General features: G+C 36.7%; 2 protein-coding genes and 1 pseudogene across 4 annotated transcripts; 2 read left to right on the forward strand and 1 right to left on the reverse strand.

Moving 5' to 3' along the window:
• Positions 1-42,073: 42,073 nt before the first annotated feature.
• Positions 42,074-77,510, forward strand: COL3A1 (collagen type III alpha 1 chain). The gene is made up of 51 exons (XM_040971838.1): positions 42,074-42,285; positions 50,538-50,734; positions 50,966-51,016; positions 51,450-51,563; positions 52,748-52,825; positions 54,470-54,523; positions 55,223-55,276; positions 56,743-56,796; positions 57,393-57,446; positions 57,598-57,651; positions 58,291-58,344; positions 58,753-58,797; positions 58,928-58,981; positions 59,581-59,625; positions 60,119-60,172; positions 60,556-60,654; positions 61,202-61,246; positions 61,388-61,486; positions 61,669-61,722; positions 61,846-61,953; positions 62,154-62,207; positions 62,382-62,480; positions 62,797-62,850; positions 62,979-63,077; positions 63,337-63,390; positions 63,500-63,553; positions 63,868-63,921; positions 64,624-64,677; positions 65,005-65,049; positions 65,201-65,299; positions 65,389-65,496; positions 65,739-65,792; positions 66,657-66,710; positions 66,870-66,923; positions 67,628-67,681; positions 69,361-69,468; positions 69,732-69,785; positions 70,048-70,101; positions 70,287-70,448; positions 70,543-70,650; positions 71,157-71,264; positions 71,902-71,955; positions 72,039-72,146; positions 72,560-72,613; positions 72,980-73,087; positions 73,362-73,415; positions 73,508-73,615; positions 74,405-74,696; positions 75,687-75,874; positions 76,143-76,385; positions 77,088-77,510. The coding sequence occupies exons 1-51, from the start codon at positions 42,210-42,212 to the stop codon at positions 77,232-77,234; spliced, it is 4,383 nt and encodes a 1,460-aa protein (XP_040827772.1). The 5' UTR covers positions 42,074-42,209; the 3' UTR covers positions 77,235-77,510.
• A 13,307-nt stretch (positions 77,511-90,817) lies between these two features.
• LOC121150938 lies at positions 90,818-91,411 on the forward strand (annotated as a pseudogene).
• Positions 91,412-97,364: 5,953 nt separating this feature from the next.
• COL5A2 (collagen type V alpha 2 chain) lies at positions 97,365-238,367 on the reverse strand. Of its 3 annotated transcripts, XM_040971842.1 has the most exons (55): positions 237,899-238,367; positions 174,199-174,204; positions 172,118-172,342; positions 167,611-167,624; positions 165,292-165,324; positions 164,224-164,256; positions 162,828-162,881; positions 157,694-157,804; positions 156,442-156,519; positions 152,430-152,474; positions 151,516-151,569; positions 151,095-151,148; positions 150,080-150,133; positions 146,882-146,935; positions 145,610-145,663; positions 145,079-145,123; positions 144,571-144,624; positions 139,485-139,529; positions 134,881-134,934; positions 131,234-131,332; positions 130,800-130,844; positions 130,622-130,720; positions 129,411-129,464; positions 129,077-129,184; positions 127,986-128,039; positions 127,370-127,468; positions 126,900-126,953; positions 125,640-125,738; positions 125,479-125,532; positions 125,331-125,384; positions 124,333-124,386; positions 122,819-122,872; positions 121,120-121,164; positions 120,730-120,828; positions 119,314-119,421; positions 118,983-119,036; positions 116,902-116,955; positions 116,622-116,675; positions 116,173-116,226; positions 115,680-115,787; positions 115,513-115,566; positions 115,024-115,077; positions 114,253-114,414; positions 113,235-113,342; positions 112,167-112,274; positions 111,110-111,163; positions 108,878-108,985; positions 108,323-108,376; positions 105,463-105,570; positions 105,026-105,079; positions 103,431-103,538; positions 101,940-102,231; positions 101,203-101,390; positions 99,590-99,829; positions 97,365-99,039 (listed from the first exon to the last, which is right to left on the reverse strand). In XM_040971842.1, the coding sequence occupies exons 1-55, from the start codon at positions 237,984-237,986 to the stop codon at positions 98,893-98,895; spliced, it is 4,497 nt and encodes a 1,498-aa protein (XP_040827776.1). In that variant the 5' UTR covers positions 237,987-238,367; the 3' UTR covers positions 97,365-98,892. The 3 variants fall into 3 exon arrangements, with proteins under 3 accessions (XP_040827776.1, XP_040827775.1, XP_040827774.1); XM_040971841.1 differs by lacking the exon at positions 174,199-174,204 and having other exon boundaries at positions 237,890-238,225; XM_040971840.1 differs by lacking the exon at positions 174,199-174,204 and having other exon boundaries at positions 237,878-238,225.
• Positions 238,368-288,358: the final 49,991 nt, after the last annotated feature.

Genomic DNA, 288,358 nt, shown 5'->3' on the forward strand with positions numbered 1-288,358 from the left:
TGGAATCACATATTTCTAACACAATGAAAGGAATAGTATAGCTAGTCTTCATCCATGTTATTTTCATAAATGTGTAAAGCCAGCTGTCCTAAGAACTTTTTCTAATCTATTCATCACAAATCTTCATTTTGTATCCAGATTAACCACACCTGAATGTAGCTAGGAACACTTCCCATGCCACTACCAAAATTAATGATTTGTAGCATTGGGCAAAGTCAACTATGCATTGTCCTTTTGTCTTACTGCATGCCTCTTAAATGGAGCCTAATATGAATGGCCTTAATGATGTGGAATGCACACTACTTGTATTGATAGTATGAATGCTCAGAAACATTAGGACTCTTAGTAAATATTTTTTAAAATGTAATAGTAGAAAAATGTGCTAACTTTTTATTCATTAAACTGCCATATTAATAAAGGAAGCCATGATGTAGGTAATGCAGACAGAAGTTTATTACTGATAGGTTCAAATTCAGCATATTTTCTTTTTATCTTGTAGTCATTTTTATAATGTGTATAATATTTATATAATTTATATAAGTAAGGAATTTTAATGACCCTCCCCCCAGCTCACAGCTCAGATAAAATAAATCAAGGCATAGTAAGTGAAGTGAAAGCATCCATTTTCAATGGCTTCTCTATTGATTTCAGTGTCCCACTAAGAATAAGAAAAATTCATTTGGAGAAATATTAAGGGTGAAATTATTTCTCTGATATTTCTTAAAATAAAAAATCAAATCAACTTCCAAAAGTGACATTAATGAAGATAATTAATTTTCAGTGAGAGCAGTGATTAAAATTATAGTTCTTGAGTGCCAAGCTGAAGATGTTTTCAGAGCAAACAATGAAATTCTTTGCGCTTGAAGTTTTATGATGTGAAAGATAGTGTCTTAAACTCAGTGGAAGTTTCTTGGATCTTAGAAAGCCTCATCTGTCAATAAAAGTATGCAACTCAGTTTTCTTAACTACAAAATAAGCAGGTTGGCATACTCTGCCAGATCTCTGCAGCCCCACAATTTCTTGTAGCAACTGGTTTAAAAAATACTATGAATAATTATGTTCAACGCCTTCTAAAATGCATGACTTTTATGTGAAGTATTATCCTTTATAATTATGATCAAATAGGCCTTTGCTGACCATGACAACTCTTTGTTTCATGCTTAAATATGCTATTGAATGAGAAAAATAAATCCAAAATCCTTTGGATTTTGTGTAGAAATTTTCTTGGCTCACATTGTTCGATGTGCAGTGCCCCCTAAACCAAGATCGCCACCCATAACCAATTGGAAAGACCCCAGCTAGTGTGAGTAGCCATCCTCTGTAAATCAAAATTAACTGCACAGCATTTATTGTGACTCACAGGATTTTTTACAACTAATTAGAATTCCAAGAATTAACTCCAGTGCCACTGATCTATGAATAAATGGAATGGAGCAGAGTTAGTGTAATAGGCATAAAAGGAAGTCTATCATAGGGGAAAAATTCTTAACACCAACACTAAATTTATTCATCTACATTTCCCTGGCTCTTTGATAATTACTCATAGGAATAATTACCTAGTATCAATGTTAATATCAATCTGGTATTATGCATTGTTTCCCAGTATCATCAAATATCTCAAAACCTTCTGTGAGGCAGAGAATATCAAATTTTGACAATAAAACTAATGTAATAAGAAATTCAACAATTTGCCCAGGCAATGTATATATTATATCTTACTAACTCCAAGTCCAGTAGATTGCATGCACCTGTCACTCTCATGACCATGGATTTGTGTATTTTTGTGTTATTTATTTGAAATTGACTTCTTAATTTTTGTTTGGTTTATATTGATTGCCTATTGATCTCTTCTCAAGAGATAGGAAGAGACAGGTAGAGAGAGGAAGTACTAATGCTGGGAACCAATTGTGATTATAGTACAAGGAACAATGATAGACGTAAATGATGTTAAGGGATACTAATAGAAACACTTCTTAAAATTCTTCCACAGTAAAGAAAAGTTAAAAGAATTTGCCTCTTTCAAACCTGCCCTACAAATGATACTTCAAGATGTTCTCTTGAAAGAGAAGAGGAATAGCACCTACCAAAACCATAGGCAAATGGGAAGAACACCCCAGTAAAATGACAACGGAAGACTAAACCAATGAACAACCCATTCCTAAAAGGACAGGACCGAAGTACCACCCATGTATACTTAACTCTGAATGTAAATGGCTTAAGCCCAATCAAACATCATAGATTAGTAGACTGGATTAAAAACAAAACCCATCTATTTATCATCTGTAGGAGACACACTTCAACAAAGATCAGCAGAAACTATATCACATGGGTTTTGTTGTTTTCTGTTGGTTTCATCTCTTCAAAACGCTTTCTTCTGATTAAATCATTCAGTGACTCATAGATCATGCAGTGGCATCATTTTCTTCAAGAAGGTTCTTTATTTTCATTTCTCCAGCTACACATTAGTCATTTAATGGCATGCTGTTTAACTTCTTGGTGTTGTTAATTTCTTTTTTCTCCAGGATGTTGAGTTTGTTTTGTGGCTTTTCATTTAAGGGAAGGTGTAGTAGCTGTGTACTGGAGACTGTCGTATCTAGTAACATGTCATTTAACTTCATGGCATTGTAAATTTCTATTTTTCTTTCTATTGTTGATTTTGTATCATGTCTTTTCATTTGAGGAGATGTACAATAGAGATGGCGAATAACATCCAGATGTGAGAATGCAATGTGGTATACGTTTCTGTTTCCAGACAAAGATGGACTTACAATGAAACTGTTTACTATATCTTGACAATAGGATTCTGGACTCTCTGCCATTGTCCATGCCTGCAATGACGGACATATGACTGTGTATGAAGAACTATATGTTAGTAATGATATAAAGGAACTAGGTGGAGGGGGAGGGAATTGGGGAGGGGATAAGGGAATATGGAACTGTATCATGAAATGATAGCAATAATAATAAAATGTAAAAAAATAAAAAATAAACAAAACACTTCTGGATTAAAGATCACAGCCCTGTTCTTTCAATATCATATTAAAGTAGAAGCATTTTTTTGTGATTTCTTATATTACCAGAAATAAATACCAAATATACTTAGTTTTTCTCTTGACACATAAATTTATTTCTGTTCATATAATCTCATTGTGCCCATATAAAATGTCGGCTGAATTATATTTCATTTTCCTTTATTGAGAAATACCAAACATTGCACAAGTTCATTATTCTATAGATATCAGGTTTTTTATGATCAATTCGTTAAAAAAAAAAAAAAGTGGAGTTACAGAAAAGGAGTGAGAGAGAAAAACCTTCCATCTGCTGATTCACTGCCCAGACAACTATATGGCAAAGTCTGGGCCAGATTGAAGCCAGGACAGCTCTTATCTCGTATTTTTTCTTTCTTTCTTTCTTTCTTTCTTTCTTTCTTTCTTTCTTTCTTTCTTTCTTTCTTTCTTTCTTTCTTTCTTTCTTTCTTTCTTTCTTTTCTTTTTTTCGCCTTCCCAGGAACATTAAAATCAGGCTCTAGTTTTGAAGCAGTGAAGCCAAATTTTGAACAGGTACTTCACAGTAATGTCTTAACCCACTATTCCCAGAAATCACCTTCTAATATTCCAATCACGTATGTGATTTACAGACATGAAATACATATAAAATATAAAGAAATTCATTCTTGCAGAATTTGAGACGAGCCACAAAATTTTCTAATCCACTTGTTGATCTAGTGAATAAAATAGCCATTATACCCACTATTACATTATACAATATGATGTAATCGACTTTGGAAAAAATGATTTTTCAAGTGAACTTAACTTGCTAGCAATCCTTTAAAAATTAAGGTTTGCTATGGCTTCTTATAGAAAATAATGTCAGAAGCTAGAATTTCAGGAAAGATGTGAATTATGGCTAGTTTAAAGGTGGCAGAGTTTACTGAAGATTATTTGGGTGACCTCTAAGAAGTTGAGCTGACTGCTTGGAACCGAGGAGCTCAGTTCTTAGCACTGCGGTAACAAGAATGAGCTGAGCTGAGCTGAGTCTTGTTTGTTTCCTGATTAGGGGTCTTCAGACTCCAGGTGGCCTTGAATGTGTAAACTTGTTTGACAACCAGATCACCTTCTGCCATGGCAACTTGGATGACCTGGACCATCTCTCTGGTTCCCACACCTCCAGGGGCCCCTTACCCAATTTCAGCAGGAAGTAGCCAGAAGACATCGTCGCCGCTTACCCCTACAGAAGTAGGATGTGGGATTTCAAGAGGGGGGTCTGAGACCATCCAGGCCTGCTGAGGTCTTGGCCACACCCTCAGGTGGGCGGCACCAGCATTGCCCACCCATTTCCTAACTAATTTAGAGATCACCAACATCTTACCTGTAGGTTCTCTGCCCAACAAGGAGGGGTCAGGGAATGCTTAAAATCCCAAGACCCTTTCTGGAACCTTTGGTGTCTCTCTCTCCCTCCTCTTTCGAGAGGCACCCCACCTCCCGGCTTTCTCTCCAGAGGTGCTTCCCCTTCCCTCTCCCTTTTCTGCTCACATGGTCCCTTAGCAAATGAACTTTTCTGTCTGGAAAAAAAAAAAAAAAAAGAATGAGCTGAGAGGGAAGGTTTGTTCCAAGCTTCCAGATGGAAACCTAACCAGCCAGCATCTTGGTTTCATGTTAGTGATATCATGGGAAGAAAATGTGTGTCTGATTTGTGTAAAAGATATGTATCTAATGAAAACTGTGTGTTCAGATGTGGATATTGTTTTAAGCCTTAAAGTTTTTGATAATTCATTACATAGATTTCAGAACAAGTGTTAATTTGCTTTGTTTTCATTTTCATTACTTAAAATAAATTGTTGTAGTAGTGAATCCTAGAGAAATAGCAACCAGAAAACATCGTTCTGTGTGGGAGCTTCGGTATGGCATTTATTCAAATTTTCATTGGACAAAGAGAAATCTATCTTGTCTCTGCAAAAAGATAAACTATTCTATTTCTATGTCATTCCATAAGGGCCAGCCATTCACAGTGCATTTATTGCATTAGTAAGACAAGTTTAATGCTAAGAAATTTCTTTTTCATCTTCTTTTCCTTCAGTTAGTGGTAAATAATATATTCATATAACAATCAGCAATTTCTACCTAAGATTTATCCCATCATATTAAATCTATAGATATTATAGTGAAAATTAAAAAGCATAAATAAACCTCTTGAAGCTGTTAAGAGTTGAAAGAGGGAGGATTACAAAGGGAGCCAAAATGGCCAGAATGACCCAAAGGAATCTTGTCTGCAAAATTCTTCTCTTAACGCATTTCTAAACAATCTCCTTTCGCCTTCATAATTTCAGCTGCAGCTTGTCATAATATGACTCATCTGTACCACTTTTTTAAGTACTGTCCTTTCCCTTAATTAACAAGTCATTTCCAATCTTCTGTTTCCAGAGTGGTAAAACAACCTGATTGGCTCACTCTATTTTAGCAGGCCACATTTAAGGTCATTGGGAAGTGGCAGGGCTGTCACCAGACCCTGAGGCAGGCAAAGGGTGGAGACACAAGCCCTAAAATGCAGGAGGCCTGTGTAACTGGGGCACTAAAGAACAAACTTCATTTGATGATCATCTTTTCCAATGAAAATATCAGTCATCATTTTCTTCTCTCTGACTTAGAAACCAAGAGTTGCCTTTTTTCCTCTTACCGTGACAAAAGGAAACTACTCTTATCTAACAGGTTGGAGGCACAGAAACAGAAAAACAGACTTTGCAGTTAATTGTTAAAATCTAACTGATTTTCTCAAAGAACATTTCATGCAATTAAAAAGCTTTCCAGAATGCTACTGTAATGTGAGAAAGGGAAAGGAATCCAGCTTGAACTTCGAAACTACCAAATAATCAGATTTGGTTCTGATTTAATCTGATCTAAGGTATTTCTGGTCCTAATGAGCCTTCAGAGATAAATGTTTTAATCAGACAGTTCTATATTTCAAGAATATAAATGCTCAAAAGACAGCCCTCCTTTTTACAGAGTAACTACACATTTGAACATGCCATTTGATAATGTATCAATCTTAAATAGATTCAGAAAACATGACTGGAGGGAACAGTCATATGAATGGGAGGATGGACCCAGTGAGGATGAACCATGTCAAGCGAGATAAGATGAACACATTGATCAAGACATTGATTTCAAAAGAAGAAGTAATAAGCAAGTCTGCAGAGAAAATGTAAAAGAAACTACTCATATGGCTTAATGAATATGAGACAATGTATTTTAAAAACGCTTCACACTTGCCCAGTCTTTGATTTACTTTTAATAGAAGCTATTGTTCATGTGTAGGGATGCATGCAGTTCTCACACTACATTTTTTCACTTTATAATAAAAAAAATCTGAGTCAAAATTGGTTAATTGATGAACCTGATCCCTAACTAAAAAAATTTCAAATAAATCTTTTGTGTCCTGACATCCACTTTTATTTATAATTTACCCTACTTTTTCTAGCCTGTATGTGCTTTTGTTTTAGTGTATTTTAATAAAAATTGACTGCAGTGTGCAAAGAAATCGGTAACGTACATAAAAGGCATGAAGTTGTTAATGAATATGTTTCTGTGCTGTGACTTTAGCAGAAAATAAGAGAAGAAATGACACAATGTTAACCACATTTGGAGAGGATTGTAGCAGGTTTAAACTGGTACAGTATTCATTTTAAACTTCATTTTCCAATCCAACAAGCAATAACTCTGAGCAAAATTGTCTTGACCATTGTTTTAAGCCTTGAAATGTTTCTAGCATCCATAGCAAATGTAATTCAAAGAGAATGCTGGTTAAAACACGGAGTTAGTCATTATCGTAAGTTCCCATAAGTGTATCACTTGGATAACACAAAGTTGAGTTCTTCTTTCAGACTTTAGCTGTGTATTCTTTCTTTTCTTTTTAAGATATGAAATCTATGGAAGTTTCTTATAGTTGGCTTATTGCAGGATAACAATTTGTGGTAGGCTTAACCATAAAACTATTATAAGAAACAGTAGTAACATTTGATATGTTGCTTGCTCATGATTCTTGAATAAACTGACACAGAAAATAAAACACCAAATTGACTTGCAATTAACGGTATTTTTTCCTCCAAATTTACACTTATTTACTAATATTGTTTGAACCTGCCACTCTATGATTAGTCAAGTCCACAAAAGCAAACTGGTAAAGCATGTTTTCCAGCAGCTTTGATGACCCCACCAGGCACTAAACTTGCATGTATTATTCATTTCTGTCATTTGGATCATAGTTACAGTTTGCTACATAAAAACTAATTATGAATCAACGAATTATGTAGTAAATTATTCTGAGAGCTGGAGGATTGTAGATACCAAAGAAATAAGACAAACATAAAGTTGCACAGAACTGTAGAGGTTCCAACTTATTTAAATGCCAATGGTTTATGATGATAAATCAATTTATAATTTTTAAAATGTGTAAATGAATAGCATTTCAGTAAACTGTTGGCATGTTCCAAAGGCAAGTGACATGAACCTCCATACTTTAACAATTTGGCAAAATGCAGTGGTTTTCTTTTGAATCACGAAGTTTTTCATGTGGTCCTAAGTTTTCATTATAACTGAATTCACTGTAGAGTTCTAATTAAACTACAGAACTCAGCAACTTTACAAGAAACCATTGAGGTTTGCTTAGCTTAGTCTTATTGCATAATTACCCTGAAATTATTTTGTTTTAAACCATTTTAACTTTACCCTGTCACTCTCAACAGACATATTTCTCAATCTTCTCAAAGGTCTCTATGTTTTCTAAGAAGGTTATATAGCAATTAAGAAAAATACAACATTTAAAATGAAGGTTAAAACTTCAAATAATTTAATCTCCTACAGAGATGTAAAGTAGTCAGATTCCTTGCCTTAAATATTAAGTTATATTGTATGTATAGTGCTTAAATATAAAACCTAAATAACTTCTCATGAATTTGCATGTGCAATTTTTGCAGTGTGGCATATTTACTGCTATTCAATAAACTTCCCAGTTTTATTTTGCAGATTCCCTCATACGGCTTTGCATTTTACATTTATATCTATGATACATTTTGAATTAATGTTGTGCAAAATGTGAGATCTGGACCTACTATCAAAATATATAATTATTTCAGGGTCATTTGTTGAAGAATACTGAATTAGCTTCACATCTTTGTCATTTACTATGTGTGAGTTTCCTTTTGGGCTTTCTATTCTGAAATAAATCACTATGCCAGTTATTTTGCTAGTACCACACTGTTTTGTTTATGATAGCTTTACAGTAAGTCTTGAAATCTGTGAAGTAGAAGGTCACAACTGTACTCCTATTTTTTATCAGAATTGTCTTTGCTATTCTAAGTTCTAGTCTCTCTATATAGGTTTTGGAATAATTTTATATACTCAAAATATGTTTTGGTATTTTTTAGGATTGCTTTTAGTTTGCAAATGAGGTCAGGAAGAACTGATAATTAATACTGTTGAGTAACATAATCCATGGACATGGAAATTTCTCTTCATTTATTTAGATAGCAATTTATTGTTTAATTGGTAACTTTTAGTACTCCTCATGAATATTTTATACATATTTTGTGATATTTATAACAAATGTTTAAGTTTTTCTTTTATGGTGATGTTATGAGACAATGTGTGTGTGTGTGTTCAAATTCAGATTGCTCATTGCTTATCAGATAAGATCAACTGACTTGTGTCTGTTAGCTAACCATTGGCATTTTGAGTGTCAGTAACAGGTGATCACCTTAATGAATGGCAAATTTAAGCTGAAGTAGCCTGATTGTCTTTGAAAAACTTAAAATATGGTTTGCAGTCATACGGACCTCATAGCTAATTGTACAAAAAAACTGATACTGGACATTAAAATGATGAAAAATGCCTGCTCTATGACAGCATAATGATGAGTCATTTGCTAAAGTCCATAATGACATGGAATATAGTTCACATCCCTATTGCTCTTGTAGCTCTAGGGGAATACATCGGAAAGCAAAGTGCTGGTTGTGTGTATTCATTGTCACCGGATAGTTTTGCAAAAAAATTCTCAGAAAGAATTGATCATCTAAAGAAAAAATTAGCCAGTTTCCAAAATAGAGGAGAACAACAAAAGATAAAGATGGAGAAATATTTTATATCCCCAAATCTGCTAAAACTTCCCACTGATTAAATAACCTCAGACACAGAGCAGATTAGAGGTATAAACTTGGTAGGTCTGATCAGTTTTTTTTAAGACATTATGGGAGAGTAGAACCTCAAAGTTCTGCTTAAAGTGAAACAAAATGAGGAAAAAGTAGAGAGAGAGTTAGGGAAATAAGAAAAGACATGTGAAAAAGAAAGCAAGTAAATGTACAATCTGGAGATTATCTCAAAATAAATTATGTTAACCTGATTACTGGCCCAAGGAGCTGCTTAAAGTAAGAGAGATCATAACCTCACTAGGTTTCCAGAGTGGTACTTCCTAAATAACCAGGAGACTTAAGTGATCTTTGGACACTCAACCATAAACAGGCAGGAAATGAACTAAGAATATAGCACTGAAAAATCCCCAATGACCACTTAAGATGTGGTCAAGAAATATATTCATAGAGGATTACTCTCCCAGCTGGTGTAGCTAGTGGGTTGAAAAACAATGAACAAAACAAGTTCATCCCAAGAAGAAACAGAATCAGACCAAAACCAAGGAACATTCCACACCTCCAAGATAGAGGACCTTGTAATTTTTTCTCAGCAGAATTTTAGAACTGCTGTGAATCAAGGACTATAGAAAGTTCCTCATTATTCCTTTCTCTGAAAGGGATTATTCATTGTCTCCCTTTCTCATCACTTCATATTTAGATACTCATCTGGTTGAGGAAGTGGTGAATTTTAGCCTTGTTTAGCATGCTATTTTGCAGACCAAAGCGAGTTACCTAGAATTTGAAGAGGAATCCACCGCACATCACCCAGAAATTTCTAGATGATCAGTAAGGTTCATGGATATCTTTTGTGAAGTACTGTTGAGTATATGTGCTGCCTCTGAGATACAGACTGATTGGAGTAGCTGGTAATCAAAAGAATAAACCATGATGATGGGCCTGGCATGGTAGCCCAGCGTCTAAAATCCTTGCCTTGAATGTGCCAGGATCCCATATGGGTGCCGGTTCTAATCCCGGCAGCCCCACTTCCCATCCAGCCCCCTGCTTTTGCATTGGGAAAGCAGTCGAGGATGGCCCAAAGTCTTAGGACCCTATACAATCATGGGAAACCTGGAAGAGGTTCCGGGCTCTAGCTCAGGCACTTGCTGCCGCTTGGGAAGTGAATCAGAAGATGGAAGGTCTTCATCTCTGTCTCTCCTCTTCTTTTTATATCTTACTTTGCAATAAAAATAAATAAGTCTTAAAAAAAAGAATAAACCATGATGAATAATGTGTTTCCTGACATTTCTAGTGGTTTGACACCCTGACATCATGCTCTTCCAGAGATGTTCACTTTGTGCACAAGCATAGTCATGGAACTTGCTGTGGCCCGTGAAATGGGAGTAAAGGTGAAGTATCATCCTGAAAACAAGGACTTAAGAAATAAAAGCCCCCAGGTTCTTTTACTGCTTTATGAGATGAACTCTCCCATCCAGATGATCACAGCTAGAGCTGGTCTCCTGAGAAAACCCAGTGTACAGAACCCTCAGTCTTCATGATCCTTCATGAAGGAAAGATATCCGTGCTATTTTACACTACTGAAGTACAGGAGCCTTTGTTTTATAGCATGTATAAATAAATTCCTGCTATCATATGACTGCAACAGGCAAATGACATACCCTTATTTCACATTAAACCCCAAAACTTGGTATAAAAATAAAAACGACCACATTAAGCATAAAATAAATCAAGTTTGTATGCTCTTCCAAAGTGCTATAGTCATAAAAAGTATAAAGAACCATGGAAATGGATCTGGATCTAAATAACCTTAGGAAGCTTACGCTTTAAAATTTTCTACTTGCCCTTCTGTGGATATCTCATCTCTAAGAGTACTGGTGTCTGCCCACCAACTCTAATTTATAAATAGATAATCAGATATAACTTGAAACATGATAGTTTTGAAAAATATGTAAAAGTGATGATGCCATTTTCAGTTATCAAAAATGATCAGTATTATTTGAAGTGCTGGAGAAAAAATCCTCCGTGATGCCAAGTAACAAACAAGGTTGTGCCTTTGTACCCCCAGCAGTATCTTTAGTTTTCCTCTTTTTGTTTTATCCCCTCTCCATTTTCTCTTTTCCCTATTCCACTGCATTTTGAAAATTGTTAAGATATATGCACTATCATACAGTATCTGCAAAATGCATATAACAGGATTTGTTTTATGTCTTCCTCACATATCTGTATTGTAGTCTACATGTTACATAAGATTCAGAATAAATTCTGTTTTAAAACTTGAAGAAAAATGAAACAGGGTATTTCACTAATCTTGATTCTCATTTTAGCAGAGATAATCTGGTCTTTTTGCTGATAGAAATGACTTCGCAGTAGTGTAGAATTTCAGACTTCACATGGGTGAATAGTAGCTCTTACCAAATGTTAAGGTAAATGTCAACATTTTGATATAAAATGAAAGTTGATGCTTAATGGAATATAATCTGTCCCAGCAGGATGTATTATTATGATAGCCAGTATACCATTTTCTTTGGATTTCTTAACACTAGATATGACATAAAGTCCCCACACGTTCTTCAGCTATGAAGAATTCAAAGAGTAACAGAGTTTTAGGGAAATGGAACTCACAAATATTTATTTCTGAAGTCTTTAAAATATTATTTGAATATTAATGGAGTATATACTAAATTTGATAAACTAGGATTTTTAAAGTATGACTCTGTAAGACTACATAAAGTGTCAACACAGAATATACACACACAAAAAATAAATCTGTTAATGTAGAAGGCATTTTGATTCTCCAAGGAGCATGTTCCCAGGATCAGGCCACTTTCTGAGTGCTTTTTTCCATGACTGTGATGAGACTCATCTGGGCTGCTAAACAGCCTCCTCTGGGGAGCTGGCAAGCCAAAGGGGGCCGACTGTAATTGGCCTCCCTACTCCCCACACCCGCCCCCCTCCGCTGCCCTCAGTCAAACTGTCTGGGGAGACACAAGTTTTCAGACTGAGAATTCAACAGCAAGTTGAAAGCAGTGCCAAATCCCACTTTACTTAATGTAGACCGTGAGTTTCCACCCACGGCTTCCATCTCCTGTAAATGTTCCAGTCCTGGTGGTTCATGAACAATCTTTTCCCGTGGACAACTGCCAGTTACTTGATTATTATATTTTCCTTTTTAACTTTGAACTTGAATTATCTTTCACTGGCTGAAACTTTTAGAAAAATTCTCCCCCAAAACTTAACTCTTTCCTTTACTCATTCTCTTTGTGGAAAACTAACAATACAGGCTGAAACAGCACTAAACTGAACTGACAATAACAAAACTCAGTCTTACACACTTTACTGCCACAAGAGAGAGAAATATCTGATTAAGCCATGTTGGTTAATCTTTGCTATGAATGCTGTTTTATTCAGCACACACCTTAACCACTGTTAACTTCTTAGAAATTTACATTTAAATTGTCCCTGTATTCATTAGTCCTATACAGGCTGGTTTCCTCCAATTTAACATCTTTTCTCATTATTCATTATAGTTCTTCTACTTAAGTAGAAATTTCTGTATGTGACTTAATGTATCATTGAACATGGCTTTCTTAGGCAAATAGAATGAGAAAGGTTCATCCAAACTAATCAAATTTTATTACACTGACATTTAAATCAATGAAAATGATAATAAAAGGCGTAGGAATGGTTTAAAAGAAGTTAAAATAATGGACATAGCTATCAAATCAAGAGGTAGCCCACGAATGCTCTTGAATCTTAACTCGATGAAAGTTTCACTAAATTAAATTTCAGACCAAAGTGAATTCCAGTTAATTGAAGGGGCCCAAGGAGTTAAGCCATCCTCCATTGCATTCCAAAGCCATAAATAGGGAGCTAAATCAGGAAGTGCAGCAGCCACAACTGGAACTGGTGCCCATATGTGAGATCAGCACTACAGGCTGAGGAACAGGGTATCACACCACTCACTGGTCCCTCTCACATACTCTTGACCAATGTTAGCAGTTACATAATTTCAGGAAACCTGTATTTCCATGTATTTGTTCACACAATATAAAGTTTAAGATGTTAATGTCACTTGGCTTATAAACTTCTGTCAAGCAAAGACATAATTCTTTATGCTGATCGAAAGCAAGGTACTTGTATTCACCATTTGTCACAATCATATTGATTGTGCAAAGTATTTGTAATATTTTACAATTTTGTCTAATATCCTAAAATATGCTAAATATTACATTCCATACATTTACAAATATAAATTTGTTATATTTCATAATGTGTAATACAGTTTTATTGTTGGTTATTCAGTAAACTTCCAAATATTAGAATCCATGTTCACAATCACATCTATGAATGTGAAGTAGAATATGCATATAGATAAAGTTGATAGTTTTAGCACAATCAGATCAGTATTTGATATTTTTCTACAATCTAATAAATAAGTAATTTGAAAGAACCCATCCCCAGTTGTCCAGATGGGTGACATGAACCAATTACTTGAACCATCATTGCTGCCTTCCAAAGTCTCGATGGGCAGGAAGCTAGACCCAGGAGAGAGCCGGGGCATGGTATCTAACTGAGGTACTCCAGTGTGGAAAATAGGAATCTTAATTGCCAGGCAATGTGCCACACATACACATGCACACAAAGATAGATAGATAGATAGATAGATAGATAGATAGATAGATAGATAGATAGATAGATAGATAGATAAGGCTTGTTTATATGTTTATAATTTTTATTTTAATTTCATTATATCATTGTTAAGAACAAGACTTTGTGTTTTTTTATAATTCTGATTGGTATGGGCTTGAGGAAGAACTCAGTCAACATTACACTGATTTAAAACTTAATTATTAAGAGCACAAAAATTCCTGAACTCAAAAATAGAGAACTTTCACCTGTTTGCACTTAATTTGTTGAAATTAACTTTTAAAATACAGTCAATGATTTACAAGGTGATAGATAAAATTTTTCGCCACATGCTAAGTGAATATATTTATTTTGCATAATAAATTTTTCCTGAGAATGAAACTTTGTTACATTGTATTTTATAATTGACTTTTTCATCAATACTTGCAGTAATTTTCCATTATAAGTCAGAGAAAAACATTCCTAGCAAAGTATTTTATGATATACAATGTTCATGTCTAGAAAAGACATCTTTTAAAATACAATTTCTAGAGGATAATAGAAATCATAGGGCCCGGCACGATAGTGTAGCGGTTAAGGTCCTCGCCTTGAACGCACCCGGAATCCCATATGGACCCAACTTCCCATCCAGCTCCCTGTTTGTGGCCTGGGAAAGCAGTCGAGGAAGCCCAAAGCCTTGGGACCCTGCACCCATGTGGGAGACCCGGAGGAGGCTCCTGGATTCAGATTGGCTCAGTTCCAGCCATTGCGGCTGGTTGGGGAGTGAGCCATCTGATGGAAGATCTTCTTATCTGTCTCTCCTCTCTGCATGTCTGCCTTTCCAATAAAAAATAAATAAATCTTTTAATATATATATAATATAAAAAGAAAAGAAATTATAATGACCTTTTTTTCTGTTTTTGGAGTATTTTCTCCTGTTTATATTCTGTTTTCTCATGGAAAGATTTTCCTTTTCTATTAATAGTGCTTTTATAGCCATATATATATGCATTGCATGTCATTTTTGTCTTTTAAGGTAGCTTTGGTTTCATGGATATGTTATTTCTTCTTAAGTCTCTTTGAAGGTACTTGTGTTCCATGACACCTATCTCATTAGCATGGGTGATAACAGGAGGATGTAAGGATTAAGCTAGCAAAAGACGAAAAGGAAGAAATAAGCAGATTATCCAGCAATTTGTAAGAAATTGTGACTTTTGTCTTCGGATATTTTACTTGTATGTTGCCAATATAAATTCACTTTTTCATTCATCATCTCCCTAAAGGTGCTAAGTATATCATAGAAATGAATCTTTACAACTATTACAGGCACACAGTTACTTTAATTCAAGTTATTTCTAGGAAATTGGCAAATTCAAAATCAGAACATAGACTACTAAGTGGAGGCAAAAAAGAAAGTAGGATGTGGTTCTAAGGACTTGTTTGCCAAGATGTGGCAAATTCACTGTGAATCACTCTTTTACACCCAGGGAAGCATAAAAAAAGCCTTTCACTTAATCTTTGTGTGCCTCAATTTCCTCATTTATGCAATGAAAAAAAGCACGTAAATTCACAAAATAGAAATTGTGTATTATTAAAATCAATAGTGAATAATCCTGAGTATGTATAATAACATTACAGCTATTGCTCCAATGCAAGTATACTTTAACACATGTTATACAGTTATTGAGATCAAAAATGAAAAATGACCAATATGAGATTTTAATTTTCATTATTCTTCATTATTGTTTTTCACTAGATGTATTATATTTGACTTAATTCAATTTCCTTTGCTAGACACAAATTGTCAGTTTATATTGGGTCTTTTCCTTTTAAAAAACTTAATACGAAAATAATAGATTTCATGTATCTCATAGGTACAATTCTAAGAAGATAACCAATTTCCATTTCTGCCCCTTACCCTTAATCCTCTTTATTTCTTAATTTAGTTTATTTAATTTTTGTAAAAACATCATTTCAATGAACTCTGCAATCACAGGTTTAATGCAACAACAAGGCATTTTGTTCAACAAATAAAAAGCAAAGATTATAGTGCTAAAAAATCAAAGATGTCCATTTCATTCCTATACATTTTTTTATTCCGCAATAACCACTACATATCAGGAGACATGTTTACCTTTTTGAGACTAGCTTGTTTTACTAAGCAGAATGGCTGCAAGTTGCATCCATTCAGTTGCAAATCCAGGTTTACATTCATCTTATGGCTTAATATAGACTATGGAATATTGTATATACAGCACATTTTCTTTAGCTACTTACCAGTTTGGGGTCATTTGGGATGGTTATATATCATAGCTGTCTTGAAAAATGATGCAACAAACATGGAAATTCAAGTCACTCTTTCAGAAGCTGATTTCTTTTTGTTTGGGTACATTACCAGGAGTGGGATGAAGGGGTCATATGGTAGATCTATACCTTTGTACTTGTTGGCATTCCTACCAACACATGCTCAACAGCATTTACTATTTTTGAATTGGGGGTGATAGCCATTCTATTTGGGTAAGATGAAAGCTTAAGGTGACATTCACTTACTCTTTTTGTTTCAAAATTTTATTTATTTTTATTGCAAAGTCAGATATACAAAGAGGAGGAGCAAGAGGAAGATCCTCCCTCAGATAATTCACTCCCCGAAATGACCACAACAGTCAGAGCTGAGCCAATCCGAAACCAGGAGCCTGGAGCTACTTCCAGGTCTCCTAAGCGGGTGCAGGATCCCAAGGCACAGAGCCATCCTTGACTGCCATCCTATGCCACAAGCAGGAAGCTGGATGGGAAGCAAAGCCACTGGGATTAGAACCAGTGACCATATGGGATCCTAGTGCATTCAAGGTCAGGAATTTAGCCGCCAGACCACCGTGCCAGGTCCTGTACACTTTTTCCAACAAAAATTTCTTTCACTAATCTTTTACAATTAATTGGATTTCACTGTTGCTTATTTCTTCTCAAATCATATTTATTTCTACTATCGTTATGTTGGGATAGTTCTTGTTGTTCTAGGTTTGAGATGAATTATTAGATCACTTATTTGTGGCCATTCTGATTTCTTGATGTAGACATTAATTTATGTAAACATTCCTTTTAATACTGCTTTGCTATTTTCCTTTTAATACTGTTTTGATAAGTTGTATTATCATCATCATCCATTTATATGAATATTTTTATTTCCTTTTTGATATTTTCAATGACCCAATACTTTATGAAGCTTTATTTATTTATTTGAAAGGTATAGTTACAGAGAAAGGGTGAGAGACTGATAGGGATCTTCAATCTGTGAGTTTACTCCCCCACTGGTCATCACAGCTGGAGCCAGGTCCACTAAAAACAGGAGCCGGAGCTTCCTTCAGTTCTAGACGAACACAAGTGCTTAGTTGGACATCTTTCACTGCCTTCCCAAGCACATTCACAGGGAGGTGGATTGGAAGAACATTTAGAACTTGAACTGGTGCTAACAGCCAGCAGCTCAGGCTTGGTTTATCCAGTGTCAACAGTGCTAGGCCTGATCTGTTTGTTCATGAGTGTGTATTCTGTCTCCATGTATTTGCATATTTTCTAGATTTTCTTATGTTGTTAATTTCCAGCTTCAATCCATTGTGGTCAGGAAAGACACATGATATGATTTCAATTGTTTTAATTTGCTTTATGACATGGCATATGGTCTACCATAGAGAAAAGTTGCATGCACTAATGAAAATAGTTTGCAGCTGCATGATGAATATTCTGTGGAAATCAATTGGATCTATATGGTCCATTGTGCAGGTTAGGTTGCTGAATTTTTGTCTAATTGTTCTGTCTCTTGATGAAAGTGGGGTGTTGAGGTCATTGATTATTATTGTATAGAGTCTATATCTTCCATTAAATCTATGAATAATTGTTTTTTTAAAAGCTATGCATTCTAGCATTGGTTGTATGTATTTACAACAGTCGCTTCTTCCCATTTAGTTGCTCCCTTAATCATTACATAGTGATTTTTTTGTTTCTTCTGACAGATATCTGTCCTAAAATCAATTTTGTCACCTATTTTTTAAATTTTCATTTACGTGGAATATATATATATATATATTCCACATCCTTCCACCTTTCAGCCCATTTGTATCTTTTTGGTGTGGGTGTTTATTGTAGGCATGGATAAGTTTTTCTTTTCAATTCATTCAGTCAATCTGTACCTTTTAATTACAGTTTAGTCCATGTACATTTAAATTACTGGTATGATGAGTTCATCTTGCTATTTTCCCTTAAAAACTCCTATTGTTTATTGTGCATCTCTTTTGGACTATAAATAGAGGATTTGTGCCCTAAAATTTTTCCTTGATGCTGGTTATCTTTCTCAGTTTTTGTGTGTAGTACATCTTTCCACATATTTTGTAAGGCTTGCTGAGTGATGACAAGTTTGTTCAATTTCTATTTGGAAGATTTTTACTTTACCTTCATTTATAAATGAGAAATTTGCTGACAGTATTCTGGGATGGCAATTTTTACTTCGCTGTATCCCCATCTGCAGGGTTTCTGAGGAGACATCTACTGTCAGTCTGATTGGAGATCTTTTAAAAGTTATCTGGAGTGTCTTCTGTGCACATTTTGGGGCCTTTTTGTTTTACCTTTCAAAGTTTGAGCTATAATGCAGCTCGGTAAGCATCTTGTCTTATTGTGTCTATTTGAAGTTCTACATGCTTCCTCTACATGGGAGTTCATGTCATTGTCCAAAATTCAGAAAATTTCTGCTAGATTTCACTGAATAAGTTTTCAAAGTCATTCTGCTTTTCCACATTTCTAGGCATGCCTAACACACTTACATTTTGTTGTTTAATGATAGCCCATAGATGCTGTACACTGTTTTCATTTCATTAAGCTTTCTGCTCTTTTTATCACTGTTATCATTTTTATCATTTTTATTTCAAAAACATTGTACTACAGCTCAGATTTTTTTTAAATTTTGGCATATCAAGTCAGCTGTTCAGATTTTCCACTGAATTTTTATTTGACATATTCAATTCTTTATTTCCAAAATTTCAATATGATTATTTGTTAATATTTTCATCTCCCAGACACATTTTCATCCATTTCATTCATTGGTTTATTTAGCTCATTTTTCTGTTATTGTCTATGATTTTGTAATCAATCTTCTGGATTCCTTCTCAGACATTTTGTTAAAGTATCTTCATCTTCATAGTCTAATGTTGCTATATTACTGTGCTTGTTGCAGGGAGTCATATTGTCTTCCTTATTCACATTTCTATGATTTCTACACAGCTGGAGAAATACCTATTGATACCTCTTCTGAAATCTTAGTTCCTGCAAATGTGCCCCGATTTGTAGAACGCCTGCACTATCATGGAGTCTCCAGAGGCTGTGGTGAGTGGAGCTAGGGGATTCTGGTCAGTGCTTCTGTGTGGGTCAACAATGCAGCATCTCTGTAGTCACTTAACAATGTTAAATTCGTAGTTAAGCTTTTGAGGTTAATTGCTGTTTTAACACTCAATGTGTATCAAACTGCCAATTTGAAGAATCATAAGGCATATCAAGTATGTTTTATCTAGTCTCCAAAATGGACAGAGTTAAAAATAATATGAATTATTTGAATTTGCAAAATAGTGTTCGGTTGTAATGTAAAAATTCTAATGGTAAAAATGGCAATTTCTGAGTATCTTAAAAATCACAGATTTGAACATAAATAGAAGTTAGACAAATTTAATCTTAGCGCTGCTAAGAAAATGCCCTATATTGTGCAGGAGTCTCAATCGTGTTATTTTATTATTCATATTTATTCTATAATCTAAGCACTTTTGCCCTTCAGATTGTCCTGGGATTATTCCTAAGCACTATACATCTCCATCTGAGGCATTCATTGCACAAATCCAAATTTTCAGGAGGTTTAAACCCGGTTACTTTTGCTTCCAGGACGTGGAAAGGAAAGAACATAGAAGCGTTTCTCTGGGGTCTGAATTGTTCAGCTACAGATCATGGATGCTTCATTGCTTAGTGTTGGATACTGAGTGACAGATGCTCATCTGTCCTTCATTTACAGTGAAGAATTAACTTTGTTCATGGAAAGGGCTACTTCCTGTTTTCAAATTCAGGGTTGATGCTGGCCCCTAGATTGTGACATTGGCTGTCAGATAAAAATTTTAGGACAGAGACTTTGGAACACATCACTTTCATTCTAACTTTGAGAGAAGCTAAGAATAAATCTCTTCGCTGAACCTCTGGTTCCTGCAGATGGAAAGTTATCCATGTAGGCTGTGTATGGTCAAATCACAAATACCCTGAAAATAGCTGTGCACACTAAACACCAACTAGGTTGAGCTTCTGGTTGGCAACACTCTTTGAGTGTTGTCACAATTCAATGACAGATTAGTAACATGTGCCTTTTCACAATGTAAGCTTCATGTTCAGTTTTCTCCCAGATATACTCTCTAATTTCTCTGTCCTCATTGTAATAAAACTGTCATAGTAAGCATAGTGCTTTTCAGATGAACAATTCTAACAAATTACTGAATCCAAGGAACGCCCAACTTTTAGCCAGTTTGCTTCAGGTGAGAATGGTCAAGGGAATTCCTAAAGTCCTAAACTCAGCCACAAGTTTAGACAGCCTGCAAGTCGCTGTTCCCTCAAACAATGCAATTCTCCTGCATTTAACAAACGTTTTATTATGTGTCCAACATATGTGAATCCTCTAAAGCAGAGAGTCCATAATGAGATCCCACTGTTTCACCAAAGCGTGGTCACAGCTCTCAAGAGCACCTCTGTATTTTGATTAATCTTCACGTAATATTTTTTCCCTATCCCTCTCAGAATAAGTCTCTCATCTATTCATCACCGGCTGCATTTTCATCACTGATGTGCCAATCCTGACAGTTGTAAGCCCCTGGGGAGTGAATGGCTATGTGGAGAGAAGATTCCCTCTTTTTCTCAGCCACAACTCTAAGCATTTGAAAGAAAATATAGAGGGTAAATGCTTGTATCCTGCAGCAGAGTGCTTAAGTTCAAGGCCAGACTTGAGCTTTTCACTCCAGTTTTACTTCCAGTTAATGCAGACCATGGAAGGCAAAGGTTGTTGTCCAAGTAACTGAGTGTGTGCCACCCATACCATACATGAATTCATGCTCTTCTTTCTCACCAACCCCCACCTCATAACCCTGCTGCTCAATAAAAACAAATCTACAAAAATAGAAAGAAAATGCATAAAGAAGGACTAATATGCTCCATTTTTAGTTTTTTAACCTGAAAAAGTACATCATCATATCTTTGTATTAGCAATATATGAGTTTCAGTTGTTACACATTCCTGCTAATATCTTAATTTTACTTTTTAAACATTGAGATTTAATTATGGCTAATTAAATTTTGTATTTTTCACTTGATATACTACCTAATAATATACCTGATTTTTATTGAATCATTTGTTTTCACAACTGATTTTTAAATGTGTATAAATGTGTATAAGTATTTGTATACATATATACACACATATAATGAATGTTTTGCATTAAATATGCAGTTTACAAGTATTTACTCTCTTATTTTAAAAAATAGATCAAAGAATCAAAAAAAATTTTTGCTTTGGTGAACTTTCAGTTATCAATTATTTCTTTGCCATATTATTATCTTGATTATGCCTAATAAAACTTTTGCCTAACACCAGCCAAAAAGCATGTCCTCCTATCATTTCCTCTAGTGGTGGTTTAGTTTGCTTTTAGCTCTATCACCCATTTAGAATTATTTTACTTCTATAGAGAATGCATTTCTCAAGGTTCTTTTTGAAAATGGATAATCATTGAAAAATAAGAATTTCTTCTCTCCACAACAATGGCTTTTGCCATCTCTAATATTAGCTGACTATATTATGTTTCATTAGCCTATCAGTTTATTTTTCAACCATTATCACACTCTATTGACTGCAGTAATTTTTCAAATTTTTTGTGCAATTATCAACTAAAATGCATGAGTTACCATGTTACCATGTGATATATTAATACAATGTATATGTTACGTAATGTTCAAATCTGGATACCATATATCTTCTCAAACACTTAGCATTTAAAATCCTTTCTTATGCATTTTAAATATGCATTACCAATTCCTATAGTCACACTATTGAGCAACAGAGTACCAAACATATTTTTCTTCTCTTACTGTAAGCACCTTACCCCCAATATCCATATCCTTTAATAATCTGTGTACACTCATTTTTTATGAGATCAGCATTTTTAGACTCCACTTGAATGAAATCGTGCTATTTTTGTCTTTTATTGCCTGGCTTCTTTCATCTAATGTAATAACCTTTATTCTTAAATTTAATGCAAGTCATTAGACAGTCTCAATATTTCAACTTTAATCTTCCTGTCAACTTGTTTAGTCTACCCTAGCTGCTCTGTATCTCTTTTTAAACTGTAGAATGAGCTCCCCAATTAAAAAAGAACCTGCTATTATTTTAAGTCCATTAAATCTGTATCTCAATTTCAGTAGAACAGAAATTTTAATATAATTGTGTTTTCTGATTCATAAAAAGTTATAACAATTTATCTTTAATACAGCTTTATAATTTTCTCTGTATGTATAGGTGTTACATGCAGTTTTTCAAATTTTTACTTTCATTATTTGCTTTTAAAATTATGTTTGAGGTAACACACTTTTATTACAGTGTAAACAAAGTTTCAAAGATTTTACTCAATAGAGTTCCAGCAAATAAATATTTTAAAGAGCATAACAATAAGAAATAGACCTGTTCAGCTTTACTCATGTAAATTTTAAAATTGCTGCATAATCATTAAAACTTATTAATCTGGTTAATACAATCAAAACATAGAATTTCATATTTTAATGCTTTATCAGTGGTGTTTACCTTTGTATTAGATTTCAGTTTTATGTTCATACCATATAAATGAACTAGATTTTAAGCTAGAGGAATCACAATTCCAGATCCCAAGACATACTACATGGCAGTAGTAATCAAAGAGCTCTTGTGCAAGTACAAAAATAAAGAAGATATATGGTATGGAACAGAAACCCCAGAAAGAACCCACACAAAGCCAGCTCATGTTGGATAAGAGAACTGAAAATAACCCCGAGAGAAAGGCGGGTCTCATCAACAAATGCTGTGGGGATAGATACATACTTGCAGAAGTATGAAACAAGACTCAACCTTTCACCTTATACAACACTCAGCTCTAAATGGATCAAGGATCTAAATCTACACCCAAAACTATCAAACTACCAGATGAAAACGTAGGAAACACCCTAACACTACACAATATAGGCATAGGTGAAGACTTATTAGAAAAGTCACCAAAAAGCACAGGCAGTTAGAGCCAAAAAACAAATAAATAAACAAAAAGTGGGACTAATCAAACTAAGAAGCTTCTTTCAGATGTAATACAACTTCATGCAAAATACAAAATAGATACATATTTAATCAAGTATATACATATAACCCCATATATGAACTATATGATAGAAACAAACATACAAAGAAGTGAAAACACATTTCAGTACGTGTCTGTACTCTGAAATAAAAAGAGGACTCTCAATGAAACAGTAAAATACACCTTGGCAGTATGATACTAGATGTTTTAACTTTGCCTATACCTATTATATCACAAAACACTTAAGTATCAGAAAGTTAAACTTGTAATTGTTATTAAAAGATTATACCACTGTAATTATATGGGAGAAAATAATGGGAGAGGAAAACAAAAAGGGAGAAATGGGAGGTTGAGGGAAGAATCCTTGTAAATATAAAATTATATCTATCCCTCGCTCTATAACTCGGCTTTAAATTAAAAGGTCTCTTAAAAAAAGTCCTTTGTAAGATGTATAGCTTGCAAATATTTTTTTCCCATTTGTAGATTGTCTCTTAAATCTGTTACTTCTTTTACTATTAGAAACTTTCCATTTTTGCTTGTATTTATTGTTATTTTAGAATCTTGTCCCAATAATGTGTGTTCCAATTCCCTACACTCCTCCTGTGCTTTCTTCAGTAGTTTCATAGTCTCTCTTTTTCTTTGCAATTGGTTTCTTAGTCCAGCTTCTGACTGGGGAGGGTCTACTTTCATTCCTCTCCTTGTGGATATCTATTGCTCCCTGAACAATATCCTGACCTGTGGTTAGCACAGGCTTCACCATGGATGGTCCAGAACTGAGCTTTATGACGCAAGGACCAAGTCTATGCTCTTAACCAATGATGCAACACACTGTTTCTCTTGCTCCTCCAAAAAACGACCTTTGCCACAAGGTACTGCCTGAGAGTGAGGGAAGGATAAGGTGAACAGTCAGTGGCCACCAACACTGGAATGTTCATTTTTACCCAGAGCACAAAAGCTGCCAAATTAATGCACCAAAATTAGGATGCGGGCCCATGCTGTCATGGCCTGCATGCCATTGTACTGCAATCATGATCTGACACCACTGCAATCAGCTGCAGTTGATGCTGAGTAGAATACAAATGTGTCTAACTTAGCCATACATCACTGCCTTACTTGGCCCCAGGATGGGTCCAGAGCCTCCATCCAAAGGCACCAGCCTTGGGATATTGGCCATTTGGATAGTCCGCTATTTGTCTTTCCTCATTTCAGTAGTTTTCAGGTTCCCAACTTGTTTTCAGTGACAATGTTCTGCACATTCCTCCGGGCCACACCTCCCTGTGACTAGAACATTTCTTCGTGCTATGTTGTCTACAATTGAGGAAGGGATGATGGGGGCAGTCTCTTGGCCATCAGGCTAATGCAAGCTCAGAAGCTTGGTACAAGGATGATGCTTCAGGAATGGAGGATGTGGTACTGTGCTCAGTACTGGGCTTTCCTGTAGAAGATTGAAACTCCACAGTCAGAGTTAGTTTCTTCCCCCTCTTTCAGGTCAGATGCATCTCTCCATGTTGCATTTCTTGGACTGGGATAAGGTTAATGTCAGCAATTCTTTCCTTCCTAAAGATTTCAATGCAACGTTTTGATTGGTATCCCCAAACCAAATGCTGTAATCTCCCACGTGGTTTGCTTAACAATTGTGAAGGTAGTTTCACACATGAAATCTGTCCAAATAGATATTTTTGAGAGCATATCATTGCTAGAGAGTGTTATTTCACCAATGGCTGCCTTAACTCCTTGTTCAACATTTTCATTGTGTCAATAACAACAAAAAATCAGAATCCAATTCTTCTTTCAATTTATATCATGTTAATTTCAATTTTTTTAGATGTATCCTATGTCATGTATGAAGAATTCCCAATCATGTCATAATTCTGGAAATCGTGTTTCTAAAAACTGATAATTTTGTAATGAATATCCAACTTACTATCAAATAATTTTAGTAATTCCAGATGTATTAGAAATATACTAAGTTTCTCAGATATTATGTCATCATTCAGTTAGAAAATGGTTGCCACTGTAATACATACCTTAGGAAAGCAGCGTTAGAACAAATGCATTACATTAAAACATGATTGAGATTATTTCTCCTTTAACAAATAAAAGCACAATAAAGCAAGTTGAGGAAAATGTCCCTTTGCTAAATTCTCCTGTGCTTAAAAGAGTTTATTTCTGTTTTGCTTTTGCTTTGTTTTTTGAGTGTGTCTCTAATTTTTCCAATGAGCAATGAAAGGGAAAGTTCTACTTAATAACGTATGGGAACACCCCTCGGCACATTTGTCTCTAGCTTGAAAATCAAACTCCTTTCTCTAATAATACCAGATGTTTTACTATGCGCCTCCATTAGTTTCTTGTCTGAGAAGAATTGTAACACGTGGCAAACACAGCAAAGAGATGGATTCCAAATTCTCTGCAGAGTTCTAAAAACTGGCAATAATATTTTGACAAGGAAAAAAATACACATGATCTTGGCAGCATTTTCTCAGCCTCATGTTGGTCCCACCCTTTGTCTTCATCCACACTTCCAACATCCTTTCAAAACTATGCTGCAGTTTTGAGAAGCATAGACAAACAAAAGCTTCTTTCTGAACTACAAATCGACTTATTGAAGCACCACTTCTAGGTCCAGACAAACTGACAAATGCAAATATGTGCTCTAAAACCTTGAGAAGCATGGTAGCAAGGGCAGATAAGTCATTTTATCAAAGTGAGGGTAAACAACAGAGGAGGGGGAGAGGATACTTTGGAATTGTCGAGGAAATTTGGAAATATTGAAAGTAAAAATATTGGCTGTGTCAGGGAAATGTTGTGGCACACTGGGTTAAGCAGCTGCATGCAATGCCAAATTCAAATATCAGAGTGCAAGTTTGAGTCCCAGAAGCTGTAGTTCTAATCCAATTCACTGCTAACCAATCTTGGAAGGCAGGTAAAATGGTCAAAGCATTGTGGCCTTGTAGCCATGATAGAAAACCAGGATGGGATTCTTGGTTCCTAGCTTCTGCCTAGCCCATCTCACTCTCGCTCGCTCTCTCTCTCTCTCTCTCTCTCTCTCTCTCACACACACACCCACACACACACACGATATCAATCTCCCTTTCTCTTTAACAACTGTCAATCTAACTTAAATTAATTGCACTTTTTTCCCAAAAAGACATTAAACAAAATCCAGCAAAGAGATAGACTATGCTAGGGATTATGTCCTGATAGGTAAGAGTCTGGAGCAGTTGAATAGAGGCAGGTTTATCTTGAGGCACTGCAGGGTAGGTTCCCATTATTCTGAGGTGTTTGGTACTAATAGGTATTGTCATAGAGTTGTAAACAGCAGAATCACTACCCACTTCTCAAGGGTGCTTGCCAGATATGCTGTAGATTATGAAATGGCAGTCATCAGTCTGAAGCAAAGGAATGTAGGGTGGGAAATCCAGATTCCACAGCTGAGCGTGAATTACTGTGAACTACTTCAAGTGGAAATAGAGTGATATGTATATCATATAAACACGTATGATATATATTCATATATTATCTGATATGTATTCATATATATTTATGTGATACATATTTATCATTCCAGACGTTTGTAAATGTAGAAAAGAAAATGGAAGTTGAAAAGCAAAGAGAAAAAAACGAACAAGAATATGCCATTATAAGTGGAATAGTCAAGTTAGTGTTCACCAATCAATGACCTGAGAAATGAACAAGAGAAGCATGCATCTATTGGGTAGGAGTGATCCAGATGTGGGGAACAGCAGGTGCAAAAACCCAGAGAAAGGAAGTGTTGTGAATGCATCCATTTATTTCGTTATTTGAAACTGAGGGACGATAAAAAGAGGAAAAGGATTAGGATGAGGAAGAGAAAGAGAAAGAAAATGGGAAGAATTAAAAGGGAAAGAAAACGAGTGCACGGGAGGGAAATGAAAGAGAAAGGGAGAGAAGGGAAGAGAAAAAGGAAAATTATCCTCTATCTTAGGATGAAGGAGATACACACGAAACTTGCTCCTTACCTGCAGTTTTCCTTTCTGTGATTGCAGTTACCTGTGGCAAATGATAATCCAAAAATATTAATTGGAAAGTTCAAGAAATAATTCATCAATTTTAAATTGTATGCCACTGTGAACCATGAAAATAATTTTTTCTTAATTTTCATTTTGAATTTCATAAGCTGATATTTCCCTCCACTATTTTCCCCTATATTATCACAACAGTGTAGCCCATTAGCAACAGTCATAAGTCCATTATTCTGCTATTTCAGTGTATCATGACATAGATATAGACCATGGTAGAAAGCCCAGCATCTTATTGTCAAGATATGTTTAGCAATTAAAATTTTTCACTTTCCTTTCACTGCTCAGGTCACAAATCATCTCTTTGTCCAGCATACCCACACTGTACATACCATCACTTAATATCTGCCTTGGTTACTGAATCCTCTGTCACATTATCACAGTGTTTATGTTAGGGTCACCTTTTTACTAATACATCCAAAGCTCAAGAGTAGTAATAATGACAAGATATCGTGTGGGGATTTCCCACCAGTGGGACTGAGAGCACCAAGGGGTGAGGCAACAAAGTTATACAGTGGCAAGAACCACGGGGGACAGTCTGCTGGAATTCGTCCGTTTATTGTAAAGCAAGCACAACTTATATAGAGTAGAAAAGGGGAAAGCAGAAGGGCAGACCTGGCAGTGCTCCCACCCAAGAGCGACATTACAACTGCCTCTAGAGGAACGTTCCGACCAAGTTACAGATCATGTTGCTCACATACAGCTGTGCCTCAGGTTGCAGGTGCACAGTGAATCAGTGAGCACATAAACTGGAGGCTGTACCTTGGATTGTATCCACCACATGTGGCTGGCAAATGGGATGTGGGTCAAATCTGACTTCTTAGAGTTGCTTATCAAAGTGCCAGCACAGCTCATCTAAGGACAGAGAAGAGAACTGGGGTGCAGCCCACCCAGTGAACAGGTCAGATTAAATTCTCAGTTAGCTGAGACTTCCTGTCAGGGAGTTCCCCCAAGGACTTGATGTGCCTGTGCCTAAGACCTCCCACATAGGCTAAGCAGGCAGAGATCCAGGGGAGATCTCCCACAAAGATTTAAAGTGCTTCATCTAATGTAAAGCTTAAAATTCTTCAATTAATAAAGTAAGAAAAGAAAATCCCATGCTGGGGCTACTAATCTACAATAAGAAATTTTATGTTTATGAAAGTGTGAAGGAAAAAATTCATACTAATTCTACTGTTGGATCTCAAAATGCAAGTTACACCCAGAATTCACGATAAATAGTTGATGGAAAAGGTAGGGGCTGATGCATTGGCTCAACTGATTAATCCTCTACTTCCAAGTGTTGGCATGCCAATATGAGCACCAATTTGTGTCGTAGCTGCTCCTCTTCCTATCCATCTCCCTGCTTGTGGCCTGGGAAATCAGTAGAGGATGGCCCAAGGGTTCGGGACCCTGCACCTGCATGAGAGACTTGGAACAAGCCCCTGGGTCCTGGCTTCAGAGAGGCTCAGCTCTGGCCTCTGTGGCTATATGAGGAGCAAACCAGTGGGTGGAAAATCTCCTTCTCTCTATCCTCTTTGTAAATCTGCCTTTCCAATAAAAATAAACAAATCTTTCTTTTAGAAGATAGAAATGGCATTAAATTTGTGGATGAAAAACATGAGCAGAAAACTTATTGTATTGTTTTTAAAAGTACAAAACCTATGTGGAGAATACAACAAAATGAATTGAGTGAAACCAAATAAAATAAAATATAAGACAACATATTTTACTAGTAAAAGCCAATAGGGCTATGATAAAACTCAGGCAAATTGTTTTGTAGATATTTCCACTCCTATTTTGAATGGTTTAAGGATATTGAGATTATGATCAGAACATTAAAAAAGTCTATCATCTAGGGCATTTTTATCCATCTTCATACCTGCTTTATTTCATTAAAAAATTGTTGGATGTTTAGCTGAATGCAACTCATTATTTCTTGCAAGGAAAGAGAGGAGAAATCAAGAAAGGTCTCTGGTTCTGAAAACCTCGTTGACCAATATAGCATACATATGATTGTTATGAGTGATATAGAAAGCTAGACATGGGAACGTGTTCATTTTTTTCCAAGTAGGAATCAGAACAAAGAAAGGTAGCAAGATTGTCACACCTTATGCCAGGGTTTAGATCTAAGTGTAATTTGCTAATTGGTGGAAAATATCAGTGATCAACTTAGACATCTTTTCCTCTGAAAAAATACATCATAATCCCATAGATTGGATCACTTGCCCTCTAGGTACAGCTATACTGCTTTTATCACAGTGTTCACTTTTTCTCTTAAGAAAATTTCTTTGTCAACCTGTGGATTAGGCTGTAGAGTTGTCAAGGATATGAATCAGATGAATGCCTGTTCTTAACCAAGATGTGCTAAGCCTGATGCTTCAGAAACACTCAGTATATGTATGTCTAACATACAGGTCACAGCATAAGCCAGTTAAACAGCTCGACTTCTCTGTTGCAGTTCCTTAAATCTACCCACGTTTTTTGCCTTTTGACTAGTACTGTGCTGCCTTATTTCACTTAACTTTAGTCTATCACATTTTGTTTTTTTACAAATGCTTTTACACTTGACTCTTAGACAATTTTATTATGTTGATATTGGTCCAGTATCACAGTGTCCTTAAGATTTTTCTTTTAATCCTAATGCTGTGTACATCATGTAGTTTTGGATTGCCAGAAGTTTGGCAAAAAAACTCTGCCGTAACTGTTAGTCATTTTCCTAGAGGAATTTCAGTACAATTGGTTTTACATAACCATTTCCATATGGTCCCATCAAGAGATTATCATTTATCTAGCAATAGATAGTAGGGGAGATTTTGTTGGTTTATCTAACACAACATTTGTAATATGATAAAGTTGAGAATCTCAGTTTAATGTCAAACATGAACAACTAACGTAAGGTATACCAAAGTAAATAAACAAATATCAGGTAGTATTTTGGAGTTTATGTCCTTCTTTTTTAAGGGCATTGGCTGGCTCTTCTGTACATAAAGAGAGGTTACATTGTTGGCACTAGTTTTCTTTGCAAGAGTGAACCAGTTCCTGCAAAGTACCAGATGCATATAAGAAAGCCTGAGCCTTTACTGTGCTTTGAATGGAATCTGTCTCCACCCAAACTCATGCTGCTAACGAGGCAATGCCAAGTGCTGATGGGACCTCTAAGATATATTTGAGATTATGAAAAAAAATGTCCTGATTTGTATTTCTCTAATGAGACTATATCAGCTATAATGGTTGTTGAGCCCTTTCCCTCTCTTCCCCAGGAGCCCACTTGCTCTGCCACTGTTCTGCAATGTATGGAAAAACACACCGACCCCTCTGTAAAATGGAAGAAGATAGAGAGCCACAAGTTGAATGGAAGCCTCATTCCTTTATAAATTACCCAGCTATAGGTATTCTATTAGAGTAAAAGGAAAGGGCTCAAAAATTCTATAAAGGAGCACCCCCCCTCCAATTAAGGAGATAAGACCCTAAGTGTATCGAAAAATTATTTTAAAAGCCAGAGGGAGATTCTGTTCTTCAAAACTACACAAGCCGGGCCCAGTGGTGTGGCCTAGCAGCTAAAGTCCTCGCCTTGAACGCGCCGGGATCCCATATGGGCTCCGGTTCTAATCCCGGGAGCTCTACTTCCCATCCAGCTCCCTGCTTGTGGCCTGGGAACACAGTCTAGGACGGCCCACAGCCTTGGGACCCTGCACCTGTGTGGGATACCCAGAAGAGGTTCCTGGATCCTGGCTTTGGATCGGCATAGCATCGGCCATTGCACTCACTTGGGGAGTGAATCATTGGATGGAAGATCTTCCTCTCTGTCTCTCCTCCTCTCTATATATCTGACTTTCCAATAAATAAATAAATCTTTAAAAAAAAAAAAAACTACACAAGCCAATTAAGAGGATACCGGCCATCTGGTCTCTTAATTCTAACAGTCTAAATAGTCATTGAAGAATCAATATGATATCTATTTTTTAAACACCAGTTGATCTATTTATTTGAAAGTTGGAGTTACAGAGTGAGAGAAAAGAGAGAGCGAGAGATCTCATCATTGTTTACAACAAGGGCTGCACCAAGCTGAAGCCAGGAGCCAGAAACATCATTTGTAGTTTCCACATGAGTGACACACCCAAACACTTGGGTCATCTTCCAAAGCTTTTCCAAGACCATTAACAGGGAGTTGGATCAGAAGTGGAGTAGCTGGGAGACAAAAAATGTGCCCATATCAAATGCTGGCATCACAGGCCACAGCTTTATCTACTATGCCATGTTGTTAGTCACTAAGATTTTTTTATATCACTTGCATATTTTGACAAAAGTTTTGTGATTACTCTATGTAACTGGAAAGAAAAAATAAGCTGCTTCCTTTTTTCACTAATAATACCAACCAGGAAAAAAAGGGTGCCATCTAGTATTAGTAAAGTTCTCGAAGACGATTACCTCATTCTGAATCATATCATTTAAAGTGAAAGCCTCACAACTAATCAGGCTATGGCAACAGAAAGAGGGAGAAAAGTTCACCTGCAGCAAAACAATTATGAAGAATTAAGCCAAGTCTCTTTATTTTTAATTTTTTTAGTGTGAGAAAAAATGCACACACACAATAATGTGAGTTATAATCTAAACAAACTTACAAATATGATAGTATTGTTAACTATAAATCCAGCATTGTACAAAAGATTATTACAATTTTGCCCCGTATTTCATTCTAAATTATGTAAAATTCTAGTATGATCTTTATATGACCTCTCAGGTCTAGATAACCAAAAGAAAGCAGCCTAGATGCTTCCTCATTTAAATAGCTGCACAGCTTAGAAAAAGGTTCAGGAACATTTTTAAAAACCCTATTTGGATTTTATTGCCTATGTTTTACAATAGTGTGCTCTAAGAAAAAGGAGAAGACTATTAAAACCAAAGAAAAATTGTTCATTACCACGAGTGCTACTTTAAAAACAGAAATTTGTTGAGCCCGGCACGATAGTGTAGTGGCTAAATCCTCACCTTGAACACACCCAGGATTCCATATGGGCGCTGGTTCTAATCCCGGAGGCCCCACTTCCCATCCAGCTCCCTGACTGTGGCCTGGGAAAGCAGTTGAGGATGGCTCAAGACTTTGGGAACCCTGCACCCGTGTGGGAGACCTGGAAGAAGCTCCTGGCTCCTGGCTTCAGATTGGCTCAGCTCCAGTCGTTATGGTGCTTGGGGAGTGAACCACCAGATGGAGTATCTTCTTCCCTGTCTCTCCTCTCTGTACATTGGCCTTTCCAATAAAAAATAAATATATCTTAAAAAAAGAACATAAATTTGTCTGTAGATGTGAGACCTATTAGTACAGGTATAAGAATGTTTGAATAAACAGTTAAAATATTTTAGTGGGGAACAAACACAAAAAATGTTCACTGTGTGGATTTTTAGTAACTTCTTAAATATTTAAAGTATAGTAAACCACAATAAAATTATTTTACCCTTATTACTTTATACAGAGTGTTCAAATAGCTTGTTTGTATTAAGTACATCATAATATCTTTAAAGCAAGAGGTTCTGCGTTGTTTTTCTTTAAGACAGAGTGCAGTGCTTTGCACACGGTGCATGTTTGAACGAACTGCATAGGAACTTTTCAAGATGTGTGCTTGAAGGCATTACATGAATTGTCAAAATGAAACTGGCACACAATGTAAGGAAATCAATAATGATATTGAAAAGCCAAAAGTGAGAACAAATGACATACTTTTCAAATGATGAATATTAAAAAAAAATCAACAAAATCGAAATCTGGTTAGGGTCCTGATTTAATCAATTGTTGATCGGTATTGTTCTCAAGTGCAACTGTTCGTCTCTTTGATTGCTGTGGACTCAGGAAAAACATTCACACCAAATTAAAACGTTCATTGAAACAGAACTTTTTCTTTGAAGAAAACGGAAAGCAATTAAGTTGACTTTTGAAACAGTGATAAAGAGAGAAGGGGAAGAAGACAAGGCCAAGCTTGAGAAATGTGGGCAAGTCCAGGGAATTGTGTTATAAAGCAAAACCTCTGATCCTCTTGGAAATATTTGCCTAAGTATGTCATTTCAGGACAGCTCCCTGCCACATATGTCAGCCGTTCTGGAAGCTGTGTTCATTTCTGCACTGTCAGGATGGGATCATTTTGTAGAGTTTACAACGTGGACAAGCCCTGAGGGGGCAGGGCAGAACCCAACTTGACACTTTCTACTTTTATTTGTCTAATTCAGACTCAGTGCTGAGTACAATGAAACTTGGATCCTCCTAAATCATTTCTGAGACAGAGGTAGTAGTAAGAAGTGCAAATGAGGAGAAAGTTACGTTCTATTCATGCAGATGTCTGCACCACATTGGATTTGCTACACCATTTTGATAATGAAGTAGATTTCAAGGACATTTCTGTCTGCCTTATGTGCTTAGGAGTATTGAGGTTCTCACCTCTGTAGCATTTGTCTTAACTTTTGAAACACAACAAAAACTCACATCATTTTTTCATTCACATTGTTAGGTCTTTTGTATGGAATTTCTTTAAATAAGTCCATGAGTTGTGCTAAAAAAATCAGGATATCTTATCATCAGCCGATCTGCTAATGGATCCACAAAACAGAAACACTCAAATAATGCTTCCAACACATATGTTGTAAAAGAAAAAGCGATCCATGAATGAACAAAACGGTCATTGCAATATACATAATTTCCACAATATGTCAAAGTATTTAGGGATACTAAAATTAGCAAAATGAATGGGGTTGGAAGCAGTATATTACACTGTTAACTTGTGCAGGATGACTTTTTGAAGGCTCCATGTGCATGAGATCATGTGATGCTTGTCTTTCTCACTTTGGCTTTTATTGAGCTAAAAGATTTCTGACTCCATCATGTTAATGCATTTTTATGGTAGAACCTGATTAATAAACAGAAACGAGAAGCATTGAGTTTATGTTGCACAGCACAATAGTTGTAGAAAACACTCATACACTGCATATTTATTTATAAAACAAGATAAAATTGAGGATATTTTCACCATTAAATATATTTTTTAATTTGTTTATTTAATAAATTTAAGAATTAAATTTATTCGTTCATTTTTAATAAAATATTTAATAATTAAATTTAATTAAGTTAAATTATTTAATAATTTATTTACTGAATATATATATTTATTAAAAGGCTTGGGGCATGGTGCCGTGGCCTAGCAGCTGAAGTCCTCACCTTGAAAGTGCTGGGATCCCATATGGATGCCGGTTCTAATCCTTGCAGCTCTACTTCCCATCCAGCTCCCTGCCTGTGGCCTGGGAACACAGTCGAGAATGGCCCACAGCCTTGGGACCCTACACCCACGTGTGGGAGACCCAGAAGTGGTTCCTGGTTCCCGGCTTCAGATTGGTGCAGTACCGGCCATTGTGCTCACTTGGGGAGTGAATCATCAAATGGAAGATCTTCCTCTCTCTCTCCTCATCTCTGTATATCTGACTTTGCAATAAAAATAAATCTTTAAATCTTTAAAAGATTTAAATCTTTTAAAAAAATCTTTAAAAAAAAATTTACTGAGTGTCTTCCATGCTGGGAATGGGATAGGCATCAGAAATGTAATGTTTCTTAGAATGCATTGTGAAATGATTGAAACTCTCTAAATTACAGGTTTTGAGTCTTTGGGGCTAATTACTTAAATTGTACAGTCACAAACACATTTTTAGTTGTGAAGCAATTTTATCTGCTGCCTTACTCTGGCTCATCCCATGCCTTTATCTATGCAAACAAACCATTTACAAGCCAAGCTTTCTCATACTTATGTAGAAAAAATTATCTCTTGGTGAGTGACCCAAAATAAACAATTCAAATAAGATATGCTTTGGGAAAATGTTAATAAACTGGCCTCTGGCAAATTATTTGACTTTCCTTGTATTTCTTTCACTTGGCCTGGATTTTATTTGGGGATTTAAAAAAGTAATGAATAAAAATGTCTTAACAGTTTTACAGATAGATTCTTTGGTTTTAAATTGACAATATTCTGGTGAAACCACCACCAGTCAAGGTTGAGAAATAAGAGGTGCTTGGTTTATAATTAAGTTGTTCAAATTATATTAAAATTTCCAGAAATCTCTGAATCATTGATACAAAGATTTAGAGGAACCTCATTGTCTCCTCAATTAACAGGTTCTTACAGAGTACTTGCTCTTCAAGTCTGTGTTTGAGAAACCAGAGGGACAATGACCACCAAACTGACACAAGCATTCTCCCACAGAGTTTATAGTATTGTGGGAACTGTAAACTAACAATTATGAGTAATCAAATAATCATCACACGTAAGTAGCTACCAGAAAATAAATGGAGATTTGGGGGGTGGCCATTCAACTTGATCTACATCCTGGAGTTTTCTTCAATATTTTGAGGTCCTGTCTTGAGACTGCTGCATCTCAAACTCTGGATGCCCATTTCTTCTAAGTTCTAAATCGTTGAATATGAAGGAAATATGAAGAGAATATGAAGGAAAGCTAACTACACGAAAGTAACTCCGCTAACAAGAAAGGAAGCTAACACCTTCTGAGTGTACGTTGACATCCTATGCATTGATTGGCTGTCACTGTCGCTATTATGTGCTCTGGCTCAGGGCTCACCCATTTTTTTCAATAACATCTAGGGAGAATTTTGCTAAGCTATGTGACTGCAATCATTAACGATTTGGTAAAATTCCAAAATCCACAACCCCTAGGAATTTTCCTGGATCTTCTATTTGGAGAAACATTGCAAGCAACTTACAGCACACTAAATCAGAAAGGTTGGCGTGGAAAACCATTTATGTAATTCCTCTGCTTTTGTTTTAGGGACTCATCCAACAGAAGTGTCTAGAGAATCAGACATAATTTGAGCAGGCTATGCTAACGTGGCTTCAACAATGATTTTACTTTTCTTGTAATTTTGTACTCAACATTCATATTTTCCAGTGGTGTGTCATGCTGTCCTAACTGACTGAACATATTTTGCTCCAGAATTTGCTATAGCCAAAAAAATGCAGATATAAAATTGCATTCAACTCAAGGTTTATTTCATTGACATTTCCAAAAGCGTATTTTATAATTCCCCCTCTCCCATTTAGATATGGTTTCAAAGGATCAAGTTTTGATCAAAATTTGCATGAAAATTAGTAACCCTTTGATAATTTTAAACATATCAAAATCTTTTAGCTGCTAATTTCCTCTTGTTTAGCCATCATTACAAATAAGTAGCAAATGTATTTCTTCTTTTTCCTTTCTCCTCCCTACCATAAAAAATGTGTTGGTTGTAGCACTTCAAGTGGGGAAATGAGGCAGATCAGGGAATTCTTACACAATCCACGGTTTGATCACCTGTAGCCTCCATTTGCTGGCCTCCAACTGTTGACCTTCCTATCACAGCCAGCCACATTACAAATGAAATTTTAGGAGTGATCATTTAACTTGGACAGCAGGCAATGATCAGGGAGACAAAACGCTGCCACTTTGCAACTAGTCTTCCCCTGATAACTCAATAATGGATTCTAATCCCAACACAGAGAATGCTATTACCTTGTGTGCACAATGGTACATTCAGTGGCACAGGTTGAAATTCCATATTCCCTAAGGATATTTAAACCAACAAACCAAGCAATTACAAAACACAGTTTAAAATTGTGTCTTTTACTATATGTGGAATATGTATATTCATGAAAGAATATAGGATTTCTACATTTTAGGTGATAATAAGTATGTTTTGTTTTAAAATTTCAAAGACTAAAGAAATTGAGTCAGGTAAGTTATAGACAACTTTAACAAAAAATAGTTTTCTTTTTAGTGTGTGATATGCCTTTATGTATAGTTTTGAAAGTTTACTCCTAAAATCAAAGCTATTGTAATTTTGATGCATTTTAGCACAATTATGTCAATTTAGTTTAAATTAGCTTTAAACTTTTTGTCATTGTTTCTTAACTTCAACAAAGTACCTCTATTTCCTTACACGTCCTAAGTGTTTCTTTTTCAATGGCTTATTTTTTGTGATTCTTATGGTGAGCAGAGCGTTTCAATGTTTTCAATTTGTTTGCTCTCAAGTTCTATTGTTTATTTTTTTCTACTTTAGAAACCAACTCATAACATCTGGAAGTTTTTAAAATTGTAAGACTTCCTATGCTGGAAGTTACCTTCTTTGTTCAGAATTAAGCAAAGACCTACAATAATTGGCCCATTGAAAATTATAATAATTTTAAAGGATAAGAAGCAAATATGTTACTTCAGATGTGTTTTTCTGGGCTTGTGTGTTTTATATTTTAAATCATGTTATATTTTGTATTTTTGAATTCCCTACCATAGACAAGACACATAATAGCTACTTGAGGCACAAAATGAAGAATGAACTGCAACCTTGCCTTAGAGCAGCTGTGAGTCTAATGGGGAGCACAAAGAGTAACAAGTTAAATGAAACCAAGAGTAATGGGGAAAGCACAGGGAATCAGAGGAAAGGAGATTTATTTTAGTATTATGCTTAGAGAGTTTTAGCATATTAGTTGATCTTCGTTCTGAGTCTTGAGGAAAGAACACAGAAAGAGAGCATAATCGCAAAGCTTGAAAAATAAAACAGACTAGATATTGGGAAAGGGGAAGGTTCAGTTTTTCAAGATAATGCTTGGGTCCAACTGAGTTACATGTCAAGAATAATCCCAAAGAGCAGTTAGCCTCTTTTAGGTGGGAGTTACCAAATGGGGATGTGGCTGGATATGAAAGAATAGAAATAAAAAGCAAAGTTAATCGATTCAGTGTAAATATCCAAAAAATTTGCACTTGGAAACATAAAGATGGCATACATTTTACATGGAAACTATCTACTTGGTTTGATTCATTTTATTAAGTCAGATGTTTTAACTGCTTTATAAAATATTCAATGCTGTCTGATAACTTTTAAAATAAAAGCTCTATTATTAAAAACAGATAATTTAAGTATTGTTATTCCAATGCAGTCTTGTCTTTTATATTTATTAGCATCTACTGTGTACAAGGAACTGTACCTACCACTGAGCATGGTGGCAAAGGAGGGTAGGAGTGGTAACTAACAGAGGCCTACCTCAAGGACATACCTCAAGGACATACAAGCTATGAGGCAAAACTATTAACTGGGCATTCCCCTGTGACACCAAGACTCCAAGGGATAACCTGCGGTTCAAAGGAACCCATTGGCCTGAGCCTAACCTCCTCCAAGAACCTGATGCTGCAATTCTCCCTTTAACTAATAACACACCTCAACACAGAGCTCCTGTAAATATGATTTCATAAATGGACACAAATGAGAGCTTTAAATAATTAGGCAGAATATTTTTTACAGGTTCAAAATTTTAACTTGATCAGGGGCTGGTTGTGTCATGCAATAATTACGATAGTTCAAATACAAAAAGGCTACATGCACTTCCATTTGTTTTGGAAGAAGGAAGCTGAAGAAGATTTTATATTCTGTTTTCAAGAATGATTTTTAACTACAAGACCCTACGTCTGGGTTCCTATCATTTACCTGAATGGAGAAACTATTGATAGAAATTAATATCAGTTTCCATTAGAAACATGCAAACTCAATGAACCTGGCTTTGGCCTAGCTCATGCTCCTTCAAAAGATCATGATTAGGGCCTTCTTTTCATGTTGAGACAGAACTGGCTATGTTTGAAGAACTGTTGCAGCTGTGTTGGATATGGCTGAAAATTCCTAAGTATGACTCAGATGACAAATTACATTTGATAGGGAGTCTAGCGGGATTTGCAGACTGGAGCTTCAATCCTGAGGATTATGAAGGTATCTGAAGACCCAACAGGGAACTAACTCCTGAACTCCTACAAGATGTTGCATTCCAGTCTCTGTGTTGTTCTTGCAGAAAAGTTTATAAAACAATAACACTGTTCAGGAATGAGTCATCATGCTGGGTGCACAGCTGAATTCTGATTTTCTAAGAATGTAACTACAATATCGGTGATAAAGCAAAATAAAACTCATTTAACCCTAAGTAAGGAAATTTCATTCAGGAAAACATGATTATTATGACTGACAAAGTTTCACAACTCAAACAGGCACGGGCCAGTGGTTTCCCTTTTAATGATCAATAGTCTGTTGAGTAAATAGAATTTAAGTGACAGATTTGTATCAAAGAGGAAATTCTTAGGTGTTTATCCATTTATACGAAGGAAACTTGATACAACAAACTATCTCACAAGTACATCGAGGAAGTTTCCAGGAATTTTCATTGCTCACATTAATGTAAATTTTTAAAAATAAATGTGCACATATTTACTTCTTCATATAAGGATAGAAATAACATATAAACAGGCACAAACACATTTTTAAAAGAAATGAGGAGCAATTGATTTTTCCATGTGTTTTCCTGACGCAGGTCATTGATTTCCTTATTGCTCTGGTGCAGAGCACTGCTGACATTCACTGGCTCCCTGAATTCATCACAGCTGGGCTTATGGATCTCTTCCCATGCTCTGCTATTGAATGACTACACTGGAAAAGATTTGAAATTTTGGTTGATAATCTGCCACACCCTACTTTGCCTCATCTTTCCAGGCACTCTTGTGTTAAAAAAAGAGCCAAATTAGTCAGTGCTTCAATTGGTGTAAGTATTTAGTCAAAACTTTTGATGTCAACCAGAAAGCAAAATGACAAGTTTGCACATCCTGGTTCATATCAGTGACATCTGGGAGGTATGGAAACAAATGTGTGTCTCAATCAGCATTAGGATCTCAGACTCTGGATGTATAAAGAGGATTTACCGCTGCCTATTTGTCTCCTTTGTGACACCAGCTCAGATCCATAATCAGATAGACATAGTGTTAGGAAACACTTTGACATGAGGAGGGAGAATACGACCTGCAGCACCAAATGCCAAGGATCCTGCTGCAGGACCCCAAATATGTTAAAGCAGAAGGATGACATCCCAGAAATCCTAGAAAACAGTTCTTCAGTTGTCTGCTGAAGGCTTTAAAACACAACAATGTATCCATATGCAAAGTATCAACTACGTTCTTAAATGAGTGCATCAATCATGAATTTTTCTTATTATACGAGGCATTCATTTGAATGACCAAATAAATCAGGATGCATAGGACTACAGTAAAAACACAATGCAAGTTGTATGTGCAATGTCCAAACCAAAATGTTAAAAATATTTTTTTAATTGAAGTTTTGAAATTTTTCAAACTAGGAAATAACTCTCCTGCAAAAGTTAAATAAATTTCAACTTCTACCAACCATCTAAAATAAGAGAAACCCATTTACTATAGATACATGTATCTTGAAGTAAGTTCCTAAGACTCTATGACAAAGTTCAGTCATGTTTCTGAATTTGTCTGAACACACCAGAATGTTGTCAAGGAGAGAACGAAAATGATTGGAAGTCAGAGAATTACGTATGTCTGCCTCCTCCCAACAGTTCCATGACGCTCCAGTAGACAAGCTCTATTCGTGACTATTCTCAACAGTTACTTTTTGCCCCACAAGCAGTAGCTCTCCAAAATAAAGTCAGAATTTGCACAAGAAATTGATCTTGTTCTAGTCATCTTTCACCACCATCAGACAATTTCATCTACTCTGGAACATCTTGGTTATCCTCCCTTTCAATGAGATATAAGGAGGCAAGTGTCCCACCATCCTTGCTCACAAAATTTATGTATTCCTAGAATTGAGTAAAAGCAGAGTAAAATGAATTTAACTTTCAAAGGGATGATTTCGTTAAGTAGGAAAGTTTTCACTTAGGGCATTATGGGGCTTTCCATAAGCTGGTGTGAAGTTTTGAGAATTTTATGTTCACAAGAGTGCAGAGAAAAATGATCAAGTTAACAGGAAAATCAAATAGATGTGACCTAGATTAGAATTTGCATGTACACAGGTACTGATGATTATGATGTAAAGAAATATCTCGATTACTAGAAACATCTTGATTCTGTGAATTATTTTCTCTGAAAAGAATTATCAAAGATTTGGAAATGTTTTTACTCCCTTATCAAATGTCATCCAGAAATTACTTCTCAGATTCAGAAATACATTGGACAGCTATGCTGGGGAGGATTTGGAAAGTATATTTAAGAAGGTCTAAATTTAGAAATATTTATGCTAACCTTTATACCCATGTATAGGCAACAAAAGTTTCTTCCGGTATTTTTCTGTTCCAGGTGATAAACTTTTTCTCTTCCAGCTTCTTACAAAGGCATATAAGTTCTGGGTTTTCCCTGTAGACAAAAAAAATCTTGTCTAGTTTTCCCAAGCAGCATAAAAGTTGGAAGTCTCTCAAGGAAATACTCTGGCTTGTTAAAGAAATTTTTCAGAAGTGGAAAGTGCTATAGAGAAGTATCAAAGTTTTAGGACTTCATTCAGACAGAATTTACTTAGCCTTTAACATTTGCCTGAAAATTAACTTCCAGGACTCAGGGTGGGCAAATAAGGGTCAGGGGGTTTTCTTTTCTCTAATCTCTTACGGTTTTATATTTAAATTAAGTTAGGGTAACTTCTGGAAAATTTAGTATAAAAATATTCTAGGAACATAAAGTTTGCAAAAATTAATCCTATTAAAGAATGGATCAAATGATTTCTCTAAATTGTGAAGTTCTCCGGATGATGCAGGCAGAAAAATATGCATACATTTAGTTCTTATACAGTAAAACCCTGGCAGAATATTTTTATATGTGTTCTGAATTTATGCAAACATGTATGTAAGACTAAAAGTAAATAACAAACTCACACACAGCACATGCACACAAGCTCCAGATGTGCTGGTTTTCTTACTCTGTGGTTTGTGTCTTCTATAAGGGAAAAGAAATATTAATCATTTCTTTTACTGCTAAGGGGATGGGTGCTGCTCTCATATTTCAGAAAGGGGCTGGAAAGTGAGGGAAGCCAAACTTTTTCCTATTTAAGGCCAAAGCAAAGGAATCTCAGTGGCTGGGTTTTATGACAGGCCCGGTGCTGAAGGGCAGGGAACAACTGATGGTGCTACTCTAAACTGCTTTTCTTTTCTCCTTTTTGCACAAAGAGTCTCATGTCTGATATTTAGACATGATGAGCTTTGTGCAAAAGGTGCCTTGGTTCCTTCTTGCTCTGCTTCATCCTACTGCTATTTTGGCACAACAAGGTAAGTAGGGACTGATTTCAGAAAATGTTATGTGGGTTTTTGTCTTTACTTCTTACAGAGATAAAAAGAGGGGGTGGGAATCAGCGTCTGAAAAGATAGATTTCTCTAAAGCCCCCGCTTGTGAAATGTTCAACTGACAACTGTAATTGTGCTTTTTACGTGTGTTTGAAAAGAATAATGTGTTTTTAAAAGTTCTCTGGTTGTTTCAGAAAAAAAAAAAAGATCTTCTTGTACTAACTTATTTTCATGTTCAAGGCACTGGAAACTTTTTTAAAAGGCTTTCTAAGTCTCCCCTCCTGGACCGTTAACATCTTGGAATGCTTTCCCTGGCTGTCTGGAAATTATTGGTCTCTTGTAATAATTTTATGTTCTCCTTTGTATGTTGCAGACTTTGAAAGGATAACATATTAGGCTTTGTTTTCCCAAAAAGATACGTATTTTTAAATAGTATGCATGAAGAACAGCATAACATAAGATTCTTTGCACTAGTCAAATCTTTTTGCCTTTTATGTGAGAGAGAAATAAAACAGTATCTACTAACTTCCTTTTAATGAGTTCGACCTGCTAAAAATGTTCCAGTCGCCCCTGCTTTCCTGTTCTGAGCACTCACATAGTTGATTAACCCAGATTTTCCTAACAGTTTGAGTCTGATGTTTTCTACATGTTCCACATTTCAACTATATTTGAATTACTAAACAGGCTGTTATTAAACTGGCATGTTTTTACTTTTCTGTAAACATGGTAAAGATGTGAGTATTGTTTGACTTAAAGAAAAAAAATTTATTTTCTGATAAGTATGTGGAAGGGGTTTCATTGCTTAATTACCCAAAAACTATTGGTGTCTTTGTTGAGATGAGATATTTTTAAATCCATGTGTTTTTCAAAGCTCTAAACACCAGACAAACTGAAGTATAAATTTTGATAGAAATAATTAAGTGGTGAATGTGAAACTAGCCAAAAGTCATTAGGTAATGAATTTCTGTACTTTTGCAAATATGTTGTATTATGAGAATGAGACTTATTGCTTTTGTTGGTTTTAATAATAATATTTACTATCACTGGTGTCTGCAATGGTCATCTGTGACAGTGGGGTTGGGAGAGTTGAATGCCCAGTGACTTTTTAAAAATTTATGCTTAATCCTTGATCACACAAGAAGAGAAACAGCCATAGTCCTTGTCCCCTAGCTTCCTCTCCCCCTGATACCTCCCTTCTCTTCCCTCACCCTCCTGTTCTAGCCACCCTTGCTGAGTCCTTTCACTCTCCTCCCTTCTCTCCCTCCCCCCACCCCAGGCAATTCCATCTCTCTTGACTCCTCCTCTGCCACCCCTCCCTCTCTCACATGTTATTCTTAGCTTCCATGCTTTTTTTCTCACCCTTGCTTCCTCACGCTTTCTCTCCTTTGAACCCACAATCCTCCTTACTTTCTTATCCCTCTCCCCTTGCCTTTCTTACTCTGCTCAGCTCAATTCTGAGATGAGCCAAATAATACCCATGTTCCACCACCACAAATAAAAAACTTCTTTTAAGCTCTCAAATTCTGTTTTCCTAGGTGTGTGTGTGGCGGGGGGATGGAGAGGATTTATTGTCTAGGTTAAAATTTATTGAATAGGTTAAAAGCTATTGGCTTTTAGATCCCAAGGTTGGCAAGACATTTATGATTGTCTGGTGGTGATGAACATAATGAGATATAAGTACTATGGATATAAGTACTATGGATAATTCTTATTTTAACTTTAATGAGAAAAGAGTGTCTGATAGCATTATCTTGCCATCACATATTTTCATGTTCCTTTTAATTACAAAAATAATAAGTAACTACAAAATTTTACTGATCCATTTGTTTGGTAAAAGGCTCTGAAACAGATAAAAGGAATTTTGTTTGGCTATTATTTAATTTGTGATTTTTTTTAAAAAAGAATCAGTGTTTACATGTATTATGTTTCCTATAGGTTCTGGAAGAAAATTCTTTTGATTAGCTTTGGGGAAATTATAGGAGGTGGCTGATACATGACACACCCAAAACAGTCATTCCCCTGGGTGGGGATAACTGGTAACCCTGTATGTCCTAATAAACCCAGAAACAGCAAAAGCGCAGCAGAAGCTAGCTTGTGGTCATCTAACAGGAGTTTTCTGAAGCATAAAACATGTATTCTCAAAGCATGTTGGTCCCTTTACAAATTCATGAAAGTTTTATTTAATTCCCCTGTGCGATTCCAGAAATGGAGAAACCTGGTCTGTTTTACATTTCCTGTAAAACATGCCAGATAGCAAGCTAAAAAATGCACCACCTAGTGGCTGAGTTGTGTGCAAAACCAGCAGCAACAGAATGTTACACAAATTCAGTGTGCTATAAGGTGATTTCAAAATCTTTGTGAAATTTAAATGTCAACCATTAGTTTCCTAAGGAAATCAATGTACAACATGTTGCAAAATGTAGCATTCATTACAATATTGAGCTTCTGAACTTTTGCTATACAGATACTTGCACTAAAGCAAACTGTGAGCCTTGTATTGCTTTAAAACTTCAAATTGCGATGAACACAGAGAATCAGTTGTTACACGCTATGTGTGTCTGTTTTCCAATATTCAAATACTCAGCTTTGAGCCACCCCTGAAATTAAGCACATTTGAACTAATGAAAATCTGTGTCATAAAGGCAGGAGAGGTGACGGTCATCTAACACGTTTGATTTAGGATTATAAACTAGGAAGGAGCAATGTTAATACTAGAACCAAAATTCTGTTAAGTTCTAGAAAACTAAAAATCACAAAATATACAGTAAATTCTTAATTTTATTACTGTTTTAATCATTTCTCATCAAAACGAGAGGGCAAAAATTGCATTTTATCCGAGACAATACTCACAGGTGAACTGATGCATCTCTCTAGGTGAAAAAGCATAACCAGCTTTCTGCCTGTTACTGGCTTGGAATCCATAGACCTATTCCTTAAACAAGAAGCTCAAAAGTTTGTACTTTAGCCAGACATTATTAGCAGTATGGCAACAGTACCCTTCAAGTAAATAAAGAACTTCTGATACATTTTTGTGTTCTCTCTTCCTGATGCCTTGAATGTGTGTGTGTGTGTGTGTGTGTCTGTGTGTTACCATCTACAGAGTATTCAACATCAGATAATCCAAAGGCCTTAGTAAATATTCTAATTAAATTCTGCCATTGAAACAGCAGCAGTATTAGGAAATAACACCACTTCAACATTCCTAGAGAGAAGGAAAGAATGACATAAAATGCTTTCTAATTCAGAGTCCTGAGTTGTTGTTGTCCTATGAGTTTCACGTGGATTGCAGTTGAAACTTAAGGGGAATCCTCAGGGAAGCCCCTGGTGTGAGGCTGACTGCCAGACCATGAACTGTCACTCAGAGAGCCATCTACCCAAACTGGTGCCCCCTGAGGATGACGAGGCTTTGGTGCAGACACTACAGCTCAATCCTGTATTTTGTAATGTCAAGTGAAATCACCACCTTGAAATGATTAGAGTGAATTGCCTAAGAGGTAGGTAAAGCTTGAAAAACTAAAGATGTTATTGCTTTTGCTGGACATGAGGAACATTTGTCAAGTTTCCGGGTCTGCAATAACTTTTTGGAAGTGTCTTAGTGAACTGTTTCTTGTAAAGCAGCTTTCCCTGGAAAAGGGGCTCTGTTCCATCATCTTCCACACTCAAAAGAAAAAGAAGAGGTCATACTGCATTTAAAAAAAAATCCAGACTTTTCCAAGAGGAAACTTTCCCTGTTTCATGTCCAGATGACAATGGAAAAAGTGAGATAGCTTTTCTTACACAAATCATTTGTCAGCTACAGTTTGGAGAGTTACATTAACCACTAGAATTTCTGTCTGTGCCTAATGAAAACACAGCACAAGTGCATTCCTTTCAGATGAACAAATAAAAGCTCTGTTTTTTCCATGACTGGGGTCAAGCACTGCAATTTAAAAAGTAACCTCCATGAACAAATGAAAGTCTAAAGAAGGCACAAACCAAAATGTCAAGAAGCTATGAGAATCAAAAAACAAAAGCTCCATATTTAACTAAAAGTAATGCCTTGAAAACTGGCACTGAGAAATCTGACTTCCATGAAGTTACACTTCTTTGAAGCTTTTCTATAGTATTTGGAGAGAAGGGTGACAGCGACTGCATTTCTCAAGTGAGCAGGCCTTAAACAAACACACGTTGAAATTACACAGCATGTGCAGTATGTTCAAACTGCAGTCAAGGAAAGCTTGTAATGAAGCTGGAAGTGCATGGAGAACCCATATTTTCTGAAAATTAGAGTCCTTCTGAGCTATCTTAACCACATGTTTCCACTGGATACAGAAGCCTTATCTGTTTGTTACCGTTGTTGCTGGAATCCTTCTTATCTGTGTATGGCAAAATGTATGTTGGGCTGCTAAATCACCCATTGATCCTGCTGGTGGTCTGGATGTCATCAGGATGGCCTTGAACATACAACTCTAGTCCATAAAGTCAAGAAAAAATAAACAGCACAAGTCAACTCCAGATGGTATCTTCCTGATCTAAGACCAGATAGAAAGGATATTTTGTGTAGAATTCTGATCCCTTTTTAGGCTCTGGTTTGAACTTTACAATGTTACACACCAGATGGGAGTGAACTTTGAAGTTGGCCTCTTTAATCTGACCTAGTCCTGGAAACAGCAGAAAATAATACAACAGCTAGATTTGGCATGTCAAAATTCAAGAAAGCATTTCAAGTTTCAAATCTTAGCTCTAACTCTGAACATGTAACCTTGGGAAAAGCATTTGGTATTTAGTTCAGATTCCTCATATGTAAAATGAAGAGTGTGTGTGTGTGTGTGTGTGTGTAAGATTAATTTATTTTAATTAGCAAGGCAGATTTACAGAGAGAAGGAGAGACAAAGACAAATATCTGTCCATTGGTTCACTCCCCAAGTGGCTGCAAAGGCCAGAGCTGAGCTGATCCGAAGCCAGGAGCTTCCTCAGGAACTACCACGTGGGTGCAGGGTTCCAAGGGTTTGTACTGTTCTTGACTGCTTTCTGAGGCCACAAGCAGGAAGCGGGAAAGAAAATGGAGCAGCCAGGACATGAACGGATGCCCATATGGAATCCTGATGGATGCAAGGCGAGGACTTTAGCCACTAGGCTACTGCACCAGCCCTGTAAAATGATTTTTACAACAATCATCTGATAGGACCTTTGGAAGCATTAAGTACAAATTAGAAATCATTCATAACATTATCTTATGTTAATAAGATTTATATATATTATGAACTCTACCTAGCCCTAGCTTAACATGGGTAAATAAAATTATTCTAAGGAATAAATCCAAGGTTTTAATGACAATGGAGGTAAGATGTAGAATTTCTGTAGTCAAGATATATAATTTTATGTTATCTGTATTAGAATATATTTCTCTTCAGTGTTCTTACAATGAATTATATTATTGATGTAATTGCTAGTTGTTAAGTACAAAAAAGGTGACTGTCCCAATTATTCTTTTAAATTTTAACTAAATAAAATGTTAATCAGTCCCAAGGAAATTTCTATTTAGAGATGTAAAAGCATACATTAATAAACAAGAAAAATATCCAGGAATAATGATTCTTACAAGTTTCATTTTTTTTTCTGTCTTCCGGTAGAGACAGAATAGACAGAATCTACTTTGTCCATGTAAAACAACATTTTAAAAATGAAATTACCCATATATAATGTCTACAACATATTTCCTTTGGAATCCTTTTTATCAACTTATAAAACATTTGTTAAGAAAAATTCTAATGAATACCTAAGCAGCAGAAACATATTCAATAAAAAGGCATGTCTTTAAAAAGAGCCAAACCAAAAATATTTTAGTTGGAATCTATAGTAATTCCAAATACACCCACTTATAAAATATTCAGCTTACTAAAGTAATGGAAAGTGATGTCATAATAATTTGCATGACACACCTGTGATTTTAGATTTCCAAATGAAAAACACCTTTGCCTCCCTCAGGATTCTGTAAGCAAGGAAAAAATAAAAGCTGCTTGTCACTCAAACTGACTTAACAATTCCGTTAAATGCTTTAGGCAATATATTTTTACATCAAAAATGGCATTAAAGCTAATTTTCAATGTATCTTAGTCATAGCAGTAAGAGTCACAGATAGCTAACCAAAACTCTTGATTTCTCCTGAAAGCAAAATATGTTCTGTTCAGCATTGGCGTGGTTTTCTTGTCTACAATTCATCACTCCAATGCAGAGATCTGTGAAACAGCCTTGTGAGACATTTCACCCTCTGCCCGTATTTGGTCATGGAATGATAATACCTAAGAGGAAGCAGGGAAATTCCTTGCCTTGGCAAAGGTGACTGAGGAGCCAGCTCCAAGCACAGCCTGAACTTCAGTCACCAATTTTTACAGCAAGGGACTTAACGGGAGTGCCCAGGTCTTTCAAGTGAACGTGAAACATAACACCTTCAAAGAAAATTGCACTGACTCTTGTTTTGTTAAGCATTCAATCTTCACTTATTTTACTTGGAACAACTCTCTAATGTAAACTAAAGCATGTCTATATTATGTTAATGATCACATGCAGATCATAGAGAAAAACACTCCACAAATCTTTATTTTGAAGCTTCTACATTTTAACAAGAACACTATACAAGGCTTCTAGTATAATTTGCGCACAGAAAGATAGATAGCAATATCCATTACTAGAACATTGGATTTTGCCCAATTCCAACAAAATGATTTACAATTTTAGGTGCTTGACAATCTGCTCATTTAATAGCTTTCAGAGTAAATGAAAAATACATTAATTTTAGTAGTACGAGACTTCATCAATAAAACATAAACACAAAAGTTTGATACATAGTAGGGAAAAATTTCATGTTCATTTCAAAGCATCTTACACAGATAGTGAAGGATATTTTAAATGTGAGAGACATAAATGAACTTTGAGTTATCCTCATTTGTATTGTTTTGTCATTTACATTCAGAAGCTACTCTTTGTAACTCATGTAACATATTAAATATGCAAAGATATCGCACAGAGAGAGACACAGAGCTGGAAGAACAATTACTACAATCACACTTTCTGTGAATTTTTAAAATACCATTAAAATTGTGATTTATTTACAAACTGGCAAACTATCACAGTAATTCTCAAGAAATAATGTTGTAGTAAACCACAATACACACTTACTATTTAAAAACTAAAATCAAGTTTTATGTTGGCAACCCATTAGCTGAATCATTGCTAATAGGCACTGAAATTTCAGTACCTTGACCATAATAGAAATCAAACCCAAAATTTTGGTTGAGGCATTTTTAATCACTTTAACAACAAATACACTGTCATTATTCATATATTTCCTATGAGTTTGACTTATACATTTCCAGTGCTTGTTTTAAACAATCTCCCTCCCTCTCCCCCGCCCTCCACTTCCTCTTCTCACCCGTCTCTCTCTCTCTCATGCTATGGTAGCATTCTTAATGTGAAATAATCTTTGTTAAAGTTTTTCCAGGAAAATCTGGAAAAGTTTAATGCTATAGTATGAGCTGAGTTTTTCAATACGGTTGAGAAAATAGAGAAAATATTCAGTTACTGACAAAATCAGCTTTTCAATTTAATGCTCCTATTAAGTCTTAAAAGAAAGTCTAGGAACTAAATAGTAAGTCTTACTCCCAATTACATAGTTAATCAACAAGTGCGTCAATGTTTTATGATATCAATTTTTGCTAAAATGTTCATATAAATGCAATTAAAATATCTGTTAATCTTAAGAACAATAACAATGCTTTGCCATTTTGCCCAAATACACAGACTTTGTAATTAATTTATTTTATTGTTTGAGAAGCTGAGATGAGGGAGAGAATCAAACCAATGGACAGGCGAGTCTCACATCTGCTGATTTACTTCTCAAATATTTGCAACAACTATGGCTGGACCAGGCCTATGCCAGGAAGCAAGAACTTAATCTAGATTTTATATGTCAGGTATCTAATTGCTTAACCCATTGTCTGTACCACCTAAAGTACACATTAGCAGAAAGCTGGAGTTGGGAGAGGAGCTAGGACACAAACCACAACATCATGTTTCTGTATCTACTTGTCTTAATACTTGGTAATTTTGTAGGAGAAATGTGATTTTCTAATTTAATATAGAGATCATCTGTTCCAAACACTCTCTGCTTTGGCTATTGTAAATTGTCATGTTTGCATAGATAAATTCACACTTTATTAAGGATAAAGTGTCACCACTCTGTTAACCTTACTTTCCAGCACCCACTGGAGGATGCACACACCTTGGTCAGTCCTATGCAGATAGAGATGTCTGGAAGCCTGAACCATGCCAAATTTGCATCTGTGATGGAGGATTTGTTCTTTGTGATGATGTAATATGTGATGAAGAAAATCTAGACTGCCCCAACCCAGAAATACCATTTGGAGAATGCTGTGCAGTTTGCCCGGCGCCTGAAGCAACTGTGAGTTTAAAGAAAATCTGTACATCCTCTAACTTCATATTTAAGCACATAAATAGCTTCTTTTTGAAAGTTGCATCTACCTGTTAGTATGTTGAAAAAATGAGCAAAAGATTAGGATTATAGCTTTGAGGTTGTATATAATCTGGGTTAAGAAGCAACTATGTAAATTGGGGGATTCTATATTTTTTCTAAAGTTATTCTTTCTCTCACTTTTTCATCCATTAGACCCCTCGTCCTGTTGATGGCCAAGGACCTCAAGGTCCCAAGGGAGACCCAGTAAGTAAACATTCTTCAGTGAATTCCAGTTAATGCTAATGTCCATTCCAGGAATATTTTGCTTCACTTTTACTGTTCACACCCTTCCTAGATCTTAACTCTCACCATCTATATTTTTTCTTTAGCAACCCACCATTGAATAATGAACCCAAATGACTACGTTAACAATTGTAGAAGTAAAGATACAGGCTTCCCAAAATTCATTTCGTATCTTATTCTCCGTAAACAGTTGAAAAATAAAATATAAGCCAATACATAAAGGAATATATCACACGTAAATTGCTCACATTGTTTGGAAAAGAATTTGTTTCCAAGAGAATGTATCACTTCTATTGTTTCTTAACACTATATAACAGAGCAGCAATAACGTGATGATTATTGAGACAATAGGATTTTTCACTGTTTCACTCACTTTTATTTTGGATTTTCTTAGGGTCCTCCTGGTATTCCAGGGAGAAATGGTGACCCTGGTATTCCAGGACAACCAGGCTCCCCTGGCGCTCCTGGCCCACCTGGAATCTGTGAATCTTGTCCTACTGGTTCTCAGGTAATAAATCACAGTACAACGAACCTTCATTCTGTGATTTCACATAGTTGATAAATCCTTGCCTAAGTCAAGTGTGTGTAGACATTGTTCTAAACACTTCATAAGTATTCATGTTTCCTCTTAATGCTAACACTGTATCTTAAAGCTAATATAGCCATGCAAAATTTCTTAACTTCTCAGCTAGTATATAATATGCAAGAAGGAGTTCCAATAGACCATGGAAAGTGAATCTAAATACAAATTATTTATGAAAACTATTTTAATTGCATCAGCAGGACTTCATTTCCCTTCAAACTCAAGCTTTGCAAGGTTCACACTAAAGCAGTTAATTAACCATAAACATGCTTTGTTGAATTTGTATCAACAGAAATATCTGTGACTATGTAATTGTGCTTAAGCCTGAGAAGCACCTATTGCTGCTCCTGAGCACAGCAATACACTAACTCTTCATATGAAACAAATGAACAAATAAATAAAGGAGACAAAAATTCTGCTAATTACAACAGGCAAATTTGCAAAGCATATACACAGATCTGCGTTAGGTTTAAAAGGTGATTTTTCAGAAGATATTTCAACAATAAGAGAAAGATATAACTTAAATTTACCCCGATAATTAAACAGGACACATTTCTATACCTAGATGTAAATATTAAGTAAATTCCAAAGAAACTCAATAAGTATACATACCTTAGTTTGTTTTATTTGGTGATGCATATTTTCTAAGTACATCTACTAGACAGATTAAGCACAACCCAGAGGGTATGAATTTCTTCCGACATCACTAACTGTTGGAAAAATCATTTAAATTTTCAATTTTTCTGCTCAAAAAGAGAAAGTTAAATTTTATAATCTCAATGTTCCTTCAGCTTTAAATGGTCTATTTTCATATCTTTGTTATGACACAGATACTGCTTAGACAAAACAGAGTAACAGCATGTGATCGAACTATTTCTGATATTCACTAGCATTTCTATAAAATGTTTAGTATCAAAGCCATCTGAAAAATATCTAATCACAAAGCTATATAGAAACACAGGTTATGCAAGAAAATTAGCATAGCATAATCTCTGGCAAGCAGAAACTTATTGCCAGTGAACTGTGTGTTGCATACATATCAAAATAATCTTGAAAACAACTGTGTTTTTTAATTTAAAATGATCGTATCTTTCTGATCTTTGCTACAGAACTTTTCTCCCCAGTATGACTCTTACGATGTCAAGTCTGGTATAGGAGGCGTGAGTGGTGGTTTCCCTGGACCAGCTGTACGTACAAATGTCTTGAGTGTTTTTTAACATAATCCGTGCTTCTCATTTGTTAGGTTTTTAATAGCTTTTCTTCTAACAACACAAAATTTGTATGGAATTGTACAAAACAGCTTATTCTACATTGATGTTGAAAAAGAAAATGGTGGCATTTTCATTCTTATCCTGTCCTAATGGAGTTTTTACTCATCATCAGTGTCTGTCCTGCCTCCCCTCACATGGCCATCTGTATCAAAGCCCACCTGTGTTCTGTTTAGGTCACACTCATTTAATTGCTAATTTTAATGCGGTTTGTTTCTTTTCATTTTCACTTTTCATAGTTCTTATCCAAGTTATTCAGAATTATCTTTTACTGTCATTTCATTCATTATATTCCACCTTGCAGTGGACAGTTTAAGTAACAAATGTCCACTATCACAACTCATCCTTGCCTCAAGTTTTCAATTCCCACATAAAAATTTCCAGAACTCTACAATTCTATTGCATTTTGTAGGCTGTGATTCTTTTTTTTTTAAATCTTTCAATGCCACAGGAAATTATATTAACTAATGTAACCAACAGCTGATATCCTATTTTTAACCAAATATACAGATTTTACTTTGAAACAACTAAAAAGTTAGCATTTATTGATGTTTCAAAACAGCATTTACAAGAGAAAATTTAATTATCAACTGCTGTTTCAGAATTTTTATCACTACTTAGAAATAGTTTGCTACAATATTGAAGATTTTCTACCTTAATTTATATCTCTGAATAATGACAAATCAGTTTGATATTGTTAAAATTGTTCTATGTGGAATAATTCCCTTGTGTGCATTTAAATCTCCATGGCAATGCAACTCTGTGACATCTTTGTTGGTAAAGGTATGAGGCTTAGAGTTGATTTTCATCATTATTTTAGAGATTTGGAGCATAAGAACATGAGTACACCGATCAATATTTTTCCACATTAAATGTGACTGTCAGACAAGGAATTATTCTTCTATATGGCAGTATTATCCACAGGTTGCAAAGCTAGAATAAATAAAACAGCATGAGGCTGGAATAAAAACTGACATATTGATCAGTGGAAAATACTGGAGAACTCAGATGTTAATGCACACATACAGCATTTAGATGTCTTACAGAGATGCTAATAAAAGCCATTGCTGAAAGGAAAGTCTTTTCAATAGATGATGCTGGTTACACATAAGCAAAAGCATGATGGAGTCCTACTCATCACCATACACAAAAATCAGTTTAAGATGGAAGGACAACACAAATATTAGATCTGTAACTATGAAATTGGTAGAAAAAAGGACAGGAGAAACACTGCAAAGCATTGGTACAAAAATTTTCATATCATTTAATGCTGAATATTTACAGCTTTTTTATTTCTTTTTTAGGAATTTAAGTAAACACCTTATAACTTGCATCAGCAATTTTTATTGGTTTACGATAATTTCATTGATGGTGATATTTATCTTATAGAGTGTCATCGTAGAACATATAAAACTAAACAAACCCATATAATAGTTAACAAATGAGACACTTTTTCATATTTCTAAAGACATCAGATTATATCTAAACAGAATTATCACTTTGCTATATGATATATATTTTCAGTAGTTTATTTTGTATTTATCATTGACATTTGCCTTCCAGGGTCCTCCAGGCCCTCCCGGTCCTCCTGGTTCTGTTGGTCATCCTGGCTCCCCTGTGAGTATAGCCATCAATGCCTTCTACTTTACCATATCAAAATCAAGTAAATGTAGACCTTGCTGAAATTTCAACATCCAAGTATGGATAGCTTCAGTTAAATGATTGGGCCATAACTGAGAAGCTTAATTTTTCCAAAGATATTGGAATTCCATATTTGATTCTTTTCTACCAACAGCTATTTGCTGTTAAAGGCCCTTTAAGCTTCCAGTCCAGCTCCCAGCTACTGAGGTCACCCATGTGAGAGACCAGGATGAACTCCTGCCTCTTAACCTTGGCCTGACCTTGCCCTATCTGTTGTGGGCCAGACAGAAGTTGAAATGTGATGGAAGATTTCTCTCTCTCTCTCTCCCTCTCTCTTCTTCTTCTTCTCTCTCTCTGTCTCCCCTATGCAAACACACACATGTGTTGTCATTCTGCCTTTTTTTAAAAAGTCCTAACATTAAATACCACATTTAATTTGTGTGGAATATGTATTTGCATTTAAATGAATTCAGCTTCAATAGAATGCAGTGAATGGGATGCAACATATTAAATTCATTCTGAACTGAAAAAAAAAAAACTGTGTTTTCAATCTTTATAAACAGCAATCAAATTTACTGAATCCATTCACAAATCTTGATTTTTTTCTTGAGATTTAAGTAAATCACATGAAGATTATGATACTTTAATAAAATTTACTTTTATTGTACTATCTAGGGTTCTCCTGGATACCAAGGCCCTCCTGGTGAACCTGGACAAGCTGGTCCTGCAGTAAGTAACAATTAAATATATTCATAGTAAATTGGCAATTCTGTATAAAAACTGTTTATTTTATTAAAACAATAGGTCCCAACAAAATGTACATGAAATGTACCCTTAAAATTTGAATAACAAGTAGAATTTCTGTGATTTTTAAACTAGCTTCAAAGATCTTGTAAATTCTTTCTTTGAGATGACATATGTTTAATTTACTTTATAGTCAAAGGCTTAATAGCCCTCTTAAATAAAAATTCAACACATAAAAAGTAGAAAGATTATAGAAATAATATAGACAAAGGCATTGCAGTAGTCAAGTGAAAAGAGATTCAGTGGAACATAATAGAGAAAAAATCCACCCACATTCAACCCACTGATACTTTGACAAATTTCTAAGAATACACATTCACAATAGTCTCTTTGATAAATAGCACACACATGCACGCGCGCGCACACACACACACACCCCAATACAGTTAGATCCCTGCCTCTAACCTTGTACAAAATTCAAGTCAATACGAATCAAAGACATATTTAAGATCTATTAAAATACTAGAAGACAATGTAGAGGAATCACTTCAGGACATTTGAATGTTGACTGGCTGAATAAGAATCCCAAGGCACAGAAGGAAAGCTAAGCAATTGGGGCTATTTCAAACAAACAGGAGTGTATGACTCTTAGAAGCTTCTGCACAGCAAAGGAAATAATCAGTAGAATGGAGAGACATCTGATAGGAAGTAAAAAAATATTTACAAAACACTTATCCCACAATTGATTATTATCTAAATTAATATCTTTCAAGCTCTTTCAATGATTTACATATCTTCAAAGCAGAATCAATAGGTTTCCTGACTAGTTAGTCAACACAGCAGTCTGTTTCCTAGAGGTTACACAATTCTTCTATCAAATACACATTGCATTTGCTTAAAGTCACTTATTAAACTTTATATCTGCTCTCTTTTTCTATGCGTATGTACATCAAAGACATATAAAAACATAGAGTAGATACAAAAGCTAATAATAAGTCTATGTATATGCAGACAGAGTAAATATAAAGGTTAGTAATAGTACATATATATATATACACACACACACACATACATACATAGAGTGGTCACACAGTCATAATGTAAATACAATGGAAAAAAGAATATTCTTCATTTAGGGTTAGGCTTAGGGTTAGTGCTAACAGAATCTTCTAGAAGATTATGCTGTATAAACAGTGAATAAGATGGAGTTATTTTAGTAAAATATTTACAAATATCTATATTTTGGTAACACATTCAATATCTCAAAAATGTAAAATGGTGCTTTCATTCTTATTAAAATAGACTAATGAATAGTAAAAATGGATATAATAGATACACATTGAAGGCATTTTCCAAAAGAAGGCTCCTTCCTGAAATATACATAGTACACAATAATGAATTGTAGCAGAATAAATTTACAAATATGCTTGCTTTTATGTTCTTCTTTCCAGGGTCCTCCAGGACCTCCTGGTGCTATAGGCCCTTCTGGCCCTGCTGGAAAAGATGTAAGTTTTCAAGGACTGAATGATGATAAAGCAAAATTTAAATATTCCAAACAGAAAATTATCTATGATACAATATTAGAGGGGAGATTATATTCATAAAATTCATAACTTTTAACATTTTAGCCCAAATAGTCGGTAAGTAGACATTTAGGTATACAGTTTGCTGGACTGAATTTCGTAGTACCCTAAATGCTCTTCTACACTGTCAGGATGACGCACCCAGGGAATACACATAATTGTCTTCTGTCTCCAGTAATAAAGAAATTGATATCAGTACTTTATAAACTTGAGAATCTGTAAAGCATTTTTAGTGCCATGCTGTTTCTCCTTTTTCAATTAATTTCCAACGTTAAGCCCTTCTTACTAAAGTCGAGGAAGGGCCTTAATTCAGCAATGAGAGATATCTGTGTTTTCCTTTTGTAAGTTTGTATGGAGGGGAGAGAAGCCTTTCTCATTCCTTTTACTGTGAAAATTGATCTTATTCAGCAATTTCAGTGTGTGTAATGTAAAAAAGATGTAAAGTGCACAATTTTCTCACTGGAATAGCATGTTTTTTCTCCTACCTGAGCACGTGTGTTTTCCTTATCTCTACCTAGGGAGAATCAGGGAGACCTGGAAGACCTGGGGAGAGAGGATTGCCCGGACCTCCAGTAAGTACAGCTAATAAACTACTTGGAATAATCAAGATTGTCTTATATTATTGTAACATTAAGTTGAAGTAAGCTTAAAAATTGAAGGTGATTTATTGGTTGATTATATTTTTTGAAGGTTCATTGACATCTATTCCGTTTGTTATTTTAGGGTATCAAAGGTCCCGCTGGCATGCCTGGCTTCCCTGGTATGAAAGGGCACAGAGTAAGTGCAGTTTCCAAATTGTGTATCAGTCCTTCCCTTTTACCTATGCTTACTTCTTTCGCCAATTTTATTGGAAAGTTGAGTGCATGATAAGTATGGTTTATTCTCACAGTTGTATTTCATTTATTTTAAAATGCTTGCCAACTTTATTTGTTGAGTTAATTCATTACTTTGTGGGAAATAAGTGAGCCAATTTGAAGAGTATAGGAAAACTCCTTAAAGCATAATTTAATTTTCTGACATCACTATCAGAAGAAAAAGGAAACTATTAACTATACATTATTAATTGCCTTAATCATCTTATCTGTAGACTGAATCTAGCAACTCTGCTTTGGGGAAAAACATTAAGTAGACTGAAGCAACCTGATTCCAAAACTTACCAGCTTAATTGATACAATATATAGGAAACAATTGTTTGCTCTGCCACAGTATGGCCACTTCTAATCCAACTCAATTGCCCCTCTAAATTAGCTCAGTATGTTTTATTATAACAGTCAATATTAAATAGCCCATTTAAAACAATTGTATATACTCTCCACTATTATTATAAATATATGCGTTGAATGCTACAAAGATTCAAAGACTATGCTAGATCATTAACACAATTTAATGGTTTGACAACTTTTATGCATTTCCTAGGGCTTCGATGGGCGAAATGGTGAAAAGGGTGAAACGGGTGCCCCTGGATTAAAGGTGAGTCACACAAAGCCATGTTTTCATAAATGTTTAACGCTATGGTTCAGTTTTATAACATAGAGCTTATTTTTTTTTCCTGAAATTTACCTGACTGTTGGTGTTAATTTACATGTGATTGTTAATTGAGACGGTCAAGTGCAGATTATAATAAGCCTGCATGAAAATTCGCACCTTGTAGAGGTTCAAATACAAATTGTTGATCATCTTAGTAAACCTTGTGGATTACTTCTGTTTAATCTTCAAATTTTTTGGATTTCTGGTAAATGCAATCAAATACAGAAATTTGATATTCTTACATTAGATCTCATTTTCTTAGTCCCATCGTATTTTCCCTAGCACAGTTTTTAAAATGTATGAAATTTGTTTTGCCATCATATGAGATACTAATATTTTTGTGTGATTTAGGGTGAAAACGGTCTTCCTGGTGAAAATGGAGCTCCTGGACCCATGGTAATTATGTTGCTTATCATGTAATGTTTTGCTATTGATTTACACCAAAATTGAAACTTACCCTTTTTCCTCTACACCTGTGCATATATGTCAATTTTAAAATAAAATCATATTAAATGTTCATTTTTAGGGCCCAAGAGGAGCTCCTGGTGAGAGAGGACGGCCAGGACTTCCTGGAGCTGCTGTGAGTACCATCCCTACCTGGCACAGCTGTGGCGCAGAGAGACGGACAAGTGTCCAGGCAGTGTTTCAGGCTGGCAGAATAAATATTCTTCCTGGAGAATTAGACACAGATTTACCTCATTAAATAATTTATTATGATGAGAGGGCAACAAATAAAACTCTTACGATTATTATATTTGCATTATTCTTTGGGATTTGTTTATTTTAAAACTCAGAAAGGAGAGAGAAGGATAGCAAGATATATCTACTAGTTCATTCTTCCAAACATGTGCAAGAACCATTGTTGCACCAAGCTGCAAACAAGAATCCAGAGCTTCCTCCAGGTCTCCCAAGAAGGCAGGAACCCAAATACCCATCACCCCCGGCTTTCTTGGGTCGTTGGCAGGGATCTGGGTCAGAAGTGGATAGCTGGGACTTGAACCAGTCGCAATACGGGATACTAGCGTAACAGGTGGCAGATCCATATCAGAACTTTAACTGACTCAGAAATGTATACTAGTACTAAGAATAGTTTAAGAAAATCTCAACTGCTTCAGAATTTTGATCAAAATGTTTGTCAACCAGATTGGGAATATTTGTGAGACATGGTTCTCTTTCTAGGGGGCTCGTGGTAATGATGGTGCTCGTGGTAGTGATGGTCAACCGGTGAGTAAATCTGTATCTAAAGTGACATTAATTTGCTTCTGGAGTAATGAAAGATTATTGACTGTACTTGTTTTATACTACATATTACAAAACTAATACCTCATTATTTTTATTATTTTACTTTCAGTTTAGTTTTGTTGTAGGCCGATGTTTACCTTTACTCAAACTAACACTTGACCAGTGATTCTGGATTCTGACACTGTGTTATTTGAGCAATTGCTAATGTATGTATGGTGCTTACAATGTTAGTTAGCATATCATATTACCTATAAGATCTAGGGAAAAAACATACACACTAAACTCTGTTACTACCATTGTATAAATTAGAGTGCAAAATTTAGGGATAAGTTCAACATAGCCTCAGAATATTTAGAATAGTATTTTATACACATAGTGTCCTGTGTATTTTATCAGTGTTTGTGTGTTATTTACTAGCAATTATCGCTTTCAATTATTTGAGTATGAGACCTTGAAATGCCATTTAATTTTTCAGGGCCCACCTGGTCCCCCTGGAACAGCAGGATTCCCTGGTTCCCCTGGTGCTAAGGTAAGCATCCTAAAGACATCAAGAAAGTGTTACTTCGTGTTTCATAAGTGATTTTTTTTTTATCAGCCAAATAGGCACTTTTGAAATCTATACAGATCTTTAAAGCCTTATTCTGAATTCTAGAATTTCTTTCATTCCTGGCATTCTGTCGTCCAGATATCTCTTCTGATGCCCTCTGTCTCTTCTTCCTGGGAAGCAGAGATAGCAGCCATGTTCATACCTGTTGTTTTTTTCTAGCTTTGAACTCACTGGCTTCTATCCAAAGGGCAGGGGGAAGGAGGGTAATTTCAGAGAGCCAGTGGGGGATAAGTATAAACATGGTGAACTGGCTTACTGGTTATAAGTTGCAATGCAAATTGATTACTTTGGCTTTTATATTTTAGGGTGAAGTTGGACCTGCAGGGTCCCCTGGTTCGAGTGGTTCCCCTGGACAAAGGGGTGAGCCTGGACCTCAGGGACATGCTGGTGCTCAAGGTCCTCCTGTAAGTAATCAAGCAGGAATTGAGCAACAGAGCTGCTCTGCATATCCCAGGAAAATATGTGGTTCAGTGTTGAAATCAGTTAAAATGGATTCTAGATAGGAATGTGCCTTAATACTCTACAACCATTCTACTGTGAGAAATACTGATTTAATCCCTAGAGTAAACTATTAGTTTTGAGAATTGCTGAATTCTAAAATCCATGATTGTTATGTTTCTATCTAGAGAATAAAGTAGGGGGTGGAGAGAAGAGTTGTATAATACCTTAAGCAATGTGTACCAAACTACTCGTTGATCATGGAAGTTCAGAGGAAAAAAACAAATCAAATATTTTTTACTGTTTATTCATTATTTAATATTTTGCATATGGCATTATTTGAATAACGGTAATTTTGCCTGCATTTTGTATGTTGTGTTATATTTGGACAAATCCCTTTATCTCTACAATAGAGGATGCCCAAGAAATTTATTTTAGAAAGAAATAAATAACCCCAAATGTACAAACATTCCTTGCATTATTACTAAGATGCTCCCTTCTTTGGTGTTCTAGGGCCCTCCTGGGAACAACGGTAGTCCTGGTGGCAAAGGTGAAATGGTAAGCTGGCCCCTACCTCACCCTCATCTCATACATTGGTTTGCACTCTACTGTGGATGAGAATATATTTGCAATGTAAAGTGAGATACTCACAAAATAAAATTCAGGTTTCGCTCATATCAGTGTCCTGATGGCTTTTAGGGTCCTGCTGGCATTCCTGGAGCTCCTGGACTGATGGGACCCCGTGGTCCTCCTGGCCCACCTGGTACAAATGGTGCTCCTGGACAGCGAGGAAGTGCAGTAAGTTGCCTTTTTCTTTGTTCTTTCTAATAGGAAAACATTGGCTTTGAATCGACAGCAAAAATATTTTTTACTTCCATTCAGTTAAATTTATATCGACTGATTCTGTTTTGGGGAGTTGAATTTTTGTTAGTTGAATCCTTCCTGTTTTAAAAAATACATATGATTTTGTTTCACTTTAGGGTGAACCTGGTAAGAACGGTGCCAAAGGAGAGCCGGGGCCACGCGGCGAACGTGTAAGTGTTAACACAACAAATACGGTTACTTCTTAAGAAAATGAAAAATAAAAAGGAAGTAAATAGCAACTTTTGCAACTTAAGTCCAGTCGTAAGTCCATTATTTTGCCATTCACTTTTTAGGGTGAAGCTGGTTCTCCCGGAATACCAGGAGCTAAGGGAGAAGACGGCAAAGATGGCTCACCTGGAGAACCTGGTGCCAATGGACTTCCAGGAGCTGCAGGGGAAAGAGTATGTTTCCTTTGTGGGACATAAAAGAAAAGTCCTATGGCAGGCATTCTCACGATACTTCACACCCAGAGTGAAGCGTTGTGTATAATTCCAAATTTACAACATTGTGGAATTTTGTAGCATGAGAACCTCTCCATTGCCACTCAACAAGTCTAATCATCACTCCTTTGGATTGAAGTATTGGCTCTCTTTAATTCCAGGGTGCCCAAGGATTCCGAGGACCTGCTGGACCAAGTGGCACCCCGGGTGAAAAGGTAAATGTCTCATTTTTCTATTTTCTAGAGGTAACAATACTACAAATAATTACTGCTTTTTAGACAGATTCACTGGACAGAGGTCCAACAAAGTTGTCTTTGTGTAGCCTAAATGTTCTTGATGTCTAAGTCAATAAAGGCTTTTTAAATACTTGTTGTTATGTCAATTCTTAGGGTCCTGCTGGAGAACGTGGTGGTCCAGGCCCCGCTGGGCCTAGAGGAGTGGCTGGAGAACCTGGCCGAGATGGCGCCCCTGGAAGTCCAGGAATTAGGGTAAAGAGACACATATGTTTGCTTTATTTTGGTAAGGAGTAAGGGAAGGTAAATGAAGACAAATCAAAGACAATTTAAATCGACCAACACCTTTCGTAAGACTCAAAACAAAACAAGATACATTTAAGAAAATTTAATAAGAGTTGAAGGGAAAAACAGAAAATAGATTACTTGACTAAAATGTTTGACAGGAAAAAAGCATGAAAATATAAGACTATGCATGTAAGTGGCAATTTTTAAATTGTACAAGTAGCATAGATTGTAGTTTTGAATATTTTTATTTTGAGTCACCTGACTACTAACTTCTTTAATTCAGGGTATACCCGGAAGCCCAGGTGGACCAGGCAACGATGGAAAACCAGGTCCCCCCGTATGTATCTTCCAAATATCCCAAAAGCTGAGTGAAATCAAATAGCATGTGGATACATATTTAGCTACAGAAAACAATTGTTCATATCTGTATCAAATCTTTTTAATATAATTCTTCTTTTTCATTAGGGAAGTCAAGGAGAAAGTGGTCGTCCAGGTCCCCCTGGCCCTTCTGGTCCCCGAGGCCAGCCTGGTGTCATGGGCTTCCCTGGTCCTAAAGGAAATGATGTGAGTGCCTCCGTTCATTTCTCCAATAAATATTTAACGGAATACCTCTCAGTTCCTATTTGACAATGCAGATAGACAGAACTCGGTTCTTTTAGTCAAAGTGCAAAACAAAAAATGTGAGAATCAAATAACATATAGGGAATAATGGATTATGATTTTGTGTGTGTGCAGGAGGGAGATACAAATTAAAGCAGGAGCACACTGTATGATTAGTGATTTCCTTTTGAGAATTACTAAACACTATCCTTTTCTTCTTTAGGGTGCTCCTGGCAAGAATGGAGAACGCGGCGGTCCTGGAGGCCCTGGGCTCCCGGTATGTATCCTCCATCAGTTATTTGTTGCCTTCCCCTGGTGCCTGCACATCCAGCTCTAGGACTTTGTTGTTTTTCATACTCCATTTTTCTCTCATTTTTGTTTTTCAGGGCCCTCCTGGGAAGAACGGTGAAACTGGACCCCAAGGCCCCCCAGGACCCACTGTAAGTTCACTCCTATGAAAGGAAGATGGAAGCAGCTAGAGGGGGCATGGGCAGGCTTTGGAAATTACATACCCTGTGTCTATGTCATTACAGTTCACCAAAAGCAATTAGAAAGCATGCTTGTTTGGTTAACTAGCTAAATGGTAACAATAATTACACGTTGTTCAAGTCTCTTTTGTGTCTCCTGCCTTGCCAGGCCCTCCCCTGTCTTCACATCACTACTTTAAAAATTAAGCAATGGACTGAATTAAAAGAGAGAGAGAGAAGGAGAGAGCATTTTGTAATGAAGTGTACCATTATTTTTTGCTACCTAGGGGCCATCTGGTGACAAAGGAGATGCAGGTCTCCCTGGTCCACAAGGATTACAAGTAAGAATTTGTATTTAAAATATGTTTGAAAACTTATTTTTAACAGACAATTCTATTCTTTCTCTTCATCACTGTATTTATAGTATCTGGTGGGTGAGGTGGGGATCCTATTAATTATGACTCAACTGGAGCTGAATTTGTAGTTCTATCCTCCAACTTTTGAAATAAAATGTCAAGAAATGGTAATGTAGGCATAGCGCCCATATCTGTTCTAGAATAAACATGTTGTTCTTTTTCAACTTTTATTTTTACTTCTTAAAAATTTGTATAGAGTGAACAAATTTCATATATTTATATATGCGGTTCTAACAACATAACATACTCCCTACACTACCCTTCTTCCTCCCTTCACTCCCACCAGATGCAAGCATGCTGTTCTTAAAAGAGTCAATTTAACTCAAGTAGTTCGGTTATGGTTCCACTCAATTTGGTGTGAAATGTACAACTATAATGTCGCTAAATCCATTCCATCATGCCCATCCATAGAACTTAATAAAGAAAAGGAAATAATAGACCATTGAATCTGGGTTTCTAAGGCCTGATTATTCTTTGCTGTCACTAGATTTTAAGTGGCCCAGGTTTTCTGCTTTGGGAAACCACTCAGTTGATTCTTTTACTACGTTGCAGACACGTTTCCATGTGAGAAGCTTTCCTGTAAGTAGCTTTGAAATGAGTACATTATGCAAATATTGTTCTTTCTAGGGCCTGCCTGGTCCCAGTGGTCCTCCAGGAGAAAATGGAAAACCTGGTGAAGCAGTAAGTTGTGTTTCACTTCTGAGATCTCAGGGAAAAAAAAAAAGAAAGAATAGCATTATTTCAAAATTATTAGCAATTTTGCTTTTGCATAGCATGATATCTCTGCTAACATTTTGTTTTGAAATACTCATTATAAAAGACAGTATTGATTTTTCAAAAACTGTTCAATAAGCTTGAATTTTGTCATAAGATCTTAAAAACTTTAGAAAAAGATACCTAGCTTCAGGATTTGAAAACCTGATAAATAAATGAGTCCAACGGATATATTTTGCTTTTATTTCTATAATTTGATTTTATATTGACCTAACTCTAATTCCTATCTCATAGGGTCCAAAGGGTGATGTAGGCGCACCTGGAACCCCAGGTGGCAAGGTAACATTTAAATTCATTCCTTGCTTTCTTCAAGATTTTCTAAGGCAATGGTTAATCACACATTTACTTCATACTCTTTCAAAATATTTTATCAGAACAAAAAGCTTGAAGTTCTGCCTTTGTCAATATAATAATGATTTTCCTATGACAGGGTGATGCTGGAGCCCCTGGTGAACGTGGACCTGCTGGACTGGCAGGTACTCCAGGTCTTCGAGGACCTGCTGGTCCCCCAGGTCCTGAAGGAGGAAAGGTAACCACAGAGAATCTAATTCCCCTAGATTTTACAAAGTATGCTTCACTTCTATCTTGTCATTCACTATTTCCCCCCAATATTCTTAGGGCCCTGCTGGTCCCCCCGGCCCCCCTGGTTCTGCTGGTACTCCTGGTCTGCAAGGGATGCCTGGAGAAAGAGGAGGCCCTGGAAGTCCTGGACCAAAGGGTGAAAAGGTGCCAATCTGCTTTCTATTGGTTTTGATGTAAAACAGACATGCGTGGGCTATGGGAAAGTAATATATTTTCAAAATTAATATCATCCTTTTATAGAAAGTGAAATTTGAGATAGATTCCCAAGTCAATTGTTGTTCAAAATTCTTACTATATTGCTCCAGAAAAGCCCAAGCTTGCCCCTTTTCTTGGCAGATTTTCACTGGGGATGCTTTCATTGGATGACCTTGACTTTTGTTTGACAGGGTGAACCAGGCGGTCCAGGTGCTGACGGAGTCCCAGGAAAAGATGGTCCAAGAGTGAGTACTCATGTTTGGGAAAAATGGATCTTACTCACAGCTGATGCAAAAACAGTCTCTTGTCATCTTTTGTTTTTTTTTCCAAAAACTACATATTGTAAATTGGGTCCCACTTTACCATCTTGTGAACACTAGAGAGATAGAAACGCTTTGAAGGTTTAAATTCCAAATTTGTATCTTCTACTGTCTGAAAAAATGCTAAAAAAATATTTTTTAAAACTCACTCTATAGTCATAACAAGTCACTAAAGTTCAAAATAATCAAAACTTATAAGAAACTTTATTTTTTTAACTGCAATCTTATGATATTATTCATAAACTGGATGCTATCTGACAACAAATAGAACTAGATGGTTGATACACACACAACTTATGAATGTCTCAAAGGCATCAAGTTGAGTGAAGAAAAGTCAGTCTCAAAAGATACACCTCGCTTAATTCCATTGCAATAGCATTCGTAAATATTATAATCATGACAATTTATAGAAATTCAGTGTACAATAGTATTTCAGGGGATTAACTAAAAATTCTGAATTATCAGAAGTTGAATAAAGAAGCATGCTTTAATTGTCAGGGATCATTACTATGAGATATTATAAAACATGTTATTTATCTTCTGTAATAAAATGTAAAAACCATGAATCAGTAAGCTGCTAAATTATACTTATATGATACTCTCCTAGAAATTTGTATTTAATAAATTCTTCACTATTTACCTACTGAGTAGAGCAGATGTCATTCCAACAATGAAGAACATAGTATTTCTAGTTTATGAGATGAATGATATATCTGCATTGTCTTTGGTTAATATAAATAGTAACTAATTCTTTTTCAAAACCTAAAAGTATATTTCTATTTTCTTTAGGGTCCTGCTGGTCCCATTGGTCCCCCTGGCCCAGCAGGCCAGCCTGGAGATAAGGTAACATTTACCACTTAACTTGATCATACATCCAAATATATGTATTTGTCCAAACATATATATCTATCTGTATCTATATCTATAATGTATAGATATATACTTGGCTTGGATGCAGAGCAGCAGCAGTATTGCTTGTTCATTCACTTTCTCTTTTCTCAGGGTGAAGGTGGCGCTCCTGGACTTCCAGGCATTGCTGGACCTCGTGGTGGCCCTGTAAGTATTAAAGACATTTTCAGAGTTTTTGTCACTACCCAGGCAAAAGTTTCTTGTGTTAGTCTTAGCAACCAGACCCCAGGTATCCTGATTGCCACTTTTAGTGTTCTGTCACTCAGAAGGAATGAAATCCAAGAGGATGTAAAATTTGCTGAATCTGAAATTTACGAGATGATTTTTAAAGTATGACCTTTTGTTTAAAAAAAAGTGAAAAAATAAAGGTTGTACAAATCGCATATGATAAAACAACAAAAATCTTCATGCATATTTAATGAAAGTATAAGCTTGCATCAGTGTGACATTTTTGATATCTGTGCCTCTTAAACTTATGAGATCTTTGCATAAGACTCCTTATAAATCCAAAATTCTCTACCTTCATGCTTTAAGATCACAGATACATCATAAATTATTTTTAAAACATCGATTCATGTTTTTATTTAAATTCTGCAATATTTTAAATTCTATTTTCTGAAATTATTTAATGAACTGTGTTAAATATTTCAAAATGTTTCCCTGTAATACAACAATTGGTAGTGCAGGTGTTATTCATTACTTTTTCTGCGAAATAGAATATTTTTCAAAATTAAAATGTTAATTACCTGTGCACATTTAATTTTAAAAGAAAAATGAGAATGTGGGGGAAGGATGTGTTGCCTGTGGGAAGGTGTCGCCATTGTGTCTGATAAGTGTATTTTTCTCTTCAGGGAGAGAGAGGTGAACATGGACCTCCAGGACCTGCTGGTTTCCCTGGTGCCCCTGTAAGTGTATATTTAAACACACTTGTCATACCATCCAGAATCAACGCCTTATTAAAAAAAAAAAAGAAGGAAAGAACAGAAGCACAGTTTGGGTTCTAAGTCAGTTCAAGTTGTCGATTCCCCGTTGGGTTGCATACTTATTTTCGTTTTAATTATACTCTTACTCCTACTTCTTAACAAAGTGAAATAAAAATAACTATTCCATCTTTATCCCTGTGTAGGGAGACTGAAGCATACTGTAGATTTAAAAGTACCTAGTTTCTTATCCTATAAAATGATACTAATTAAATTTTTGCACATTTATTCTTTTTATTTCTCTTTACTTCTTATCATTATTTTGTGATACAATTCCATAGGCTTTGATATTTCCCTTACCCTTTCCCAAAGTTCCCTCCATCCCTCCAATGATTTATCCTATATTATTACAATAGTATAATCCTTCATAAGCAGCTATAAATTCATCATTCTCCTATTTAATTGTATCCTGACATTGTAGATATATGTACAATGGCAGACAGTCCAAAATTTTATTGTTAAGATATATTTCACGTTTTTTATTGGGAGTCCCTCTTTGATTTGAAAGTAGAGAAGCACGCTACATTGTATTTTCATTTCTGGATATGATAGTCTCTATTGCACAGTTTACTATACATCCTCTTAAATGAAAAGCCATAAAACAAAATCAACAACAAGAAGAAAAATTAAAAATGTGCAATAAGAAGTTAAATAACATGCTACTGAATGACTAATGTGTTGCTAAAGAAATGAAAAAGAAAACCAAGACCTTCTTGAAGGAAATGATGCTACTGTGTGACCATTGAGTAAACGATGAATTAAATAAGAGAGAAAAAGCTTTTCGGAAGAAATAAAAATTAAACAAAAATATCAAAACCCATGAGTTGTAGCCAAAACAGTATTGAAAGGGCATTGATCTTGTATTTTGCAAGGAAGTTGCCTTGTATCAGAGAGAACAAATGATATTTGTCCTTTTGGGATTGACATTTTTCACTGGGTATGGCCTGTAGTTGGGACCATTTGATTGCATATGGTAGAATTTCATTCTTTTTAATGGCTGAGTAGTATCCCATGGAGTGGATATTCCACTGTTTCTTTTGATGAGCACAGGGCTATTTCTATGTCTGGTATTGTAGATCATGCTGCTGTAAATATAGTAGGAGTACAGACCCATTCTCATATGCAGATTTCAGTTCCTTTGTATATACTCCTACAAGTGGTATAGCTGGATCATACAGCAAATAAATCTTCAGTTCTCTTACCACTCTCCATACTGACTTCTATAATGGTTATACTATTCTACACTTACGCCAACAATAAAGGAGGGTACTTTTCTTCCCACATCCATGTCAGCAGGTGTTGTTAGTAGAGTTCTGAATGTAGACCAATCTCACTAACGTTATGTGAGACCTCAAGGCTATTTTTTGGTACTCATTTCCAGATGCACATCCCTGAAGAGTTCTTCTCCCTAGTGGCAAACTAGACATACTTCAGTTTTTTTTCTTAATTATCTTCCCTTGTGGAAATGCCTTTACTAGTTTTACTTTGTCATGTTTTATGGCTCTCCTTTTCCATATGAAGGATAATATGTTTGAAAGGAGATGATGATAAGCTAAGCACATTATGAGAACTGTCAGATGACAAACTGCCATTTCTCTATATAGGGCCAAAATGGCGAGCCTGGTGGTAAGGGAGAAAGAGGCGCTCCGGGAGAGAAAGGTGAAAGCGGTCCTCCTGGAGCTGCAGGACCACCTGGAGGTTCTGGACCTGCTGTAAGTCTGTCTGTCTGTCTGTCTATCTGTCTCTCTCTCTCTTTCTCTCTCTCTCCCTCTCAATCCTAAATAGGCATTTTATTAATTTGATATTTCACAAGCTGGTTCTTTTTAATCTTCTACCATTTTAAGTTTAAAAATTTCAATCTTTGCTCCAACAGTCCTGATATGACCTGATTCAAGTTCCTTTGACCTTGACATAATTACTTCTCATGATGCAAGCTTTCTGTTCTTATAGACACTTCCCTCTTTGTGTCACACAGGGTCCTCCTGGTCCTCCAGGTGTCAAAGGCGAACGTGGCAGCCCTGGCGGTCCTGTAAGTACTGATGCTCTATGTACATGTCTCTGAACTAGAATTAAAAAACATTTCTTCTTGACAAGCTGTGAGAAACCTATCTTAAGCAATCTATACTAAAGCACAGATTAGAAAAGTTATGGTCAGTCACTCCTGTGAATTCTATGCAAATTCCAAAGAGAAATAGCAAACCACATATGCTATGACAGTTCTTACACTTTGTGTGTATAGCATAAATATTTGTTCTGCTATTAAAAAATGAAAATACATGATCATTCCATAGGGTGCTGCTGGCTTCCCTGGTGCACGTGGTCTTCCTGGTCCTCCTGGCAATAATGTAAGTACTTTTAAAAGTTTTTTCTGTTTCATTTTGTGTTTCAGAAGCAGCATGCAAATATGTACAAAAACTTACATTTCTTACCTCCCTATGATATCCCATGTAAAATTATTAAAAGTAGATAAAAGAAAGGAAAGGGATTGAGTTTCCATTGTGTATACTTAACTGTAAATGATTCTTTGCAGGGTAACCCAGGACCTCCAGGTGTCAGTGGTTCTCCCGGCAAAGATGGACCTCCAGGTCCTCCTGGAAACAGTGGTGCTCCTGGCAGCCCTGGAGTAGCTGGACCAAAAGGTGACGCTGGCCAGCCAGGAGAGAAGGGACCACCTGGCTCACAGGGACCTCCAGTGAGTGGCTTCACTGCTCCACTGATTGACAGGATTAATAAATGGCAGCGTGATCATGTAGGGTGAACTGTGCCTTCCTCTTCTATCATGATAGGGAGCTCCGGGCCCACTTGGACTCGCAGGAATTGCAGGAGCACGTGGTCTTGCAGGACCTCCAGGCATGCCAGGTCCCAGGGGAAGCCCTGGCCCACAGGGTATCAAGGTGAGTAGCCATCTTTAGCTGAACTTGGATGTCTTGGGTCTTAATCATCTAACTATATCAAAAATAAAAATTTCAGCAAAATCTCAGGTGAAATGAGCATAAAATCAAAATTCAACATTGAAGGTATTCAATTTGTATGTCAAACCTAGTGAGTGCTTTTCAGTTATAAGGAAATATTTCTGAAACCTAATTCTAATGGCCACCATAAACCTGCAATTTCCTGAAGATTAGTCATTACTAATTTCTTACACACCCAGGTCTCTTTTACTAAAATATATTCCAAGTGTGATAATCAACATACTTGCACGGCTCTGTGGCATTGGAGCAAGTTATAAAATGCAAGGAACCTGCTCCCTTTTACCATTTTCCCAATGGATGGCACAGTTTTAAAAAGAGGGAAAAAATCAATAAAAGTTGAGTAAAGCAAGCTTTTCTTTGGGAAGTAGGAATAGCAGCATTTTGATTGACTTCACAAGTTTCAACATCTCTCATTGCTTTGTTCACAGGGTGAAAGTGGGAAACCAGGAGCTAATGGGCAGAATGGAGAACGTGGCCCTGCTGGACCCCAAGGTCTCCCTGGGCTGGCTGGTACTGCTGGTGAACCTGGAAGAGACGTGAGTAACAATTCTTAGGAAATTTGCAATGAGTCAGGTAAAATTGGATCATTTATTGAAAGTCGGATTGAGAATTATGTTTAAAAGCATAAGTGAGATAATGAAACAAAGTTATATTTCCTTCTGTATCAACACTTTCCTCATTACAATTTAGAACACCTTGAAAGGCCAAGTTTTACTAATATTTACCCAATAAATAATCATCAATGAAGAAAATTGATCAACTGCTAAATTAGGGAAACAATTGATAGGGAGAGCCAGAGTTCATAATTTTTTTCTGCGTGAAATTGTTCTTCAACTCTCATTTTGTTTATTTGTTTGTTTTGTTTTGTTTTTTCAGTTTTCAGACAGGCTCTTTTTAAAAATGGAAACATTTTCACCTAAATTCTTTTCCTGCTTCAATCTCATGAAATGTTAGTGCCTTAGATATGTTGCATGCATGTTTAGGTACCATGCCTTTGAAGGACTACAATATAGTCAAATAGCTGAGATTTCTCCTCTTCAAAACCAATTTTTAACCCCTTGGGAGCTGTGATGTCCCTTAGAAAAAACAGGACTTAAGAAGTGTGACTTAAACTGTATTAGGAATACTCAAAAAAACATGATTTTTTTTTTCTTTCTCCCTTTTTAAAATCAGGGAAACCCTGGATCAGATGGTCTGCCAGGCCGAGATGGAGCTCCTGGTGGCAAGGTATATCAACCCCCATGTGACAGTTCACTGTCTTTAGAACCAGTAATTATGGTTTTGATGTTGGATTGTGAATTTGTTTACAGGGCGATCGTGGTGAAAATGGCTCCCCTGGGCCCCCTGGTGCTCCTGGACATCCAGGCCCCCCTGGTCCTGTGGGTCCATCTGGAAAGAGTGGTGATCGGGGAGAAACGGTGAGTTCTAACAAGTACACTGCCTTCTTTCATATTGCCCTCAATAAAGGGATTGGCGGTAGAAGACAGAGTGTCCGATCTGCCAATCAAAATATCTGTTACCGTTTGTCTTACAGTTTTTGTCTCAGTCGTTCCTTAGGCAATTGTGGTAATAAAGCTACACTGGAAGTTTCTGGCAAAACCCATGATTAATTAACTAGTAAAACACAAATTAATACTAATCAGAACAACAAGCCATTTTCTGGATGAATGCAAGACTGAGGCAACAGAGCTTTGCATAGGTTCCTGTTTAGTCCACCAGTAAAGATAAAGATAAAGAATAGACTTGGAAGAGGATAATATTACTTCCCATAACAATATACAGGTGAAAAAATTTTCATAACTGCTTGCTCATTTGCATATTTTCATTTTAGGGCCCTGCTGGTCCTGCTGGGGCTCCTGGTCCCGCTGGTGCCCGAGGTGCTCCTGTAAGTTTTGTTTTGTTTGTTTTTCTACCTCCTTCTAGAAACATAGGAACTATGCTATTTTAGGGCATGTTTGAGAAGCTGGTGTGTAAAAATATAGCCATGCAATAAATGTTAGCTATCCTTTTATAACACAGAAAGTGATTCATGTTCTAAGAGTTCTTTGGAGCCAGGGATGTAAGTATTAATTATTGGAGCCCCAAGCATTCGTCAGGTCAAAATGAAAATAACCACCAAAAAAAAAAAATTAGTATTGTTCCTTGAAGTATTCATTTATTGGAAGATCAGAAAAAAAATAGATTTGTTCTAAATTTGATTTCTCCAATATGTATTTGTTGTGTGACCTTACCCCTAAATGTATTTCTAAAGGGTCCTGCTGGCCCTCGTGGTGACAAAGGTGAAACAGGTGAACGTGGTTCCAATGGCATCAAAGGACATCGAGGATTCCCTGGCAACCCAGGCCCCCCAGGCTCTCCAGTAAGTGCATGCATTCTGTTAGAAGATCTGCCTCATTGCATTTTAACTAAAGTGCCAGGTAAATCTGAAAGACCTAAAAGGAAATGTTCCCATCTCTAAGAGCATGAATTCAAGGGCTTATTTCAGTGGGCACTTGGGAGACATAATAGGAGGATTAAGGAAAGAGAAAATGATGTTTGAACATGATTCCCATGATTCTTGGTCTGATCCTAAGTGTGTAATTTCTAAACCTTTGAGTGGTTTTCTCTCACACTCATCTTTCCTTTTATTTCAGGGTCCTGCTGGCCATCAGGGTGCCGTTGGTAGTCCAGGACCTGCTGGCCCCAGAGTAAGGAACACAGATGTGAACTGAAAGATCCATACTTTAACATTTGTGTGCAGCAGATAGGTGTTCTAACATTATATCACAATACTTTTTAGGGACCTGTTGGACCCAGTGGCCCTCCTGGGAAAGATGGAACAAGTGGACACCCAGGTCCCATTGGACCACCAGGACCTCGAGGCAACAGAGGTGAAAGAGGTTCTGAGGTAAGACCTCGCTTACACACATGGATTGAATGTGCAGTTATCTTTAAGTAGTCAGAAACATTGTGTAGTATTTTATACTGTTAGAGTCACTTAAACACATGCAGTCATCTCATTTAGAAGTTGGACAATGATTTTTAAGTGTTCACCACGTTAATAGTTTTTCCATTATGACAGAGGTTACAGTGTGGCAACTGTGAAGCCAGAATAACCACAACTGGCCAGTTTGCCAAATGAGCATTGAAGTGTTGAGTTTACTCTAGAGATATCACAATTAGACTAATCATGATGATTTACATTAGTGCTCTGACCATCATTCCTAATATTTTCCTCATCCATACTCTGAGAATAAATGGAATAAAAACTACTGTCTCCTCAATTTATACATATGGCAATTGAAACATAAATGAGTGATGAACCAACAGACACCCATTTGGTAGTAAATTTGGGCTCAGGATCTAGGTTCCTCATTTTATTCCTGTCATCTAAGTATGAAACCTGAGCTCTGTGGGCTAGTTGTATGTATCAGTTATACAGAGGAAAAAATTATATAGTAAAATCTGTACTCTAAAACAACTGATTCTTACATAAAGGAAATTTATGTAAATTTCTTGGCCATTAAGTGCAGCTATTATAATTTGGCTGTCAGAGTATAAATGCGTGTTTATGAAAGTAGTCATAGTGGCATGATGTATGCACCATTTGTAATGTATTTTCTTGGCCTGAAAGTATATATTTTCCATAGCAACCAAATGCATTCACTTCAGCACTACTTGTCTTTCTTCATCCTAGGGCTCTCCAGGCCACCCAGGACAACCAGGTCCTCCTGGACCCCCTGGTGCGCCAGGTCCTTGCTGTGGTGGTGGTGCTGCTTTCCAAGCACCTAGTGGTGAAAAGGCTGGTGGTTTTGCCCCATATTATGGAGATGAACCAATGGATTTGAAAATCAACACCGAAGAAATTATGTCTTCACTCAAATCTGTTAATGGACAAATTGAAAGCATCATTAGTCCTGATGGTTCCCGTAAAAACCCTGCTCGCAACTGCAGAGACCTAAAATTCTGCCATCCTGAACTCAAGAGTGGTATGTGGGGGATCTTTCACACACACAGAAAAGTATTACAGAGACTAGCTGCTTCCACTAGAACTAGAGGAAGAGGAAATTTTACTGTGAATGGAAAATATTTTGTAGGCTAGATAGCACTTAAGGGATGTTAGTTAAATTGAAAATGATTCATACTGTAAGAAAGATATTTAGTGTAATGTAAGTAACTCCCAAGTAAGCCAAATATATGAACATTCAAGCACAAATTATAGAAATTTTAATATAAATGCAATTTGGTATATTCTGAATATAATCAGTTATTTAACACATAAAGTGACATGCATTGCGGTGCTCACACAATTAAACACACCTAATTTAGTGCAGGCTTACATAATTGTCACATTGACTTATTTCAAATTGATTTACTGTGGTAAATGGAATCATTGGTTTGTAAAAAAGCAATGATTAAAAAAGACACAAATGAAGATTTGCAGACTGCTCTATAGAACTGAATATCGTGATAGTCTAAGATTTTGCACATATAGAATTAATTATTTCTGAGAAGTAATGTTACTTCAATCATTCTGATATCTGTTGTTTCTAATAAGAGTAATTTTTCAACATTTCTTAAAACAGAAGACAACCATTTGGCACGAGGCTTTAATCTTAGATCTATTGACACGAATTTGAACTAGTCAACAAGCTTACATTATTAAGCAAAATAACATTAGTCGCCTTCTTAAAATAGAAAGATTTCAACAAATGCTCTATTTCAGTAAAAATTATAGGCATAGTACATAATCATTGTTCAAAATAAAGATGTTGTATTTCATCTTAGGGCTCCCTATAAATGTTCCTAATATTTTAATCCACACACTTCAATATAAAAATTTCTCTGGCATGCTCTATGTAAAATACAATTGCATGAACAGTCAACAGCATGAAAACCTCACTAGATAAACACTCTTTTTCACATTTCACTACTGGATTTTATAACTAATCCCTATTGTCTTTCTTGTGACTTTTCAGGAGAATATTGGGTTGATCCTAATCAAGGCTGCAAGATGGATGCTATCAAAGTATTCTGTAACATGGAAACTGGGGAAACATGCATCAATGCCAGCCCTATGAGTGTTCCACGTAAGAAGTGGTGGACAGATTCCAGTGCTGACAAGAAACACGTTTGGTTTGGAGAGTCCATGGAGGGCGGTTTTCAGGTGAGAAAGGCAATTTTGTTCCACCTATTTCATCACAAACCTAAATTCATTAACAAAGAGCTTGAGTGATTTTAAACCCTGAAGGAGGTCAAGTGAGTTTTCTTTTATAATTTTTATAAGAGCTAAATTAGATTGAATCGCATTGTTTGCAAACACCTTTTTACTTCTGAAGATTGTTATGAAATACATTCATATGTAAAATATTCATGACATCTACATGTTGCTTTAACTATGAAGTTTGAGCAGTGTTATGTGTTCCTTATTACAGTTCAGTTACGGCAATTCTGAACTTCCTGAAGATGTCCTCGATGTGCAGCTGGCATTCCTCCGTCTGCTGTCCAGCCGGGCCTCCCAGAACATCACATATTACTGCAAGAACAGCATTGCATACATGGATCAGGCCACTGGGAATGTGAAGAAAGCCTTGAAGCTGATGGGATCGAATGAAGGAGAATTCAAGGCAGAAGGAAACAGCAAATTCACATACACAGTTCTGGAGGATGGCTGCTCTGTAAGTAATGATTTTTTAAGCATAGGAAATAATGCTCTGAGCACTTCCCTATTGGTTTACTTTTCAAAAAGAAATGGATTAAACTTTAACATTAAAAATGGAATTTAGATCGGATTTCATCAACTGATTGATTGCAGGGACTGCCAAATATCTCCAAAAAAGCTAATAGGTCTTTTTACCTCCAAATAAAGAACATGATATCAATTTTTAAAACATAACAAATTTATTAGTTACTATAAGCAGATGGTCGCTATAGATCCTGTGTTATAGGAACTCTATCCAAAACTCTCTGCTTTTAATGTTTTGAATATGGACTCCAGAGCTATCCTTTATTAATTTCAATGGTGAAAAATGTTGAATTCACTTCTAATGTTAGAAAATTCCATTATGAGTGACTTGTCCCCTTTTCAAGAAACGAGCTGTATGTCTGGGGTCAACGAACAGGAACATGTCCTCTAAGAACGGGTGAACCTGTGTTGAGCTCCCTACTGGGTGTGTCATGCAACTTTGCACAGTTTTTGCTTAAGACTATGATTTATCAGCTAAGAGGATGACAGCTTTGAAACAAACCCATTATGTGTGCAAGTTAACATGGTCCTCTGGGAAACTCCCACAGAAAGCCATTTTCAATTTGATGAATTGAAAGAATCGCATAATTGTAACTATAACCATGGACTCACTTTATTTATTGCTCTTTTTCAGAAACATACTGGAGAATGGAGCAAAGCAGTCTTTGAATACAGAACACGCAAGGCCATGAGATTACCCATTATAGATATTGCTCCCTATGATATTGGTGGTCCTGATCAAGAATTTGGTGTGGACGTTGGCCCCGTTTGCTTTTTATAAACCAACCTCTATCTGAAGCCCCAGCAGAAAATACCACACTTCACATGTGTTCCTTTTGTTCTAATCTTGCCAATCAGTACAAGTGACCAACTAAATTCCAGTTATTTATTTCCAAGATTTTGGAAAAAGTGTAATTAGACAAAAAAGAAAAAGGATACATTTTTTGTTATTCCATGAAATACATTTCAAATGTGTTTTTTGTTCTATTTTTTTACCAATTCCAATTTCAAAATGTCTCAATGGTGCTATAATAAATAAACTTCAACACTCTTACAATAACACTGTGTTACATTGTTTGAATTCTAGTCCATGTCCAGTGCAATGGTTATGTTCACCAGTGGAAGAGAATCTTTCTTTCTGAAACAGTCAAATATAAAATTAGGAATGACCTCCCTATTCCAACTACCTCAGCTGGTCAGAAACAAGTAAATTCTATGAGTTCCAGATGAAAAAAAAATATGTGTATATATATATAAGATGACAAAATAATAATTTCATATATTAATTTCTTAAAATTATTATTAAAAAGAACGTAGTACAATTTTAAAAGTTTTAAAACCAAATTTACATTGATTTGGGGTATCAACTGCTTTTAACGGTGCTTCTCTTTTTTCTTATCATTACTGGTGAAGATTAATAATTTGGAAGGCTTCAAGGACACGTGTTATGGTGCTAATGTACTTTCACTTTCAAAACCAAACCAGAATTGTTGGCTTTCATTCAATACATACATGGACAATATCTTTAGCTGCTTCCTGTCAGACCAATTAATCAACATACCACAGGGAAATCTTTCCCTTCATCTTGTAAAAGTCAACAACTAAAAGCAAAGTGTGGGGCTACCCTTGTCACGATAACACAGAGAATGTCTTGAGATCTAATTGTGTAAGCTTGTATATGGTTGTTCTTTTTTTTTTTTCCTTTGGACACCCATAATAAAATATCATGATGAAAGATCGCTGTTTTTCGTCACTTTTCATACATTTAATAAACAAGTATACATGCACTCAGGAACTCTAGTGATTGTCATGGAAAACTACATTGAATTCTAGCTCCCCACAATGCAGTGATGTGTAGATAGGTTACAATGGATCTCCATAATAGAAGTCATACTCAGTAAGGGAATCATTCAGAGTTTCAGTGTCATATAACTGAGGGAAACTTTGAAGCATATTTAAAACTAATTTTGCTCTATTTGAAACAGTTTATCCCTACAAAGCAAAGTACCAATCTGAGCTGTCTCCAAAGTGGGACTAGTCGAAAAGGCAGATGCTGGTATGAGGAAGTAAGATGACACTCCTGAGCCACCTCATATGAACATTGAATTTGGTTATGATCTCATATTGAATGATCTCAATCATATGGGAATTCAAGAAGTTGAACTCAGAGTGAAGAGCAGAATGGTGATTTCCAGGGTCTGAAATGATGATGTTGGTGAGATGTTAGGCAAAAAAAAAAAAAAAAAAATCAAATTTTATAGGAAGAATACGTACAAGAAATGTATTAAACAATCCTGACTATAATTAATAATAATTCAATAAATTACTTGAAATGGTTAATAACAGATATTTAGTGCTTTTAACACACAGTAAGTATGTGATCTGATGCATATGCTAATTAGTTCACTACAGATAGCCCACAATATACACCTTTCCCAAAACATGATATTATATATGGTAAATATGCACAATTTTTGTTACAAAATAATCATTATTCCTAAACTTAAAACTAAGCTCAGTGATTGGTTGAGGCGCCAATGTCTCATGTCAAAGTCCCTAGGTTCTATATCTGGTGCCTGCGATTGTTTAAGTCCTGAGTCCCTGTCAACTACAAAGGAGGCTGGGGGCAGCATCCCCAGCTCTGGACTTTGACTCAAGCCATTCTCAGCCACTGTAGGAAATCAGGAGTTAGGACTGAATCAGTGGGGAGAATCAATCTCTCTCTCTCTCTCTCTCTCTTTCTCTCTCACTCGTCCTTACCTAGCTCTTCCTATTCCTCTGTTTCTCAGACAACATTTTACCACCATAGTTTTCATTAATTGTAAACTAAAGTCCAGAGTGGAGACAAGTACAAACTTAGGAATTCTGATATGACACACATGCTTCTGCTAGGCCACACACTTTAATCTGCAATTTTGTAGCTCTCTCTAATCTCTCCTGACCTTCAAATGAAACCCTGAATGTCATGTTGCTACTTAAAGACAGAATTAATTTAGGTTCTGACTAGGGGCAGGGATTGGTAATGAGGGGATGGTTGGCAGAACCAGTGCATAACACCTTTGAACTGAAGGTTGTGCTAGGTAGGAATGAAAGTGGGAAAGTGCAGTCTGCACACCACAGTGAGCATTTGGAAGTGATCTATGATTAAACACTTTGCACTCTCAAGTCAACATTTGTTTTTTTCTGATCTCAAACCTCTGTAAGATGAATTTGTCATCCTTTCAGAATGAGACTTGAGATAACACAGTCATAGGGAGGGTATAGATTTTCTCCTTTGCTTTGAGTCAAGTAGTTATGGGTTTGATCATAAATCACTGATAAAAGCGGTGATATCCATCTGCAGTCTTGTACTTTTTCATGAAATGGCAACATATTATTTAAGAGAAGTCTCATTTCCTCTATTTGTTTGTTTGTTTGTTTGTTTTTCAAAGCCCAGAGCAAGGAGCTATGGCAAGTGTCACTGATTCTGTGCCCTCCCCCGCCCCCTGCCCCAAAAGATTAGGAAGCAGATTCTTATGAATTCAAGTTGGGGCATGATCAGCTCATGTCCAAGCTCCTGGTTGGTCAGTTACGCTAGTGGTCTGCGTTTGATTGCTCGTGACTACTCTGTTCTTCACAGAATTATCATTTGCCCAGGTAGGTTTCAGTTGTTTTGGGGTTACGTGTACGTGATAGTTAAAGCGCATTCCAGACCTGGAATTCCCCTAACCAAAACACCTCCAGACAGTCCCGGCCACCAAGATTTTGTCTAAGAGAAAAGTAAATGGCAATCTATGATTGTAAGAGCTCTAGGAATGTTATCTTTATTAACAAGGTGGTTTGGCAGTACCTAGGCCTCAGAAGTAGCCCAAAGTAAATGAATTTGATACATCACAAACTGCAGCTGGTGAAAAACATAATCAAAAAATTAAAATGACAGAAATCTTGGAATGACTTTATTCTACGAGTATGTGTCACAGCTACTCATTTTCCAAGTGGTTTGTCAAGGTAGGCTATTAAAGGTTCAAAAACTGACAGGGTGGAAAAAAAAATGATCTTGGGTAGCAGTTCCTAGGTGACAATGCATCTACTTATCCTTATCCTATAGGCCCTAGTTTATGGCTTGTTTGGGAGTCTCACTTTTTTTAATTAATTAATTTATTTATTTATTTAGTAAACAGCAATGAGGTATTATCTCACTACATTTATAATGGCTATTATCAAAAGATTTAAAATGATGAGGAAATGGGAAAAAAAAAAGAATCCTTATGTATTATTGGTGGGAATTCAAATTAATACTGCTTTTAGAAGGACAACAGCTAGCCTCCTCTTGGAGTATCTAACTTTAGGAGATGAAACGGCATTTCAAAAAGAGATATTCATCCCTGTGCTTGTTACATTACTATTCATAATAAACAATGCATGGAATCAACATAGGTGTTCTTCAGTGGGTAAATGAACCAAAAATCATATAATACATTAATCATGTATTATTCAGGCATAAATTAAGATAAAATCCTGAAAGTTACAGTAATTAAAAAAAAAAACAGGGTTCTGTGGGTCACTGCAAAAAGCAACACAGAAAAATCAAATACTGGGGTCCTGCATGATGGCTCAGTGGCAAGATCTTCACCTTATAATTGCTGAGATCCCATTTGGGTGTCTTTTCATGTCTCAATTGCTTCCACTTCCCATCCAGTTCCCTGCTTGTGGCCTGAGAAAGCAGTACATGATGACCCAAATCCTTGGGATCCTAAGCCCCCTTGGAGGACCCAGAGGAGGCTCCCGGCTTCAGATCGTCTCATCTTCAGCGATTGTGAATAACCCAAGGATGCAAGAGATTTCTGTCTTTTTCTCTTTGTAAATTTGATCTGGCTTTTCAATAGATAAAAAAATAAATCCATCTTAAATCAAATACTTTATGTTCTTTGTTATATCTGGAAGTTTTTTTAAAAGTCAATCTTTTTCTTATATCTAATTCAAATACCATAATTCATGTCAGCAAGCAGATTTTTAATGAGTCTTGGAAATGTAAATGTTTATTGAGCAAGTAATATGTCTAATGTACTCTTATAATCACTTACTCTAAAATAATAATTTCCTTTCATCATAAAACAGCCCCTTCTTTGTCTCCATCATGTTCCTCTAGCCACTCACTTGATTGCCATTTGTCACTCTAAAACTGTTCCTTGAAATCTTCATTGTGCCACAATTCCAGTCATCAATGCAACTGAAGTTAGAACCCATTTGCATCTGGTTTCTTATATTCTATGGCCTAGCTGGGGATCCCATCAAAGTTTTCAAATATATTTTATGAAGTAAGCAGCATGGAACTCTTAAAGAAGATCATTCCTGAAGGATGGAACAACAGCTGCTTAAGAAAAGGAATGATTTTGGGTGCTCAAGGAAAAATTCCAACTCATATAGGAAAGAGGCTGATAGGTACAGGTTGATCTTGGAAAATCAGACTATGCTGTGTTCCTAATGTGCCATAAGATTTTAACATGTTCAAGCCATCATACACATGGCTTTGGTGATGTTATACAATCACTCTGCTTTCATCTGGCCAATGTGAGCATTTCTCTTGGCGTGAGACTCCACTGTGATTACAAATGACATGATCTGGCTAATAGTTTCAGAATATTACTGTGGCTGTGCTTTTCACATGTCAGTGTGTAGACACTGAATTCATGAAAGCAGTTTAGGTTCCATTGTTGAGGATAATGGTAGCCTTTATCACAGTAGTGATAATAGGAGGTCAATGAAAAGTAGCTATGATGTGGATATATTCTGAATCTAGAACCAACTAGAATTGCTAATAAACTACGTGTGCTGTAAAAGAAAGATTGTTGTAAAGCACAAATCCATGCTTCTGGCCTGGGTAATTAGAAGAATAGTTTTCAGGGATTCCCAAGGAGAAATATCAGAGAAACCCAACATTTCTGGTTGATATGCTACACTGTGGATTCCTGTCAGTCACTTAAGTAAATGTGTTGGAAGTTAGATGAGAAATCCAGTCTAAAAAATAAAATAAGAAATTTCAGCATTTGTATGATTTTCATACCCACTTAAATAGATGAGGAAAACAGACAATTGTTTGTACAAAGGAAAAAATTCAGTACCGAACTGAGGGGGGTTGCCTCAATGTTCAAGAAGCTAAGTAAATGATTAGAAAGCAGCAAAGAAGAGAGAAGAATAAAAAGGAAACAGGAATTGTAACCTTGTTGCCAAGTGAAAAGTTGATATTTTAGAAATATGATGTACTTTGCCCATGTATAATTAAGCCAATGCTGAGTAAGCTTATTCCAGGGCCATTAATTAATTGATGTTTAAAAGAGAGGTCAAGAACCAGCATGGCAGTGTAGCAAGCTAATGTTCCTCCTATGGCACTGGCATTCCATGTGGATGCAGGTTTGAGTCCTGACTACTACACTTACAATCCTGCTCCCTATCACAGCTTAGGAAAGCAGCAGAGGATGGTTAAGGCCTTAGGCCCCTGCACCCATGTGGAAGACCTGGAAAAAACTCTCACCTCCCAGCTTTGGACTCTCAACTCTGGTCATAGCATCCATTTGAGGAGTGAGCCAGTTGATGGAAGATCTCTCTCTCTAATTCTTTCATGGATATATAATATATATTATATATATTATTATATATTATATATTATATATTATCTTATATATTATATATCCAAAGTAAAAAAATATATATATATATTTTTAAGAGTGATGTCAATGAACAAGGAAGAAGGAAGATCTTTCTCTCTGCATCACCTTCTCTCTGCATATCTGCCTTTCCAATAAAAATATATCAATATTTTTTTAAATGTGAGGTCAAATGGTGTTATATCAGTTTACTTACTTCCTATTGTGATGTGAAGCAATCCTTTAATTTACAGTCCATGATACTTTTTGAATATCTATTTCATGATGGGGGACTGAATACAACCCTCTATCTTAAACTGACATCTTAACATATTATTTAATTTTTTTATTGGAAATAAAATAATTTATAAGGTGTGAGGAAAGAAAAATTTATCCAGTCATTATAAAATATTCACAAAATGCAAAATAGAAGAAAACTTGATCATCTGAATCCTACATTAGTAATATTTCCATAAAATCATTTCTGTATATTATAGCATAATTGTGACAATGATATAATTGTGTCTGTGATTTGTATGCTGGTTATATAATTTAACATGACACATTTCATCTATAAAAAAGAATTTTTAAATTTTGAATAGTAATTAAAATATAAAGCAAACTGCTTTAAAACATTGTAACTCTGTAAGGCAGACATTTGGTGAAATAGTTAACTCATTGTTTTGAATGCCTGCATTCCCTATTGCAGACTGTATTCTTAGGATCCTGGCCAGTTTGTTAATGTACACTCTAGGAGGCAACAGGTGACGGCTCAGATGCTTGGCTGCTTGCTATGGGAGACCTGGATTAAGCATGACCCTTTGCAACTGCTGTGGACAGTTGAGGACAGAGGATGCAAGATGCCTCTACCTTTCAGGTAAAACAAAAATAAATATGTAAATAAAATTTAAATGTAATAGCTTTGAAGTTAGAAATCAGAAAATGACCTTATCTTTATCTAGTTTGTATTAAAATCATATTTGTTTGTCTCTATCCTTAGAGAAATGTTCCCAGTTTTTAAAAAACATGGAAAACTATTTTCCTTTCACACAACTCTCCATTAGCTCATAACACATCCTGATAGCAGGATACAATATTGCTAAAAAATATTCTACATAGCACAGCATACATGTAAGCTTTCCCCCAAGTTTCCATTTTCTTTTGTCAATCACAATAATGGTTCTCGTAAGTCTTAGGAAGAACCACTTGTTATGTGTCTGTCATTAAAAAGAAAGTTTATCAACCATGGCCAGGATTTCTAAATAAATTATTATCTGATGTTATTTTACTTTTTCTTCTAAACTATAGAAATTGCCTTGAAAAACATGTTTCTACTTAAAGCTTCTAAGTACTTTCACTAAAAAGCATTGAATTATTTGGTATCTTCTGGTTGCAGCTAATATGATGCTTATTACCAGAAGCGAGGCTACCCTATCATGCCTATAAAATTTAGAAATAAAAATTACAATATTCCACCACAGTTTAGCAATGAGATTACAGCAACAACATTCTTGTTGAAATATTAAAAACAAGATGCCCTATCATGAAGCAGAGATGAGAAAAAAAAGATTTAAGTGCTGCCTTAGATTTATTTTCCTGGAAACAAAACACTGAAATGTCAAGTGCAGCAGATGTACGGAGGAGTCATTTGGGGAGACATAGCTGAAGGGAAATGAGAAAGACTGATTTGGACAGAACAAAGTGTTGACTCACACACAACTCTCACTGAGGTTTCAGGCGACACAACTAGAAGCCCAGAAGCTGGAGAGGTGCTTTGTAAAGTCACAGCGTTAGGGATGCATCCTTGTGTTCCTGAATCAGTCGGTGATGGTGAGCCGCTGCCTGGAAGAGTAGAGGTTTCCTTCAGTAAGGCAGTTTTGGTGACTGAGGGTAATTTTCAGTGAGGGGGACAGCTATGAACATTCTGCAACGAATATCCCCAGTAGCTGATGAATCAAAGGGAGAATGCTGTCTTTAAAGGGAGAATGTTGATAGAGCACCATGTTTTCCACTATAGGCTCTTGCCACATACTCAATGCTCTGTTAATCACAATGGGAAATATAATATGTAATTGCTTCTCTTTAGGAGAATTTGATCAGGATACGTAAGTTGCACTTACATGAAATGGCACAAAACCATCAAAGATGAACAATCATGGAAAACTATAGGAAATGATAGATCAGAGATACAGGTACTAGAAAATCACAGGAAGGTAAAAAAAAAAAATGAACCTGTTTGGAGGTCTTCAAGAATAGGGAGGTAGCATATGAATCACAACTAAATAGCAGGAGGTTTGTAATTAGATTAATGAGGCGGCAGTGCAGTGAGAAGAGAACTGCAGATCTGTGTGGCACATTTGACAATGTAAATCAGCCCAGCTAGAGATCGAGTCCCTGTTCCACACTGATGGTGTTGTGAGAGATCAGGCTGGATGGGTAATCTGAATCTGAGATCTTAGAATAACAAGGTGATGAGTTTTTATTGTATCTGCTTTGAGTGTAAAGCCATATATAAGTTTTGAACTTTGAAATGTTGTTGCTTGAGGAGAACACAAAATCAAAGGAAAAGGAGACCCAGGGCAAGATTTACAGGCAATAAAGAAATAATTTTCCTCATCTGTCTTCTAAAGCTAATAACATAATAACAACACAATGGATTTGCAATTTTAAAAAGGGATGTCTTATGCTTTATTATTCAAGGTCAAAGGCACATATCTGGTAATGACCATCTTGGTGGTAGAGTTCCAAAGTGGCGTAGGACATCATATCACAAGACCGGGAATACTCAAAACCTAACCAAGTTGATTTTTAAAGAAGACCAGCAGTTGAGAGAGGCTACCCATCCATTAATTCATTAATCACACAAATAGGTGAAACCAATCAAGAAAACACAGCCATCATCTCCTCAACATTCTCAACTGATTCCTGCCTTAACGATTTCCGTGAGTTGTCAAACATGAACTTCAGAGAAGACAAACCTTATGCAAACCACGGCTGCCAACTGTGTAAGAAGGAAGGAAAAACCCACACTTTAGAGAAATTGTCAGAAAGCAGGTAGAGGACAATATCTTTAAGGTCCAGACTAAAGGAAGATTAACAGACTGGAGAAACACTTGGCAGGAAAATTAAACTAAGGAGGGAAAATGTAGACAGCTGAAGAACTTCAAAAACCATGAAGAAGATGTTTCCACTGAATAACAAACTGGAAAATTTCACAACCCCGGTCGTTCTCACAGCTTTCTACGTGGCAGTTCAACATGACAGTGATTCATTGGAAAGGATGGCTGAACATGATAAAATGTGTGACTGATTGAGGAATACTAGGTCAGGGGCGGCTAAGCAGATTTGGAAATTATCCTGATACAGATGGCCGATGAAGTCATCTGGCTCCAAAATGAAATCATTAGGGAGCAATATTTCCAAAAGAAAGGGGAAAAGGACAACGTGGTGTGTATATGGTGGGAATTGGGATGTGGGAGAATCATCACCACATGGAGATTCTGTAGCGTTTAGAGGTTTAAGAAAATGGAATTGAATTTTCTTTCAGTGCCAAGGTTCTGATTAATTCCAGGCCTACCTGGACAAAGAGGAAATAAACAGAAGAAGGGTATCATTAACGCTATTGATAAAATGGAGCCTGATCTTCAAGTCTTGTCTCAAATTGAAACCACCTGGAAGCTGTCCTCAGTCGAGCCAGCACTGGCCCAGCTTTGAAAGCGTGAAAACAACCGCTGCCTGTGAGAAGTCACAAAGCCCAGCATTGTGGTAGGAGTCATGTCAGAAACCTCAGGGAGGAGCTTGGACTTCAGTTCCTCTTTGAATCCTGGGGGCTCAAATTTTAACTACAGATGTCTTCAATTTATATGACTCATTTTTCTTGTTGGAGCAACCAACAATTCTGAAGGTTTTGTATGCCCAGCTGCCTCTCATTATACGATCTACCTCACAATAGTTTCAACTGCTGGGAAAATTGTTCCCATTTCCATTGCAATTCTACTTTCCCCTATTTATTACCATTTGATTCTAATTTTTTTTCACATAAGTATAGAGCAAATTTTTGCAGTACTAAAGGAATTTAACTATAACTGTTTATATGCATGTGTTTGATATGTACTCTATAAAATGTGAGGTGTCATAATCTAATTCAACATAAATGCAGTCTTCAAGCTTGTTTCGCTTGTAAGATAATCACATGTTAAGGCATTAATGTGAATTAAATGTCATCTGAGGTTTGGCAGTAGCATCAAACTACAATTCGGTAAAGAGTTATAAGCATAAATTATCATAGATTTTGTTAAATGAGTACCGTTTTCTCTCCAGAGCTATTTTTTTTTTACAACAATCTCATATTTTCATTCCTATTCAATTTTCTTAAGAACAATTTATGGGAAAATTTATTTATTTATTTTAACAAGAGTTAGAGAGCAAGACCGAGCAAACTTCCACTACTGAATCACTCCCCAAATGGCCACAATGGGTAGTGATGAATCATGCCACATCTGTGATCCTGGAACTCTGTCTTGCCCTCCCTCACGAGTGGCAAGAAGCAATGCACTTGGGCCATCTTCTGATATCTTCCCAGGCCTGTGAGTAGGAAGCAACTTGAATTGGTGCTCATATGGAATGCTAGAATTACAGTTGGTAGTGTAAAAAGTTGCACCACAATGCCAATTCTGATCCAATTTAATAGTCCACCAGAATTCTCAGCTTGTTCTTACATGTTTCTTTTGATAGCTTTTTCTTGGGTTTAGACATGAAAGTATAAAATTAAAATAATAAAGGCCAGTGTACTGCTATACCAGGCTAATTCTCTACCTCCCACCCAAGCATCCCAAATGGATATTGATTCATATCCTAGATGATTTACTTCTGATTCAGCTCCTTGGTTATGGTCTGGGAAAGCAGCAGAGGAGGATGGCTGAAATCCATGGGCCCCTGCACACACATGGAAGAGCCAAAAGAAACTCCGAGGTCCTGGCTTCAGCTCTGCAGGCCGTTGAGGACATGTGGGGAGTGAACCAGGAGATGGGAGATCCTTCTCTGTGTGTCCTTCTCTCTGTTAATCTGCCTTTCAAATATATATGTGTAAATAGAGAGAAAGAAACAGAGAGACAGAGAGAGAGATGCACTATAACTTCATACTTGGCTTTATGCTCTCTTTTCCAGTGTTCACCCCCGCCTTTCACGACACAATCCCAAGACTCCATAACTAAAAGATGATGTTCTGTGTGTGTGTGTCTGTCTGTCTGTATGTGTGTGTATATTTATATAACATATTAAGCATGTATATAGTAGCATATACATACATATAAAATATGTGTAAAGCTTTCTCCTATCTCTCTTCCCTTTACACATTAGTCCCCAAAAGAGTCTCATCTTGACTACTGTTTACTTCCTTTGTAAATAATGCTGCCCATACCCAAAGCTCCAACAATGGCTCCATGGGATATCTCACTTGTCTTCAAGTATAATGTTGGCCTGTCTCCAGGTATACGCTATAGACCAAAAACACACAATATCACTCCCCACTTTTCCTCTTTAACTTTTCACTCAGTGCGTTACCTTTCTCCCAGCTACCCACGCTTATAATTTTTAAGGCCTCAATTCCTCACCCTCTCACTCTAACCATATTTTACTTCTGTGTCTTAAATATCTGAAAAACTCAACTCTCTTTCTGCACAGGATCGCAAACACCATTCCTACTTGTGCTCCTCAACTATCATCATAAATATTCTGTTTTCAATCTCCTTCACAATAAAAATTCTTACTGAGTTTCATCCAAGTTGATCTTCCTAACGCAAAAATGACATGTGTCTTTTTTGCTTACAACATTTCAGAATTTGACAGTAAAAGTTATAATGATATTTTAGGTGGTTCAGATTCTGTACAAATAAATTGGCCCACTTATAATATCTTCAGATCCTTCAACCACCCACAAAGTTCCTGAAATATTCACCAGCTTTTATGACAATCAAAATTTTTCTTTTCATCCATTCCTAGAGATCCTCTAAATGATATAACTGCACTTGTAGCTAAGAATCACAAGATGGGCCTTGCGTGATAGCCTAGCGGCTGAAGTCCTCTCCTTGAATGTGCCAAAATTCTACATGGATGCAGGTTCTAATCCCAGCGGCCCTGCTTCCCATCCAGCTCCCTGCTTGTGGCCTGCGCAAGCGGTTAAGGATGACCCAAAGCCTTGGGACCCTGCACCTGCATGGGAGACCCTGAAGAGGCTCTTGGCTCCTGGCTTCAGATTGGCGCAGCACCGGCCATTGTGGCTACCTGGGGAGCGAATCAGTGGACAGAAGATCTTCCTTTCTGACTCTCCTTCTCTCTGTATATCTGACTTTCCAATAAAAATAAATAAATCTTAAATAAATATAATGAAATTTTAAAAAAAAAAGAATCACAGAAGATGCTTCCTAAACACCTTCAAAATATTATCCTCCTCATTAGCTTTGAACTCAAGTCCCTATATGACATTCAAGTTACTTCTCTAACTGTATCACCCACCAACATCTTAAAGCCAGTCTCCACCTTGCCAGCCTATGAGGGAGTTGTGCAAGGAAGTCATGAGCTCTTAAATGATGTATATTGATCTATACTTCTCTGCAGGTTAGGCATGTCTTGATTGTTCAAAATACTAGTCATACCTCAAGATTCTTCTTCTTCTTTTTTTTTTTTTTGCTTTTTTAAAGTGTTTTAAATGACCTTCCTTGCTTCTTCAGCTCCTTAAATGTCATCCTATTCCTAAAATTTTATTTATTTATTTATTTATTACTTTTTTAATGATTTATTTTTATTTGTATTGGAAAGTCAGATTTGCAGAGTGAAGGAGAGATAGAGAGAAAAATCTTCCATCTGCTAGTTCACTACCCAAGTGGCTGCAATGGCAGGAGCTGAGCTGATCCGAAGCCAGGAGCTCTTTCCAGGTCTCCCATGTAGGTGCAAGATCCCAAGGCCTTGGGCTATCCTTGACTGCTCTCCCAGGCCACAGGCAGGGAGCTGGATGGGACTTGGAGTAGCCTGGATTAAAACTGAGCCCTTATGGGATCCCAGCACATGCAAGGTGAGAACTTTAGCCATTAGGCTACTATGCCAGGCCCACCAATTTTTATTCATTTACTTTCTGTATTTATTTGAAATACAGAAAGAAAAAGAAATGCAGTGGAAGAGAGAGAAGGTTAGGAAGAGAAGGAAAGGTAGAGTTCGCTATCTGAGTTGCACCCAACATATCTGCTGCAAGAATGCCTGTGCTGAAATCAGGAACCCAATCTTTGTCTCCAGCATAATGCCAGAGATCCAAGTACTTGAGCCATCACCTGGTGCCTCCCAGTGTGAGCAGGAAGCTAGAAATAGAAGTGATACTCCTTTGAACCCAGGTACTTTGATGTAAGGTATAGTCATCCTGGACAGCATACTACTTGCTCCAATAAATTGCAATACCAGCTCTACACCAGCCTAGTATAGATGGCCAGGTCCACTGCTTCCCTTTTATGTGGCCCTTTAATATCAGTTCTCTTCATATGTGTATTCAATTTAGTTGGTTAGTTTTATCCACTAAATGGTAAAAGCAATACAGGAAGTACATAGTGACTTCCTGTGATATTGACTGGGTAGTCATTTTGTATTTTATACAAAAAGATGTGAAATAGTTATAGAAAGCATATGCCTTCATCTTCCTGGTTCATGTCCATGTCTCCGTCTCTTAGACTTCTGCATGGGAACTACTGATAGCAAAATGTCTTCAGGAAATGCCAAGACTAGGTTCCCAGCCCCCAACTGCAAAGCCACAATTGTTAATGCCAGATGGTGAGTTTAGAGACATCAGCCTATGTGACTACAAAGGAAAGCATATTGTGTTCTTTTTCTACCCTTGGATTTCACCTTCATATGCCCCATGCAGATCATTGCTTTTAGCAACAGGCAGAAGAATTTAAGAAACTCAACTGGGTGATTGGTGCTTCTGTGGATTTCCACTTCTGTCACCTGGCATTGATCAACATGCACAAAAAACCTGGACTGGAACCCATGAATTTTCCCATGGTGTCAGACCCCAAGCACACCATTGCTCAGGATTATGGGCCCTTAAAGGCTGATGAAGGCATCTCATTCAGAGGCCTCGTCATCATTGCTGATAAGGGCACCCTTTGCCAGGTCACCATGAATGACCTTCCTGTGGGCCGCTCTGTGGATGAGACCCTGAGAGGAGCGCAGGTCTTCCAGTTCATTGACAAGCACTGAGAAATGTACCAAGCTGTCTGGGAAAACTGGCAGTGACACCATCAAGCCTGATGTCCAGAAAAGCCAAAAATATTTCTCCAGGCAGAAGTGAGCACTGGGCTGCTTAATGTTCACTGCACACTAATGACAGCTGCAGTGTGCAACCATGAATGCAAAATCTCTTCTGTACATCATTTTTCATGCTTAAAATACAAGACTTTAGATTCAGCCAAGATGTGTGCTATACAGGAAAGGCCTTTCCTACAGGAATGGGGAGTCCTGCCTCTTCTTGGAAAAGGCCTGAGAAGTGTGGGGCATGCTGTCTGACCTGCATGTTGTACCTGTAGTGGCATCATTCTTTGACCTTCTATCATTTCTATTAAACTTGAATTGAAAAAAAAAAAAAGAAAGAAAAAAGAAAGTGTGTGCCTATAACAGCTTCTTAAGCTATTATCTAAATCAATCTGGTGTCATTGCAAAATCATTTTATGTCTTGCAGGCAGATTTTAAATTCCATTCTGTTTTATAACTGCAAATATTTTTCTCAAAAATGCTTTTTTCCATACAGTGAACAGCATATCTTTATAGTAAATTTTTATAAAAAACACATTTTGAAATATTTTTAGTTAACGACAGTGTTTAGCTTTTAAACAGATCAATTCAATTGTTGTTATGTAATAAGAATATGATCATTTTAATGGCAAAAATCTTGTATTGTGTAATACTGCATTCTATACTGAGATGAATGGGAGCAAAGCCAAACTCTTTCAAAACTCTATTCAAAGAATCAGGAAAACTTTTCTTCTTACAAAGTTATATAAAAGCAATAGGAGCCATCAGATACTGAATTATGAAGACTCTATAACCAAAGTTCAAAACAGATTTTAAAGGATTTTGTGAACATGGAAAAATTTGCATTTAACATGCTATAGAATTTCACAGTAAAGCTGCAATAAAAACTAATGACCTAACAGGAGTATTGCCAACAAGGCCTTTCCTTCCTCAAAATCATCTCCTAACATTCATATAGCACTGAGAAGTGGTCAACAGTGGACTTAGACATTACTTTGTAAACTCCCTGATGCTTAAGGAGGCCATCCTAGTGTTTATTGCTCTTTCCTTCACTCCTTTCACTTCTGGAACCACTGTCTCCTCATTTCAAAAACGTTCTGAATATAATAATTAGAGAACAAAGTTTAACTATTCTTTCCTCAACCTAGTGAAAAGAAGAAAGACAAAAGTATAAATGAGTGTTTGTTTTCACATCTTCTTTGCAACTAACACTACCAGGAATTTAAATCTTTTCCATTTTAGATTTTAATCATTTTAACAGTCACTTTTGTGTTGTTATTATATACATAACATATATGTACACTATTTTCCTGAAAATAGAGAAATTCATAACACAACATGTAGGATCCATGACAATGACCACGATGTACAGAAACAAGGGTATATTGTCATATATAACATAGTTTAGTAAGGCAAGATTTATAACTAATTTTTTAATATTTGGCAAAAATTGATGTAAGTTAATTCATACTATTTCTGTTGCATTTTTACATGTAGTAATATTCAATATCTTTCACATGTTCATGATGTTTATATTGTGATTTTGGGATACTATCATTTTAGAATTTCTCATATTTTGCTTATTTTCTAGTTTCCATGCAAGTAATATGAAATAAATATTTCCTCCTATTTATTGTAGAAATGCTACCAGTTTTAACATGCTTTCAAGCATATCTATTGAGTTTTGAAGAATATGTATCTTAGAATTCTTTAGTTATCTATGTGTTTAATTCCCATTCCAAGATCACTAAGATAGCCAGTCATTTTATACTAATATATTCAGTTTTTTTTTATTGAAATGGTTTTGATGAGAGAACTGATAGAAAAAATACTTCCAAATGATGTCTATCAAGTCACTATAACAGAATTTACTGAACAAATGAGAACTAATCATGCATATTCAATTCTAATACAGATATATTAATTTCCAAATATCATTCTTTATTTGTAACTACCATTTTTAAATATGATATGTGGTCAATGTCTCAACTTTAATCACCATTTCTGCTTGGGGGTATCCCTTACAATTTTCTTGCTGATGTTTTTAATCCAGACAGCTCTAAGCCAATTTTTGTTTTCATTTAAGTATCAATAGGGGGTGCAGCACAAGAGCTCACTGGCTAAATCTTCACCTTGCAAGCACTAGGTACCCATATGGGTGCCAGTTCTTGTCTTGGCTGCTCCATTTTGCATCCAGCTCGCTTCTAGTGGTTTAGGAAAGCATCAGAAAGTGTCCCAAAGCCTTGGGACCCTGCACCCACGTGGGAAACCCAGAGGGAGATCCTGGCTTCGAGCTTCGGTCAGTTCATCTCCAGCCATTGCAGTCATATGGAAAGTGAACCAGCGGATAGAGGATCTGTCTCTCCTTCTCTTCATAAATCTGATCTGCCTTTTGAATAAAAAACAAATAAATCTTTAAAAAAGAGTCAACCGGAATTTTGGGTGAAACTATTATTGTGTAATTATTAACTTTTGAGAAAGAATTACATTTTTAAATATTGTGCTTCATTATATGAGAAAGGAGGCTTACTCCTAATTTACTTTACATGTCTCAATCAAGTGTCACATTTTTTTACTCAGTAAATTTCTAAAAATTTATTTTAATGGCTGATTGGATGTTTTTATTGGTACTAGATAAAATACATTTCTTCTGTTGTGTTATCTATCTTGTATTACTATCAGAAATTGTAAAAACAATATAATAAGGACAACATATATTTCACACAAGTGCAAAATTAAATGTGGGTGCTTTGTGAATGTCTTCTCCAGCTATAGAGCACATAATTTCTCATTATGCATTTAATAAAAGTGTGTTGAACATGAATAAATTTTAAGGTTTTTGGTTCCTGTAAAACAATTACTACATATTTAACAAATAGAAGTAACAGAGATACTATCACTAACCAAATAATTGCCCAGCTACATATAAAACATTGCAAACTGCTCTGTAAAGAAAAAGTATAGGGTGACAATGAAGTTTAGAGAAGGATCCTATATAGAGTCTGGATTGTAGAAAGAGCTAAGGAAACTAGAGAGGATTTTGCGCAGATATGTTATGTACCAGAGCTCAGAAAGCTGAGTACAAGTAAAGTGAGATAGGGAACACATATACAAATGATTTTTCCCAGGGATAAGTTTGAGTAGCGTTAGGAAAGGCTGAGGAGTCTGGCTGGCTGGCGCAGTGCAGAGTAAGGCATACTGTGCTTTCATGACATCTGAGAAGCAGGGAGAAGTTAGTTCACACCAGAACCTCATAGTATGAGAATTTTTTGTCTTTATTCCAGATGCATTTCTGAAGCTTTTAAGTGTTTGTGTGTGTGTGTGTGTGTGTGTGTGTGTGTGCATGCATATATATACAATGTGATGGCTGGGTGAGGGGGAAGTGATAAATGATGAGTGACATTTATATATTCAGATTTGTGTTTCAAAGGGATCCTTCTGGCTCCTGTGGGAAGCATAGTAGAATACAAAGCTACATGATGCTGACACGTTAGAAAACTTTTGGAAAAGCCCATGTGAGAAATGATTGTGAGGACTGGGCAGCGGAGATGGAAGGAGAGGCACGGCCCTAATGAATATTTAGAAGAAAAGCCTGAAAGCGTGTGTCAATGGCAGGACTCTTGTAGAGTGAGAGTGAGAGAGCATGCGAGAAAGAAAGAGGGGTAACAAGAATGAGCCTCAGCTATTCAGCCTGCCTACAGGGATGGCAAGGCTGTGGACTGAACGTAGCTCAGTTTTGAGACAGAAACACTGTGAGCTTTGTTTTGAACGTAACACCTCAAGATTCTCCTGAAATTCAAATGAAGATGGTGAGTTAATTTATATATGCATTTTTCATTCTCCAAGAGGAGATTTGTGCAGAATGTATGCATGTGGCACTATGAGGCTGCTGAGTTAAGTGTGGGTAGTTGAAGCCACGAGTGCAGAGCTGAGCGAGTGATGAAATTATACTGGCCCGAAGAGAAAGAGAATACGACTAATTCCTAAGAAATGCCAACATTTACGTAATTGAAAAATGAGGTATTGACAAGGAAGGGTTACAGAAAAGGTTGCTGCTATTCATTGAGTTACTCATGTTGATGAAACAATAATCGATTTACTGGCTTGCTGATTGCTCTATAGGATTTTATCTCGCTGCCACATGGTTATTTGGTTTGTCACTATGGGACTTCAGCCTCCACATTTACTTTCATGAGATTATTTTCTGTCTTGAAAACAATCATGTTTTAAATAAAAATAAAGTTATTTTATATTGCTCTTATGCATAGTGAATTAGAGATTCTGTGATAGTTACAAATAATTTGTTCAGAGTTTTGTGCACTTGCTTTGCAACACAAAATGCTGTTTGCTTAAGGATGGCTACTTTGTATAATGTCCTTGAAATTATTTTCAATTTGGGACAATTACATTGAACTTGGCCAGAATTTAAAAATTTTATTGTATGAGTGTAGATTTTTTCCATTAATGTTATGATTTCATTTTGTTTTGTTAATTTTGATCATTTCTATTTACACTTTAAAATAAATTTTTTATAAAACAATATCACCATTCTCCTCTTTTGCAGATTATTTAACTTCTGAGTATGCAGAATTTGAGGTGCCTGTACAACATGAATGTAAAGAAGCCCACCAGCCTACAGAGACATAAAGATCTAGGTTGTAAACAAAAAAATTCAAGGGCTTTGGAATACTCTTGGAAGTCTTTTATTTGTAGAATCCCTGATCTCCAAATAAAAACCACCATTTCTGTAGCTAGAATCCATCAGTGTTACTGAAGTCACAGAATCACATATATTTCTGGCTCGTCTACCTGAACAGTAGCATCTGTTGAATTTGAAGGGAGTCCAGCAGAAATTCACAAGTGCCTATAAGCATGTAGACATCCAAGCTCAAGATACAGAGCTGAAATAATAATTTGAGGGAAAAAGTGATGATTTGAAATAAATATCAAAATTAAAACTCCGGGTGCTCAGCACAGTAGCTTAGTGGCTAAAGTCTTTGCCTTTCATGTGCCAGGATCCCATATGGGTGCTGGTTTGTACCCCAGCTGCTCCACTTCCCTTTCAGCTCCTTGCTTGTGGCCTGGGAAAGCAGTCAAGGACAGCTGAAGGTCTTGGGACCCTGCACCCGCGTGGGAGACTTGGTCGAAGCTCTTGGCTTCAGATCAGCTCAGCTCCACCCCTTGCAGCCACTTGAGAAGTGAATCAGCGAATGGAAGATCATTCCCTCTGTAAATCTCACTATCCAATAAAAATAAATAAATCTTTAAAAAATAAAATTAAAAACTCTGTAAACATCTACGATGAACACATGTGATCATTTTAAGATATGTTTTATATCATGGCTTATGAAATAAACCATGAGATAGTTGTTGATTTCCCTTTGGGTCAATTTTAAAAGGCATAAAGAGGGGCAGATGCCGTGGCACAGTGGGTTCAGTCATTGCCTGCAAAAGGCATAGAGATATGTTGCAGTATGTGTCTCTACTCCCAAATAAAATTTGGACTCCCAATGAAACATTTAAACATATCTTTACAGTAAGTTACTTGATTTTGTATCTTTGCCTATATCCTCCATGCCATGATATATTTAAATAACAGAAAGCTAAACTTGTAACTGGTACTGAGGGACTCTACTGCTGTGATCATTGGCGGGGGGCGGGGATGGCAGGAGAGGAGAACAGAACAAGAGGAAAGGAAGGGAAGGGAGGAACTCTTATCTTTACAAAATTGTATCATGGAAAATAATCATTTAAAAAACCTGCAAAAGTAGAAAGGCAGGGGCAGTGGTAGTGTCATGTGACCTTGGTAATCAATGTTGAGACAGATTTTTAAGTCAGTATATGCAGGTTGTAAGAAATTTGTTTTATCTTCTTAACAACTAATAAAGTATACCACAACACCTTACCTTTCACCATGAAAAATGAAAAGAATCTAATGCTTTCGAAGGAATTTCATTTAAAAAAAAAAGAAAAGAAAAAGAAAACCACTGACATGAAAAAAGCGTGCATTTAATTGGATGCTTTACAGAAATACATGACCAAAGTTGTGTGCATGGCTTGTCTTTTGGGATGGCCCCAGCTGCTAGGGAAGAAATAAAAATGGAGCCGACAAACGCAATTTAGAAAAAAATAATCTCTGAGGCACAAGGGAACCTCCACGTTCTACTCTAGGAAGCATGCAAGTATTACAGAGCACTCCAGAAACAACGTGACGGAGGAGCAGGGAGAGGCACTGCAACAACGCTTTCTCTACCAGAACTAGAAGTCTAGCAATTGCAGTTTTACAAATGGTGTTGATGAAACAATCTTTATTTTTAACGACTTTAATAGAAATAATTTTAGCACCATCATTAAAGAGAAAATAGCAATAATATTTTTCAGCCCTGCCAATCTCCATTCTTGGAATAATAACAGAAGCATAGCACCTTTTAGTATCTAAAATATAAACAAGAATAGTTAAATCCATCCCAGCTTCTAGAGATGAGGTAGCTCATGCTAAGAAATGTTGGGTCATTTTTTTTCCTATGAAAGTTCAAAGGCCAAATGGTCTAATTATCACATTTGAATGAGTTAGCTCTGCACCTATGTGTTTCTGGATGTTATTCTTCATTATAAGTTTCAGGATGATGAGACTGTATATGTGGAAGAATTTCAACTTTGAGTCTTAGATGCATGTATATAAAGTGGTATGTGTAAATCGTTTTGTATTAAACGCCATCTTAAAAGTGTGTTAAATGTTTACTCTTGTAATTTCTATCTGTATCAACAGATTACATCAAAAGGGAAAATGTACTCTTATATTTAATCAAGGATGGAGTTTATATGTATTACTCTTCGTGAAATTTAAGAAGATAAAAGTAACTTATTGGTTTTCCTGAAATTCTGTTGAATATACATTATTTTAAAATTTTCATTTAACAGTGAGAAACTGGTACTTTTGAATACTCTCCGTAAAGATTCTGTAAAATGGTTTTACAATATCAAGACATACATGTGGTTTCAATCACAAGATTAAACAATTTGATTTTGCTTTTCATTATAATTAGGGGGTGATACAAAGGAGGGTGATACAACTTTCTAATTTTAAAATTGCAGCCAAGCAAACTAAACATGTGTTATAGTTTTATATACCCCACTCTTTAAGCTACCTGCCAGGAAGAAGAATTTCCTCATAAACTCTGAATAACCTTTTCATTACACTGAAATAAATTGAAGAAAAAGGAGATTTCTTTATTTAATCAGTTTACTTCTTTTTAAAGGTGGTCACTTTCATTGGTCATCTTAAACCTAAATTGCTGTATTGGGAAATATTTTAGATCAATTAAAACTTGAGAATTGTAAGTAAAATAAATATTCTGTAGGATAAGAAGGCCAGGCACTTCAGACCATATGTACAGTGCTGCTGCAGGATCAGCCACAACTTCAAGAGTCTCAGGATCAACTTCAAACAGTCAGAGTTCTTATCAATGATGGTGGTCGTCATGGATGGTGGTGGTCGCTGTTGGTGTATCTTGGCTTACTTTACATAAAACAAACTGGCCCAATTTCAACGCCAAATTCCTGGTCGGTGCTGCCAACATCCACAGGGGCAATATCTATGATGGGCAAGCGTGCCACGTTCTGTGTTCTGTATTCAAAGACAGTCTTGCCCATATTTCCATTTCGTTTCTAGAATTAAATGGTACAATAGTTAATAGTATCTACATGCATGGTATGCGTTTGTTTCATGGTTTGAGTACATTTCCTTTGTTCTTTGGCAAGTACCCAAATGATACCTAGTAACATAAATTACGGAAGATTTCTTCTTCACAAATGAAATGATCATTCATAATATTATCTCTTTATTCTACATCTAGATATGCTAATGAGATGTACAAATTAGGAAAAATAGCACATATCACAGATTGACCATAGATTTTAAAATTTAGAATTAATGAATTTTAAGTCTGAATTGTAATCCACTACGTTGATAATAGATTGAAGGAGAGCTTGCAAAACAGCTGGTATCCAGCCATTTTCTTTTTTGTGTGGAAAAACACTATCATGCTTTGTGTGCCAGAACTCACTCAAGCTCATCCTGAAGAACAATTAGCAATAAATCGCGTATGTGCCTACATACAGGGTAAATCTGCCTCCACTCATAGAGCTCTGACATCTTTCTTACAAAAAATAATGTGTTTCCTCATCTAGGAAGCAATGCACGTTAAGAATTACTTACAGAGCAAGTATCATGCAGAACCGTGTATCTGAATCTAGCATTTCCTTCTGCTTTGATTTCTAGGTCATTTGCCCCTTTGAGAATCACAGCTTTCTTCAAACTCTTGGTCTGATCATCCATGTACCCGACACTGTTTTTGCAGATGTAAGTAATGTTCTGGGAGGCTTCTTTTGACAAAAGGCGCAGGAAGGTCATTTGAGTAATTGCTGTATTAGGTGATTGGTGGTCTCCATAAGTAAACTGGAAAAACAAAGAGTCATAGATATGGTATTGAATATTTTGATAGTGCCTTTCAGAGATGGCAAGTAGGCAGACAGATTTCAAACAAGTCAGCTTGGAAGAGTGTTACCTTAATTCGTGTTAGAGGACAAGCTATTCTACCCACGCATATGCAAGTAGCCTAAAAGTTCTATGAATATTCATAAGAACCTTTGTTCTTATCAGTCCTAACCAAGAAGTGATGAAGTCAGTAATAAAAGTATAAATATTTTTAAAATATGCTTCAGTCACATATCAAAACTAACTCACCATTCTATTGATAACTATAATTAAATTTTGGAATTAACTACTGCCATGAAATCTTTTTTAAACTAACTTATACCTAAAGCAACTATGACTTTGGGGCCAGTGTTGAGTTGAAACAGGCTGAGGCATGCCTGTAATGCCAGCACCCCATAAAAGCTCCTCTTTCAATTCAGCCCCCTGCCAATATATCCAGGAAGGAAGCACAAGTTGGCTCGCTCTCTCTCCTTTCTCTTCTTGCAATTCAGCCTTCAAACGAAGAAATAAGTCTTTTTCAAAAGAAATAAAAATTCAGTTTCCATAAACAGAAGTAAATAATCAAAAATAATCTCCAAAGCGCTTTTTTTGTAGCACCGTTTTCAGACTTATTTTCAGTGATTTGATATTCTTACACAATAGTAAATAAATTATATTTCAATCACTTATACTTAAGTTTTAAAATTTCCTGCTCACTCAATGATGGTAAAGTCTAACACAGTTGAATAAACTCATGTTGTTCTTATTCATGTTGATTCTGAATATGAATTCTGGGAAAATGTTGAGAGAGCTGAGGTGAGAAGAAGATCTCAGGTTTAAGCTGCCAGAAAGAAGTAGACATATTATAACAGGATGTAGCAAGCCCAGGTAATAGGTTAGTCAGTGAACTATAGTAAAAGCATAGGATAAGTTGTGAGTTGGAAAAATGTTCATAGAATTCCTGTCATTACGAATCATGCCTTAAGTTTAAGTAAGACTATAATTTACAGTGATGGCCTCACTTTATCCACCTACTGTGTACTAGACAGTTCACTGAGCACTTCAAAATTCACACAAAGCCTTGGAATAATGTGCTTTGAATTGACAAAGTTGAAGGTTTTATGACTTTATAATTCTTCAATGAGAAAGTTACAATTCAAAATTCATGCTAATTTAATTCATAGTGAAACATTCCCTGTGTAATCATCATTGTAATTATATTTAAGGAGAATAGATAACTGGAAGATAACATGAGAATGGAAAACTGCTCAAAGAATAATAGCATAGTCCTCAATAAAGTAAAATAAAATAATGGAAAGATGAGAGCACAATTTTAAATAAACATATTCAGTTACCTGAGATCCTCTATTCATATCAAGACCATACCAAACAGGCTTATGGTCAGGCGATTTGCTGGCCCACCAGGTTTTACGAGGTATACTGGATGGAATTGCTGAAATACAAGTTTCTCCTGTTTCCATGTTGCAGTAAACTTTGATTGCATCTTCCACAGATCCCTGGTTAGGATCAATCCAATATTCTCCTATTTTCCAAAATAGAAATATTTGTTAAATAAAGTCTCAAAAAGATTATATATCTCCACAAGAATTAACAGTGAGTGGGTTTAAGGATATAAATTCTGATTAAGTACCCTATGGAAAAAGAATAGTCCTTAAGGGAAAATCAACTGTGAGTACATTTTGGATATTTCTAAAGGTTAATAGCTGTTTCAAGGCATTTTCCCAAATTACATGATTAAGGCTCAAAATATTCACATGAAGAAAGTATCATCACAATTTCTAATTTATATCATCACAAATCATTTTTCTTCTTAAAATCATCAATATTTTAACACTCTTGAATGGAAGTGTAACTGCCACCATGAAATAAAATTACTAAATAGAATATATCTATTTATCATCTTGCCCTCTAATTTTTTATATAATTGTTTCCAACCATCAGCTTGGTGACATGTCTGTAATACTATCTTTTTTCTTTCACTAAACAGAAAGCCAACAATGTCTTTTGGGAATGATTTAGAACATACAATCAGAAACACTAGGTCTTACTCAGCCAGCCAACATTTACTCACCACTTCGCTTTGCGGAATGGCAAAGCCTTAAGTCATCACAAGTACGGGCTGGGTGCTTTTTAGAACCATCAGGGCTGCGCATGGTTTCAATCTGACTACTGAGTGATTTCAACGTGGCATGGACCCCGGGGTCAGTTATGTTTTTGTCATCGGGAGCCGCCTGATCTTCAGTAAATTCTGGAAGAGGATCTGGCATGCTTTCATCATAGTGCCCCATGATATCTCCAAGTGCAGCTGTCAGGTGGCCAGGGGGACCTGGAGGGCCAGGTGGTCCAGGCTCACCAGGAGGACCCTGGTTAGAGAGAAATTATAAAGATATTAACACGTTGATTTTTTTCTTCCTAAATTTGTGACTTTGTGCACAGAGAGTACAGTGCTGGGGTATCTGTGACTTGTGGTTTATTTAATAACTAAAGGGCTGGCCTGACAAGCTGTAGCATTCCAAGGATGAGCAATGATGCTGTCCTTCCAGGCAACATATCTGCAGGCAGCATACGTAGGCATCAAAGCAGAAAACGTCCGCTCTGTTGTTCACTTGGCGGACAGAACATCCTTTATGTGAAGAACATGCAGATGTGCTCATTCATTGCCAAACTCTTGGGGGCCAAGGTGCTACTCCAAAATAAGTATTTTGAAGTATTTATGGACAGAAAAAGAAGGAATGCAGGGCAGTTGTGGATGGTTCTATAAGAGTACGTGTCAATAGCAAGGAAATATCCACATGAAACGCCAGCAAGAATGTCCTCCTACTCTGGGTTTTGGGAAAGGGAAGGACAAGAGAAGCATTTTCCCACACATTAAAGACTGTGTATATCAAAATTCAATGTACTAACCAAAACATGGACAAAGTCCTCTTCAGACTTTCAATCAAAATAAAGAATGCTACTATTTTATTTGGCTAAGACCTAGTGGAACGAGAGGGCAGACAGAGGCCAGGAAGTTGGTCCACTTCATGAATTATCTTCTACATTTCCCAGGGGAAAAACTTGACAATAGGAATGACTCAGCTGATAAACTGCAGATATACACAGTCCCATGTTGACAGGAAAGACCCGGGAGTCAGATGGCTGGAGTTCTGGGGTGACCATTTGGCCTCATAGTTAACACCAGTTGGATGCTCACAAACTCATTCATTATGCAACATTTTTATGAATATTAATATACATATCTCACAGACACTTAGATATTGACATTTAAAGTATAGCAATGTTTAAATAACTTAAATTATAAATACACTTCTAATTTGCTGTTTGTTGTCATAGCTTTAGCATTAAGTTGACTCCTGGGGAGCTTGGACCCTGATTTTATATACAGTAAATAGCCAGTGTTAAAATATTTTAAATAGACACTATGTGTCTAAACTCTTGTGTGATTTCTAGGATCAGTTTTCAGGGTTAAGTCTCTTCTCACGAAGCAGCAAAGATATTACTGGATAGAATCCAAACTATTAAATTCAAAGGCATTTCCAGAGTGCAAACCCTGATGATTTACCTCGGGCCCTGCTTCTCCTACACTGCCCCGCACACCAGGAGGTCCAATCGGTCCAAGTGGTCCAGGGTTTCCTTCTTTCCCAGAAGGACCGACTGGGCCTGGAGGACCCTGTAAGAAACCAATACTGCATTTTAGTTTCTAGGAAGAAAAATGTTACCGCATCTTTCCCTAACCAAAGAATAAGTTTACACTCGGAATAACTGCAATGAAGTTGAGATTCATTGTCTTCATGATTTCTGGTACTTTATTAGTATTCATAATTCAATCACTTGAGAATTCTCCATCATCCTTGTATGTAAAAAGATCAGCTGAAGCTAAAATTTAATAGGTTTGTCAGCCACTTTCTTTTTGGGGGGGTTGTTTACAATAAGATTTTATTATCTGCATATATGTACAGGATTCATAGTGATAACCTGATTTTCCTTTTTCAAATTTTATTTACTTATATAAAGTGAAAAAAATTCACACACAGTGCAATACAGATTTAGGAGCTTATTGATATTTTCTAGTCTATACCTACTTCTGCCCACATTCCTCACCCACTCACCTCCATCCCTCTGTTTTCTTGGTCTACATTTTACAATCACAAGTTTAACATTTCATTAGGTAAAGATATTAATACCAAGCAAGTAGAAAATTATAATAATAAAGAAAAAGATCACAAAACAAAAACAAAACAAAACTGAATGAAACAAAGACCTACTATTGCTTGGGAGTATATACAAGACAATACACAACCACCAAATTCCAGAATGTTACCCTTATACCTGTAGATTATATTTTTGTACTCTGTGTTTTAGTATCACAGATTAGGGAAAACCTATGACTGTTTCATCATATCTCAAATACTGCAAACTTAGTTAAAAATCCAATCAGCTTAGAATAAAAAATGACAGCTGGGGGCATTTACTGTAAGTTTTACTTATATGCATACATTTTAAAATCTCATCACATTATAATAAATCTTGTACTATCATTTTTTATTTCATGTGTAATTTCTTTAGAATCTAGATATAGGAGAGATTTTTTTAATAAATATTCCCAATTTTTGTCAACATTTTTCAATTTTCATGAATAATTATGCATGCCCATTGTCTTATGCACTAATGGCTTATTATAGGCAGCACAAAGACAAAGGTAAAGTTTATCAAAGCTTCAGGCATTGATTTTGTTTTACAATTTGCTTCAAAATAAGCCTTATGCATACTACTTGTGAGAAACTATCACAATGAAGTATGAAAGACAAGTTAGATCCAACTTCAAAATCCAACTCCTTCATTGGTAGTCATATAATTTCAGCTCAAAAAGCATAAGTTTAATGGAATTTTAAATAAATGCAGAGAAAATTAACAGAAAGCATGCTGAAATCCTAGCTAAGAGCTTTTAATATTATACCATAAAGTAACATGTCACATTTCATATCTCTGCTTAAAACTAATTGCTTAATGGATCATCTCATATATTTGCAATTAATTTGAAAGAACAAAATTGAACTCTAACTTCAGTATTAGTAAGGAGCAGGTTAACAAAGGTGCTAGTCACATCTGCAATTTAATTTTTCTTTATTTCTTTCTTTTTTTTTTTTTTTTACTTACTCTTGGTCCAAATGGTCCAGGAATTCCAGCACTACCTTGTTCACCATTTGGACCCTAAGTAGGAATAAAAGTAAAATTTCGTCAATATATACATATAGTACCTATGTTGCAACATTCTCATATTTAAATGCACTAGATTGGCATTAGAAGCAAAAACTACTTTATACATGTATCAGTCCAATTGTCTACACGAGTTGACCAATAACAGAACAAAGGTGATTTCAGAAGTAAACATACATATAGCTTTTTGTTGTATTTCTTCCTTTATGTGCAAATATGGGCAACTACATCAGGTTATTCATTAAGACACATTTTAAAATACAAATCAGATTTCAAAAGTCCATCTGTCTTACAGACAGAACAATGTCCAGTGTTCATGTCAAGATATCTGTGTGTTTTTACAAGGTGGCAGGGAAACACTTAAAGGAACAGCTTACCGGAGGGCCTGGAAGTCCCTGGAGACCGGTGAAGCCCCTGTGGCCTTTCTGCCCTCGGTCACCTCTGTCCCCATGATCACCTTTGTCTCCACGTGGCCCCTGGGGTCCCTAGAAACAGTCAAGGCATGGACATTACTAGTTGTGACTACAATTCACCGTAATTTCATATTTCAAAATCCACAATTATATTTAGTGCAAATTTTAAATAGTCTAGTTCATATGAGTTAACATATTGACATATCTGAATATTATTAGACCTAGGAATTTTGTCTCTTTTTCCCAAGGAACAGCAGATGACCATTTGAGACACAAATATAATCATTCCTTCCTAAAGATTTGCTTTTCAAATGTTAACCCTGCATTTATACCAAAAAGAGGTATTTTTAAGTTCTATATTGTCTGGAATGTTTTTTAAATATTTGTGACAGTTTTTTAAATATTTGTGAAAATATTGCCAGCATATGCAGATTATTTTAAATTTTAGTGGAAGTACTTTTGCAAATTACCATATTTTATAAGAATTAGATATATACTAAACTTACACATACCAACAAATTAATTGGATATGAATGTTGAGACTCTATTAAACCATTTCAAAATATTTGAGAAAAAAGCAGAAATGTCATTGAGCTTCTTTCCTCTGAGGAAAACAAAGATTGCTTCATGCAAAATACAAGATAAACAGATTTGTAGGTAACCATGTATACATGCATATTCATCTAGAGGAACTATATAAGGCAGACTATCATACTGAGAAGGAAGATACAGTGCAGTATGCATCTCTCCTGAATAGAAGATGGACTCCCAATGAAACTGTTAAATATATCCTGACAATAAGATGCTGGACTCTCTACTATCATCTATACCTACAATGTCACTTAAAGAGAAGAATGATGGACTTATGACTGTTACTGAAGGGTTATACTGTTGCTTATAATATAAGGGAAGACAGTGTGGTGGGGAGGATATTTGGGGAGGGTGGAAGGGGAAAACCTGGATCCTATGAAAATGTATCATGAAAAATAAAAATAAATACTAAAAGAAAAACCCTCCTGGAATCCAGTCCTTTGTAGTAATCTTACAAGTGACCCACAGCGTGGGATCAGACCAGGTACAGGGACACTTCCTCTGCCTCTATTGTTTGCCAGAAACGAACTGAGCCCTTTACCTCTAACCTAGGGCCGCTGGCAGAATCACCAAACTCACATGGCTCTGAGGTGAATTTTTCTCTGATTTTCTTTGCCTTTTTTTCATTTGATCCTTCTTCAAAAAAAATCTATTTCCTAATTGTCATAGAAGACATCATAGAAGCTTTTTCATTATACAAACAAGTTCAGTAGCTCTTACATATTTTACATAGCAAGCTAAATTATCAAAACCAATCGTAATGCTTTCATAATGTTATGAAGGCTCCTTAATTTTGGGGATATCCCAAAGTTCTATAGCCAAAACTAATGTATATTGGGAAGTAGCTATTTATTTATATTAGTTATAATTAGCTCGATTATGAAAAACTAAAACACTATTTTTGTGACTACTTAGAAATCCATTCACTCTGTTGATGTACTATGAAATGATGGTAACTTTGCTAATTCATCTTGAATCTAACCCAAGAATTGTATCATTTAATAATAGGCCACAATTCTAAGCATATAATTTTTATTCATGATTACAGGCCTTATATAATATGCAGCACAAATAATGACCTATTATTTCTGCTCATAAGAGGTTATTCATTCATGGGCTGGGTTGGTGGTTTAGTATGTTAATCCTCAGTCTGCAATGCACGGACTCCATATGGACACCAGTTTGAGGCCTAGCTGCTCCTCTTCGCATCCAGCTCCCTGCTTATGGCCTGGGAAAGTAGCAGAGGATGGAGCATGCCCTTGGGCTCCTTCACATGGGAAACCCAAAAGAAGCTCCTGGCTCCGGATCAGCTCAGCTCTGACCATTGTTGCCATTTGGGGAGTGAACTAGTACATGAAAGATCTCTCGTTATAGATGATAGATGATAGATAGATACACAGATAGATACATAGATAGATAGATAGATAGATAGATAGAAATATATAAACCTTCCTCTCAAATAAAAATAAGCAAATCTTAAAAAATAAGAGGTGATTCATTCACAAACACCTCTAATAATAATTAGCCTGAAAGTGACTGTAAATAGCAAAACCATCAACCATCAGGACACAGTAAAGTTTAGTTAAAAAAAATAAAATAAAACATGGAATTTGAATGACACTTTTTCAGAGTTTTAAAATCCACTTGTCCCTGTACTTTTTAGAATATTTTATTATTTTGGGAGAAAACTGTGACTTGATTATCTTCACGAGGGTCTGTTGTGATGTGCACCACACACTGGAGTGCCCTAAGTCCTGGCCACTGCATGGCCACTGCATGCTTCTGATAAAGCACCCATCGCCCTCTATTTTGCCTTGGGGGAGACCAATGACATACTTTCTAGTGTCTTCATAGTCACAGGTTTAACCTGCCACTGAACACAAAATTCAACAAGCAGTAAATAAATTAAAAAAAAAAAACAAAACAAAACAGCTGTTCTTCAAGAGTATAGACAAGGGCTAAAAGCAATAATCAAATTTAAGAATATTAATTTTGATCATATGTATTACTTAAATAATTTTTTAAAGTCTTCATTGGCCATTGAAGGGATTCAAACTAAAATTCAGAGCATCTGTGTTAAAATTACAAAAGCCAATACATGTGCTTATGTTATTTCAAAATACCCTAGAGAAATTAGTATTTTTCAGTTATGTATCTTAAATTTTTATTTCTTCTTTGGCAATACACTGTTCACAAGGAAACATACATTTCTTAAGAAAACTAGAAAACTTACAGGTAAGCCACGTTTTCCAGCCCGGCCAGGTGGTCCTACAGGGCCCCGAGAACCCTAGAAGAAATAGTCACAATTGGCATGCAAAGAAGATCTGCTGATATCATATTGATACATCATATCCAATTCTATGTGTTTATAATGTGCATGTATTATTCATAAGTGTATCTATGTGTCTGTTCTTATGGCTGATTGACACAGGAGGAAGGCCAATATATGCAAAAGAATCTGCTTGCTCTAACTGTAATGACACTTTTATGTCAGTTTTATTCATGGGCTTCAGGAAATCATGTTACCTTGGTGTTACTGCAGCATATTATTCGCTTTCACTTTACAAAACAGACACATCAATCAAAGTATTTTTAGACGATGGAAGCCAAAGGATCAGGATTGCCTAATTCCTACTAGAGATTATCTCCCTGAAGACTAGAAGAAAATACGAACCCATAAGCTGCTATTTATCATTCTCTGGAGTCTTAACTCAGAGCACGTGCATGACTGCATACAAGCTATTTGTAGCTTATAATACACAGCGGCCAGGGGACTGCCCCTACTCACCGGGTCACCTCTTTGTCCTGCATCTCCGGGGGCACCAACAGGGCCAGGAGTTCCAGGGGCACCCTGAGAACCTGGCAGTCCTGCAGGCCCAGGGTCCCCACGATCACCCTGATAAAAAGAACAAATTTACTCCTTTAACATTTAGCCTCTATAGTCATAGTATTCACAATAGAACCATGACCTTTCAACCCTATGATTACTTATTTTTTTTTTTGCTAAGATGCTTTACTTACATTTAACAATAAATAAAACAAAATTGAAACAAATAAAATTGCTCTTTGCCAATTTTAAATCTCATTTCACCCCTTGTCTCCACCTGCTTACTCCCATTATCATGGACTGCTAGATTATAGAAGTGGTCAACTCTAGAATTCAACATGCTTTCTAGACCAGAAGTCTCCATATTGGAGTGCTGGTACACTTGCATACACAAACAGGTTCCAAAGTGTAAAAATAAGGAAAAGCTTAAGGCATACACTTTCATCTTTCAATCTCTCATTTATCCTTTCATTAACCACCCTTTGTCACTCCCTTTGTTATTCATGCTTCTCCAATTTCATGAAAGAAAAGTAGACATCAGTCATACTATCTGTGTGGTTATTATGGTGCAATGTCCCGAAGAGAATGACCTCTAGGCTGAAAACTCGGAATTTTTTCTGGAAGCACTGTTCACTTTTGAATAAAACTAGAGGAGACATTATGAAAGGCTGCTCCTTGTCTTAACCAGATGACCCAACTATACCAAATATCACTTGTCTTTTTAAATCAGAGATGGGATAATTGTCGCTAGACTGATTTAGCAATAAGCACATAATAAATTAGGGAGGTTAAATTGGCAACTCCCAGGTTTTAAAAATATATTTAAAGCACAGTGTTCATTTAGAATTTAAACGGAATGAGACCTATTTCAACTATTTAATCCTGTAATTTCAAAAAAGTAATAACTAAAAATGGGCATACTGTTGTTAGATTTCAAAATATTTCAGTGGGTACATCAACAAAATTGTTGAGAACTACTGCCTTAAGTAGTACAGACCAACAAAAGAAAAGCCAAGATGCCAACACAATTTAAGGAACCTGAGACTGCAGTACACAGTGAGAACATTCTCTAAGAGATCTTCAAAACCCTTTCTCCACCCTTGGCTCCTTCTTCCATCAGAGTGCTCCTCAGTGCTTATCCTGGGATCAGTTCCTTGGGCTTGCTACACGTTACAAAAGAGATCAATCACATTTTAAGCACATCAAAAAATGAGATCCAGGGCCTGGCGCAATAGCATAATGGTTAATGTCCTCGCCTTGTGCGCACTGGGATCCCATATGGGTGCCGGTTCTAATCCTGGCTACCCCGCTTCCCATCCAGCTCCCTGCCTGTGGCCTGGAAAACACTCGAGGATGGCCCAAAGAGCTGCACCCAGAAGAGCTCCTGGCTCCTGGATTCAGACTGGCTCAACTCCAGCCATTATGGCCGCTTGGGGAGTGAACCATCTTACAGAAGATCTTCCATTCTGTCTCTCTTCTTCTCTATACATCTGACTTTCCAATAAAAATAAATAAATCTTTCTTTAAAAAAATGAGGTCCAGAAACTTTGCTCAAGCAAAGTTACATTAGTAGCCCATTAGCAAACCAAGATTGAAGATCAGGTATACCTGCCTCTAAAGTCTATTCTATTTTATCATGAGCCTGAGAGCAGAAAAGCAATGACATCATGACAGTCTTTAAAGTAACAATGACAGCTAGTGTGGGACAACTGCGTAATGGCCCAAAGAGCAAGGAAACTCAGACCAAGTTGCTGATGTGTTCAGTTCAACACATATCTAATTTAAAGGCACAACATGGAAATGCAAAATAAAATATTTATGAAACCATATGGTTTCAGTTTCTATGTGGCATTCCTTTTAGGTGATGAAGAGAATTCAGATGTCATACAGCCTATTGCATCTATAACATTTTTGCTAATGAATTTGGAGTTAGGAACACTCCTTTATATGAAGTCTTTATGTTGCACTGAAGATCAAAGTATTTTGCCTTCTTGCCTTACTTATCATCCTTGTTGAACATTCAAATGCTATTCAGACTTTTGAAAATTATGATCTTACACAAGGGATTGTCACCATTAGGACAATCAGCTTTATTGGAGCTAAAAAACGATGAGTTAATTTTAATATTATCTGAAATTAAAACTGTTTCAGGTTTCCGTGACTAGATTTTACATTCAGTGGAATTGTTCTTACACGTTCTCCAACAGCACCATCCCTTCCTGGAGTACCATCATTTCCCGCCGGACCCTGTAATGCGGAATGTTGGAAAACACATTAGCAGAGTGACAAAAAGGAATGCCCTGATTGTCAAATCCTGACAACATATCTTGCACCTCTTTTCTTTAAATATTAAAATTGAATTTATTGCATTTGAAGAAGGTTTCTGTCCCTTCTATTATTCTGAAGTGCTTATAAAATTATTAACATATCTCTATGTAAGTTTTTAATTTTTTCTCATTTACAAAGGGAAAAAAATTCTCAAATACGATCAGCAAAAAACACAACTGCACTTTACACTTGTTTCTATTACCAATGAATGATTTGTTCTTATTTGTATTTCAGATATTAATCCAACTACCAACCTTGAAAAATCAAGAAAATCAAATAACCATGTTTAAATATTGTTTTTGATACTATAATAAGCCCTCTGTTTTATTTCTACTTTGTATTTTAGAAGTGTTTTCTACTATTTTATCAAAAATTATTCTGAAAGCCTTTGCAGATTCATTCACTGAAGCACTGAAGGGGGGCTATTTCAAGTTTTTACTTCCCAACCTGCCTGTTCAAAAGGCCCAAAGAAACATGGCATTTTATGTTGACTTTTTAGTTATTGGGAAGTAAACTGATTCCCACCTGCTTTGCCTCTATTCAAGTGCCATGAATTATGTCACCATAAAACTTGGCAATTTGATAAATATATCATTATGGAATAAAAAAATAAGAGCAAACATGAATGAATGTGTCCTTTCACTTTCAAAACAATTGGAGAAAGAAAAGCTATTTAGTTCTACACTATATGAAGGTCAGTGCAAACCATCCATCTCATGCCTTTTGGTTTCCATCACCATTTAGCCAACTCTCTGGGAAAGTAGCAGGTATCAAATGAAATCTCTGAGAAACTTCCTTAAGGGCAAATGTGCAATCAGTGTCTAAAGCTAGTTTTAAATGGAATAAACTGTTCCTATGACACACTGATGACAAGAAGGTTTTTAGTTTGTTTGTTTCTGTTATTTTTCATTGTAATACTCACTTCTGGTCCAGGTTCCCCTACAGGACCATTTGCACCTGGGGGTCCCACAGGCCCAGGTGGACCTTTATCTCCTGTTGCACCAGTTGGTCCAACTTTCCCTGGTGTACCCTGAAATGCAAGCATAAACAAGTCAACAGTATAAGAATGCCCATTCCCATAAAGGCTATTTTTACACAGCAAGGAAACCATGAAATCACCCTTTGCCACCATCTCAGATCTGCATTTTGGCTTTCAAAAATATCTAAAACGGTTGGTTCTGGCTGCCTTCCTGGAATCAGCAACACTAATCAATTATACTCATTGTTTTCCACATCCATTTTGTCTGCTCATTTTATTCTATAGCTCAGTACACTTCCACCTCATAACTGAGACATTCTGCATTTAGATCCTTGAATTACTTTGGCTATTACTGCCTTTAACTTGTAATTTGCTGGATTCAGATTTTTACCTATGTACTTTGCATTTCTAGTATCTTGGGAATCTTTTTATGTACATTCCATGTAAAAATGCCATCACTTCATCATATACAGCAAATTTTCAGCAGCGAAATTTGATTTCTTCAAAGCAAACATTGAATCAAATTGCTATCCATTCCCCTGGGGATCTGAGATTCTTAAGTACCCTCCTGGGAACAGATTTCCTACGGTCCTTTAGAGCTCACCCCACATTTACCTCTCATATTACTTTAGCTCAGCAATTTCTTCTCTTTGATGGTTTAGTGTGAAATATGGATTTTTTTTCTGTTGTTGTTAAGCATGTTTATTTTAGGAGAGCTACCTACTCACCAGGAGATTACTCTCCTTTCTAGCTCCATGGAAATTTAATCTTTGAAAGAAAGATGTAAGAGTCAGCAAAAATCCATATCCTTATTTTGATTCTGCTCAAGTTTTGGGGTTAAATATTCTCCAGAGACTTAGCAAGGTAGTTAAGCATTCGACATGTAAGACCAAAAGGGTTTTAAGGACCTCAGGCTGTATAACTATACAAGACTGATTAAACCTACCTATGGAGAAAAAGAACAATTCTCTGCACAAATCAGATGAAGTATAGACCAAAGCAACTACTCACCGCTGGGCCTGGCAGGCCAGGCATACCCCGCTCTCCACGCTGCCCAGGCATGCCCACGATGCCTCTCTGTCCTGTCGTCCCTGCTGGGCCAGGAGGGCCATCAGGACCCTAATGGTAAGGACAAGCTCTGATTACAAACCTTTCATTCTTTAGAAACATGTTATAGATGGATTATAGCTTCACATCTGACAAGTAAGCTGAAATTCTCATGCACAAAAAAAGTCCTAAACATTATTTAAAGTAGAAACACCAATTGGTAGCAAAGGCACTGACAACTATTGTAAATATTGACCAAGTAAAAGAACTAACTATTCAGAGAAATAATTTTCTATGCCTCAGAAGACAAAACTCTTAAAAACAAAGAAACATCAATTTATGTAAACACAGTATGGAGTCGTTTTGAGAGTAAATACTATTGTCTATATGAAAGTTATCTAGAGAGATATATAACTTCTCTCTATATAGCACACATCTTGAACAAATATTCTCTTTGGGAAAAGGCATTTGATGCAATAGCTATGATACCACTTGGGACTTGTTCTAGCCTCCTGCTTATGCACAAACTGGAAGGTAGCAACTGATGGCTCATCTGCTGAGCTGCTTGCCACCCTCATGGACCAGATTGAATCCCTGTGTCTGCCTTTGAATTCCACACCTGGCTTTTTAGCCAGCTATTGCACATACTTAGGGAGAGAATCAGTTCATAAAAACTGTCTTTCTCCCCCTCCTCTCTTTACCTTTCAAATAAAATAAATTTTTTAAAATATAGAAATCATTTTGAGGGTTTGCTTCCTGGACACCATATCCATTACTATTGTACTTTTTATATTTAAGCATATACTTTTCTCCCAGATTACAGGATTATCAATTCAAAATCTGTAGGGCCTAATGTACTATAGGATTTAGGAATGTACCAGGCATAATACTTAAATTGTTTCCCTGTGTCAGTGATTATTGTAAACTTCTATCTGTGAATATCTCAACCAGAGGTGATCTGGAATCCAGACGCCAAACTTACAGGTTGCCCATCTTCTCCTGGGTCTCCTTTGTCTCCTGGGCCACCAGGGGGGCCAGCTGGTCCTCGATCTCCCACTCGCCCATGGGAACCAGGATCCCCACGAAGACCTGGAGGTCCTTCCTTCCCAGGTTCCCCTATGGGCCCTGCAGGTCCTGGCGCTCCCTAGGATGATGCAGACAGAAGCAGAGGAACAAGAAAAGTGGAAGCTATTTAGAGGGATGGACATAGTGAGCCCTGCCTCAGAGACAGATGCCCAAGCCTCAGGGTTTATTCTGTCATATTAGATCATCTGGCTTTCAGTGATTTAAACAAATCAACATGGAAGAAAACATAGCCATACTTGTATTCCTAGGAAAGTCTAAATGTAATTTCAAGATAATTCCTTTTACATCATTGTCAAAAGAGGGGTACCATTAGCTGGAATTTTCACCTTTATCTAGGACTCTGTTGCAACAATATATTTTATTTTCAGATTTAATCAGATAATGAAAAAATAATATTTTGTAAGCACAAGTTACAAAGATGTTGCTAGGGGAAGAGAGTAATTATTAGCGCATAATGCTCAAAAGAATTATCCCCCAATGTTGAGGTTAAACAAGACTTGGAATGGCTAAATATGAATTATTTAATAAAATATCACTGTGAATTATTGTGATTCGTAGTTAAGCAGGAAAACAAACAAACATTTAAATAAAAGAATATCCAGATGTGCATGCACATGTGTGTGTAATTACTGGACCATTGGTGACTGCAAACACCAAATTGACTTACAGTAGGGCCTGGAGGTCCAACTCTGCCAGCAGAACCAGGAAATCCTGTAGCACCCTAGGGATGCAACACAGAAAGTTTCAAATAATATGAATTACTTACATGTGTTTTTCTAAGAATTAGGCCTTTAGATTGACTCCCATGCGGAAAGTATAATTTTTTTTTTTCTCTCTGTTCTGTTTTTTCTGAAAATATCTGGATCAATTGGTAAAAAGGGCACAATAATACTCTATAGAATAAGATTATGCAAAGCACTTTTGTATTATTTATTTATATCTTTGTCTGGATATATCATTTCTGTTACCTAGGCCTCCATGATTTTAAAACTGACTTCAACTCAGATCTCTAAGTTAAACATCGATTTCAGTATTGTCTAGTTGCTATATTACAATTTGCTATTACATTTTCAGAAGATGAATTTTCATATGGCCAGGAATAATTATCTATGTGAAACTAGCTGTACATAATGTCCAAAGTATCAAACCAACTTACAGGAGGGCCCTGGGTTCCTCGACCGCCTTTGAGTCCAGGAACACCGTTAGGACCCTAAGAAGAAAGAAACAACCAAAAACGGCACGCTGTAGTGAAGCAGGCTCAACATGCAATGAGAACATTGAGCACCAACTGAGATTTCTCGTTGCATTTTTAGCATCACTTACATGAGGGCCAGGGGACCCCGCTAACCCTTGTGGTCCAGGAGATCCGGCGTCTCCCTTCTGCCCTGGCTCACCGGGTTCACCTTTCACCCCTGGCTGCCCATCGGGACCCTGCATGTGATTGCATAAATAAGCAATTGGTTGCAAAATTAAAGACAAGACATTTCATGGTCATGATTATTAATGCCTCCTTTAGTCAGATGTTATTAAATAGTGCTTTATAACCAATACAAAACAACAAAGAAAATATGTCCTGATGAGATTTTTGAAGAGAGCTATTGCCCCCATCTTAGGTGATTCAAACAATTATAGAAACTCTACAAAGAAACAATGATTTGTATTTTTGATTACAAAAAAAGTACTGAAAGTGAGAATAAGACATTAAAAACTAAAGCTTCTCATTTTTTAAACTTTTATAATATACAATGATCCCAATTAAATTCATTACTAGGACAACAGAGTGTTCATATGTAAGTTAGATATTTTAAAATGATACCTGAGGTCCAGCAAATCCCACAGCTCCAGTTGGGCCATTTTCACCACGAGAACCCTAGAAGACACAGATTATCATAACTGTCACACACTGTTTTAACTGGTGCCAGTATTTTAAAGTGTAATTATGTGTAAATTTGGTGTATTTAGAAATGTACTTAGATAATATTAGACATAAGATTGAGGAAGATTCTTAAGAGTGATACCAGGATTTGGATCACAAAGCAAAATCCTAAACTAGAAAGCTTAATGTAGCTTCTTAATTATTTAGTAAACAAGATACCTACTTAGACTGGTAATTTTTTAAACTTAATTAGTAACGTAAAAGTCAGAAGCCAGGAAGTTATAAAATCCTAAAGCACTAAGCATGAACACATATACCTCAAAATGGAATGCTGAATTATCTTATTATTCAACCTTAACACTGAAACATATCAAAATATTTTCACTTACAGGATTGCCACGAGAGCCAGGTGGACCAACTAAACCTCTAGGACCAGGTTCGCCCTAGAAAGTAGATTTGGTATGCTTATTATGCAAAACAGCAGCAAAATATAATACAATGGAATCACATAACTGCAAAACATTGGGCAGTGTGTAAAGGTAGTCAATGGAAGGGAACTCTATAACAATCCATCTCAGCTATCATACTTCATAACAGAGATATTTTATGAAAAAGCCAGCATCCAGGCCTCATGATGTCGAATGTCCAGAATTACACTTTGTGACTTACCTTTTCTCCGGTTGGACCTGCAGGACCTGGAGGACCCAAGGGACCCGGAAGACCCTGGCAATCAACAGAACACAGGCATACTGAGTGGAAGCATGCAAGGATATCTTCCTGTTTAAGCAGGCTAGTAGGCACACAAAAAGAAGGGGCTACATTGTTGTAGCTTGCCTGTTCTTGCAAATCACTATCATATACTACACAATCTGCATAGTTTCAAGATTTTTCTAACCAGTCTAATACCATCTCCACCAGATTTCCTCCACGTAGTAGTTTTAACTCTTTGGTCCAGTTCAACTAATAGGTGCACTAAACTGTCTTGAAATACTGGCTCTTAATTAATGCCACACACAAAATATTTCCATGTTTCTTGGACAATTAATTTTGATAATATTTATTTTGGAATCTGAGTCAAGATTTAAAAGAATATTTTTTCTCTTTTATATAGAGATTTACATTTCTAAATCATAATACCATTGAGATGAGAAGGAGTGGCATATTCAAAGCCACACTGAGCTGGTGTATTTGGAGTTCTTTTTACTTAGTGTAGAAGAGCTAACTCAGGGACCTTGCTTGTTCTCTTGGACACATGATCACAATCTCCAAAGGCTGGACTTTCTTTGGAATTCTTTCCAAAACAAGCTCTCTGACATTTGTGTTTTCTCATTTCATACACTGCCAAGATACTGAGATCATTTAATTTCTGTATATTTGACTGAAGAAACAAAAAAAATTGCTTTTAGGCTGCACAGTTTTCTCAAGAGCATGAGGAAATTATGTTTCTACATTCTCTGGATCTACAGTAGGACAATTTATCCAATGTGCTTTCCTATAGGACTTGATTAAACAGAACACCACTTTTATACATATATTTCTCATATTATTCATATGCATTTTTTTCTTTACTATGATATTGTAGTAAATGCTTTGTTCTGCTTACTTCCTAACATAATGTGTTAACTTCACTATAAAATACACTTGTCATTGCTTATGTACCAATCCTGTTACACTAAATTTTCAAACTTACTCTATGAGCACAATATATTCATATTTGATTTCCTCTTAAACTGGCAACACATTATTCCTTCAAACATAGTGGTACTTATTATGTGTTTTGGGATATTTATGATGCAGAATGAAAAAAATGTAAGATTTACTTAAACTGCTTTTAAAATATTAAGTCAAATACTATGTTTTATTAAAAGGCAAAAGACATAGTATATCCATGCTTTTTTAAACTGTCTCACACTCACCTAGATTTATGTAAAGGAAAAGTAGTGATTACCATTAAAGTAAAACTTTCCTGTGTATCATTATATTTGCTTAATCAAAATTATATTGGCTCAATGTATACAACTAAATTGTGTCTCACTGTGTTCCTGTTTTAATGATACAACTGCTGTTGTTATGGCTCAGCATGACAACTTGACATCTAACAGCAAATCATGTCACTTTGAAACTGAATTTGTACATCAAACATTGGGAACTTTCCCAGAAAATATTGGATGTTTGAGACAATGTAACTAAGCACTCTTACATTATGTTATCATCCATCTCCAAAATACATTGTCCTTCTAGTCTGATTATTTTTGAAATTCCAAATGTTTTGTAATTTTGAAGGCCTAAAGCTTATTAAAAGAAAATTTCTGACATGACTGTAAACAATGTTTTGGAATCAACAATTCTTCCTGATATACTACTAGTTCAGCTTCTTTATTAATGACACTATCGATGATAATTTACCATCCTGTAATATTCTTAGTCCTAAAATCCAACACATGGAGCCCTGAGCATAACTTTGGTGAGTCTACAAACTCTGTTTGCCTGAGGTAGAATGAAACCAAGGCCAGCTCATTAGATCAACATTGTAGCAGAAATAAACATTGTGCATGAAAGTTGCCCAACAATGACTTTAGTTTCTGGCTAGTTTTTAAATCAGGGTAAGCAAATGTCCATCCACAGTTGATCAACATGAAATCTTAAATGTCATCATTTTCCAAGGAAATTTGATTAAATTCTAAAAAGTTTTGGGAAACACATATGACGTTGGATCCCAGACCTGCTACAAAAAGAATGCATCCACTTACTCTTGCTCCATCATTTCCAGCTGTGCCTTCAGCACCTTTCTCTCCTATTCCACCCTGGAAAAAAAAAAAAAACGCACAAAATACCATTTAATCCTACGTCTACCCCAACGTGTGTGGGAGCTTCCTTAGAGCAAGGGTTTAATTGTCATGTTTGTAGTCTCTTGAGTATAAAACAGTCTGGCCCTCTGAATTCTCTCAATCGCTTTTTACTAGAATTAAGGAATGAAAGACTTGTGATTCAGGTTGGTAGAACTAAAATTCTGCTCAAGAAATGATGATCATTAAGCAGTCTAAAAAGATGAACTTGGAAATGTAAAATAAACAGACTTACTCTGTCACCTTTGGGGCCAGGAGTTCCTGCAATTCCTCTCTCTCCTGGCATACCTTGAAGGCCTGGTGGGCCTGTGTCACCAACAGTCCCAGCTGGCCCTGGACTCCCCTAAAACGAGTAAATACAATGTGACCGTACTACTATGTTAGGATTAAACACAACAAGTTGCTCTTTTAATAAGTCAACAAATGTATATACACCAATTTAGTACTTATATTTTCATTTTGAAGAGTTGTCTGAGTTGTCTGTGAGTTGCATTTTTTTTAAATGGGAACAACAGGTTTGATCACTCCTTGTTCATGTTTTTGACATTTCTCTTGCATGAAATTTGATCACCACTCCCAACAGTACTGACAGTGATACCTTTGGTTGTTTTGTTTTGTTTTTGGCAACATAATAGAAATATTAATAGAGAACCTATCGCATTTAGAGAAATCTCTCATATTCTCCTTAATGAACTTGCAATAGTAAACTGATTTTCAGGTTGATTTTATGATTAACTTAAATCAGGCCTTTTTTAGTCGCTTAGGAACATGAAAATAATAAGGGACATCATGTTATATGATCATAAAAAAATTCTACTTTAATTATTTTTTTACTGAAATGGCCACATTGCCTTCTGCCAGTAACAAGTGACACTTAAAAGGACTGACTTTTGTCATATAACATGTTGCATTTTCAACTTTTAAAAGCTACATATACGGTCTGGCGGCATGGCCTAGTGGTTGAAGTCCTCACTTTGAACGCGCTGGGATCCCATATGGGTGCCAGTTCTGGTCCCGGCAGCTACACTTCCCATCCAGCTCCCTGCTTGTGGCCTGGGAAAGCAGGCGAGGATGGCCCAAGGCCTTGGGACCCTGCATGCACATGGGAGGCCTGGAGGAGGTTCCTGGCACCGGTCATTGCGGTTACTTGGGGAGTGATCATCGGACAGAATATCTTCCTCTCTGTCTCTCCTCCTCTCTGTATATCTGACTTTGTAATAATAATATAAATAAATAAATAAATAAATTTTTTAAAAAGCTACATACAACTATATACATGATCAGAAGAACTGTAAAACAAGGAAAACGAGGCATATAATTAGAAATACTATCCAGTAAATTATGTCAGTTTGTATGCTTGTCTTTGCTTCACTGAAATCATTAACAAAATTACACAAATCAACCTAGAGAATGTATTTATTTACAAAAATGTATCATCTTATGTCATGTTTTATCATCCCTATCATAAAGGCCTTTGCTGGCTTTGTAGTTTCTTGGGAAATACATAATGGGTGCTGCTCACATATTTCTTGAAGAGGAAAATTATATAACCAAATTATCTTCCAAAAAACAAAATAAATTCATTCTACAGCCTTCATGTGTTTACTGAGCAGCTACTTTAGAGTTCTACCAAGATCATAAATGTACTTACTTTTGGGCCATCGGGGCCATGACCTCCAGCCATTCCCTTCTCCCCAGGGAGCCCAGTGATTCCTGGTTCTCCTCTTTCCCCAGGATTTCCTCGTTCCCCCTAGAGCAACATTGGAATGTTAAATAGTCTCAATATTTGAACTCAAAACACATTTAAAATGTTTCCACAAAATGGCTTCTACTGGAGAAAAATTTAGAAGTGAGCCATCATTAAGTTTTAAATTGCTAATTTTGTGACCAAAAAAAAAAAGAATTTGAATATGCTAATTTCACATAACAAAATATTAGAAGAATCTAATAGTTAAAGTAAAGCCCGGAATAAGATTTAGCATGCATTGCTAACCTGAGAGCAATTGGAATCAAAAGTAATCATAAAGGAGAAAGCACTTACTCTTGGTCCTAGGGGGCCAACTGCTCCAGGATCTCCAGGAACACCCTACAAATACATTTTGTTCAAATGGAAGAACAGTTTGCAAAAGCTCTTGAACATTTTTAGACATCTTTCCAATTCACACAGCTAATTCATTGTAACGTATACCATTAGAAGGCATAGTGAGCCCACAGTACTGAATAATGAAGAACAAACACACTTTTACAAATGAGAGAATAATATGTTGGATGGAAACATTTTTCCAGAAAAAACTCTATATGTCCAATTGTTTGATTTTTGGCAACGAGACAGTAGAAATATTATCTCACAAAGATAGTGCATTAGTCTTCTTAGACATAAGAAAGTACATGCGAAATGGCTTTTTTCTGCCTAATAGAAAGCTCAGATAGACCCCCCCCCCCAAAAAAAAAGTAAAATAAAATGGCAATGGAGAGCTGACCTTTTAAGTGGAAGAAAAATTATCTGAAAGAGAGACAGGGACAGACACTCTCCAGATGCCTGCAGTGGCCAAGGCTGGGTAACAAGAGACCCGTTTACCCCAGTCATCCCCACTGCCTCCCATGACCTGCCTGCCAGAAAATCGGAGTTAGGGGCCAAATATCTGTCACAAAATGTTGGCATCCTAACTGTTCTCCTCACTGTTAGGCGAGGTGTCTGCTCCAGTGACAGTTCCAGTATTTCTAGGGTACTCTAAGAAAAACTCTATGGGTACATCCAAACATGAACTGGAAAATTAGATCAAAAGAAAAATTTCTTTCAATTTTAAAACCCTTTTCAAAGGTTCATTGTGGAATCACAGATTCAAACAAATACAATCATGTCTATATTAAACCTTTGCTTTTTACTTTAAGAAAAGTGTATCATCTTAATAGTTTTTGATTTAAAAAAAAGTTACAACTTTATGCAGTAAACTCTGTTCATGCATTCTGTGATTAGCTGTGCTGACTGTAGCATGATTTTTCTGAAATCCAAATCTGAAGGCCTTGCTCTAGTGAAAGGCTTTCATCAGCTTCGAGTGCCGAATTTAAGATTGTCCATTATCAAGCCTGTGATTTTCCCCAGAAGCCCTCTCTCCCCTTGCATCAAATTGTAGGACATATTACTGATTTATCAAATACATTTCAGCACCCTAAACTGAGCAGCACATCTTTCCTCTAAGTGTTCCTATATCTTGGAATACTTTCTTCCCTCCTCCATCTTATTTTATACAAGTTACTACTTTTCCTTGGAAATCTTCTTAAACCTCTAAATCTCAAATAGGTCTATCTTTTATGTTTCCATAAATGTAGCGCCTTCCCTATCACTGCATGCTGAACATTCTGTTACTATTCTGCATGCTAACATTCTGTTTAGCAAAATCACACATACAGTATTCATTAAAGAGTTGTGAAATGGCTCCATGAACATGTGAGATATTCAAAAAAAAATAAATTAAATAAATCTATTAAATAAAGCCATAGCAATGAAATGACATGTCTGTAACTCTTTATAACTACTCCAGTAAAAGTCTACAGTGAACAATAATCCAGTATTAGCAGTTATCTAATTTGAGAAAGTTACCTAACACTTATATAACATGCAAATACTAATGGCATATAGTATAGTTCTGAATAGTCAAAGATGATGTGCTAAGAAAACCAGAACAGAGACTCACAAAGTGATAGCATGAGCCAATGATGTGAAGTACTCGAAAACTTACCTGATCACCTGGTTTTCCACCTTCTCCAGGAGGCCCTGGTGGCCCAGGAAGTCCCTTAAAACAAAAGTGAATCAGATTGTGAATCTGTGAGGGTTTACTAGCCTACCAATATTAATAATCCACCTTTTAGCTTCTAGATGACATTTTCAAGGAGGAGATATTGTGTAGACACATTAAATGACACCTTAAGCAGCAATTAATTGCTTAATTTAGCAACATGCTTAATTAAAAACATGTTAAGAACATTAATTCTAAGGAAACACAAGAGAAGGCTTAAAGCATTGTATTTTCATTTGTATGCAGTTTAACAAAAACAAAATCAGAATACAAGTGCAGGATTTTCATGGTTCTGGGAACAATACTTCAAAGTGTTAGAATATTCAAATTTTGTCCTGAATAGTTTCCAGAAATTATGATTATTCATGCTGTTCAATAACGTACATACTCTTATGAAGATAAATTATGAACACTTTTGTTTCATAAAAATAGTAGTGACTACCAGTAAAAATAGATAAGTTTAACTTAAAAGATCCAATAACCTTGTTGAGACAATGGAAACATATTATTTTCAATGGAGAAATCTGTTCCTTCTCATTGAATAAAGTGTTTCATTTTATACAATGTCTCTCCTATTCACTACAAAAGGGGCAACTCTTTTTTTTAATTAAAAAAAAAAGCGTTTGAGTTGATGAAAGAGGAAATGGCCCTTCCTAATAAGTTATAATTCCATCAGTCTGTAATCTAAGTGTGTCCTGACATTGCTGATACAATGTCAGACAGCCCAGCATCCCATTGTCTAGACACGTCCAACAGTTTCATTGAGAGTTCATCTTTGATTTGCAAGTAGGGATGCGTATTGCGTTGTATCTTCACATCTGTATATGGTAGTCTCTATTACACCATCACTATACATTCCCTTAAGTGAGAAGCCACAAAATAAGATCAACAACACATATGAACTATATTATTGTGACAACATGGGGAAAATCAGCTGGGGGGGGTAGGATTTTGGGGGGAATCCCAGAGTGCCCCCTACATAATTGTACTATAAAATTAAAAAGAAAGAAAGAGAATTTTCAAAATATTTAGAACTGAAAGTTAGTAAAACTGTTATGTAAAAACTTTTGAACTGTAACTAAACCAATATTAAGTAAAATTTATAAACCTGATAAGCTTATATTAGAAAAGAAGAAACAGTGAAGGTCAGTGAGTAAGCATACAACTTGAGAAGTTAGAGAAATATCGAATGAAACAGACACACAGCACGAAACAGAGAGGCAAATGAGGGGAAAACTAAGTAAAAATGAAGAGTACCATAAAGAGGAAAGTTCCTATGTTGAAAACATTAGTAAAATTGATTTCAGGAAAAACTGCTTAAGAAAAAGGAAGAGAGAAATGACATATATAGTCAATACTGTAAACTGTAAGTTCAAGACTTAAAAATAAAGTAGTTTGCTCTGAACTAAAAAAAGAAAAGAAAAAGAAAGAGGAAATGGAAAATAAGTCATATATACCTGAAAGCCAGTAGGCCCTGGAGGTCCCTGCTCTCCTCTTTCCCCAGCAAGACCCTGGGGCACAAAGGAAAGAAAATCGGGGTTATGTCACATCTCTGTCCCCGTATGCCATCAAGTCATCCACTAGATGTACTGACATCTCTTCAGATTTCTTTCAAACACAGTTTTTCCTTGTTGTTAGATATTAATACAGCATCCTCAATCATTCAATGGAATTGAGCAAAGTCCCTAATAGTAAGACAATATCTTCTAAAGCCAGGAAAGAGACAGAGGATTTCTATTTACTTTTTGATCCAAACATGTCTGGAACCAACCATAAAATTATGAGGAAATCAGACTCGAGCATAAGAACACCCATTTTATATATAATCTATACATACAGATTTATTGAATACATGTAAATAGTAATGTTTGTATCGTAGTTTCTAATAGTCATACGAATTAGTAATCAAATTTCAAGAGCAGAATGACTAACAAAAGACAAAGAAACATTTTAAAAGCATACTTCAATTACTCCACCCCAAACAAACAAAAAAAAATGCCAAAGTTCTCCTGATAAGCAATTCATTTTAAAGTCCCAAGCTGAAGGCATAACCTCAAAGGGCAAACAATATTTTTTTTTAAATCTCATCCAGAAAAATAACAAGAGCTTGAGTAAATTTTTATAAGATGCATTATTGGCAGAAGTAAGCATAATCCATTATTAAAATATTTTAAATAAAGTACAGTAGAAATACATGTGTAAAAACAATCCCTCAGATTATATTATTTGAATCGATACATAAAGATAATGAGATAACATTTGCCACTCAACTTTTAAAGTCTAAGATGAAAAGACCAATTGTGACATGTAAAAAAAAAAAAAATGCCACTGCAATCAGAAGAAAGGATAGAAACAAAATTCTACAAGTCTGTACATGCACATTCACTACATCTGAAACTTACTCATAATTAAAACCCGAGACAAACATATATGTTGCCACTACAGGCTCACATACCGGGGGACCAACAGGGCCTGAAGGACCAACTTCGCCATCTTTTCCAGGAGCTCCCTAGTATCAGAGATCATTTGTGAAGTGAGGTCATACAATGTGGGGAGTTTCATACACTCATACACTTTTTGGTTTGGCAGAAATGTATACTTACCCTCTGCCCGGGAACACCAGCATTTCCTGCTTCCCCAGGTTTTCCAGGGTCACCCTAAAGAATAAATGGAAGCTATTCTAAAATTCAGTGCGTTTACCACAAATAAACCCACTCCAAATGAGGATTCGAATGAGGCTGCCAACATCATGCAAGGTACTCACACTGCTACCTTTGGGGCCGGGAAGACCCATGCTGCCGGGCTGCCCTCTGATCCCTATGGAGCCTGGAGGACCCGGGCGGCCATCTTCCCCAGGAGCACCCTAGAGAATTGACCAGAGCCACACAAGTTGTATGGAAGTAATCTCTGTACCACACTGCCCACATTCCACTTGCCTTGCTTGTATAAAAGTCATACAAATTTAAAATTAACATATGAACTGTACTGTGATTGCGAAGTGAAAATAAGTATGTCATTGTTAAAAGTTTAGAAGAAGAAAGGATGGAGGAGGGCAAGTGGGCAATGTGGGCAAAAGAGAGGGTTGGGTATACGGTGGGAAGTAGCAGTATATCCCTAAATCTGTAATGTGAAATTCGTTCATTTTATATAAATAAAATAAATTATATTAAAAATAAAAACACATGTAGTTTGAGAATTTAGAAGGGATTTTACTCGTATTCTACACGTATGCCTAATCTTCATGCTTCCTGACACCTGCATCTTAGTAAACAGAATCTTCTTTTGTTTACTCTGGTTTGTGGGAACAGAACTTCAGGACTGGTGTTTCAATTACATTATTAAACGTAGGATTCAAAATACATGTAAAATTAATAGTGATTGTGGTAAACATGAGGTATTTACATAACATCACACATTGGTACTGTGGCACATTTGGTAAAGTTGCTGCCTGTGATGCCAGCATCCATTGTGGGCACCAGCTTGAGTCTGGATGCTTCACTATTGATCCAGCTACCTGTTAATGTGGCTCGGAGACCAATGGAGGATGGCCCAACTGCTTGGGACCCTGCCACCCAAGTAGGAAACCTGGAAGAAGCTCTTAGCTCCTGGTTTTAGACTGGCTCAGTTCTGGCCACTGCAGTATTTGAGGAGTGAACCAGCAGATGGAAGATATCTCTCTATCTCTCCTTCTCTCTCCTTGTAAATTTTTCAAATAACTAAAAGAATGCTTTAAAAATGGAAGTACATCATGAAATGAAAATGATACTAATAGGTAAATTTCACCAGTATTTTAAAATATATCTTTTTACATTTTTTTAATGAAGTCAGGGAAGCAATTTCAATGTCAGACATATGTTTGGATAAAATAAGGTGCATTATTTGGCCAATGTGAAAATAGACAGATTTATGAATTTTTAAAATTTCTTTTCATAGAGTGAAAGGACATTTTTGTTATATACATATAATCAGTTACCACATGATCAAAAAATACTAATGGATGTGACTCTTTGCTTAAATTATTTACCAAAGGTCCAAGTTTTCCTTCAGGACCTTGAACACCAGGATTTCCAGTCAGACCCTGAAAACAAAAACACCTGTCAGTTTGCTGGACACTGGCAATAAGACACAGAAGGGCGAAGCTAGCACTGCATTCTTGAATAAAAAGGAATTGCTTAACATGAATAAATTTTCAAATGACGCTTGGTAAAACAAATTTTCTCTACAAGTTGTTTACTGTAATGTAAAGAAATAGCACAAAATTTGACAGTTATTTTTCTGACATCAGGCAGTGAAGCTATCAATTTATATTGCTTAGAAGCTATATTTTCTATATACAATTAAAATAAACTAACATTTAAAGTTAATGAATTGAATAGAAAATAATATTCCAAGGTCTGAAGATAAGCTAAATTAAGCTGTACAACACAACCTTCGGATAAATGCTCAGTGGCATTTCTCCTGGGCTGACACAGCCAACGACTGTTAAGTTCTTACCCGTGCACCAGGAAGCCCTGGCTCACCCGGACGTCCTGGGTCCCCTTGGCCTCCTTTAGGTCCTGATGAACCTACGGGGCCCCTCTCTCCTTGAGCGCCCTGTTCCAAAGCCGGGCAGGGATTAGGAGAGAAGAACAAGATGGAAGGGCATAAGCAAAACTCTTGTTTTATAAATGAAGGCAATAATATAATATGCACTTATTTTGTCTGAGAAGTTACAGTTACCTCTTTGAAAACAATATCAATACAGATTCTAAGTTTAGTTCCTTGCAAAACAGTGATTTTTCCCCCCCTCAATAGTGAAGAAAATTTTCATTATTTCTAGAATTGGGATTTTCTTTAGATAAATCTAAATTTCCAACTATAGGAATATGTGAGAATATGAGTCTAAGACTTTTTCTCCTCAGAAATATCCCTAAAATGTCCAAAAGCTAGTTCCCTTATTTCTCTAATCATTACCTTTCTCCTTTAATAGTTTATAAGACAAACATGAGGGAGTTTGCATTAGACCTGACTCTTTTCTGGGTCTGAAAGCACAGACCTAGGTTACTACTCTGGAGAAAGGCATCTTTTGGAGAACCACTCAGAAGAGAATCAACATTGAGCGATAACTTACCTTTGGGCCAGGTAAACCATCAGAGCCTGGAAATCCACGATTGCCAGGAGCACCCTACAAATAACCAAAAGCACTCATAACTCTAGCTGAGCTTTTTGTAATATACATCAAATGGCTGTTTTTTCTGTTTTTAGTACCTTAAAGTTTAAGGTTCTGTGGTCAAGCCAACACAGATATAAAAATAGATATAGATATGTAAGGAAATTCGACTAGAGAGGAGAGTTTCAAGTTTTGAAGATTATATCAGTATAGTCTCAGATAATTCTTTAAATCAGAAAATGTTATAGATTCAAAAGAATTGATACATCAGAAATGACATGGAAAGGCACCATTTAATTGTGACCAAAACGTCAACAGAAACATATAGTGATGGCGTCTTGGACATGAAACCTTTGGCATTCTTTCCAATTTAGACAAATATGAGATCATTGTTGTTTCTTGAAAATTTGGCTCACTATAGGCTAGTCACAGGAATCTATTATGATCTTGAGAAATGACCTAGATCTTTCTAGGGTTCTGACCTAGTGTTTACATTTTGCTTTTTCTAGTATTCTTTTTTCCCAGTTCTCCTGTTGGCTCATTCTCATTTCCAAATTTCAACTAAAACACCATCCTCTCAGAAAACTGTTATTTCTGGACAACACATATGATGCTAAACCACAACAAAAACCTGTGGTTACTCTTCACACGTCACTTCATTATTTACTAAGTGCAAATGGCTCTTACTAAAGTGTACAAATATACTTTATCCAGTGACTTATTTATTGTTTACATCCCCATTGAAGTTAACTACTTTTTATTAGCCCCCACATGAGAACTGGATTTCTGGTTCTTGATATATTCTGAACATCAACAGCTCATATTTATTTATTTATTTTTTTGCTCATATTGACTTGAAGTAGTGATTTAGTTTTTACAAACTGAAAGAACATGTAAAGAATGATGAGACCCTTGGCTTTCTTTTATTCATAGGTAATCATAATGAATTGTATAAATCGCATACACCTATTTCCCCTATTCCTTGTTGTTCCTAAAACTTACTCATGCAATATCCCCAGAACTACTAAAATGTATTTTATTATTAAATTTACCCTCTCTCCCATTGGACCTGGAGGACCAACTGTTCCAGGATCACCTCGAGGACCTCTTTTGCCTTCTTCACCAGGTGGACCTATGGGACCTTGAATACCATGTGGTCCCTGGTAAAAACAGAAGGACAGTCATCAGAAAGAGGTATTTGATGAGTGAGTTACAGCAGATTTGTTGAATGAAATCAAATACAAGTTTTAATGTGTATTCAATTATTATTTTCATTGCAAGCTATTAAGTTCTCATTGCTATTGTAAATAGTTAAGTATTTTGATCTGTATATTTCTAGATAATATTTATTCTCTTCTTGTGATTAAAAAGAAAATGAAGTCTTACTGGTTCTCCTTTTGGGCCAGCTTCTCCTTTGAAACCTGGAACCCCTGGGTCACCCTAAAATGAAATATTAATAACTGTTAGAACCAGGGGACATAGCCAGCTCAACTTGCTCAAATTAATTACAGTGAGTAGACCTTAAAAATTCTGTGTAGTTGATTCTGTATTGAATCAATAGTACAATGTAATCATTGATTTTCATTTGGTATAGTTTCTAGAATGCATTTGAATTATTGTAAAATTCAGTACAATCTGGTGGTATTTTGTTGTTAATATTAAAACTCATTTTTCTCTTGCACACTTGCATAATTAGAATAACTGTTATTCAGATTTTACCATTAAAATTATAAGGAACAATGGTATATCTACACATGGTCCATTTTAAGATATGAACTTGCTTGCCAGAGTTGAAATGATTTTATATTTTTGTTCTATTTATTAAGAATTTGGAAGGTTCAAAGATGGTATTTCACTTTGGACACTTCTCAGGTTTTTTCTTTAAATACTAATTATACTTTATGTTCCAGAACTGGACTACTAAAAGCAGAACATGGTAAAATCAAACGTGACATGTCAGAACAACTCAAATTTTTATATATCCATCAGTAGCACTTAAAAAGGATTTATCATCCTGACCATGTTATTTGGAACACAATATAAAGTATTTGTCTAAAGCAGCACTAGGAGAAAAAGTTCTTTTATCTTTATATAAATCAAATTCAAAATTACTTAGGCACAACTTTCAATGTTTCAATATTTCTGCAAAATATGGAATTTAAAACATCGGCATTTGTTCAACATGCATAGTATATTGGAATCACTTCATAAATAACTATTAAGAAAATAACATTTAACCTATTTTTGGCTAAATCCTTTTTTATAAATCCCTATTAAACTTCTATATTTCCTCCAACTGGCTTTCTATACCAGTAACTTTTCACCTGCTCATCACATTCTATGAAGCAGTCTGTGATATCATGACTTACTATTTTAGTAAATGCTCAAATTTAATATTCTATAATAAGTTTCTGCATAAAATTTAAACATTTAAATATACTCTAACATTTGGCTTTAAGTTGCAAAGTTGCCAGTCTACCTTTCCCTCATTGATGTAAATCACATTATCGTTTTATTTGCCTTATATATCATGTTACTATTTTGGTGCTCTTTGTTGGATTATATTAAAGGATGACAATTATTGTCAAAAACATTACCGGTTGCCCTCGAATTCCTTGCGGTCCAGTGCTACCTTGTGGTCCAGGAGATCCAGGGGGCCCTGGCAATCCAGGAGGACCAGAGGTCCCAGCAGAGCCCTATGAAATAGTAAGAGCTGGTGTAATGCAAAGGATCACATTCACTTCATTCTCACTAAGTATAAATTCAGTTACGTACTGTTGGGCCTTTGGCACCAGGTGTCCCATCAGTTCCCACTGCACCCTAAAAGAGATATAAAATGACTATGAAATATCAAGCCACAGCTGGACAGATCTTTTTTTTTTTTTTTGTCAAATATCCAGGTATCTTCCAAGAGAAGCCAGGAAATTTGCAAAATAAAACAAAACCAACCATCAATATTTCAACAAATTACTCTCATAACTGATTTCCTTTTCCCATAAAATACAAAAAAATATTTACAGAGATGACATGGGAAACAATGTTTTGTTGTTGTTGTTGTTGTTTGGTTGGTTGGTTGGTTGATTGGTTGGTTTTGTCATGAATTTGAAGCACTCACCCCAAATTCAAAGAAACAACATTACAATAGGTAGCATTTGTTTCAATGTTAGAACAGCATCTTGTTTTCTGGCCCATCTTAGGGAGAAACTTACAGGAAGTCCCTGAGATCCAGCTGGACCTGGTGGCCCAGTTTCCCCTCTCTGCCCTTGAGGACCTTCAGGGCCTCTAGCCCCAGTTGGACCTGCTTCTCCCTAAAAGGGGGCAAGAGGAAAGGTCAATTCAGAGAAAGGCAAGAGTGAATGTTTCAACGTTGATGGCTTACTTGGAGTTTTGCAATTCAAATCCAAACAATAAAAGAGGGCATGAGCACAAAGAGATTTATCAGGAATGTAAACCTACACTCAGCCTAAGGAGTGGATTCACTTGCCCACTCCCTTTAATGGGATGATAATGGTGAACTCTTCACTTGGATACGTTCTTTGTATTGCAGTTTACAGAGACACAAAGCCTCCACATCCATCATAGTTAATTTCATTTCCCTGTCATCCTAACCTCCAGGAAATCTGGGAATTTTAATCACCACATCTATCAGAGTTTTCTACTCATTATATATTTAACATAAACTGGATTGATGATGAAAAAGCAGCAACAATGCTACAATAGGTACTGCAAAGTCATACAAATAATGAGAGTATACAGTCTTATCCCAGTGGAGTGTTTTTTTTAATATATTCCTTAAAAAAATATTCAAGTCTGAGTACATATAGATAAGAAGTATATTCAAATTCCTCAAACAAAACAAATTGAATTAAGGGAAGAAAACTGCAGAAATTGTTTCTGTTGGAAAATTTAAAATCTATCAATGCCTCACACAACAAAAACTTAATGGACCCATCAAAGATTTAAAAAATTGCTTCACATTTTTAGAATAATCTAATGTCAGCTAAAAGGCACAGCAGGACTTGGAAAATAATTTTTCAAATGTGCCATACTTACTGTAAAAACATCCATCTAAAATTTATCTCATCAGTATAAGAAGCAATATAGCAAATCATGTATCATACTAGAATATTTTATTTGTTTTAAAACTATAATTCCTTTGACTTTCAGTAAAGTGGAAAATAGTAGGCCTGTAACTCTCAAAAGAACTTAACAACTTCTGGCAAAACAGTATGACAGCTCATACAACAGAAAATGGTGACAGTAATGCTAGGTTTTCTGAAACACTTCTGGGACATGTCCATAACCTGACATTTGCCATAACCTGGGGTTCTTAGAAATCTTTGAAAGACAAATTAGAGCACATATCTCATTCCAGGATCAGATCTTGCTTTCCTTTTACATCTCTAGCAGTAAACAGTAAGGTGATTGACTCAAACTGTTTTGTATAAACAGAACTGGAAGGTCCTGTTTGTCTGGTTCTGTTGTCCACTCCTAGGTGGGACGTGACACTTACTGATTGGATAGTTTAGAGTGCATGATGCTTAAACTGGATATCTGTTTCTTGCTACTGTAGTTGATTTAATTATTTGTATTGTACACTGATGTAAACTTGGTTGATTGAATGATTCTCATCATGAGCCTGTGCTCTCTAATTGACTGAATGATCATTGCGTAAGAACCCTTGAACATGGCTGAACAGGGCTGCTCCCCTATTCCATGTGTGGTGGAATGAGACAGTCCACCAGTCAGCGCCATTTGGTAAATAAACACTCCTGAGCTCCTACGAGTCTGCCTCTGACTCATTTCTAGGATAGAGCTGGTCAACTTGCAACCTTGATCTAGTCCAGAAGTCCCTAGAAAACTTTCATTAGAAGCTTTTGAAGTCTAATTCACGTCAATAAAATACATCAAATTTCTATTTTCACTGAAATATAAAGAATCAGGCATGGCAAAATATTCATCACTCACAGACCAGGAGACCAGGGCAGAACCTTACGGAAATAGCAGGAATATGGTCAAAACAAATACTTTTTAATGTGGGCAATAGAAAACAAAGATAGGGAAATATTTTCCAAAAGAAGCAGAGAAGCTAAATGTTCAAGTTTAAGTTAGGATCTTTCAGTAGCCACACCCAGTACCACAAAAACCCAGAAGGAGGGCAGTGTACCCGGCATGAATGACTGTAATCCCTGTGGTTGCAAATAGTCTAGAAGTTACATTCCCGCCTGGTGACTCACAATTCCAGGCTTTACAAAGGTTCTTGCCTTATTTTCCTAGCCAGAGCTTTTCTAGGGGTAAGTGTTCTAAGGTAAAAGGGGCAGGAATTATGCGTAGGTTGATAGGGAGAACTGAGATTGGTGCAGAGTCCCTGGTAGTTAGATTAGAACTTCAAGGAAGTCAGATTAAGAACACCCCATTCTCTGGAGTCCACATTTGGTCTCAGGGAAAGCAAGGACTGGCTTGTGAAATGAATTAAAGCATCATCTTAAAATAGCTACAATCCTGCGGCAAAGATTTTAAAGATGACATTGGGCAGAGTCTTTGGAAATTTGCCTTGATTAGTCCCACATTCAAAGCATATTTGACTGTTTTACTGAAAGGTCTATTAGCTTGCTTGTTTACAAGTTCAAATGCCAATTTAAGCAGTACAGCCAACAAAAAGCATAAGCTTACACGGTGTTCTCTGTATCTGGTATGATGCCAAGGGTTTATATAGATTAACTCACATAATATTCAGCAAAATGTCTTGGGAAAGCAAGGTTTAAATGAGTTGTAATCATTTCATAGAGTTCAATTTTCCAAAGAAATCCCTTTTCCAGATAAAGGAAATTATTGTCAAAGGCACTCTGGATGTGAAGGGTAATCAAAAGTGCTGTGTTGCTTAAAACATGAAGGCAATGCTCTGAATTTAATCACTGAGTTAGCTAATATAATCTTGTCTTTCCACTGCAATGCTTGAATTTATACCAACCATTAAGAAAAAGAACAAACTGTGACTCATTAACAAATGTTAACTTCTCCCAGAAAACACTTTAGTTCATTCCCACATGGAGAGCCAAACATCTTCCCTTTTATCCTTTTAATTTCCCAAACATCACTCCTTAAGAGCTGTGTAGAATAAGGGGGAGGAGGGCAGCGTGAGGGCTAGTGTTGTTTGAAGGAACAGCCTTTTGTGCCCTCTAATTTACTTTAACCTCATTTTGTTTGGAACATTCTGCTGTTTGTTCCATCAAGCAATCTGTCCAAGACCGAAGTTCCATTTTAAAGCCATTATTTCTTGTATCAATTTCAATTTTCTACTCTTACAGTTTCAACAAAACAGATTTTTTCGTACAACTGTCTGATGATGTTATTATCTTTTAATTACATATCCTGTAATTTTACTCTTTGATTATATTTAATTCTATAATAATTGACAACCAGTATAATTAATATTCTTTCTTTAGTTAATAGCTACTTGTAGAGGTAGGGTTTGAGTCTATTTAAGACACCACTAGGGATGCCCAATCCCATATCAGAATATCTGGGCACAAATCCCAGCATCAATCCCAGTAATAGCTTCCTGAAAATGTGCACAATTGGAGGCAACAGATGATTCAAGTAATTGGGTCCATGAGACACATATCAAAGACCCAGACACCTGTCCTAAGCTGACCCAATCCTAGTTGGTGCAACACTTGGGGAGTGAATCAGAGGTTAGGAGATTCATTCTCTCTCTCTACTTCTCTATTTGCCTTTCAAGTGAATAAGTAAATAAATATTTGAGAGTAATTATCATACTGCTCAATGAATGAGATATTGTTCTTCCCTTTGGGATTCATATTATCAAAAGGAGATAAATACATTAATATTTTACCTTCATTCCTGGATTTCCTGGAAAACCAGCAGAACCAGGTATTCCAAGAGGACCCTATTGAAAAAAAAAAAAACAGAAAAGTAAACAAACATGTATTTAATCAGTATCTAAATAGATCACTTATATTTTTGACAACATTGTGTGCTTTCACACATGATTTAAGAAAAATCATCTTTTTAAAATAATTTTGATAATAATGTAATTTTGTTACATGCATCATCCATCTACAATAGTTCTGAGACACTTTCAATGATATTCAACAGGATTTGCCAACTGTACCAGTAGTGCTGTTAGTCACAAATTCAAATTCTTTGGAACAATAGCTTATTGACAGATAATACTTCTCTATGTTAATCAAGCCATAAGCAGCTTTAGAAATTTTTATTTTGTATCAGAGTCAGTATTTATTCTTTAAAAAAATTATGCTTAAGAATCATCTGGGGGCTGGGTTATTTGGTAACACAACTTGTTAAGCTACTGCTTTTAACTCTGGCATCCTATATAGGTACATATTAAAAACCTGGTTGCTATATTTCTGATCCAGCTTCCTGATGAGCCTGGGAAAACAAGTACTTGGGCACCTGTCACCACAATGAAAGATCCAGATGAAGTTCGTGCCTCTTGGTCTCTGACTGGTTCCACTTCACACCAGGTGTTACAGTCATTTGGCAGTTGAAACAACAGATTTCACTGTGTGTGTGTGTGTGTGTGTGTGAGAGAGAGAGAGAGAGAGGGAGAGAGAGAGAGAGAGAGAGAGAGAGAAAGAGAAGCTGTGCCTTCCAAATAAATAAATACATAAATCTTTATCAAAACAGAATCATGTGGCTATTTTGAATGATTTCTTCAGGCAATATTAAAGGACATTTATTAGAATCCTACATTTGGAAATAAAGATATAACTCTGATTAGAGGTTGCATTTAAAGAAAATGAGTATAGGAGAAATCTAATTCAAGATCTCTCATTTTTTGAATACAGTATTTTAATTTCCTAAGTGTTGAATCAATAAAACTCTTCTTAAAGTACATTTTTTTTAATTCTATATTGTGTTTCCTTTTACAATTAACAAAGGAAAAAAAGACCCTAAGTATCCATAATTTAAATTACTTTAATTCAACTTTTTTTTTTTAGCACAGAAGAATTAAAAGCTCCAGGTTGGAGCTGAATCTGCAGTTGGAGAAGCCAGGACATTAAACAGCACCCATGTGGGATGTGAGAGCTTGGGAGTGAAGGATTGGCCAATTGAGCCAGTGTACTGGTCTGAGCCCTTAAGAGCTTTAAAAATATTTTATATCTTTCAATGTCAATGATGACCCACAATGATCATGAATGTTCCTTAAAACTCTCACATATTTTCTTTCATTTTTTTTATTGCCACAGCTTAAGATGTGGAGCATAATTAAACTTCTGTTATTTCAACAAGATAAAATTGTCCAGTGAGAAGCCAACATGCTTATGTAGTAGGTAAAACTGCCAGGTGGTGGGTACCAGTTTAAGTCCCACCTGCTCCACTTCTTAACCTGCTCCCTACTAATAGCCTGCAAAAACAGGTAGGCTCTCTTTTCATAAATACACATAAAAGTCATTATTTCATGCCTACTGTTAGCATACATATTTTATTGATAAACAATTTTAATCTTTCATGCAATTATTTCTTTTGCATGCCACATTGTATCTTCATTTTGAAATTCATGCTACCACTTTTAATGTTCTTCAATGTGAAAAAACAGTAGTTCTATATTTCAGAAAGTTACTTTAATTTCAGACGATTGTTAAAAGGTAATTTATTTTTATTTTGCTAATAGAGATGAAATGTAAGTGCCTCAGACAAAAGACCACTGAGTATAACAACAATCTGCTTGATCTCCTGGCTCTCCTGGGCTTCTTTGTGTGGCTATACAACTCAGCAATTAATAAACAGCCATGGAGGTGTTTACACATGGGATAGTCGCCATGAAGAAGGCAAAGAGGAAAAAAGGTTAAACAATATGTCCAATATTTATGAAATTACATTCTTGCTGCTTTTAAAATTCTAATAACTAATAGTTAAATAAAATTTCATAGTTCTCATCTTTAAATTTAAAGTTTCATAACTGCAGAAGATCTCTCATGATAGTGCAAGACTTCCTGGAGCAAAATGGAACAGTATTATTAATACTGGGCAGAAAAATCAACTTTTAAAAAAATGTAAGCATGTCTGGGCCTGGCATGGTGGCCTAGCAGCTAACGTCCTTGCCTTGAATATGCTGGGATCCCATATAGTTACTGGTTCTAATCCTGGCAGCCCTGCTTCCCATCCAGCTCCCTGCTTATGGCCTGAGAAAGAAGTTGAGGATGGCCCAAAACCTTGGGACCCCGAACCCGTGTGGGAGACCTGGAAGAGCTCCTGGCTTCTGGCTCCTGGCTTTGGATCAGGAGTTGTATAGTGCAGCTCTGGCCATTGCAGTCACTTGGGGAGTGAACCATCGGACAAAAGATCTTCCTCTCTATCTGTCCTCCTCTCTCTATATATATCTGACTTTGCAATAGAAATAATAAAATAAAACTTAAAAATGCAAACATGTCCTGAGACCTCATCATTTCCTATACCAAGTTATCCTTTTATTTTCAGGGTTTTAGTTTCTATCTATATGTTAAAAATTACAAAGTCTATGTTGGCCCATCAAATTTCCATCCTGAGCCCAAATCTAACCCCAAATTCAACTCAATTTTCTTCCATCCTAAACCCCACTTAACAAAGGCCTGTTGCTCTTCCTGTAATTATAATCACAAATTGCTTACATCCTGAATGAGACTTTTAAAATCAGAATGTTATTGGGTCAAGGCAATCAGAGGTTCATCATGTATTGAAATGCAGTCTGAGTAAATTAATACTGTAATAACTTTATTTCACATCCTTATAATCTTCCACTGAAATTATGCCAGTGTCACTTAAATTCAGTCTTTATTCCAATCATTTCAATCTCAGCTTACAAACAAGATGATCTTTCTGTTTATGATAATCATATATTTAAACCCCTGCAAGTCTTCATCAAATACTATATGGAGGCATCAAAAACCCCATAGAAGTGGTAAATGTAATACTTCACTATGTAGTTCTTATTTCCCAATTTAATTATGCTGCATTTCATTGAGATTATTATGTTTGTCCAAGTGTCTATCTCTTGTGTATTTTACAAACTCATCTTTAGAGACTTTACTTGAAATTTGTTCCTTTTAAATAATCCTCTATATCCTCTTCCATATTATGTTTAGATATTTCCTCATCTATGCTCCCATTTCTCAAGTTATAGTCTATGTTATTGTACTTGGCAATAGTATTATACAGCAGTATTAATTAATATATGTAATTTTCAAGGATAAGAATATGTGTTTGTCCTCCTTTTTGTTCCAGGTTTCTGTAATACAGCAGATTGTCTCTAAATAATTGTGAATGTACAAATAGAAGAATTAATTAGTTAATACATAAGAATACAACTTTCATCCAAAAGATTAAAAAAAAAAATAAATGCTAGTGAGGATGTGGAGAAAAATGTATCTTAGTATATCATTGATGGGAATGTAAAGTGGTACAATCATTATGGAAGACAATATGGAGATTTCTCAGAAATGTGAAAATACACCACATGATCCAGCCATCCTACTCCTGAGATTTTACCCAAATAAAACAAAATCAGCAAGTGAAAGTTGCTTATGTTCTAATGTTAACTGAAGCTCCATTCACAATAGCTAAGATATGGTATCAATCTAGAAGTCCATCAACTGATGACTGTATTAAAAAAATAGTATACTTTTACCATAGTACTTAATTATAAAAAATGTGTAATCATGTCTTTTGCAACAAAATGAATACAATTGCAGGCCATTATAATTAGTGAAATAAGCCAGTCCCAAAAGATAAATATCGTATGTTTTCTCTGATCTGGAGTAGTTAACATGGAGCATAAAAAATGTAAGACTGAGGGGACAGAAGATGACTCAATTAAATAATCCTCCACCTACAAGTACCAACAACCCATATGGGCGCTAGCTAATGTCTTAGCTGTTCCACTTTCCATCCAGCTCTCTGCTTTTGGCTTGGGAAAACAGCAGAAGATGGCCTAGATGGCCTAAAGCCTTGGGACCCTGCACTCATGTGGGAGATCTAAAAAAAGCTGCTGGCTCCTGACTTCAGATCAGCTTAGCTCTGACCTTAATAGCCATTTGGGTAGTGAACCAGCAGATGGAAGATTTATCTGTATCTTTACCTTTCCTTCTCTCTGTAAATCTTCCTTTTCAGAAAAAAAAAAAAATCTTAAAACAAAATAGATAATAATGAAACGAACATCCATTTCCATTTTCAGCTCTTATTTGTATTCCTGTAGATCTTTGGTCTTTCTCCTTCTTACTTGTTGAAGGTTATGGCTAATGGTGCATCAAGCCCATGATTATAAAATGAATTAAAATTTTATTTTTCAAACCTTGAAGAAAAAAAAATAAATGAAAGAAGAAGTAGTTGAGGTAGGGAAAGACAGAGAGAGAATAGTTACCTTTTTAGAATTGTAACCATGGAATACATGAGATCTGTTCTCTTTATATCAATAAAGTTATAAAAAGTACAACTCACCATTGGTCCAGGTTTTCCTGGCATACCATGTGCACCTCGTTGTCCCTAAATACAAGAAGAATAAAAAGAACACAGTGTTGAATATTCTATAGTATTTCTTCATAGTTCATTTGCTTCAAAAATAATATCCATGTGAAAGACTGAAGAATAAATGTTAAGGATTAATAACTGACAGTGAAATAACAGTGATACAATGTACATTTATGCAAGTTGATATGGCAAGAGCAAATAAACACATATATGCTATCATTAGAAAATAAAAATCAAGATTAAGAAAATTAAATGAATCAAAATGATTCTTTATGCTTCAAGGTACTACCTGTCACATGAACTCAGAGAACATGAGTATTTAAATGCTTCAGCTTTCCTAACACTCAGAATAACACAGAGGAAGTTATGTGCTCCTTGTGAAAACCAGCAAGACAGAAAACCAACAAACACACAGGAATTAAGTTGTTCATTCTCTCGGCTTCACCTAGATCCTCCTTTAAGACTGATGTATTTAGTCAGTAAGAAGTGTTTCTGCTGTGACTCACAACTGCGGCTCTCTCCATTAGCCAGAAGGAGCCAGATCTGTCAAGGTTGTGTCTCTTCTTTGGTCAGTGCAGAAGGACAAAGGATTGGCCCTCATTGAAAACAATTCTTAAGATCCCTACCTTCCATCTGCAACACAATTAAATTTCTATGGAAAAATCTACCTATTTGTTCACTTATTGACAAGAGTAGTTTCTAAGGGCACTCTTTGTCTTGAGTCAGTGTCCTAGGAAACCTGGCTTGAAACACTAAGATAGTTGGTGGTGCTAGAAGTGGTTCATGAAAGTGGCCCATAAAATGTAATTTTTTAGGCTGGATTCCCCACTGTCCAGCTGCTTCTAAAGGGATTTCAGATCACAGTTGGCATGCTGTGGTGAGACAGTCATGAATATTTGCTGAGATGGTGGACTGAATATGGAGAGAGTGTAAGGGAATGAGATGAGGATGCAATTTCATCAGCATGAAAGAAGGTTTAGGGAAATGAAACAATATATCAATAGGAGAAAGAAAGTCTGATAGTGCTCAGTCACTGATGCAAGGCTCCCTGCCAGTATTTTGAAAGATTCTCATCTCCTGCAACCAAAGAAAACGCTGAATATCAGACCCAGTTTATAATTATAAGCACATAAGCACTTGAACAAGCTGAATACTCATACCTAGAGGGTCTCTTACACCCTAGTTAGATCCTTCATTAGAAGGAATGGATCTATATAATTTTGCATTAGCATATCTTGGTTAACACAATTAAGAACTTGGAAATCTTAAACTCCTGAAGCCACTGGGCCTGTGGAAGAGATCCATTATCTCCATTAACAGCATAGGTTTCTCTTTTGTTTGAAGAAGATGTGGAAGATTCTACTTCAACAGACCACATAAGCTTAAATATTATAAGCATAGTGGGTGCAATTTCATGAGCTACAGATTCAAAATATTAGCCAAATGTTCCTGCAGATTTGAATGGGCCCAACCTTGTGTAACTGAGATTTCCACTGGTTTGCTTAAGAGCTGGGATGCTGACAGGCTGAGCTAGGCATGATCATGTTTCTGATATTCATGGGAGCTGGAGTTGGGTGCAGGCCAGGCTGGTCCAGGCTGTTGTACAAGCAGGCACACCCAATAATAGGGTATGTGGCAGGTTGGGCCATAATATCCACCAGCTCATGTATAGGCCTGAATAGAGGGTGAAAACTGTGCTAGGTAGGGGCCTAGCACCTGCCGGCACATATAATATCTGGGTCTGAGAGTAGGCCTGGTTGGAGAACTTGGAAAACTCCTCTGGTGGGCCATAGCTCTCATTGGTGAACATGTGATTCAGGCCTAGGTGTTGGTCAAGCCAGACAAAGTAGCACCACCTGTCGACAAGTATATGGGTTGGTTCTGGAGGTGGGTGGATTGCGCACAGTCGAATCAAACCTTAAAACACTGGTATGTGTAGGAGTCAGGCTGAAGTACAGACCATGACTGGCTAGGCCATCATAACTACTATTTTACTTTAGCCAGGGATGGGAGCAGACTGTGCAGGGCAAGGTTGAATCACCTGTCAGAGAGTTGGGACTCGGGGCAGGCTGGCACAGGCCAGGCTGCACCATCTGATGGCAAAGGCCAAGACAATGAATGGGATATACAGAGCTGGGTCAGAACAACCACTGGCATGTACAAGATCTGTGGCTGGGTATAGGCCTGATTAGGGAGCCAAGGAGACACCCTGGCTGGAATGAGGTTCCTACTGGTGAGCATGAGAACCAGAATGGGATCAGTGATCTGGGCTGGACATGGCCTGCAATATTCCTTGGCATGGTTGTGGACTGGCTCTGGGGTACACAAGGCTGGGCTTGTGCTCCCACTTGTGCTCATGAGAGCCAAGGTGGGTATAGGATGGGCTGAGCTTGGCCTCGGCTCCTGCTGAACCATATGAGAGCTGTGTCTGGGCATTGACCAGATGTTGCTGGGCTGTAGCCACCAGCAGTAAGAACTGGAATGGGTGTGGGCTGGTTGGGCAAACCAATGCTCCTGCCAGGACAGGAGGTGGACTAAGCCAGCCTGGGCCAAGAACCCATCAGTGTACACAAGATCTGTGACTGCAAACAGATCTGATAGAGGAGTTTGGGGAACTCCTCTGTCACAATGCACTCCCTGCAGGTGAGCACAAGAGCCAAGGCTGGGAGCAGCCCAGACCATGCCAGGTTATAGTACATGCCAGTATACATGTGGGTCAGGTCACGAGGCAGGCCAGGCTGGGCCAGTTCATAACATTCACTGGCAGATCTGAGAACCAGGATGGGGTACAGAATAGGCTGGGTTAGGCTACAACACCACCCAGTTCACATTAGGTCCAGAACTGGGCTAGCGGGACTGGGCTAAGCTGCAGTACCCACCAACATGAGCTGGAATTGGGTACAGACAGGCCTGGCCATATTACAGCACCTTCCAGCAAATGCCAAGGTAAGGCAGGTCATGACAAACTAGGTCACAGCACCCACCAGTGTACCTGAGTCCGGGGGGGGGGTGGCGGGTATGAGCCTGGTTGGGTGGCAACATGGGTTCCCCTGCTGCGCCACTGCTCCCACTTGTGACCGGCAGCAGACCAGGCCAGGAAAGGATACAACATCTATTGGCCTGGATGTCAGGGGGAGAGATAGGCAGGGCTAAGCGAATGTATCCACTGGTGCATGCATAAGCTAGAGTAAGTGCAGCTTGGTTGAGCTTTACCACAGCAGCAGTTGGCAAGTGCTGGGAATGGGGGCAAATCCTGTCAAGCTAGACTGTAGAACCACCTGGACAGTGCAAGATCCAGGACTGGGAGTGGACCTGTTAGGGAAACTGTGGGCACCTCTCTGATGGGCTGCAGCTCCCACTGGTGAGCATGAGAACCAGGGCTGGGGGTGGGCCTGTCTAGACATGCAGTGGTACCCATCGGTATGAGTGTGGGCTGGTAGTGGGGTCAGTTGGGTTGAACTAGGCTCCAATGCCCACTGATGTGTACAAGAGCTGAATGGGATTTGGGACAGATTGGACAAGTCCACTTCACATGCCAGCAAGCACAGGAACCAGGGCTGGGGGCAGGCCTTGTGGGGGTTATTGTGGGTTGCTCTGTCTAGGCTGCAATTCCCACTGGTGTATGTGAGGGCCTAGTATGTAGGGGGCTGAGCTGCAGCATCAATGTGTTTGCATTAGAGATGGGGCAGGAGAAAACTGACCCAGCAATTGCAATTAACAGTGGGTACATAGGCTGATGTGGATGGTGACAGATTGAGCCAGACCCCATACGGGCGAACACACACAAGAGTCAGGTCTTGGATCATCTCAGATAAGGTCTTTCTGGGGATCCCCCCAACTGAACTGCTAGACTCAGAACTCCAACCATGGGGTGGGGCTTGGGGATTGCAGAAACAGTGGACTGACTGTAGAGTGCATGTGTCAGAACTGGACCTCCTCAGTGGAAAAGACAAAGCAGTAAACAGTATACACATATGCCCAAGGAGAATATGGCAGTCCACTGGGACCTGCAGAGGACATCTGATACCATACCAAAGGAAGAAACCGGACAACTACCCCAGCCAAACGTTGACAAAAAATATCCAGGCAGATGGAAACTCTAAGATGTCCTATGTCAGCCAATGCACCTTGTAAAGATTGCCTCATCTTGGCATCGGTGAGATTGACAGCATTCCACAACTACCAAAACCACTTAAGGAGAACTCTTAGAGCTTGCTCCACATCAGGGACCCTGGGATGACATCGGGTGACCATTCCCCATCCCCAAGTACTGAGGTAGTTGGGAGGCTGGGTACAACTTCTTCCCTATCCTCCCCACCCCTAGATACAGGAGGAAAAGAAAACTTGGAAACAAAGGCCTCACCCACTTTCCCCTAACCTTCAGTCCTTCCCACTCTGATCAACAATGTAAACATTAGCAAAATAATTAAATAACCTCTTATTATATCACAAAAGATAAATAAAAATAAATAAGAGAGAAACTTTTAGCCAACTACAGTCTGATCTTTAGAGAGCTGTTAAGCAAATTAAAAGATTTTGCTTCCTACACAGATTCAAGGATCAATATCAGGACAGCTCTCACTCTGTGCAATTAAAATAGAGACAGATGACTAAGGAAGCTCACATCGCCAAGCACGTGTTCTCAGAACCTACCATTCTGAGAAACAAGAAGACGTGGAAGAAAGTTTGGTGTGCAAAAACAGCTCCGTAGACGTTATCTACTTTTATGATTTTATTATCGCTTTAAATCTGATGGTTTCCTATGGCTTATATTATACAACACTATACTTTTTCATTCTTCTTATTTCTCATATCAAAATAAGTAGGTAGCAACAAACCCCAATTTTGTGAGATGGTAACAGTAAGAGTCCAGGTGGAGGGAAATAGGAATTCTTTATACTATCTATAAATTCATATTTCTGTAAATATAATTTATTCCAAAAAAATTTTAAACAACAATAGTACTATTAATCACTTTGAAAAGATAAGTTCTATAAAGCAAATCAGAAACAGAGTAAAAGACATGGCCCAACGGAAAAGCAGCAAGTTTACTTACAGGAGCACCCTGTGGCCCAAGCCGCCCTCTCTCTCCTGGCATTCCTCTCGGCCCCTGCAGAGGAGACATTAAGAGCATCCCTTGTGTCATATACATTGAATTTTAAAATACTGAATCCACTTGAAACTGGATATAATCCGTCAACAAGCAGCAATGGTTACAGGAGGAATCTAAGTTTGGGAAAAATAAGAACCCACGGCGATATTTAACCTTCCTGTGTAAATTAGCTTACATTTAACCTAGCCTCAAGAGGTTAAATGCCCAATAATACAGATCCCGAATACAGCAAAAAAAAATAAGAGAACAAGGAAACGCAGAAAGGGTCCCTCTCCTTTCAAACCCTGTTATGTCTTTTATGATTGTCTATCAGCAAGTTGCCAAGATTTTTTTCATTGGCTAACCTATGTTCTCATGTCTTTTCACTTTTTTAATTTAAATGTTCTCTCAAAGAAATCTTTAAACCAAATAAATAACAACAACAACAACAACAACAACAAACAATACATACCAAAGGACCCATGGCACCCATTGGACCAGTAGGGCCAGCTTCACCCTAATGCAAAAATGAGAATGAGAAACCTGAAAGTTTTATTCACATATTTTGCTCCATGCGTGCATAATTTCAAAGAGGACAACAGAAAGAGCAAACTGTCAATGAATGATATCAAAATTCAGTTTATTACCTTTTTTCTGAATGCAATGAAAACTGACTTTCTGTAGAAGTAAATACACACAAGGGCAGATATTTCGTACAGCGGTGAAATGCCACTGGTTTTGAGTTCTGTTTCCAGTTCTGGTTTCCTGATAATGTGATAATGTGACCCTGGGTAGCAGGTGATTGCTCAAATACTTCCATCCCTGCCACCCATGTGGCATTAAAAATTGGTAACTAACAGGGAAATTTTTATTCAGCTAATAACTTATTTATACTATTCTTTTCTAGCAAATAATTTAAAGGTGGAGGTAAAAGCCTGTAGGCACTGGAGTCAGACCTGAACAATGCAGTGAGGTCACACTGAGTGATCATGCAACTAATTACCTTAGAGCCCGTTGCTCCAACTTCACCTTTTGGACCTTCAAGACCTTTGTGTCCCTGAAAAAAATAGATAAATCTGCCTTTATATTCTGCTTTTTCAATTCTCCAAAGCATAAAGAATAAAACAATAAGCCCACAGAAAACAATTCTCAATTTTATCAACATTTTCCCTAGTTTTCAACATTTTGGAAAATATATTGAGAGAAGATTAATGTTTTTACCTCTAAATAACATTTCCCCTTGAAATAGCATCACCTTTCAGATATTTCTGACCTGACAAAAAATCTATAACTATAAATAAACACTTCACAGAGAAAACACACCATGATAGAATTCATGTTATAAAATACATAACTCCATTGTTAACATTCAAAATATAGTTGGATTTGTGTATTCAGTCTCTATTTGTGGGTTCAATCAACCACAAAGGAAAATATTTTAAAAGTAATGTTCCATTGTTCCCTATGTGTACTATGGATTTGGCCTATGTTATATTTGCACTGAATATATGTAGATTTTCTTTCTTAGCATCATTGCCTAAAATATAGTAAAATAATTATTTATATAGCAGATGCATTTTATTGAAGGTCAGAGATGAATTAAAGTACATGATAGGTCATTTTATATTAAAAACTTAAGTGTCCAAGGATTTTGGTAACCTCAACGGTCCCAGAACCAATCCTTCACAAATATCAAGGGGAAAAACAGCTAATAACTATTACAGAAGCACAAGTCTAATTGGAAATATCATTGCTCAAAACAGGGGCTAGTCAGTGTGTATTGAATGAAAATCAGCATTGCTGCCAGATAGCCACATGACAGATGCATTCTATAACAGCATACAATATGGAATAGCTATGTTGAATTATAAAAGAAGCATTGCATTACCTTGTAAGTTCAGGTTGACTGGGTAGCATTAAGGACCTAATGAATTCCCTGCTTGTATCATGTCATCTATTCTACTATGTAATAGCTGTTTATTTTCTTAACTGTGTCTTATTAACTTGAAACTTCTTTCTGACTTCAACTTTCACACCTGCATTCTCTTTTATAGCACAGAATCCCATACACGGGAAGTACTTCACATATATTGCTTTATATTGCTTTTTATAAGTGAATAAAATTCCAAAGAAGTAAGGAATAGCTCGTGATTTCAGTAACCACAGGTGACAGCAAGTTAAGGATGTTTGACAAATGGGTTTGGGAAGATTTTGAAGCTGCTGTGTTTCACACTTTATAAAGCACAGTATCTAAGATTATGATGAATTAACTTACTCGGTGACCCTTCAAGCCTGGAAGACCAGGAGCCCCAGGAAAGCCTCGAGCTCCCTAGGGAGAAAAATGGACATGGTATTTTAGAGTACTAATAAGAACAGGAATTCCATAATAGGTATTTTTTTTCAAAATGTATCAAGTATATACTTTTTCACCAATATGCCAAAGGAGCAGTTTATCTGTCATACTAAACCCAAGTGACTAATATTAGCAAAGCAAACACATTTTTGGAAATCAAAAAATGACAACACAGATAAACATCAGGCTTTTCATTTGATGACATTTAAAAATTTTACATGATACACTGAGTTGCAAATTACTAGCATGGGAATAAAACAAGAACATAAGCATAAATCAACATGTTCATTTGTAACAGAGAGTAAATGTTTTCTGTTACAGGCCAATATTTTTTTATTTCCTTGGAATTGCTGAATATTGGCAGCAGAAAATTATGAGGATCGTATTATCAAAAAATTTTTAATAAAATGTCCATGAACAGCTGTGTAGGTTTACTTAAGAAACTAAATGGAGAAATGAAATATCCAGCAGAATTTAAAGATCAGAAAATATAAGAATAACTTGGTTCCTGACCCAATTAGAATTCTGCAAATTCTATGCATTTGTGCACACTAAGTAGAAATAAAGCAGAAAATCAAATTCAATATTATGCCTGCTTTGAAATGATTTTTTAATCACTTCCCTTATTTTCTAAAATATAGGGAAAACAGTGACGATTATTTTTTTTGTTCTCATTGCCTGTTAGGTTTTTTCAATGAATTGTCATCTGAGCTTCCATCAGCTGATTGCATTCCTTAACAATGAAAATTGACACTATGAATGATTATCATTGATTTATTATTTATTAATCACCATATTTCTGGCACAGTTATGCCCAGCACTATATAGAAAACATTCAGTGAATAATAGTTAGCAAAACAACTGAATGGGAAAATTCTTTAATATTTCTAACTCAAATAACTTTTATCCAAGCCTTTCTTAAGAGATTTCTCTTACCCTAGCTCTGTCTTACATAAGATGGCAAAATCTTGCTTGTCTACATTTCATTCACTATTACTGAATGAGTGAACAGGAAACTCAATAAACAAAAATCTTACATTAAAATCAAAGCAATAACACTTCTGTAAACTTTGCCTGGGAAAATATGGGGGAAATCAGTTAAGGGGAGGGAATTTGAGGAGAGGGTAAGGAAATCCCAGAGCCTACAGAATTGTATCATAAAATTTAAAATAAAATAGAAGGGGGAAAAAGAATATTTCTTCAGCATTTGGGGGGACTTTCACAATAAGAGTACATGAATTAATGTTGTCTGAACAAGTGAAATCCTACCACGTTTCCTGTTAACACAGCCGTGCTCAGGAATTCTTTCTCATCGCTAATTCCCTTTCAGATTTTTAACTAGAATTTCCCATTTTTCTGAGCTATCTTTGCCTTCCTTCCTTCTTCATCAGGCAACTTGGTACACATACAGTAAAGTCTATAGGGGAATTACTGAGCTATGTTACTCCAAAGAATTAGCTAACTTCAGTTTTTTATGGTCTGGCAGGCAAATTCCCATGTCATTACATATCCCTAACAAAACAAGAAAATGAACCAAATGCACGAACACTCATAAAAAACTCCTCATTGTGCTGACCCAGGACTGTCAGCACTGTGCAATCACACGTTGCTGGGCTGAGCTTGCAGAGCGCATCTGTGTGGAGCTGGCAGGGTCATTTCCTCCCATGGAGGACCCATGCTGGGAGCTCAAGCAGCAGGACAGGGGAGCTTCCTAGCCTGCGTTTGCTCAAAAGGTCATCTGTGCTAATGACTAAACCTTATACCTTTGTCTGCACTCACTTCCCAGGTTGATGGGGGAAGGAGAGAAAAAAGAAGAGATTGGCTTTATATGACAACTAAATAATCTTTAGAGCCCTGTCCATTCCCATAAAATATCAGCCTTTGTTAAAAAAATAAAAAACCTAGCGGTGAATCTCATCAATTTCCCAGAGGTAAACAAAGCAATACAGCGCAGTGCTGTTGGCTGTATTGAATGGTAGAGATATTAGCAACTTCTAGGAAGCACAACAGGAGGCTGGATCCACGTAGGGGCCCGATAGGCAAGAGCAGGAATGTCTAAAAAGGTTTTTTGCTTCCTCATCATTTTCTAGTTTTCTCCATTGCCTGCAGAGTGCACCCTAGGGGAAGACCTAGGCACTATCAGCCATGACAGTATGGTGAACTCAGAGAATGATCAAGTGTTCCAGTCCTAAATTCTATGAAATCAGTTGCCAAAAACCTGTCTCTTCTGTGAGCCAAGGGTGAAGAAACCTGTTTAGGAGGGCTGGCAATTCGTGTTAGGAAGACTGGCAAAACCTTCTCATCAGAGCTTAGGACCCAGAACACTGATTAGAACTTTCAGTCAACTTTAAGTTTTAGGGGGTTCATAGGCATCCTATTTACAATTTATTTATTTTCACAGATGATACAAAAACAAATCCACAATCTCTTATTCAAGCTATTGTTTCAAATATGTGGGACAAGTGTAAAATAACAGCATCAGAAAGTAAAAGATAAACAAGATGGATATGTGAAATGTGAAATGTGAAAGGTTGGCTACTTTATCTTTGGGGAAAAAGAAAGTTCTGAGGCAGGTGCTGTGGTATAGCAAGTTGAGCCATTGTCTGCAGTGTCAGCATCCCATATGGGTGCTGGTTTGAGCCTGGACTGCCCCACTACTGATGTAGCTCCCTGCTAACCTGCCTGGGAAAGTAGAGCAGGATGGCCCAATTTCTTGGACCTCTGCATCCTCATGGGAGAACTGATCCTCATGGGTCCTGGCGTGGGCTCAGTTTGGCTTCAGCTGTTTGCGGCCAATTGGAGAATAAATCAGCAGATGAAAGATCTGTCTTCCCTCTTCTCTGTGTACGTGTATTTAACTCTTTCAAAGAAATAAATAAAATCTTTCTTAAAGTTTATAGTTTTTTGAAAATTCAATACCCAGTCTGAGTGTATCCAAGTTGGGTTACTTATGGCACTAACACAAAGAAAGTAATTGGAATTAATTATAATGAGTTTATATTTTGACAAGGAGAACATTGGCCAGTGGCTTCCAATTAATAAATGTATAAATAATAAATTACAAGTTAAGCTTAATGTTCTTTATCTTTAGCGATTTGTGTCTTATAAGAAGAAACGTACCGGAGAGCCTGCAAATCCTACTTCACCAGTATTTCCATTTCTGCCTGGTTCACCCTTTGTGGGAGGAAAAAGGGTAGGGAGGTGGAGTGAAAAAAGATTAAAACGTTATTCTCAGAAACTTATATGAAAAATATATATATTTCTGATAACAATGTATGCCATGAGACCATCTGCAGAGCTTCCATGAGTTTACGAAGAAGAAATAAATAATTATCTTGATCTTATCTCCTGCACCATGGTATGAACATTAGCATTTACAAACAGAAACACACACACACACGTAAATAAATACACATTTAGGCCAGGGAATCCTGTAGGATCACCTGGTACTGAGTAATAATATTGTGTCTTAAAATACTACTTTTCATGTGTTTCTTTTCATGTGAATTTTTTAAAAATTACATATTATGACTCATAAGGAAAAAAAAACCTATATATTTGGTCTACCCATAAGTTTTATCATAAACTTTGATATAACTAAGAAAAGAATATAGAAAAGCAAATGTGTTGTTACCACCGTTCTCTGTTCAGACTTTTGTTTGCGTTAAACTCTGAAGCTGAATCTTAACTTTTATTTAAAACTTAATTGAAGAAAATACTTTCCAGCATTGGAAAGTCATAATGGCATTGTACTGCTGACATGTTTAAGAGCTCATATAATTAAAATCATGTAAGGATATATTGTCATCACAGCAATGCGTTTTCTTGCAAGACAGTTCCGTGGTGCCATCAACAAAGGCTGTGCCTATGGCAACACTGTTCTATCTTAGTGAGAACTCTTAAAAGAAAACCCAAGCTATACATGGAAGAGACATTATGCAATAATCAATATTGTTAAAATTAAGAGCCCTTTTAGATTTTTATGAAATGCCATAAATTCTCCAGGTGATAATAAAATCAGTGGAAACTAAAAAGGTGAGGAAAGCGAAGTGAAAACTAATCCAAAACACTCTTAGTGCCATTGTTCCACTTCTTAAACAAATAAATTTCCAAGCCCGATTAGAAGGCTGCTTACGTCTTCACCAGGTTTTCCAGGAGGGCCCTCTGGTCCACGTGCACCAATTGGACCCTAATCACAAAACAAATTAAAGAAAAATCATGAATATTACCTCTACCAGCCAATGTGAAAACCCAACATTATGGATACAAGTGAACGTTATCATAGAAAATTTCAATTAATGCTTATATTGTATCTCTAAGGTCATGATTACAAAAAGAAAAATTGTAATTGCTCAAATATAGGTATTTCAATAAACCTACTAAAAATAATCTGAGTCTTCACATTGAAATATTGACATATCACAGAGAACATATAGGTCTCAAACTGAACTATCAGCTCTGGCTCTATTAAGGAGGTACCAGGAAAATAAATGTATCATATTATTGCAACAGTGGACCCAAGCATAACTGGGTCTACATGCTTACTTGACATTTACCATTGGTCCAGGTTCACCAGGTTCACCAGGGGGGCCTGCAGGTCCTACACCACCCTAAAATTGAAAATACAAGATATATAAAAGGATATCATAATACTCTAACCACATTCTCTGTAATATATAAGCTAGTTGTTTAGCCTCCTGGCTTTGGTACTTTCCAGCTTTGTGAAACTGGGCAAGTTATTTAAGCTCCCTTGAATTCTACTTCCCAAAATGAAATCTGAGAACATTTATGGTATTGATTTGAACAGTAATGTTATGACCATCTAAATACTCCATGAACACTAACAACTAGAATAGCAGTGGCACATAGCAAGAACTTCATCAATGGTTGTTATTATCATCTCATCATCATCTTCTTTACCAACTCCCATTTCTATTAATTCAATAACTTGAAGTAAAACACCATACAATATGACTATGGCAATGCAAATAACCTTGACCAATTTGAAACATTTTTATTTTAAAAAATTATTTCCTATGGCTTATTAAGTCACTACAATAAATAAAATAGGACTATATCATAATTTTACTGGTGTTTGATGCATCTAGAAATACAATTTGTGGTATTAAGCTCTTTGTAAAGACATCATGGAGTTTTGTTGACTGACAGTTCTGATACACATGGACATGTCTTTGAGTTGAGATATTAATCTTTTATTTCAGAAGCAAAGGCACATAATTCTTGCAGTTAGAAATCAGTTACAGAAAGAAATCAAATGATGAAAATCTAACCTCTAAATAAGATTTGACAAAACACTGCATGTATTTCTGTGTGTAAAACATATTTAACACAGCTTGTTTAAAGTGAGTAGTGCAATAAAGCAGTTTAAAAGACAACAAAGCTATCACATAACATAGACATTGCTTATATTCTCCTAAACTGTGTAAATAAATTAATTTAAAAAACTTACTTGCTGCCCTTGTAAACCTTGAGGTCCCCGAGGACCAACAGGACCCTTAAAAACAAATAAGAATGAAAGTTGCATGGTATTCATGACAATCAGGTCCCATGTTTGCTTTAGAATTGGGAAAAGTGAAGCTTTGCCACTGGGATGGGAAAGCAGTGATTGGATGATGTTTTCCATCTGCACTATCGTGAAGGCAGCTCACTACAGGAACGGGAAAGCTTGGACAACATATGGGATGATCTTATCCATTCAGTGATATCACAGAAGGAAAGACACAATATATTTGGGAAACACCAACAGTTTTTAGGACACCTGCATGTTTGAAGGATGACTAGTTAAACCAGGATATTCAAATAATGACAACTCTTGCAAGGCATAAAATATGTAGCAATCTGCCTATTTAATTTCTCAGTTAAAGCTTATATCTAAACAATATTATATCTATGACAATATTTCCTGCTATTTAATATAAGTTGAATAAGAAGTCAGACTAGATTATTATTATCACTATTTAAAATAATTAAAATCAGATTTATTTTTTTTAACTAAATGACTAACTGTATTTGCATTTCTCCACCAATATCCTTTATGTGTTCCAGGATCCGACCAGGGTACCATCTTTTTTTTTTAATTTATTTTTTAAATTATTGGTTACGTTGTATTATGAGATACAGTTCCATAGGTACTGGGATTCCCCCCATCTCTCCCCCGCTGGTGGACTCCTCCACCCTGTTGTGAGACCTCAGTTCAAGATCAGTTGAGACACCTTCACCGCAAGCATATACCAAGCATAGAGTCCAGCATCTTATTATCCAGATAAGTTCATCTGCTTCTTGGGGAGACCTTCCCTGGTCCGGAGGCAGGGCCAAGAGAGCAAGATCCCGATCAATTAAAAGCCCCAGCAGCAACAATATATATCATTATGGAGTTAATTGACATAGTATTGAGTAAACAATATGTTAAAATTACATGTAAGTTCTTAACAACCTCCTGCGACTATTTCAATGACATTTTAACAATTGAGGTGCATAACAGGTTTGGGGGGGGGGGTTGCAGAGAAATCTCTCATACCTTGGTGAGGAGTACTTGTTCTTTGTGTTCTATCTAGCAGGGTATGTGTGAGTCCTTGATGACCTATCTTTCATTATTGTTCTCTGCTTATCTATTCCTATTTGTGTGTGTATGTGAGTGTGTGTGTGTGTGTGTGTGTGTGTGTGTGTGTGTGTGTGTGTGTGTGTGTAGGTGTGTTGGAGGGGAGGGGGTTCTGGAGCAACCTTGTTGGTTATTATAGAGGGTGGAGGCCCAGAGCTGGAACTAAGCAAGGACTGGAGGAGGCTCCTCTCCCATGTCCCGAAGGACGTTTATTGTTCTTCTGACTCTGATGACCGATCGTGGTTCCTGGCTGTTGTTCTGATGATGTTGGTTCCTATGTAGAAGGACTCGGGCTTCTTTCATCTCGAGTAGTTTGTCCAAAGAGGTGGGATGTCTGTCCCCTGGGTTCTCGGCCACCGGAGGCATTCCAGTTCCCCGTGTTCTCTTTGGCAGTTGCGATGACGTCCTTGGTGCCCGTTCTGATAGACCTTGGTCGGAGTCCGGGAGTCCTTATGAGTGGGATACAAGCCTCCTCCTGTCCTGCTGCTCCGCTCGGGGGTTCTCCCCTACTCTGTGCATATGACCACCTGTTAATAGATTATTAGGGTCGCTCCTGATTCCCCCTGTATGTCATTATAGTTTTCACTATTGTCTAACGCTGTTCTGAATCTATCGACTATAAGATAACTGTCCAGTTCCTGTAGGTTACACTACACGGCTTCCTAACTTTTTCAAAGGAGATGAGAGATTTCTCTGTGCTCCCACCCAGTTGTTGTGTATCACAAAGATTTGGGTATTACAATCATTCAAAACACGTGGGGTGAGACCGTATTAGTTGCAGGTTCATCTGAGGAAGATTTACCGTCAATGGAAATCTTTAGGGTTGCTTCGCGTCCCCAAAACACTGCAGATTTGGCATGGAGCTGTCGGAGCAGCATTCAGAGAACCAAGTTCCCAGGGCTCCCAGGACGGGCGGCCAGCAGGCGAAGCCTGGCGCCAACTGGCGCACTGGCCGCCCGGAGCAGCTCCCCCAGTGGGCATGGGGGCCGCCTGGTGCTTACCAAGTTAGAGGTGGCCTGGCCGGAGCCTCCCAGCCTCCGCATGGTGCTGGGAGACCCAGATTTATTCCTTTTTTTTAAAGATTTATTTACTTTTTTTTATTGAAAAGTCAGATACGTAGAGTGGAAGAAGGACAGAAAAAAGATCTTCTGTCCACTGATTCACCCCCTAAGCAGCTGCATTGGCCAGAACTGAGTTGATCCAAAGCCAGGAGCCTCCTCCAGGTCTCCCACGCAGGTGCAGGGTCCCAAGGGTTTGGGCCTCCTTGACTGCTTTCATAGACCACAAGCAGGGAGCTGGATGGAAAACGGGGTTGCCAGGATTAGAACTGGCACCCATGTGGGATCATGGTGCGTGCAAGGCAAGGACTTTAGCCGCTGGGCTATTGTGCCAGGCAGATTTATTTTTATGGCAAAACACTTAACATTATAATGATTTTAAGCTGATTAGAGACTTTAGCAAGAAAATCTCCATTAAAAATAAACATATGTAACTTAACATTTTATAGGGTCAAACGAAAATAACTCAGAGTATCCCAAAGTAATCACCAAATTACATACTTTTAATGAATTACAAACTGCACGAAGGCAGTCATTTGCCTTGGCAATTAGGTCACTGATTGTGACACCCATAGTCCATAGCAGAGTACCTGACTTTGGGACTCAGTTTCTTGCTTAAGCACACAGATGGAGACAGATGTTGGATCAATTAACAGTTTCCTGTCACCCATGAACAGACCCAGACTGACCTTCAGCTCCTGACTCTGACCTGCCACTGCTCAGGCTATTGCAGATATTCAGGCAGTAAATCAGCTAATGGAAAATACCTCTCTATTTTCTTCTCCCTGTGCCTTTCAAATATGTAATTTTTAAAAATTAACAAATTATGGGGCCCCGCGCGGTGGCACAAGTGGTTAAGGTCCTCGCCTTGCACGCCCGGGATCCCATATGGGCGCCGGTTCTATCCCAGCAGCCCCGCTTCCCTTCCAGCTCCCTGCCTGTGGCCCAGGAAAGCAGTCGAGGACGGCCCAAGGCTTTGGGACCCTGCACCCGCGTGGGAGACCCGGAAGAGGCTTTGGATCAGCATAGCATCGGTCGTTGCGCTCACTTGGGGAGCGGACGGAAAATCTTCCTCTCTGTCTCTCCTCTCTGTATATCTGCCTTTCCAATAATAAAAATAAATCTTTAAAAAAAAAGAAGAAGAAGAAAAAATTAACAAATTATATAATGCTGTCTGCTCCAGGATGGGGGGAAAGGCTGATTAATGAGATCTCACAATACTCCGGATTTCCTGAAATTCTGTTGAAACAGGATATTTCAAATTCTGTTATAACCAAAATGTAAAAAGACAGAATTTAGAAAATAAGTCATTTCACTCCAAAATATGAATCTTTCTGGCATAAAGATATTCAGAACAACATGGAGTGGAGGAGAAAGCTCAGTCAGGAGACTGTGAAACTGTTGGCCTAAGGCAACCAGGGACTATTAAGATAACTAAGAAGCAATAAAAATAGACATAGTAAACTATCTCCTTTTTCAAAAGTTTGCCAAATCACTGTGTTTAATTTGCACCATAAAAGAGGATGTTTAATATACATATGTTTATATATATATGGTACAGATTTTGTTCTGGTAATGGTTTTGTATCTTAGTAACCTTCATTTTCTTCAGTTCTTCATATAATTTATTGTCATGTCAATAAATGCCATGCAGAGTTGTCCATGGAACAAAACTGGGGTTTTAAGTATAAACATAAAGAAATGGGAGAGAGGAGGTGATGATACCCTCCTTATTTCTCAGTTAGCTAGCTCAAGCCGCTATACTTTTCTACACATTCTGTGATTAGCAGTAAAATCCGTGCTTACCACAGAGCCAGGCATCAGTCCCACTTGACTTCCAAGTCCAGATTTCTCATCCAAGCCTGCCATCTGGGCTGAAAATGGCTAGAAAAAGCAAAGTGTAGACTTTAGCATACTTTTAAAATTGAGACTCGTATTCTCTGGAATTCTTATTTTAAACATTGAACTTTAAAGCATGGAAAAAGATTCAAGCGTTTTTGACTGTGTTATCACATGTTTTTGACAGGCCATTCGTCCCAGAGGCTTTTCTAAGTATGCTGCCTCAGAACAGCTGTAGCAATGGGACAGATGTCCCCCACCAGCTAAAATGATGGATCATGGTAATAAATGTGTGGCTAGTCTAATTTATTTCAGATTTTACTCTCTTTATCTGATTTCCTCCCACAACTACACCATGCCAAACATTTGAGCAAAGCCTAAGTGATGTATTTAAAATATTTGCGCTAAAGATTCCAGATTCCATTTCAGATCATGTTATGTAGTCTTTGTTCTTAGTCCCAGCAAGTCTGTGGTAAACTGAATTTATGCAAGCAGATACATAATTTTATCATCTTCTTCAGGAATCCATAAATGTGGCAAGAACTGCAAACCATTTCACCTATTCTCTTTCTCATGTAAGAGATCCAAGTAATCAAGCTGACCAGAACGGTTCATAGTCATTCCAGCTTTTACACTGATTTCATGGTTTCAGTGGGAAAATGTGTGAACTACTTTAAAAAAAAAAAAGGATAATTTCTTTTACAATCAGTTGAGAAACAGATGTATGAGTTCTTGTAAAATAAACATGATATTCTGCCTCCATATGTTTTTGCTATCCTATGTCATCTACACACAAATCCCCCAATGTCTACTGTAATTACTATTAACTCGGTTGCCATTTCATGGATGTCACCGAGAGTGTGTCATCTCTTGTTGTGGAGACATGGCGCAGGTTTTGTCAGCATTGTGAGCCCAAGAAACAGCAAGAAGCCCAGAAATACATCTCTCTTTCCAGTTCACAAAGGTAAGTGCCAGTGGTCTTTCAGAATCATTAGAAATTACTGAGCCCAGAATTAAGACCTACAAATAACTAGAAGCCACAGTTCAGATTCACTGAAGATATATCTATTCCATTGCTGTTTATAGCAGCAATGTATTAAGTTAAGGGTTCTTCTAGTCAAGCATCATTATCTGAACAGACATAGGTTAAAATCACAACAATAAGACAATGGCTTAATGTGTTTGTTGCATATGACACTGAACAATGTACACAACTCACCCTGCTTATGCCATCGGGGCCTGGGTGGGATGGATGGCCCGGAGGTCCTGGAGCTCCAGGTTGACCAGGAACACCGGGTTCTCCATCGATTCCCTGAGGACCACGAGGACCCTGGAAAAACACAGCTTGGTGATTAGAACCCAAACTTTTAAATGTGTACTTAGCAGAAGGCTGAAAGCACAGGTTTTGTTTTGGACACCACGTGTTCATTCTTGTAAAGACAGATGGAAATTAGGCCACCTACCATAATATACTCCAACTTAACACTGACGAGAGACATTATTATTGTGATAGGATCTCGTTAAATTTTACTTCCCATGTTAAGTATCAGTCAACTGTCTTAAAATAACCGTAAAATGACTTTTAGTTCCTGAGTTTCTAAAATGAGCTTCCTAAGCTGAGCCTGATTGTTCAGCTATTTTTGAACAGTATTTCAGCAATACATTTTACATTCATCTTTTTACCTTCTTTATATTAGTTAATTAGTTATGTTTCTAATTCATCACCATATTCTCCGAAAGTAGATTAAAATGTCGAGAGGGATTTTCATCTTGCAATGTTTAATGTTTTGTCTAGTTTCTGATGCACGGAAGATACTCAAATATAAGTATGACACTTTCATGTTTCAGTCCTCTTGAGTACTTGAAGTCTGGCAATGTTTATTTTCTTCCCACCACCGGAGGAAGACTAGACCAGTGAGAAATGCAAGGCAAAGGCACTGTGCCACAGGCAAGTCTAGCTCTCAGTGAAGTGAGCAATGATTCCCAGCTGCCAAATTCCACCCTTCTTCCAACGCACATTGTGAAGACGGCTTGGGGAACTGCCACGTCGTCAGTTATGGAAATTCTCAGTGCCTAACCTCACCATTCCCACCAGTCTTGTTAAGTATTTCCTGGTTTTTTAATCATGAAAAGTCAGAAAACAATTCTCATCTTGTAAAAACCAAACCTCTTATGATTTCTAAATCATTGACTATCTGCTTCCCTCTTTTTCTTAAGCATAATAGAGGGTGATTTAAATTGCTGTTTAGGAGTTCTGGATCACATGAATGTAGACATATATGTTTAATTACATTGCAGACCAAATAATAGGCTTACTCATAGAACTTCATATGGAAACCCTTATAGTATTTTTGCATGCTTCAATGCCTTGATAGTCAGATATCATATGCAAAGTGTGAGTGAAAACATAATCTTTGTTCCCAATAATAAAACAGATTAGACTCAGTGTCAAGGAGCATAGAGAGAAGCTGCCAGGCTCCTGTCATTAACCAAAAAATTTCAAATATGAGACAATCCATTTTCACAAGACATCATGATCCATTCCCTATTTCAACAGAATCCTTTCCAAATAACCCACATCATATAAGTTTATATAGATTAAGAATATAGCTAATGTACATTTACAAAAAGTATCCAAAAATAAATAAGCAATATTACCCAAGAGAGCTTAAAAAAAAGATATATATACGTTTATATATATATATATATGTTATATATATATATATATGTTATATATATATATGTTTTTAGTGGCTTTTAGGATGAATTTTAGTGGAAAAATATTAAAAACACTAATCCATTAAATATATTCCTACATGAACTGAATCACATAACTATTATTTTAAGACAAATATTCCTGTCATTACCTCCCCAAGATAGTTGCTATTAAGCCGACAGCAATCCACAGTAAAAAATACTTGTGCATTGCCACTAGGTGGCAACCTATAAACATCCACGAATGCAAAAGACTGACTCAGAACAGTCTAGAACTATATTTGTTGCTGGTTAATTGCCTCTTACTGCCTCTCTCTCTCTCTCTCTTTCCCCTCTATTTCTCACATACACATACAAGATAAAATGCTAGGACTGATAAGAATTGGTATTTTTTTGCTGTTTCACACATCAGGAAACTGCCAGAGATTAGGCATCCTGAGCCTAGAGCTCAGCACACTGCCCATCTCAGTGGGATGTTAGTTTGTCACTGTGAAATCACATGGACAGTGAACCTAAAGCTAAGGATGTGTGCTGCGAGACAGCCTTAGTGATCAATGGCTAGTACTGGGGTTTTCATGAGAGTCTCTTAGTGTCAGTAACTCTATCCAGAGCAATTTTGACCAGATTTGATGACAAGAAAAGTTGTAATGGGTATTGGGGGTTGCTACAGGCACCTAGTGTATAGTAAATAGGAATGTTGCAAAATGTCTGAAAATGAAAAGGGAATTATCAACCTCCTCCCCCCAAATGACAACAGCATTGACACTGAAAAAGCACGTCATACATTGTGAACCTTTTACATATATGATGATAACAGAAACAGGAGTTTTCAGCACCACCCTATATTATGATGACCCTAATTTTAGTACAGATAAACAACTTGTAGAAGGCTTGGAAGCAGAGGCAAAACATTCTACGTATGAGGATTCTGTGGTATTACCGGGAGTTTGAAATATTTGCACTAGCAAATTAGCAAGACTCTACAAATCAAAAGGGATTATAAAAGAGAGAGAGAGAGCCACACACAAGCTTAATAAGATTAAAAGGAGAAACAGATTTTCTACTAGGGTATCTGCTACAGTAATATTTAATTCTTTATAAATACTTCCCACTTTTTCCTCATACAATACACACCTACACAGACTTAATTCACATTACTTTGGGCCTAGCCAAGACAAGAAATGGATGCCATCACACGCTAAGTCCGTAAGACAATTAAGAGAAATGAAGGGTAGACTCATTGACTCCAAGTTAGAAATTCTGGCAGTCTGAAAGTACTCCCTTGGCAACTCACTCCTGGAATTGGGACCCATTATCATTAATTTCTTACAAGGTACAAGAACCTGATATTAAATCTTTACTGCATGACCTTCCATCTTCCATCCATCTATGTTTTACCACATTCTAACACTGAAGACCATCAGTGGACATCCAGAGAGATACTAGCAGTGTTTAAGTTACCAACACTGGTAAGAGACCTTAACAGAACAGCAATGAAAGTGGGATTGAGAACAGTCTGAACAGTGCTTTGCTGCACATCCTATGGCTACGTCCAACTAACTTGGAACACTTTAATTCAGTTATATGCCTACGGTTCCAACCATGATTCCACCTTTGTTAGGAAAAAGTATTAACATTATGTTATTTACTTGGGGAAATGTGTAAAACTATAAGACCACAACAAAGATGAAACCGGCAATGAGAGTTCTTAAGGTCTTCATCTAAAATGTTTTACTCTCATTTATATGTTCAAAGGTGTCTATTGATACATTGCTCATCTCTTTCTTCCATTTATTCATTTCCCTTTAAGATTTATTTATTTGAAAGCTAGAGTTGCAGAACAGAGAGAAGAAGAGATCAATATAGAGACGGGAGATCTTCTATATGCTGGTTTACTCTCTTAAATAGTTGCAATGTTTGGGGTTGGACCAGGCCATAACCAGGAACCAGGAACTCCATCCTGGCCTCCCATTGGGGAAGCAGAGGTCCAAGTATTTCAGCCATCAAAAGGGACTTTCTCAGTCACATTGGCAGGGAGCTAGTGTAGAAGTAGAGAACATATTCAAGAGCGCAAAATCCACTTACAGCTAAACTTGAGTAGACATGATGAGAAAGAAAATTAAACTAAATGAAATTTTTTAATTAAAACATAAAATAGGAAAGGTGGTGGTTACAATACTCCCTGGGACACCCACATCTCATCTTAGAGAGTCTGGGTTCAAATTCCCACTCTGCTCCAAATTACAGCCTTCTATTAATGTGTCTCTTGGAAAGCAGTACCTAACAGCTCAAGTAGTTGGGCCCCAGTCACTCATGTGGAAGACCTGTGATTGAGTTCCAATGTCCCAGCTTCAACCTGTGTTGAAAGGTATTTGGAAAATGAACCAGCAGATGGAGATCTCTCTCTCTCTTTCTTTTTCTCTGTCTGTCTCCCCTCCCCAAAATAAAATATGGTAAAAAATAATTTCAAATAAAATATAAAAGGAGACACAACTATACACACCAGGAATTTTTTAATGAATAAAATAAAAAATCAGGACGCAATTTACTCAGTGGTTGAAACTCTACTTGGATTGACCTTCATATCAGAGTGTGCTTACTGAGTCTCAGCTCTGCTCTCTGTCCCAACTTCCTGCTAACATGCTCTCTGAGAGGCTGCAGTAGGACTCAAGTTCATGCATCCCTGACTTGCCCAAGACTGTGCTCCAGGTCCTCCTTTTAAACAAACTTAGACTCAGCAGGGAGTGAATCAATGAATGGATCTTGATCCCTCTCTTTCAAGCAGTTCTCTCTCTCTCTCTCTCTCTCTCTCTCCAACCTTCAAAAATAATATATTTCATTTATTAAAAAAATATATAGGGTATTGATAGTTGTAAAACAATTAATCCAATTATTGAACATGCGAAAGATGTTAGAAATTCAATTTTAGAAGTGAGATATTAGAAAGAAAAATAAATGTAATCTTAGAATTGGGAACAATTTTATTCTGTATGACAGGTAATGAAAAAAATTCATATGTACATATCTATCTGTCTATATATATATACACATACATATATATATATAGAGAGAGAGAGCATATAATATCCAAATGTTTTTTCAGGGTTATGGAGGTGATCATCTCAACTTAAAGATGACTGCCTTCTTGAGAAATGAGTTTGCTGATTTTTAAAATCACTACTACTTTGATATCAGTATAGTATTTACTCAGAGAGAAAAGGGAAAATACTATCTGAGAAAAATAATCTTTCATGAAACCATTTTGCATTTATCCTCTGCTGATTTCTTTTTTATTTATCCAATTATTTACTCCAATAGTAACCAAAGATTTCAGAATTTAGGTGATTATCTCAAAGTACACTCTTAGCATTGATTACTCATGAATAACAATTTCCCAGAAAAAGTGATCTGTTAATTATATATCCTCAAATTCTATTTTAATTTGACCATAAAAAGGACAAAGAACTATCATTTGAGTTATCTAACCAGATAATAAGCAATCATAAGCCTGTGGTTAATTTCCTCTGGATCAGAAGAACCTCGTAGCAATTATGACACATATTCTTGTTAACATCAAACCATTGCCTCTGCAAGCTGCTGCCAGAAGGAACATGGCGTGAAGGGCTGGCTTGACTTACAGGTCTGCCCTTAGGGCCTCGCTCCCCTCTTGGTCCTTGGGATCCTGGAGGTCCCTAAAACAAAAATGATTACTATCATTTAGACACATTTATACTTTGAGTAGATTTGCTTTAAAGGCTTGCCTGTTTAAAAAAAAATGAAAGCAGAATGATCATACTTTTTAACTAGTTGAAAACTGTAGAGAACACTACCGTGTGCACTTAAGTTCTTTGTTTCTTTGACAGTGGAGCTTAAAAGTCTGTAATTAGGTACCATGGGCCAGCACGGCCACGTTCAACTCACATGCATGAGCGTGACTGGAATCTGCAAGCTTTTAAGGATTGTATTTGCTGTTTTCTCTTAAGTAAAGCTCTTGTGACCAAATGATGGTCATAAGAATACACAGTTTGGATCTTTGAGAACTACGTAAGAGGACAAACTTCAAATTACCAATTATCATGAGGAACATGAGAGTTCAGTTTGGTACATGATATCCTAAACTCCTCATGACTATTTGAGTTACCGATGAAAGCAATGGAAAGAAAGGCTTCTTAGTCCACAACTGTCTTATATTCAACATATTTTTCCCTTTATTTACACTGTTACATAGTTTTTCACTATAACCTTAAAACTCAATTCTACTTTTCCAAATGACAATTGCAGCTATTTTGCTCTTAAAGTAACAACGATTGCTATATTTCAAACATGATATTATGCTGATATCTTAGTGTGGCTTTATTTCCCTCTGGAAATAAATGAGAATTTCCAGAGGGCTTTTATTTCTCTTCAAAAGAGAATTTCCACTGGATTATGAAGATAGACTGTGCATTTGGTCAATCATAAAAAGTAAAGACCTTCATAAGGACCACAGTAGGTCCACTGAAGTTACATTAGTGTCTCACTTAGTTGACCCAGTGTTTTACACTTCACAGGAAGTGTGAATTAATTGCTTTATGATTGTTGATCAGACTCCAAGCTTGAAATAATTATGTTTGATACGGAACAAGAAATGTGCTATTCTTTATATTATTTTTCAAAATATATTGAATATATTCTTTATTTCCACTAAGCAGACAAAAATCAGACTTCCTTAAACATAGTAAAACAGACTCTAATTTCAAGGAAGAAGGTCAATTTAAAATTAGGAATGCAACAGTAGATTGTTTTGACTTTCATATAACCAATAATAACATTAACACACGAGGAATAATAAGATTCATCAGTTTTAGAAAACAATCCACTGTGTCATTCACTGCTGACAAGAAATGCATAAACTTAAAGATGGTTTGACATAAATGTGTCAAGAAATCGAACATCATCATTTTACACTCTCTTGCTGTCTCATGGACATATCTGTAAAAATTTTCAGTACCTCAAATAACATGAATACCAGGAATATTAAATGTCATTACTTACTGCTGGTCCTGGACGACCACGTATGCCTGTGACCTGAATAAATAACAAATGACATAATTTGTAAATGTTTTATACAGAGATTCAGAACAGTTATAGGTCAAGTAAGCAAGAATACCAATAACAACACTGGGAAATTTGAGTGAAGCAAGGAGTGTTCTGCAATGATGCCCTGGAGCTCCACACCATGTACATTCAGATATTATTCAACTCAAACTCTACTACAGGAGGATGTGCTGGCAGAGTGGTTAATAGTACCAACACTGGAGATAAGAAGCTTGCATTCATCCTTACCCTACTAATGCTCTCTGTGGTCAAGTTTCCTTAAAATAGAATCTTAAATGGAAACTTAAGATAAAATGGTAATGGTGATTATAAAACAATCTACATCACAAAATTATGAATATGTGAATATTTATAAAGCTTTAACCAGCTAAGCCATATAAATAGAATATACACATGGTGTCTCAAATGAAAGAAAACAATATACGAGGTTTCTTCTAGGTAATCTGATTTCTTTTTAGGTGATATTTAGTAAAACCTGATTTAAACAACAACAAAAAAAAACAAAAATAAACATTACCAAATAAATGACCAGTACATGCTTTTGTTTTAACAGACATGATAATGTCTTTAAAACCTGTTAGAATTGTTGTGGAAGAAGTTTCATTATAGTTAACAATATTCATTTACTATCAACAAGTCTAAAAAGGTCTTAAGAATTCTTAATGAAGAACACAGTCCCCGAAGTGTGAACATTAAAGTACTCTACTAACTTATATTGGACTTGATATCCTCATACAATATATTTAATTTTATAAAATCATGATTTCTGCCTTTAGTAATAGAAGTACAGAGTTAGGAATATAGAGCAATAAGTAGTATGTTAAATAACCTATTTTAGTTTGTGTTATACTGAAAATATACATGTAAAATAAATTCTTTTATTGAGAGTATGCAATATGCAATAATGTACAACTGAAGTACAGTGAAGTTTAAAATAGCATACACACACACACACACACACACACACACACACACACACACACACACAGATCTATATATACTTACCACAGGCACTAATCCTGGTTCTCCTTTTTGTCCCTATGAAGTTAAGGGGAAAGAAAAGATTCATAGTAAAACAGAATGCACTACTAGATATGAATATACTACTCTAGAATATATCTATATTTTTAAAAATGAGAAAATATACACCAGCATCCCATTTCAGAATATCTGCATTTGACACCCAGCTCTGACTCCTGACTCCAGCTTCTATCCTAGGGTGCAGTGGTGGTGGCTAAAGCAATTGAATTTATCCATTATGGGAGACCTGTCTTGAATTCCCAAGACCTAGTTCCATTTCTGGGCTAGAAATTTTTTGGCCATTGTGAATATCTGGGTAGTGAATAAGCACACAGAACTCTCCCACCATGCCTCTATGTCTCTTTTTCTCTTTCCCCTCCCAGGCCCTCTTTGCCCCTCAAATATTTTCAAATACAAAACAAATCTAATCAACTTTATTATATGTAATCAAAAACTGTTTCACAAAAACATCACTATTCCTGGGCTCTCAGGATAGCCTAGTGGCTAAATTCTAGCTTTCCATTCACCGGACCCCATGTGGGTGTCAGTTTGTATTCCAGCTGCTCCAAAGCCCTTCCAGCTTTCTGCTTGTGGCCTGGGAAAGCAGTATATGACACCCCAAAACCTTGGGACCCTGCACCTGCATGAGAGACCCAGGAGAGGTTCCTGGCTTCGGATGGCCTCAGCTCCAGCTTGTGTGGCCACTTGGGGAGTGAACCAGCTAACAGAAGATCTTTCTGTCTTTCTTCTCTGTATATCTGTCTTTCCAATAAAAATAAATAAATCTTTTCAAAATTTACTATTCCTGTGATGCTTCAAAAAGTCCAAAAGGTACAATGTATAGCTGGTTCCTTTCCATTTTAACACAGACTTTTTATAAACAATGGACTTGAAAAAGAAGTAGCTACGCAAAAGATACACAATGAGAATGCTTGCTAGGAAAAAAAAACTACCAAAAAATAAAAAATACACAAACAGTTCAGAAATTCTATGTTTTAACTTTCCTACTCTTATTCTTTATGTGACTTATTTCTGTATTCCTGAAACACTATTCATCCTTTCTAGCACTCATGTAAGAATATTAAAAAGAAGTGAGAGATATGTATGTTCATCTTTGCAAAAAAAGAAAAGTAAAATATGTTTCTGATTAAAGAATTATTGATATTAGAAAAATGTAGGAAAAGCAACTGAATAAGAATATGAAAATGCCAAAAGAGGCAATAATCTCTCCTTATTTGTCTGTCTCCTTCTCTGTCTCTCCCCCTATTTACCTATCTACCTATTCATTATATTTTCCACATATTAATCTACCTTAAGACCTACATTAATATTTAATTTTCAATACACTGAGCTAATGTGAACAGTATTTGAAGTCCTTTTCTTTTTATACACATTCGAATCTAAATCACCTCATGGACCTTTGTTCTGCATTAGATTTATGATATCTTCCTATTTTTTTAAAGTGCACAATTAGCCAGGACCTCTCCTTTATAGTGTCACTGTCATTTATCTCTCTATATGATAAATGGTTTCACTGAAGTTTCACTATTTTCAAAAGTAAGGAACTTTAAATTGGCCAGTAATCTGTCTAATGTCTGCCATGAAAATTGGACTCCTTGCCCCTTTTCATTTTGGATCCCCTGGTCCACTCCATTTGGATCATAATGAAGGAAATATTCTAATTGCCAAGGTAACTAGAAAGTTGAGAGCTCTGCCAGGAGAAAAGGAACTGTTCATTCCATGGGATTATCCATGTCCAGATGACAAACAGCCAAACTCCCCAGCTATGCCAGCATCTCAGTAAATCGTACCACTCTCCTCTGGGGTTTGAAGTCTGTCTTCAGAATGAGACCTAAGGCCCTGAAAGTGGAGGAGGGGAAATAATGGAAGAAATGTGTGTTTGGCAAAATGTTTAGTTAAACTGAACTAGAACTGACATTCTCCTCCTCTTCCTGCTATCTTTCCTTCCTTTTTTTCTTCCTTCAAATGCATACTGTACTTCTATTTATGTGTAAGGTAGAAATAAACTCAAAGAAGTAAAGCACATTCTTAATACCTAAAAAGTTTGCAACTTTCTCTGAGAAACAGATACAGACATTTAACCATAAAGCACGTGGAAGGTGAGGCTCTGCAGTCTCCAGGCGTGCTAGGTGAGCAGTGCTCACACCTGTCACAGCAGCTGGACGCAGTTCTTTGCACCTGACAGAGGGCTTGAGAACATTTCATAGCATAGTTTTGTGTGTGTGTGTGTCAGTATTAGAAGGAATTCTTAAGGAAAAAAAGACATTGTAAAGTAAAACTTACCTTTCTTCCTCTACCTATATAAAGAAAAGAATAAATATGTTATTTTTGGAGAAATGATTACTTAGAATAAGCAAAATATTTAATTTTAATAATGGGTTTCCTATGGAATCACAATTTAGTTTAAAAAGATGACCCTATTGCAAGGAGACACTACTCAAAAGTATTTTGTGTGAAAACAGTGCATCCTTTTTGAAAATTCTAACATGATTTTAATATTTTTCAGTGTTTACATCACATCTAAAATTATATCTGATCAGAGTTCCCTCTTTTTTATACGTTTTATGTACAAGGCTTCTCATTCCTATGGTCAAGATAAAATATGTTAAAGGTATTTGATTATCCAATAAAAATCTCATTCTGTCCTCAAGGTTACTATTATCTGTTCTTTTCTACTGTTCTCAGACCCTTTGTGTATTTACTCTGTTCTTCATTTGTCTGCATATGGATCCTGAAAGGTTACAGATCTTTCAGTATACATTTCCACAAGTGCTTTTTAAATAAAAGTTTACAGGATTCTGTTGGATAATCCTAACCCCAATCTAGTAAACCAACTTTCACCTGTCCCTATGATGAGCCTGTAGATTGCTACTAACCTTTTGCTATTACAAGGATATTATCTACTACCCACATGGGACAGTTTAAATATTACAGGCAATGTTAATGTTTATTATGCCAAGATGATCATATGCATTAGAATGTTCATGGGCAAGTTGGGATGGATGGCCATGTAATTAGAAATAATGCTATAATGAATAATAGCTCTATGAAGATATGAAAGCTTATCTGTATGATAAATTCAATGCATTTTTGAGTCTAATCATATAGGAATTTGCACTTTGATACAGATTGTTAATATCCCTTCATAGAGGTTATATTCCTTCATATTTTCACAATCAGTGCACATTCTCCCCCACAGGCAGCACACACAGTAATACCTGCTGTGCTGTCCAACACTCTGAGCCAGTTTGATAGGTGAAACACTGCAGCTCAGTGTAGTTGAGATTTGCATGTATTTTATTATGAGGAAATTTTGCAATCCTGTATGTTGAGGAACATTTGTAATTTCTTGTTTAAAATCATTAGTCAATTACCTTTGCCTATATTTTGACAGAATAATTGGTTTTGGATCATGTGTGCTTTGTATTTTTTTTAATTTAAAAGTTAATAATCATTTATAAGTTGAATAGTAATTTTTAAATTTTGTTCATTTTTATGACTTCTGTATTTAACCTAGCATTAAGAAAGCTTTCCATACTTTAGCACTACAAAGAAATTCTACTGTGTCATATCTTTGAAATTTTGTGGTTAATTTTTTCACATTTGAATCATGATTTATTTAGAATTTGACCCAGTTAGGAGATATTAATATTACTCAACTTCTAGATTTTCCAGATGACTGCCTAGCTATTCTAAGAAGACATGGGAAGCAATTCTCTTTTTTCTACTGCTAGGATGCAATCTTTATCATATCCAAACTATGTATATTTGAATCTACTTGGAGAGTTTTTTTTTATTATACTTATATTCAGATAAAAAATTTTTAAACTAACAAGTCCTTTTAATATCTTTAATTCTTACAGACTAGTCAACACATGATTACTCTTTATAAGATTTTGCATAAGTGTTCTTTTTTGCTTATGCTATATCAGTTTTTGTTTTTAATCTGTCAAATTCTTAGTGTTCTACATCCCATTAGAATTATGTTTAAACTGATAGTTAAGTTATTGAGAATGTTAAAATAATTTCTAATTTTTTAATCTTAATTTTGAGATAGTTTTTAAGTTGATATTATTTGTTGTATATCAAATTATCAACAAATAATACACAATAAATAATATCTTTCCTTACTACCCCTCACTCCCTCCCAACCCATTCCTTACTCTTTTTCCTTCAGTTTAAATCTACATTCTAACAAAAAGGCTTAATATCTCACGTAATAAGAAGTTTAACAAGTACAAAGCAATGAAGTTCCCAGGTTAGTGAGAATATAGACAACAGGTATAAAAAAAAGTAGCAGAATGGACAAAAGACCATTTTAGCCACAAACATTAAAATTTTTAAGTAACCAACAATCATTAAGACCAAAGTAGGCAGAACATTCAAATTTTGAGGTCTACAATTTGAATTAATACTACTTTACAGTTTTCCTCAGATAAATGTCATTTATTTAATGTCAAGTTTATCCTTATGTTCTGTTACTATTGTAACTGAGATTTTTCTTTTTTTTCAGGTATATTTTTTTAATTGATTACATTGCATTATGTGACACAGTTTTATACGCACTGGGACTCCCCCTACCCCTCCCCAATTCCCCCCATGGTGGATTCCTCCACCTTGTTGCATTACCAAAGTTCAGATTCAATTGAGATTCTTTCATTGCAAACATCTACCAAGCATGAAGTCCAGCATCTTATTGTCCAGATAAGTTCAACAATTTCTTGGGGAGGCCATCTCTGGTCTAAAGGTAGAGCCGGCAGAGTATCATCCCGATCAATTAAAAGCCCCAACATTACATCAGTAACAATTTATAATGTTATGGAATTAGTTGACATAGTATTGAGTAACCAATATGTTAAAACAGAAAAAAAAAAAAGAATGCAAGTTCTGAACCACATCCTATGACTTCTATATTGATATTTCACTTATTAGTTTATATACAACCAGGTTCTATACACCTTAAAATGGCTATAGATTACTATTCAGCTGTCTCATGTCTATTTTAATTTAGTATTTAGCTGTAACTAAGCTTTTTCAATTCCTATTATTTGTTCTACACTGTAAATTTTTATCCATAGTATATTTACTAATTTAACATTGTTATTTTGTACTGGACTGTCTGGCTAATTCTGTTTTTGTGTTAATTTATTTAACTTAGTTGCTTTAGGTTTTATAATCACAAAATTGTACTGCCTATAAATGGTTCATTTTAAACCTCTGGTTTCTCCTCTTTTGCTCTTGCTTGGCCACATTCAGGACTACAAATGGGAGGTGGACATTCACACGTTATTCCCTGAATTTAGAGTAAAGACTTCAGTACTCAGCATAGTAAAAATTTTAGCTAAGGTGTAAATATTTTACCATTTTAAAAAAGCATGCATTTATTGCAAAGTTACTATGTTTATTAAGAATATTTATTGATCTTTGTTAACACCATTACTTCCTTTATATATAGAAACATATTCTTTCTTTTTATAGGTCTGTTAAGATGATTTTTTTAACAGCTTTCTTAATACTGAATTATCCTGACGGTTGTGCATAATCTCTATATTTTCATTACTGGTTCTTTCATCATGCTAAAAGATTCCTTATTTTATTTAAGATTTCTAAACAAGAATTTATAAGACTAGTCTACATCTTTCTTTTTATGCAATTTTTGTTATATTTTCCATCCATAATATTCCCTTCATAACAAGAATTAACGATGGCTTTCTCTTTCAATGTTCAAGAAGGGTCTTAATGCATTAAAATCACCTATTTTTGAGTGGTTTTCTGCAACTGTGAAACCACCCACATCTCTACTTCAGGAAGTTTAGGTGCTTAATGAATTAATAAACTTGCTGTTTTCTAGGGATGTATGTGCATTCAGTTTTTCTCTATCCAAGCTAGTATGTGGGATTATATTTTATCACGAGTATCCATTTATGTAGTTCTCTGATGTAGTATGCAAAGTATAAGTGGCTTTCTCATGATTCATGTTGTATTGTTATTTAGAAATTTTCTCTTGTCACTTATTATTTTGATTTTATGTTTCCAATTTTGTAGGATTATACTTTGGATTTGTACATTATTTACTCAGTTTCAGCTAGCTCACTTTTAGTCTTTGTTGTTTTTCTTTTCAGCTTATTTTGTTGATGCTATTCTTGAGGTGAATGCCAAACACAAATTTTCATTTTCTTTTCAAATATTCACATAATAATCTTTTTCATTATCTATTTGAAATAATATATCTCACTACACCTTCAAGGATTTATTTTGTCTTGTGTGTTAATCCTGATGTTTAAAAATAGTTATATGTAGACACTCCTATTCCCCTTATCACTATTCTTTTGCAACCTCTTTGATCTGTATTTGCTTAGACAGTTTCCATTAACTTCACTAAAATGAGTGATGGTAAAAAATGGCAATATTTCATATATCTTACATGCCTCCCACCTTAAATCCCACAGTCAATTTTAAACAAACAAAAAAATGCCCTTTCTTTGCATCACAGTGGTATTAAATGTTCTAGTAATTCATTATATGATATATAAGTTTGAATGATATTCTCTTGAATTCTAACTCACTATAGTTCACTTCACCTTTGACATTATATACCAGTTCAATCCTTACATCTGTATTGTCAGAATAAAGAATTATTGTTTCCTTCTATGTGGATGAGAAAAGCTATGAAGTTGACAAGGAATAAGGCACCGGGTTTTTTCTTCGCTTGCTGAATTCTGAGAGAGAAAAACACTGAATGCACAGGGAGACTCCAGATCACTTCAAAGTCGGCCTTAAGTGTTCTTACCAAAGTTAGTATTGCTGCTCCCACCCGTGTGTGGACACACAGGACAGCATTCGCCAGGTGGGATTACAGGGTCGGCACAGTTGAGTACATCCTGGCACTCTATCTTGTCACAAAGAATGGCTCCATTGTCACAGACACAGATCTGGCAGGGGGCAGGATGCCAAATGTCCCTGTTTAAGTACATCTGACCATTCTGTGTGCAGGCTATTTCTTCATCATATCCGTCTGTAATAAGAAGAAAGAAAAGATTGGTAAGATGAAATTTTGGCTTTTTCCGGGGGAATAGTTAAGAAGGTGAGACATCTTGTGGTTTCTAATAACTTTTGGCCTAAGAATAACCTCTCAAGGAGATAAAACATAAATGAGCTTACTTCATTTAGTTTTCATGTGCAAAATTATATGTAACTCATCATCAATTTATTGTGACTTACATCTTTATATGACATGGGAAGAAAAATCAGTGTAATCAGAGTAACATACTATTTAATTGGTGAATATTTGCATGAAATATGTAACACAAGGTCAATAAAGAGACAAATAGCAATCACTTGAAAACTGGTAAAAAAAAATAATAGTTCAAAATTAAACATGTAACTTATGTGTTTGGTGAGCTCAACAAGACTTTCAAACCATTAGATTAGTAAATCCCTCTACAGGAGACAAAATGAGTTCATTAAAAAAAATTCCTAAAGAAAAGTAAATGGGTTTATTCCAATTATTTAAACATGAAGTTAAACAAAAAGAACAGCCATGCCCCATTCTGTGGAAAATATTTCCATTAGGCATTCCAAACTAACGGCTCTTACTAAACTGGAAAAGAAATGTAAAACAAAAACACATGATGAGTTAACTATTATTGAACCAAAATTAATTAAAGAATACCTTAGGCAAAATCATACAGTGACTTATTATAGAATATCTTCGAAATCTTTTTCTATATTACAACAAAAATTTAAAGAAAATGAAGAAATTATGTTCATAACCACAAACACACAGTAACGGCAATTACATATATTCATATTTTTAATACTGTGATTCTGTAAGAAACAACACTATAGAATTTAAAATATACAGTTGATCATATAATCCTTGGTAAATCCTTCCAATTACTTAAATTTAAAACTCATTTACAAAGGCTTAATGTCTTCTTTCTTAGTCCTAATCAGCTTGATTATGTTCCATGGCATTCACTATTTCACTCCCACCTTCCAACCCGGTAGCTATGATCTCCCCCTGAAAATGCCAATCTGAACACCTTATATATTTATGTGTTGGGTCTCCTCTATCCAACCCATAAGCTTCCCAGATTCTTTCAAGAAAATAATTCATTCACCTTTGACTCATTCATCAAGTATATTTTGTTAGCAAGGTAACGTTACTACCAGGCTAAAATCACTACTCTCATGAAATCCACTACAATTAGTATTAACTAATTTTCATTTATTTTCACTTGTTAAATTAAACAAGAAACTCCATGAAGGTAAGGTCAAGGAGTGTTTAGTTTATTACTACATCTTATTTATTTATTTATTTAGTTAGTTAGTTAGTTATTAACTTGAAAGTCAGAGACAAAGAGAGATTTTCCATCTGCTGGCCAGAGTTGGGTCAGGCTGAAGCCAGTACTCTGGAATTCATGTGGGTGCAGGGCCCAAGGATTTGGTTAATCTTTTTTGTTTGTTTCCCCACGTGCATTAGCAGAGTGTCAGCTCAGAAGCCAAACAACTGCACTCAAACCATCGCCCACATGGAATGCCAGCATCACACATGGCAGCTTAACTTGTAGCATCACAACCCTGGCCCTTCATCCCTGTATTACTAATGCTTGACACCATATCTTTCATAGAATTGCTATTCAATAAATGACTTTCCTTGCTGAATCAATAAATATGCACTAATAGACCTAAATTATGGTTCTCTAATTTAGTTGCACAGCTTTTATTATTATTTCTATTCCTGTTTGTTTTCAATGTTTGCTACAAAGGTAAGGAAATTGCAGACCCATGTGGGCCATTGATAAGGATAGAGACAGCGTTGGGGTGGTGGAGGAACTTGAGGTCTTTTGTTGGATTAAAGAAGCTGACCATTCTCTTTCACATGCATGTGGGTATGTTGCTTATCTGCACAGGAGTCTGCAACTGAATTGGTCCAGCCTTGTAATGCACTCAGAGGCTGGAGGGCCTGTCCACGTGATGCTTCCTGAGGTTGGGGGTCAAATGGAACAGTCCAGTCATGAAGTCCCCAAAACCGGTCCTCAGATCCTTCTCTCTGTGCACTGGCAAGTGCAGCAATCCAGTCCAGCCCACACTTCAACTTCTCCCATGTAAATCCCAGTGGGTACAGCTGCCAGACCTTGTCCACCCCAGCCCTGGTTCTCTTATGCACCAGCCAGTGCTGCAGCCTAATCAGAGAGACCCCTAAAAACTCCAACTAGACTTGTCCCAAGTCCTGGCTCTTGCATTCATGGGTACTGAAACCTAGTCTTGGAGACCACCAAGAGCCCCGACCAAGTCCACCCTCAGGTCCATCTCTAACATGAACAGCAGGTACTACAACCTAGCCTGGCTTGGCCTTTTGACTGGTTTCACAAATGCCAGCAGTTCTGCAGTCTAATTGGGGAGACCCCTAAGAACTCCTACCAAGCCTGCTCCAGCCCCAGTTCCCACATGGACATTGCATCCTGGCTTGGCCCCAATCCTCATGTGTGCCCAATGCCTGGCCAATGCAGATCCCTCAAGTCACCTCAATTGGCTAGCCACAAGGCCTAGCTTGCCTGTTAGCAATCCTAGCCAGCCCCCAGGCTCAGAATACATCATGCTTGGGTCTGGAACTGTGGTCTAGCAGCTAAAGTCCTCATCTTGAACGCACTAGGATCCCATATGAAGACTGGTTCTAATTCCAGCAGCCCCACTCCCATCCAGCTCCCTGCTTGTGGCCTGAGAAAGCAGTTGAGCATGGCCCAAAGTCTTGAGACCCTGAACCCACATCGGAGATCCAGAAGAGGCTATGGGCTCTTGGCTTCAGATCGGCGCAGCTCCAGCCATTGCAGCCACTTGAGGAGTGTAATCATCAGATGGAAGACTATTGTCTCTGTCTCTCCTCCTCTTTGCATATCTAACTTTCCAATAAAAATAAAATAATCTTTCCAAAAAATACATCATGCTCATAGCTGGCTGTAGTGTCTGTTTGGGTCCAACCTTCAGAACTTTCATGAGGTTGGCCCCCAGGCTGGACCCTTGCTCTGACCTTTCCATGTGTTGATGGATTCCTCAGCCTGGCCTTGGAGTGTCCTCTGGGTTCCCCCATCTAACCCATCCCCTCTCAGCTCTCTCAGATACTCAGAGGTTCAGTGTCCTGGTCCATGGAAGCCCTAGCTTCATTCTATATTTCTCAAACAAGCCCTCAGTGCGATCCTTCCATGAATTCCACCCCATGGGCTCATGCAGACCCAATCACAAAGCACAGACAGGGCAGTGCCCATGTTGGTAGCAGCAACAGATACCCTAGCAGCCCACAGTGTGTGGTGGCTGATACCCCGCCTTCACTTTCAAAATTTTATTTGAAAGAGAAATTGACAGAAATCTCCCATTCTCTGGTCTTCTCCCTCAAATATCAGCCATAGCTAGTGTTGGCCAGGTCATGGAAGGAACCAAGCTAACCTGAGCTACCACCTACTACTTCCCTGAGTGCGTTTTGGCAAGAAGCTGGAATTGGAAACAAGGCTGACACTAGATTGCACATATTCTGATGCAGGATTAAGGCATTTTAAATAACATTCACCCTACCTAAACTTTGCAAAATTAAATGTAAAAAATAATTTATACTAACTTTTTGAAGAACATTAGCACTCAGTGTTAAAGATAAACATGATAAAATGATAAAATCAGGATGCAGACTTATACCTAAGAATGTATCTCATATAATTTGTATTACTCAATTACATCTCAATAAAGTTGGAAAGAAATTAGTTTTCTCATAATCTCTATGGAGTACATTGTTTTACATATTTAATGTTCACCGGAGATACTAGGAAAATGGGAAATTTAATTCCAGAGCATCCAGATTCCTCATGACTGCTTGCTTTGTTAGAAGAAAAAACTGTTTCTAGCCTGGTTTATCTTCATGAAGTCATAAAGATAAATACTGCCTGCTTCTGGAATCAAGGAGACATTAGGACTCATAGTTTAATGTGCTTTTTGTAAAAGCAATTTTTCTTAATGAGAAAAATGTATGTCAAATATGGAATGTGCCTTTTAGATGAACAATTAAATTACAACAGTATAGTTCTATGATGTACATTTCTAAAAATATGACCTGTATAAATCGGGTTTATACCAAAACCCACTAAAGAATTCCGTGAAGTAGATAATATAAGGAGAACTTCTTTCATTAACATTTATGATTGAGAAAGAATCATTCAAACACAAATGTTAAAACACCTTTGGCTGAAAACAAGATATGCTGTATTGTGACTTTATTCTCTGGATTCTTGGAAGTAACAGTGTTAAAACATATTTACTGGGAATTAAGCACTGATAGTGTGTGTGTAAATTGAAAAGACATGTTTTTTTCCTAAATATGAGCATATGTATCATTTTTGTGGAGCATCATTTATATGTAAATGGTTATATATATATATATATATATATATATATATACCTCTATCTAATTTATATATTCTTACTATATATTATTTACATTTTGGTTTTTATCTAACACATTTGAGTGATATCATAACATGTCAATATCAGTTAAAACAGTAAAATAATTTATTATATCAATATGAAACCTATATTTCATATATTGTTAAATTTATTATAAGTCACACATTATAGTTATAATAAAATATATTGGCTTTGATTAGGTATTATAAATGTCTAAGAGAGTTTCAAAGGCTTCATGGTAAATGAAATTAAAAGATAATGTAATTTTTCCTTAGCATTTTTGAAGTGTCTTCATATCACCCATGTAATAATGAGCCATTTCAGATACACAGACAACATTAAGAGCAAACAAACAAACAGACAAAAAACACCAAAAAAGCAATCAGTCAACCTTAGTTGGGATGTAGGCATTTCAATGATGCTATCAATTAAATGTCATTACACTAAGAATGGACCTCCATGGGTGCACCTAGTTGTCTGTCTCTTTCAGACACAGAACAAGAGGACATGTTCTCTCCATCCTGTGTTACCACATAGTTTCTTCCTGAGAGATGACATGACCTCAACCCATTGGGCAACATGGGCCATTGCATTAACTTTCTTTAAATGGCTATATTAAAGGATAGCTTTATACTGTGATTCATCACTGGTCTCTTTTCCTGGAAAATTTATAATTACATTTAAGATGATGTGGAAAGTTAGATGGAATGCTTTTAAATGGCAAGGAGAGGAAAAACCACATTTGCGGCTAAGTCCTGCCTCTCCTCACCCTCACAAGAATGCACACACATCACAGAGGGCTCCGCAGCTCAGTGTACTTCATTGTTCATGTCTGAATGAAAGGCACATACAAAGAAACAGTGGGTGGAAAATGCAAGCTGTCTTGCCGTCTTCATGTTTCTACACAGTAGTTGTGCCCCCTGTGATTAGATTGTCTGTTCTGTTTTCTACATTTATTTAAATGCCAAGTAACGTTTAAAAAATGCAGTTAATTTGTTTAGAAAAAACTTTTCATGATATAATCCTTTTATGTATGGAAATAACTAAATAACTAAATAACTAAATCATTTTCAAAGGACATTCTGAGGAATATAATGCTATATTCCTGAATCCTACACACAAATTATAAAATTAACCTAAACTGACATCTTAAGCCTAGAACAAAGGCTCAGAACTTAAAAATAATTACACGTCTTAAATATTAATTTTTAGTTCAATCTGAAAGAATTAAAACTATAATTTTGAGCTGTTTGTTTTTATTATTTACATTTCTTTAACTTTATATATTTTTAACTTTCCTAAAGTTTAGGAGCACTGATAAAAATTTAATAGTAGTGTCAGTACTTTATGATTTTCATTGCTTTCAAAAACTTGTATCTTCCAAACCCCAAGATTTCTTTACCTCATCAAATTTTCCAATAAATTTAATCCATTGTGAAGTCATTCTCACAAGTACCTTGGTAGTAATACTTTAGGAAAAAAAAATAGTATTATCTGACCCTATTTTTATTTGAAATCAATTCAACAGTCCTTTGTTCATCATATAACCTCCTAGATGTGTCTTCCCATAAATCTTAATATTAAAATTTTTTGTTAAAATTCAGTTCTTAATCATTAGGTGGCAGAGAAAATCTATAATTATATTATAAATAAACATTATTGTTAAGTATGGCTTATGCTATGCATCTCCATTGTTTCATATACTTGGCCACACAAAACAAAACGCCTTCATAGAGATGGCTCTATTGAAACCTTCTGACTAGGCAAGAGACAAGTGGTTCTATTGGTACATTAGACAATTAGAGCCAACTTCAGGACTTTTAAAAGTATATGAGCTAAAAATCTCTAAAAGAATACTTAACATTCTCTACCCATTAACTAAATTTCTTTCTCACAGAAATAATGTAGGGTGCATATGTGTCACAAAAATCTCTTATTCAAAGAAGAAGTTGTTCAAATCATTTTCATTCACTGGACTGACCTTTCAGGAACTCAAACTGAGTTCATGTCGTAAAGCTAGTCTTTAATAAATGTATTTGTAGCATGGATGGCTGTGCAAATGAATGGACAAGGGAACTATTTCATTCATGTGCAAAAAGAAGACACCATAAAATGGAAAAATCTTCCATGTGCGTAGGCAGTTAGAAAAAACATAATCAAAATGTCCATAGTACTCAAAGCAATTTACAGATTCAGTGTGATTCCTATCAAAATGCCTACAACATTCAGCTCAGATCTAGAAAAACTGATGCTAAAATTCATATAGAAACACAAGCTGGAAATAGCACAACAATGAACTTCAAGATGTATTCCAGGACATTTTTAATCAAAATAGCCTGGTGCTGGCACAAAAATAAGCATAAAGACTAATGAAACAGAATGAAATCCCAGAAATTAAGCCACACATATACAACCAGCTAATTTCTGACAAATAAACTGAAATTAAATCAGGGAGAAATGACAATCTCTTCAACAAATGGTACTGGGAAAATATGGTCAACATGTGCATATGTATCAACAAGACCTGTACCTTAACTTCATATAAAAATAAAATGGATCAATAATCTAAATCTACCATCTGTGCCCACCAAATTATTAGATGAAAACAGAGAACCCCTGAAAGACATAGGCATACGACAAGACTTCCTGAAAAAGACCCCATAAATATAGCCACTTAAAGCAAAGAAATAATCTGAGATCATAACAAACTAAGAAGCTTCTGCACTGCACAGGAAACTCAACAAAGTAAAGTGGCAACCAACAGAAAGGGAGAAAATATTTGAAACTATGCAACCAATGACAAATTAATATCCAGCATTTATAAAGAACACAATTAATTCAACAAAAACAAAAATCCACTTAAGAAATGAGTAAAGGACATGAACAAGTGTCTTTCAAAGATGAAATACAAAGGGCCAACAGATACATGAAAAAACGCTTAGGGTCTCTTTCCATCCGGGAAATGAAAATAAAAATCACGATGAGATTTCTCTTCACCCCAGTTAGAACTGTTATGATCTGAAAATCAAAAAACAATAAATAGTGGCATGGATGTACGGGAAAAATTAACCCAATTCTTTGTTGGTAAAAATGTAGACTAATGCTTCTATTATGAAGGACAATACTGAGATTCCTCAGAGATTTTTTAAATAGATCTACCACATGACCCAGGCATCTCAGTTCCTGGGAATTTACCCAAATGAAATGAAATCAACATATGAGAGAAATATTTGCACACCCATGTTTATTACATCTCAATTCATAGTAGCTAACATATGGAAGCAACTCAAATGTTCATTAACAGATGAACAAACAAAGCATAGCATACATATAGACAGACACATATACACATACTATGCAACACCACTCGGCAAAAAATAAAATTGGATAAAATCTTGTCTTTAGCTCTATATATGTACTAGACACCATTAAGCTGAGTGAAATGGGCCTTTTTCAAAAAGAGAAATATCATATTTTCCCTGATCTGTAGTAACACAAGGGTACAAAAAAATTTTAACCTCTAAGAATGAGATGGGCATCTTGGTCTTTGATTATTGTTGATAGCCTTGGCCATATTCTTGACAAACAATCATTTTTTTTTTAATTTTCTACTTGTTATTTCTTGAAATATTTACCCAATTGAGCAATAACTCTGTAACTGCAAAGTGAAATGAAAATATGGCTTTGTAAAAATAGTTTTTAAAAGAATAAGAAGTTAGGAAGGAGGGTGGGTGGTGAATGTGGGCAGGAGGGAGGCTAGGATGCAAAATATTACTATGTACCTAAATCCATATTGTTCACTTTATATAATTTTTTTTAAATAACAAAAAAAGGTGGGGGAAAAAAAGCACATCCCACTCCCTTTCGTCTTTCCTTATATGCCCCAGAGAAAATATGCACTGAGAACCCCTTTTCTGAATGAAATGGAAATGTGTCACATGATCCAAAAGTGTCCCTGAGGTCCAGACCTCAGAGTGGCTAGAATGGAAGATTGTGTCAGTCACAGCATAACTTTCCATGACTTTTGGAAAACAACAGCACCCCTCAGCCTTGCAGACCCATTTTCCTTAGGTTGTGAAGGTCTGAGTTAAAATTATTTCATTTCTCTGTGAATGCCATGGAAGGACTTTAATCACAACACTATGTGCTTTTGTGACAAAGCAGACAGCATGGAGCCTGATGTGTCCTTTGCATCCAGCCACAGACACTGCCTTGTGACGCTCCACAGCACAGTCCTAGCTGCTGCACTGTTTTCCAGAGACCCTTCCAGGAAAACCCTTCCTTCTTTCCTTTGGCTCTCAGGCGCTGTTTATCATCAGAGGGAGACAAGAAACAGCATTCAGTTCTTCCTTCCATTCCTGCCCAGTAAATGCCAGCAATTCCAGGATCTGCATTTCTCTTTTCTTATCCAATGTCCAAAGTTCTGTAAGTTCCTCACTGATGAAGTCAGCAGGGTCAGTCACTTCAGCATCCAAGTCTGGGTGGGTGGAACTACTATCCACTTTCACTTTCTCATGGCAACCTAAAATTCAAGTACTTTTTAGAATATTTATCCAAATCATTATTTTTCCTGGGTTGCTCATTCCTCTTCATCATATCAGTTAAACAGGAGTAGGAATTCAATGAATTATTTGAGCAGAATTAAATTTCTATACAACTAAAAATTATATTTTATATTCTAAAGCAATATAATAATTATCACTGTAAATTTTCAACTGAAATTAAGAGAAAAATGGAAATAAATCATTAACAGAATTTCAGTGCTGCATAAACTATCATATGCAAAAATTTTTCATTAACTAATACAATTGCTGTTCTATTTAAAACAAGAAAAATTACTTAGAAAACATTTTTATATTGGTAGTACTTAAATATATTTGAATATATTATTACAAAATTGTATCATTGTGGCCAAAATGAGAAACTAAAACTATACATGCTTCAATGCAGCACTCAATTACATCTCAAAGAAAGCTTTAGGTTCTGATCTACATCGATTTAATTTACATTTATTTTGCAACTATTAAAAATTCAAAGATTTCAATGAGGAGCCAAAATGAAAATAAAACTTGTCCTTCCTCTGACATGCCTCTCCAGAACAGGTACTTAGCATTTTAAGACTGTAATCTGTACTCCAAAATCTAAATCCCTCTCTTTATCTTGATATTCAGTTTATAACATATACTCATGATTGTTTAAAATGCAAAGATAGCAAGTTCAAAGAAATAATATGTACTGTATTTCAAACCAGTCAAATGTCATTCCCAGGTTCAGTAATGATTTTACTCAAAATCATAGCAATAACTTCCTCAAACCACAGAAAATTTATTCACCAGAAACTTCTATGATATTAGGGAGAACAAAAACCAAAGTAGGAAGAGGACAAGAGGAAGGAAGAGGACAAAGGGGCAGAGAGCAGAGAAGACCAACAACCAAAATAATTTTCTTCTCACAAAACTACTACACTGAGGGGGATTTTAGTCTGTCAATTCATGTGCTTCTAGTAAGCTACTCTTTTCCTTAGCACACAAATAACACACAGTGACTGTAAACTGGACAAGATTTATTAAAAGATCAAAAACTTTATTTTATTAATAGTTATTTAATGCAGTTCCATTTAGTTTTAAATTCCAATTTTAATTATCATTAATTGACTAGCATCTTAATTTTGTAAAGCAAAACTATGAAGAAGACATCCATAAAGAAACATGCTATATTCTTTAAATATTTCTGGGAAAATTAAGAATTTTTAAAATTTACAGCTGAGGGGCCCGGCGCGGTGGTCCAAGTGGTTAAGGTCCTCGCCTTGCACGCCCTGGGATCCCATATGGGCGCCGGTTCTAATCCTGGCGCTCCACTTCCCTTCCAGCTCCCTGCTTGTGGCCCGGGAAAGCAGTCGAGGACGGCCCAAAGCTTTGGGACCCTGCACCCGCGTGGGAGACCAAGAAGAGGCTCCTGGCTTCGGATCGGCATAGTATCGGCCCGTTGCGCTCACTTGGGGAGTGAATCATCGGATGGAAGATCTTCCTCTCTGTCTCTCCTCTCTGTATATCCGCCTTTCCAATAAACAAAATAATAAAAATAAATCTTAAAAAAAAAAAAAGATTTACAGCTGAGCACACTGGCTCCCTTGGCGGAGAGAAGCACAGTGGGCCTCCAGGACTACCCCATCCTGGAGGTTAGGTGTTTGGAGCCACACAGGTGCCTGTAGCCAGGCTGCTTGCTGCCCTGGAGAGAGCAACTCACCGCAGAGCTTCAAGACCCCCAGCTTGGAGGCTTCTCAAACTAGGTGCAGGTACATACAGCTGAGAACATTGGCTCGCTCAGGATGGCCTATAGCCAGGCCCTGTGGCTGGGCCAAGCCTCTCGGGCCACCTGGGAGTGTACCCTCATGGTTAGAAGGTCTTGATTTACAGGCTGATGATGGGATCGCAGATGTGGCAGTGGGAGGTGACCTGTGATTTTTATGCACAGGTTAGGAATTACAGCTGAGGGATTTCCATTGATAAGTCCACGACATATGTACATATGTAGGGGACCGACACCAAAGTGGTTTGGAGGGGAGAACAAGAGTGAGAGAAGTGGGTCTGATAGCAGATTCTGTGGGGCATTGTGGGTTCAACCATGTAGAACTGCAATCCCTGCTGGCTCGCCCAAGAACTGTTGATGTGGTCAGGCTTTGCTGGAGAGCTAAAGGGGTATCCCAGTGGGCTGGGGTTCCCACTGGCGAGAACGGGAGTAGGATTGAGGGCAGCAGGCTGGCTGTATATGGCTACAGACTGCACGGGCATGTGTGTGCACTAGGATGGTGGAATTACAGATTGGGTTTAACTCCAGCACCCATTGGTACTCGGGAGAGCCAGTTTGGGTATAGAATAGGCCAGACTAGGTCTTGACTCCCACTGAACCAAGTCAAAGTTGTGTCTGGGTATAAACCAGGTAATGCTGGACTGCAACAAACAACAACAAGAACCAGAATGGACATGGCTGGTTGAGCAAGGTCACTGTTCTTGTCAGGATAGGAGGTGGACAAAGTCAACCTGGACCAACAACCCACTGGTATGAGCAAGAACTGCCAGTGGGAGGAGACTCGATGGAGAAGCTTGGCAAACTCCTTTATTGGGACGCAGACCCTGAAGGTGAGTGCAAGAAACAAGGCAAGAAGCAGCCCAGACCATGCCAGGTTACAGTACCAGCTTGGCATACGTGTGGGTCAAATCTGGGGACAGAACAGTCTGGGCCAGTACATAACACCGACGGACAGTTCTGAGTACCAGGGCAGGGGACAGGAGGAGCCAGATCAGATCACAACACCAGCCAGTTCACTTTAGGACCAGGACAGCAATCAGGCTGGGCTGGTATAGGCTGCAGCACCCAGCAGTAGGAGCTGGAACAGGGAACAGACTAAACTAGGCCAGACTGTGCAATAAGACTGCAGACGCTGAGGTGAGGTGAGTCATGCCAGTCTGGGCCCAGCAAGGGTATGTGAGTCCCAGAAACAGGGGATCTGACAAGGCTTCAATAGCTTGGCTCAGGTCATGGGGTCCACCTTTGTAATGGGGGATGGTTCCTGAGCACCAGGAACAGGGGAACTGGTAAGGAGTGGATCACTTGGCCCAGATCCTGGGGCCTGCCTTCTAGGTGAGTATTGGTTTCATGAGCCCCAAGGGTTGGGGATCCAACGATGCTTAAAACACCTGGCCAAGGTACTTGGACTTGCCTGCAAGAACATGCCCTACTTAATGAAAAAGGTGGAGCAGCGGACACAGGCCCTGTTGTAAAAGGAGAATATGGCAACACTTTTGATGCTGTAGCAGAAGAACAGAACCAACTGGACAACAACCCCAAGCAAACGATGACAGCAAACAATCTTGGTGAATGGAGCCAATGGACATTGGGAGGGTGATATCATCCTTGGGTTGGTGAAGTCAGCATCATTTCAGAACTATCCAAACTACTTGGATAGAGCCCTCAGAATATGTACACACTGAGACTCTGGGTTGATTATGAGGTGGTGGTTCCTCATCCCTGGGTACTGGGACGTGTGGAAAGTTATGAGTGGTTTCCCTCTTTGTCTCTCACCTTCCCCCAGGAACAACAAGAAGAAATAGCAAATTTGGAAGCAATGAATTCACCCAGTTTTCCCTAAACTTCGATCCTTCCCACCCTGATCAGCCATGTAATCATTATTAAAAAAAATAAAATTTAAGGCCCAGCGGCATGGCCTAGTGACTAAAGTCCATGCCTTGAACGCGCCAGGATCCCATATGGGCCCTGGTTCTAATCCCGACAGCTCCACTTCCCATCCAGCTCCCTGCTTGTGGCCTGGGAAAGCAGTCGAGGATGGCCCAAAGCCTTGGGTCCCTGCACCCATGTGGGATACCTGGAAGAAGTTCCTGGATCCTGGCTTCCGATTGGCATAGCATCGGCGGTTGCACTCACTTGGGGAGTGAATCATCGGTTGGAAGATCTTCCTCTCTGTCTCTCCTCCTCTCTGTATATCTGACTTTCCAATAAATAAAATAAATCTTTAAAAAATAAACAAATAAATAAAATTTATTTTTAAAAAGCATGTATAAATGTTTCAATAACATTAATACTAATTACACTCACACAATGGTTAGTACATGTTTACATTAGAAAAGAATGTAGAACATTTTCTAAAAAGGGGGGAGGGTATTAAGATTTTCCTAGGACAAAAAGATTCACTAGGTTGCTTACTTGTATTTAGTAATAACTAAATTAAGAAAGAAAAGTGAGTCTCAACTCCTCTACTGGTTGATGTATTAGGAAATTAAAAAGATTAGTACTCACTGTTGGTAAAGGAAAAAACACTCAAAGATATCACAATTTACCATGTCAATTTCATAAAAGAAATGTCAACATGAATTAACTCATTTAGTCAATATTTATTATCCAAAAAAATTTAAATAATAACTGTCCAGTACTTTGGATCAGGGAATAAAACATGTGCCAAATTTCTATGCCCCCAAACAATCAAATCTCCCACAACTGCAAAATGTAATGAAACTTTCTTGTACAAGAATATTGTACCCGTGTTTAGTTTCAGGAGTAAGCTGTGGAAAATTAACATATGCATTGAAATTGACAAACTCAATTCTAGTTTTTCCTTTAATACAAATGTATCCTGGGGACTTATGAATTACTGGTTCTTGCCCAGGAAATAAGTCTTCCTCTATGTTGAAAAGGTCTTTACCTAATGTTATTTATTTTCAATAGTTACAACTAAGCTTTGAGAACCTGAATAATCTCCTAGAATCCGAAACAAAAACAATCTCCAATCATCTGGTAAGGCACGGGAATGTATGTGTGAAATAAACTAGAAGTAAAAGGAAGACAAAATTCCAAATGACGTTAAGCTATCATAAAAGTATGTAACCTACTTGTCATTTGCAGTTCTATTTGATGATGAAATACATTCCAAACCTGAAGGCAGCAAGGCTGTCTGAGTATATAGCAGGGAGAGTGGAGACCCATCAGTGCATGTCATCCAATGGGCCCTCAGAATGTAGAAGCCAAAATGGCTTATGGCCACAGTTTCAAGATCTAAGCGTGCATTTCAGTCCTTCTTGGATGTTTTAGTCTTCCCATACCTATGGCATTAAGAACATTTTCAAATTATAAAATAAATGCACGCATTCTTGAAGCAAAATTTAAAAATACATAATGGTTGCATTTTGGTAAAGTAGTTCATTTTAAAAATTTGTATCTGTTTATTTTCACTTTATTTGAAAGGCATTGACAGAAAGAGGCAGCCAGGGATCTTTTATCTTCTGGTTTACTCCCGAGATCCCTGCAACTGCCAAGGCTTAGCCAGACTGAAGCCCGGGATCAAGAACTCATCCAGCATATCACACTGCTGGTAGTGACCCAAGCACTAGATGGTCAATCTACTGCATCCCAAGGTATGCATTAGGAGGAACCAAATATTGTTTCTTTATTCAGCAATACTTCTCATCTGTTACTTTGCCATGGGAATACTGAATTTCTTCCCACTGTAAGGAGCATACAAATTAGCAGGGAGCCACCACAGTAACAAATTACAAAAACATGATTCTGCAAAGATGAAAGCAAAGGCAAACCCAGGTTCTGCGCAAACAGGAATGGCATCTCACCTAAGCCAGAGGCGAGAAAAGTCACAAGGTATCTGTAGTTCAAGTTCTGTAGTTTCTTCTGGTTTTTTTTTTTAGAACCTTTTTTTTTTTAAGTGAGAAAATTAAGATCAAAAGTGATTTTACAAATTCACTTCCAAGCTGTATAACATGGTTATCCCTGCACCACTGCCCATAACTGGCAAGGGACGCTTTTTCTCTGCCTTCTCTTTTTCAGGTCAGCATGGACCTGAAAAAGTCCAGGTAATTCCTCTCACCTATTTAATTTCATGGCCATCTCTTTGCTTGCCAGAAGCTAAAGCAGTGGCACTCTTGTTTCTAAACCAACTGGTAAGTCTACAGTGGCTGCCTTGGAAGAATAGGGCTGTGGTTTCAAAGTCCAGGAGCTGGCTGAGCAGGCACAGGAACACAGGGAGGAACCAATAGTTGCCAGTGACTAACTCTGGCAACACAGGGATAAACTGCAAATGTATTTTCCACATCCTATGCCACAGCTATTTCTCAAATTTAGATACAGAATTTTGAGTTATACTGTTTTGACATTTTAAGAAGTCCAAAAAAGTATTTGTATTGGATTATGTATAAAGGAAGCTGAATTTAGTCCATGGACACTGGTTTATTAAAAAAAAAAAGTAGAGATTTCAAATGCCTGACCTAGATGGTCACTTAGATTTATGTTCAACAAATCTGCTTTTCCTAATTGCATACATAACTTAAATATTCATCAAGGATCTACCTGCTGTATGTTTGGCTATGCCTTAAATGAGAAAGATGAAAAAGACACACATACAAAATCTTACCCCAAGAGGAGTTTTTTAGGTGAAAAAAATAAGAGGAGAAGTTGTGAATTGAAAGGATTTCTTCTTTAATAATTTATGTTTTTTAAGACTTATTTATTTTTATTGGAAAGTCAGATATACAGAGAAGAAGATCTTCCGTCCATTGTTTCATTCCCCAAGTGGCCACAATGGCCAGAGCTGAGATTACCTGAAGCCATAAGCTTCTTCCAGGTCTCCCATGCAGGTTCAGGGTCCCAAGGAATTGAGCTGTCCTCGATTGCTTTCCCAGGCCACAAGCAGGCAGGGAGCTGAATGGGAAGTGGGGCCACCGGGATTAGAACCAGAACCCATATGGAATCCTGGCGTGTGCAAGGTGAAGACTTTAGCCACCAGTCTACCATGCGGGGCCCAATAATTTATTTAAAATCCAGAGTAACAAGAAGGAGGAAAGAGAAAGGGAGATGGCGATGAGAGAGGGGAGGAGAAAGAAGGGAAAGGGGAGGGACTAGTTTACTTTCAGTAACAGTCTGCCTCCAGGAGCCAGGAGCTCCATGTGGGTTACAGGGTCCACAGCACTTTGGTCTTCTTCAATTTCTATCCAAGGGACATAAGCAGGAAGCTAAATCTGAAGTGGGGAATCAGTACTCTAACTGGCACTCCCCTGCAGGATGTTGAGTTCTCAACTGGTAGCATAACTTGTTGAGCAGAAGGTGTCAGTCTCACGTAACATGCCTTCTATCCTGCCATTTTCTCTAGTTACTGCAGTTAGACAAGGCAGAAAAAAATATGCATAGTGTAACAGGTATGAGGAATTATATATAAGAAATCTGAAGAAAGAGATCAGATCGCTATAAACTGAAAATACCTGAGGAGGGGTTAGTTGCAGTTGATTCTTAAGCAAACACTAAAAAAGCGTGGTCTTTGAGATAGTTGAGGTGAGAAAAACTGTGTCTAGAGAAAAGGCAGCACAATCAGCTGAAAGAGCGGTGGAGAGGTGAAGAGCACATGTGATACGTGAAGGGACCGGAGGCACTGCATTTGTGCACTCTGCTCTCTTCCTGCAAATGCACATGGCAAAGTGTTTGAAAAATACTATTATATTTATTTGTTCACCAGTAAACTCTATCTCAGAGGTATGTTTCCTGAGAGTGAAATATGTTTAGCTTCTCTCCATAATGCAAGTGTAGAGCAGTATTTAATATATGGAAGATATTTAGAAGACACTGGTTAAATACATACAGTTCATAAGCAGGAGACTGTATAAGTTGCTTTTAGGAATATTAACCTAACAACAGAATGAAGGACTAATTAGAAGCAAATGAACACAAATGTCACAAATTATTATACCAAAGTTAGGAAAAATAATACTTTGGGGAACAAAGAGATAGGAATAAATTCATGAGCTGCCAGGTATAAAACATGTAGGGTTTGATTAATTATGGGTGAGATGTAACACTAGAAAAACTAAAACTCAACTTTGGAGTGTCAAGAATGAATACATAAACTATACATGTTGGATACTACTATATGTTAAATTGTTCCTCCTCCCCACAAAAAATACTGTGAAGTCTTAGCCCCATAACTATACAATGCAATTTCATAGGGAAATTAATTATGTTAGAGACATAATTAGCTAAGATGGGTCGCACTGGAGCAATATGATGCCATTATCCACTATGAGCAATGTCCTTTGCAGGAGAAGAGGCACAGGAACACAGACATATGTTTTGTCATTTTAAGCCAGTCAAGGTGGCTTAATGTACATATCTCCAGGATAGGAACATGCCTAAACACAATATGAAACAGAGTTTTAGAAACATCTAATGGAGAAATTCTAAACCCTATTTAAATTTTGTAAAAATTTTAAGCTATATTGGGGGTGTATATTAAGGAAGAACTAAGAGTTACACCAAGTGTCTTAATGAAAATGTTCTACTTCTTTCTAATATGCATCCTGGTGGGGGTGTAGAGACAACTAAAGTCACAATGCAAAGAAACAGCAGAGTCACCGTTTAAACCACACTCAGATGTACACTCCATGTTAGACAATGATGCTACTTTAAAGAGAACAGAAAGAAGACAAGAATGGTAGATAACATTTTAAATCTGAATGTTGATTCTGAGTTCAAAGTAAGAGAGGATGATAATAAACTAACAGATCACACAAAGGATGGAGAGCAAGAAGTGTCTGGTCATTTGAAAGAAGCGAAGTAAGCAGGTGACACATATGATGATGTCCACCTTAGAGACAGGAAAAGGGAAAGAATAGAATGTGTGTGTTTAAATAGTAAAATTATTAGTGAAGAGAAACAACTGAAATACACTAAGATCAAGAACCCTATTTCTTCTTTCCATTCAGGTCCCAACACTAAATGGTCAATATTTCATTTCCTGCTGCTTTGCCTGCAAATCCACCAAATATAACCATCTTAATATCCGGTGCAACTTTTCCTGGCTTTCATGAGGCCTTACCGGATATTGATGGGGGAGGGGAATAACTATCTCCACGACATGAGTAAGGCTCCAGGCATTTTAATGAATATGGACAGTAAATGATTGCATACCAACTACTATTTTGTTCTATTTTTAGTTTTTAGAAACCAGTAAATGAACATATTTTCCAGAACATTCAGTTTATATTATAGAAATATGACTCCTGTCAAAACAAACAATATACATGTCATGCTCTCTATTTTATTTGAACCAAACAGGTGTCTCTGAAAAACAAATTGGGGGGAAAAGCAATTCAGGATAATTCAACATTTTAAAATGTGATTGAAAGCAAGCTGTCAACTGCCTGTTTTAAAAATTGAACCATATTCTCATCTTCAGTTTCTTTTTTTGAAGTCTGAGGAAATCTTTACAAAACTTCTTACCTAGATCCTGCCTTTTTCTCTTTCTGTAAGAAAGATGTATTTACTTACCTGAAAGGCAAAGTTACAGAGAGAGAGAGGGAGAGGAGTCTTCTGTCTGTTGGTTCACTTTCCAGACGGCTAAACGACCAGGGCTAGGCTACAGTAAAGCAGGGCCGCTGAGTCTCAGACTGCCGCCCATACAGGAGGTCAGTGCTGCAGGCAGTGGCTTCATTCACTACACCACAATGCTAGCCCAAGCTTTTGGCTTTTAATTTAATCTTTACTAAGGGGTTTAAAATAGACGTCTTGCAAGGACCAAGCTAAAATTTAAATTATTCCTGTTTAGCCAATAAAGCAATAAATATGACTATACATTTTGCTTTGCCATAATATCAGAGGATATGTGATCCAAACATACACTGTTCTTTTTTAAAATATTTATTTATTTTTGTTGGAAAGATAGACTTACAGAGAGACAGAAAGATCCTCCATGCATTGATTCACTCCCCAAGTGTGGAGCTGAGCTGATCTGGACTAAGGAGCCAGGAGCCAGGAGCTACTGGCTGGTCTCCCATGTGGGTGCAGGTTCCCTAGACTTGGGCCATCTTTTCCCAGGCCACAAATAGGGAGCTTGATGGCAAGTGGAGCAGCCAGGATATAATCAGTTACCCATGTGGGATCCTGCCATGTATAAGACAAGAGTTTAGCCACTAGGCTATCATGCCAAGCCCAAACATATATTTGTCATATGGAAAATAACTGCGTGAAACTGAATTTTCTCATGCCATTAACAAAATAATAATAAGAGGGTTTTTTTAAATAGAGTTTTACTAGTTACATTTCAAATGTAAAGACTAATAGGATTTGTAGTGAGCATAACAAAACTTCCTGACTCTACTGTATTATCAAGTGGAACAACAAAATGTACTGAGTATAGAAAGCCAGGTAAAGTATGTCTGCACCAGCAATCCTCTGATTACAGAGGTCCAATCACAGCAGAAGTAAGTCATGTTTTGCATCTGGATTGCTACAGACAACAATGCGTTTAAAGGCATTGTTTTGTGTCCACCTGCATTTATCCACAAATTCTCTTGGAATTAGAAATTCTACAAAACAGACACATTCCCCATATCTATGCAAAACTTCAAAACCAGCACTATTCAAATATTTCTTGTTACTCTACTTTATCTCCTAAAAATAAGAGAAAGTTGTACATCCCTTATCAAACTAAGACCTTGGATTCTTTTAACTGCACATAGTGGCTAAAGAGTTTAGCTAAAACTTGTGAACATGAAATATTCAATGACAACATTATCATAAGCAAGAATTGATACTACCCAGGATCAACATATATATAATAAATTATAAACTCCATTTATAAAGATAACTAAAACTAAAAATTTATTTCTTATCCAGGGACTGGATTATATCTAAATTCATTTAGAAATGATTTAGTGTATTTATTCAACCTATCTAATTTAGGAAGTAAGTGAATAGAAATATCAATAAAGGCTAAAAGCAAATATGATTCATTTAGTATAGTGGGTTCTTTATAATGGTAATATTTTATATAATGGGATTATATAGTTATAATTATAATTTAAAATAGAAAATATTAAGTTGGTGTTTTTTATAGTTGAGGGAGAATTTACATAAGTTATAATATCTTGAGTTTTATTATCAAAAGAAATTTTTATTTAAAATTTAACCAAAACTCATAAAATTTTATTTCTTTTCACGTTGCTAAATAAAAGCGAATTTCAAAAAAAAAACATACATCACTCAGAGCACATCAAATGGAATATTCTGCAGAGTGCCTTGAAAGAAAAAAATCCTTTTTCCACTCCTAAAACAGCTGTGAGAATAAGTTAGATTGCTTAGTATAGCATGTGAATAAAATAATGCAGATCAAATATAATTTATGTTGCAGACCTATAATTATAACAAAATGAAAAATTTTAAAAAGTACTAATAATAAGTATAACAAAAATGGCCATACTTAGTAAAAGTAATATTAGCAATCCAGGAGGCTACTTGGGTTTGGAAAGTTTTTTGTAGGATGAACTAATAGAATGAAGCTTCCTAAGATAAATCCACAAGATACATCCAAGAATACTTGGATAGGGGCAGGCATGGTGGTACAGCCAGCACGCTAATCCTCCTGCTGGAACTAGCATCCCATATGAATTTCAGTTCATGTCCTGGATGCCAAACTTCCAATCCAGCTGTCTACTTTTTGAATGAGAATGCAGCAGGGGATGCCCAGGTCATTGGGCCCCAAATACCATGTGGGAGACTAGGAAGAACCTCCTGGCTCCCAGGTTTAGATCAGCTCAATTGTGGCCTTCTCCACCATTTGGGGGAGTGAACCAGTGGATGGAAGACTCTTCTTCATCCTTCTCTCTCTGTGAAATCTGCCTTTCAAATGAAAATAAATCTTGAAAAAGAAAAAAAAAACTCTAAGATCAATAGCAGGAGAGTGGGTGATCTTTATCCATCCAACTGATATCAAATACCTACACTTGCACCACGCGATTTTGCCACTCGGTACTAGAGTTGCACAGAAACAAAAGGCTTCATTCTAACACCACAAAGATAGAAGCTAATAAGTCAGTCAGGTAATCAAGAAACCTGAGTGGACATTGTGGTTTACCAGGTTAAGATACCACTTGGGATGCTTACATCTCCTGCTGGAATATCAGTTGTGACTACTCTGCTTCTGATTCAGCTCTTGCTGACACATCTAGAAGGTTGCAAATATGACTCAAGTGCTTGAGTCACTACCGTCTTTGTGACAGATGGAGTTCTTGGTTCATGGCTTCAACTCGAGGTTCAGTGGACTGAAGCAATGGTTAAAAAAAAAATCAATCCTTCACTCTTCCCTATTTTTATCTCTTCTTTGTCTTTATCCCTGCCTTCATCCCTCTTTCAAATAAAACAGAAAGTCATTAGAAAGTCTTTGAAAACATATAATAATTTAAATAGCAGAAAGTTAAACTTGTAACTGTTACTAAGGGGATTATGCTACTATGATAATTCAGAGGAAAATGGGAACCAAGAAAACAGTGAGGAAGGGATGAACCCCTATACCTGTAAAACTATCTTGTGGAAAGTAATAACAAATAAAAGAAAATAAACCTCTCCTTCTTGAAGGAAAAAGAAGAAAACATAATCAACAATTAAAGTACAAATGATAGGAAGCTTGATACAAATACTAGATTCCATAAGAGAAAAAACCAAGCATTGTTTAAGGTATGTTTCTGAGGATGTGGAAAGAACTGATAATTGAGTTCGCTCTGCTGGAAAGAGCTGATACCTGACAAGGGGCAGACTTTATCAGGAGAGAGTTCACTATAGTCAGAAGATTAGGATAGAGAAGTCACACACTGAGGAAAGAGCCCAGATTGGAAGGAATAATGACCTCACGCATCTGGGACATAGATTTCTGATGCACTTCAAGGTGAATGGGACACTGCCAACCCAATCAAGAGAATGAAGAATAATGACAAAGCAAATTTGGAACCCAAGCTGATAAACATTTCAGACATATTTCTACTATTCATCTAGTCACTGGAAATCCCCAAGAAGCAAAGCAATTTAGGACAGGGCAGGAAGAATGTAAACTGAAGGGCTCAGGCAACCCAAGTTGTTTTTTGTTGTTGTTGTTGTTGTTTTATCGTGCTTATTCACACTGGCATTGTAATCTTTGGCAAGTGACTTTTTTGATACTAAAATATTTCATCTTAAAAATAGGAATAATATACTTCCCGCCAAGGTTCTTTTGGGAATCTAATACTGTGTGATTGAAACACAAACTACTACTCCTTAATACAGAGACAGTGTACCCCAAGCTCAGAAACAGTGACCATAGCAGGGAAGAAGCAAAAGGTGATTGACACTTATCAAACAAGATTTTTTTAGCTAGTATATGATACTGGACAAAGATACCACAGCAAATCACTCAGACCTGTTAATACCACAGTATCTGAACCTGATGCTCAAAGCACCTTTTTAATATAATCACAATGCAAAGTTTCTGAAGCCAGCTATATGGCACCTTGTTAAGAGGTTTGTTAAGCCACTAGAGAGTATCTTGTGATTTCTGTGCATTTATCTCTAGGTTTCCAGTTGTGTTTTAAGAGTGGGTTGGCTTTGTGCTTTCTGAGCCAGGAGGCAAATCCCAGTATCATCTTTCAGAGCCATTTAAACATTCAGGTTATTTTTATGACCGTATATTTATGATCTTTGGTTCTTTTAATTCAAAAATTTCTTAAAATCAGACCCATAACAATTATATGTGTTTTGTGATTTTAAATACTGTGTATCCCTCAAATTGAAGGGTTTTCATTTCTTTTTAAATTTTAGGTTTGATTTTTTGTTTTTTTAGGTTGGTGTTTCTCAAACCTGGCTTGCCTCAGAATCATTCAGGATGTTTGAAAATACAGAATATGTGACTTGGATAATTCTGATTCTGATTTTATTTTGAAACTGAAAATCTGTACTTTTTAGAAGCTTCTCTGGTATTTTGATGCCAGATTTGGGAATAATTACTGTCGTCCTCACAATAAGCACTTCCAGCAACAGACTACTTTCTTTAAACAAGAAAAAAGAAGAAAGCTGTCATTCTTACATGGGCATTCTGATTTGGGATCTTACCTTTCTTCTAGTTGTCACAGAGGAATGCAATTTCTACTTCTCTGTAACAACACAAATAAAGACCAAACGTTCCTCAATTTGATGGGACAGATTGAGTCTGAGAACTACAGCACACCTGAGACCACTTTCACTCAACATCTGTCTCAAGACACGAAGACCTCGAGACTAAAATCACATTAATCATTAACACCCTTTGGCATCTTAGTAAGGAATATTCCTGGAGACACTTAAAATTTAGATCGGATTGGTGAGTTCTTGGTGTAAATGTAGGAAGCCGCTGAGTTTTCCCAGAATTCACATGTGTCTGTGGTCCCCTAGTGAGTTTTATTACTGAGTAGAATTCACAGTACAAAAACAGAAATCCCAAGAACAACATTTCACATGGTGAATTTAACAAGCAAAAACAACTACCATATAGAAAACAGATGGTTGATGTTACTAATGCTGAAATGCTGTCAACTTTGTCTTCACCCTGTTTTTCTGTGCCTGCATAAATTGGCAAAAATAAAGCCTTGGCATTTTAGCAAAGTGGAGCTGGTCTGTACATAATTTATTAAAGAAATCTGAAAAGTCACGCTTTCAATTTCATATATGTAAAAGGACTGAGAGTGTCTTTTATTTTGAGAGCAATTAAGAGCTAGTCTTTAAAACATATAACAATAGAGAAAGATTAATTGGTCTGGATAAAACAGTCATTTTATATTGAATTGCCTTTATTTTTCTTCTTTTAAAACATTCTTCCCTATTTTACACCCAGGATTTAGTAAGTGCCAGATAACGTTAACCTTTATCAATCACCTACCTGCTTTCAATCTGTGAAATCCTAGCATGTAAACAGAATATTATTTCAAATTTGGAATCAATAAGCAACTTATCTGAATAACACATTTCACACTTCACTCATGCTAAAACTTTAGAAAAGAAGCCGGATTATAGCGAGTGGATTATATAATAAACTATTTCTTCAAACAGATTTATTATGTCGCTACATGATACAACCCAGTGCTGGGAAGTTTATACTGGTATAATTGAGATGCCCTCAATCAGCTCACACATTGTTTTTTTTATATATATATTGTTGACAGAAAAGAACAATTTTATGTGTTTCACATCTATTTCTTTTTCATATATACTATTTAAGCCCATAATGAAGCTTCCCCCCTCCCACTCTTCCTGCTCCTTCCTTTCCCCCTCCCCTTTTACTGTTTGCAATAATAACTTTCAATTTGCTTTATTTGACACAGGCTTAATCCTCTACTAAATAAAAATTCAACAAGCAGGAAATGGAAAGCCTCAGGAGTATAGACAATGGCTACAAACAATAATCCAGCCTCAAGATGTAAATTTCATGTATATGCATTGTATTTTTGCACTCATTTATTAACTACTGCAAATCCTAGGAAGTACATGATGTTTGTCTTTTTGAGTCTGACTTATATCAATAGGCATAACAGTCTCCAGTTATTTTAAATTATGATTTTTCAATGGTTCTATCTGCATCATTGATGAATTTTCATAATGGTCTCCAGTTATTTTAAATTATTTTCAATGGTTCTATCTGCATCATTGATGAATTTTATCATCGTAAGTGATCTTGAAGCCAAGAAAAGAGAAAAAAATTCATGGTTCACTAAAGTAAGATGCCTGAATTACACTCTAGAAATCTTTTTGGTCAGAGAATTGAGATATTTTTCTTTCTTCTGTTTCTTTAGCTTAATTTATCTCTGAAGGGACCAGTCTCCCATGTGTTTTGCATGCGAGTTTTCCTTCCTGTAGCAATTCATGGGAAGGGGATTTTGTGGATAGAGACTGCATATGCTTCTGAAAACTTCACTACAGTCTATAAAAATATTTGACTCATTTACAAGAATAATTGGAAAGGGATTAAGTTTGAATTAGAACTTTAATATTTCATTGAATCATTAGTCAGCGTTTAGCACCTAATAAATGCTCAAATTCAAGAGTAGTTATTTTTAACAATAATAATATTCTTTCTGAATATTTGCTTTAGTTCCTAAACTATTCTATCTATAAATGGATATCAATCTATTTGTTGCCATATTCCTGACATCTAGCAGGACATTGGGGACAAACAGGCAAACTAATTGGGAAAAGAGAAAAATTGCTAATATATGTAAATAGTCACATTTTCTCTGAAAAGACCTCTTATATATCCAGCATCTCTCCACACACTTAAGCTTGTTTATTTTCATAATTAAAGACAGACTTAGAGAACAAATCAGTCTATAATTCTACCTTTGTAAAGTGACTGTGAACAATGGATCCAAGCAACAAAGTGAAAATCATATTTAAAAAATCAAAATGTATTCATTTTCATTCATTTATCACATAAATTAAGTGCTTTCTATATGTTATGTGTTATAGCAGTGTTAGGAATATTCACGTGAACAGGCAGAAAGCTTAGTTTATTCTTAAATTAGTGAAAGCAAAAAGTAAGAAAATAAGTCCTTAATCTTTCATATTTAACAGTGACAAATTGGCAAATAAAATTGAAGCAAAGGAAAGACAGAGACTGACAAAAGAGAATCAAATTATAAGAGGAGTGTCTGGTCCTAATTTCAAATAACCAGGCATAAGCTCAAAGAAAGTAGAATTTGTATAGAGACATGAGAAAAAATAACTTTTTTGAAATGACAATTCTAATTGGTAGAAAATCCATATTTAAGCACTGTCAACTTAAAAGGTGATTTTAAGTTCTTAGATTTTAGGAAGTAATATAGATAGCTAAGTGAATTGTAGATCAGAATAATCAGCTACTTTGCGTTTGTGCTAACCATCAAATGCGACATAAGGAATCAAAAACAAACTATTCTTTTTTATTCCTACAATGGCTAAAACTTCCTCAAAATTTCACAGAAACGTGAACATTCAAATAAGAAAATCTGATTTCACTGAGGTCTAACCCTTTTAAAAATATATCTGTAATGAATACATTGTCCTCAGACTTCAAAGTACAAGTCATAGCATATTTTATTGAACAAAAAAAATTACATTCAAAGATTGGTTTCAGCTCTCATTGAATTCTGAAATTTTCTGTTTAACAAACACAAAACTTGAGCTCAAAATTTGATAGAAGGACAGATTGGACTTAGTGGGGAAGAAATGTGATGATATTAGTGCAAGTGGGATTTAGAAAAACCCACTGAAAATACTCTCTTTTGTCCAAAAATATAAAATTCTGCCAATTTTAATGAATATATGTCAAATAACTGAAGTACTGATAAAAATGAACCCTTGAATATTATTCAATTTTATGATTATCTAAAGAAAACTTTATCATTCATGTTTCTGTCAATTTAATCTGATTTACTCTCATACTTGTCAACAAAATTAGAGATGAAATAGAGAACTTCTATGTGTAAATCGGTAATTAAATATTTCTCATAAAAATATTTGAACATAAAAAGTAAGCTATATGTAGTGTAGCTATATGCACTATAACTGATAAAAATTAATATGAATATTGAGTTTCAAATAATACAGAAGGTAAGAGATTTTTTCATAAGATAGTCATTATCCACCAAGGTTCATATTTCTGTTGTGCTTTATTTAAATGTTTGAATAACTATTCATTGAGATGTGCTGACATATGGTTACACATGTTCATGGCAAAATCCTCTGACCTCAAGAGGCCAGAATGGCCACGTTTCACATCTATTTTTATGATATGCAATCATGGCCCAGTTTCTACAGACATAAGTAGAAGTTTCCTACCACATCAACATTCCAGAATAACAGTATCATCTTGCTACACATAACTTTAGAAAGTCAGAGGAAAGAAAAAAAGGGGACTTGCCTTTTGAAAAGCTAAGGATATGTCGTACACATATATATTTTTTAAATCTGTTAGATGCATTTAAATTTTGTGCATTTGAAGTTGTCTTATAAATAATCATGTTAGCCCTGACTTCAAATATTAAATAAGTAATTCATAAGTTTCTGATACTTTGGCTATATTTTTATTTAAAACAAATACCATCAATGTTTTTGAAAAGTATAAGAGTATTAAAAACAAGGAGTGAAATTCATATAACGAAGCACAGAAGAATACATATTTTATATCATTTGGTCTTTTATATAATTAAAAATATGCCTTCTTACCCTAATTAACTATGTAAAGAATGTCAAAACAAAATTTATTAATAAAAAAATATGCCTTTAATTTATTGACAAAATAAATAAGACAATATAAATTAAGTTTTCCTCAGCTGGGTATTTTGAAAAACATACTGGAGAGAAACTTCAACATTTACACAAAAATAAAGAAGTTGAAGATGAAGAGCGTCTGGAGAACAACAAGGAGGTTGGTAGGCCTAATACTGATGAAAGAATCTACCTGGGAAACAAGCGGAAGAAAGATCAGTTGTGCTGGCTCTCTCCAATCATAGACATCTTGAACACAAAGTCAAAGTATTATATTTCCTTAGTTTATGATAATGTGACATTCCTCTTGGATGATGAGCTGTGAAATGAAGGCAAGGACGATTGAATCACCTGGGATTCTAGAAGGAATTTAAGTCAGAGAGGAGAAAAAGATTCCGCGAAGTCATGCAGGATGTTAGTCATTCCTCTGGAACGAGTATGAGTTGAGGAGGGTCAAGTCCATGGTCAGAGAAAAGGAAGGAGCAAGAAGAAAAAGAGAAGGTACACAGTCAAGTCACCAGCACTTGCTGAATAAGAATTTAGAAGCGCTAGACCAAAAAGTGGGGGAAAGATTTCTGGAATGATCATTTCTCTCAAGGGATTGGAGAGATATACAGGAAATCACGGCCCTTCCCACTCATGACACTACATTCTACTGAAGACACGGCCACACAGAATCAATTTACTCTTTCTGAAAACTCACTTTACCAATACAAAAAAAAAAGAGGAAAAACGATACACTGACCAATATTTTTGGAGATTAAGACAGATGTTTTCACATGCTTATGAGAATTATCTGTGTCATTCTCCGCAGTAAGGCAATCTTTACAGATGTGATAGCAATATAACGTGAGCTTGAAAATCACTACCCCTAAAGTAGGCAGTAAGATAAACATAACTTCTATGGCATTTTCTAGACTGTTGTACATTATTACCAACATCTTTGCCTTAAAAATTTCAAATTTGATAAACATAGGAAAACAAATAATTTTTTTTTTTTTTTTGGAATCTGAGACATATCAAAGACCAGCAAAAGGCTAACTTCCAGGGGGAATGAAGCAAATTATCTTATAAATCTCAACGTAAAAAGAATATGCTTCTTAAGCTTTTCTAAAAAGGGTACCCTGCTAACCCCAATCACAACTGCTATCCACAATCTTCTGCACGCATTATTAACCACATGACATTAATGCAGCCTTAGAAGTTTCATGAAGCGTTACTTTCAAAGCTTTGGAAAATTATCTTGTCCTGACCAAAAGTGATCTTCACCATGACACATGATAATCAAGCTCTTATCAGTTAAACATATGGAAAAGATCCTTAAATATGAACATAAAAAATCAATTGACATATAGAGGAATGGCAATCAATGCACAGGTGACCTTTCACAGGAAACTACAGGCCAGAACAGAATAGAATGACATATTCCAGATCCAAATAGAACAAAAATGTCAGCTCAGAATTGTGTGCTCATCAAAGCTTTCCTTTATTTTTGAAAATGAAATAAAATTCTTCTACAGCAAAGAAAAGCACAAAGAACATGAACATGCCTCTTCCAAACCTGCCCTTAAAGATAACTTGAAGATGCTCTCTTGACAGAGAAAAGAAAAGACATCCATCAAAACCAAAGCCAAATGTGAAGAACGTCCCAGTAAAACAACAACAGAAGACTAAATCAAACAATCAATAATCCATTGCTAAAGTGACAGGAAAAAATTACCACCTGTTTTTATTATCCCTGAAGGTTAATGGCTTAAACCCATCAATCAAGCATCATAGAACAGCAGTCTGGACCAAAAAGCAAAACACCTACCTGTTACCTACAGGAGACCTATCTCACCAACAAAGAGCAGTGGGAACTCTATCTGATGGATTTGATGATTTCATTTTTATTTTCATTTCCTCAAAACAGTTTTTTTTCTCATATTAAATTCCTCACTGACGCTTACATCATACAATTGCATCATTTTCTTCAAGAAGGTTCTTGATTTTCTTTTTCATTTTTTCAGCGACACATTGGTCATTCAGCAACATGTTATTCATGGCATTGGAAGAAATACAGAAACCAACTGATACAGATTCTAAATACCAAAACTGTAACAATTTGAGCACTAAAGCAAGCAAATTTGTAATTGAATTTTCAGCTCAATTATATAAAATATATATGAGTTCATTTTAATGTTAATCAATTAGACAAATATGTGCAAGATTAAAAGTTCACCTGCAATGAAACTGGAAATAACTCTCAATTCCTGAAATATAAACTCTACACAGTGATTTCCTCCCAACGGGTAAAGATGAAGAAAGAGAAAACCAAAATCTCTATGGCAGACACATGACAAACACCACCCTTGCCTGGTTACCAAACTGATAGGATGATAAACCACGTTGTTCCTTTACCTGAGAGCTTCCTCCCAAACACATCTCTAGTCTAATCACAAAAAAACAAGCATCTTATAATTGAATGATGTTCTATCAAATACATGACTCATACTCCTTTAAACTGGTAAGTCACAAAGAATTAGAGAACTCATGCTCAAGAAGAAACTAAGGAGACACAGCAATGAAATGTATCATGTGTGGATCATGAACAGTGTCATTAGGAAAAAAATCTAACAAGACTGGGAAAAACATACCTGAAGATAATTATAAAGTATTGCTACTGGTTCATTGTTAATAAATGTAAGATGTTATGAAAAGAAGGGGAATTTAGTCTGCTGTTTTGAGGAAACCTCTGTACCATCTTTGTTTTTTTTTTCTGTAAATACAAAACTTTCCACATTAAAAGAGTATGTTTTTAAAAATAAGCATATAAAAAGCACATTGCACGAATAATTTGGTTGAATTTTTGAAATTAGATGTAAAAGCAAAAATTAAATGAGCATAAAAGTTTAAAAGCATTTCAATACTGCAACAACTACACACACTGTCTATATAATATCATACAGAGAAACAAACATACAAATAAAAATTTCCAGCATTCAAACATAAGGCACATATCTAAGGCCCTAATGGTACATGGATTCCTTTTATTTTCATTCCAGAGTCTTTTTTCTTATCAATGCATTTTAATGTGAACGAACATCATCACTTTTTATGCATCAAATGTATGTATATAGACCAGAAAATTAAACATTTTAGTTATTGCTGTACTTCAATAAGACTAATGATAAAGATGCAGTAAATTTAGACAGAAACACACACGTCCACGCATACAAAGAAAGAGAAAGGGAAGTTGATCTTTGCTCAAATTGAATAGCTACAATCAGAGCTTTATGTTTTCATAGCACATTCCTTTTATGACATATATCTCCCTATCTTTTCATTTTATTAATACTTATTTCTCATTGTTGTCTTTCAACGTATGCTAATAAAAATAGTTGCTGGCATCACAGATCCAGTTGCAGTAATTACCATCAAGTAGCCTTTGACCAAATCATTTTTTTACTTGTTTTTTTAGAACAGTTCTTCCAGTCAGAAAAAAAAAATAGCCTTCACATAATTTTAGCTCAAATAAAATGAAATAACTTAGATAATGAAGCACACTATTTAATACTTTACAAATAGAGCTTGTTGGTCCAAGTATATTTTACTCTAAAATGTACTTTAAATTTGTACCTTCATTATTTCAAATATAAGAAGAAAGAATAATCATTCTTTTATTTAAAGGAACTATAAAATAGCCACACATATTCTCTTTAATTATCATGTGCTGCAAGTGTGTTTTATTGAGAGTTAATGGAGGACTTGAAAAGACAGAAATGAGAGACCGGTCACAGGAGCTTGAATGACCTGAGCTATAGATTCCAAATGGTCAAGACTGAGTCAGAAACAAAGTAGAAAAATATTGTGCATAAAATTATGGAAAATGCTGATGCCTTAAAATGCTTAGTGTCACAATTAACAATAAGTAACACTTATTATTGTTGATTTTATACAAGGATTTGGTTAGATGTGATCTGATAATTGACCATGACTAATTGAGGCTGGTGCTATTGGCCTAGTTTACAGATGAAAGAGACTATTACTACGACAGTTTTCAAAGTTTTATCTATGTAACCACAGAAAATACATTCTTTCCATCACTTTAACCAAAAACCAAAAACTAAACTGCTGATATATAGTGGGATGTCTATCTGATTGGATTGATTTACTCATAACTCTGGTTAAAAATTTCCTGCTTCAACTCAATAAAATAAAACAAGCTTATAAAGCCACAAGCTTCACATGATTAAAACAAGTTTTTGAGTTAACACACTCTGATCTCTCAATTTCCTCCAGAATTCTTGAAATCAACCTGTGCCACATAAAAAGAGAAATGGATTGCTAACTTCCTGAGTTCTCAAGGTATATTCTATCCATACATAAAGTTAAAGGTCTAGTGTTTGATTCAAGAAATTGTGGGATCTGGCGCAGTAGCCTAGCATCTAAATCTTCATCTTGCATGTGCTTGGATACCATATGAGCACTGGTTTGGACCCCACCTGCTCCACAGCCCATCCAGCTCCCTGCTTATGGCCTGGGAAAGCAGTAGAGGACAGCCCATAAGCCTTGGGGACCCTGCACTGTGTGGGAGACCCAGAAGAGGATCCTGGATCCTGGCTTTGGATCCGCTGACCTCCAGACATTATGGCCACTTGGGGAGTGAACCAGAGGACGGAAGATCTTTCTCTCTGTCTCTCCCTCTCTCTGCATATCTGCCTTTCCAATAAAAATAATTAAATCGTAAGAAAAAAGAAATTGTGGAGTTTGTTGATGAACCAAGCTTTTTTTTAATCTAAAGATATCCAGTTGTCCAATATGTTTTATTTGCTTACATAAGGAAGTTTATGCCAAGAATCAATAATCAACAGTTGAGATTGATCAGGATAAGCAAATATCCAGATGTGAGGATACAATGTAGTTTGCATCTCTAATTTCAAATCAAAGATGGCCTCCCAATGAAACTGCTGCATATATGTGAACAATAGGATGCTGGACTGTTTGCCATTGTCTGTACCAACAATATCAGGACACACTGAAATAGTAGAATGATGGACTTATGACTGCTTATGAAGGACTATGCTATTGTAATAATACGGGGCAATCAGTTGCTGGGATGGAATTTTGGGAGGGCATAGGGTAAATCCCAGAGCCTATGGAATTGTACCACAAAATTAAAAATAAAACAGAAAAAAAAAAGGTGAAATAACTTGAGATGTTTTATGCATGGTAATTTTACAGATAGTGTCAAACTCTTGCTTGGAATCTCTTCTGTCTAGGCTGATATAAAATGAGTCTAATGTAATTAACATCTAAATTTTTCCCAGGCTGGCACAGGATAGCAGGCTCAGCCTGCACTTGTGGCATTGGTAGACCATATAGGCAGTGGTTTGAGTCCCAGCTGCTCCACTTCCTACTTATGTCCTGGGAAAGCAGTCGAGAATGACCCAAGTTCTTGGACATCAGCATCCATAAAGGAGGCAGGGAACAAGCTCCTGGCACCTGGCTTTGGAACAGCTCACCTACTGCCATTGCAGCCATTTTGTGAGTGAACAAGCAGATGCAAAATCTCTATCCGTATCTCTTTTCCTCTCTGAAACTCTGACTTTCCAGTGAAAATAAACAAATACTCAAAAAGGGAAGAGTTATATTTTCCCTACTCTGAGCATATATTGCAAACACTGCATAGTTTTGATAAGCTACAACTGGACTGGACATGGAGTATTCTTAGAAAACATATGTTAAGGGCCCGGCGCGGTGGCACAGTGGTTAAGGTCCTCACCTTGCATGCCCGGGATCCCATATGGGCGCCGGTTCTAATCCCGGCAGCCCCGCTTCCCTTCCAGCTCCCTGCCTGTGGCCTGGGAAAGCAGCTGAGGACAGCCCAAGGCTTTGGGACCCTGCACCCGCATGGGAGACCCGGAAGAGGCTCCTGGCTTCGGATCGGCATAGTATCGGCCCGTTGCGCTCACTTAGGGAGTGAATCATCGGACGGAAGATCTTCCTCTCTGTCTCTCCTCTCTGTATATCCGCCTTTCCAATAAAAAAATAATAAAAATAAATAAATAAATAAATAAAAAGAAACATATGTTAAAACCATAGGTTTTGATGTTATTAGTGAAAATTATCTTTCCAAAAATTTATTTTTTTATTTGAAAAGCAGATTCTACAAAGAGAAAGGAGAGACAGAGAGGGGTCTTTGTCCATGGGCTCACAACCCAAATTAGCCAAAGCTAATCCAGAGCCAGCAGGCAGGAGCTTCCTCTAGATTTGCAATGCACATACAGAGGCCCAGGGACTTGAGCTCTCTCTCCTCTTGCCGCCTTTCCAGGCCATAAGCAGAGTGCTGGGGAAGAAGTGTAGCAGCTGAAAATCAACTCAGTCACTACAATTCAATCTGCATATATCACCTCTTTATGTGTATTTTACATTTTTTCCTTCTTTATATTTCATTCTAAGTAAATTCTAAATTTGATAAGCTATAAAAAAAGAATACAAAATGTTGTATGTTACTGAGACTATATCATGTAACAACAGTGACAAATGTGTCATATTTTAGGAAACACACTTATAGATCATAGAATTGTTGAGTCTGAATAACTGTTTAGGTTAACTCAAGTCAGAAAAAACATGGGTATATCAAAGACTAAGGAAATCAATGACTCTATAATAAAAATAATATTTAAATATACATAGGGAGACTTTATTAATATTATATTAACATTTTACTACTGCCTCACATCTAAGACTTTATTATACATGGGCTTAACAACTCAGTAAAGTTATCAGGCATTCTATAAATACCAACCTCAAGATAATAATAATTATTATATTAATGCACATTCATGAATGGTTATTTAAATCATTATTATTCAATCTCTTTAACAGAACATATGTCCTCACATTTTATGATGTGTCCTTCAGATTTATTTGTGCTATTATTACCCTGTAATCTTTTTTCATTATAACTAGTAAGTCCTCTTAAAAAGCTTTCAACTATATCACCTTCCTGCAATTTGAACAACAATTCTGTTACACCCTGAACCAATAAGCAAGTTCATTCTACCTTCAAAATAGTTATTTCCTTTACTCTTGTTATTCATACTTTACATCCCTCATCTTATTTATATGTCTTCTTATTCTCTGGGCTATCCCCTTAGATATTATTTTCATATGTTAATAGAAAAACCAATCCTTAATTAAATCTCTCTTTTTTTTCTCACATTAGTTAGGACTTCTTATACTTCCTTGTCAATATGTAACACATAAGATTCTCAGGAGCTTAGCTCTAGCTTCAAGCTGCACAGGATATACAGCTAGCTGAATCTGACACCAGGATGCATTCTGTTTGGAGGGCACCTGTGTGTTGTCCCCACACTTCACAGAGGCTCTAACTGAGGAGTCGATATTCAATACAAGTGCTCCTTGTCTTCCTATGATCCCTGCTGGAGCTGTTGTCTACTGGATACACACACTGGATACTGGATGCACAAAAGTCCTGTTCCTCCGTCTAGGGTAACTCAGCAAAAGCACTGTTTTTTTTTAATTTGAACAAAGCTATGTAAAGGCCTATCCTATCCCTGAGATTAAGATCACCTTTCCTAGTGAAGAATTTTTTTATACTATTGTCCTAATTGAATACAATCATAATAGTGTCCCCTGCATTCCTTGCTAGAATGAAGCTTCTTCATTGGCATTAAAATACATATTATCCAGCAACCAGTTCCTTAACAATCATTGTGTCCCTTTTGTTTTGAGAACAAGACACAAAGGATTCTGACAGCAAACAATTTACAGTCAGATTCCAGAAACTGGCACACACATGGAACATTTAAGCAAAAGTACATCATGATTTTATGTGAAGCCAAGTATTCCAGGTAATGAAAAAGAGATATATAGAGGTTAGCCTAATTAGCAAAGACTTCAAAGAAGTCTTAAAATGGGCTATAAAAAAGGAGTGAGACACGGCTCGGCTTTAAGAAAGAATGAAGACATTATAGCAGCATAGAAAACGTCTACATATGGGTATTTTATGCTATTTCATACTTATATACACTATAAGTAGTATGCCACAGATATTTTATGTTCACCCTTCAATAAACATATAGCTCCAGAAATAAATTCTTAAATAACATGACATCATAATGAAAATTAATAACAGTAGAGATCACTAGATTAGAACTTTCATTACTATCTGTTTCTCAGATCTCTGGGGAAAGGAAGAAGGGAAAATCCAATGCTCATCATCTGCACACCAGATGGTTATGAAAAGGAGTGTGGATATTCAAAAGCATTCTTCCCCTTCAAGAGCCATGCTGTTATGATGCAATACTCTTGAGCCTCTAAAAACAATGAACTCAAAACCACTGAAGAGTTTCCTGAACAATTCAATAAGCAAAAGGGTAAATAAATTAAAAAGAGTTTCACATACACTAAGAATAGGAACATCAGTTTCAATAAGCAAGTACACAGTTGGAAGTTTTTAAATAAAGTTTCACCAAACTGGAAGACATAAGTTTTTTGTTTTTTTTAGCAAGACTTTTCTGAAATGGAGAGGGTAGAAAATGAATGATCAGTACTTGTTGACCCTAAATTTTGAATTAGAAGCTAGACTTTTTTTTGTAGTGATGTATTTTAGCTCTTAAGAAGTAAAGTATTTTGTAATCATACAATAAAAGAGTGTGTTCAAACAAAGATATGTGTAGCTATTCACACTCTTTATATATGTTATGTTCAACTTTTCAAGAGGTTTCAAGTGATCTAACTGAATAAAATCTACTATCCACTTTACTCAATTTTAAAGTACATGTGTATACTTTTATTACTATAAAAATCCTGCAGAGCTTGGGAAGATGTTACTTGCTTATAATTTCAATACATACTGTGAAACATGAGATGCACGAACTGGTCTGTGTGAGTGGAACATCCTGAACCATAAGCAGAATTTGAGCCCTAAGTAGGCCTGACTTGCTGACGTTGATGAGGAATTCTCCATTCGCTTTTAAATGGGAACAGATGCCTCGTATCTCTGAGAGAGGAAATTGCATTCTACAGTAGAGGAACTCAGCATTGCCAAATTAATAAGGCAAGACATTTCATCATCTCTTAAAATATATGAACATTTAACTTTCCTGCTGATCCTTTTTCCAAATTAGCCCTTCATTGACTCTGGAATCTCACGAACTAGTTAACCTAGTCCAAAGCTAGAATGCCTTCAAAGACATGTACTTTTTAAATCTCTACATGTGTGAAATTGTGGAAATCATAAGTGTTTCTACATTCTCATAAATGCTGCCCTCCCTCTAGCACTCAATAATAGAACACGTTGAAAATATAGAGATTCCTGCATTTAGAAAGGGTTAGAAATACAATACGAGGGATCCAGGGCTTTGGTATAACAGCTAAAGCCCCTGCATTCAATATGAGTGTCAGTTGAAGTTCTGACTATTCCACTTGTGATCCAGCTCCTATAAGAGGCCTGGAAAAATAGCAGAGGATAGCCCAGTGCTTGGGGCACTGGATCCATGTGGATGTTCAGCATCTAGACAGATTTGAGCAGGAACTGATGCAGACTGTATCATGGGTACCCATTACCTTCTATTCACTATTCACAACAATTAATAATCCCAGCATTTGGCAAAAGAAAAAAATGCCATACAAAATAATGTCAGGAAAGAGAGCTTAGAGAAATGTAGTCGTGGCTGTCTTTAAGCAAAGTAAAAAGTAATTGTTAAAATAAAGTAAGCCACAGAAATTCTGAAGACGTTTAAAATACATCATTAGAAACCCAAAATTAATGTTTTTGTCATGAATCATAAAAACAGGCCAGATGCAAAAAAAAAAAATGCTTTCACAGCAAACTGTTACAGTAAAAGCTGACTTCATGGGAAGAAATAAGCACAGAACAGAATGATTTCAAAAAAAAAAAAAAAACTCAAGAAACAGGGGAGCCTCCAAAATGTGAAAGATGACCCACAACTAAAATTGGACAAGAAAAAATATCTGTGAAGTTTTATTGCAAGCAACTTCAAAGTCAACAATGAAAGGCTAATTTAAAATGTCTAACAGAGGAAGGAATCTAGCCATAGAATCCAAAAGAATCCTAAATATAAAACAGTGTATTTGGAGAATACCCACAGAATAGTTATTTCTTTTCTGCTTTGGTGTATACAAGAAATTATTTCACAACTAAAGGCTATAATGAAAGTAGCCATGTCAGAAATCCTAAAGGAAATTGCCAAAAATGTTTTATTCATTAAATTTTCAGTGCAGATAAATGCTCAAGATGCTATAGCACGTACACAAATAACCACAGAAATCTTAAGGTTGAAATATTGAAAAATGAGCTAAAATGTGTCACTGTTACTGGCAAATTAACCAAGCCAGAAGAGACAAAATGTTGATATGATTCTAATTTGTTCACAGAAACCAGCACAGAGCCTGTGAACCTAAGACTTATTTCCACCCAGCCAGTCTGGTGAAATTTTCTACAAAGCGTAGGATAATGATGTTCTTATCTCAATGGAATCAGTAGCAGAAACTTGGTCCTGGAAGGGGAAAAGTTGCTTATCAAATAATTGTACAGGAGAAAATTGGGGGAGGAGGGGGAAAGAGGTGGTATTGTCCAATGATGAAGTTCATACTAAAACTCTTGGAACATCGAGCCATCATTGGACTTAGGAAACTCTACTAGTTTGGAATATTCTCAGAGTGATTTCTGTTGTCTTGAAATTTCATGCACATGTTTTCCTTAACAGCCCAGGACCATTGCAAATTTCTAATTGATATAAACAAAAAAAATTAAAACTTTCATGACAAATTAAAAAAAATAAATTAGATAAAGAAGAGAAGCTTTGCTTTGAGTGGTAATCATACAAAGGAATATCTCTGCAGATATATGCTTATATTTAAGGAAAAATATGTTTTTACTCATCAAAGGAAGGGCCATACAAATTTTATCTGGATGACTAGCTATGGGAAACACTCAGAAAAATAAAATCAGCTTTTTCACAGTCCTTGAACACAGTCCAACAAGAAACCAATTTGAAAAACCAACTTACTTGGGAAATGGAAAAAAACACAATGGAAAGAATACATAAGATGTCTGACACTTGTATTCAACATATTGCTAAGTACAGAATACGTCATGTGGCGTAAGTAGCATATCTAAAAAAAGATACTAAAAGCAGAAAACAATCAACATGGGGCAAGCACAGGCCCAAGAATTGCCACAAAGAATGAAATTTCTGGATGAATCAATAGAGAAGAAATGGGATTCTCAAATTGTGACATTAAAGAAATCAAGAGTGTGGCAGGCTAGTGATGTCTACCAAGTTATGTGAAGGATTTGAAAAATATAATATTAGGAAGAAAAAAATAATACGTGTATAAAACAAAAATATATATTGCCCAATTTGATGTCAGAAAACTGTGAAATGGAGTAAGAATCAAAAAGAGTCATCTAAACCTGGAAATACAAGACATGATACAAAGATACTGGGAATACGTTTAAATTTCCCTTTTCCCTTATATTCAACAATGGCAGACATCTGAATCTTCATTTTCCATGATGCAGCTTCACTGCATAAACATGAGCTCACATATAGAATAGTAATCCATATATATGATTCTCTTAGACAAAAATGAAAATTCCTAAAATATGTGAGTGGACACTAAGTTCAATTTAACTCTCACATGGTCTTCAAAAAGAAATGTTGATTATACTTCAATGAATGTTTTTACTAGAGAATATTATTTTTCTAGTGAAATGATTTCAGCATCCTTCTTATCAAAAGGAAACCCTGATATGTGAATTCCGGATGAGAGCTTTCCCACTGTCACACATTATATGCTGCTTCAGAAACTAGCGTGAAGACTGCTAGGACGAAATTTCTACAGTCTTCACATACAGTTATTTTTGAAAGTAAAACGAGTTTAGCAATAGTTACAGATTAACAGTATCTGAATATTAATATTTGACTGGAGAAACAAAACCTTTGACCTTCCAAAATCAAAAGAAACTCTCTATAAATGTCTTTAATATTAGTTATTAATTCCTTGTAATTTTGAAAAATCCACAACTCTTTCAGGAGTCACACAGAATATAATTTCATTTTTGGGAGCCTTGTGAATAGGTTTAAACAAAAATCTACCACACTTTTGTCCAAAAGTACACATGCTAAAGGGGTTAATTACAATTGAGACTTGAAAAAGGAAGAAATTATACTAAGTGTAAAACAATGGCTGTTCTGTGGGTAAGCTTGAAGTCTAACAGTTAACATACCAGTAAAGAGGGGTTTGGGGGAAGGGGCGAGGAATCTCTGAGCCTAAGAAACTATATCGTGAAAAAATTAAAAAATAAAAATAAATATACCCACATCCCATATTACTGCCTGGGTTAGATTGCTATATCTTGCTCTTGAATCCACCCTATTGACAGTACAGATTCTGGGAGGCAATAGTGATGGCTCAACAGATTGGCTTCCTGAAAAGCTCCATAAAAGACCTGGATTGAATTTCCTTACTTCAGTCACTGTGGGAACGTGAAAAGTGACCAAGTGCAAAGGAATGGTCTATCGCCATCTGAATCAAAATAAATTAAGTGATTTTTTTTTAAATTACTGACATCTTTGATGAGTTGCAATCTAAATTTGGCATTTCCATTTTTTTTTTAAAGCACTTTGTGGTGTTGAAGTCTACCATTTTAGGTTTCCATCATTCAGTCACAAATTTGCAGATTAGCTGCCCATGTTGGCATTCTTTTCTCTTAGCCAAATTTTTGTACTGAAAAATAAAATCATGTTAGCACTTATCAAAATAGAATTGCATTGGACTGGTATGGCAGCACCGTGTGTTAAGCCACAGTTAGTGATACTTTGGATCCCATGTTAGAGCACCAGTTCAATTCCTGGTGTCTGTTTCTGATCCAGTTCCTGGCTGATGTGCCTGGGAAAGTAATGGAAGATGCTTGAGTAATGCCATTCCTGTCATCCATGTGGAGATCTGGAGAGAGTTCCTGACTGCTGATTTGGAATTCGCCTAGCTCTGCTGTTAAGACCATTTGGCAAATGGAATTTATGTTTCTGTCTTTTCCTCTCTCTCTGTCACTCTTGCCTTTCAAATACATAAAATAAATCTTTAAATACAAAATAGAATCTTTTATTTAATGTTGTTTCAAAGTCTTAGTAGAAACTTAAACACAGTTTTTAAATAACACATGTTTTCTATGCCATGTCTTTTTAAACTGAGAGGAATGCCAGGGTTTTACAATTTTATTTTCAAGTGTATTTTATGTGTACCTTCAATTGTTATGATTGGCTTTAATTTATGTAATTATGTATGAAGTCAATATGGAAAACTGGCTCTTGCTCATTACTGGTAAACATTCTTGAACAATGTGTATGCCTTCAGGAATCAAACTAACAGGCTCACAGTCTATATTAAGGTCAAATGAAAGCAAGCAATTGTGTAACCACTGAATGGTTGTGACTGTTCCTTAAGGCATACATCTTAAATAGTCTTTGATAGTTTCAGTAAAATTATATCCTAGTAAGAAATTACATTAAAAAACAATTTTGTTTTAAAAGTCATTCTGCTTTGCGGGGAAAAAAATGATAAATACGTAGGTTATCTCCTGTAGTTCAAGCTCCTGGCTCCAGCTTCTGACCATTAGCTGGTGACCAAGTGGGGAGTGCATCAGCAGAAGGAAGAACACTCTCTTTCTGTCTCTCCCTCTCTCTGTGTAACTCAGGTAAAATAAATGAATCCTTTAAAGCAAAAAAGATCATGTAGTTTATAGACTATGGGTCTAAGATTTAAACGGAAAGTTTCTAACTGCAAGAACAGTAATAGATCAGTAATAGCTACAAGTCAGGGTCATTGTACAAAACAACAAAAACAGCTGAATTACATCTCTGTGATGTTTCTTCTGACATGAACTTAAATGGCACAGCGCATGGATAGTTAATTTGGCAAACTGAAGTGGCAGGAAAACCAAAAGCAATGTAGTTCAATTCAAACTGGAGACTTATTCCCCCAGTAAATTTACAATAGAACACAGGTTGCCCAGGTGTAGCGTAAGACTATCCCGCACAGGAATAGCTGAAGTATGAACTAGGTCTTTAGATTCCAGGTCCAGCAGAGGCTGACTTTTTGCAACAGCCTAGCTTTTTTCTGAATCATGTCCAAACTGCAAAAATCTGTATTTATGTATTGGGAAAGTATGGGGAAGATGGAATATCTTATTAAGATGTTCAGAAAGATGGGAAATTTTATTTATTGCTGAGTAAAATTCATTCATTACTTATAGATAGCGATAGATTGATAGTCCTCATTCTTAAAACAACACATAAATTTTAAAAGCATTGGGGAAAATACTTATAGCTGATATTTAAAATTCAAAATCAAATATTCAATCAAGGATTAAGTTTTCTGTTTTTGTATTTTTTCACCTTTTAGAAAACAATCAAAGAGAGTACCTGATTTGCAGACAGAATTTTTGGATGCCTATGCAATTCTGTTTCAAGAGCTCACATGACATCAGCTTAACTAAAAACATTTAAAAGGTGATTCTGAAAACACTATATTCAGTCTTCTAACGTCATTTGACAAATTCATTTTTTTCCTGAATGAACAAAAGCATAGTTTTGATTCTAGAGGCCTGCTGGGAAGGGTTTAGATGGGAGAAGAAACACATTTGTGCATGTACTTCACAAACATGTTATTTAATTCCCACCGTAGCCTTTCAGCAATAATATGTACAACCAGCATTCTCTAGATAAAGAAATTGAAGTTAAATAGCTGTCGAGATCACTTTGACAGCACATAATAAACTCAGGATTTGCTCCACTCCAATTATTTAAGTTTCACTAACCCCATAAATCCTAACAAACAGTAGTAGTTCAGACAAATATCTCTGGTTAACCTATATTATTAAAATAGTTAGAGAAAAGACAATGAACATGTACAGAGAGGAATAAGTGGAGTGTACAGGATTGATAAGCCAGGGTGTACAACCCAGTACAGAGGCACATGTGTTTGATTACAATCAAAAAAGAGCACCAGGTTTTGCTTTTTGCCTCTTCTCGTACCTGTATCTATATTCTCGGGTTCCTGCCTGCCTTCTTTCCATGCATCTCAGCTCTCTTATATCAGTGCTTCCCATCCCTTCTGGTTATTCTGGAAACATATGTTTCAGTTTTCTGTAGCAGTTGCCAAAACAAGCATTTCAACATCTGGAAATCATCCTCCATCACTTTCACTGGTGAGATACATTTGCCTTAAAAGGTAGTTCTCATATAGAGCCCCTGAGATTCTACATTACCTTTGAATATGAGTTTTCCAGCATTCACTGATTATGGAAAATTGGATCCCACAGACTGCAAACTCTAGTACTTTCTATTACATTAATAATAACTTATTTTGTGACTCAATGTGATAGTATCCTAAAGTAAAACAAAATTAAAGGAAAATATTGAGACAACTAAGCCTATGGAAAAAATATATCACATACACACACACTCACACATCCATTTTCCTTAAAGGAGAACTTGTATTGTAGATTAAGTTTTTTCTTTTCTAAGACACAATAGTTGAAAGTTGATATTTTAATACAAACTGCAAAACAACAATGAAAGAATGCATAGCCAAACCACAACAAAACACATGTTATCAGGTTGAAGTCTCAAGCTGACTGGCAGGACTTGTTCACAATGATTCTACTTACCTACGAGAGAGAGAAAGAGAGACAGACAGGCCAAAACTTTCAGCTGCTGGTTCACTCCCCAAATGACTATAATAGCCAGGTTTCAGCCAGGCCAGATACAAGAGCCAGAAACTGTGTTCTAGTCTTCCACACGGATGGCAGTGGCCCAAGCACCTGTGCCATCCTCCTCTACCTTCTCAGGTCTATTAGCGGAGAGCTGGAACTGAAGTGGAGGAGCCAGGACTTAAAGTGTCAGTCAGATGTGGGGATGCCGGCATCACAAATAGCAGATCACTCCAGGGTGTCAGGACATTAGCCCCTGAGACCCAATTCTTAAAAAGAAGAATTATATTAAACTTTGAGTTTTGTAAGGCTGCTGGTAAATACTTAATGAGTGAATGAATATATTGAGTAGTTATGAGAACCTTAAAGCAATGTCACAACTATGTCCCTAATGCCTTCTGTGAGATTTTTAACTGCTCTGTGGCAGCTCAGTCTGCATTACAGTGTGCACTTTTTCACACTGGGCTCTGTGGGCATGCAATGAGTTTTCCTTCATCTTTCACGTGCCTCATTCCTTTACTCACCAAGGTTTTCATTCAACCCAAATCTACCATACTTGGCATGCTCTTCTCAGCATAGTCCATATCATAGTGCGGTAATGAAATATTGTATTACCTGTCCTCTCCAATGCACCGATCAATACACACATTAGTAGGAGTTATATTTTAATTAAATTTATATTACATTTATTAACTGAAATAATCATACATATGTTTGTATGTATATTCACAATTTATCCATTATCTTTATTTTTCTCTACTAGTTTTTGATTGCTGCCATAGCAAACTACCAAAACTTGGTTGCTTCACACACACACACACACACACACACACACACACACACACACACACACACACCTCTTTTACAGTTCCAGGGTCATAAATTCCAAATGGTTCTCACTGTCCAAAGCCAATGAGTCAGTGTTCCTTCTGGAAGACCTGGTGGTGACAAGCCATCCCAATGACTTCTGTAGCTTCTAGAAGTTGCTTATATATATTTTTTGGCTCATGATTGCATTCCTAATTTAAAGCCATAATATCAGGCTAGGGTTTCTACTACTGTCAACTACATGGTTCTTTCTGTCAATTCCTTCTTCTATGTGAGATTGTTGTATTAATTTCTGGAGGTTACACTAACAGATTACTCTAAATTTACCAGCTTTAAACAATAAAAACATATCACTGTATAGTTCTGGAGGTCAGAAGTTCAAAATAGGTTTCCCTGGGCTAATAGTGAAAGGTTGGCAGGGCCTCAAATCCCGGAGAGGACCAAAAATGAAACAAAACAAAAAACTGGTTCATCTTCCAGAAGCCATCTGCATTCTTTAACTAGTGGCTTCTTTTTGTTTTCAAAACCAGAAAAGCAACATATGCAAATCTCTGGTTCTATTCCTACTTGCAACATCACAATATCCTTCACTGCCTCTCTTTTCCCTTCTTATGTCTCTCATAAGAGCCAGTTAACCTAGGATAATTGGCCCATAATACTACCTACAAACTTAAGTCCCCTTTTTCATACAAGTTAGGGTATTCACAACATACTAAAACTGAAGTTTTCTTTGGGCAACCATTACCTTGGCATTCACAACTGACAGTAGTAGTTCAAGTTCATGTGCTCAAAGACTTGCTCATTACTCTTTCCTCAGAGTTGTATATGTTCCATTGCACTGAACACACAAAATGTCTGCTGAATAATTAATTTTAAATGTCTTTTTCAGGAAATAATGTTATTGGAATAACTATTGAGAATTTTAGGATTTTAAAATCAAACAATAAAAAATTATATATCATATTGCATTTAAAATACATTATTTTTGTGTATTATCATTTCATAATACCTTTCCAAAATTTGAAAGTTTAAAAGTCTCACTTTTCTGATTCATTTATTGTTTATTCAGTATCATAAACTAATTTTGAAAGAATCTGATTATCCTGCTCTCAGAGCTATCATACCAATGATATTTTGACTGATATAAGTGGAATCTTATCAAAAATTTGATACTTGAATACAGAAGGTACCTTCTAATTAGATCCAACTGTGTTTGTACTAAATATTTGAGCCTGTGATCTAAGACCAGATTCACCATGTAAAATCACACTGTCTTCTCAAACTTCTAAAACAGTTAACACAAAACCTCATGATAATTTTTGCTGGGAAAAGCAATAAGCACACAGCCTATTAAATGACTCTAAAAGGCAACAATAAAATAGTAGAAATATGATTGAAGATCAGTTGCCATGGTAGCTGAAAAATAATCTCTGGTCATAAAATGGAAAATTCAGCCTAGGCAACTGTTAATATAGCTATGTAATAATGCAAACTGACTGTCTCTATATATATCTCCACAGTGGATCATATTCAGGCTATGCCGAAGCAAATATTGTGGCAAATAGTTAAATCTTCTGTCCAACAATGAAACAAATGAACATTTTTAGCAAAATGGGCTAAATAAGTTTTTTGATATATGCAAAGAGCCAAGATAAATAAGTCTAAAACTGTCAGATTCCATATTACAGCATGTACAAGTCATAAAACATCTGGAAGTTTATTCCCTAACAAATGAAAAACCAAGGCAATGGTACACAAGACTCTAACGCATGCATTGAGTTAACAAGATCTGCTAAGGACATGCAAAAGAAGGATCCAAAAAGAGCATTATATAATTGTTTTATATATTTGCAATCATAATAACAAACACATGATTCTGTTTCCTCAGAAATATATGCAGTTCCTTGTAAACCCAACCAGACAAATAACATGGAATCTCATCCAGGCTACCATTCATTTCAATGTGTAATTCACACATTCCAATAAACGCAGAGTGGAATGGAATGTGCTTTGCACGAAAAAATTAAAATAAAGCTTGGGCTAATTGTTACTGAGACTGAATGCTTTGTGATATTCTTCCTTGAGATATTATTTGCCAAAGATTGGGTCCAAATGTCCTACTCCCTTTGGTATGTCCTGGTTTAAGGAAACAACTTCATACTTTATCATCAATGAAATCATTGGAATAAACTATTTAAATTTGATATTATTCATATACATATGATTCAATTTTTTACCTAAACAGGGAAAATATGTTTATGGCAACTCAAAATAATAAAACATTTTTATTTTGCATATTATTTTTTTTCTCATGATAGACCCTAGTTAGGTTCAATGAAACTAGAGGTTGTGTTATATACAGTACTATTCCTACAGCCTAACACAAAACCAGGAACATAATCCATTTCTGATAAATGCTTGACAATTCTTAATCATAAAGTTAAAGTTTTACATAACATTGAGTAAATGGAAATGAGTTACTAAGAGTTACTCCAATAGGCTGAAGGTAAGTACTGTGTCTGAGATCAAAGTAATAGCATTAAGTGATTCATAGAAATTTATAGTCCTTACGGTAACAAAAATATCATTATCACATATGCATTCTAATCAAGCCAATATTTTTATGTAATTCATTATTAAATCCCTAATCACAATTCACTACTCTGTATCTTTCCTACTAGAGCTACAGAGATTCCTTATCCTCAGAAAATATAAAAGCAAAGTGAACGCCATCCTACTGTATTCATTCCTTTGATAAAATATGTTGAAGACTAAACAACAATATAAAGCTTAAATTTATTCAAGGAAAATTTTAAACAAATATGTGAATTAAGAATTACCATGTAAAATTAGCTCAGAAAACATTATGATTTCTGGAGATACCCTCTTTAGAAATTCTATTCTTTGTTTTTAAAGACTTATTTTACTGCAAAGTTAAATATATATATAGAGAGAGGAGGGGAGAAAAAGAGGAAGATCTTCCATCTCATGATTCACTCCCCAAGTGACAGCAACAGCCTGAGCTGTGCTGATCTGAAGCCAGGAGCCAGTAGCTCTTCCAGGTCTCCCACACGGGTGCAGGGTCTTAACGTTTTGGGCTGTCCTCCATTGCTTTCCCAGGCCACAAGCAGAAAGCCTGATGGGAAGCAGGGCTGCCGGGATTAGAACCAGCACCCATATGGGATCCTGGGCATGCAAGGCGAGGACTTTAGTCACTAGACTACCGCGTTGGGCACTAGAAATTCTATTCTTAAAGAAGTCTCAAAGCGCAATAGAAGACTGACTCCATGCTGCCGCATCCAGGAACTTTTCCTCCACCATCCTGTGCACAATAAGCTCACAAATCTGTTGTAATAAACCTCCTGATGGCTTTCACCACACTATTTTCCCCTGTCTGCTTCTCTGAGAATTTTTCATTCATTTCCTAACCACTTCATCTGATTTTTCCATTACCTAAACTGATCCTTGACTTATTTTCCAAAATGTGTCTTCTAAACTTTCCTATTCAATGTTTTCTTTAGAATGATTATTTCAAATGTTTATAAATACACTGAAAGCTTCCCAAAGTCAGGAACCTATTCTACTTCTGAGTTTATTAATAATATATACATTGATTGCACACCTTATTTCATGAATATAAATCAAATATTTGTGATTGATGGTCTTCTCAATTAGGCAAACTGGCAAAACATTTCTGCAGATAACTAATTATTAACTCATTTATAGCTGCCTTCATGAAAATTATGCTGATCAAAAATGTCCATACAACAAAAATATTTTCTTGGTAAAACTTGCCATTAGAAATCCTCCTAGTAAAATGATTTACATGTCTGATCCTTTCTGCAGGTGGTCTAATGACATGTTGTTGTTTATATACCCATCAGACCTTTTTTACAAAAACCTAAAACTAATCGTATCTCTTGTATTGTTACTTGAAGTATGAAGACCACTTCTACCTCTTTTTACTCCGTTGGCTAAGATGGCACTTCGAAAGTAGGGATTTAGGGAAAAAACCAGTAAGTACTAGCTTGGTGCCTCCCCCATTAATTGTACACACAGCAGAGTGTATAAAGCTAAGACAGAAACCTTTAAAATTAAGAGTATCTAACAAAATGCTAAGCAGGTATTAATTTTCTTTCCATGACTTGTTTTTGGTTTGTTTGTTTTGTTTTTGTTTTTGCTATGTTTCAATCATATAGCTTGAATTTTTTACTGAATTTATATGCAGAGTTCAGCTTGAAAGACTACCAGTTTCTTCACAAGGCAATTTTATCTGGATAAATTAGAAACACCGTGGTTATTTTCCCCTCTCATTGTGCTCCTCATGTACACCCACAACTTTTAGAAACCAGGTGTCATGGCATAACTAAATACGATCTTTAAGAAAATGAATTGTCTATAACATCAAACTACACTTTCTGTAATTGCCACCTCCAAAAGGTTTGGTGTCACTGACACGTTCAACAATGTGGTACTGAACTTAAGTGATGTTTGTGTATTGAGGGGTAATCTTCATAATAACCAAAATTCTCTTCCCCCTTTCTAAAACATACAATTAAAAGAGCCCTGGATTAGGAGCCAAAATGCCTAGGTTTTACATCTTTGTCTGGAATGCTCTGTGTAATTTTATCTCTTCTAAGTCTCATCATATAATGTAAGGTAATGCATGTGTATTAACTGAGTGGATATACTTCATGAATATCACATAATATTATTTATACAAAGAGAGAATGCTAGAAAGAAAAAAAAAATTCAACAGAGTATATCGCTGGCCAGCACAGAAAACACTAACCCTGCCACTGATACAGCACATTTCTTGTCATTGGTAAATGGCATCACCCAATCTTCTATGGATTCAAAAGAATAACACATGGCCTAGCTAGAAAAGGAATTGCCATGTATCATTATGTAGATGTATTTCCAACAACTTATTATTATTATTATTATTATTATTTCACTGACATTCCTAATTTAAAAAAACACACTATTCACTAATCTTCACATTGCTTATAATCCCTGCTTATTAAAATAAGCAGAGCAGAAGTATAAACTAGTTTAGAAAAGTATCCCAGCATATATAATTTAACCAATAAGGTACACATTTAACCTTTGTTCCCATTTAATCACCAATTTGGGATGATTTTAAGTATATATTTTCATTAGCAAGGCAATAAAGATAATCTCTATTTAATAAATAAATGCTGGTCCAATATATAAATACAGGCTCCAAGTTTTTAATTACTCACATTAAGTTTGATTAATGAAATTACTCGATGATCTGACAATTAATAGAAAAAAGGCACTTGACTGAACCAGTACATTTTGTTTGGAATATTAATGAAAAACACTTACTGAGTGCATGACATATTTTTAGCACTGGATCAGCATCTGATTTTTTGGTTTTGAGAGATAGCTTTAAAGTCTCTTTGGCATTGGAAATTTGTCAGTGGCACTTAATGTATGACAAGTAAAACAAAATCATGAATAAGGAATAGAAAAAACTACCAGTGCCATACTTAAAAGGAGAAAAGATTTTAAAAAAATGTCAGGGTATTCAAAAAAGTAATGAAACACAATGCCTGTCAGATTTGATTGAGGACTGGGAGGATTTGGCTGTGAAAGAGAAATGAGAAACAATAAAGTTATCTGAGTTTTAACCCAGGCAAATGATTCTAGTCAGATATTCTGTCCACTGACATTTTCCCTGACCTCACATTGTTGCCTTCTTTCTTGTTTCTATACTCTTTTGTCCTCCTTGCCCTTGTCTTACTTGGCTCATCCTTGAGTTAGACAAGCAAATCCTTTGAATTAAGGAGAAAATATATGTTTCCGCACTATTCCTGTACATGTATATTGACTAAGTGAAAATCACTGTCAAATAAGTTGTATGATGGGATACACAGCAAGAAGAACAACAATTTCAAACAAAACACCATCATTCAATATTAGAGCATCATTTTTTTTTAGCAAACAAATTATTCAGAAGCATCCAAAGCAAATTCTAGTGTTACTGACACACATTTATAACGGCTTTTCAGGAATGTAATTTATGTTTCCCCCAAAAGTAAGTTTTTGTCTAATGTTTTAAGATACACACAATATGACTCACGTACTGAGGAGTACATTAAGCTAGAACCTGACAGTTTTCACCCACTACAATTTCTGATTTAACATATATGTCAGTACTTGTGGGTAGTTACTTTTAAATAAGTTCACCAAACTTTTAATATGAACACATCTTGTACCTTCATAAGATACCTACTTCTTGCAGTCATTTAAAAATAGGCTTTTCCCTTCTCCACTCTGCCCTACCACCAAATGACTTGTATTGAGCTTCCAGTGGGAGTTGAGAAAACAAAATGTTTACATGACTCAGTCAGTGCTGGCAAACGAGGTAAATGAGAGAAAGAAACACAGAATTAGAGTCTCGTTTTCCTGAAAAAAAAAAAAAAGACAGAATGTTCCAAAATATTCTTTGCTCAAAAAACCAGTGGTGATATATCAAACATCCTAAGTATTCATACTATAATAATCCTCCATAAAATATAAGACATGATGAGTAAGGAAAAAACAAGGAATTGAGAACAAGTAGGGAAACTGCATGTTCTACTCCTCAGGTAAAAGGCCATAATGTTCAATGATAATAAGTACTGTTATTTGTTTTTCTCCTTCATGTAAGTTTCTTCCCATTAATATTATGAATGACATAGCAGTACCAATGGTTCACTGGTTTCTGGGAAAAATTAGCAGTACTACTGTGAGGATAAGAGGACACAATGCTAAACTCAGACATCCATTCTGCTAAAACCCTTAGAGATACTGAGTGTTATGAAGGTAAAATATTACACATTCATATGCTTTGTTATCAAAAAGCCTAAGTTAACATGTAACCTATACACTTTTACATGCATTCATTGTGATTTTTTTCCTATAATCCTCATCTTTGTTAGCTAGAAATTTGTTAGTGAGCCATTCACTAAAAAACACAAATAAGATATTGTGTTCCTTAATGGAACCATAATTATAACCCTGGATCAAATTCCAAATCCTAATTCATAGCAGTGAAGCATATTTTACCCAGAGACTACACATGATGCTTTCACTCACCATGCCGGTGAGATTCCATATAGAATTACTCCAACAAATCCAACCAACATGAGTATGTGTATGGGAATATTCTACAGGGAGAGTTCCAAAGACTTGTGGAAAAAAATGAAATTAAAAGACAATCTTATTGCAAAAAAAGAAAAACCCTGCAATCCACATAAAAGGATTTCACAAACACCTATCTTTTCCATGAATATTTTGAAGTCATTTTTCATTCTGGGTTTTCAATGGCTCAATTGTCCCAGGGTGATTTTTTTAGATTTTACAAAGGAGGAAACTGAGGCTGAAAGAATTTAAGTCACTTCCATAATAACTGATACAGCTGCAATTAGAGCACAGGTTTTTCTGTGCACTGGTCAGTTTTAATTTAGAAACTTTTCTTTCAAATTATTTCAACAATTCATTCATGAAAGACAGTACCAGTCTATTTAGTTGAGGCTCTCATCTCTCTAACTGCATGTTTCTGTCCACGCAGGATTCTTAAAATATACCAGAAAGTACACAGGCCTGAAGGAAGATGGAAGATTCAGCTAAACACTTGGCCCCAATTCTTGTGAAGATCTGTCACCAGTTTAAACTTTTAGTTCCAAGTCCCCTTGTAACCCCACGAAGAGGGATACCATGCAGCAAACAGACCCTTAGAATGTGACTTTGATTTTGAGAAAGGCTTCCTGATGGGACATCAATAAGGAAAAAGGTAAAAATAATAGTGGATCTAGCCTTCTGCCAGGAAGCTACACTTTTCCTTCAGAATTGACTGTATCAAGCTATCTTATCAAAAAAATGATTTTCTTTCTTCATGTCAGATTGATCAAAGCAGCTATTCTTGATTTTTTTTTTTCTATTTAGTTCCATTTTAGGGCCCTGGACATTGCCGGGAAATGAAATAAGTAAACAACTTTATTCAATTCAAATTTTAATAAGCATGTTGAAATAATAACACAACCTTTAGCTGACAAGGAATTTCCACAAATATTCTGAACTCTACTTGCGATATGTAAATAGAATATATATATGAAGTACTATTGTGTTGGATAAATGAAAGAATTAAGCTACCCTGTGCTGTATTTACAAGAAACTTACATTCCAGTTCTCTGACTCAGAGTCAGTGCTGTTGGGACATGATTGCCAAGTTTAGCTAATGTCAGTTGAGAGAATGCAAATAGCTGCTTGCTCTTCACGACTTCTTAGAGCAAGATATGTCCTCCCTCACAAAAATAGTGCCTCGGGGTTCAAACTAGCCTACTCTCATCTCAGTAAAACATCAGGAACATTAGGGGAGGTTATATGTATTGAGTAGAGTCTCATTTTCTCAAGCAGCTCCACCTGAACCATATGTGCAAACAACTGCCAAAATCTCGGTATTAGCAAACAAAGAATTTACTTGAATAAATCTATGGACTGGCGAATTTGTAAAAGGCATTCCAGTAACTTTCAAGGTTTTTGTTAATTTGTTTTCCTGACTTGGTTTGCGGGTACCCCAGGGTTGAACACAAGAATGGCCCAAAGGGAAAAATATAAGTTAAATAGGAATCATTATTTATCACTTCAGGCTTGCCCACTACACCCTCCCTCCATCTACCCAGGCTTCAGTTATTCGTCAGATGCCTAGCACTTACTGCTCCTTTATCTTTCCTCCTATCAAATTTAGTAACTCCGAATAGTCTCAGAAAGATTATTTCATTCATGGAGGCGATACTCTATTAATGACCGTGAAGGGAATCCTTGAAAAAGTGCTACTAATACCCACATTTCTTCCGTGTCCATAAAGAATCATCTTTTAAAGCCATCCTCAGCATGCAGATGCTGGAGGTCGCAAGGTTAACAAAAGCAAAGTCAGACAGGAGACCCCACAGTCCTTGGCATTGCTAACTGTTTTTTCAAGCTAGATAGAAAATAAGTTCTTTTTTTTTTTAAGTTTTATTTATTTTTATTGGAAAGTCAGAAATACAGAAAGGAGGAGAGACAGAGAAAGATCTTCCATCCGATGGTTCACTCCCCAAGTGACCACAACAGCTGGAGCTGAGCCAATTCGAAGCCAGGAGCCAGGGATTTTCTGCAGGTCTCCCACACAGGTGCAGGGTCCCAAGGTTTTGGGCCGTCCTCAACTGCTTTCCCAGGCCACAAGCAGGGAGCTGGATGGGAAGCGGGGCCACGGGGATTAGAACCTGGAGTCCATATGGGATTTCGGCCTGTGCAAGGCGAGGACTTTTTAATCATACTAGGCCCAGAAAAGAAATTCTTAATGTAAGAATTGTTGACTATAAAATTTGTAAATGTAGAAAAATACTAGTGGTCTAGAACTTGGGAATTTCTAAGCATTAAAAAGAAAAAAAAAATCTCAGCTGTTAAGTCAATGCCCTCCTCACACAACCCCCAGGCCTAACTGACAGTATATATGTAAATAGCTCAAAAGAGTACAAATGTGGCATGTGGCACAACTTATATTATCGATTCTAAAGCAATTATGCCTTAGAACATGCTGAAAACCAACTGAACAATCAAAGTAAAAAAACCCGGGTTGACAAAAACCTTGAAATTCTCTAAATAAATCTATACATATGACCAGATCGCTGTGCAATTCAGCATGGAACCTTAGGTTTTAAAATACCTTAGCGAGACGATAAAGGTCAATTATCAGTCACTCTGCTTCTTCACTGTCAGAGAACCCTTGTCCCATGCACGTTACTTCCCACACTCTCCCTCCTGTCTCCCACAGGCTGCGGATCCCAAAGGGGCACACGTTACTTAGTGTCAACATTTTTTACTGTAGGTTTTCACAGTGGGAAGTTTTTTTTTTCCAAAATATTTTATTTTTCCAAAATATCCCAGGCCAGAAAGGGAAGAGATTGCAAGCAAGCAGATAAAGAACAGGTTGCAGAAATTCCCATTCTAACATGATTCCAGGAAATTGGGAAATTGACTGCTTTGGGAAAGGTCAGCTTGAATATACATGTAAGTTTTAAGGTACATGAAAGAAAGAATCTTTTGAAAGAATTCAAAAGATATCTGCAGAAACTTTTGGAATCTGCTGAGAAAATGTCCATTCTGAATAAATTAAGCAATTTAAAATTTCTATTAAAAAATAGCCTTGTTATCTGTCATAAAGAAAAGAAAGAACTGAACAATTCTGAACTTTGGGCCTAGCGCAGTAGCCTAGTAGCTAAATCCTCACGTGGCATGCTGCCATCTCCTATGAGCGTCAGTTTCTATTGTAGCTCCTCTACTTCCCATCCAGCTCCCTGCTTGTGGCCTAGGCAAGCAGTCGAGGACGGCCCAAAGCCTTGGGACCCTGCACCGGCATGGAAGACATGGAAGAGGCTCCTTGCTCCTGCCTTCAGATTGGCTCAGCTCTTGCCATTGTGCCACCTGGGGAGTGAACCAGCAGATGGAAGATCTCTCTCTGTGTATCTCTTCTCTGTAACTCTGCTCTGTAACTCTGACTTTCCAATAAAAATAATAAATAAATATTTGATGAGATGGAAATGCTAATTGCCCTGAATTGTTCACCACACAGCATACACATATTGAAATATTGCGCTGTGTCTCCTAACATTGTATAATTATTATGGATTAATATAAAACAAATTAAGCAACTTAATAGACTTTAAATGATTCTACTGTTTAGACTGTGGAACTCTTCATGGACACTTTGGAGTTTCTATGACAACTGAATTCCATCCTTCTAGAATCTTAATCACAGTTTAAGTGGAACATTTAAATATTTTTTTCAGAGCCACTGTCAGCTGACTCCCAGGAGCAGAAAATATCACCCAGATTTCCTAAAAGGAAGCTCACTATATAATAAATTCACATTAAAAGTGAGTAATATGATTAAAACTGTACTAAAACAATAATTACAGAGCACAGGTAGCAAGCACTAGTTTCCTATGTCATTAGAAACAAGAGGATGCACAATAGATTAAATATTATAGGAAGTCAGACTAGATGAAAATGTCCATGATTTGAAGTAAAGTTTAGAAGAGCAACATGCCAGTGGAGCGACACTGTGAGACCCTCGTGAAAGCAAGGGTGGCCCTTCAATATCAACAGCTTTTTATTCAAATAGAGTTTCAAAGCATATTTCTCTCAAAAAATTAAAATAAATCATCTGCTTCTTGCTTCTAGGGCTTTGGTAGCACTGTACTCAGAAAACACATGGCAGGGACATGAAGCAGCTCATGTGAGACATACCTTTCACACATGTAGGAGAAATATTTACGTGCTAAAAATACTAAAATATCATAAAACATATTGGTTTAACATATTTAGTCTTCCTCTGGATACCAAAACAGGAACACTCCCAGTGGAATTTGCAATCTATTCACTGTTTTATCTAGATCAATATATAGAGCTCTTTTCGTTTTAATTTAGCCTAATCCTTTATACAAAGAATTACCCTTCACCATTCCTTTTTTTTTTTAAATAGTCAAAGAAAATGTAAGTACAATAAAATCCTCCCAGGATTGTGGGAATGCCAATTGGTTGCGGAAGCTATGAGTTGTTTCTAAGCAAAGTTCATTTCAGTTATGCCACGCTTAAGGGAGAAAAACACAATACAATTAAAAACACATCGACTCTACTCAACAGGGTTCAAGATTTAAGGGAAAACAGAGAAGGAATGGAAAAGTATTGAACATTTTTGCTTTTTGTTTTAACAAGCATCTAGAAAGACAAAACAGCGTTTCACTTTCATGCTTAGACAAACCCCCTGATGGAATTAACAGTCGTTCTTCATTCATGGCCTCACCTCTTTTTTTTTCTCTAGTATAAACTCATATGAAAGAAAACTCTTTAGTCAAGATCTCTCATTACTTTATAACACACAGTGAAACTAATGGCCTTTGGTGAAATGACAGAAGTTTTGTGTTTATAATCAAACACAAGAAAACTAGGGACTTGTTTGGTGTTCTTTTTCCCATGGTAATTAGTTAATCTCACTGTCAACCATCCACTCCACCAGAAAGCCTAGCTAAAATCTCAGCACTGACATAAGAAACATCATGCCCTGAATTAAACTACATAGTGTGATTTCTTCAACATAAAGCTCCAAAAAAAAAAAAAAAAAAGGGAGGAGGGAGGAAATGGCTTGAAAATACTATCAAACCAACACAGATAAATCGGATAGATTTTTCCACCTCAGGATTAAATAAGCACATAACTTATCTATTAAGAGAATTAGAAACATTTGGAATGTATAAATTGTATTTGCAATGGTAATCATTTGTATTCTCTGAATTCCATAATGCAAATCATTAAAGCTGAGGGCTACAAAGCAATTCACTTAGCATCAAATACAAGAAATGCCATAGTATTCTATTATCTGGTGAAAGTCCACTTCAGGCCCTCCATTTAGGTTAAGCTCATTTTTTTTAAGGCTTAAAAAAATGAGAAGGAAAAACAAAGTGCAACAAAATAAGAAAAATGTGTCTGTATCTTATATCCATTTCTGCTTTCTGGAGTCAATTTCACAAGAATCTCCTGGGAGTGAACAGTGAAGTAGATTAACAGCGTCTGGGAAACGAAGTAACTTACTGCAAAGTCTGGGAAAAGACAGTCACTCCCAGCACCATATCCAAGGAGTCCCGGGAGCAGCCTTGTAAATCCGGGGCAGTGTAGCAATTCCTCTCATTCCAATGCAACCGGAGCAATGCAGAGGGGAAAACAAGCTTCCAATTTTTAATAAACATTTTATGAGTGGCACATTTTTCAGAAAATAACTTGCGAACGAAACAAGGTTGGCAAATAGGCATGAGGCATCCCTGAGACATGCAGTGGATCACACATGGCTTTCGCATAAACTGGAAACGATCACAGAGAACGAGATGTTTTTGTGAAACAGCAGAGGAACATGATGCTTCAGTTCATGGGACCATCAGCAACTCTCCAAAGGGAAGAGGTTTTTGTTTGACTTCTTTTTATTTTCCCCAGTAGAAAAGCTACCAAAGGAGATGATACAATATAAATCTTCTATCTCAAAAGCAAACTTTTTAATTGGCTTAGAAAAATTTATGAATACAATATAAAATTATTGGTGTATTATCAAAACAACGATACCACAATCGTAGACGAAGCTTACATTTTGAGTTTCATTTGACGTAAATCTCTCTGAGAATAGAAGTTGTTCAATTTTATCTATCATCCAACATCTTGGCTCTCAACCTACCCAATAAAAATGTGTTCTTACTGATGCTACATGATTTAGCAATGTAACGATATCTTCTAATATTTGATGAGCACCTCCTATTTTTTTCAATATCATGCTATCATATAGTTGGCTCACATACATTATAGTCGTCATAAAAATTGAGATAATATCATTCTTATTTTATAGAAAAGGAAACTAAAGCATAAGGAAATCATGAAAGCTACCTAACAATACACAAAAGAATTTGCAAACCCTGAACTGAAACCAGTTTACCCATGCTTAGATGAATGCATTGTAATAGAGATTTTTTTTTTAGATTTTTTACAGTTGGTATAGTTGCAAGAAATAATTACCATGTACCCAGTGTAGTGAGTGAATTTGTGACTTGACCTCTGTCTCCCAAGAAGCTTGCCATTAAGTAATACTAATGCACTCAAACACTTAGAAAACATGCAATTGAAAGAAAGGGGTCATCTGTTGAAGATTAAACTCCCCTAATTTTTTCTGGGTGTAACAGACAGTTTTGGAGGAAAATGTCAACAAGCAGAGGGAGGATGAAAAGAAAAGCACTGATGTAGCCAAACAGCAAAGGTAATTAGATATGCCGCTTGGATGTGACCTGAGAAAAGATGTTGTATGGATGGTGTGCAGCTATCGAGTGTGGTAAGTAGGGACAACCAAAACAATTTCAGGTGTTTGGCATAATGGAGAAGATTATGAGTGGTCTTGAAAGTCAGTTGGATTATTTTAGCATATTTATGTTTAAAACACAAAAGAGATAATGTACTAAGTGTGATACAACAAGCAGTGGCAAACTGGAATAAACCATTAAACTAGTAGTAACACAATAAAATGGAATTTAGGAGTACTAATCTGTTATGAAATTGTAAACTAGATTCATGGAGAAGAGCAATCTCAATATGATACAGTTCCTGCATGGGAGAGGTGACCTAGGATTGTGTAAAAGCAACATGAGTGCACTTGGTAAACTAGTGACAGAATGTGAATTCTCAGTAGACTATGAACCATAGAGATTACAAAAAGAAAAACGTGTGTATGTGTATGATGTGTATTGGAGGACAAGAGCTCTAAGGAATTCATTATTCTGAGACAGCGAATGGCATGCTGGCATAACAAAGTAATTGTCCATTTGCAACGCCTGCATCCTAAGTGGGTGCCAGTTCTATCCCCAGGTATTCGGCTTCTGCTCCAGTTCTCTGCTTGTGGCCTGACAACACAGAGAGGATGGCTCAAGTCCTTCAACCTCTGCACACATGTGGGAGACTCAGAGAAACCACTCGGCTCTTGGATCATCCCAGCTCCTAACTATTGCAGCCATTTGGGGAATGGTTCCTTCTCCCTCTCTCCCTTTATGTTTCTCTCTGTCTCTGTCTCTCCTCTCTCTAACTCTGCCTTTCAAATAAAAATAAATAATTCTTAAATAGATAAAGTAGAATAATATTTATTTTTCTCAAAGTTACTGTGAGCAATAGAAGGCTTTAGTGAGGGAAATTGAGTGATCACGTTTCAGTTTTATTCCACACTCAAGGGTAGATCAGTATATATGTGGGTGAGGAATGGCATGTGGAAAGCAAGGATATAGTTTGAAGCCTAAGTAGTGACCCTGTGTGATGGCTCAGTGTTTAAATCTGCATCTGCCAGGATTCCATACGGGCACCAGTTCATGTCCTGCCTACGCCATTTCCCATCCAGCTCCCGCCTTGTGACCTTGTAAAGCAGTCGAGGATAGCTCAAAGCCTTGAGACACTGCACTCACGTGGGAGACTGGAAGAAGCTACTGGTTCCTGGCTTCAGATCAGCTCAGCTCTGACCACTATGGCCACTTGGGAAGGGAATCAGCAGATCGAAGATCTTTCTTTCTATATTGTCTTTCCTCTGTAAATTTGCTTATTCAATAAAAATAAACAAATTTTAAAAATTAAAACACTAAGTAATAAACAGGGCCCAAACTGAAGCTTTTTTAGCAGAGATGGATGAGATGTAAATTGAGAAACATTTAGCAAGCCAAATGGTAGACAGTAATAAGAATTTCATTGAATGAGTGTCCAGAGGAAGATAAAGAAGAAATTGATGTCATAAGCAATACATGAAAAAAAGATAGTGAATTGCGTACTTGAAATGCCTCCAAGTTAATCTGGAAAGTTGTGTGAAAGAGAGACTTGAGACATGCGAGAATTTAGTTGTTACGAAAATTCTTCTTCAATAGACGATCTAGAAAGAGAATGTACAGTAGGAATCTGTGAGCCAAACCCTATGAGAAGAACACAGATAAGAGAAGAAGCCGATGAATGAAGCATGGAGGTAAGGGAACAACACTTCACTTAGAACATTTCAGGAAAATCGATGAGAGATGTGGGGGGAGGGGCTTTGAAATATTGATTATGAGACCATATCAATGGCTCAACTGGTTAATCCTCCACATGTAAGCACCAACATCCCATATATGTGTTAGACTGGTCCTGACTGCTCTGCTTCCAATATAGGTCTCTGGTTATTATATGGTAAAGCAGAGGTGTATTGCCCAAAAGCCTTGGGACCCTGTACCCATGTATGAGAACCGGAAGAAGATCCTAGATTCTGGCTTCAGATCAGCTCAGCTCTGGCTGCAGCCATTTGGAGAGTGAACCAGCAAATGGAAGATCTTTGTCTCTGTCTCTCCTCTCTGTAAATCTTCCTGTTCAGTACAAATAAATTAAATCTTTTTTAAAAAAAGAAAATAAATATTGATTGTGACAGTTCATGAGTTCAATGTGAGGTTTAGATCAAACATGGTTGAAATCTATGTATTACTTTTTCTCTTATAACTAAATCCAAACTTTCCAAAGTTGTTATCTCAGAGCAAGTCACATCAGTTTCAAATGAAGTGGATCATTTCCACATACTTTACGAATACCATGTAAGGCCAAGTCATGATGCATGAATTATTCTTCAACTTGGAACAAATTGTGACTCCAGAAAATTTTATTCTCTGACCACAGATTAACAAAATTCTAATTTTCTAAGTACAAGCTTCTGAAAGCTTCTTTTTCTGTTTTTACTGCACATCCTGCATTACATGCACATCTATAATAATTTTTAACAAAAATTCCGGCTCTTTGCAGATAGTGATAAAAGTGTGAAGAGCAGGAAGTTAAGCAAGAGGAAATGTTGAAAATGAAAAGCATGTATTCAATCGTTAGTGTCTTCGAATAACAAGTGTTCTTTGCATAGTCAAATAATTCACCTAAGTCGGCATGAGGGGAATCGGGGCTTTAAACTATTTTTCCAGAAGTGATAATGCATTTACAGGGGCCAGAGTCGTTGGACAACAGATTAATCCTCCATTTGCAGTGTCAGCATCCCATAAGGGCACCAGTTCAAGTTCTAGCTGCTCCACTTCTGATCTCACTCTCTGCTAATGTGCCTGGAAAAACAACAGAAGAGGGCCCAAGTCCTTAGATCCCTGCATTCACACGTCTCTCTGTCTGTTTGTCTGTCCCTCTTTCTCTGCCTCTTTATCCATAACTCTGTTTCAAATAAATACATAAGTAAAACCTTAAAAAAAAAAAAAAAGAAAAAGAAGCAGAAGGGACAAAAAATGAAGGAGGTGCAGTTTAGGAGTAGTTTGGTTGCACAGCAGGACTCAAGCTGGTGCTCCCATATGGGAGGCTGGCATCACAAGTGTTGGATCAGTCTGCTCCACCACAGTGCTGACCCATAACTTGAATATTACACAGGAAAAACAAAAAAGAATTTGCAATGTTCTATTGTTAAGCAATAATGGAGTATCTTTAGGAATAAAATGAGTAACTACATATCAAGTTATTATCCAAGTGATAATGTATAGATTTAGAAATATACAAGCCCATGATTCAAGATCAAAAAAGTAGGGAGTAAAAATTTAATACAATGGTTCTCTGATGAGAATCAGTCACTTGTAGAGCTTTGGAAAGTACATGTTCTCAGACCCCATACAAACCAATTAAATCAGGGTATTTTGGAAAAGAGGGAAGCCTAGGAATCAACATTAATGACAAGATCTCTCAACATGATGCATAGCTCCCTTACCAACTAGCTTGCGACCTGGTCAAATTATACATTGTATTGGTCAATAGAAAGAATTTAGCAAATGTATCTGTTCACCAATCTACTTAGGTAGGGAGATATAAAGCCCTCAACAAAGATTCTACTTTGGATAGAAGCTATATGCACTTCTTAATTGATCTGAATTAGGAAGCAAAGAAATTAGCCTAACACTGAAGTACCTTCCAATGTTCTTCATTTTGTAGTCTCCTCAGAAATTACCCTAATCCCAGTGACTTTGCTCACTTAACTACATTTATTTCTTTGTTCTTTGTTCTGTTTCATCTAAAGAGGCCAATGTACATGATCCAATGCAGAATTCACTGGATCAGCTCTGTAGCCAAATCAAAACAGTCATCCACCCTCATCCTTTACACAGCATAGCTCCACTTTGTAGAGTATATTGCTAGTACCTAGGGCTAGTACCTTCATTAGCCTCCCTTGTAGCTATGTGGGGGCCACAAAAGTAAATATAGGCTTCAATGCTACGAACATTTAAAAGATTCCATAGTGATGTTTTGAGAGGGAGGGTCACAGCCTTTGTCTCCAATCCTGTAACCAAATGCACAGAAAGTACAAACTGGCTGGAGCTCCAGCTGCCACCCAGGACCATAAGATCAACAACCAAGAGTAAAGAGCTAGCTACAAATTGCCTAAAATGCCTACTGATTTTGTAGAATCAAAGGACAAGCCTTTCACTGCCTACTGAAAACCTTCTTTTACATAAAAGGAAAAAAAAAAACTTACTTCTTTGTTTACTGCATTCTGCTACACATAGTTAGACATAAATTAAAACACTATGAAAGAAAAATCCAAATGCCCTTAATTACTCATAATACCTATTTCAATAGTAATTAGTTTAATACAACTTACAAATGAAGAGCTCTCTATAAAAAGATGCTATTCAGGCCCAGCAGCACAGTCTAGTAGCTAAAGTCCTTGCCTTGCACCTGCTGGGATCTCATATGAGTGTTGGTTCTAATCCCAGTGGTCCTGCTTCCCATCCAGCTCCCCGCTTGTGGCCTGGGAAAGCACTCGAGTTTGGTCCAGTGCCTTGGGACCCTGCACCCGTGTGGGAGACCCAGAAGAGGCTCCTGGCTCCTGGTTTCGTATTGGCTCAGCTCCAGCCATTGCAGCCACTTGGGGAGTGAATCAAGAGATGGAAGATCTTTCTGTCTGTCTCTCCTCTCTGTATAGCTGACTTTGCAATAAAAATAAAATAAATATTTAAAAAAACAAGCAAAACAGGATGTCATTCAAGTCCTGCCAGATTTAAACATCAATTTCTTCATATTCCTACCTGAAAAGATGCAAGAGATCATGATATAAAAAAATGACTGTGTACTTTCCTGCTCTTAGAACAAGGAGTTGGCTTGAGTCAGGGTATCAGTGCAGAGCTGCAACATGCATGTTGCAGACTTATGGTCCATTAGATAAATTTAGCACTTGGACATATCTTATTTGTCTTTTAAGAAAGCTTTCTAAAAATGTCAGTTTTGAATGCATAAAGATGGATATGCAACTTCAGTTCTCCAGAGGCCTCATCGCTCCTGTAGCACTTGCTTGCTTCACTTTTTTACCTGACAGGTCTCTGAAAGCAATGATGTTCATAGTATCTAGAAATAAAATAGTACATATCTCCACAGTTACTTCTCTCTAATGCTTCTGGAGAGGGGAATAAAGTGACTCACATCAGACTGTTTACATAGATTGCATGTATTTCTAATATAAGAATATGTGTGGCTCAGGAATCTTAGACTGACTTAGGAATATGAACTTTACTGTAAATGTTTTGCATTTTCTCTTACAAAAACTAATGTGGAATCCTTCAAAGCCCCCTACCATCACACTTACATGGAGGAAAAAAATTTTAAATACTCATTTTGTCATCTTAAGTATCTATTATAGTTTCAAATAAAGTTAAACTAATTTCCAAAGATTACCTTTTGGGTTTCTTATGACATTAAAATTAGATTTATTTCCAAATTATGTGTCAAAATAATGCATTTTGACATAAAGTCTCTAAGTTGCATTTATTTACTTTTTTAAGATTTGAAAGAATTTTAATTGACATATAAAAATTACAGATTTGTGAAGTCCAATATAGTTGATCATTGTATATAATTTGTAATGACAACCTGCGAATACTAACATTTCTCTGTGTTAGAAGCCTTTCCCTTAGCATACATACTTATTTCTATCAGGCAAGGGCTCTGCTTCTTGAAATATTTCTGGCAAATAACCACTGTCACATACAGAAAATTCGTATTTGGAAGTCATGAAAAGATCAAAAAAAAAAAGCTTATATGCATGCAGTAACATGCAATAACAGTTCTCTAACTTTCCAAGAGGACATATTTCTACATCAATGCCATATATCTGTTACTTACTACAGCTACAATTTAAAAAACATATATTTACTTTGCATATGTGCCTTAGATATTTCTCTAAAGTGTTTCCTTAAGTTTACTCTTTCCTAAATTCAATCTCACATAATATTCCTAGATTCTAATACTTTCATTAAGCTTATGACTTGCCTGATCAGGAGAAATAAAGTGTTTCTAAGTATCCATACAATATCAGTTTAAATCCAAATGCAAACAGTAGGTAAATGAAGCTAAATTCATCTGAATATATTGGATTCTAAATATCCTTTCTTTATCGTTTTAAGTAGTTTGGGCAATAATCACTTGTTTTGCTAACTGAATTTTTATCACATATATTCTCTTAGGTTGAGTAATAAAAGAGGACTTCATTACTTACAATATACATGCAAGCAATTACCCTTCCTCTCGGAATTCCAGTTTCTGTAGTGTTTAATTATACTGAGGGCAGAAGAGTTCATTTGCAGATAGGAAACGTCTTTGTACAAGCATCATACTCCTAATATTTGTGGAAATTTAGTATTAAGAGAAAGTCACCCAGTCTACAGAAATATCTACAATATAATCACAACTATTTGAAAAACTTTTCTGGCATATGGTCTAGCCCATATATCATAAACTATATGGAATATTCTTTCATTTTTTTCTCATATTGACTTATTTTCATACTTCATACAAGTAAGTCATTAATGTTAATACAGGTTGCTAGAGAAATTTGCATTCATTTTTATAAATAAAGTTGCTTGTTGGGTAGAGGGGAGCAAATGGTTTCTTTTACAATCAGACTTTCCGATTCTATTGTAATTTTTTCCGTGTTTTTTTTTTCACTTTCCAAAATTCTACTTTCATTTAGTTATCAATATATCCTACTCACCAATGACAAGGAAACCCAGGAGTTTTTACATTTTTACAAATTTCCTCATTTTAAAACATAAAAAGTTGCAAGATCTCAGAAAGTGCCCCCTCTATGGGGCTCTTGACAGAGTGTTGACTGTTCATCTCCAGACTCTTATTTTCACTCTTTGGGGCTTTTAGAGCTTATGTTCTCTAGCTTCATTTTGTAAACTTAGAGCAAAAATACACAGAAGCACCTAGCAAATACACATACACTACATGTGTGTATGGATCTGTAGTTGAAAGCTAGCACTTGAAAATTTTAGTGAATTTGCTTAGTTTTGAAAATTGGAGTCTGATGTTAAAGACTTAAGAAAATCTGTAGTGGTGTTTTAGCAAGAAGTACATGTCATTTGAAATTTCAAGCCTTCACAGTAAGGATTTAATTAGCAGTGAACCCAGATTCAGTATTTTCCTTTTATCTCTAATAGCAATGCATTCTTGCTTAACTGTACCATATAACCCAACCCTAGCATATGCAAATTGCATAGGGAAAAACTCTGTAACCAGGCAAGATTTGTCTTTGGAAAAAAAAAATAAATAAACAAATAAAAAGAGCTGGAGTCTAAGGAATAATGCCCACACAAATACTCCATGCCAAATAAGTTATATATAAGGCATGCTGGTTTCCTGCCTTCCACCCTCCAACCAGAGAACCACCACTGTCCTGATGATCCAGTCACTAGGGTGGGAAAATACCACGCTTTCAGAAATCTGGCTTCTATCAGCCTGTGTCATGGAGAAATTCGGGAGACTGTGTCTGCTCAGTAAGCAAAAGTAATCTTAGGATCACAAATTAAAACGGGAAAGAAATGTACGTTTGTAAAGACAAAGGAAGGAGTAGACAAAGACAAAAACAATTCAGAGCTATCAGGGCTGCTGCAGAGGTCTTTTAAACAAAGAATTTTATGAAGCAGCTGGAGCTCAGCACAAAAAGACTCCACCCTACCCAGCTCCTGCAGCAACTTTTCCTTGCTCTTAAAACTCCAGCCCACATAACAGAACTCCGCTGAGGAAAAGTGCCTTTATGGCCCCGGTTTAAGCCACTCTTCTGTGAGATTTCCCACTGCTCACTCACACAAGGGCAAAGCAGCCTAATCGTCGACTTTCCCAGGAACAGTTGTTGCACTCTTTCCGATGGCAGACAGAGAAGCTGCGGACTTAGAAATATCCCAATTGTCTCCCGAGCCATTTCCCAGGTGCAAATCTGTCAGCCCCTGTCTCAAACTTCAAACCAGAACCTCCTCTTACTGCTCTTTCTGGGGCTTAACATTCCACTTCTTTCCCAACCCGTGCAATAAACATCACAAGCAAACTCACCGACGAACTCGCCATCCTCGCCTTCTTCCTGGGCTTTTATTGAGACAAATTGCCCTAATAAAACAGTAAGAATGAGGAGAGGTCTTGCTTCCACCCAGTTTGCCATCATATCTAAATATTAGACATGTGGGTCCTCCTGGGAGTGAAAAGTCGATTCTGAGGTTATTGTAGCACCATGAAGGCAGTAGAGGGGTCCTCTTTTTTTCAGCACCAGCCTCAGGGCAGCCGCTGCAAACCCACTTTTTCAGCACAGACTCCAGCACAGTCTGCGGAAACTTTTTTCAAGCGATGCAGCTTTAAATAGGAAGAATGCTGCCTCCACTTCTTTTCCTGCCCCTTTTCAGCTTGTTCAGGCTCATAACCATCCAGTGTCTGCCAAGCAACGGTCTGATTGATGGTAAACAACCAAATCAGAACACGCGTCTCTGTGCCTTTAACTTGCCCTATTTCAGTTGTGTTTTAAGCATAGATGGGGCTTAATAACGGAAACAAACTTTTATTTCTTCCCTTTTATTTTCCTAAGTCTGTTAGAAGGGAAAGAATCCAAGCCTTTCCGCCCGTCCCCCACCCCAAACTCTTTCCCCCCAAGACACACACCCCTTAAGTTTTCCACTACTTGCTGAAAAAGACATTAGGGAGGAAATATAGACCTTCAGCCTAGTTTCTAAGATTTAGATAATTCAGGACTCCCTTCTCTACCTTAAATCTTCAAAGGGTCACATTTTAACCCTTTCTTTTGAGTAGGTAGGTGGGATTCTTGCTCCATTCTCATATCCTGATTCTTTTCCAAAATTCTGAAAGGGGAATGTTTGAATGGAACTCAGGTATAGCACACATAAGGAAATGGTATTAGATAAACGAATTTATGACAAATCATAATTTGAATTAAGCAGATGTAAGAGGACTTCAGAAATTTCATGGAAAATGTATGCTGTAAAAAAAGCTAAGTATGATTTTTCTTTTAAGTTTTGCACTGAAAAAAAACAATTAAACCGATGTTTCACAAACTTTTTAAAATTCTTCATTGACCCTCTCCTAATCCCACATATCTCATGTTAAACAATCACATATTCAGCTTCCTTTTTTTATTTTTTAAATTTTATTTATTTATTTATTTATTTATTTATTTATTTTTACAAAAAATGCTTTGCTAGAAAAAGTCTGCCAAAGCAATAGCAAGCTGTGAAGTGCACTACATTTGGATATAGCAAGGTTCAAACACCAGCTCTGCCACTCACTAATTCTGAAAATACCCACACATCTTTAAATCTGAGCACTCCAATGAACCCATCTAAGAAAAGGGCTTTGCCCAAACCAATGCCACAGGGTTGAGTAACACTAGAATAAGCCAGGTACTATTAACTAAATTTCAAATTACAAATTAACTCTAAACAAACTTCTCAGGAAATATAGCAGTAACAATCGAACTAGCCTTTGGGAGCAATACCCATATCCTCCTGTTCCACATTCCTACTTGCCAAGATATTAGCAATGTCAATGTTTTACATACACTAGTATATTTACTACCATGAATTGCCCTAGAATTAGAATGGATGTTCCACATTACACAGATGAGTCAACTGCTTGTAATTATTTAGCAACAATTGGGTATCCTGCACTGTGCTAGGCACTGAAAGAAGATGATACATAGAACAATAAAGGCATACTCATCACCTCCAGGAACATATCTAGGAACTGAGCACATATATTTAAGTGAAACAAATAAAAAAAAGTCATAGTATATATATATGTGGGGAGCAGGGGAAGGGGAGCATAGTAAACCCGGTAGGAATTTACCCAATAGAGAAATTATAAAATGAGATTGGGTAAGTAAAGGATTGTCATTATTTCTCTTAACAGAAAAAAATGCAGAAAACTGAATTTTATGTCTGAGGCTGGAATCTCTGGATATATATTCCTAAGACAGTCAATATTCCAAGTCATTTCCAATTTTCTAATCCTATACCCCTCAGTGTAACTTTACATAGATGCATCGCACTTTAATGACCTGCATCACCATCACACTGCTTTCAGAAAAACCCTGATCCCATATCAGGAGAAGCACCCAGAACCCAAAATATTTCTTCAGATAATTCTTTATAGAATATCTGAGACAGTGCAAGACTTTGAAATCTCATTGTTATGTATTTAAAAAGATCAACAGGAAAATAAATAAATGTAAGAAAAGCAATTACTTGTTCTCTGAGCTTCCCAGTTTTATTTTATTATTTTTTATTTTATTTTGTTTCAGACACCAACACAATACTGATATCAAAGACCTGGAGTCACTTTCAGTCATATGATGTGAAATCTTCTTGGAACACAGAAAATATATATTTGTAGAAAAAATTTAACTCTGGCAAACTATGTGCCATGTACAGATACAAAGATGTTAAGAGCAGAGCATCAGATAGATCCTACTGCACAGTCAGTGAAAATAATACTCCATACCTGCTCAGATCAGCATCTTAGTATCTGTATCTATCAAGATCATTATCAATGTATTACACAGTTATTTTAAATTTATCAATATGCTACACAACGTACATGTGAAGACTTAAAACACAAGTGGCATCTTAGGACAATTCACTCCAGTTTCTGTCACCCCTTTTACATTATACCAAAACCTCATAAAATCATAGGCATTAAGCAAATTTGTTCTCTTTTAATAATGACTTGTTTATCTGGAAGGTATGGTTACACAGGTAGAAAACAGACAAAAAGAAGGGAGAAGAGAGAAGAGAAGAGATATCTTTTATCTGCTGGTTCACTCCACAAAGGATCACAATGTCCAGAACTGGAACAGGCAGAAGCCAGGAGCCTGTAACTCCATCTGGGCTTCCACAAGAGTATCAGGCAGCCAAGTATTTAGGCCATCTTTTGCTGCTTTGCTGGGTACATTAGCAGGGAGCTGGGTCAGAAATGAGCAGGTACAGCTCAAATCAGCTCTCAAATTGGATGTCAGGTTCACAGAGAGGTAGCTTAATCTGTACCACAAGATCAGTCCCTGCAAATATTTTCATTAGTGTAGAAATCATTCAACATTTTTATTGTCCTCGTGAAATGCTGACATCTGTGGCAATCATAATTAGTGAAATGTTTTACAACCTGGCCTTTAACTCTATGTATGACTTTAGGATCCTATATCATCATGCAGAAATCTGCTTACTGTCCATAGATGTGGTTGAATTAAGGATAAAGGATGGAACCATGTCTTAGTCCCTGAAGAACAGTTTATGCCCTAATAGTATCAGCAGAGCTCAGAGGTCTGTATTGATTCAAATAAACTCATCCCAACTGTGCACATTTTATAATATGTACTTGATGAATTTTAACCAATTGTCATAGCAACCCTGAGAGCTTTTTATTATTTTTCTCAAACCATATATAAGGAATTATGGTTCAAAGAATTTTACTCGCTCAAGTTAGCTCAGTTCATAAATGACGGGCTCTATTTCAGTGACAACTGACTTCACAGTGAATGTTCTCACTGCTTCCCAGCTCTTGGTAGACCCACCTCATAGGATTCCAGCTTCGGAAAGAAAGCTGTCTCCGCTCCGGCTAGGGTTGATCCCTTCATCTGGACCCTCTACCCCATACCTCACCCTCCCTCCAGCCATTCTTCTATCAATGTTGTCTGATTTCTACATTCATCTTGTCTTCCTGTATTTATCCTATGCCCTGTAAACCTGCTCTTCACCCACTGCCTGTTGCCTTAAAAAAATTTTTTTTGAGTGATTTCCCTTCTTATCTCCTGTAGCCCCTTTGCCTTCCATCCTTTGCGCTCATCTTCACCTTATGCATCAAGATCTCATCACCAGCACATGACTTTCTATTGCCAGAGATATCAGCGATCTCTTCTATTGTTTTCCATGCGCAAAGTAAGATTTATTTACAGAAGAAACTTTTTGCCTCCACAGTAGGGCTTGAACGGAGGAAAACTCCCAACACCTCATCTAAAACAATTCCCCAACACCTTTCTTGCCTCCTCACCATTGTGTTTGTTATTCTGACTACTGCCCTCTTCATACTCTTTTTTCCCATGACTTCACTGGTCCCACCCTGTGAGTCCCCTTTTTTTCAAGTCAAAAGTCTTTTGCTAATTTCCTCTCTGTAAATTGTGCTCAGCTGTTTTTTTCCCTCCTTGGCCACTGTCTTGGGCTATATTAACTACGGATCACCTGCTTTTATTCCATTGACATGGTAATAGCTGCCAGGCAAGGCTTCCCCCGTGACTTGCAGATATGCATTTCCAAGTACACACAGTGCGTGTCACCCTCTGGACAGATCCACAAAGCAGAGGAAAACGAAACGATTGTCTTCTATTATCCTGGAGACCCTTTGACGCTGTGAACATTTCCCTTGACTCAAAGATCAGAAACCAGGCTCTGCCTTTTCCCTCAACTCCCAAAGAATGTGTCACCAAGGCCTGTTGATTTTGTTAGGCATTCCTTCACTCCACTGTTCCCTTTTCTTTTAAAAAAGGACTTCTGATAAAAACTACTTGTTGTTTGTCTCTGTTTATCGTTCCAGTACACAGACAATTGTATAGTAAACAAAATCTTTAATATGTGATTATTGATCTGAGTAAATGAAATCCTATAGTTATATTGCTTATAAAAAAGACAGGAATTAATATTGACAATGTAACAACGGTGAAATTGGTGCTCTGCTTATCACAAAGTGAATCTCAAATTCTTTCTCTAGAACTAAGAGAGCTACATGCATTTTAGTAAGGCTTTCATGTGTTTATAAGATATAATAACATATGATAAAGTATAGTAACACAATATTTTAATATAATAATAAATGACAATCTCTTGCTTTACATCTTTTCCTGATTTTTGTGTGCTATCTCATTTCTAAGGAATATTTTTCCTGTCACACAGAGCAACTCCACACCTCAGAGAAATTTCCCTCAAGTTCAGAACAATTGCCTGAACAATTCACTTTCTTGGTCTAATTCATTCCTTCAGTCAACAAATATGTATGTGGCCACTAATACCCATGAGGTTTTACTCATGACACTAAGGATGTAACTGAAAAATACAGCCAAGCACCTGATATCATGGAGCTTCAAACTTGAGTGGCAACGCAGCAATAAATAAGCAAACACACAAAGAGGTGAGTTCACAGAGTGACACATCATGAACAAAATAACAGTCTGTTGTTTTACAATTACGCAGCAGTTGGAGGGAGGAGGATGTTACAGATAAGCCCACCAGGAAAGCCCTGTGAAGGAGGTAACTTTAGTGCCTGAGACCTCAAATTTGAAAAAAGTTTATCTCTGCAGAACCCTGGGCAGGGACAAACAAAAGACATAGCAAGCATTAACGTATTTATTAATTTAGTTTTTATTGCTGCCATAAAGATTATTACTGATTTCTTGTCTTAAAAAAACACAAACACTATCTTACGATCCTTTACATCATAAACCTGATATGGATCCCACTGGACTAAATCAAACTGTGAGCAAGGCTGCATTCTGCTCTAGAGGCCCAAGGCCAGAGTCCATTTGCTTGTTTTTCAGAATTGTGGGGGTCATGCACAGGGCTGGGTTCTGGTCTCCTCCTCCATCTTCAGAGGCAGATACAGCATGTCTCTCTGACACAGCTTTTATTGTTTTCTCTCAGACCACATTCTCTGCTTTTTAACAACCCATTTGACAATTTGGAGTACTCTTAGCTAATCCAAGATAACATCCTCCACTCAGAAGCCCTTAATCACACCTACAAAGTCTTTCAAAAAAAAAAAAAAGAGTCACTTCATTTATTTTAAAGGCAGAGTTACAGAGATAAGGAAAAAAAAAAACAGAAAGAGAGAGAGATCTTCTATCCTATGGATCATTCCCCAAATGGCCACAGTGGCCAGCACTGGGTCAGTGTGAGGCCAGGAGCTTCCTCCAGGAAGGGTTCCAAGCACATGGGCCATCTTGCACAGCATTCTCAGTAGGGAGCTAGATGGGGGAAGTGGGACAGCCAGGATGTGAATCTGCAATCATATGGGATTGTTAGTGTTGCTGGCAGTTGCTTTCCAAAACACTAGCTCCTGCAAAGCCTGTTTTTGACAGGAAAGGTAACACGGATTTCAGGATTAGGACATGGATATTCCTTCTTTCAAAGACATAAATATGTATTCATTGTGCAAGAGTGAAAATAAAGTTTTAAGGTTTGTATGAGGTAAGAGAAGAGTGAACATGAGATTTATCATTAAATCCTTGAAGTTCATGGAGAGAGGCTGAAATTCAGATTTTTTGTCCTCTAACTAAAATGAAAAACTAACACAAGTTTTATAAACAAAAGAATACCATGCTTTAATGTATTTATGTGTTAAAATCTACATGTAAATTTGAGAAATACATAATAGGAAATTAAAGCTAGAAGTGGGGACTCCAGTTAAGTTTTACGTTCAGACTAAAAAAGATATGATGGCAGCTTGGACTAAGGAGGAAAAGTGGAAATAGAAATGGAAGGATTCAGAACAAAATTGCTGATGAATTATAACAAACTAGAAAAAGGGAAAAATTGAAGAAGACACATACCTTTGCCCACATAGTGACAAAACTGAATCATTACCTTCCATGATGAATCATCCTATCTCATCATGGTACTGACCAACCTCTTCTTTTTTGTAGGCCTAGCATAATATTGTCAGTGCTTCTTATCATACTAAAAGTTTCCACAATAAGGACATTGTTTGGCTCTTTATTTCTGGTAGATTTTCATTGAATGCATATTGTAAACATTGCTTCGGTAAAGAATCCATGGAAATTGATGATTGACCAGGACAGAAGTAGCAATGAACAAAAACAGATGATGGCAAGATGTCAGCTCAAGAGGACAAGGAAAATGGTAATGCTTGTGAAAGAAATAATTGAAGCAAAGAACACAAAGTGGTACTACAGAAGAAGGATAATGTATAACAGATTAGGTGCATGTCTGCACATGTGTGCTTTGAAGAAACATCATAGCTTTTTAATTCATGTTACAAGTATACTCTTTTATTAGCCTAAGACACTGTAAAAATAATCATGACTAGAATGCATCAAGCACTTAGTATATGTCAAATACCATGACCAAGCTAAGCCTCAAGTCAGTGCTGAGGGATAAGTGCTATAATTTTCCCAAATTTTCAGATGAGAAAAAAAAAAATGAATCTCACAGAAGAACCTAAATAACTTGCATTAAATTGGACATCAGAAATAACATAGGAACCAGTACTGTGACTCAGCAGATTACATCACAGATTTCCATGTTTAGGTCTTATATCAGAGTACTGGTTTAAGTTTTAGCTGTTCACATCTGATCCAGCTTCTGGTTAATGTGCCTGGAAAAGCAAAAGAAGATGCCAAAGTATTTGGACCCCTGCCACCAAGTGGGAGACCAGGGTAAAGTTTCTGTCTCCTGTTTTCAGCCTGAATCAGCCCTGGTCACTGTAGACATTTGGGGAGCAGGTAGATGGAAGATCTTTCTATCTCTGTCTCTTTTCTTCTTTGTCTCTCCCTAAATCTGTCATTGTGACTTCCAAGTAGGTAAATACTCCATTAAAAAATTTTCATAGCGGTGTGTATTGTAGCAACGTGTATTAAATCACCACTTGTGACACCTGCAACCCATATAAAAGTGCTGGTTCGAGTCCTGACTTTAGAAACAATTTCCTGTTAATCTACCCTGGAAAGCAACAGGTGAAAACCCAGTACTCTCCCCCACTCATGTAGCAGTCTTGGGGTTCCTGGTTTCTGGCTTCAGACTTGTCCCTGTTTGGGCCGTCACTGGCATTTGGGAAGTAAACAAGCTAATGAAAAACCTTTCTCTCTCTTGTGCTTTTTCTCCCTATTTCTGCCTCTCTTTGCTTTCCAAACAAGTAAGTAAAGTTTTTTCTAAAAATGTGTGGTCTCTTAATAAAGAATTGAGGTTCAAAGAAATTATATGTTTATCTCCTTAACTCAGACCACTATTATTTTCTTTAAGCAAATGGCAATAGAATACCTCAAAATATTATTAGCATTTTATTTTTTAAAATAAACAAATGCATCTAGCAATTACTTATAGATTTTATCCATATCAAAATTCTATGAGTGAATGCATGCTGGTTTTATCTGCATAGTTCCACTAATCTATATTTTTACGGGGGCTGGCATTGCGGTACAGTGGGTAAAGCCTGTGATGCTGGCCTCCCATAAAGATGCTGGTTCATGTTCATTCTACTTCACTTGCAAACCACTGCCCTCCTAATTACTTGGGAAAATGGCTGAAGATGACTTGGTTCCAGCAACCCATGTGGGAGACGCAAATGAAGCTCATGGCTCTTGGCTGTAGTCTGGCCCAGCAAATTAAAGATCTCTCTGTCTCCCTTCTTCACTCTGGTTCTCCCTCATTCTCTGAAATTCTGACTTCCAAACTAAATTAATACATCTCTCTCTCTTTTTTTTTTTTTTATTTAAGTGAAACCTGGGGCCCTGTGCAATGGATCAAAGGTCAACCCTCCCACTTCAAGTGCTAGGGCTACAAATGGGCACCATTTCATGTCCCAGCTGTTCCACTCCCCATCCACCACCCTGCTTGTGGCTTTGGAAAACAGTAAAGGATTGCCCAAAGCCTTGGGACCCTGTTCCTACATGGGAGACTTGGAAGAAGCTTCTGGCTCCTGGCTTCAGATAAGATCAGCTCTGGCCATTGACGTTACTTTGGGAGTGAACCAGAGGATTGAAGAACTGTCTCTCTTCTATAAATCTGCCTTTAAATAAATCAGTCTTCCAACCAAAAGTGAAATATATTTTTATTATTTAGGGCTAAATGTACTTTGTTTTCTGTATTACAATATTGCTACTTTAACATTCTTACACAAAAGTTTAAACTTCATCTGAATTTTATAATTTAACTAGGTCCTATTTTTAGAAAAGTTGATGATATTACCTTTTAAAATATTGTATCTTCTTTTAAGGCCATCAACAGGCAATTTTAGAAGTTACAGAAAGTCTGGTATGCCAACACCATAATTATGACAAATAACACTGGTATGTGTAACATCCTACCATTTACATAATATTGGACCACACATATAATCTCTGAAACACAATAATCCAGTGAAATAACATGAACTAGAAGAGCATTGTTATATTGGAATTCAGAGAAATTACCTGAGTTTTCAGAATTCAAAGAATATTCTCAAATACAGGTATGCAAGTCCTAGCATTGTACTCACTCTATTTTGATAATTAAAATATAATTCAAAGTTGCCAGCTAGGAAAGGAGCACCAAAATTGCAGAAATGTAGCTTTTGTGAGAACAAACCCTCAATACAGATTGGTAGACCACATATTGGTCCTTTCACTCACCAGTTGTGTAACTACATAAAAATTATTTGCCTCAGTTTCTTTATTGCCAAATATGAATAATAACACATATCACCTACATAAATGGGTTGTTATAAGGACTAAATGAGTTCACACTTGTAAATTTCTTAGCCAAATTTATGGCAGAGAAGTAACATACAGGTAAATACTGATTACATAAAAAGAATTAACAATGTAAGATTTATTTGCTTCTTTTAAAATCACATAATTCGAATCAGGTTAAAACTTGTTTATCAAATCTTACTAAAGAACGAGGGTAATTAAAAGGAAATTTAATTACCCACCAGATTATGTTCCAGTCAACTCTTCATTCATTTATATGTAGAAAAATAGCATGTATTACATCTGGAGACATGGTTAAAATAGAACAAGGTTCATATTTTGGTGTAATTCATTGAATTCTGACAGATACATACAATTATATGACCACAATCACAATCCACAGAATATTTTATTTACTCTAGTAATTGCCTCTGCTTTGAGTCAATCTTTTCCTCCTATGTCAATCCTGGCATCGTTGATCTGATTTCCATCCCTATAAATTTCATCTTTCCTGAGTGTAAGATAAACAGAGTGGCAACATGTATAGCTTTTTGTGTCATATGCCAAGACTCATCCATGCTATTGCATCTACCATTAGGTCATAACTTTGTTACATACTTTTATGTTAATATATTTTAAGTTAAATGCTCATTATTAATCTGTTCATTCTTCAAGCTCAGTGAATTTTAAAACATGAACAATTGCTTGAATTGGAATAAGATGATTTTTTTTTTTTTGGTAGCTAAAATGAGAGTCCATGAGTCAAGACTTCCCTTCAGGGAAATTTTTTAGATGGCAGAACAAGGTACAGACTACAAAGAGGAAATTGTCCAGGAGCACAGTGACACTAAAGGCCAATTACACAAAATGAAACTGCTGGTATTTCTGTGCTGCTTTAAAAATAAATCAAAAGCCTAAGAGTCTCAAGTTGTTGCTCAACAAAATGAAGTCATTCAGACCATCAGACTACAAGATTTGCATTATTCAATACATAATTATGTGGAAGTTCGTTACAAGTCCAAGAAATTTGTTATTAGCATGGAAAGGGCAGTAAAAGCATGAAAGAACAGGCAATATATTTTCCTACATTTTTAAGTCCATAAACATTATACTTGGTGTTTTAAACTTTCACGTATACTGGGAAAAACTACTTTCTTCCCCCTTAGGACCTCAGCTCTATTTTACAAAGCAATTAAATTCTGCTTTTGAGAGGTAATGTAAAAAGCTTAATAAATTGGTCACCAAGACATGGCAGAACTTCTATTTCTGTTACACTTTTATTTGACATTTCATATTTGCTTCCAGTGCTTCATTATAATAATTGTACAAAATATCAATATATCAGAAGCAATCAATCCCAGTTTTTATTTTTCCTTTTCCATATTTATGGTAACTTTTTACTTCTATAAATTTTACAGTTTTGTATTAAATTATGTTACATAGGTAAACAAGTGTCATGTATTTCCCTAGCACAGACTTAGAAGCATAGTGGTATTCCTACCCTACCCACCCTCTTGCCTGAGTTCCTGACCCACCCTCCTTCTTCTAGTTTTATATCTTTTTAAAAAAAATTTATGATGACATGCTGTCAGTTCACCCTATCATCATGAGCTTAACAATCCAATAGGTAAGAATTCAACAAATAGCAAGCTTTGATTCGGAACACAATGAAGTAAAGATAGAGAGAGAGAGAGAGAGAGAGAGAGAGAGAGAGAGGCAGACAGGTGGAGAGAGATTTTTCACTTGATGATTCATTCCCACAAAGCTAGGACTGGGATAAGCCAGGAGTCTGGATTCAGTCTAGGTCTCCCACATGGGAGGGATGGACCCAGGTACTTATCACATCATTTGCTGCATTCCATAGTGTCCAGTAACTGGAAGCTGGATTGGAAGCAGAGCAGCTGGACGATCAATCAAAAAATTCAGGGGAGGGATATGCGTATCTCTAGTGGTGTCATCCACTGTGCCTAATCCCACACGCAGATCTTTTTAAATGTACTTGTTTAGATGATATATTACAGATAAAAATATGTATCTCTATCTCTCTCCCTGATGTAAGTGTATCAAATTAGAAATTTCCACCAGTGTTCATGACTTAATTAATGCCAAAATGCAAAAACTGTTGATTAGGATCCCTATAACAGCAATTGTTCTAATTTTAAAAGAAATTAGAGTGCCTTATTTTTAAAAAATTGTGAATACACGATAAAGTGTGTAGAAACTGAAAATTTACCAGCTATTTAAAACGAGAAATCAATGATTGATTATCCACAGTGAGAAGACATGCTACGATTCTTACTTAATAGTATGTAAGGACTCTAATGTTCATTAGCTATGATGGAATCACTGAGTTAAAATTATTGGATGTATGTGAATTATAATTTTCATTTAAGTATTTTCAAGCCATGAGTACCTTCACTTAAGTATATGCAAATATGTGGTAAAACAAGCTTTGATCACAATGACTGAAATTTCAATTTTCTATTTAAATATAATTAGCAGGTAGGCAAGTTTCTCAAAATTCTAAACACAATGACTATGTTGCTTAAAAATCAGGTGTTTTTTTTACTATATATTCAGCTTTAGTTACTATTTAACTAAAATATGTGTGCATCTATGCACAAAAATGTACATACACCAGAAGACTATATGATTTTGTGCTTTGATATTCTTACAATTACATACTTATCTAATAATAAATCTGAGTATTCCTTGACAGCCAAGGACAAAAATATGAAAGCCCATTGTGTTGATTTACTGAACAATGGATTATCCATAACATAGATTTCATTCACCAGTTGGAAAATGTCCTATTTTAATTTTTTGTATTTGAATGACATAACCCCAGGAGATTGGGAGGAACACATGTGTTTAATTTTATTGCTTTACAGAGACTGGTTTTCCTTGGAAGAATCATAAGGTGGAAATGGATGAATGAGATTTTATAAAAATGAGTTGTCTTCCCTTTAACATCATTTCCAATTTTTGGAATGACAGGAATCTTGAAAACTGTTATTAGAATATCTGAAATCTCTGTTTTACACATATAGTACATAGCTAAAGAAATCAGCAGATACCTAGTACATTTGGTAATCTCTTTTCCTGTTAACTTACTAATGTTAACTTTATACTCATTTATTTGTAAAAAGAGAACTTTTACTAGTTCTTGTCTGTGTTGAATCTCTAAGGTACCTCATTGGACTCATAAGCCATCATGTAGTTGATTTTCTGCATTATTTCTGAGTTTGTGCCAATATATTTGTGACCCGTAAAATTTCTCCAAATACTTCAGTGATTTTGGACATGAAAATCATCAGTAACAGGAATTACTAAGAAGTTATTGCATCCCTAAAGCAGGAGTATCAGTCATGCCCTCCCTTGTTTCCAAAGGCTCCTTGGTCACCTAAACATGTGCATCCTATTTAAGAAATGGTTGGGGTCCAGTTCAGAAAGCTGCCTATACTTTAATACAATGTATATTTGTTGAGACATTACTTTGAAAATGCAACTACATACAGGGCATGATCCTGTCCAGCCAGGACTTAGCTGGTTTGGTGGCGGCAGTTAGTCACTCATCTCTGAATGTGCATTACACAGCTATGGATTCTACTAGAGAAGGTGGTCCAGCGGCTAAATGCTCACCTTGTGCGCTCCAGGATCCCATATGGGTGCTGGTTCATTTCCTGACTGCTCTACTTTCCATCCAGCTCCCTGTTTGTGGCCTGGGAAAGCAGTCGAGGACGGCCCAAGGCCTTGGGATCTTGTACCCACAGGGGAAACTGTGAAGAAGCTGCTGGCTCCTGGCTTTTGTTCAGCTCAGCTCCGGCTGCTGTGGCCACTTGAAGAGTAAACCAGCATATGGAAGATCTTTCTTTCTGCCTCTCTTTCTCTCTGTAAATTTACCTTTCCAATAAAAAATAACTCTTTAAAAAATAAAATAAAACAATAATTTTTAAAAAAGAAGTAAACAGATCAGAACCAGATGGATAACCAGGCCTAGAGTCAGAAGAAGGCTAGAAAGAACTTGTGAATGTTTGGAATTGAAGGGTAACTTCCAAAAATGGTAGCACTCCAGAAAAGATTAGCAGAAGGAAAATCAGGGAATCCACACAGCAAAACTCTCAGGTGACTTAAACTATTAATTACCCTGCAGTGTTAAATTTTAACCCACTTAACACTACACCACAGAGGTATGAAACCTAACATTTTTTTTAATTCTTAGAGAAAATCATGTAATGTTTACAGTACAGGATATGGAAATAATGGCTAGGAAATATTTTTCAAGCCAAATGTAATAAATTCCAAACTTAACAATGCCTTCATTTATAATTGTCTAGCCAGCATTTCAAGATAATTACTATATTAATTGTTGTGTTTCCCAGTAGCATGATTTTTAATTGCTTCACAAAGCTAATAAATGATTCTACTAGAGTTTCCAGAATGTTCTGTAGTCAAGGAGGCACAGAAAGACATATATTAATGTCCTCACACATCTTTCTTCTTACAGCAGAAACAGACTTCCAACTGCCCTGCATGGTTTGTTTCTTGTAGAACCACACCTATTTCTTTGCTTCCAAAAGAATACATAGCTCAAGCAAAAATGTGGATGAATCAGTAACCACACATAAATCTGACTTCTGCTTTTCACAGAGTGGCTTCACCTCATTTTCCATGATCACTCCAAGGTGGTCATCTTTTTTCATTAGCCTGGGTCAGCACAGCAGAGAAAAACTAAAAAAGGCTCCCCTGCACACATACAGATTATTCTAACTTACCTAAGTCAGTGAGTACTACCACTAACGTAAAATACTTTAGAAAGATGAAAACCAGTTCCAAATATGGAAGAAAGGGAAATGAATTCCTAGTATAATCTAAGGAATTTGGAGGGGTGGGAAGGAAAGAGCTAAGCTTGTGTCAATAAGCACTTGAAGTGGGCTAGATCTCTAAGCACATTATCTCCAGCAGGAGAGCCACAGGAAACATGAGCTCTCCCTATCCACGTTACTTGAAGAGGGGACACCCTGCGACTACTGCTTCACACAGGTCCTCAGAGTTCAAATCCTTCTACACAAAATGATACGGAAAAAGTCCCTTCATATCCCTGTGTGTTATTTAAGACCTATTTATGAATGGACTTTATCAATTCATTTGAAAATGAATAAAATACTGACTGTAATTCTCATTCTTGTTTATTTGACCTCAATTTAGGGGATGATTAAACACAACCAGACTGAGACAGACTCTATTCAATTCTGTCCTATTTTTAGCCATTTAAAGTGCATTTTTTTGATGGGTAACAGGAAAACGGCAGTAAGTCATAAGATGTTTCTTGGTAGGGCAGGCTTCCCTGAACAGTGCCAAACCTCAGAGAGAAGTTTCAACTTGATTATCATTCTAACAAGATAAGTTGAAAGGAGAGCTAGTGTCTGGAGGGAAATGGGGAGAAAGAAGAATGAGAGAAACAGGCTGTCACTCTGCTGGAGAAAGCAAACAGCTTAAAAGCAACAGGAAAAAAATCAAAATATAATCCTCCTGTCATTTATGACCGTGGAAGCTAAGAGTACAGGTACTGTAAAAAAATTAATTCATTCAATTGAGAAAAATCTGAAAATGACTGGTGGTATCCCTGTCTTTGCTTTGATACTCAAGATGACCTTACTAAACATTCTAACCTACACAGAGGTATAAAATTGTTAATTAACATTTAATACAGAAAGATTAAGTGACAATTAAAAACTACGCAAAGAGTAAACACCTCCAGACTTGAACTTGGATCTGACCCTGGTTCTATTCCAGCAAAGGATGAGCATTCTAGATGCTCCCAAAATCTCCATTCCCAGGGACTGGGTGAGTGAGAGTTTCTCTTTTCTAACCACCTATTTGTACGAGGCCAGACTTTTCCATATAATATAATTGACTGGAATCAGATGCAAATGTGAGATTCCTGCTGTATTTGTTTAACCAGTTACTGAAAACTTTCTTAAAAATGCAATATCATCTGTCTTGTTAATTTTTGGGTTTTAGTAAATTATTTTCATAAAAATAGAGTAGTTGTGCTAACATTTAATAGGTGCATTCTTAAATGGATTAATGACTTATTTGAATTTCTCATTTTAGTCCTTAAAATGGTAGACACTGAAAGATATAATGCACAAAGATTTATTTGGGGTCCTCAATAGTTATAAGACGAAAAAGGGCTTATGACATCAAACCATAGATTTTAGAAAAATGCCCTACCAACGTAGTATAAGCATGTCCAATTACAAGTGCAATTTTATGCAGATTTTCGTTTTCAAATTAGTAAGAATATACTTTCCTACACCCAGCAGGGTAGCCTAGTGGCTAGAGTCCCCGCCGTATATATGCTGGGATCCCATATTGGCACCAGTTCATTTCTAGGCTGCCCTGTGGCCTGGGAAAGCAGTAGAGGATGGCCCAAAGCCTTGGGACCCATCACCCACTTAGGACCCTAAGAAGCTCCTAGATCCTGGCTTCAGATTGGCTCAGCTTCAACCACTGTGGTTTCTTGGGGAGTGAATCAGCAAACAGAAGATCTTTCTGTTTCTCCTTCTCTCTGTAAATCTGGCTTTCCAATAAAAATAAATTAATTCTTTATTAAAAATTGTTTTTCCTGCCACCACTAGAAAAAAGAAATTGCAGAATATAAAGAAAATAATTTCATTAGCAAACTTATATCCCAATGTAATGATCATTAACATTTATAACATTCTTTTTTCTGAAGATGTTTTCTAAAAGATTTATTTATTTTTATTGGAAAATCAGATTTACAGAGAGGAGAATAGAGAGAAAGATCTTCTGTCCTCTGGGTTCTCTCTGCACATGGCCACAATGGCCAGAGCTGAGCTGATCCAAAGTCAGGAGCCTGGAGCTTCTTCCACATCTGCCATGTGGGTGCAGAGTCTCAAAGACTTCATCTATCCTTTACTGCTCTCCCAAGCCACAAGCAGAAAGCTAGACAGGAAGTGCAGCAGCCAGGACACAAACTGGCACCTGGACCTACTCATGTAGGAAGGATCTGATATATTTAAGAAACAAAAAGAAATCCCAAATGGCCAGATCATTAAAATTAATGTTTTGCACTGGTGTAGGAGAAATTTCTCATAGGCCTTATTGTATTTCTCTGCTTATTAAGCTTTAATAAGATCATGTTTTATTACCACTATCTGAAAATAATGTATATCACTATTTATCCTACGAATTTCTCACATGGAACCTGGAAAAACCAATACATGAATATAAAGTTATTCAACAAAAGATGATTAGTTGACTGACAGATACAGAATCTGATCTGTCATTGATCTTTCCTGCTTGTCCTATGGTTAAGCGAGATCTCTAATCTGCATTTATTTGAAAACAAGATTTTATTATAAACATGAAACACATGAGATAGTTTTAATTGGATGTGACAGGAAAGCAAAAGAAAATGCTGTAAGGGATCCTCTTTTTGAAGAAATTCAGCGGATAAAGAAGAGAAAGGCAAAAATTTTACAGAAAAGGTGGGAAGACAAAAAAAAAAAACCCATTTGTTGGTTGTTGATAAATGAGAATCATACAATGACCACAGCTTTTTATTACAAGTTTTTATTAGTGATGTGTCTGAGCAAATCAGTTACTCATCCATAAAGTGCTATTCATAATTACAGATATTGAAAGACACCCAAGTAGACTGAGTCCCGCTCTGGGCCAGGGCCCTCCAGAGACACCAGGCAGGAGACCAATAGATGTAAACACACAGGGCAAGTTTATTTCACACGGGCCCGTGGACGTCCTCGTTCTTTCCGAACAAAGGAGCGCCCAGGCCGAAAAGTAAGGCACTTTCATAGGGTCTCAAAAGCAGGAAGCAGGTTACAGAAGCAGATGCATAGTTCCGGGTTTTCATTGGTACAGTCAAATTAAGCAAGGCTTATCTTAAAAAAAGGCAGTTATTCCTTCAGGCAATTTCTGAGAAGTAGAAACTTCTCTATTCTAAGTACCCTGAAAAGTACCTGACACTTTTAGTTCCTAGTATTCAGTTTGTTTGTTCAGGGCCGTTAGCCGGCAGGCATCCTGTTATTGTCTAAGTCTTAGATCCGGGTTGGAGGGTCTCTCAATATAAAACAGATTATAAGCATGAATATCAATCCTTTACCTCTCCTTCTAAAACATACTGCCATTTTGAAGATAGAGGCAAGTAACTGTTTAAGATGATGATAAGCACTAAGCTATTATTTCTCAACTTCAAGAATAAAGTCAAATTATTTTTTACTGGTGACAGTCTCAGGCCCTCATATGAGGATCAAAACATTTGTTGCTTTATATTTTCAAAATAATTGTACTCCAATTCCAACTGTTTTCATCTGCTACTTTTTTATGCACTCAATCAGATTAACATTCATCATAAATTCCTACATACAGGGCCCAGCACAGTAGCCTAGCAGCTAAACTCCTCCCCCTGCACACACCAGGATCCCATGTGGTTACGGTTTTAATCCCAGTGGCCCTGCTTTCCACCCAGCTCCCTGCTTACAGCCTGGGAAAGCAGTAGAGGATGTCCCATAGCCTTGGGACACTGCACCCGTGTGGGAGATCCAGAAGAGGCTCCTGGCTTCGGATTGGCTCAGGGCTGGCCGCTGTGAATGCTTGGGGAGTGAATCAACGGACAGAAGATCTTCTTTTCTGTCTCTCCTCCTCTCTGTATATCTGCCTTTCCAATAAAAATAAATTAAATCTTTAAAAAATTCTATCAACACCTATTAATTTGAGTTGCCATTTTCTTAAATATCATAAGCTGATATGTACTATTATTTGAACTTCCACATAATTACGCTTCACTTCCCAGGTAGACTATTGCTTTTTCACAAAAATAATCAATGCTAATTTGTATAAGTAATATTCCCATAAATATGAATCACTGGTCTGTTTCCTGATCAAAAAGCAACATTGGACAATTTATTAATTGTATTCTTATTTAGTAACAATTAATGTCATCTACACATAAATGGCCATCAAAAATTTAAATGTCGGGCTGGGCTGGTGCGTGGCATAGTGGAGTAAGCATCTGCCGGCAGCACCAGCATCCTTATGGCTGTTGCCTACGGTCCCAGTTTCTTTGCTTCTGATCCAGTTACCAGATTGTGGCCTGGTAAAGCAGCAGAGAACAGCCCAAGTCCTTGGACCCATGAACTCATGTGGGAGACCCAAAAGAAGCTCCTGGTTCCTGGCTTCAAACCATCCCTGCTCTGGTGGTTGTGGCCATTTGAGGAAGGAACTAGCAGATGAAAGATTTCTCTGTCTCCTCTCTGTAACGTCTTCTTCCAAACAAAAATAAATCTTAAAAAATTTTAAATGCAAAATTGTCTGATTATTGGTAATGAGAGATGACTGCAATTAGGGCACAGCTATTAGAATGACATTTATTCAGGTAATAGTTAATAGTTTTTCTTCTCTTTACATTTAGAACACCATACAAAGTTATATTTGTTTTTTAAGGATTTATTTATTTTTATTGAAAAATCAGATACACAGAGAGAAGGAGAGAAAGATTTTTTTGTTTGCTGATTCACTCCCAAAGTAATCTCAATGGCCGGAGCTGAGCTGATTCCTAGCCAGGAGCCGGTTCCCCCACACAGGCTCAGGGTCCCAAGGCTTTGGGCTGTCCTCCATTGCTTTCCCAGGCCACAGGCAGCGAACTGCATGGGAAGTGGAGCAGTCAGGATTAGAACTGGGACCCATATGGGATCCTGGATTGTGCAAGGCAAGGACTTTAGCCACTAGGTTACTGTGTCAGGTCTGCTATATTTGTTTTAAGCCCATCTAATCACCAAATTGTACAGTGGGCAATCAAAAATAAAGCAGAACTCTAGAAATTCAGTTAATAAAATCTGTGCAGTTGAGAATTTTGTATTTATACCAATATAACTAAGAATAATCTACCATCTGAATATGTACCTTTAGGACAGTGTTGTGGCACACCAGGTTAAGGTGCTGTCTGTGATGCCAGCATCCAGTAGGATTATCTCTTCTAGTCTCAGCTATTCCACTTCCCATCCAGCTCCTGGCTAATGAACCTGGGATAGCCGCAGCTGATGGCCCAAATGCTCTGGCCCTGCCACCCAAGTGGGAAACCTGGGTGGAAGGAGTTTCTGACTCCCAGCTCTTGGTTTCAGTTGGGCAAGCCACAGACATCACAATTGTTTGGGGAGTGAATCGGTACACAAAAAATTCCTCTCTCTCACTCCTGCTAACATTCCACTTCTCAATCTTCCTAGAATGCTAACTTTGAAATAAATAATATTTAATTTAAAAATGTGTCATGACACATTTCTAAAGGAAGCAATGCAAATGTACTTGTCTTTCTCATTTTGCTTCACCAGGTTCATTTTTTTTTTGTCCATCCATCCACATCTCTTTGCCTCATGAGGCTGACTTATTTGTTGCATCAACAAATAGGCATTCTCGTTCTTTGAAATCTGCCCAGTTGAAAGCATAGTAGAAAAACATGACCCTCAAGGCCATGGACAGGGCATGGGTTCATTCCAGTGAAATAGATTTGTCTCACAGTGACATTCCCCAAGCTTTCAATAATGGTTCTACATTGCTTATCCAGGTTGAGGGATGACGAAGGCAGGCCCCAGGTGATTCACCATTTGTGGTTGATTATTCTTTGGTGACACAAGTAACAAATTTGATGGCATAAGTAATAATTAAATTAATCCAAATTGAGGACTTAGAGATGAGAATATACTGATTTTTATAGCTATCTTTTGCTCAAAGTCATTAGACATCACCTCAAGCTTAAATTTAAGGGCTCGGAACTCCTAACTAATAAGTAACAAATAATACCAGCAACACCTCTAATAATAATTAAAAGGCAACTAGTCTTCAAAATAATATTTTTGAACCCAAAACAGATCTGAGGTTACAGGGCAGGTAATCTCTAACAATGTGAGAACAAGATTGGGTTTCAAATAGAAGTAAAAGAGCAGGAAACAAACAAACAAAAAAAATTACGCAGGGGATCCAATTTGGCTAAGTAGGGTCTAGATACACTACCTTCAGCAGTTTTATGATGGAAAGAGAATAAAGGAAGGAAGTATTTTTCCAGTGGTCTGAGAGATGGAAGTTTTCATCAAAGAACAGAGGGAAAAAAAGACAAGGATGATCCTTTGGAACAAGAGAAGACAAAGACCCTGTTGCACCCAGTCATGGTCACAGCCAGCCACTGTGTTACCATGACAAAGTAGGAAGAAACAGCTTTATGCCTCATTTCTTCACAGTTTCCACCGAGAAAGAGTCCCAGAGTCAGCCTGGGAGCTGACTGGGGTCAGACCAACTTCCAGGCTTGGAACAGGCAAGTCACCTTGATTCCTTCCCATTCCTCAGCCTTTTAGATTGCCACACTTGGTAGTGAAAAGTGGGGCAGTGGTCATTTGGTCCTACCAATATCAGGACCAGCATTAGGGCTAGGCTGCAGCAGCCCCAATCACTGATTACATTGCCTGAGTGATAATCTTGTGGTCCATCTGGACTTTAAGTCCATCATAGAGTGCTAATAAGGAGCAGGGTGCCCACCTAAACTGGTAAACTGAGAATTTAATGATGGTTTCCCATCCCTCCTAGGAGTGCTCCAATGAATAATGACTCCACTAAGAGCCCATTGGAAAGTTTGGCAAAGTCGTAGGATATAAAATCAACACACAAATTCTAACAGCCTCTATATACACAGACAACTCCATGGCTAAGAACTTCCAAGATCAGTTCCAGACACAATAGATACCAAAAATTAAATATTTTGCAAAAAATCTAACCCAGAATGTGAAAGATCTCTACAGTGAAAATTGAAAGTATTTAAGAAAGAAATAAAAGACACAAAATATGGAAGAATTTGTCATGCTTGTGGAATGGAGGATTAATATAATCAAAATGTCCCTATTAACCATAATGATTTGCAAACTTAACTAAAAGAAGAAAATATAATGTGAAAATTAATTTATAGTAATTGAATATAGTGAACTGTATGTTGGGATAAAAGGTAGGATTTGAGATAAAGGTGAGAAGGAAGTGAAGGGAACACGCTTAAGGGAGGGAAGAAACTTGACTTATTCAATGGACAACAAGTGAACTGGCCAGGTGATAAATTTCCCCTGCTTTAGAATTCATAGTAGAAAATTGTTACTGAGCAAAAGAAATGAATGATGAGAGTAATACGTAAGCATATAAGTCACATTGACAAAGATAGGTTACGAGTGACATTTTCCATACTCATTTTTATTAAGATAATACAACTACTGTGGGCAATGATGAACTTGAGAGTCATCAAGAAAAGTATCACCTTTTTTTATGAGATTCACTCAGACTTCAGGGATGGGAATAAGAAAAGGAAAGTTAGAGATTCAGATATTTAACCTTTTCTATATATCAATTTTGATCACTTACATTTATTACTAGTTCCACTTAAATATTGAAGTGAAGTTAGTTTTTCCTCAAGAGCTTTCATTAACACTACACCTTATCACTGCTAAATTAAAACCCCATCCTCTGTTAAACATATGGGATTTTTTTCTCTGATAGCACAGAAAAAACATTCAAATATTAGGAATACAGTGTCAGCATTATGATTCAATGAATTAATCTGCCTCCAGGGATGCTACATTTCATGTTGGAGTGACTGGATCAGATCCCAACTCTATTTTCAACCCAACTTTGTGCTAATATCACTGGGAATTGAATGGATGAAGTCCCAAGTTCCTTCTACTCACTTGGGAGACCGAGATAGAGTTCTTAGATCTTGGCTTCAACGTGGTATGGCCCTGGTTATTGTAAATATATGGGGCTACCCCAGGAGATGGAAGATCTCCCTTTTATGCTGATTTTCAAATAAATTAATGAATGGATTTTAAAATAAAAGCAAGGATTCCAAACCATTTTGAGACATCACGATAATTTTTTTTTTTAGAAAAAGAATATTTTTAATGTTGAGAATAAAATTCTCAATGCAGCCTTTAATGCATATTTTGGAAATGAGATAGAAAGACTACTTCTAACGTACAAAAAAGACAGGCATATATAATAAAGATATATCTCAACCATAATATCATTGTCCTACATCTTTGCCCCCTCTCAAATCTAAAAGTGGCATCACTTTCAAGTTCTAACCAAAAGAACATAGAATGAAGTTAAGTACAATGTAGTCAAGAACCAAACACCAGAGTTTCAGCTTATAATTAACACACCCATCCCATAAATACAGGCAAAACTCTAGTGGAGTGGTAGAATTACAGGGAGCGGACCAGTATTTGCTTTGGCAGATGTGGATTCTGTGCAAGTGGGAACACAGCTGCATCAGAATATTTTAGTGTTTCTAGAACTGCTGAATTGCACATTAAGGAATAACCAAAGTTGCAACACATCAGCAAATTTAGAGAATACAGTGCCATTTTGATGTTTTAAAACTTTTAAGAGAATAAATGAGCTTCAGGAGCATTTTTGTCACCTTATCAGTTGTAAAATAATACTTCAAGCCTCATTGACAAGAACATATTTTACATGGTTACAAATTCTTTTCCCTCTTTGAATATTTTACTGTTTTCCATAAATTTCACAGCAATTTCAAATCTAAAAAAGATTTACTTAAAATTAGTTACATATACAATGAAATTTCAGTGAAAGCAAACTATCTCTTATTTATGTTCAGAAAAGTAATGACTGAATTATTGAGAATGATATACCTTTGTCCATGAATTTCCCTTCCAAAAAATAAGAAATTTTTATCTAAAGATATTTAATTATCCAGTTTAATAAATTGGACTATGTAATGAAACCATTCAGGTTTCTTTTTTTAAAAATATCATTTATTGAAAGTTGGAGTTTAGAAACAGAGCATCATCCATCCTCTGATTCACTTGCCAAAGCATCACAACACTTGGAGCTAGTTGAGGTGAAAGCCAGGAGCTTGAAACTTCACCTGCTATGCCACAATGCCAGCTCCTCAGGTTTCTTTAGCACTTCAAAAATGAAAATGGAAAAAAGTATGATTTCATTCGTTAAGAGTTTGTTAGATGGATAACAAATAAATATCTCTTTGGTGCCTTGCTTCTCTTCCTTAAGAATGTTTCAGACATTCTTTTTGGTTAATCAATCACCACCTACTTTAGGCTGCTTTATTTATAAATTGTGAGTTTAAGTGTAACTCATTTCCCCATTGATATAGAACTTCTTATCTGTTGAAGTTTTAGTAATTTTTGCTGAATTGTCTTGAATTTATTTTTAAGCTTTCACATTCATTTACTTCATCTTTAAACTTTGATTTTAGCATAAGAAGATCTTTCTACATATTAATTCATTTTTCCTTGACTTGCTGTAGTAAGGCTAATTTGTAAATGAACATTCTATCAAAGATCCCAAGTAGCTTCCATCCTGTGTCTCAATTCACTGCCAAATCATTGGTAATAACCAGTGAAGCATTTTATTTGGAAGAGATTGATTACAAGTATCTTGTGTTAATGCAATAATCTTTTTAATTGTCATTTTAGATGCATCAAAAAATATTAGGTTTATCTGAACCCAAATTTATCACTGTTCTCAAAACCAATGCTCTTTTCCTAGTTTCCATCTGGTCACTCCAATTCAAATAATAATAATAATAATAATAACAATAACAATAATAAATCCCTGCCTCGGGAATTCTATGCAGAAAACCAGATTTTTTTTCTACCCATTATTATCTGCATTTCTTTGTTCACTGATTGTTACAAAATAATGGGTCATTACACACATGATTAGAATGAATGAGCAATAAGCCTATGGAAAGACAGAGTAAAGGATCATTAATCTTGCCTGGAATTCTTAGCATAATGGAAGAGTTTACAGTTCAAGGATGATTCAGATTTTGTCAAAACTATAAAAGGAGGCAACAGAGGCAACAAAAACAAAGCAAAGGTTTTATATGTTTCAACATGCTAATCTTGCAACTGTTATTAAGGGACTATACTTCTGTGATAATATGGGGCAAAATGTAGGGAAGAGAAAATGGGGAGGTAAAAGAGGAAACTGTTATACCTGCAGAAATGTATCATGCAAAACAATAAAATAATTTTAAAAAATTGTTTCCAGAAAGTGAATCAACAGCTTCAGAGCAAGTGACATGAAGTGGCCGAGACAGAACATTGAGAGGTAGGCAGTGAGCAGTAATGAAAGCAGAGAGGCAAATCAGTAAAAGATTTTTTTTTTTTAAAGATTTATTTTTATTATTTTTTCATTGGAAAGGCAGATATACAGAGAGGAGAGACAGAGAGGAAGATCCTCCATCCGATGATTCACTCCCCAAGTGAGCACAACGGGCCGATACTATGCCGATCCGAAGCCAGGAGCCTCCTCCAGGTCTCCCACGCGGGTGCAGGTTCCCAAAGCTTTGGGCCGTCCTCGACTGCTTTAAAAGATTTTTTTTAAAGTAGGTTTGAGGGCCCGGCACTGTGGCGTAGTGGCTAAAGTCCTGGCCTTGAATGCACCGTGATCCCACATGGGCGCCGGTTCTAATCCTGGCAGCTCCACTTTCAATCCAGCTCCCTGCTGTGGCCTGGGAAAGCAGTACAGGACATCCCAAAGCCTTGGGACCTTTCAGCCCTTTGGAAGAGCTGGAAGAAGTTCCTGGATCCTGGCTTCAGATCGGCATACCACCGGCTGTTGCGCTCACTTGGGGAGTGAATCATCGGACGGAAGATCTTTTTCTGTCTCTCCTCTCTGTATAACTGACTTTCCAATAAAAATAAAATAAATCTTAAACAAAAAAAGTAGGTTTGAGCAAAGTTTGAGAATGAAGAGCCAGCCTATTTTGGTTTTTGCAAGTTGAGGAAGAGAACTGATACATGTGTTGCATGGCATACTGCATTTGTTACTGAGCTATGGAGTCTCATGCCCAATCTACCTTAACCTTGTCCTGAGATGCTGGCACAGGATGCTGCAAGTCTCCCACTTTTACTGACTGCTTGCTTGTTAAGTTTGGTCAGTAGAGGAAAGTGAGGGAAAACACTAATAATTGTACAAGGGGGAGGTGACTCTCTCCATTCTATTTGTTTCTTGTTTTTATCAACACCATCTCACTAGTGTACAACTTCCTGTCAGCTTCCAGGCAATGCATCTGTTCCAAGCCCTAGTTCTGCTTTATAGGACCTTTGCTTTCACCTTCTAGCTCCTGAAAACACAGCCTCCTGCTTTGTCCCTTAGCTCTGGAGCTGACCGAAGCATATGCAGCATTTCTATGGTTATTCCTTTCATTTCTTTCAGTCCTCCAGCAATTATCAACACATTTTTCATCCCCCTGTTGAAAAAATTCCTGTGACTGCAGTTCTGGTTTTGCATTGACTGGCACAGGCACTTCACTGTAGATTAACAACAAAACAGTAAAAACTGAAATTACAAAAATTGTTTAAAGGCTTTTTCAAGACCTAGAATAATAGTTCAATGACTAAATCCTCCGGGATCCTATATGTGCACTAGTTCATGCCCGGCTGCTCCACCTTCCATCCAGCTCCCTGCTTATGTCTGGAAAAAGCAGTAGAGGATGGCCCAAAGTCTTGGGACCCTGTATCCATATGGGAGACTCAGAAAAAGCTCCTGGCATTCCGTATGGTGCACTGGTTTTTGTCGCAACCGAACCCGGCTCGACCCACACTGTTCTGGTGCTTTGATTTGCCAGTGGATGACGTGAATTGGTTCAGTCTGGTCTGCTCCCGACCCATGCCAAATTTGTGCTAGTGGGTAACTTTCCATGGCCTGTTCTGGGCTGATTCCTATCATGTTTCTTGCGCTTACCTGCCGGGTCTGTGTTCTGCCAGAGCAGTTGACCAGGCTCCTCCATCAGAACCTCTCCCATTGCCAGATTTTGCGCATACCAGGGGGTCCATGAGCCAGCCCTACTCAGTCCACCTCCTGTCATCAGGAACAGTGGCTTTTCCTGACTGGCCTTCAACCCAAACTGGTCCTTGCTGTTGGTTGTTTCAGCCCAGCTATGGCTTGTCCATACCCACATATGGCTCACACATGGCTCAGTAGGAGCTGAGACCTTGCCTAGTCCATCCCACATCCACCCTGGTCCTCCAGGACACCAGAGGGTGTTGGGGTCTGGCCCGGCTCGGTGCATCCAATCCCAGTCCACACTTGTGCCAAGGGAAACTACAACCTTTTCCCATTCAGAACACAGCCCCCATTACAGCACACACGCCCCTTGGTGGGAACCTTAACCGAACTAGGGTTGTCCCCTTAGCTCCCCAACTGGGTCTGTTCCCAGCCACAGATCACGCACATGCCAGTGGTTGCTCTGTCTCAGCTTGGCTCAGCCCCTCACCTGTCCGGACCTCTGCCTTAAACACTGTGGCCTAGTGTTCCTGGCTCATGCAGACCAGTAGGTGCAAGAGCCTAGCTCGGCATGACCTGTGCTCCATCCTGGTCTCTAGTTTCGCTTGTGGGCTAAGGTTTGCTCAGTCCTGCCCGATCATATGCCAAGGTGAGGTTGCCTGTACCGGATGTGACTGCAGCACCAAACCAGCACGCCTGAGAACCAGGAATGGAGGGGGCGGAACCAGCAGGGGGAATAAGAGGGGGTTCCCTGCTGGATAGCTACTCCCACTGGAGAGCATGGGCTGGGCTGGGGGCAGACCAGACTAAGCAAGGCTACAACACTTGTGTGCCTCATGTGGACTAGATCAAGGAAAAGCCTAGGCTGGGCTGATTATTCCTACTGGTGCAAACAAAATTAGAGTGGGTGAGGGTTGTTTGGGATTAGCCACAGCATCAGCTGGCAGAAGCTGGCACTGGGGCCTAGTTCTGTCAAGTCAAACCACAGAACTACCTGGAGAGTGCATAAGCCAGGAGTGGGAGAGGCCTGGGAGGGAAATAGTGGGCTCCTCCCTCTTGGGTTACCACTCTCATGGGCGGGCACGAAAACTAGGACAGGGGCTGGGGAGGCTAGACAGATACCCAACAGCATCTGTGTGGGTTGCATAGTGGAGCTGGTTAGACGGAACTAAGCTTTAATACCCATTGACATGTACGAGAGCCGAATGGGGTGTGGGACAGACTGGACTACCGCTACACACACTGGCAAACCAGGGTAGGGGGCAGGCCTGGTGGCGGTTAATGTGGGTCACTCCAACTAGGCTGCAGCTCCCATGGGTTTATGCGAGGGCTGAGTATGTGCTGGGCAGAACCAGGCTGGACTGCAACACCCATTGGTTCTAGTGGAAGTTAGGGCTGAAAACAGAACCAACCCAGGGATCGCAACCACCAGCTGATCGGGGTGATGGACTGTGCTGGGCCCTGTACTTGCTAGTACATACAAGAATCTGGCCTGAGAACACCTCAGACAAAGTTTCTTTGGAGATATCCCCAGTTGAAATGCTGGACTCAGAACCCTAACCAGGAAAAGACAGAAGACAGAACAAACAAGTCAATCAACCATCTCAGCTTTATGTTGGTAGTGAAATACTGGGCAAACCGAGACTCTACAATGGACTATGTCAATTACTGGATTCTTCAAAGACCTCATCATGTTTGGAGATGCAAGATTGGCAGTGATTCATAACTGGTGAACCATCAAAACCACTTGAGCAAGAACCTCGGAGCATGCCCTACATCTGGGACCCGGGGTAGGTGGGAAACTGGGTGGGCCTTCTCCCTTAATAACCCCCTTTAAACATGAAGGAAACAATATGGAAATAATAGTCTTACCCACTTTCCTATAGCCCTTGAACCTTTTTACCCTAATTAACTACGTAAAGATTGTCAAAAATAATAATAAAAAAAGAAAAGAAAAAAAAGCTGCAAAAAAAAAAAAAAGAAAAAGAAAAAAAGATCAACTTAGCTCTGGTCATTGCAGCCATTTGGAGAGTGAACCAGCAAATGAAAGATCTTTTTATCTTTCCTTCTCTTTGTAAATCTAATCTGCATTTCCAATAAAAATAAATAAATCATGCTTTTTAAAAAAGGGTGTTTCAATATTCTAGGCAAAAGACAAAATAGTAGCTATATGAATGAAAAGGATAATGGAAAAAAAATTGCTAACATGGTCAGTGTTGTGACATTGCAAGTTAACATGCCAGCATTTTATACTGGAAATACCAGTTCAAATCTTAGATACTCTAATTTTGATGAGTTCCTTGTTAATGTGCTAGGGAAAGCAGTGGAAGATGACACAAGTACTTGAGCCCCTGCTATCCATAAGAGAGCTCAAGGGAGGGGGAGCGGACTCCTGGCTTCAGTTTGGTCCAGTGATGACTATTATTAACTATTTGAAGGGAGAACGAGAGGATGAAATGTTTCTTTCCCTCTCTCTCCTTTTCTCTCCCTCTCATTCATCTATCCCCAGTTCAAATCACAGCTTCTGGACTTTCAACCCAGCTCCCTGAATACTGGGAAAGCAGTGGAAGATGGGCCAGGAGCTTGGGCCTCTGGTACTTGCAGAGGTGATCTGGATGGATAAAGTTCCAGGCTCCTGCCCTCTGCCTAGTTAATGTGACAATTTGGGGGAGTGAATGAAGGAATGGAGGATCTCTTTCTGTCTGTATCTCCCTCTTTTTCTCTGTAATTATGATTTCTATTAAACTAATTTCATAAAAATTAAAATAGACCAGTGCTGTAGCACAGTGAATAAAGCCACCACCTGCAATGCCAAATCCCATATCAGAGCACCAGCACAGAATCCCAGCTGCTCTCTTCCTGATCCAGTTCCATGCATATGTGGATTTGGAGATAAACCCACATACTTGAATCCCTGAAATTAAATGGGAGACAAGATAGAGTTTCTGGCTCCTGACTTTGGCTGGTTCAGCCCTGAGCACAGCAGCTATTGGGTGGATCTCTTTCTCTGTCTGTCTCTTTCTGTCTCTGCCACTCAAATAGATAAACAAACGAAGATATAAAAATATCAACATATAAGTGTAGACATTTATAAACAGTATGACAGTTTTAATTCCATAATCCTTAAGACAGTGATACTATATCTATTCCCATTTTATAAAAAACAAAGCAGATATTTCATTTTAATAACCAAAAAGAGAGTTAATTCTTCAGTTATTTCTGAAGAAATGCAATAATATTTGGGCATTATTTCAACAGAAAGCCTCATGATAGAAAGAAGTCAACAAACAAACACCTTAGTCTTGGTGACTGGGTGGATAATGAAGCTTTTAACAAAATCAAATAAAAATAAAAGATCAGATTTGGATGCAAATAACCAGGTCCATTTCGATATTTTATATTAAAAATGTTTTCAGGACATGTGAGCAGTAATGTCTGTTTAAAGTTTATTAAAATAGAGTCAGGTCCAGCAAAAGGGTTTAGATGATGAATATTTTAGAGCCCTTATAATAAAGATCCAAGGTAACGTTATGAAGGTAGATGGTAGTGTCTGTCCTGAACAAGAGGCTACAGAAAGATGCTGACCTTCGTTTTTTAAATTGCCCAGGATAAATATTTATGCCTCTTTTTCCTATGTAAGGAATAGCAAGCAATCTTCAGAAGGAGTATATGTTAAGCTGTAAGATGGAGACAAGAGCTGAAAGGAAATGTATGAGGTGTGACACATAAGGAAAGTATGAAACTACTGAAGAGTTTTTCTTTTTTTCGACTTGGAAGGAAGCAAAAAGGAGAGGGTGACGGAGATAAAAGAGAGTTTAGAACAAAATGCCTCCGCTCTGGGCTGAGACCCAGGCTCCCAGATTGAGCATACTCCACAAAACTGTTGGCTGCAAGGCTTAGGATGACATCAGCAAACCAATCCCCAGCCGTGGAGAATGAGTCATATTTTCGTCTGTTTTCACTTGATTCAAATATTTTACATTTGTTGAGCTTGAAAAAAAAACACACACAGAGGAAGCCACTGAAAGTGGAAATTTCAACATCCAAATATGGTGAGTTTCTGACTCATGGAATTGCAGCATCATTGCAATGAATAACTTTGATTTAAAGAGACATTTTTTTTAATTTAATTTAATTTAATTTTTATTTCTTTTTAAATTATTATCATCATTCTATGATACAGTTTCATAGGCCCTGGGATTTCCCCTGTCCCCTCCTCCAATTCCCTTCCCCACCCCCCCACCAAAATCCCCTATATTATTACTATAGCATAGCTCTTCATAAACAGTCACATGGAACAGAGTCCAGTATCCTATTGTCAAAATACAGCTAATAATTTCATTAGTAGTCCATCTTTGATCTGGAAGTAGAGATGCACACTGTACTGCATCTTCACATCTGGACATGATAGTTTCCATTACACAGTCACCATGCATCCCGCTTAAATGAAATGCCACAATACAAAATCAGCAACAGGAAGAAAAATAGAAATTTACATTGCCATGATTTCTCAAGAGGTTTTGATAGTTCAACAGTCCTGAATTGCTGGTGAACCCACCACTCCAATTGCAATGAAATCCCTCCCGAATCCACAGGCTGCTATAGTCCACCTTAGTGTATCCATCAGCCCAGGTCTTCACTGCCAACACTTGGCTGGGGTAGTTGATCAATTTGTTCTGTCCTCCATCCTCTGCCATGGTACCAGGTGTCCTCTGGAGGCTCCAATTTACTGTCATATCCTCCATGTACATTTGAATATGCTGTCCACTGCTCTCCATCTGAGCAACTGAGGAGGCCCAGCTCTGACACATGCAATCCATTGTCAGACCATGGAACCTGTAATTCTCTCCATGGTTAGGGTTCTGTATCCAACAGTTCAATTGGTAGGGAATTCCCAAAGAAACCTCATCAGATGCCATTTCAGACCTGATTCTTTTGTGTGTTTGCCAATACAGGATCCGGAACAGCCTGTCACCCAAATTAGCCTATGCACACACTGGTGGTTGTAATTGCTGGGGATAGAAGCAGACTGAGCAGAGCCAGGTTGCAGCACCCACCAGCTAGAGTTGGGACTGGCGGCTGGCCAGGTGAGGTCACCTTGCAACTTCCAAAGGCAAAGGCTAAGACAGATGAGGGGCTATGCCGGGCCAGTTCAGAGCAACCACTGGCACATGCGAGATCTGTGGATGGGACAGGCCTGGTTGGGTTACAGGCACAGTAAGCAATGTCATAATTACATACTAAATATCTATCCCATCCACAAACTTTTTGAGGTTATGCTGTGAATATTCCTTATAGAAAGCACCATGAGTGAAGTACTGAAAACTATTCATAAAGTCTATTTTGGGGATAGAATTATGGAGAAATTTACTAAAAGTTACTAATCTCTCTTTTCAGTTACTTATAAAACAAGCATAGATTATCTGCGTTTTATATATTGTGTATATTTTAATGATTTACATTTTTTTTTTCTAATTGAAAGAGCTGCAGAGAAAGAGAAGAAGACAAAGAAAGATCTTCTATCTACTGGTTCACGGCCCAAATATCCACAATGGCCATAGCTGAGTCAGTCTGAAGCCAGGAGTCAGGAGCTCCTCCCACATGGGTCCCCTACTTGGATAGAGGGGTCCAAATCAGAAAAACTCCTAGAATTAAAATGTTATTTCAGTGTAGTTGGCATAACAATGCTAAAAAGTCTAGACTTGTTCACTCCCTCCTTCCTCACTTACCTGAATGTTTTTGTTTACTCAGATACCTTACTATACCTGAGTAACAATAAACTATACCTGCTACTGGACTAAGAAGCAATCTAATTTCTCCCATACCATACAGATATGCAACTTTAATGGTGTGCATTTGTAGCATATCAAGAGTGTAAGTCAACTTAATTGTAATAGCTTCAATGTAATTTTTAGAATTAAATAAGCCATTTTTGTTCTCATGATGACTACCTAACAATGGTAAATCAGATAGAATGATTTGGGGAAAAAAATGATGTCCCAGACCTCATCTGTCCATTAAATCCTACTATGTTACCCAGGAATTTACATCTTGAGCTTCATCTTTTTGTTAAAGTTATTAATCACTACTGACTGCTGCCATATTCATTCAAGGCATACATTGATTCACTGATTCATTATCCTTTTCCTTAAGACCTAGTTAATGAAAAATGTACATCCCTGCTGTCTTGCTAATGAGATATGGTATGTAAACTAAATAAAATAAATTAAATGCAACTAATGTCTGCATAGAGTACACCATTGGGAAGAATTAATCCTACTAAATAGCAGTCACATTTGAGAAAAGATGGTAGAATTCTTTAAAAAAAAGAGAGAGAGAAAGAAAAAGAGAAAATCAAAAGATTAAAAAAATATATTAGCATAGTCTAATGGTGAAGGTCACAAGTTCTGGGATCAAGTAAATCTGAACTTTGCTACTTAGCTATATGAACTTGAATAAATAATCTAGATCTTCTTCATACTATAATCTCCCAGAATATCCTTGAGGATTAAATAAGCCAAATAATACCTTGAGTCCTGAAAATTGTCTCTGATACATTATCTGCACTCAAATATGTATGCCTCAGGTGGTCACTTGGCCTACTGGCTACAATGCCCACATTCCAGGTCAAAGGGCATGGGTTTGATATTTGCTTCCAATCAAAGCTTCCTGCCAACACAGACCTAGAAGGCAGCAGTGACAGGTCAAATAATCAGATCCCTGCAACTACATGGAAGACCTGGATTGAGTTCCTGCATCCTGGCTTCAGCTTCCATCCAACCCCAGCCATAGCAAGCATTCTGAGAATTAAAGAGCAATTTGAAACTAGCTCTCTCTCTCTTTTTTTACTTGAAAGTCAGAGTTACACAGAAAGAGGGAGAAACAGAGATCTTTCAAATGCTGGTTCACTCCCCAAATAGGCACAATATCCAGAACTGGGCCAGGCCAAAGCTGGCAGTCAGAAGGTTTTTCCAGGTTTCCCATGTGGGTACAAATGCTCAAAGACCTGAGCCATTCTCTGCTGCTTTCCCAGGCCATAAACAGGGGGCTGGCTGGATCAGAAGGGTGTTACCACCTGCTATCTCAATGTACTGGCTTCCTACACCCTTTCCTCATTTTCAAAATGCTTTTCTTTGAATGAGTGTCTTTTTAATTATTGAATGGATCTAATAAAATCTAATTTGCTGGAGGAAAATGCATGAGTAGTCCCCTAGATATGTTAATGAGCATTAACGATCTTAATGATCAACACAAAGAAATTCCAAAAGGGAGGGCCATTGTGTTGGCTCAACAAGCTAATCCTCCAAATGCTGGCTGCTCCACTTCCCATCTAGCTCCTTACCTGTGACCTGGGAAAGCAGTGGAGGAAGGCCCAAGACCTTGGAACTCTACAGCCACATGGGAGAAAAAAAAAGAAGGAAAGAAAGAAATAGTCAGAGGCATTTTAGGACTCCAGGCGTGGGGAGCTGTAGGGAGCCTGCAGCCCACACCCTAGACAGACAGGCGCTGAACTGCTGCTTCCTCCTGTGCTAGAAAAAACAAGTCTCAGGAAGTCTGCTGTGATTGGCCCAGGGGTGCGTGGATGGCTCGTGGACAGCGCCTGATCTGTGTGAGGATTGGCCTGCCCACTGCGTGCAGAGCTGACCTTTACGCTGATTGGCCGGGTTACCCAATATATAAGGGAGCCAGAGAACCAGAGAGGGGAGAGAGAGAGCGCCTCGGAGAGACAGAGAGGGAGAGAGCACGCCTCGCCAAGATGTAGCTGCTGCGCGCCTTGCGATGTGGCGGCTGCGGGGCGGCCGCTGCGCACCGGTTTTGCTGTGTCATCTCTACAATAAAGTTTCCACAAAGACAACGAGTGTCTGGGTTTGACTTGCTGGCCAAGGGACCCCGACATCAAGGGGCTAAAATGTTAAATTGGAACTCTTGTTCAAATTTTATCTATTTATTTTATTATTTTTTCATGATACAGTTTTGTAGATATAGGGATTCCCTCCATCCCTTCTACTTTCTCCCAACCTATTTCTCCTCCCAACATTTTCCCCCAATTTACTAGGGTAAAACAGTCCTTCAACAACAATTATAAGTCTAACATCCTGCTATCCATGTGCATCATGCATTTGTATATATAGACAAAGACAGAAAGTTTAACATCACATTGTCAAAGTTTATTTAACTGTTTCATACTCTTATTCGGGAGTAGAGATGCCAAATGCAAAGTGTCTTCACTGCTCCATATGCTGGTCTCTGTGTAGAGTGGGACTTTATTCTGTTTGGTTGGTTCACAGTTTACTCTATGTAGAGTACCTTTTTTTACTCAAAATAAACACTGATCAATCACTGTAATGCAAAAATCAGGACTAGTATTTATATTTTAACATGAATATATACTATGATTCCTTACAATGAGAATAAGTTTGTAGTAAAGAGAATATAAGATTAAAAATATGTACAACTGATGCTAGCGTACAAAGAATGCTCCTACTTATCTATAAGCAACTGAATTGGAGCATTAGACTAAGGATGATTAGTCAAAACAGAAGGTTTTAACTGTCTGTGATGTATATGATAATTTAACAATACAACTATAAAAACACAATTCATTATTTGTATTTTTGGTGAGAAGCACAGAAACAGAATTCACCAGATTTCTATTTGCAAAGAGCAAAACCATAAAACTCGTAAAACCAACAAGTACTTCAGTATGCAACAACTGCTTGTTTTATGCATTTTATATGAATTAGCATTCTGAATATCTTACCCTGACAAAATCTGTTGCTTTCAGAGCAAACTAATTCAAAATTACCATTGATGCAACAAAATTGCTTCAAAGTTGGTGTTCCAAAATAAAAGTACTATAAAGCATAACTATTAATCCACAAAAAAATCTAAAATAGCAGTCAACCAAAACTGTGCTTTGGGGCCAGCACAATGTTGTTGTAGGCTAAGCCATTGCTTGTAGTGCCACAGCCCACATGGGTGTCAGTTCCTGGCCAGCTGCTCTGCTTCTATTCCAGTTCCCTATTTATAGCCTGGAAAACAGCAAAGGATATTGGTAGTATCACGGCTTCTTTACTCACGTGAGAGATCCACAAGAAGCTCCTGGCTTCTGGTTCCTGGTTCCTGGTTCCTGGCTTCAGAATGGCCTAGCTCCAGCCAGTGATTATCGTCAGTTGGAGAGTAAACCAGTAAGAGGGAAGAACTCTCTCTCTTTCTCCCTCTCTCTGTATCCCATTCTCTCTGTAACATATTCAAATAAAAATTTAAAATCTATATATATATCTTTTAAAAATATATTTAAATGGCTCTTGTTTATACTTTGCATTAATTTTTCACATTAGATATGCATTTTGTATGTTTAGACAATCAGTGATTTTTATCAAAATTTGAACATAACTGAAAAAAAATATTCTACTAAAAGCCAAACATTAACGTAAACATAATTAGATCAAACTCGGCCAATAGAACATGGTTCAGTCACAAAAATAATGAAATCCTGAAACTTGCAGCAGTACAGGTGAACCTAGAGGATACTATGCTAAATAAAATACATCAAATACAGAAAGATTAATATGGCATGGTTTTACTGAAATGAAGAGCCTAAAAAATATGAATGTCCCAGAAGTAGAAAGTAGAACAGTGGTTACCAGAGGTTGGGATGATTGAGGAGAGTGGGAGGGGTTGATGTTGGGCAAAGCATACAGAGTTAACAAGTGGAAGGTTTGCATTTCAGCAGACCTATAAACTGTATTCTTGAAGGTAAATAAAGTGTATGCTGTTGCTTTCACCAAGTAAATGATACTTACCAATGATAATGTACTTGTTGACTAACTATACTTAACCATTCTATATGGTACACATTCTTCAAACATTGTAATGATAGAAGCATACAATGTTATATGTGAAGCAAAACATTTTTGACTCAGTCAGATTTATATTTTTATATTTGTTAGGTTTTAAAGTATTTAATTTTAAATTTGAGATGCCAGAGAGAGAGACTGAACACTTCTGTTTGCTGGTTCACTCTGCAATGTCCCAAACTCAGGAGACAGGAATGCAATTCTCATCTCTCACACGAGTGGCAAGAACTTGATTATTGAACCATCACTTCTACCTTCTTGGCACACACTGATGGGAAGCTAGAATCAGGAGAAATTTGTGAGAATCAAACCCAGGCACTTTGATGTGGGACTCAGATGTCCCAACTACTAAACCAAGTGCTCATTCCCTGTTAAGTTAGCCGCATTCCAATTTAGTGTTATTTCTTTGTTTAATTCTAAATACTCATCACTTATATATGTAATTTCTCTGTTTATTTCTGTCAGAGAATTTCTCAACTTTAGTAAGTTTCAAGCCTCACAAAATGTGAATTGACACACATGCAAGTGCAAAAACTAAATGAGAGGTCAGTGTGGTGGGATATTAGATTAAGTCCAGCTTGCATACTTGCATTCCATATAACAGCTCCAATTCAAGTCTCTATTACAGAATGCATAGTCCAGCTCCCTGCTAGTGCACCTGAGAGAGCAACAGATATTACCCGAGTACCTAGGTTCCTGCCATTTATTTGGTAGATCTGGTTCCTTGCTTTGGCTTGTTCCAAACATGTCAGTCATAGTCTCATGACGAATAAAGCAGCAATGAAAGAGTTCTCTCTCTCTCTCCCTCCCTCTCTCTCTTTCTCTCTTTTCCTTTCTCTGCCATTTTGCTTCTCAAGTAAATTAATCCTTTGAAAAACTGTGTGGATAAATTTTATTGTAAAATTTTATTTAAAGACTGGGTGCAAAAAAATTGAGTAGATAAATTTTATTGTATTAATGATTTCTAAGGTCATTTCTAAAGTGAATTTTCAGTCAGAAAATTCCCTAAAGAATTCACATTACTATGAAGATTATACCCTCAGAATTATTCTGTTCACATTTTAATTTCACAGTTCTGACAAGTACAATATATTCAGAAAAGATTTTCTTCGAAGGTTTTTAGGTGACAATCAATGGGAAAATAAGTTAGTACAAAGGGAAAATTGTCAGCCATTGATTAGTTTTTACTCAAGTATCACTTAGATATATGGTTGAAATAGACTATTTCAGACAAATACATATTTTGGTGAGATTTTGAATTTAAAGGAGTCTGAAAATGATCAGTAATCTTAGTTAAAAATTATCAAATCAGTTATCAATATTTTAGCTCAATCAATATTTTAGCATGCTCTTATAATTGATAATGCTCTGTGGTATATAAGAAGTATCAGAAGAGGGCCCAGTGTGGTAGCCTAATGGCTAAAGTCCTCATCTTGCACACACCAGGATCCCATGTGGGCACCGGTTATAATCCCGGAGACCTTGCTTTCCATCCAGCTCCCTGTTTGTGACCCGGGAAAGCAGTCAAGCTTGGGTCAAAGCTTTGGGACCCTTTACTCGTGTGGGAGACCCAGAAGAGACTCTGGGCTCCTGGTTCAGATTGGCACAGCTCTGGCCATTGTGGCCACTTGGGAAGTGACAACGGACAGAAGATCTTCCTCTCTCTCTCTCCTCCTCTCTGCATATCTGACTTTTCAATTAAACAAAATAAATAAAATAAATCTTAAAAGAAGTATCAGATGCATAAGGGCCATCACCCAGTCCTCTCTACCTCTGTCTCCCTCATATCTTTTTGATGGTGTTTAATAATTTTTAAAAATTGTTTTAACTTGTTATTTTCGATGTCAACCTCCTGTGTCTATGGTATAAATTCTTAGAAGTCAAGGCATCTTGTTTGTACATTTTCAATTCAAAGAAGAATAGATACTCCAAGATACTCCAAGCTTACTATCTTAATGAATCAGTAAACTCATAGAAATTAATAAAAAGCCTTTCTGGAAATGTACCATCTGCAAATTCACATAAGTTTGATTAGCAAAGTCTACTACTATATCTCAATGGAAATTAGAATGATGATGATAAGCCAATCTTCATGCTTTTAAACAATCTAAGTTGTGAAAAATAATTATAACATAAGCCAGCTCAAAGTTCAGCTGCAGGTCATAGATTAGTAAATCTACACATAATCATATTTTGCTGTAATCTTAAGTCCACCTTAAATAGCTGACAAAATATGAAAAAGTGATTAATTCTTTTTCATTATATGAAGAACGAGAGAATTCTCTCATATGCTGGTAATAAAATTTCATTTCTATTTTGGTGCTCAGGATGTGATTAAGATTCTATCATTTCACTAGACATAGGAACTTAAGTCCTCAGGGGAAATGCTAGTCAGGATGGTATAAAAAAAGCTTGTTTTTTTTTTTAAAGTAAAAGTGGCCATTCTAACATTAACAATGATTGCACATGTTTGACTTATAGCCTATATCCAAACTTCAAAACTTCTTTACCAAATTGAATTTATTAAAGAATGAGGAATCCAATCTAGATAAGCTTACATTTAGATAAAGAGAAAACACAGGCATATGGAACCTAGACAAGAACTGCTCTTGACATTTGGTAAACAAAGATTCTTTACTCTAATTGATTATATGCCTTAGAAAAATGCATTTCATACTGCTCTTTCTACATTCTCCCCCCCGAGAAAAGGATGAAAAACATCATTATATGGCAGTCTTACAAAGGTTATAATATAAGCAAGCTCTGTGGCACAGCTTGCTAAGTTGCTACTTGCAATGTCTAAATCAAAACACTGGCTCAATTCCTGTCTGCTTTGCTTCTTATTCAGCTCAGTAATAATGCACCTGGGAAGACAGCAAACATCTCTCCATGTGCTTGGGTTCCAACTTCTCACATGAAAGACCCAAGTAGAGTTCCAGGCCCTTGGCTTTCTGACTGAACCAGGCCTCCCAACTATGGCCATTTGGAAAGTAAACTAGCATATGGAAGATTTCCTTGTTGCTGACAGTTGGTCAGTTAAATACATAAGTATATATAAATAAAGAAACAAACAAATGTTTATTATCAAGTTATACTAAGATTTGACAGAATGATGATCTGGACTCCACTATAATTGTATTTGTATGCACCAGTGCCACAGCTAAAGCTTTTGCCATTGTTGCCAGCATCCCACAGGCACTGGTTCATGTCCTGACTGCTCCAATTCCGATCCAGCTCCATCTTTATGGAATGAGAAATCAAAAGGAGATGGTTCAAGTACTTTGGATTCTGTATCCACATAAGAGACCCAGAAGAAATTCCTGGCTCCTGGCTTCGAATCAGCCAAGCTTCGGCCATTGTGGTCCTTTGTGGAGTGAGCCAGCAGATAGAACATCTCCCTCTATATTTCCTTCTCTAACTCTGCCTTTCAAATAGAAGTAAATCTTTAAACACACACACATGAGAACTATGTCCCCGTGCTTGTGGTACAAGGATGGACTCACAGCGAAATGGCTGATAATCTATACTGTTAGGAGACACTTCAGTGGCAGCATGATGGACTTGTGAAAATTCACTAAAGACACCCACTGTAACATTGGAGGGGAGAACAGTGGGAAGGGGAGAATACCTGGGGGGGAGGTAGATACCAGTGCTTATTAAAGTGTGTCATAAAACAATAAAAAAAAAACTTCAAGATAAACAACACCCCACACACAAAGGTGTATTGAGTGATGTTTTAATATTCAAGGCTCATATTAAAGACTATTTGCCTTCTAAAATATGAATATGTTCTTGGGATAGTTGCACCACGCTGAATCTATTCTGAGTCATGAAATGTTGAGAACTTAAAAAAAAAGGCATTACTAGAACTAGGCACATACATTAACAGTTAACACATGCAACTAATGTCAATTTAATTGATCTTGATAAATCATTGCTATTTTGGCACTATTTAGTTTTTTCCTACTCTCAAATGGATACCAACTGTAAAATTCAACTGTCAGTTTTAGGGTTTAAGCCAGAAGTCTGCAAGAGCTAATATACGTCAAAGGAATCTGAGATGATCAGTAGAGTCGAAAGCTCTTAGGCGCCTTTTCCAGACACTTAGATTCATTGAGACTGTGTGCACAGGTTACTATTAAGAACTAATAGAGCACATAGCTGCAAATGGCAAGGCCTTAACTGTGTTAAAAATATTAGAAACACGAATGTGTAGTACAGATGAGGGGCATTTAATGAACTAAAATATCATTAAGTGTTATTTTTCACACTGTAGTCTGCAATACTTGTAGGTCAGTATTTTATATATTCTACCAGTTGTATCCTCATAGCCAGGAAAAGTGCCAGTTCAATTTTGTTCCACTACGGAATTGAAAGGAACAGCTGGATACTAACAGATGCCAGAACAGAAATGATCAGGTAATTTCCTTCTTAAGCTACCAAGCCGACTGATCCTCAAAGAAACCAGTCTGGGCACTTGAAAAAGCACTTTAGGGTTTGACTCTAAGCCATTGGAATTCTGCCAAGGCAAACCTGCCTGCTTTCCTCCTCAGAAGGGGCTGTTGTGTTTGTAGTTTAGGAGAGGAAATCACCAATGCCCAGTAGAACGCCCAGAGTCTCAACAGTACAACTCTGTTACAGGCTGAGAGCAGAACAGCTCTGGGCATATTAAAAACAGACCTCAGTACCAGAGCGAGTCAGCACTTCCCCTGTGAGTTGTTTCCCATGTGGTTGGTCTGCTACCTTATGCTGAGAAATTCACCCAGCATAAGACATGTATCAGAATAACTCTTCATAACATTCAAGGACTATAAATAAATAAATTCCAAATTTCAATTGAAAGGTAAAAATGTAGCACTGCATTTAAGAGTTTGCTCCTGTGCAAGTTAGTTTTTGTTAAAATATTTACCATTCATTGGACAATTCAGTTCTCTGAATGACTTACTTTACAAAAAAACCAGACAGAATAATTACCAAATGAAGCCATTTTAGAAAGGGTTTCCTTCTAATCCAAACTGCAGCTCACTTCCTCTTCCAGACTATCTCACTCTTAGTGCATACACAGGCATGTCACAAAAGAAGAAACACAAACAAATGAAAAAGGAATTGACTTCAGCACATAACAAGATGATGAGATAGCATTTTATAATTATCACATTGGCAAGAATTTTTTAAATTGGTGTCGGTATAATACAGGGATATAAGGGAGTTATACTGAAACTATTTTGAGGGATAATTAATCAAGCTGAATGCAAACATTTTATACTGAACATATCCCTAGTGGCTCAACAGTGTAACTCAGAAGTCTTCACAGAGAATTAGAAAGATGTGACTGTGAGAATCATAGCAACTCTGGGATACAAAAACTGCCTGGGGCTATTGTACAGTGTAATATAGATGAAAAGGCAAGTGGTTAGGCCTCTCAAAATTTTTGATACAACTGGACTGAGGCCATGATGAGGTGATAAGTAAAAGAAGTATCCATAGCAGGCCTGGCACAGTGGCTCAGTGGCTAACTCATCGCCTTGCATGCACCACCAGGATCACATTTGGGTGCTAGTACGTGTCTGGCTGCTCCATTACCCAACCAGCTTGCTGCTTTGGCCTAGGAGAGCAACAGAGGATGCCCAAAGTCTTCGGACCTAGTACCTGCATGGGAGACCTGGAGGAGGCTCCTGGCTCCTGGCTTCTGATCAGCTCAGCTTTGGCCATTGAGACTACTTGGGGAGTAAGCCAGTAGATGGAAGTTCTTTTCCTCTGTATTTCCCTCTCTCTATAAACCATCTTTTCCAACATAAATAAATCTTTTTTTTTTTTGAAAGTACAAACAAAAGCAGAAGTATCCATAGCAAACTGATCCAGTTGGACTTGTGACAAGAGGGCAACTAAGTCATTGCTTTTGAAATGCTGCCTAACATTATTTTAGCCTAAAGACTTTTTCGCATCTTAATCACTACAGTCCAACTCACAGGAAAATCTGCTGTCAGATTTGGCAAAAACAGCAACCTGGCTACAAATTTTGTTAAAGGAAAATATGGTGGGTTTTTATTTTCTGTTACAACAGAGAGAGAATGCAATCAGGTTTTTCAGAAAAAAATGTACATGGAATAATAACCCTAACCCAGAGCAGTATAAAAAAAATATAAGAAAAAGATAGGAAGGGCTCCTTCTGAAAAGGCAAAAACAAACAAACAAACAAACAAAAACCCCTGGGATTATTATTCAGACTGAGTATTGATTTTCCTCTAAACAAAGTTCAAAGTTCACTTTGTGAAAAAAAGACATCCATGAAACTAACAAGGAATGGATAAAGAAATTGTGTCACATCTACTCCATGGAATACTACTTAGTCATTAAAAAGAATGAAATTCTACAATTTATAACACCAGGGTCCCAGCTAAATACCATTATGCTCAGTGAAAGAAGCCAATCCAAAAAGAACAAATACAATATGTTCTCTCTGAAATAAGAAGAACTTCATGCAAAATACAACAATAGATATATAGGTAACCATGATTATACATATATTCATCTAGAGGAACTGTAAAATGGAGACTAGCATACTGATAGGTGAAGTTACATTGCAGTATGCCTCTCTACTTCCCAAAGAAATTATTAAATACATCTTGACAATAGGATGCTGGACTTTCTACGATTGTCTATACCTACATTGTCACGATATACTTAAGTAGAAGAATGACTGATTTGTGACTGTTGTTGGTAGACTATCCTATGGGGTGTGGGGGAGTGAAAATAAGGAGGTTGGAAGGGAAAATCCCTGAACCTTTGGAATTGTATCATGAAAAATTTTAAATTGTTTTTAATTTTAAAAGACTATTAATATGTTAATACCCCTTATGTTTAGTGGAAGAGAGCTTGATTATTTTGTGGGGTGGTGAAGATCACTTTTGGTCAACCATGTTGGGAGTTCTGTGCGTATCCTGTATTCTGTTTCCCAATTCTTTCTCCAGATTAGGGAAATTTTCCTTTATTATTTCATTAAATACATTTTTAAATCCAGCTTCTCTTTCTGCACCTTTCAGAACTCCCATAACTCTTACATTTGGCCTTTTAATAGTGTCTCTTAATTTTTGAATACTTTTTTTAGCTTGACCCAGCTCTTCTTCCAGCTTTTTGATAATTTCCCACTGTAACAAGAAATATCTTCAAATTCTGAGGTTCTTTCTTTGGCCTCATTTATTCTATTATGGAGACTTAGAGGAATAGTAATCATACTCACAGTTCACCTCTCACATGAAACTCTACAGGCCAGAAGAGAGTGGAGTGACATAGTCCAAATTCTAAAAGAAGAATTGTCATCCCAGAATAATGTACCCAGCAAAACTTTCCTTTGTCTTTGAAAATGAAACAAAATTCTTCCACAGTAAAGATCATAGAATACACATCTTCCAAAACTGCCCTACGAAAGATACTTAAAGATGTTCTCTTGACAGGGAAAAGAAATAGCATCCACCAAAAACAAATAAATAACAGAAGACTAAATTAAACCAAAACCAGAAAAATAACAACAGAAGACTAAATTAAACAATGAACTACCCATTCTAAAATGACAGGAACAAGTTACCACCTATTTATATTAACCCTAAATGTAAAAGGCTTAAACCCATCAATGTCATAGATAAGCAGACTCATCGCTTCTACCTCCCAAGAAAACAAGAAGAATATTGCCATCTAAAACTAGAAGCAGAGCCTAAACAGAAACTGAATCTGCAATTATTTTCATCTTGAACTTCTCAGACCCAAGAAGTAGGAGAAAGTAATTTCTGTTGCCCATAAAACATCCAGTCTATGGTAAGTTTGTAATAGCAGCTTGAACAAACTAATTTATCTGAGATTGAAATTTTGGAGTTGCATATTTTCCCCCACAGTTTAGCAAGAGAGATCCTTGACAAACAATCCATCTATAATGGAAAAAGTGAGGTAAGAATAGAAGTTTGGCTTGAGCATATGGCTATTGGTTAAATAAAAAGATCATTGTGAGTATCATAGTACCTACAAAAATAGCCTCATAGTCTCTAATTGCATCTTGAGGGAGAGGTGCAATAAAAGAGTGAACACCAAGCAAAATTTAAGGGTGCTATATAGATCACTGCTAGGCATTGCAAATGAAAACCATTAGCCCCAACACAGTGCCAATAGCAAAGTAATAGTGGCAGGATATGGAGCCAATTATCTTCGACACCAGTAAAAGAAATAAATATATACCAATATTTTGATTGAGCATAAATGACAAACTTCCCTCTTTAGAAGACAAGAAATGCTGCCACAAAGAGGTAAAATGAGAGAAAGAATGGCTTGCATCTTGCAGTTCATGGTAGGACTCATGCCCAGAATACAGGAAAAAAAAATTCTTTGCAAATGGGAGAAACGTAGAGAAGGGCTCGGCTTCCTAAAGAGTGATTGGACTTCCATTTAAGAAAAATGCTTTCTGTTTGTAACTGATATTGAGATCAAGTTTATTCCTTAACTGGAAACATTGATAAAGCAATAAAACAGAATACTTAGATTCATGGTACACTGGTGTTCCATGTCAGAGTTTCCTAAACAAACAGCAAGGATGTTTCAGTCAACACCAAGCATGTAGTAATAACAGTCTCAGCATAAGGAATACATATGGTATTATACTGAACATAAAAAATTACTGTTTTCCTGTCTGGCATCTGCACCTTTAAGCTGACTGCCAACATTTTGTTCCTAGATAATTGGAGACTGAGAGTCAGGAAAGATAAACAGTACTTTAAATGCTTCCAATAGAGAACAAAGTTACTATTGCTTTCTAAGGCAGACTTACAAGAAGCCACAAGTTGAAAGAGGCAGAGATAGCTAAAAATGAACCATTAACATTTATCTTCAAATGGCTGCTTGTCAGTAATTATAAACAGCTCAGTCACCAGAATTGACCCCCAAACTCTAAAGCAGTATTGCCAGAAAGCATATGGAATTAAGTGCCTTGGTCTCATTACATACAGTTTTGGAACCACAGCTTTCCTTAGATATTTGGAGAAACAAATTCGAATGGAAAATAAGTATAACCCATAGTCATGCTCTACTTTTCCCTTTAATGAAATATTTTCTTTTAATTGAATTGATTTCATAATTTAGTGTTGAAAGAATTTTTTTTCATAAAGCTCTTACAAGGTCCTTGTTTTCACCCGACTCACCCAACATAACCATCTCTGAGCCACATTATCAACCTAATGGCACCTAACCAGATGTGGTTATCTGGAATTTGAGTTACTGATATCTTGGTCCACATCAGCAAATGCTGATGAACACAAGCACTATACCTCGTAAGCTTGGTACTAGAAATGGGTTTGGTCCACAGAAACCTGTGTCCTGCCACAACACACCTGTAGGTTCGCTTATACTAACCAAATCCTTTACTGTCCCTTTATTATTGGCTTCATCTTTTTTGTTCCTCACTTTGGGAAGTTTTAATTTCTCCTGTGATGTATTTAATGTCATTACTTAAGAATTATTAATTTGTTTGCTTATATCAACTATAAATATTAAAAGATACAAGGCAAAATTCCCTCCAAATTACATATACATAATATTACCACTGTGATTTTAGGCCTCTTAAATTAACTTACATTTTTAGCACTGTCATCAATTCCATGTAAGATCCATTCACAGGTTAGAACCCATTCTCCAAAGGGTGAGGTTTTTTTGATTTCCAATTGGGACCCAGGATGGTGACTACAAATATTCCATAATTATAGGATTACCCCTTCAATTTCCCCAGGAATTGCCTGGTTTTGCCACTGAAATTTCCTCATCCTAGTAACCGCATCAGGCCTGAGCAAATAAGGTGGTGGGTCAGTCACCACGTGTTTAACTTCCATTAATTCAGGTAGTTCTCTCTACCAAACTGTACCTGGAGGTCTTGTTTTTACTCTAGAGTTTATAATTCAGTGATGGTGCCTGAATCCCCACCTCAGAAGGAATTACCTGTAGCATATTATTTGTTAATATTTATAATCAATTAAATATATAATTTGCGTAATAAAAATATGTGAACTCATTTAAACGTTTATGTGTACATTTATATATACAAATATTATAACACATATGATATATCAAGTCTGGAATTAGCTATACTCTGAATAACTAATGTAGTCATTAATAGGAGTGACAGGGGGATATCTCCCTTCTTTTTTTTTTTTTAAGATTTACTTTATTGTTTTATTGGAAAGGCAGATATAAGGAGAGAGGGAGATACAAAGAGAAAGATCTTCCATATGCTGCTTCACTCCTTAAGTGGCCACATCAGCCAGAGCTGAGCTGAGCCAAAACTAGGAACCAGGTGCTTCTTCCTGGTCTTCCAAGCAGGTGCAGGGTTCCAAGCCTTTGGGCCATCCTGTACTGCTTTCCTAGGCCACAAGCAGGGAGCTGGTTGGGAAGTGGAGCAGTTAGGACCCCAACAAGGGCCCACCTGGGATCCTGGTGTGCAAGGTGAGGATTTAGCCACTAGGCTACTACACCAAGCTCAGATCTCCTTTTTAAGTGCAATATAGATCTTATTTCCATAGAGTAGTGTCATGGCTGATCACCACTCACTGATCCATTTAATGTATACATTGAGTGACTACTACATGGATGGCAATGTTCTGAGTCCTAGCAATACAGTAGAAAAGGAGACCTACACCGCAAGTTAAAACCAAAATAAAATACCACATAAGCCCTGCAACATCCAAAAATTTAAGTGAGTGTTTAGCCTAGTGGTTACGGTGTTCACCTTCCATCTTGAAACACCCAGGTTCAGTTTCCAGCTCTGGCTCCTGAATCCAATGCAGATCTTCCTCTCAGTGTAGATGTTTGGAGGCAGCAGTGATGGCTCAAGTAATTGTGTTTCTCCCTCCAACCCCTGAGAGACCTGGCTCCTGGCTCCTGGCTCCTGGTTCCTGGCTCCTGGCTCCAAGCCTAGACCTGCCATGGCCCTTAAGAGTATCTGGGGAGTGAACCAAAAAGTGGAAATACCTCTCCTCTTCTCTTCCCTCCCCTCCACTCCCCTTCTCTCCATTCTACTCCATGACCATGCTCCAATCCATCTTTGTTCTTCCTTGATTTTTTCTTTTATTTCTGCACTAATATACTATCAGATTATTTTGTCATCACAAACTTAACCCTCCAAAAAATGAAGAATTTAATAAGCGATGGGTAAACAAAAATAAAACCTCAAAATTTCCTTCAAGAGTCTAGTACATGCAAGGACTATAAGGAATAATATAACCTCAAAATGTTAGTTTTTCTCATATACATTGCATTTTTCTTTCCTGTATATCAAATACAATTCAGAAAAATACATGGTTTTGTCCTTTTTGATTGCCTTATTTCACCAGGCATTTTTGTTGAGTGCTTCTTTTGTACTGCAGATAATTCTTAGCCTGTTGTAATCCTATTTTTGTTATTATTGCCTTTATTTCTGGGATATTTTCCAAGAAGTCTTTGCCTATGCTAGTATCTCGCAGAATTTTACCAATTTTTTCCTCTACTAATTTCATGGCATCAAGTAATAGACTTGGATTTTTGAACCACTATGAGTTGATTTTTATGTAAGATATAAGGTAGAGTCTTCTTTCATGAAAGTCCATTTTTGCTAAATGTAAAGATCCAATTTTCCCAGGACTAATTGTTGAAGAGATTGTCCTTTCTCTGGTGATTAAGTTTAACTTGTTTGTCAATGATTAGTTGGTTGTAGATGTGTGGACACATTTCTGGGGGTTATATTTTGTATCGTTTGTCCACACGTCTATTTTTGTGCCTTTACCAAGAAACTGAATCAACAAGAAAGACACCCAAAAAAGAATATCCAAGATGCCTACACTACTGAATTCTATTGCGCATTTTAAAATAAACAGTTCCAATTCGTAAAACATTTAAGACAATTGAGTTATTGGAACCACTTGAGCAAGACCCTTGCAGCATGCCCTACATCTGGGACCTGGGGTGGGTGAGAGAGTGGGTGGGGCTTCTCCCTTAAAATCTCCTTTTACATCAGATACATTAAGGAAACAATACGGAACTAATTGTCTTCTCCCCACCCCGCCAAAAAAACAATTGAAAAGAAGTGAATCTTCTCAAAATTCTTTTATAAGGAGTGTATCACCCTCTCAAACCAGAAACAGATACAACAAATAAAGAAAACTTCCAACAAATATCCCTGTTGAAGGTGCAAAAATCATCAAGAAAATACTAGGTAGACCCAACATATCAACACTTGGAGCAAGTGGATTTATGCTTGTTGTGCAGACATGATTCAATATATGCAAAGCAATTAATGTGATGCATTAATTTACAAATTGAAGAATAAAAAATTAATTATCTCAATATTTACAAGGCAAGCATTTGATGAAACGTAACATTTTTTATTACAGAACTTTAAGAAAATTGGGTATGGAAACAGCATTCCTTAACACAAAAAGGTAATATATGAGAAACCAAAAGCCAGCATCATTTTTCATGGAGAAAAGCTGAAAGCATTTCCACTAAAATCCAGAACCAGACAAGAATGTCCAGTCATACCACTGCTATTCAATATCATTCTAGATGCTTTGGCCAGAGCCATCAAATAAGAAAAACAAATCAAAGGTATATAAATTGGAAAGAAGCTGGTCAAACTGACCTGGTTTGCAGATCATATGATACTATATATACATAGGGAAAACAAAAGACTCCACTAATAAACTGTTGGAATTCATAACAGAATTTGACAAGGTTGCAAGATATAAGGTCAGCACATTAAAATCAATTTTTTGGTACACACTGTCAACTCCATGGCTGAGAAAATTGATAAGATCACTCCCATTCATAGCCTTTACCAAAAATACTCTAAAACTTTGCAATAAATTTACTTGCAGATATTAAAGATCACCACAAAGGGAACTACAAAACATTAAAGAAAGAGAACAAGACATAAAAAATAGAAAAATCTTCTATGTCCATGAATTGGGAGAATTTGTATTAACAAAATTTTCAGTACATTCAATAATGCATATTATTTCAACATTTAAAAGTAATATTATTATGTAGTACTTTCTCTTTTATTTTTTTTATTATTTTTTTTTTATTGGAAAGGCAGATATACAGAGAGGAGAGACAGAAAGAAAGATCTTCCGTCCGATGATTCACTCCCCAAGTGAGCGCAACGGGCCGATGCTATGCCGATCCAAAGCCAGGAGCCTCTTCCGGGTCTCCCACGCGGGTGCAGGGTTCCAAAGCTTTGGGCCGTCCTCCACTGCTTTCCCAGGCCACAGGCAGGGAGCTGGAAGGGAAGAGGGGCCGCTGGGATAGAACCGGCACCCATATGGGATCCCGGGCATGCAAGGCGAGGACCTTAACCACTGTGCCACCGCGCCAGGCCCAGTACTTTCTCTTTTATAAGAACTTTGAATCTGGTATGTTTTCATACACATAACATGTAGTGAAAGCATACAGATAAAACACAGAGAGAAAATCTTAAGTTCTTTCTTCTTGAACTCCAATAATTTCACAACGGTATTTCTCACAATTGTTATTTTTATTATTTAAAAAAAAAATCTGGTCTGTTCATTGCATTGAAAAGTCTGCTACTTAATCAGTTCAAGGTTTTTCTTAACTTTTTCTAGATTTTTTTCTTATATTTTAATGGTTTCCTATTTTAACTTATTTTTATTTTACCTCATAAAAATAAATGCATCCTTGATTCATACTTTCATGAGGTAATTTCTGTAGAAATTATACTTTCCCCCTCCTTTGTTTCATGATTCTCTCAACTTTATCTCTTAACTCACAGAATTTAAAAAAATAGATGAAGAATAAAATTATAGACATGATAACAATAGCAAGACAATAACAGCAAGCAAAGGCAGGGGGTTCGCAATAAAATGAATATAGCAGCTATTGATACTGATAATGTTTTCTTAAATTACAAGTATAAAATGCTACACCCACTAAGTGCCTAGAAATTCAAAGGAGTGTAGAATCACTTCGGTCTAGCTTTATAAAGGAAAATACACTAAGAGAAGCTGGTGAGTTAATGATGTGAAATGAGAACCTTTCTGCGGTGACAGCTAAAACGTGTGCAATTTCTGTTATTTCAGTTTTCTTGGCAAAGCATGGGATCACTATGGATCAAACAAATTTGCAATGACAGAACATCCATGTGTATTTTAAATAATGAAACCATATATGCATTCTCATTTGGGACATACTTTCCATTTGTTCAAGAAACAATGATTAAATATGACAAATTATAACACTAGGGCCTAGTGCAGTAGCCTAGCAGCTGAAGTCCTCACCTTGCACACACCAGAATCCCATAAGGGTGCCAATTCTATTCTGGCCATTGAGAGCTGAGACTGGCGATTGCAT

The sequence above is a fragment of the Ochotona curzoniae genome, unplaced genomic scaffold (assembly GCF_017591425.1).
Source record: "Ochotona curzoniae isolate NIBS_2020 unplaced genomic scaffold, NIBS_Ocur_1.0 contig_2210, whole genome shotgun sequence".
NCBI classification, from domain to species: Eukaryota; Metazoa; Chordata; class Mammalia; order Lagomorpha; family Ochotonidae; genus Ochotona; species Ochotona curzoniae.

What these genes read in the sequence shown, in the direction of transcription:
- COL5A2 (XM_040971840.1), bottom strand. Translation starts at nt 237,986, where the DNA reads ATGATGGCAAACTGGGTGGAAGCAAGACCTCTCCTCATTCTTACTGTT. An exon ending in GAGGCCCTAAGGGCAGACCT is followed by an intron (nt 157,805 to 162,827) that starts GTAAGTCAAGCC and finishes GTGTTTTTCCAG; the next exon opens with GGTCCTCGTGGTCCTCAGGG. An exon ending in GAGGAACCCAGGGCCCTCCT is followed by an intron (nt 115,078 to 115,512) that starts GTAAGTTGGTTT and finishes TTGCATCCCTAG; the next exon opens with GGTGCTACAGGATTTCCTGG.
- COL3A1 (XM_040971838.1), top strand. Translation starts at nt 42,210, where the DNA reads ATGATGAGCTTTGTGCAAAAGGTGCCTTGGTTCCTTCTTGCTCTGCTT. An exon ending in AAGGCCCCCCAGGACCCACT is followed by an intron (nt 63,554 to 63,867) that starts GTAAGTTCACTC and finishes TTTGCTACCTAG; the next exon opens with GGGCCATCTGGTGACAAAGG. An exon ending in CTGGTCCACAAGGATTACAA is followed by an intron (nt 63,922 to 64,623) that starts GTAAGAATTTGT and finishes TGTTCTTTCTAG; the next exon opens with GGCCTGCCTGGTCCCAGTGG.